Source organism: Lycorma delicatula, chromosome 1, assembly GCF_047948215.1.
Source record: "Lycorma delicatula isolate Av1 chromosome 1, ASM4794821v1, whole genome shotgun sequence".
NCBI classification, from domain to species: Eukaryota; Metazoa; Arthropoda; class Insecta; order Hemiptera; family Fulgoridae; genus Lycorma; species Lycorma delicatula.
This window is the reverse complement of record NC_134455.1, coordinates 34039130-34267915: the sequence shown is the minus strand read 5'-3', so window position 1 is coordinate 34267915 and position 228786 is coordinate 34039130. Positions and strand designations below refer to the sequence as shown.

At 33.9% G+C, this 228786-nt stretch overlaps 4 protein-coding genes across 7 annotated transcripts; 1 reads left to right on the top strand and 3 right to left on the bottom strand.

Moving 5' to 3' along the window:
- Positions 1 to 15763: 15763 nt before the first annotated feature.
- On the top strand, positions 15764 to 30942 carry LOC142317402 (uncharacterized). 2 transcript variants are annotated; one of them, XM_075353954.1, is made up of 4 exons: positions 15764 to 15902; positions 18818 to 18955; positions 25801 to 25959; positions 29204 to 30942. In XM_075353954.1, exons 2-4 carry the CDS (start codon positions 18821 to 18823, stop codon positions 30350 to 30352), a joined length of 1443 nt encoding a protein of 480 aa, XP_075210069.1. In that variant the 5' UTR covers positions 15764 to 15902; positions 18818 to 18820; the 3' UTR covers positions 30353 to 30942. The 2 variants fall into 2 exon arrangements, with proteins under 2 accessions (XP_075210069.1, XP_075210059.1); XM_075353944.1 differs by lacking the exon at positions 15764 to 15902 and adding an exon at positions 15917 to 16028 and having other exon boundaries at positions 29204 to 30941.
- An 11613-nt stretch (positions 30943 to 42555) lies between these two features.
- LOC142318079 (uncharacterized) lies at positions 42556 to 67773 on the bottom strand. 2 transcript variants are annotated; one of them, XM_075354605.1, is made up of 7 exons: positions 67654 to 67773; positions 65534 to 65621; positions 61417 to 61759; positions 58736 to 59054; positions 54787 to 54876; positions 48036 to 48218; positions 42556 to 42671 (listed from the first exon to the last, which is right to left on the bottom strand). In XM_075354605.1, exons 2-7 carry the CDS (start codon positions 65597 to 65599, stop codon positions 42608 to 42610), a joined length of 1065 nt encoding a protein of 354 aa, XP_075210720.1. In that variant the 5' UTR covers positions 65600 to 65621; positions 67654 to 67773; the 3' UTR covers positions 42556 to 42607. The 2 variants fall into 2 exon arrangements, with proteins under 2 accessions (XP_075210720.1, XP_075210721.1); XM_075354606.1 differs by having other exon boundaries at positions 67686 to 67738.
- Positions 67774 to 75718: 7945 nt separating this feature from the next.
- Positions 75719 to 137182, bottom strand: LOC142317392 (uncharacterized). 2 transcript variants are annotated; one of them, XM_075353927.1, is made up of 7 exons: positions 136901 to 137182; positions 130979 to 131076; positions 95575 to 95947; positions 92645 to 92957; positions 89168 to 89260; positions 79199 to 79372; positions 75719 to 76203 (listed from the first exon to the last, which is right to left on the bottom strand). In XM_075353927.1, the coding sequence occupies exons 2-7, from the start codon at positions 131036 to 131038 to the stop codon at positions 76146 to 76148; spliced, it is 1071 nt and encodes a 356-aa protein (XP_075210042.1). In that variant the 5' UTR covers positions 131039 to 131076; positions 136901 to 137182; the 3' UTR covers positions 75719 to 76145. The 2 variants fall into 2 exon arrangements, with proteins under 2 accessions (XP_075210042.1, XP_075210048.1); XM_075353933.1 differs by lacking the exons at positions 130979 to 131076; positions 136901 to 137182 and adding an exon at positions 131313 to 132310.
- Positions 137183 to 145008: 7826 nt separating this feature from the next.
- On the bottom strand, positions 145009 to 216620 carry LOC142318078 (cytochrome b5 reductase 4-like). The gene is made up of 7 exons (XM_075354604.1): positions 216520 to 216620; positions 209768 to 209850; positions 202299 to 202653; positions 195329 to 195641; positions 176441 to 176533; positions 161717 to 161884; positions 145009 to 145288 (listed from the first exon to the last, which is right to left on the bottom strand). Exons 2-7 carry the CDS (start codon positions 209834 to 209836, stop codon positions 145081 to 145083), a joined length of 1206 nt encoding a protein of 401 aa, XP_075210719.1. The 5' UTR covers positions 209837 to 209850; positions 216520 to 216620; the 3' UTR covers positions 145009 to 145080.
- Between the last annotated feature and the right edge of the window lie 12166 nt (positions 216621 to 228786).

Below are 228786 nucleotides of genomic sequence, written 5' to 3'. Positions count from 1 at the left end.
ATTTTAACCATTTAAACTCGGAATTTCAAAAACTCCTTTCTTAGTGTGCACCGTAAGAAGAACGTGTAAACAAATTTTCATCAATTTATCTTCAGTAGTTTTTGTTGAGCTTTGACTATGAATCAATCACAAGTTATTTTCTAAAGCGGTTTAAAATCAGATTAATAAACCTCTGATACATTTAAACAATACCCACTTCTGATTAGTCAGTAGCAGAAAAACAGAAGGCTTTTGATTAGATGAACAGTTTATCATAATGAAAATCTGTTTCATAATGACCTTATTATAATATAGGTAGGTACCTCTTTATTATGATATAGGTACCAACTGTCTAATTCAAAGTTATAATACACCCGTTGAAAAAGTACTTTTTTCAATTTAGATGTGCAATATTACTTCAAATAAAAATTATTACCTTATCCACAACATATGTTATTTAATTTTATAACAGTGATGCAAAGAAACTTTATACACAGTTGTGGTATTATATAATAAACTTTTGAATCATTTTAATTACAGAAAGATACGACAAAAATAAATTTGGTCATATTATAGAGACTTTTTTTAACATTAAGTAACAATTAATAACTTAAGTAAATATCATATTAGATCACTATCTCACAGGTACAAATTGTTGTTATTGGATATGTTGTAGCAGAAAAATAATGCAGCCTGTATGTTCTCTAGATCTACCTCCACTGACTATTTTATTCTTGATGAACCTGAAACCCCAAGCAAAACCTAGATGTGTAATTTTTTAAACTGCTCATATACTACAAGTACAGTACAATAAATTCTGAACATGCATCACTTGAAATGTAAACCCTGCTGTGCTGCAAATCAGAAGTATTTTGAACATTTGTTGTAGAAACACAGAAAGACATTTGTTGTTGTAATTTTTTTTTTTTTTTTTGTCTTCAGTCATTTGACTGGTTTGATGCAGCTCTCCAAGATTCCCTATCTAGTTTTGTTATTGTATATGTTTATCTAGTTTTGTTGTTGTAATTAGAATTTAAATCATTTACATAAACCTTTTAATTATTGAAATTAGTCATTTTTTAATGCCCTTGAATGTTTTTGCCAATTTAGTTTATTTATGTTGAAAACTAAATAGACTGATTTCAATGATTCTTTTTATTTATTGCAGGAAGCTCCTCTAGTGATTCTGTTGTAACTTTTTTCTTGTCATCATAAACCAATAATTGATCTTTTGAAACAGGTTTGTCAGAAAGAAAATAAATTAATAGCAGCAGAAAAGATTAATAGTTGAAGAAAGAAGACTTTTTGGTTGTAGTGAAAAGTGTAAGATTTGGTTTCAGATTCCTGAGATCCAGATAGTATTAGTGTAACAGTGTATATTAGAAGAAGAAAGATGTCTGCTAAGAAACAGAGGTGAAAGCTATTTAATGATCACTGATGGAAATTTCTGTGGATAGATTAGCATCAGATGGACCACAACTAATAATGTTCATTATAACTAAAGAAGTTTCCTGTTTTCTTTAACTGTAATTATAGTATAATCCTACATTGCATGAATATTTATTTTGAATGAGAAAAGAAATGTTTTACAGATATAGTTGTTCTTATTATTGGAAAAATAGCAACAAAATTATATGTTTCTAATTGTTGATTTTCTGTTGTAGCATATATGGCACAAAATGTTTAATGTGAATTTTGATTTTTGGATTGTGCCTTGTATGATACATCATGAAGTGTAACGTAAAATTTTATTACATATGTTTTAAAATGAAAAAAAAAATAAATTGAATATTAGTCTGAACATTTCATTGTTTATTATAAATAAAAAGTAAAAAAAACCACAAATACTTTTAAAAAAATCTAACAAGATTTAACACATATCAACAAAATTAACTTAAGCTTTCATGCAACAAACATTATGTTAGCAATTTTTGTTTTTGTTAAAACAGAAATTTAGTTTACATTTCTCATAAACCGCAAAAGGCTTGCTATTACAGTTTTATATTTTGCATCACTGACGAGTTATAGTTCACACGGGACATTATCCAATTTCATCTTTCCTCATTTCTTTTTGGTGAAATTGTGGAAATATTCGATCTTCACATCTTTTTCCACTCAAGACTGCATTAAGCTCAGAGCTTGACCTTCCTGATTTTGGTGTTTCTTTAACAACCATTTTACAAAAGACCATTGCCATCTATTGCCTCTTATAAGTCACCTAACGATATTTTCCGCTTTTGCTTTAGCTACTCTCACATAAAGTAATGAACACTTTCGAAGAGTAATATCCACAAAGTGATAAGGTAGTTGCAGGTACCTTTTTTGTTCTCATTTTAATCTTTATATCTTCAAATAGAATTGATCTTATCCACCTTTCTCATATGTTTATTGTATTCACTTGCAACCTAAGAACAATCTACTGTTTTAACAATTATTTCTTTCTATTGTACCATTCAACTTTTGTTATAAAGAGTAAAAATTTGGTGAATGGGTTTTTGGTACTGCCAGCAGGTTTTATCTTTTTGCAGTACATACCATATATTAACATTGTCAATATTTCAATGAATACTAGTGTAAAAATTATAAAGGTACACTCTATAATTGATCTAGTTGGGAATGACACAAGTGAGTCACACAATACATTTCATTCCACCCTTAGTTAGGCTGTCTTGAAGTCATGCAGATGTGTTATTTTCCTGCTCAGTACACAGCTAAACCATAAGCAAACCCATTAACTCCACTTGGAACATACAATTTGTTAGATTTTTGTTTTTAATCAAGTATTGTTTCAGATAATATTTTGCTTTAGTACCTTAAACGTTTCCATCAATTCAAACCCTTTCTTCTGTAGATGCCGACCTCAAATTTATCTTTAATGCCATTTTAATTGACCTTAATTTTGCAAACAATTTTAGTCAGGGTTTCCAAGGATTGCTTTTTCATTGTAATTCAAACACAAACTTTAACTGATGAGTTCAAAGAGGTTCACTCTCATACATTCTCTAACAGTGGAATTGTCAAGATTTCACTCCAATATTTGTAAATACTTAGTAATTCAAGAACATAAGTATGCAAAATTTCTTTACATCTAGATCTGTAATATTCTGAAAACTATTATGATTTTTCCATGAAAAATAACTTTCATTCTTGTTCAAATTTTTCTCATGTTTCATCAGTACAAAAATGAATATGCTAAGTCAAATCCCATTATTTCCTCCTTCAGTTCTTCTTTACTTTTCTGAAATAATGATGATTATTTTTTTTTGTATAATGAGGTACTTTGTCAAGGAATAGACGGTTTTTTCTTTTCCTCTACTGCCTGATTTTTTCTTACCCTCTTTTTTTGTTATGTTTCTTAGGTTCCCTATTTTAATAGTAATTGTAGTAGTTTTTTGGCAAGGAGTTGTTTAATTTTTATTTTTGTCTTTATTATTAGCAGGCATAGTTGAAAGCATTGAAGAAGGCCTACTATCCATTAAATTTCCTTTTGAGCACTGGAATTTAAGATTCAGGTGCAATATATCTTGTTTTTCATATCTATTCTTGTTTTTCATATCATATTTTCTATCTTCATTTGAAGATAGTAATTGAAATAATTGATAGTCAGAGGGATCTTGGTTGAAAAGTATCCCTATACTTTTAAGAAATAAGCTCCCTAGCTTATTTCTTATTCTTTTCCTCCTGTCTTTTTCATCTTTAGCCCCAGTGGGGAGTCTTACTCTTTAAGACTTTAAGAGTTGGTGTCTCCACGGCCCTAGCCTATACATACAGCTTTGTATTCTGAGCACAAGATTGAACCCAAATTTTTGCTATCCTAGCTCCAGTGCACGTGCACTCTGCTGGAGTAGTCTGTTAAACGGCTTAGTACTCGTCTAAGCGGCCAGTACTTTCAGTGGTTGTTGATCCACTTGAAAAACCAACAAAAATGGGGGTTTAAAGAGACTTCGACCAACATTCTCAGTCGAAGATATATTCAGTGATAAGAAAGAAACAAGAAACGTTACGGAGTGTGGCAAATATTCACGCATAAGGTTTCTTGTGGTTAAGTACAATGAGGAAGGTTTGAGAACCTTTGCTAAGGTTTCTCCCTTCCTGATTAATAAATACATTGTATCAGTCTGTGATTTTGTGATCAATAAAGAAACTTAGGAGTGGCGCCCAGAAGTCTGAACTGAAGAGCAGTGTCAGAAACTTCGACAGTGGAGTTCAGACTTTGGACAAAGGAGTGATCTTTTCCATGACTTGGCTGACATTGACCCTGTAATTCCTTAATTACCTGTAATTATGGAAGAGTTATCAACGCAGTCAGTCATGTTTGTGCAAAGATTGATAAAAAGAGAGAATGGTGTTGATGTACCAACATCGTCACTAGTTCTGACTTTTTCCAGTCAAACCGTTTCTGACCGAATAAAAGTTGATTACCTTTTTGTCCATGCGTGACCACATATACCAAACCCCAGATGCTGCTTCCAATGTCAGGGTTTTGGTCATACCAAAACTGATTGCAAAAGAAAAGGTTTGGGCTCATTGCGGCCGTACAAGACATGATGATATCGCATGCGGTAAAGAAAAAAAATGTACAAAGTGTAAAGATTCACAGTCAACAAGATCTGGGGAATGTCACAGTTATAAGAAAGAAAAAGCTATATTGAAGATCTACAGTGATTAGAAAGTTTTCTTTACTGTGGCACGTCGGGGTACAGAAAATCCGTCAGTATGAGTAATCTTACACAACCTGGTATTAATTCTGTACAGGCTTTCTCAAATAACATACTGAAAGAGAAAGAATACTCATCAAGTATAGAAATTACCAAATTGGTTGATACTTAACAAACCAAATGAAATTCCTCACATCTGCTATTGGAGCACTGTGTACTGGCAAGAAGGTAACTTATTCTAGAGAGATTGCTAGTGCTTTATTAAAACATTATAGACTAGCATGGCATCTCCACCCTCCCAAGATTCCAAGAACCCTCCACCATCTCGAGGTCTCTACGAGGATATGGTGGCGGATGAAGTGCCTAAAGAAGCAAAGCACTTGCTAAAGGTTATAAAATCAAAAAAGAAAAGCCCGGATTTATTTGATAAGTAATCTGCATGCCAAGGTTACAACAAGAAACAGTATTTTTTATGGGTACAAATATTATTCAGTGGAATGTTTGTGTTTTCCGTACTCGGCGTGAAGATTTGGTTTGCTTGGCATTTCTCCCGCCACCACCCCATTTGGTCGCCCTGAAGCATAAGAGTAAATGTCTGTGCCACAAATAGCAATTGAGCCTCGAACAGTTTAGTGACCAGTATCCTAACATAGCTCCCACAGCTTACCTGACAGCGTGAGTGGTGCCATAGCTTATATGTCCCAACTGCTCCCTTGTCATATATTGCTAAAATGGGTAGACGCAATCCATCAAAAATATATATGACATCCAATGACATCAATTAAAATTTATTTCATCTAGACAGCAATTCGCTGCCACACCTAGGTCGCTGAATGCCAGTAAGTACCTGTCCACAATATTAAAGCGTTTGGAGCCTTCATTGGTTGATGGTCAGCTATATACAGATATATATCTCTAGGTTAGCTTCCCACAGCAGTGCAGCAGGCTCAAAACCCCATCCTAAATAACTAGCCCTCACGGCCTCTTCGCAATCTCCACATGGCTGTTCCAACACTAAATCGATTGGGAGATACTTTCTCAGTACGGTAGTAGCCACGTAGGAGATTGTTTTAAAAATACCAGTGCATACAATTAAGGCTCTGCACTGGGCACTCCTTAAATTTTGAAGAAGGGTTCTGTTCATATCCAAACTATGCGCCCAAATGGTGCATAAGAGGTCATGCCTTCGAAGACACCTCGGTACACCATGTACATTTGACGGCTCGACAACCCATAGTCTTTCCGAGCAAATCTCCTAGTTTGTGCATCACTGAGACGGCGTCCGTCTATATATGAATGTGGTTCATATACAGCAACTTTTCATCAAACAAAACACCTAGGTACTTATGAACTCTAACTCGCATGATTACATATCCTTTATATTTAATATGGAGTTACGTCTGTATGACAGTGGTGATAACAATTATCACAAAGGTTATGCTTGAGAAGCATAAACTTCGTCTTGGGCACAGAAATCTTTAAACTTTGAATGTTCATTCAGCCCTCTGCGGTTGACAAGGCCGCTCCGGTGTTCTAGCTGTGGTCGTGAATTACCACGCACTAAAAGAAGGTAGTCATCGGCGAAAGCCTAGGCCGTGACTCCATCTGAAAATGTCAATCCCAGAAATCCGAATTCCATGTTCCACAGCAGGGAACCAAGAACGGAACCCTGCGGGCTTCGCATGGTAACAGATTTTTCCACAACTAGGTACGCATCCTTAAACAGAGCCGTACGGTTAGACAAATAGTCACTTACCATAGCCTGCAGGACTACGGGAACATTGTGGCATTCCAACTCATAGAGAACAGAAATCAAACACAAGGAAAGAAATGCTACCTCTATATCTATAAAAATTGACAAAACATACTTACAGTCAGCGCTTTCCATCTCTGCAAAAGCATCTAAGATGCAATCCTCGGTGCCAACCCCTTTCATGAAGCCGTACTGGCGTCGATTTATTAGACTGTTCATTTCAATACCTTCCTGGAGCCGTTCCACAACCAGCCTTCCAGCAACTTACTGAGAATTGACAAAAGGCAGATTGCCTGATTGCCTGAACTACCGACCTCACTCAGATCCTTTCCAAATTTTAAGAACAACCTCACCTCACTATAAAGATGCCATGCTAGTCTATGATCTTTTTATAAAGCACTAGCAATCTCTCTAGCAGAAGTTACCTTCTTGCCAGTACACAGTGCTCCAATAGCAGATGTGAGGAATTTCATTTGGTTTGTTAAGTTTCAACCCATTTGGTAATTAATATAATTGATGCGTATTCTTTCTCTTTCAGTGTGTTATTTGAGAAACCCTGTACAGAATTTAAAAAAAAAGAAGAGATTGTAACAAAAAAACATAGCCTATCCTCAAAAGGATCTTAATTGTTGTTATTAATAATATTAGGAAGTCAGTTTTCCAACAAGTCAAAAAAACACCCAAGTTTAGAGACTCCGAGAACAGTCTGCCAAATAGGTCTCTTATGACAGGCAGTAGATGGTATTAAATGTCCCGGTCCAAGTTCTTCAATTTCCAGTGCCATTCGAGAAACCACTCGGTCAATATCTACGGGATCCACAGCCTGTTCACCAGGGAAGGGGTATTACCCGCCCGAACGCCGACTTCTGCTTGAAGTTACCGAATGGAGCATCTAGAAACAGAGTATTCATGAACGCCTGGTAAGTCACCACAGGTGTTAAAGTATGGTTCCAACCACCAAACCCGCATTGAACACTGGACAGAACGTGCAATAGCCTTGGCCGGTAACATGATTTTGTGAGCTGCTAGGGGTTGCTCTGCACCTCGCTCATGGAGTCCTGCCAGTATCTGAGCTTGGCTTCCTTGACGGCACGATCATATTCTCCAGGAATGCGCCGGTACATCTGGAGATATTCCAAACGCGCATCATCGATGCTATTGCCACGCTGATACCGTTTCCTGGTTGATGGAACCCTTGCGCGCAGCACGGTAAGGTCAGATGACAACCACTTTTCTCCGAGTCTCTACCTGCGGCTAACAGGCAGCTGCCCAGAAGCAATGGTCATGACTGCTCCAGGCATTCATATATCAGCCGCCGCACAATACACTGTCTATTGGTTTAGACCACCGTAGGACTATGTCGCAAACAGTGTTGATGACCGGTCCGAACCACTCAGCCACCAATTCCACCTGCTCGCTGCTCTGTATGTGCCACTCCAACCCCTGTAGTGCAGCTGCACACTTACACCGCAGCCTGTCTTGATCCAAGCTCCTTAGGTTATAGCGACCCAAATCTGGTGCTCTTAGACCGCCTCCGTAAGCAATCTCATAGGTATAAGCCTAACTGATCCGCTCACACTGGCTTCAGGCCAGTCCGTCCAACTACTGACATACCTGAGCAAGTCGCCTGTCACCAAAGTGACGTCGATGTAACTTTCCCCATTTCAAAAGAGAATGTTGGCGGCTGTCTTCATCATTGACCAAGTACCGGTTCCTGGCTTCTATGAACCAAACTAGCACCACTGGGGTCCGTGAGTCGTGAACCCCAGGCGGAACACTCCAGAGCCATCAGCACTCTGATGCCCGCGAGACTGTCCACAATCCTCTCCAACTTCGCCAGCAAGTCATCGGCACTCCATCCAAGCTGGAAGTGTTCCAATACCAGTACGACATCGAGCGTACCCCTAGTGATTCGTACGACGGTGAACTGCTCATCAGACTAGTGAGGCATCCAAAAGACGCCCAAAGAATCCGAACCGACCACGACCGCAGAGAGCAACCGTCCCCCACGAGAATGAATAACATCAACCCCGTGGAAGCCGAACACCCTATCCCTAACCTTGTACGGCTGGTTGACCAAGATGATCATAAGGTTATACTCCTCGAGAACCCACATGGCTTTTATAGTGGTCGCCCGGACGTGATACAAGTTGAACTGCCCTAGGCGCAGGCGTTCGATGGCTCGATGGTTCGATGGTTCGTGGCTGTCCTCGCAAGCTTCTCCCCCATTCATGCGTCGCCATATGCTGTCATTAACAGCTTTCGCCCGAGCTAAGTCGTGCGACCTGCAAAGCTTACTACCCACCCGGTGTCCTGCATCAAAGCCTTTCACCGAAACACAGGCAGCGAAATTCACAGGTGCAGTTTTATTGTGACAGTTAGCTGCCCTATGCCCACCAAGAGCACAGTGATCACATATCTCCGACAGCGCTCTGCAGGGTCCACCCAAGAAACAGCCTACCACCGGCCACATCTGGACCTGCCGGATCATTGGCGAGGTCTCTAGTAACCAGTGACTCTTCAGGGCTTCCTTCTATTCCAACTGCCGAACCACCTTGGTTTCCCAAAAGAAATCATCGACAGCCATATTCAAAGCTGGATGTTGGCCGTGTATGGCCTTAAGGATTTAGGGTTCCTCAATCCTTGTTGTCCTTGGCATGTCATAAACTAATAGCTATGGTTTCCACTCGGCCAGCAATTAAGTCTTACGCCCATTCTTTTTCAGAACGTAGTCCTCCAGCAGCCGTTTCGTCTGCTGCTCACCACCTCCAGCACGATGCAACCGTCCTTGTTTTCGTGACCCTGGTGATTTGGAACGTTTCTTTCCTCGGGTCCAGTACCTTTCTCAGGGTTAGCTCCGTCATTGCAGACGAAGCCCCAGGAGCAGGTTTTTTCTGAAACACACTAACAGTGATCCGTTTAATTTTGGTGGCTGGCTTCTAAGCCGGCGGCGGGACGTTAACCCACTTAGGCCCAGGAGCTCCCGTTATTGCGGCGGGGGAGATATTATTACAGGCTTTCTCACCTTCTCCTCCACCCTTTTTAAAGAGGTGTGAATCTCACCAAAATTCTCCCCGTTGCCGGTTTGGAGTCCTTGACTCCTTCCACAATCTGGTCCACCTTACCCGATAGTCGTACTACGACTGAATCAAGGGCTTGGTTTGTGCCCTGAAGATACTAAAAATTTAAATGTCAGATCCGCGACCAGCAAACTACACTCAGAAAGGTACAAGTCCACCAATTTTCGGAATTTAACTGAAATCCGCGACTCCTTTTTTGAGGAGATTTTGGCCCAAGCAGTTCTCATCTCCTCGATCCGCCCCAAACCTTCAGACCTGGAGCTAGGCCTCCCTAAAGACGTCTTCACCCCGTAAACCTTCGGTTCATGCCCGAACACCGCACCACTATATTTATTCACCCTTGATTTCACAAGGGGACGCCCTTCGGATTTGTTTCGCCTGCTAGCGCCGTGCTCACCCTGGATGGTTTCAACTACCATTCCCCCCCCCCCCCCCCCGAGCAGTTTGATGCAGAGGCTTCCACAGGATTTTTGTGCAAGCCCACCTTTTCACGAGTGGGTAGAAGATAGGGGTGCTTCTCTCGTGGAGACCACATCCTTAACGGAGATCTGCGACTTCGGAAGGGATCTGCCGATAAACCTCGGCGTGAAGGGATTACTGATCACCAAGTCCTCCAAGCAACCCCCCTTTCCGGGGTTACTCCATTGCGTTTTTCAACTAATACACCAACTGTACTGCCAGGCACTACGATGCAGTCTGTATGTTAGTCTATCACCTAACCCAAGACCAGGTGAGCGTTATGAAGTTTTTTCCCGAGCTAGGCTGCCTGTCCTTACACAACCCCGCTCGAAAAAGTTCAAAGCTAAAAGCTCCTAATGCAAGACCACCGGCGAGGTCGGAGTAAATCGCTTTCCGAACCTGCCAGAGGATCGCAATAATAAATTGGCCTCACGAATTACGAAAATTGGACACAACACCAAAGAAAGCGTTCTTATTTTGTCGATGGTGGCCCTCCTGTAACACACTACGCTACTGGCTAGACAATAGCTCTACAGCAGCGCAAGTTTTCTAACTGCCACCGATCATTACCACCGATCAGCAGTGTCACGTAGAACACTGCTGTTGCCAGAAAAATCATCACCGGTAGTAAAAAATGCAAGACTTACAGAGGCTGAGAAGCGATCTCTCTGGTATAGACGAAACCGGATGATTTGCTCCTATATAGCTCGCATTAAAGCGCAGCCTAATAATTCGACCTTTGATGCGGTATTTTTTAATCCGCATGTTAATCTATATCAGGAAGAGCAGAGATCTACTGTTCCACTAGGACTAGAGTTCAGTGCCTTTTCTTGGTTCTAAATATGCAATTACTTACAGTTCTTACTGTTACTCAATGTTATTTCCTACCTTGGCGGCCTTTTCTCGTAAACTATTGATTTAGTCTCATAGATATCGTACGAACTACACGAATCCGGTTTTCTTGCAAGAAAAATTTTATGAAATTATAAATAACATGAATCCTGTCCTATAGTTTATACAGACGACTCTAAACACGATAATTCTGTTGGTTGTGCTTTTATGGTTGGCAACAGAACAAACATATTTGACCTTCCCAGCATTGTCAGTACTTCAATCGTGGAGCTATATGCTATTAATAAGGCCTTTAATAAAAATAGTCCAACATATAAACACGTACTTCTCTGTTCAGATTCCAAGAGTGTCTTGCAAGCGATTAGTGACAAGTACTCTCGTGATATACAAGCTATTATTTCTAAAATGACCCAGCAAAATAAAAGTGGGAGCTTCTGCTGGATCCCAGTCATATTGAAATTTCAGGCAATGAGCATGCTGATAGTGCAACAAATGAGGCTTGTTTGCAGCCTGCTTTCACAAATTGTGTTGTTTCTGATGATCTTGTCTGTTTCTTAAGAGGGTGGTCCGTGGTCCGTGATGAATAGCAAAGTGAATAAAATGCTACTATCATCAATAAACTTCATCCAATTAAGAACACTGTGTCACTGTGGAGCTCTTCATGCAGGAACCGTCGACAGGAGGTTATTATTTACCATTTAAGAATAGTGTACACTACACTTAGGGTGTCACGGACACCTCTAGAATCAGACCAATGTACCCGTCTGTGTTTGCTGCGACTGCCAACTAACAGTATCCCACACCTTGTGGACTGTGTATGTTATGTGACATTGCATCGGAAGAACTTGGGACTATCATCCAAAATATCTTAGGCAACAAGGTATCGATGTTATCCATTTTTCTTACGGTTCCTTAAGGTCGTCCATCTTGATTCAAATATTTAATTGAAACTGTAATATGTTTTTGTTTTTTGATGTATGGCAATTTTGTTGTTTTATGTTAGATTTTTAATTTTGTTTTTATTTTGGATTTATTTCGTACTTATCATCTAGGCATTTTACATCTTTTTAATTTAAAAAGGTAAATTGTAATTGTTAATTTTTAATTATTTACTACAGTAATTTTTTGTCCAGGTGCTGATAACAACACCTTGTTTTGTGCACAGGAAAAAATCATATCTCCTATCAGATTTTCTAGATTTCCAGAGTGACATAAGCAACCATGACAACTTTTCATATTTCATCAATACTATAGCTAAATTTTCATGTTTCATCAATATATAGCTATTGCCTCCAATAAGGAAAAGGCACTAACAAATTTTTAAATATCCTTTAATGTTCTGCTATGCTCCTAAATTCAGCTATCATGGGTACTTCCTGGTCATGAAGCATCTGTACCAGAGGTTCCCAACTTATCTTTATGTACCACTCATAGTGAGTTATAGATCAGTAGCGTACCACTGAACTCTTAAATAAGTAATATGTCATTAGCATAGCAATAGAGTTATACCTCAGAATAGTAAAGCAATAAAAGATTACAATCTTTTTTGAAAGTATCTATTTTATTGGAAAAATCATCTACTACAATTTTATCACAAATTTTTTTACATTATGTTTATTAATTTTGCAAAAATAAGTTATGTTATAATTTACTTATATTGATTACAGTATTTTTAAGACTAAAAATTCAATGAGAATGGTAGTGCTGCATGCTTGAAGCAAGTGATTAATATCTGATTCAATTGGGCTTAATTTGATGTTAATTAACTTAACTTTAAATTTGAGTCAAGGTTCAGTTTATTATGAAATCTGTTTTTTTACTGTCACCATAGCAGAAAACACAGTTTCAGTAAAATATGTGTTAGAAAATGAAATTAAAAATAATAATGCTTTTCTGTACAGTAATGGATATTCATTTTTAGCGTTTAGACAAAATTCACGTAACTCTAAATTCCATTTTCAAACTTCCATTGCAAGATCAGTATCAGAGACTGATAACGATCTTGCAATGGAGGTTGTTAGTTAAGGCTCCAGGAATGATACCCAGTAAGAAGTGATTTTGTATCCATAGGAATTCAAAATATTCTTCTTTAAAATTTTCTTCAAAAATTTCAGTAAGCATTTGGAAATGGCATTTTACATTATTGATAAAATTATCTTTCATTTCAGTTTTGTGTATCATCCCAAAATTTTCCAAATTTGGAAAAGACTGCAAGTTTTCAATCAAAACACTTTTATTCATCATTTGACATTTTTTTGATAAATGCCTTTATTTTGTCATCCACTGAAAATTGATTAGTTGTTTCACCTCGAAAACTTAATTTAAGACATTGAGACAGTTGAAATATCTGATAAGTAGGTTACTGCTGTGATTCACAGCTCTTTCATCAATTGATCACATATTTCAAAATTGGAATTTATTACGAACACCTGTACCTTTTATTGCAGTTCAAATAACTTGCTTAGCATTTTTCCTTTAGAAAGTCATATCATCTCTGCCTCTAGCAGTAACTGAATGTGGTCACTACCAATTTCAGAGCTCAGTTTCAAAATAAATTTAATAAAATTGACTACCTTGACGGGCTCCTGGAGAACATGTTTAAATTGTTCAGGCATTTTTTTCTGTTAAAGCTTCTGTGGGGATGCTGCTATGAGTGAGGGCACAATTTTCTGTAACTGATATTCTTTGGTGACAACACCTTCATATTTTTCCATCACAGTTCAAGCACCATCAGAATAGAAGCCAAACACACTACTTCCAGTCCAGTCTATTTTTTGCAAAGAAGTTATTCAGCTTTTTGAATATTTTATTGGATGTAGTTAATTTTGATAACTCATCAGAAAATAAATAATTTTCTTTAATTGTGTTTTGAAACACATACTGCATGTAAACCGTAAGTTGACGTAGTTTCTTACAGCTGTGCTCTCATTAAGTTGTATGGCAAAATGATTACTGTTTTTGACTCAACCTAAGTTCTTGTTAACGTTTAAAGTCATGCTTTTAGTTCTGGGGTGCACAGTATCATTTGACGGTAGTATCAAATTTACCTGTTCAGCTGATGATTCAAGCCACAATATCTTTCACAGCAAGTAAAAACAGCTCTTCATCAGTTGTAAGAGCTTTTCCACTCTTTGCTATTCTTAACCTCACTAAGAAAGATGTAATTGCTTTTTGAGTACTGTATGAAGAAGATGACATAATTTTCACATGTTTTATTACTGACAATTTTTGAACAAAACATTCCTTCGGTCTGTTTTCTAATGTTGATTGTTTAGTACTAAAGTGCCATTTCAATAATGAAGTTTTCATGCTTTGGTTTGAAAAATTTGTAATGCAGATTACACACTGATTTCATTGATTATATTTGTGACAGTAAACCTAATATTGATGTACTCAGGATCATATTTTTACAGGAAAAAATCTTGACTTACTGCAAATTTCAATTCTGAAGTAAAATTTATATAGTACAGGTTTATTAACTGAAAATGTTTTGTCTGCTGTTGCTCTATTAAACCACTTATCCATTAAGATTTATATTTTGAGTCAATAAAACCAAATTAATTCAAGCAAAGTATTTAAATAAGTATGTGTATAAAAAAAGTCTCTTTTGAGATACATATGCCCCCATTAGCAATTCAATTTTATCAAATGAAGAAGTAATACAATAACAATATTTTCAGGTCAGATTATTACAAAGTATATAAAAAACCAGAAGCAACTATATCCGATTGTAGGATAATCACGACTGACTCTCTTAACTGCTAGATGAAAGTATGGAAATCCTTTTATACTGGCCATTAAGAAACTTGTTTGTACATATGTGATGCTTTGTATTTGATATATATCAAAATGTTTAGAACTGCTGACCAAAGTATTAATAATAAATAAATTCTAAAAATAATAATAAATATCCGTATTTGTATTATAATATAAATTTTTTTATATTGTAATAGTTTTTTTTGTATTGTGCAGTTGTTTGCAGACCATCTTAATAAGCTCTGCATACCAAAGTTTGAGAACTAATGCCTTAAATGACACATGATTTTAGTGATTATAGATCTGAGAAGCTAAATTAGATCTTATGACCTCCTAGTGACAATTTTTTAACTGTTCATTATTTTAATTCCGAAAACAGCTTGTGTGATTTCAAACAAATATAAAAAATACATTATATTTTTAGTAGTTTTACTTTAGTAGTTTATACTGAAGGTATATTTTTGTTAAAATGCAAAAGTAGTTTATTTGTGATGGGTAAAATAATGTGGTACGACTGAACCTGGAGTTGGAAGGACTGTCTATTGCATGCACATTTGAGTATTACCAGTCTATGACGGGCATTGGCTGTTAAAAAGGGGTAGTGTAATCGTTAGTTGTTTGCTAAAAATGGGTTAACTGTTGAAGAACGTGTATTCGTAACGGAAACTTACGAGACGAAATATCTCATGTTGTGTGTCGGCGAAAATTCAGGGAGAAATTTGAAAAGAGAGCACCATTGAAAAGTGTTGCTCAGAAGTGAATTAAAAAATTTCTTGAAACAGGTTCGGTGTTACAGACGTGCCTGAGTCAATCAATTGAGACAGTTTTAAAGTCGTAGGTCGTACAGTCATCAAAGCGGCAGTTGCAAGATTTCGTCTTAAATTTTCACGGAGATTTAGCAGGAAAAGAATATTTCACTATGTTCAGCTCACACTGCAGTGAGGAGAATGCTAAAATGTTATCTGTATCGAAAGCAGGTTTTCCATGAGCTAACTAATGCTGATTATTCAATTATTTCACGCAAATATAGTGTTTAATTTTTCAAACTGGAAACTGGCAAACAATAATATCTACAGAAACATGCTAAATGAGATCCTGTACTGAGCCACGCTACATTTTTAATTCAGATTTTATTCTGATAAGTGTTCGAGATTCCAAAAGAAATCCCACGACCAGTTAGTGCAGTTACATGAGACTCGGTGGGATCTCATCGCCTGAGTCGGTAGACTGGATTAATAATCGTATCGTGGAATTTTCTAAAGCAACTGTATAATGACAAGTCGTTTAAAATTTTACCCTGAAGCAATTTTTATTCAAAAAAATATTACATTATTTGCAATATTCTTTCTAGTGAATCCAGTTTGAGTAAGTTGGCATGATTGAAATGTTTATTTTCTGTTCATTTGTTAGTTGATAAAGAGGGTCGTTGTTTACAGTTACTTTTATTAGAACAAATTTTGTTTTTATTATTGTACAGTTACATGTATTATCGTAAGTTATTTTGTTGTAATTTGATTAGTTTAATTTGCTTATAAGTTACTTTTTAATAATTTTTGTAATGCAGGCCCCAGTTTGATGATTAGTGCATGATGATGAAAATTATTTCCGTATTTTCTTATCTCCATTAATGATATTAGTAATTAATTACGAAGTCTATTATTAATATTATTTTAAATGTAATTATTTAGATCAATATAATAATGGTAATTGGTACTCGATTAACATAACCTTTCCTACGCGGACTTGCAAACACGCCCCAGTTAACGCCATCATATAAGAGCAAATTATAACCTTATATACGATTTGCTGATTATATAGTAATTCTAGCTGAGAGCAAAAAGGATATAGAAGAAACAATGAACGGCATGGATGAAGTCCCACGCAAGAACTACCGCATGAAAATAAACAAGAACAAAACGAAAGTAATGAAATGTAGTAGAAATAATGAAGATTGACCATTGAATGTGAAAATAGGAAGAGAAAAGATTATGGAGGTAGAAGAATGTTGTTATTTGGGAAGTAGAATTACTAAAGATTGACGAAGCAGGAGCGATATAAAATAGCACAGGCGAAACGAGCTTTCAGTCAGAAATATAATTTGTTTACATCAAAAATTAATTTAAATGTCAGGAAAAGATTTTTGAAAGTATATGTTTGGAGTGTTGCTTTATATGTTAGTGAAACTTGGACGATCAGAGTACCTGAGAAGAAAAGATTAGAAGCCTTTGAAATGTGGTACCATAGGAGAATGTTAAAAATCAGATGGGTGGATCAAGTGACAAATGAAGAGGTGCTGCGGCAAATCGATGAAGAAGCATTTGGAAAAATATAGTTAAAAGAATAGACAAACTTATAGGCCACATATTAAGGCATCCTGGAATAGTTGCTTTAATATTAGAGGGTCAGGTTGAAGGAAAAAATTGTGCAGGCAAACAACGTTTGGAATATGTAAAACAAATTGTTATGGTTGTAGGATGTAGGGAGTATACTGAAATGAAACCGCTAGCACTAGATAGGGAATCTTGGAGAGCTGCATCAAACCAGTCAAATGACTGAAAACAAAAAAAAAATATTCTTATAAAGTGGGTTTTTTTTCCGGTAAGTTAATTGAAGTTTCACTGATGCCGTATTACATTTTTATACCATTGTTAGATGATACATATGAATATATATTTGTTACAAAGCATTGAAGTGGTTGTTTTAAAGGATTTTTATAGGTTTATTTTATTTTGGGATTAATAATTTGATACCCTGATACAAAGTTTCAAGAAATTTAGTAGTGGAATATAAGATCTATGAATTAGTAATTTTTTTTTTCAAATTTATCAATTAATTAAGTCAGATAGTGCCTGACTTTAATTAAGAGGTACCTGACTTAATTAATTAACTGGTTTATAGTAAATTGATATCCTAACAATTGTAGAAGTTATTAAAAAGAAGCATAAATGCTTGCAACAGTAATTTTAACCTGTCTTTAGTTTTACCAGATTCTTTTTATAGTTGGTCATAAAAATTGATTAAATACATTTCTGAGCTCTATAGACATAAGATAAATTTCCTTGCTGATGATGCAACCACGATGTGACGTTCTGTAGTATGACTCATACTTAAGTGAGTTTAACTGGTTATCAATAAAATATCGATGATATTCACATTTACACACAAAAGTAATATTCTCAGTCAAAGTGGTTGTCTTGTCTGCCTGTAGATTATTCCCTCCAAAACTTTAACATCAGTGCTCTTTTGAATAATTATTATAAAATTTAAAAATATATTTCATGGAGTAGACATTGGTGCCCAACTGACAATATAAATCAAAATATGGTGTTTAATTAAAAACATTAAACCATTTTAATTAATACTATAATTTACCTGATTTTACTAATATAAATATGTAAATATAGATAATTTTCATTAAAATAATGGACTCATATCTAATTGTATCAGTCAAAAGTTACCAATTACATGGAAATAGATATAATAAAAAAAGTATGTTTTATCCCATTATTTTAATTGCCAGATAAAAAATGCTGACTAATTGAAACTATTGAAATTAACCTTGGCCAAGAGTTCTTAATTTCAGATTACCCTTACAAATTTAATAAAATTCTCTTTCTGTTATTTCAAAAACAGTGTAATTATGTAAATACAGTTACCGAATATTTTTTAAAAAGTAACCATACTTGAAAGAGTACTCTAGTTTAGTTGTGTAGCCCAAATATTTAATCCAGTTAAGTTGTTTACCAGTGATGTAATATCTGCCAATGAATATGTTATGTATATATTGCCAATGAATAAAATCATTGCATGCAGTGGTTGTTCCCAACTTGTAAGACACCTGGTGTATGACCATCAACTCCAGTGAATCGCAACGAGTGTCTTTGTTTAAATGAAGTGAAAATCTAGTTGTGAAAAATGTCAGAGATGGTTTACTAAAGTAAAAACAACCAAATTATAAGAATTTAATTATCTGATAAATTTGATATGCCATTTGGATTATATCCATTAGTAAAATATTGATAGTCTTTAATGCTTGGTTGAATTTGATATGTAAAGTAACTGTGCCAGATATGATAGAGTTTCATGTAAGTTTATTAAAAATCTTGTAAATATATATCCATAAAACGGAGAAAAATAATTTTAGATAGAATGGAAAAGTATTTAGTCTAACTTTGTATTTATCTTAGTACCTGCAGAGTGCTACTGTGGTGAGCCTTTATTTAGCTGTTCTCATCATTTTGGTTGTAAAAATGTTAATGTGAATAATTCTTTTCCTACAGGAAATGGATTCTTCCATCAGTAATACCATATTGGATAAAACTACATTGATCTGTACCACTGATATTAAAATGGAATTAAAAAATAGTGTTAATGAAGACATGGAACATTCAGAAACTGTTAAAGTGGAAGATGTCTGTGTAAGTATAGCTTTCGCCTAACTATTGAACAAATTGCCCTTTTTTAGCCCACAATTATATTAACAAATTATTAGAATAATAATATTGTAATAAATCTACATTTTTATTTAATAGTAATTTTTTATTTTATGACATAATGTTTTTAAAAAGTTCTTAAAATAATTATTTTAAAATTACCTGGAAAAATATCACTACATTTTCTGAGTACTAGCAGCATAAACATATCAATAAAACCAAATTAAAGCATTATTTTGTTATTTATGAATTATTTCATGATTTCTAAAGGGGTATTCCATTTTAATAAAACAAATTTTCAAAAATTTTATTGCATCACTATTTTTGATTATGATATTTGTTATATAACTACCCACCTTGTAGTGGCCAAAAAATATTTTTTTGTTTTTAAAGAAACATTTGAGTAATAGAGTATTTTCTAACTTGCGAGCAAGTAAAAACAGCCATTTTCGTTACTTTTTCCATGAGCTGTAGCATTCTTATTTTACATCATACAGAGGTCAAAAATGGCGTTTTGTAAACAGTAAAAGTGGAACTTCATAGTCTACTTAAAATTCATTTTGTTACATAACCAAATCTTGTAATGTTTACTTAAGTTACGTCTACAAATTGTTTTTTTTAAATTTTGGGCCCAAAATAAATAATGAAGGGCTTAGGGTAACAGGCCTGTTTTTACCTGTTAACTCTTAGGCACTAGCAGTACTTATAAAAAAAAAATTGGACTGTTACAGAGTGTCCTTCATTTAAAAAAATGACCACCAAATCGTACGATTTTTAAAATGTCTCATTTTCAGGGCCCAGAACCACATATGCGACAGGTGCCAAGATTCTGAAATTTTTACACCAGGAAGTACTTTAAAACCATATAAAATTTATTTTGTTACTTAAAGGGGTTGATGAGTAATGAAGCCATCAATACCGCTAAAAATACTGTTCCTTCTAACCATGAACAGTGTATCAAAAAAATTCACAGCATGTATTTTTTCAGATAATAAATACAAAATATTTTGATTTGTCGATATTGAGATAACTTATATTCTAGATAGTTTGTTTATAAGATAGTTTGATACACAGATAGTTCAAGATAGTTTGATACACAAACTCATGTTTAAACACGAAAGTGAGTAGATATGCATGGATATGGTTTGTGTAATCCAAAATGTAAACATTGTACAAGGCTCAGTTACCGTTTTGATTTCAATTTGATATGTTGTATTTTGTTGCTAGTGTTAATACTGTGGTTAGGTAATGTACACTTGTTTATAAAGTAATTTTATTCCCTGTGAACTTCTCTTTTATGCAATATCTTTTATTTTTAATTTTATCAATTAGAGAAATTTTTATTTTAGCTGTGGAGAAACTGGGATAAGGCAAAGTAAGGTGCATTTGGTAGTATTATAATTTATACTAACTATATTGTTATTCTAAGAACCTTTGTATATTATAAAAATAAATTATGGAGTCTTCAATTGGCACACTGAAACAGTATGTCACAAATTGATTTACAATAGATCGATATGTTATTGCTCGATATTTTAGAGTTTACTGAACAGCAAATAACATTGATATCTTTAAGAAATGGATGTACTGAAACAAAAAATAACTGTACTTTTCATAAAACCAAATATTTTGATAAATATTTTCATATTAATGGGAAAATTTGCTCTGACCCATTTAGCTGTCACAGTAAACCAGTTAAGAAATCTCTTTGAGAAATATTTTTGACACTTTTAATGAGCAATCCAAATTTAAAATTAATTCTAGGCAGAGCACTGTGTACAAAATGCTTAAACAAAATACAAAAACTGCAGGATGATACAGAAAGCGAACCAGAATATCAAGATATATTTTGGCCTCAATGTGTTATAGCTGAAGTCAAAGTTTGTTCAGCACTTGGCATATCTCCCGTTAAGGTTAAAAAATTATTGAGAAATGCAAAGGAACCAGTTTTAAAAAATAAAGTTACAAAAAAAGCCGAGTTAGTTACCAGTAAATTAAATGATTCCTTTGATTTAAATATTTCTACAGAAGAAACCAGTTTAGTACCTCAAAATTATCCTGATGTAGGTAGGGGATAAAAAGAATTAATCATTAAAATAAAGGATAAAATGAAAACAGTTGCATCAACCCAGGAAAAAAATTAATATTTCAAGTTTATTACCAAGCAGCTGGAACATTCAGAAGATTAAAAATGAGTTTAGTGTTAGCCACTATTTAGCCTGTCAATTCAAACAATTGGTTAAAACAAATGGAATTTTTCCATAAATCGGCAAAAAGAAATCCAATCAATAATTGATGAAAATGTTATTAAATGTGTCCCAAGATTTTTACCAGAATGATGAACACAGCCGAATGATGCCAGGCAAGAAGGATTGTGTCTCAGTAAGACAAGCTAACAGGAGGAAAATTATTCAAAAAAGGTTTATTTTATGTAACTTAAAAGTGTTGTACACAGTCTTCAAAGAAAACATATTTTTAAAATTGGTTTTCCAAAATTTGCTGATTTAAGACCTAAATTTTGTGTTCTGGCTGGTGGGTCAAGTACTTGCTCTGTCTGTATGTCAAAAACTCATGTTATCTGCTCAAAAAATGAAATTTGATTATAAAATTCTCCTTTCAACAATGGAATGTGATATAGAAAATGAAACGTGCATGCTGTCAGTGTAACTAATTCTAATGAAGTGTAAGTATATGTTTGAAGTATAACTAATAAAGAGTTTACTGCAAGAGAACTGGGATGATTTTTTGATTCTGAAATTATCTTCAAACAGTGGGTTTCTGCTGACTGTTATGAACTAACTATTCAAATTCTTCCATTTCAAGAGTACTTAGATAAATTTACTGAAAATTTAAATAATTAAAAAAAAGGTATCATTTTGTTGCAAAGAAACAAGCTAATTTGCTCACCATTAAAAAGGAAAACTTGTTGGAAGGTGAATGTATTTTAATGGGAGACTTCTCCCAAAATTTTCCTTTTGTAATGCAGGATGAAGTCCAGTCATATCGCTGGTCAAAAACTTATGCCACAGTACATCTGTTTCTCATATATTTTAAAAAGAAGGAAAATTTCAAAGCCAAAGCTACTGTGATTAGTGAGTACCTAAATCACAATACTACATCGTTCTGCTTCCAAAAGCAATTATAAATAAAGTAAAAACACTGTTACCATAAGTTAAATAATTTTTTTTATTTTTCTGATGGCTTTTCAGCCCAGTATAAAAACAAAAAAAAATTCATAAATTTGTGTAACCATCAAGAAGATTTGAAATTGCAGTTAAACAGTGTTTTTTTGCCTCATACCGTGGAAAAAGGACCATGTTATGGTATTGGTGGAACTGTGAAATGGACTGTGACTAAAGCAAGCCTTCAAAGGACAGTCAGTAATCAAATTATTACACTTCTGAAATGTACAATTATTGCAAAGACAATATTAAAAATATAACATTTATTTTCTGCTCTAATAAATATGTTCAAGAGACTGAAGAATACCTCAGTTCTCATTATCAGGTAATCACAACAGTCCCAGAAATAAGAGCCTTTCATAGTTATGTTCCAACAAGTCAGAAATGTATTCTGAAAGTCTGGGCTACCTCTGAATCAGAAATATTTACGTTAGTATTGGTGCGAAAGGATGTTAGTGTTTCTTATTGCTTTATAGGTTTACCTAAGTCAAAATGTAAAAATTATGTGTGCTGCATGTGCGATGGCAAGTGGTGGTTAGGTGAAGTCATTGAAGTCAAAATACATGAAAATAAAGAGGAATATCAAATACGCTTCTTCTATCCACAGGGTCCTGGTATTTCATTCAAGAAATCATTGGGGGATAATCAAACATGGGTTCGACTGGAAAATATTTTAAAGATTCTCAAACCTTCAGAGCTTTTTCTACCCGACTACTGAAAGAGGACACAACATTAAACAAAGATGAATGGGGACTTAGCAATTCTACTCAATAAAAAAATGGCAAGAGCATCAAGTTATGTTAATTAAGTTTGTTATAAAAAGTACAAGATTTATTCATAACTTTCATTAGCAGGAATAAAAATGGTAAAAGTGAATTGAACAACTTGTTAATGTATTTGAATTGTTTATAATTTTGTAATTTTATTTATCATTCTGTAATTGACTATTTATTAATTATCAATTGATTCATTCTAATGAGTTTAGTTGTAATTTTATAATCTGAGAAAATACATAACATGAGTATTTTTGGATATGTTGTTAACAATTACAAGGAACAGTGTTTGTTGGCTTCATTACTCACCAACCCCTTTGTGTAACAAAATAATTTTTTTATATTTTTAAAGTGCATAAAAGTACTGACTGGTGTAAACATTTCAGATTTTTGTCACCTGTCCCACATGTGGTTTCTGGGCCCCAAAACCGAGACATTTTAAAAATCTTATGATTTGGTAGCTATTTTTTTTAATGATGGACACTGTAACACTCCAATTTTTTTTTTTATAAGCACTACTAGTACCTAAGAGTTAAAAGGTTAAAATAGTCTTGTTACCCTAAGCCCTTTATTATTTATTTTGGGCCCAAAAAAAACAATTTGTGAATGTAACTTCAGTAAACATTACAAGATTTGGTTTATGTAACAAAATGAATTTTGAGTACACTAAGATAAAGTTCCATCTTTACTCTTTCCAAAAAGCCCTTTTTGACCCTCTGTACGATGTAAAATAAGAATGCTACAGCCCATGGAAAAAGTGATGAAAATGACTGATTTACCTGTTTGCGAGTTAGAAAATAGTCTATTACTCAAGAAAAAATGTTTTTTTTAAATTATTTTTTGGCCACTGCAAGCTGGGTAGTTATCATATACCAAATATCATCAAAATTCAAAATAGTGACACACTGATCATTTGTTGAATTAAAATGTAAATACCTAAACTTAATAACAGGGGTTTTTGAATCGTAACTTATTTTCATTATATTAAACAATTCTTAAATTGAATCTGTTGTTGATTCACATAACCTCATGTAACATCAGTTCAACAGTTGCTGATTCACAGACTTTAATTAATAACGCAATTTAATCATATTAATTTATTCTTTATTACATACATTACACATTAACATTTGTAATGTTGACTACATAGTTTATCTGTTAATGATGGTTAATGTGTCCTGTTCATGTCTGCGTGTGATGAATGAATAAAGAATAACTAAACAACTACAATAACACAGTTCCACATAATACATAAATCTCAGCTGGTTACTAAGCAGCAATATAATATAAACAAACTTGTTCACATTGAGATAAAGAGGAACAAGAAATGAATATATTAATTCATGTTAAATAAGGAGAAAAATAGGTAAAGAACTGAACACTTAAAAAAATATTTTTTTTAATTTCAAACAATTTTTATTTCAAGTCACGTGTGTTGCTGAGAGGGATTATTCTTTGTCAGTGTTTTATAAGGCTTAAATAAATAGCACTGTGGTTGTCTACATTTATAGCTTTTGTTTTATGTACTCTTTATTTTTATATATAGGAAGGGAATTTACTGTTTTTCAAAACCGGGTTTGTGTTTCTGCCAATTCAGTTAGTTAGTTCAGAGAGAAATGATGTAGGACAAGGCCTACAGCGAAGGCAAAAGCTGAGTTAATAAATCACCGATATAAATGTCTACAGAGACATTTACATTGGTGGCATCCCAACGAGGGTAGGCTTATTACTATGAGATGTAAGAAGTCAGAGGGCGATAGACAACTCCTGTTAAAGCCCATCAGGGCCATGAAAAGGGGGGGGGTGACTGGAATGTCACTAGGTGGGTGTCTTCCCGGACGGGTTTAGGATGTTTTTAAAAACCACACCACTGTTTCCTTTCTTATATGTCCTTTCTAAACTTTGTCAATTAGTTACATTTTGTTTTTGTATTTTATTTCAAATGCTTTGGTTTTCATATCCTGTGTTTTCCAAAGCAGAAAACACTGGTGTTCCTCAAAAATTAATTACTGTATTGTATAGTTTCATAAAATATTTCCTATCAGTTAGGCCAGGAAAGATTTCTGTTCCAATTTTGACCCTTAAAAATTTGATAAACTTCATTGCTGTGAAAAAATACATATTTGATTTTTATATATTGCACGGTATTAAAAATGGGTTTGTAAAAAAAAACTGTACCACAAATAGTACAAATTATTATAGTGATACAAAAGTAAGTTACACTGTATTGTTAAATAAAATTAAATGTAAAGTATATGAAAGTCACGGTATGAAGAATCTGTTTCTAGTTAATTCTATAACAAATGTAGGTAGGACTTTTCGATGATTTCGTTTGACAAAAATAAGAATATCAGAAGTTTAATGTAAAACAATGTTAAGTTTTAATTATTGCTTACGTATCTATTAAGTTAATATTTTCCATTTTCTATATGATGTAATGTTTCCCTATACACAGATTAATACTAATTGTTGCTATTTGATATAAATCTTTAGAATTCTTTTAAAAATATGTATATGTATCGTAAATATTATAGATTGAGCATTTATCTTAACTACAGCTATGTTTGTAGGTTATTGCATTTACCAAGTAAACTGAATGAAATGTTATTATAGAAGTTTGATTTCATTAATTAGGCACAATATAATTGTAATCAAATTATAAAATTTTTTGCATGGAAGAATTCATAATTTAAATGCTCATTAGATAAACGTTCAACTGAGAGTATTATTTATATTTATATAATGGAGTATCCTTTTACATTAATCTTGGGAGTATATATTTATATGAGCTATTTGTAATATGATTTTAGTTCAGAAACAAAAATTGAAATTTTTTTCTGGATGGTTTCTTTAAAAACCTTTTGGTTTGTTTCAGAAAGTGGAGGATGATAACTTGTGTACATCAGTATGTGTGAAAGAAGAAGAAGAAGATGAAGAATCAGAAAATGCTACATATAATAATATTAATGATAATTGTGTAGAAACAGTAGTTTTCAAAGTTGAAGTTGATGATAATATTAAAGAAGAAGATTCGGTGAGTATAATTATCTGATTTATTTTATAATTAACCAAATAGAGTAGCATCAGTAGTCCTACTGAATGTAGAGGCAATAAATTGTTAATATGATTTTTTTTTTACATTATGTGTATTTATTACTTTAAATGAAGTTTTTATGTAAGCCTTTTATATATTTATAGAAAATAAGAAAAGAATTATTATTGTTATTGAATTTTCTATTTATTGGTTGTTAATTTATAAAAAAATTAACAGTAAGTATGTTTTAGAATAACAGAAGTTTTAAATCTAATTTTTTCCTGAACTACTTGTTAGTACTACTTGTTACCTCAGCCAACTAGTTATCTTGTTACCTCAACCAAGTTATCAGCCAACTAGTTGTTGGCTGATAAAAAATTATTACAGGTTTTATATAAAACCTTGACTTTGTGATAATTACTAATAAAAATATTTTTGCTTATTCAAATCTGCATAGAACAGATTCTGTAGCTAAAAATAAGAAAAAAAATTCATTTAAGCATAGGTCAGAAAATGGTTCATTAGCAAGTTATGACTCATGAAAATTTAGCCTTGCTTTCTACTCCCTGTAAAATTTAATCTTACTGAAACTCTTGGGGTACAAATCGAGTGGTAAATGTGGTGCTTCCTTATAGTTTTTTATCTAAGAAATTGAATAAAAGTGGTTCCTGACTTCATATCTCATTTGAGTTTTAAGGAAAAGGGGTAAAACACAAAATGAACAGTAAGAATAGGGATCGGATAAAGTATTGACAAATAGAAAATAATCGGTTTTTGTTTTATAAAACTTGAAAAATTTAAGAAATTTATTTTAATTTTCAGTTTGCCTGTTACAATCTGAAAATATTTGATTTTTTTTATATCATTCTATGAATTGTAACTTTTTTTTAGATTATTATAAATACTATTTAATAAAAAATCATCTGCATTAGTGTGTATGTGAGAAAAAAATTAATGTTAAAAAGACTTGAACCTGAGATCTTTCAATTATGAGATTGGATTGCTCACTACTCATTTGTTGCCACTGCTGTGAGTACACGTATTTAAATAAACAACTTGAACGACTCAAAAATCTTTAAATGGAGTTTACTCAAAAATGGGGCCAAGTAGTAAGCTACCATTTTTTATGTATGAAAGACCTCCCTCCTACATCCTACCAGAGGACATCAGTAAAACTCTGTTGTAAGTTTATATCGCCTGCCTTGTAAGCATCTCAGCACTTCATTGAATTTGTGGTATATGTGAATAAGTCTTTCTGTAAGTCTAGGAAAGTTTTTTCAGTTAGGGCTTAAAAGACTAAAAAAGAAAAATTCTTTAGTGATTTGTGGCTTGACTATACTGCATTCAAGTGAAGATGAAAAAAATTGAGATTTGCCGTATCGATATAACAATATTGAGTTCAACAATATCAATTGATATTGTTAATTGCATATTTCTGAAAACTTGTATACTTGCTGCAGCGCTCATCAATATTAAGTGTGAGTGAATGTGTGCGCGCACACGAGAGAGAGAGAGAGTGATAGTATTTAGGTACATTAGGCGCAACAAGTGAAAATCAAGCCAAGGTAGTTTCCAGTTAACTTTCTCTTAAAATTAATTACACTTTGAATTCTCTTAAAATAATTTCTACCTAATTTTTTCTTTAAATTATTTTCACATATCTTCTCCTAAAATAATTTTGACCTTGAATTCTCTTTGATAATTTCCACTGGATCTTCTGCTAAAATACTTTCCACCTTTCACTATATGGGACAACCATTGTATTTTCAATTTCAATGGACCACAGTTCATTGAAATCCTTTTAACCGTAACATGCATGTTCAATTTTAGTGCCCGAAGGTAAGGTACCTATAATTCCACCTTTCTCCTCCAGTATTATTCGCTTATCATGTTCGAATTCAGGTAAACAAAAAATTAGTTCTACCTTAGAAATTAACTACCATTTTTTAACTACGTTAATACTTAAAATAATATCCCCACAGAAATCTAATAATGTCAACAAAGAAAATGTGATGAAAATAAGAGGAAACAAGTTGAAAATAAAATAAGGAAATTAGAGAAAGTAGTTGTTAGAGAAATGTATAATGATAAAGAAACAAAAATATAAATGAGCAAAAATTAATTTGTTTAGAATGGATTTAAAAATAGTAACTGTTGGAATAATTAACAGAGTTTTTACAGAATAGGGGACTTCTTGGTATAGATGTAGTAGATATAAAATATATCAAAAACTACCATAAACAAAAAGATTTAAACCATTAAAAGATCCTTTTTGTGACAACATGATGATTCTAAAAATGTTAGATGTGAAAAATGGAGAACTTAATATAACAAACAGTAATAGTTAAAAAAGAGATTTGTGGATCTTGTAACACTTATTTACATGGTCAGTTTTCCAGGTACAGGTTAGCAGGACATTTTGGGGTTAAGACTAAAAAAACATGCGCTTTACTGTAAAAAGAATGTATAAAATTAAAACATATTTTAAGAAAACTGGATGCTGCTTTTAAGAGATATAAAAACAAATTTATAATAATTACTTACAAAGTGGAACTTGCAGACATTAAAATAGTACATCTTTTAGAAAATTTACCTAGAATTTTAGATAAAATCATAAGAGCCAATTATTTTCCTTTAGATTTGGATGTTATCCAGGATTTTGTAGGGATATTTAATAAACAAGAAATGAAAACATATTTAAGTGAAAATTAAAATTTTTCTATAGCTGTGGATGGGTTTGATAATAACACCACCAATCTAAATATTTGATACATTTTGGTTTGCTTGTCAAAGAGAATATTAAAGTTTAATCGCAGAGGCATTGAAAATATTAATCCCTTTTACAGCAAGTTTTACCTTAGTGAAAAGAGTTTTTCATCTATGATTGCGCTAAAAACTAAATGTAGAAATCATCTTTTATCGCTTGAAAATGATTTGCTTTTGTGTGTTTCTAACATAGATCCACATATGGAGAAACTTCTGAATGAAAAACAAACATAACCATCACATTAATTTATTTTCTTTATATGTGTACTTATAATTATAAACAAAATGTTTGTAATAAATAATTTCATTATTTTTTAGTTATAAAGCTGTAGGCTAATTTTGCAACCCTTGTTTCATATCTGTAACCCAAGGTTGAGAAACACTGCTCTAAAGGTTAATTAACCTAAGTTTATATTGTTTATTTTGTTTTGTTTTTTAATTTCTTAATTAAATAAATAATGTATGACTTTTCTTTCAGGATCATGATGCAGAATTTAGCAACAGTTTTGTTGAGGAAAATTCAGAGGGTAGTTTGCCCATAGAAAAATGCCAAACATGTAATAAATTTAAGCATGACTGTGTATGTGGTCATGGAAATACTTCTAAAAACTTCACATGTAATTTATGTAAGAAGTCTTTCAGTCAGAATTCTCATTTGAAGAGACATCTTTCCAATCACACTTGTGAGAAAAAGTTTATTTGTACTTATTGCCAAAAGTCTTTTAGAGATAATTCTTCTTTAAAGAGACATCTTTCCAATCATACCGGTGAGAAAAAATTTGCATGTAATGTTTGCCAAAAAACTTTTAATGATACTTATAACTTGAGAAGACATCTTTCCATTCACACTGGTGAGAAGCTGTTCACGTGTACATTTTGTCAAAAGTCTTTTAATGATAGTTCTACGCTGAAGAGACATCTTTCAATTCATACCGGTGAAAAAAATTTTACTTGTGAATTTTGTAATAAATCTTTTAGTCTGAGTTTTAATTTGAAGGCGCATATTTCAATTCATAGCAGTGAAAAAAACTTCACGTGTAATGTCTGTCAAAAATCATTCAATCAGAGTTCTTATTTGAAGAGACATCTTTCTATTCATATTGGTGAAAAAAAATTTACTTGTAGCTTTTGTCCTAAGTCATTTAATCAGAGTTCTGATTTGAACAGACATCTTTCGATTCACACCGGTGAGAAAAAATTTACCTGTAACTTTTGTCAACAATCTTTTACTCAGAGTTGTAATTTGAAGACACATCTTTCCATTCACACCGGTGAGAAAAAATTTACGTGTAATGTTTGTCAGAAATCCTTTAATCAGAGCAGTAATTTAAAGACGCATCTTACCATTCATACTGGTGAGAAAAACTTCATATGCAATTTTTGTAATAAATCTTTTAATCAGAGTTCTGATCTAAAGAGACACCTTTCTATTCACACAGGTGAGAAAAAATTCACTTGCAATTTTTGTAGTAAGTCTTTCAATCAGAGTAATAATTTGAAGGCTCATCTTTCCATTCATACTGGAGAAAAAAAATTTACATGTATTTTTTGTGAAAAGTCATTTAATCATAGTTCTAGTTTAAAGAGACATCTTTCCGCTCATACTAGTGAGGAAAACTACACATGAAAATTTTTCTTAAAAATTTTTTTAATAAGAAATGTATTTAATTTAATTCTAGAACTAACAATTTTTTAATAATGGGTTAGCTGCTGTTTAATTATGAAAACAAGAATTTTAATAAAACTGTTGAAAACTAATCTTATTTAATGTTTTATCTTGTGTACCAAATTAAACTTAGATATTTTTACTTTTCTTATTAGATTTTTTGCTTAACCCTTTTACATTTCTGATTAGTTTTTTTTACTTAACACGTCCGCTGCGTATCACGCGGCTCCCGCGTGAGTGTGGTTGTCCCCTGCAGCCGGGCCACACGGCTCCCGCGTGAGAGGGACTATTCCATTCCTTGGTCTCCCCTCCCTTGCCGGCTGCAGGTATAACATCCCAACCTTACGACGCACTTAGTTAGTGTCCTACCTTTGCACTGTGAAAGTCGTAGCGAGTTTGTGTTAATTTTTTTGCATTTTTTTTGTGATCAAAGTTGGCTTTGTGTTTTCTGCTCCAGCTCCTCTTTCTTCAACAACATAAAGGTAATTTCTTCTCATAACACTTATCTAATTGTAGTTTTTATCATAATAAATACACTATGTGGCAAAAAAAAAATAGCATCCTTTCACACGTCAAGATTTTTAATTTTAGCACAAGATGAACTACATATTTTTTTTCTTTTCAAAATAGTTTGTTTCTTTTTCTCAAGTGATTACAAATGAGATATTTATTCCGAACAATACAAATACGGAGAATGGGTGAAAAACAATTTATTTTTATTTAAAAATAAATCGCAATAAACTGAACCTATCGCAAATAAAATTCCATTGTTAGGAAACATTTTTGACGATATTGTTCAGACTTTTTTCTGTAATATGCAAGTTCTTTTTTCAATGTTTTACTGTTCAAAATCATTTTTTGTTTCGTTATCACTTCAGAAGAAGAAACAAACTAGAGTAGAATAGAATATTTATTTACACACAAAAATATAAATAAATTCAAAACTGTGCATTAGAGAACATTTTTATAACAGCATAAATTTTTCATTTTTATATTAGCTCAAATAGAATTTATATAAAATAATATTGACAGGTGCAAAGAATACTATTTAATAATATATTTATCAAGCACATTACAAAAATAGTTTTACATTATGTATATACACTAATTTACCCATAATTTATAAATACTGTAAAAATGAAAAGGAAGATGAAAAAACTATTTGGGACCCAAAAAATACTTAGATCGTCTAGTCTTAACTTTCAAAAATCTTGAAATTTCAGGCTGGCATTTTTTTACGTATTTGCAACACAGTATAGTTATAATAATAAATTGCACAGCCAGATTTTTGCTTATTTTTTTTTACTTTTACTTTCCTTTCAGACATGGCTGATAATGAACCATCAACTTCTAGGGGTCCTGAACCAAAAAAACGCCGATCGGCTGAACCGAAAAGGGTGTACACAGAAGAAGAAATTCAGAAAATTATCGACCATATACACCTCCCACAAAACCTCCCTAAAAATGCGAAGAATGAGACGATGAGAAAACGTTGCAAGGAGTGCAGTGCAACGTTGAAAATAAGAAAAGAGACAGTTTTTGGTTGCCCGTCATGCCCTGGTTTTCCTGATCTTTGTTGGGACCCATGTTTTAGGTTATACCATAAGTATAAGTAGTTTACGATTTTTTTTTTATGTATGTACAAATGTAATTATCTTTTAGAGCATTATAAATGAATTTTAGTTGTAAGATGTTTGAAATTAATTTTATGTAAATACAAATTATAAAAAAAATATACGCAAATTATAATAAAATATTTTAATTTTCAACTTATTTTTTTAATTCACCAAGAACCACTAATTTATCAAAAGAAAGATTCGAATTGAATTCTGGAAATAATTACGTATAACCAGTTGTTTTTACACTCACGCGGGAGTCGTGTGACTAGCATACCATTAGCAAACATACATAGATTTCAAGGGCCGGGCTGGTCACGCGGCTCCCGCGTGAGTTATATAATCTCGATAATACGCATTATCGATTTTCGGAAAATCATTTTAAAAATGTCAGGTAGTATTTAGTCCATAACAGTAGAGTAGCTTTACTAAAAAAAAAAAATCAGCACGGGAGTTCACACTAGTGATTGCGAGAAGCAGCGGACGTGTTAACCCTATAATAACAACTGTCAATTGCTTGCTTGGGTGGAATATCATTATATCTATAATTTTAATACAATTTTAATCTATAAGACCAACCCGCCTGCATTTTTACAGAAACATTTGAAATAATTACACCTATTTTATGATGGAAATTCAAGATTTTGTATCTATATTGTAAGGATAAATTTTGAAGTTCTGAAAATTATCTTTTTTATAACTCAGAAAATTAGATTTATTGTTATTATGGATATTGTGTTTTTACTTAAGAAAAATTGTCATGTTATATGTAATCTGTATGAAACCCCTAAATTCTTGTTTTTATATAATATATATGAGATTAAATTGCCCTAAATTTTTTTACAAAGGTTTATTTCAATGACAATAAAATTTCATTTAAACCTACCTTACACTCTTTTATTTTTACTCAACTTGTCAAATACTTGCTCCTGTATGAAAACAAATTAAGAAAGGGTCTAAAGTTAAGTTTTATTTTGTTCTCAAAATATTAGGTTGCAATGTATTCAGTAATAAATTTCTAGATATGGTAGATGGCCTGTCTTATTGAAATTAATCGTTTATATGTTACATGGTCTATGATTCCAGTTTCATGCTGTAGAAGCAAACTATCTATCTCACAATTGGGTCCCTCCTCAATGCATATCTCATTACAAACAAAGATATATATATATATATAATATATAAGATTTTTCAGGTTATAAGTCATTAAGTAAAAATATAAAATATGTTTAAAAACTAAGCTCAGTTTCTTATTATTTGCGTTGCAGCACTACAATTGCAATTTTACGCATGTGTATTGGGTCACTTAATATATTAGGAACGAATTGACACCATTCTTATTCAGTTATCTAGTCTGTGCTTTTTAGTGTGTGTTTATAATGTTAAAGAAAATTGGAGATAATTGCTGCATGTGAAATTTTGTCCTTTATTTGTTGTTGACTGTAAAGAATATTAAACCAGTTGAAATTCATCATCAGTTTTGAAATGTCTTTGAAGAAAATGCAATAAGTAATTCCATCATACAGAGCTGGGCACGATAATGTGCAAGATGATGAATGGATTACCGTATTTGATTATTTGCAATTTGGTGAATACAATTATTAGAAGATTAAAAAAAAGATGATTTACCATCACATCTTGTTTCATTCATTTCTATAAATTTCTTGTTTATTTCTACATGAACTTGTGCCTGAGAAACTTATCAGAAATTGTATGCACACCAGTTACATGAAACAAACTGACAATCTATGGAGTGGCGACTTTTTGTCACCCAGAAAGACAAAATCCAAACTGTTGTTTTCCACTTGGAAGATCATGTACACATGATGTTTTGTGATAAAAAAAGTATTGCACAAACAGTTGTGACATATGCAATTGGATGGATAGTACAATCCAGAACAAGTAATGTAGATTGCTTACCTGTAGCATTGTGCTGATTCATGACAATACCCACATGTTGCCATTGCAACACATTGTGTCCTTACAACCTTTGGTTGCGAACAGCCTGGATCTTGTGCAAAGTGACACGTCTTAAAAATGTTACTGTTACTGTCTTAAAAATCTTCCTTGCTGAGACTGACTGTTCCTGACGATGAGGTGAAACATGTCATAATATGTAACTTTCTTTACCACTTGTAACAAGACTGTTTACCATATGAATTATAATTACTCTGTCAAAAACAGTTCTGACTGGTAAGTAAGGTGCATCAAAACTATTGTTATATTCCCTCTACATACACTGCATAAGAAAGAATTTGCCGGGTTTATAAAATTATTTCTTTAACACAAATGAAGTAAAACAATATTTCTTGTAACAGACTAAAAACACCAAAAAAAAATACTGTAGTTTACGAAGGGATGACAAATTTGCCTTCTTAATCTTGAAAATAAGTTTATAATTGTTCACCTGATTTGAGATTGTGATTGACAGAGGCAAAAATGATGGTTATATCTATTATTTGATCATTAAAATCATTGGTAAGTTAAAACATCATGATGTTTTAACTTACCAATGATTTTAATTCTAGAACTAACAATTTTTTTAATAATGGGTTAGCTGCTGTTTAATTATGAAAACAAGAATTTTAATAAAACTGTTGAAAACTAATCTTATTTAATGTTTTATCTTGTGAACCAAATTAAACTTAGATATTTTTACTTTTCTTATTAGATTTTTTGCTTAACCCTTTTACATTTCTGATTAGTTTTTTTTTACTTAACCCTATAATAACAAACACGCTAGAAATGTACATGCTTCATGAAGCGTGTACATTTCTTCAATATTTGTTGAGCGATATTACTTATTCTGTAACTTATAAAAATGTATTAGAAGACCTGTTTGCCGTCGTTTCAATCCTTCTTACTCCAACTTTTCTTTCTCTCTTAGATTGTCTTGCTTTGTTGCAGTGTATGACATGGCCGATTCCAAACCATCAATTGCCTTAAAAAAGGTTTTCCGCATTAGGTACGAAATATACGAATATCAGTTACAACCTTGTCGTATAAAACCGTAAAGCAAAGAATAAAAGGAGAGGGTTAAATGAAGAGTGTTAAATGATACAAAATTTTATTGAATTTTCCTCTCATAAAGCAATCTCTCATCAGTTCTTGATTAAAAAACTATGGCTATGTAGGTTTCTCCAGTTACTCGTAGAGGAGGAAAAATGAATTTCAGCAGAACAAATGTTTATTAGAAGTCAGCCAGCCAACCTGTAACAAAAACAGAATTTCAAGACCACACTTTATTGTAACAAAATACCCACTCTCGTTTTGATTCTGGGTGTTAACCGGGTAATGGTCGTTGAAATAGCGTATAAGCAAAAACTCTAGTACTAGTATTCTAAAAAACAATTTTCTCAGAAACTAGAGTTAAAAGAAAGCTGGTAAATACTGGTTATGAAGATATAAAATGACATTTTAAAGGAAAAAGTTTTCACTTAAATTAAATATACCATTCCTAAAAAGATTTCCTGTATGCTATTTTATTACCTCCCAGTAACTGTCCTATACAATTATGACTTGTAAACTAAATTATATTGCTGTATTTTTTTCACTGGCCAATTAGCATTCGTTTAGAATTGAAATAGTCAACTTGTAGAATATTAGCTGCTGTGTGTTGCTCACTTGTAGCGAGGTGTATTGGAGAAGTAATTATGACACTATTTACAGTTGCAACGTGTAATTTTGCTAATAGGAGCATATTTAAACAAAAATATTTGTGTTCTGTAATGACAACAGTAAAATTAATAAATAAATATCAAATTAAACACAGTAAAAACTTTTCCATATAAATGGAAAAGCGACGTGAAGTTGACTCGCCGAGAACAAGTAGCTGTGACCAGACTTAAAATCAGTCACATGCGATTAACAAATTCATATTTGTTAACTGGCGAAGAGAGACCAATGTGCGATGTTTGTAATAAAACACTGACAATCAAGCATCTAATAGAAGAGTGTACCATATATGAGGACTTCAGAAAGAGGTTCCTGCTGAGAAATGATATTACTGCTGATTTAGCTAATGGAAATGAAAGAAAAATAGTTGCATATTTACATGCCAGTGGACTTCTTAAAAGTCTATAAAAATGAAAATTTAAACCTGTGATAAAAGAAACTAAGAGGTTGTTTTATATTTATATAAGGGAGTCTCGAAGCGTGGCACGTATAGTGACGGGAGGTAGCCCTCTTGCCTAGGCCATCCTGGCTCGTCTGCATTCAAGAGCAGTGAGTTGGGGTGTGTCCAATGATGGCATGGGTGACCGTCAAGGGTGGACTGAGGGCATGAGGCTATGGGTGGGTGCATGCCTGTAGCCTGTTTATAAGGAGGAGTCAACTGCCACAGCATCCTGGCGCGACTGATATACTGCTCAACGGCGGTTCTGGTCGCCCCGAGGGTGCTAAAATTAACAAATAATCGAGACAGGTAGAAGAAGATAATGGTATTGATAATTTTTAATTTCATGGTTTTTTGAGAACCTATCTCAAATTTTAATATCGAGGCCCTTTACACCCCGTAAGTGTTGTTTGTCTTTGTTATTTGTATCTTAATGTTTTTGTGTAGTTTGTGCTTTTAAATAAAATCTAAGGGCCCTTTACACCCTTACATATGACGACCCTGATGTGATATTAACCTCTCATGAATGTGACGAGGGCTAATGACTCTAGCAGTCGATGCCCATAGAAACAAAACAATAAAAATAATAAAAAGTAAATAAATATTTTTTTCTAATCATAAATACAATTACACGTTGCATAAATCAGATCAGGAAGTTTGCTATTTCTTGGTTAATGAAAAGGAATGTAAACAGCATTTGCCTGGGTATCTCGGGAAATCGTGGAAGCACCAATTTAAAGACTAAATTAAAAATAACAAAAAGGGACCTTATTTAAGAACACATTAATGCATAAAAATAATAATTTAATGGCGACAATTTGTTAAATTTTGAGTTTATATTAACTACATATTAAATGAGCGTGCAAGGAATTTAAATTTATTTAAAAACTAATCAACAGAATAATATTGTTTTTGTAAAAGCAGGTCTTTTAATCTAATTTAAAATAAATTGGTCAGAAGATCTGTACTGAACAAGAAACTGGATCATAATAGGGTCTTCTTTCTCGTTGTATTAGCCGTGCTGAGTATTGTGTGAAATCTGTTGTCTTTCTTCTTATTTGATACATGTGAGTGATATATTTAGGAATATAAACCTAGTCTTTTACCTGCTATACCTGACGTCCAAATGCGAATATTTTTACAATCATTACCACTTATCTTTCTTAAAAAGATAGACAACAAATTCTAAGAATTAGGGATCTTCCACTTTGTCCAATATTAAATAATGACATTGACCAGCCTTAACATCAGTAGTCCATCGTACTTAAACGATTAGGCAATTAAACATTAATGCAATCAACCCAACAACCTTTCTGTTCATCTAGGTTTTTTATACCTTTCAGAATACTGTTTAACTCGTTCAGCATTATCAGATCATCTGTACTACCATCATACATCTCATCAACATGGTAGATTGCAGCATTCACATTACACCATAATTATTTATAATTTGTCTTCCATTCAGAATCAACTGTAACATCCAGGGAAGCAAGTCTTCTCTAGTCAAACGTTTTAACACCTTCCATGTACGTAATTGTCTGCAATGAAAGTCAGTCTCTATCAATAATTGAATGTTAATTTTAATATTTAAAATACAAATTTTAGCTTCCATCGGAAATTAGACTATTTAATAAGGATAGAAAATGATTCTGGGTATTTTGTAATTTGGTAAGGTTGTGTAATGCATGTTGTCAGAAATGCTAGAAAAAATTCTTTCTAGTTCTCTCCTATTAGTGTAGAAGAAGAGATATCAGGTATATATTATGGTCATACAGAAAATAAGAATCGGTTGCGCATCGCCACTCACAACACTGGTTCAAGACCAGTTGGTCTCGGTTGTTGTTCAACTTGCGCTGCCCGAAATGTTATTGCTGTACTGTGACAGAACGATTGTATGTGTGCTTATAATGAATAAGATACCATAGAAATAGTGATTAAACGCTAGATCACACAATGACTGGTGATGAAACCTGGGTTACGCACTACACATCTGAGAGTAAACGTCAATCACTTCATCCCAACCCCTATAGGGGGTTGGGATGAAGTGATTGAAGCTACACACCCGCCATGTGACGATTCCGGTCACCACCTCCCCCCACGTTCATAGCCATGATGAGCTTTAATGGAGGTCGCCTTTTGACCCTCTTACTTTTTACATCATTTCACAATAATAAGCCAGTCAAGATGTCTGAAAGACATCTTGACAGACATCAAGAACAGACATCTTGACTGTTCTACTTCGTTGCCCTCTGAACTAGCTAACCGAGTTCACGGAAGCATGAACCTTGCGCCTAGTTCTTCTAGTTGAATATGAGTAAATTCTCATAATATTCCAGGCAAATCCAATAAATTTCATACCACAAGTCATTACTTGTGGTAATGAAATGTTCGCAACAACAGAATTTATTCCTAGTTCCCTTCGTGAACTCAACTTTATAGTTTAAACACCTAAATTGATTGATTCCATTGTGGTCTACCAGGGAGAGGAGGACAGACCTCCTACTCCCACTCAGCTCCATCGCAGAGTCCCGCGTGATTTTTACTTTATCACATAAACTACTGTCGTCGAGATGGCGCTACATCTCACGGCTGCATGGGAATCTGCAATTCTTGGTCATTCATTTAACTGCCCTCGTCAAAAAGGACTGCCCTCTACACCTCAGGACTGCATGGATAACCATACCCTCGGCAGTGCAGTCGTCGTTCCGCCAACAACAAATATGCTAATAATCACCATAGTTATTTCTAACTAACAGTGGCTCGATGCCAACATGCCTACCTTCGACCAATCAACTGTCCAGGCGGTTCCTGGCCACCCGGGATATACTCTACTTATACCCTCAGCTGTTCTGCTCAGTGTGAGGAAACGGAAAGCCAGACACTATGGTCCATTCTCTGCGGGCCTTCCAATTGACCCCCTGGTCAAGAAAGGGGTTTACTCTCTCGTGATCTGTAACAACTCCGGTACATTCAGACTCGCACCGGGGACAAACATAAAGGCCAGACATAATCCTAACTGTCTTCGATCCTACAGTCCGGATATAAGCCCGAATCAGCCAAACTATTCCTAAAGATACCATGTCCCAAAAGGAATTGAGTTATGTACCGATTGGGAGAAACCCACCTAAATTTCTCGCAAGTCCCTAACATATGAAAATATACCATGTGTATATCGACCGGTAGAAGAATCGTTCCACCTAATTTGCCAAGAGTCAAAACCTTGGTCTTCAATCTCTCACATACGCCAGTAGTAAGAAGGCCTTCCCTCTTAGAGATATATCGCTTGTTACGTTCCGTAGCTAGAATGTCAATGGGTTTTATACCGGCGATAACAGAGACTGCCTCTCTCAAGTCAGTTCTGTAGCCTTCGACAACTAACAATAGAAGACGCTGGGTTCGCAGTAAAATGCCCCTATAATATTGGAATTGTAAACGATGAGCCCAGACATGTGCAGCGTACAACATATGACCTCACACATACCTTTGTAAAGGAAACGCATGGTACAAAAAATTCAACCCCCAATCGGGATGGATGACTCTACGAACACCAAAGAAGGCATCTATAGAGCCTTCCTTGTTACAAATTGAAGGTGATCCTTGAATTGAAGCCTGTAATCAAGGATTACACCCAGATATTTCTGAATGATAACATACGTCATTGGAAGGCGTCCATCACGACCCGCGGATTCCGATCGCGGCTAGACAAAACATTACAGTGGTTTCTCCACACCGAAAACCAAATTATGCTGAAGACTCCATAACCTTAGTACCTTACATGCCTGAGTCGCTCTGAGTTCTATCTCAGCACGCAAGATTCCCTCGACTAGCAGCAACCCATCGTCAGCATGAGCCATGATGCGGCAGCCACTGGGCATCCGTAACCACATTAAAGAGTCGAATTCAACAACCCAGACGAGGGGACCCCTAAAACATTGCCCTGTAGACATTCTATTGACAGGGTCTTAACTACTACCGAATCGCCGTCACGAAGGACAACGGTTCTGTTACTGAAATAGCTCGAGAGAGTCTCAATTTCATTTTGCGTGCAACCACTCTGCTGCATCTGAAACAAGACTGAGGGCCACCACAAATTATTGAAGGCCCCGGATTTGACAAAAAAGATCGCTACGGAGTTCTACTACCTGAGTTTATGCCTAGCGGAAAGACAATTAATGCTGGCTGTTATTCAGAAATCTTGATGAAAAAAATTTTGATAAATTTTCTGCAATTCAAAATCGCCGGCGTAGTTTCTTGATCCGTGGAGTGTGTACTTCATGACAATACACATCCATATACCGCAGAAATAGATTGTGGAACTCAAAGGTTTCGGATTGGATGTTTTCCATCATCTCCGTATAGTCCAGATCTTTCTCCAAGCAATTCAGAAAACTGAAGGGAGTTTCTTGGCATGAACCGCTATGAAAGTAACAACAACTTCAAGACAAATGTTTGTGAGTGAGGCTTAATTGTCTGGCGGAAAACTTCTTTGACGAGGCCATACAAAAACTAGTGCCACAGCTTGATAAATGCTTGAACTTAGGAGGTGATTTATGTGAAAAAAGCAGCTTAGAAAAGATTACGATGCATAAATAAATACAATAAATTTGTTATGTAACAAAATTGGTTTTAATTTTCTGGACGACTTGTATTTCTAGAAAGATAGTTGTAATTCATTTACTGAAAATTCCATGTTCACTTTTAACAATATCTTGGCCGTATTTTCATTACTGGAATTATATATTTAATTTACAGGCATTAGTTTTATAACTCCACTAGTGATTCATGTATTTTTCTTTTGGTATTTAAATTATACTATTTTATAATTTAATATATTATATCAGTGGTTCCCAAAGTGTGTGCCTCGATGCCCTGGGGAGCTGCAATTTCCTCACATGATCGCCATGAAAAGTTGCATAAGTTTTATCTTTATTTTCAATTCTTTGTCATAGTACGTAACATCTAGTGAAGCTGTGCACAGTAACTCTTAGTTAATGTTTGCAGAAGCCACTGAGAATGGTTACTAGGTGATGCGACACTAGTTTCTCGAAATTTGTGGTACTTTTTGTTTGTATATAAATATATGTCAGTTTCACACAGTTTTAGTGTTGACTTAACATTACAGAGATTTTGTTAACTGGATATTTTTGTGATTTTGAAATATTTTTCTTGTATGCATTTTTAAAAATTGAGCGAGTTTTACTAAATAACAATAAGCATTGTGAGAGTGAAAATGAAGAGACATGTCGTAATCCAGGCAAGAGTGTGAAGAATCAGTGTGTATATATCACTGTTATAATATATTAATTAATGAGCACAAAAATAAAAAATATGATGACAGCTGTTTGGACTTGGGTTTTATGTCGACAAAAGTCAGTGGTGAACAAAGGTCACAACTTGTTTTATGTATGAGAACTTTTGGACCAGAGTGCACATTACCAAATACATTGAAACACCATTTAAAAACCACTATCTCAGCATACTTAGTAAATCTTATGACTACTTTAGCAGGAAGATAAAAGAGTTAACTCAGCAAAAGGGTAGTTTTTATAAGCAGGCATCAATACCAAGAAGTGCTTTGCTGGCATCTTATAAGGTAGCTTATGAGATAGCTCTTATAAGGTAGTCAAAAAATTCAAGAAGTTCTGAACAATCACAGAACTCATTCTACTAGCTGCATAGGTATGGTGAACATAATAATCAGTGAATCTTCTAGAAAGGTAGTTTCAAAAGTGCTTTTGTCCAAAAACAACTGCGGAATACAGCTCATAGTGGAGAACCTCAATGATCAATATGAAAAATTAAAAGGGAAGGAATTTGGCTTGCAGCTGGATGAGGCCACAGATAGTAATAATGATGTTTACTTGATTTGCTATGTATGGTTTATAAATGGCAACAACATTGCAGAAGACCTTCTCTTCTGTAAAAATATCATTATTAGTTGTGTATTCAAAAAGAAAACTGCTATGCCAAGCTGAAAACCAATCATTGGAAACCACCAATAACATATCACTTTATTTTCAGAGAGATAAAATTAATAGTGACTAAGAAGTAGTGATATTTATGAGGTAAATAGGCATGTTTTTACTTTGGACAAGTCTGGATATTTATTTGAAGATGCAACTAGCTAACCTCGTCATTTCTGTCAGTTTTCTAGAAGAATATATGTTGAAATTCTCAGCCCACTATTTTATAAAAAATATTTATTTAAAATTTGCACTGCAATTATCTACTATAATTCCTTAGGTTGCTACTATGTCATCTAATTAATTATACCTTACTTAAAAATATGATTTTTCAAATCAACTAAGATTATTTACACTAATACATGGCTATTTGTAATTAATACATGGATAACTAATAGTAACTAATCACAGAATAAAAAGTAATTATACAACTAGTCAGTTATTACATAGCTCTAGATTTCTTACCTCAAATAGAATATTTAATAGTTATGATACTGAAATACACATTTAACCGCAATATATTTTATATTGCTATTCTTGCAATGTTTTTTCTCGGAACATTAAACTTACGTTTATTCAAAAGCAGTCTACAACAGATAAGAATAAACAAATTTAAACTAATATAATCTAACACAATATTAACTTAATATTAATATAAAACCATATTATATAAATTAACATTAACATAAAATCAACTTAATATTATTAATATAAAACCATATTATGTTAATTAATATTAACATAAAATCAACTTAATATTATTAATATAAGTATAAATGTTATTAAGTTCAGTTTAAATATTAAATTCAATGAATATACTTGTTAAATCTTGAGTATAATTTTCAGTATTTTGAGAATGACTAAGAAATTCACAGCTGGTTCTTATCTCATTAAGTCACCTACAACTTTCTTGCTTTTTGATCCAATATGCTTTTTAACATATGCTAATAACAAATATATTGAATATAATAAATCATACATGTATGTTCCATTTTATTGAGTTGTTAGCTTTAAATTCTTTAAATGTTGTATAAACTTTCACAGTCAATATAGGTATTGATATTGATACAATACTGGTACTGGCAACATGCGACATCTGTTATTTTCACTGGCGTAGCTTAAATAATTTTTTGGTACGTATTAATTAACTTATTTGTTAGAATGTGTTGCTGTCGATGTGTGGTTGTATTACTTAGCATGTTATAAGTAAATATCAGAATAAATTATCATAGGTTAATCTCCGACTGCAAAACTGTTTTAATTCCTGAAATTATCTCATCGAACGGGTCGCCAGTCACATCTATTGTCACTGGAACTCTGCTAACTACAGTTTCAGATGATATTTAGCTGTACTTTCTTTTTTTCTTTTCTGTGTAGCCTCTAGAACCACCGTAAGGTGTTACTTCTGAGGATGATGTGTGTGAATGTAAATGAAGTGTAAGTGCGATTTTTTATTTCGCAATCGGGCGCTCCCCAAAGTCTCTCGATTGTCTGTCCATTTTATGGATCAACGAAATCGAACGTATACTTCAATTTGAAGTATAAGTCTTAGTCTTAGTTCGTCTCGCGATAAACTCCACCAAAAATTCATTTCTGTGAGAACATGCGTCCGGCACAATTCTTCATAGACTTCCTTTATATATCCTTCACCACCAACGATAACATTTCAACTGCCTTTTAAAATTGTTGACTGTATTAAAAGCAAAACTTAAGACAAGGCATTTCCATTTGTAACAGAAATGTAACATGACCAGTAAATGTCAATAAATACTAGATTAGGTTATAAGCAGAACATAACAAATATTCTAACAAAAAACAAGAACCCTCCTCCATTAATTACTAAGTACAAATTTTTTTACACTGTTTAGTATGAAAAAAATTGGCTGCTGAATGGACCGCTGAATGTGAAAATAGGAGGAGAAAAGATTATGGAGGTAGAAGAATTTTGTTATTTGGGAAGTAGAATTACTAAAGATGGACGAAGCAGGAGCGATATAAAATGCCGAATAGCACAAGCTAAACGAGCCTTCAGTAAGAAATATAATTTGTTTACATCAAAAATTAATTTAAATGTCACGAAAAGATTTTTGAAAGTGTATGTTTGGAGTGTCGCTTTATATGGAAGTGAAACTTGAACGATCGGAGTATCTGAGAAGAAAAGATTAGAAGCTTTTGAAATGCGGTGCTATAGGAGAATGTTAAAAATCAGACGGGTGGATAAAGTGACAAATGAAGAGGTATTGCGACAAATAGATGAAGAAAGAAGCGTTTGGAAACATATAGTTAAAAGAAGAGACAGACTTATAGGCCACATACTAAGGCATCCTGGAATAGTCACTTTGATATTGGAAGGACAGGTAGAAGGGAAAAATTGTGTAGGCAGGCCATGTTTGGAATATGTAAAACAAATTGTTAGGGATATAGGATGTAGGGGGTATACTGAAATGAAACGACTAGCACTAGGTAGGGAATCTTGGAGAGCTGCATCAAACCAGTCAAATGACTGAAGACAAAAAAAAAAACAGTTATAGTGGCCAACCTAATTTTTCAAAGATTTATCGTACTAAAAACAACTATTTTTAATTTTTACAAATTCATAACAGGTTTTGTTAGGTTTTGTTTTTATTTGTAAAAGCTGATTTTTTTTTTGTTTTTCCTAGACTTTATTAATCAATTTTCTCATAATTAAATTCTCTACAAGTTTCAATAATAAAATGTACGCATTGGTGTAAATTTTGAAAACGTAAATTGTAAAAAACGGTGTACATTGACCAATAAACGGTCGTTTAACAAAGTTATTGTACTTCAAACCTAAAAAAAACTTATTTTTCGTCACAGTTTTTTTTTCTATTTTACTTTGGATATCATGAAAACTACAGCAGGGACCTTTTTTATTCGATTTTCAGGTCAAAAAAAGAAACCATCATGGTTACTCCTTATATAGTGCCTTAAAAATTTCCATATGACCAGGCAAACGTTTTTGCTAGCCGTAACAAACCATTTTCGGACATGTGTTTGTATGATATTTTTTCCTTATTTCAAGCTCTAGAATCAATTCTCATACTACTTACCTTTTCTCCTGAATCATTCTGTATTTTTTTTTTTTTTTTACATTTATTTTAAATAAGTTAAAAATAATTATTGTGTAGGTGAAGACATTGTATAAAAAAATGTTCTATAGGAATCACATTTCATATCATATGACTTGCATTACGTTAATGTACAGATAACAAATATTTTACGTTAATTTAGTGGTAGTACAGATAGAAAATATATCTGATACGGATATATAATAATCAAAAATACAGAATTTTTATGCGTTGGATTCATATGAATCCAGCTTCAGCTGTAGAAGGTTGTGGAACAAAATTTTAAGCGAGAATAAAAGATATGGATGGAACACTAAATCGTAAATATAACTTATTTGGGAGAATAAAACTTTAATTCATGCGTAACTCCAGGCTTGAATTTTGGTCATGACAATCTAGCAACGAATAAAAGCCGTTAGTTTATTATAGCGTATAAATTGTTTGACAACTTTTAATAAGTAATACACTTTTAAATGACTAGTGTTTTTTTCTAATTTATTTACTTTTTTTTTGTTAGTTTATAATATACCAAAACAGTTTTTCATCAAATTGATCAACATAATGAGGATACAATGACCACAGCATAATGGATTTACTATTTTAAGTTCAACAATCTTTTTAAAGATTTGTTATATAGTATTATAAGTGAAATAAATTTGTATTAATGTGTACTTGTCAGTCCTTAATACAGCTAATTTTAATATCTGTAAGTTATTTTTTTACTGCTATGAATTCTACTCTCTCTATTCATTGCTTTATATTGAAATCTTTTTATCTAAAATAATGGGAATTTTTACATTTAAAATATTATATCATTTCTCTATATTAATGTACTGCCTACAACACACTTAACGGTAATATTTTTTTTTCTATTGATATAACTTATTTTTTTATCTTATTTTTGTTTAAGCTGCCTTATTTTTTAAATTTTTTATCTACTCGTACATAGATGTGCGTATACATACGGGCGCACCAATCTGTGTATATTGTGGAAGAAAATTCTTTTTGCAATTTTTTTTTCTTTTTGTTAAGAAAATCCTAGACTTTGAACGAGTAAAAGATTAAATACATTTTAAACTTGCAACATTTCTTCTAAATTGCAGTCTAACATCTTTTTAATATAATTCATTCATTTTATTATTACAAATACATTATTACTAACTACTATTACAAAATACAGGATTATCATAAAAGAATGGTGCAGTTTCAGTAATTCATAGGAAGATTGTAGGGAAATTTCTAGATGTTATATTGGTATGTCTGAAAGCCTCCAACCCAAAAGTTTGTTTATCAGCAGCTTTAACCACGTCAATTTTTGTATTGTTGTTGCGGTGAGTTTAGCGAGTTACTATGTTCTCGAATAAAGACAAAGCAAAGTGTGTTTTATTGATGGCCGAATTAAAATCCGTAATTTTAGTTCAACGTGCGTTTCGACGTGAATTCGGAAGAAATCCGCCACACAAAAATAACATAACACGTTGGTTCAAACGATTCGAAGAAACTGGATCGGTTAAGAAACATAAACAACCGGCAGACCAAGTGTACCGGACGAAACGGTTGAACTAATTAGACAATCGGCAATTAGAAGTCCTGGGAAGTCCATCCCCGTCGAAGCGTCGAATTAGGTATTCCAAAATCAATAGTTCACAAAATTTTACGTAAAAAACTGAGATTACACGCTTATAAAATCCAGATACTGCAGGAATTGAAACCCTATGATGGTGTAAAACGTTACAATTTCACTGTTGAAATGTGGGACAGAATAAGTGAAAATGAATCATTTTTAGATGATATAATTTTTACAGACGAAGCTACATTCCATGTGAATGGATGCGTTAACAGGCACAATTCACGAATACGGGGCTCTGAAAACCCACACGCAATTATTGAGAAACAACGCGATTCGCCTAAAGTTAATGTTTGGGTGTGGTGCGATGAAAAATCGTGTAATAGGGCCTTTCTTCTTTGCTGAAAAAACAATTAATGGAGTTGTGTATCTTAACATGTTAACTAATTATTGCTTTCCTCAGCCGGATGAACTCGAAAACATTCATCGACTTCATTTCCAACAAGATGGTGCTCCCCCGCACTTCAATGCATCGGTCACGGACGCTTTGAACGAAAAATTTGGAGATCGATGGATAGGCCGGCAAGGACCCGTACTTTGGCCTCCAAGGAGTCCAGACCTGACACCTTGCGATTTTTTCTTGTGGGGGTACATCAAAAGCGTTGTTTATACACAAAAAATTCGCGACCTAAACCGCTTAAAAAACAGGATTAATGAAGCGATGACAGCCATTAACGAAGAAATGTTAACTAATGTTTTGAGAGAAGTTGAGTATCGTTTGGACATTTGTCGAGCGACTAAGGGCGCACATATTGAAATTTATTAATTATGTAAAAAAATGTTTGAGATGACAAATTTAAAAAATAAAAAACATAAACTGTAAGTAATTCTGTTTTAATTTAAACCATATTCAAAACAGCACCATTCTTTTATGATAACTCTGTATAATACCTAAAGTATCATAATTTGTTTTTTTTTTGTAGTCATGTCACGTAAATGGTTGGGTTTTATTTTCTATTCCTTTCTGTTCTGTGCTAATCTTTCAACTTCAACAGAATTAAATTGTACTGAATCCTCAGATACGTTCCATTAATTGTAAGTGTTTGTGTTCCTCTAAAGTGTTTACACTATACAACCCTCTGTTATCAAATTAACTAAATAAATATGACAAATTATCGTAAATATTTTTATCCACGAATAGCTCATCTCTTAATATGAGTCTGTCATTAATGACAATCCTATTTCAATTCAACGTTAACAGTGTATTTATTAGAAATTTATTTTACTTTACATACTTCAAGATTCTGAGAGAGTATGGTACTGAGCCACTAATTACAAAGTAGTTAGCAGTGTTTCCTCTTTTTACATTCGGGATTGCTGCTGGAACTCCGTTTGCCAATAGTGAAGCCTCATTAACTCTTCCTTTTCCTCCTTTCCAGTCTTGATGTGGTTTGAGAAGGTATATCTTTGCATCAAAACTGAAAAAAAAGTCATTATTTTTTATAGTGTATGGGCAACAACTTCTAAAGTAATAACCCAAGTCACACTGTTCAAAAGTAATGAAAAATTACCAATAGGATTATCAGATGAAAGGGTGTATAGACATTGATATATAAGTAAAACACCAAATTAAAACATTAAAAAATATTTAAATAAAATACATAAATTGTTGATTTATTATTATTATTATCATTATCATTATTATTATTATTTTTTTTTGTTGAGGTTTTAGGGGCATCGACTACTTTGGTCATTAGCCCCGTCCCACTTCAAAAAAAATTTGTTCACAATTTCATATTCTGCTGTAACTTCAGATCCAAAATTTACCGCCTAGGCTTTCCTTTCGGCCATCCTTTCTTGCACCGTTTTTCCATTCTTCGAACGGACTCAACTTCTGATGAGAGTATATCTGAGGCCTCGGACATGGCATCTTCTACTCTTTCTGATGCCAATGATTTTCGCCGGCTTACATCAGGTGATGAAAGCTTCATTGGTGCTGTTAGCATCGTTGCTATGGAATCTAAATTAGCAAACGATGCACTTTCGGCGGCTGATGAGCTGGATTCTATCTCTAATGGAGTGTTGGGTCCAGCTAAAATAGACGCTCTCACCGAAGCTGTTCTTTGAGCTTTTGGAGGCTTTATTGGTACAGTTTCCTTAGCCTTCTTACTCGACGACGGAGTGATCATTTTTTCTTTGCCACATAAATCAAGACTTTTTTCAATTACGTCAATTGATGGCGTTATAATCGCAGGTCTTGCCGGTTTTTTAGGCTGCGCTGGTACGGACCTTATGTCAACGACATCAGTCCGAGAATGAGCCTTCTCATCTTTACTTTGTTTTCTCTGACGAGTCGACTCAATCTTGGAATCAATGATTCTTTCTATCGCTGTCGCAAGACTTGGTGCCATCGTATTAGGCAACTGCTCCACGTTAATTTTAGATATGGGAGGAGCAGCAGCTGCTTCTGCATATGTAGTCGATGGTCTAGGTGTTCGTAAACTAACAATTTTCTTCGGTTCAGGGTAACTAACTTTTTGAAGCGTTTTAACTTCCTGAATAGCTGTTTCTAATTTGTATACTGGGCAGTTCCTAGATCGACAGTTGTGGTGCCCTTTACAATTAATGCAGACTGAAGGGTCTTTACATGGATCACCCTCGTGTATCTTCATTCCGCATATGCAAATTTCCTGCGCTTCACATCTAGCTGCAGTGTATCCGAAACGCTGATACTTATAACATCTCATCGGCTGCGGAATGAATGCCCGTACATCAAGCCGATGGATGCCAGCTCGTACCTTTTCAGGAAGATTCGGGTTATTGAATGTCAAAACATGCGAGGCCGAAGGAAGAATCTCACAATTTCTTCTCGTAGTGAGTCTGCGACAATGTGTCACTCCCTGACTAGACATTTCCTGTACTATTTCTTCTTCTGTATAGTTAAGAAGATCACGGCAAACAACAACTCCTCTGGATGTGTTAAGTGTGCTATGCGGTTGGACAGATACCGCAAATTCACCGATCTTCTTCAACGCCTGGACTTTCTGGCTTTGCATGTCGTTGATAGTTTCGACATGCAATCCATTAAACGTCGTTCGAATTTCCTTGACAGGACCACCAGCACAATTAGCAATCTCTAGCGATTAAGAATAGACTTACCTTTTGGAAGTTACCATTCTGTTTCATATTGACCAAAAATTTTGGTTTGGGAACATTATTTCCAAACAAAGCGCCCTTCATAAATCTTTACTGATTTTATCAGCATCTTTTCTTATCTTATCACTCTCCTTACTTTTTTCCTCTTCACTTGTGGCGAATCTGAGGTTTCTAAAGGAGAGTGTTTACGTGCACCCTCTGCCACGTTTGATCGTTCAAGTATGTTCATTTGTATTTATCCCTTCTGTAGCAAGGCTAACCGCCGGTGTACACCCCCACTCCAGGGCTACTAATCTTGGAGGTCGAACCGGCATATGTCCTGGCAAAGAGCGGATGCGCAATCTCTGCACTGACTCCAGGCTCCTACTCACCGAAGCTTTCAGAGCTCCCATGCACCGACATACATGGGCACCATTGCTACATGCTTGCCATCGCAGGGGGCATGTGGACAACGGAAGGGTCTCCGTTACACCTGCAATAACATTGACCCTGGCCGCCACATCACCAGCTCTAAATATGGTATGTGTCCACTTCCTAATCGATTAATTGTTCATATCCTGCAGGTGGCCGAAAAATCCAATCCGTCTTGTGACCTGAAGATGGAAGCAGGTCAAAAAAATTAATATATCCGAGGAATGCACTCGGAGCCCCGTTAGCCAGCTATAAGTATTGTACATAAGTACAGCTGTTGCGGACGTGGAACGTAGGTGTTGTGTTCCGGAAGTGGGGATTACCTACCTCAGGGCATTATTATTAGCGGATCGGCCGTCAAACATTAACACAGATCCTTATTTTTCTAAAAACTTAGTTCAAACTCATTATCAATCAGCTGCTGTGAAGGTAAGCAACCAACCATTGTCTCCTCCTTATCGTCTTTCAAATTAACACCAATATCGCTTTTTGTCATGTATTGTACACTCTTCAAATATTTTCTTAACACTGAGCGGTTTATCAGATTAACAACACATTGGTATTTCTTCTACGCGTATACATATATGAATTTGTGATTCGTATTAACAGATTCTCTCATCCATGTCAACACTTCCTTCCACGAAATAGTTTTGCATTTCCGTTTATATGAAGTAATTTTTATTTCATTTCATTTTGTATTTAATCTTCTCCTTTCTATGATCCAAATGTTTCTGTAATGTTCATTACGAGATTTTTGACATCTTCCACTCGAGTAGGGATTATATATATATATATTCTCACTATTCATTCTGTTGGTTTCGTATACGCTTTCATTTCTGAGATGTAAGCGTGTCCTAGAGTCCATATAAATACAAACCGCTATCTCGTTCGGTGTAACACACGTAGAATGATGTTTACCTCAAGATCAAACTCAACGTTTTCGTTCCAAATAGCAATTAACGTGCTTAAAGAATCATAACATATAAGCACTTTCTGTGGAGATGTTCTGTGAAGCGAAGAGCTTGCTTTATAGAAATGAGCTTTGCCGTATAAACGCTGTTCATATCAGTAATCTACAGGAATAAGCTTCACTATTAACGTACAGAAACCTTCCCAGAACTTCAGTTTTGGAACTATCAGTATACGATTAAATTGTCGTGTATCCTTTGAAGTTGCTGAGCATTGATGTTCCTGTCGAATAAACGTTGATGATTTCTGTTTTATTTTTCTATAAAAGAGATCTAACCTTGTTGGTACTTTTGGCAAAAGCCATAAGGTATTTCTTTGTTAGATATTGCTAATGTATCGGGCAAAGCAATTTCGTATTTACTTGTTAACTTGCCTTACTGTATTCCAGTTGGTCTAGAATAGGTAGCACGATGTTAATATAAAGCACTCGACGGATTACTAAAAAAATATATAATTTATACTCGTAGATTAAACCAATGTATTTGCTGTATATCTTAACAGTAGAAAATCTCTCTTCTGTAGTATAATGGCATAATGCCGGCTTTAGACATTAGACTAGTCGCCGAGCTTGTTTAAAAAACGCATTTGACATTTTTCATTCCTTATTGTGTATGACTTCTAACTATCTTAGATGCGACTTCCTAGCGGATGAAACACCCGTAATCGAGCTCCGATTGAACCAACGGTTTATGTAACCGCAGTAATGACTCTTCATCTCAGCTCCAATTGATATATGATAAACATTTAATAACATTGGGGCTTTCTTACATTCTAACATTCAAATCCTCTATGTGAAATCCCCAAGTAAAGGGTTTCTCTAATTATAGTCCTTAAAAGCCTACGTCATTTTAAGAGTACTTTTTTGTCTGGTGAAAATTTGAATTTGTTATTCTTTGTAACTTCGTTGAGGGCGTTTATCGTTCGTTGAAATTTAAACCTCGCCATCTTTGTGTTGTTACTGGCGTATACGATTTTGCCAGATCACAATCGGTTTTGCCGATTTTCCTGGAATGGCTAATATTACTTTATTAACGGCAGTCGTGAACAAGAACCATTTAACGGCAAGCCTTGTGGTATGTCATTTTCTAAGGTTTAGTCGGATGTTTACTCATTATAGTTTACTCGACCGTACGTGAATAGTACGGTCGTTCATATATGCACTTGTCAAGCAATATTGGAAAATTACCACGAGTTCATCTACTGAGTTTCTTTCAGATGAAAGAATTATATATTTTTTTAAAAATTGATTATTTGATCATTAGTTGAATGAATGGTTACTGTCTCTTTCTAACGTCCAAACGAGTCGATTAATAAAAAAGATGTTTTCTCAAAGATGTTTTCCAATAGCCCAAATCAAAAATACAGGACGGTAGGTATTAAGATCAATCAGATCTTTATCCTTTTTTAGAACTGAATCAAAATATGCTTTCTCACACTCTCACGGGTATGTTACGTCTCGCCAGATGTGATTTTAAAATTCTAATAATCTAAGTTTTGCAGCGGTGTTTAGCTGCTTGATCGTGATATAATGTATTTTGTGTGGACCGTTTGCGATATTGTCAACGCTTTCCAAGTCGAATTTATTACTATCTATCTTAAAATTTATATTGTTTGAATGATCCATTTCTGTTCTAAGTTTTAAATAATCCTCGAGTTATTTTTTCGCTTTTTGCAACAATCGTCATTATAAGCCGTTTTACTGACTCTTTAGAATTGATTGGATAATAATTCAGCAATTTTGTTTGGTGAGCCTATTGCATCATCTTCAGATTGAAGACAAGATATGGTAGTAAAGTTTTTACTCCCAGAGTTGACCTTCACTTTCTTCCAAATATCTGCTGCAGTTTTATTTCTGTTAATAGATGATACATATTGTCACCAGGATCTTTTTTTAGAGTCTACTATAAATTTTTTTCCTTACATCCTGTGTTTTTTAAAGACAATTAAATTTCTAATATCGGACTTTTTTGAAAGCATTGTATGGTTTTTCTTCTTTTTTTATCGCTTAATTAATTTTGTTATTCCACCACCAAGTGGTTTCCTTCATTTCCGGGAAGTTCTGGGAAGATATCTTGATACCAAATCAAATATGACATTAGGTATTGCACCGACATCATTTTCAATAACAACATGCTGTTTCAGAGAGTTCTGTCAGCAATGAAGTTCTTCCAATCTGCCTTATGAAACAACCATTTTTTGAGGATTGGGTATATTTGAGAATATATTTCGATATATCGAAACATATTGCAATAACTTCACATACACTATGTGGTATATCGTCATGGTGGCACCATGATACCATGGCATTACATAAGGAATCAGTCGATGATAACACGAAAGCATTTTTGTCTAAAAAAAAAAAATTTGCCCAAAAAAAGACATGCCCAGTCATAAATTAATTAACCAAGATGTACAAATCTTGGCTAATGTTGATAGTGCTGATGCTTGATTAAGAATTTTGTTGTGACAAGAATTTCCACAAAAATCTGAGTCAACTGAGAATTCCAACATTTTAGTTGTATTTTCTTGTGGCAATTACATATAGACCAATATCTAAATCATAATTGGCTGGCCAGATAGTCAATTCCAATTTCAAAATGTAAAAGACAACATTAATTTAACAATCACATTGCTATTCAACAATTGTCTGCTTCATCATTAATGCCTGGCCCATATTATACTTAATAGCTAGCAGTTTTTTCAAGAACAAAATGGCTGTATTATACAGATTTCAAGAAATGGTTGATATATATTTATTCAAAATGAATTTTCAGTGATAAAACATTCTAAAAGTGGAAAAGCACTCTTGCCAGTATAACCTTGTTTAAAGGAACAACTTTAAGGGTGATAATAGATGACATCAATTACAGTAAGTCTTTAGTTTTTTGTGATCTCAGTCTCAAATGTTTTTGGTACACCTCATACAGGATATCTCTTTGACCTAAATAACCATTTAGAATGCATTGCAGTTTAATTAATACATCTTATAATTACAACTTAACCATCATCTGTCATCTAAACACAGATGACAGCTTTTCAGTGAAGCTATAGTTCGGCATTTTAATGAAGCTAAATTTTCTCTATATAGCTCTATTATAATTTTACATAGAAGTTTTCCATTTAATGTTTTATGATAAATAATTTTATAAAAGTAATTGAAATCACTAGTTAAAGGTAATATTATTAAAGCTGTGAAAGATTTTTCTGAAGATAGTGAAATAGATAGATTTTTCTGAAGATAGTATTGTTTCTGTTATCTAGTACTAATCACAGAGTTAAAGAAACAAAATAAGAGATTTATCTGTTGTAATTTAAGAAAAGTTTAGTTAAGTATCCCAGTTTAAAAATCTTAAATAAGCTTAATTATGACAGGAGATGAATAAAAAACATTTAGATTCAACAGTAAAAATTATTTTCTAAAAAAAAATATGTAATCTGAGTAAAATAAAAATATTTTTAAAATAAAAAGCTAAAAAAAAAAAAATTATAAAAACTATTTTATATACTTACTTTGTTGTTAATACCATAAGTTTGTCTAGCATGTCTTTGAGCAAAATATCTGATTTTTCTATACAGTTGTAGAGCAGTAAGACTGGTAACCTAACAATGCAAATAAATTCAAATTTGATTCATTAATGATTTTTCAATATAAAACAAAACAGATTTTATATGCAGATATTTTTCTACACTTACATATTATTGTACAGGTTGAAGTCTGTTCAACACAAGAGTGCATCCGTTTAATAATTGGTAGGTTTAGTTTGTACACTGATACATTAAGGAGTATGTCACCACTTAATCCTTGCTTTAAAAGGCTTACATTATTAATGCATTGCAACATAATGTATGCTTGACAAATCTTTACAATAAAATTAGTCAATTACTGCTTTTTCTTTTACCAGAACCCATCTGAACTTCTCATCAGATACACAAGCAGTAGTTATAATAGCAACTGCCCAGATTTCAGTGATCGTATATTTATACTTCCAAATATTGTTTTTTACATCAAATTTTGAAGGGTGTCCTAGAATAAATACCATCACATTGTGTTTAGTGACTTTAATAACCATCACAATACTCTTGATGGTAACCATCAAGGCTCTTGATCGTGTATCAGAGTTGCATAGATGATAAAAGCCCCAGCCTGTTATTCAGGAGGTTGTAGTTTGAGGCCTGATCAAATCGTATATATTTTAACGGCTAATGGCTCTTCAACATTATCAATCTTAAAACACATTTGTGGAGAACAAATTGTACACTAACACATGGGTATCTCATTTTGTGTAGCAGAGTATTATGTCCAGCAGCTGTAGATGTAGAAAACATCTACAGCTGCTGCTACTACTGCTGTATATACTGTGCATCACTCTGATACTGACTCAAACAGTATGAACATTTAAAGAGTGTAATGGGTGATGGATGAAGGACTAATGGGGAACTGCAGTTTTTCCAATTGAGTGGTCTATACAACAAATCACAACATTTGTACTTAATTTATGCTGTCATAAACATTATCTAATAGCTATGACAAATTCAGTTTCTCACCATGTTAATTAGTTTTATGTTTTAAGCATTATTTTACATGTTTTATTTCTATATTTGTTATAAAACTCCATATATTCTCCAGGTATTGTTCTTCATTTCCTCTCTGGGCAACCACTTTATCAAATTTTTGTTATTTAGTTTATAAGTTTTAATTTATGTATTGATTTCACCTTCATTTTTGTATTTTAATGTGATTGGTACACCCTCTTCACCACTTATTCACCGAGATCTTTTCTTAGGCAGTATTAACCTTAAAGTTTTTAACCCACTCAAAAAAAACATAATAATAATTTTACTGTTTTTTGCTGAAAATATTGCCTACTGCAAAATATTTTGAATGATATCAAAATTAAATAACCAAAGAAACAGGTTACTAAGAAATTGAATTAATATTGACTTCTTTGATTAATTGGAACCAAATTGCCCTTGTAAATACTTTTTCAAATTTTTATCAGCTAACAAACAAAAGATTCAAATGAACAGGGATTAAACTGCAAAGAAAGATATGAATAATAGAATCCTTTCTTTTAAGGAATAGTAGGATCATTTAAAAGGCAGACCAAACCTGAATGTAAAATAATAAATACGAGTATAATGAGAGGGGCAGAAGTTAAAGTCACTGAACAAAGACTTTGTGAAAGAACTAATTCATCATTTAACACTTTACATTTGATAATACAGAAGTTGGTGTGGTTGGTACCTACTTATAGTAATGAAGGGTGATTTTTTAGTGGTAGGACTACTAAAAATTATTCTAAAGTAATAAGTGATCTCAGAAATACAGTTAATAAATAGATTTATAAATGGAAAAGGGGTATTTCTGTAAATAACATTAGCTGATTCTTTTATATTATCTAATCTAACTTCAAATTTGAATTTCTAAAATTGTTTTTTTAAATCTAATTTTTGCTTAGAACATGAGGTAGAAATAATTGTAAGCAAAATTTTAACCTTGAGATAATGTTAAGCTTGCTTTTAAACAGTTCTGCATTTTAAAAATCTCAGCTTTTGGAGCCCTCAGTGAAAAAACTCAGCATCCAACAAACATCGAGATCAACCTTCCATTTAGGTAAAGCACTATGCATCCCTGTACCCATTTACATTGAATACTGTGCATCTACCAAGAATAAAAAATTTGCCAATTTTAAATAAATTTATGAAAATATTTTTTAAATGATTCATTAATAGTCAAAACAAAAAAAATTATCTGACAGCCTATCTTTGTAATGACTTTAAAAAAACCCAAGACATAATTTTAATGATTTCGATTGCAGGAGTATATTAAATGTTTAATGATAACAATAGTTAATGTCTTGAAAGATAATTTGAGGAGAAAATTGTGATTTCAGATGAAATCAAATTAATCTTCCAACATAAATTAATCATTTAATTGAATAATCAATCAGATTATTTCATATTATGATAAAATCAACACTATGTGTACTACAATTACATGTTAATGTTATTCACACAATGCTTTATTTTTCTACTCGAGGAGCACGATGTAATGGTTTTATTCAAAATCAAATGTAGGTTGTTACAATCCACTAACTGAATTTAGCTACACAAAATTTTCTAATAATTAAAACATTATCTTTGGGTGCATATACAGTGGCACTACCACTGTATTACAATCATAAATGCCACACATTAGAATAAAAAGCCTGTTTTAAATATGCAACTAGCTAACATCTATATTAAATATAAGTACAAGTTCTATTGGTGATTTTGAATGACATTCAGTTATATTTTGTCTATAATCGTATTATTTTATAGACATTTTATTCATAGTGTATAAAGATAAATTCTTTTGGAATGATCAACTTGATTATGTAGAAAAAATCGAACCATAGTGTTTCATCTTAAATAAAGTTTTGTTAAATATTTAATAATAACATTTATATCTCTCTAAATTAACTAAAGATGAATTATTAACTGTTCATTATTTGTTTTTTTTTTAATTCTTATTAATTCTATTTAAAGATATGTATCAAATGAGTTACATAAAAATATTCTCTGTCTGAGAGAGACAGACTTCTATGTGCTGGACTCCACAAAGAAGTTTTTATAATAATCACAGCTAAATATTTAAATTAATGTAAGATGATGGTACCAGTAAGTTGTATTACAAATAATATAATTTTTTTTAGACAAAAAGGAAGAAAACAACTGTCACATTAGATAACATTAAATCCTCAAATAAGTTTTTTTTCCAGTTTAAGGTATTTCCACCCCTATTAAAAATAAATTAATTTCTTGTATAATCAATTACAACATTAATTTAAATTATTTTCTCTAAAAGAATAAACATAAAAATTTTGAGAAATGTTTTTGCATTTGCTTTCAAGCGCCCCAAGTTCCATTAATAAAAAGAAAACTATTACTTTTCTTCTTATGTACATATATAAGAGGAAAAATCAATTGAAAAACTAATATTTTAAAATTAAATATAAAGAAGATTTTCATATAATTTTAATGGTTTTTTTATGGAGTTTAGCTTACTGGATGTTAAAAAGCTATTTTATGTTAAAAATTATCCAGGATTGCGGAGCTGCTTCATTTAATCGGTTAGTTAGGTGTAACCCTGATTCCTGAAGTGACCTTCTACATCTTCTTATGTTACATCTTTAGGTCATGGATGTATTGTTCCTAATGAAAACCCAACCTCAAGTGTGACAGGACAAAACTAAGAAGATGTAATAGATTTTAACAAACTATATTTTTGGTTTTAATAAGCTGTATGTTTGAATCAATTTAGTGTATAAATCATTAGGGTCGGTTTATTATATCGTTCAGTGCAAACGATAGAACAGAAAAAATTGAATTCTTTTCAGTTTCCACGACACAATTAAACTGGTGGATGCATTATTGAAAATGTCAGTATATGATAATTCTTTGAATTAACTTCAATCACCTATTATCTTGCAAGAGATAAACTATAGTAGATAATATATTCAACAACCCAGCAGAATCTGCTATAGCAAAGACCTTTTTAGCATTTTTAAAAAAAGATGGATGAAAGAGACCACTAGGTGCACTTAATTGTACATAATCTTCTTTAGTACGACTGCAGATCCATTTGGCATGTGAATCTTCATCATCTTTAATCTTTACCATCAGATGTACGATTTCTTCTGTTGACCTATTTGTATTAATTCCGGGAATAGTTTCATTTAAATTTTCTTTAGGAATTTCTGGTAAAGGTACACATTTTTTCTGTCCCTTCTTCCCATCTGCAAATGAAAATAAAAATTAGATAAACTATTAACAAATAAAAATCCACCTTACCGGCAAATTAAATATGACTCGAGATCGTTTGGTTTATTTTAAAACAATCATCAGGAGTTAAAATATTATAATTAAGTTAAAAAATTAAAATAATGTCGAGGGTTAAAATACTTAAACAGTCATTAACTTTTTAACCTAATTATAATATTTTAACTCCTGATGTATATATGCCATATATACATTAATGTATATACTATATGTGTACTATACTCTATATATACTGTTGATGTATATATAATCTATATATGCCTACAAGTGTCCATGATGATGATGAGGTAGAGTGTATATACAAAGAAATTGACAAACCAATTAAAACACATAAAAGGGGATGAAAATTATAATAGTTGGAGATTGTAATGCAAGCATTGTAAAAGGTAAAGAAGGTAATATTGTGGGTGAATATGGGCTGGGCAAAAGGAATGAAAGAGGGGACAGACATATAGAGTTTTGCATGAAGTATAATTTAGTAATTGCGAACATCCAGTTTAAAAATCATAATAGAAGAATATACACATGAAAAAAGCCAGGTGATAATGCAACGTATCAGATAGATTATATCTGCGTCCGCTGTAGACTAAAAAACTACTGGACCGATTTACGAGCCAAGAAAAAGGGAGAAAAGGAAAAATCAGAAAAAGAAAAAATTGAAAAAGGTAAAAGAAAAAAAGGGAAGTAGGGGAAAATGGAAAAAAGATGAAAACAGGGAGAAAAAGGAAATGGAAAGGGGAACTGATAAAAAAGGAGGAAGAGGAATGGGGAAGGAAATGAAAAGGGTAAAGGGGAAAGAGAAAAGGAATAGGAAAATTAAAATGGGGAAAAGGAAAATAGGAAAAGGAAGAAAAGGAAAAAGGGAAGGTTATTTGTGAAGTTCCATAATGTTCATTTTGTTAATGTTTTATCAAATTTTCAATTGTGTTCATTTAATCTATATTAATGTATATATATATATATATATATATATATAGCGAAGCATTGCCGGGTCTAGTAGTACATCCTATCTTGTCTATCTTATCTTATCCCTCAGGTCAGACCATGGACGGAGCAGCGCCATGGAGAGGTGGAGTACTACATGACCCAATTTTAACAGGTCACGGGTACTTCCGCCTTTACCTCCATGTTATGGGGAAAGTGCCGTCCCCGTACTGCCTCTGTTGCCGCGGTGTACGGGACGACGCTGAGCACACCTTTTTCAAATGTGCTCGGTGGACGGCAGATCGAGGGACACTAGAGGCAGATCTTGGAGCACTGAGCCCCCACAATGTGATTGTGATGATGCTTTGTAATCTGAGCAGCTGGGAAAGTGTAGCTCAATTCGTCGGCAACATTCTCAGGACCTGGGATGGATGAGCAGGTCATGATGACAAGATATTAATGTGGTCATTCTGGATTTAACAAACATCATCCAAATCTTTTTTACAGAGATTCAAAAAGAATATTGTTTTTATCCCCTAAATTTTATTGAACTCATCAAACTTTGAAATCATATCAGCACTGTTATAACATTGATTACAGTACTTGTGCAACAATTGCTTAGGCAACAGAATATTCTCATAAGCAAACAGATTAAAACTATGACTTAGATAGCTGTGGTTTGAAAAAGTGCACTGTAGTAGAGTGGCATGAAAAAAAGAATCTAGAGAATATGTTTTCATTTTAATGTTATGCAATTTCTGCTTCATAATCTGTTAGTAATTATTTTAAAAACCTCAAGACTTATGAATAAATCAATATACCAAGACAACGGTTGCCTTGATCTGGCAGAAGATTGTCAAGGCTTGTGAAGAAAGGGATTCTGATAATTTATTTCCATCTGATAGTATATCTCACAGACTTGCCTTAAAGTACTAGGAACCCACATGCATGAGGTATAACGTTAATAGGTAATACTAAAAATGTATACTCAAGAAAATTGATACAGGCATTTATGCAGTATCACAGACCTACCTATCAGGCATTAAGTGTTGTAGAATTAGTTTAAGAATCAATGCATTATTATTTATTTTTTACATAATACCTTACTTATATTAATAGCTGTTATGATTTTGGTTGGTTTAAATTCTGTATCTTTTTTTAAGTTCCATAAAAGTTTTACTTTTATTATTGGTTTCAATTTTTTATTAACCTTTATGAAATACAAATTTCTTTTAGCAATTCTTTTTTGAATTTTTATTATTTTTTCATGAGAAAAAATAGAAAGATATCTTTTCAGTATATACATTTTCAAATGAAATTAACTGCAAAAGGAAATTTTTTAAAGATAATCTAGAACATTGATAAAATTGATTAATGTAAGATAATTTTTCTGACCAATTTTTTTGTTTTTCACATGAATGCCACGACCAACACCCCAAAAGATATATATCTTCTCATTAAATTTCAACCTCAAATCACAGATATTGGGCTTGTAAAATTCATTTGAAATAACTGTGGCATCCCAGAAATTTGATTCAGGAAATACTAAACTAAAAGTATTGACAAGAGGTATCTTCCAATTTTTATCTATCTCTTTACGTAGTTGGAGTATAACATTTCCATAATTTGTTATAGTTATATTTCCTGGCCACTTAACTGATCCTTGTAATGTATGAATATAGGTTTCACTATTTATTCTTGTTAAAACTGACTGTTCATCTTTTAATTTCACAAAAACCTGAAATATAAAGTATAAGTATGAAGACATTTCATAAAACAATGAAAAATAAATTACTTTTATAATTATACTTATCAGAATATTTTTTTGTTTAACAATTGTTTACATTAGTCAGTACTTTTTTTCTATCTATATTTAAGTTTTTTTTTTTTTATCATTGATCTGGGAAATTTGAAATGTTCACTTATAGCTCATTGGATAAGCTGGCCAGAACTGATCAACTACAAGAATTTTTTTTCTATTTTCTTCCCATAGTTACTGTACATCCTAAGTGAGCTTGTTTATACCCTGGAATATTCTTCAATAAATGTGTGAATCAATTACAATCTTTTTTTTTCACTATGCCAGCATACCATACTTTCAAGCTCAGCAGATTCTTTACTTCAGAAGTTTAAGTTGTTTTATGTATCTCCCAAATGAGGTCTGTTCACATTATATTGTTGAGAAAATGAATTTCTCCTAAACAACTTAACTTGAATCCTTTTCAAAAATATATTAAATAAGCTAAAAATTTATCAACTAAACAACATGAAATGTTACAGTTTATTTTACATTTACATTTTACTTTTCTTTCTGTTAAAATTACTTTCAATAGATTACATTTCACTTTTTTCTAATTAAATCATCTTACAAATATTTACAAGTTAAAATAAATTTCTTTCCTTAACTACTTGCACAATTCCTCACTGAAAACAAAAAAAAAACTCAAGTGTCAGATCTTTTCACAGATTCAGATGAGTCATCTGATGAAATTCCTGTCCCAGAAATGCAAGATGTCAATATCAGCTGACTGCCTAGCAAGTGGTTATGTTTTTTTTTTTTTATTATAAAACCGGAAATGAAACATATCATTTCATCGGAGAGTGACTGAAAATGAAACACCTGAAGATAAGAATAATAATGCTTTTAAGTTAAGTGTTTGATTATTAAACGTGATAGAACATTTTCTTTTTCAAATATTGAAGATAAGTCATAAGTTACCATGAAAGACATTAAACAAGTTCTGCCAGATTTTCTATTCAAGACAAAAAGCTAAGTTGTTTAATGATTAATTTTAATATTTGCTAATCATTTGTAATGCATTTGATTAAAAATAGAAGACCGACCTGTTCGGGTTTTGTTTGCATCTTTTTTTTCTTTTTTGATTTGTTTGTGTCTGACATATCATTGTTTTCATGTAAGTTTTATGGGGTAATCTAAACAACTACTGACAATTTCTATCAATTATTAAAAAAAAAATTATGATTAATATTTAACAAATAAAATATTATTTGCCAAGTGTTACAATGTTTAGTTTTGGCTATTAATTATTTGACCCTAAAAATTAATTAGTTTGTCTAAAATGATGCTTCTTTAGTGTATCCGAATTTACATATATAAAAATTATATCATATACTGACCAGCGACTCCATCCCACAACTGGCTAACACTCCGGTGGATACCACCGGCAACTCCATTCCACCAATTAACTTCTTGAAAAACACATTAAATACAAGGCCAACAAAACCTTAGATTGCCAATTGACAAACATTTTTATTGGTAATTACTATTTGTTTAGTATCATATTATGATTCTAAAAATTATAATTTTTTTTAAGAATTGGATAAAAAACATTTTTCAAAATTTAAAGTGAATACTGTGCCACATAATATACGATTTTTTTTAGGATTAGTGTTTCAAAGCAATTTCAATTCAAAACCTTGACAAACAAAGAATGTCTACTTTGGGATCTATCATGCTAAGCATATAAATAATAAATTACAAATGTCAAGTACTATCAATTTATTAGTTCTTACTATAAATTTAACCAAATATCTTAATTTAAAATATCCAAAATAAAATAATTGTTTGTTGTCTGTTTGTCATCAAATCAGTTATATTTTTTGATAAAATTAAATTTATTTTTACTTAGATTACTAACATTTTCATTAATTCTACATTTTAAAAGTCCAATTGGCCGTTCCTAAATAATATTTTTAACAACATGTAGAACGTTGTCTAGACACCCCTTTTTACTGTTTTATATCAAAATGTTTATTATTTTTATTATCATTATTTCACTCTTATTAAATTATTTGAGCAATTATTAAGTTTTTTTTTTTATATTTCCTTCAATGCAGTTATAATGTCTATTACCAAATTCAATCTTACAGTACATAACTTTATTAGATTGTAAGTTTTTACTAAATATGCCATCAGGTTTCCTTTACTATATTTAGCCCATTCATAAAATTGTTATAACGCTAAAATGTTTGTTCTAAATCACAGCCATTTTTCTGCTAGAAGAAATTTGAATTTGAGTTTGCCTGGTCGAGAGGCTACCAGCTAATTAGATAGAATTTAAAAATATATTGGTCTTAAGCTTAATCCAGTAGTTAATCGATTCCATTAATTTTATAAAATCTTAGTAAATTAACATCTTTATAAGTAAGTTTATAACACAATCATAGATATCTGTAAATTATTTAACTTTTAATGTAGTAAGCACTACAAGAATAGTTGTTGTGCAAGAGTAGTGATTTTTAACTAATGCAGCAGATAGTTACTTCAAATGGATAGCAGTGTAAGTACTTCACTCAAATGATAAACTGATACCAGACAAAACTCTCCAATCAGTTCAGTAAAGGAGATAAATTTGTAGATTATTAAGATATCAATTATATTTAACAGTCATTTTGCTGGTATTAAAGATGAAGATTTAGGATTAGAAAAAACTCCTTAAGATTTTATAAAATAACCATTACTTCACCTATTAAATATCAGGAAGTATGTTTTCAGAAACTCTCTTCATGACTATAAATCAAGCTTTCCATCAGTTATAATAGTTCCAGTTAATATTATAATATAGCTGTGCCTTTAAAATAAAATTTAAAAAATCTTAAGTATAACAACATGGTTAAAAAGATAATTACTGAAATGATAGAGACATCTTCAACATAATCACAGAAAATTAATCTACTTTCAAAAACAGATTCTTCCATACTTGAAATAATTTAATAACTCACTAAAAAAAACTTCACAATGACAGACACTGTTCCAAAATAATTTCTTGATATAGATGAAAGAATATGAGTACTCCTCTGTGATGGAAATGCCAGATAATGTAGACAAGTTGTTATGAAGATAAATAACAGTCATAAAATTAACCTTCTACATGTGAACTCTAATAAACTAACCAAAAAATTTGATTTATCAGGGATTAGTAACCTTAACCAATTTAACTATAATAAGTTCTACTTAGGACAAACATTGATTTTATTTTTGCAATGTTATATACAAGTTCTTCACTCCAGCACTGAAATTCATTATACAAATGTTCAGGTTGAAAGAAGCACCACATTGCACAAGCATCACAATAATAGCATGAAAACTTTATACGCTGAACAATAAGGATACATACTAAATATATGAACAACTCAAAATATAGAAACACATAAAAGCACTATTCAAAATTAATAAACATAATTTAAATCATACACATGATGCAAGGACTCTTAAATAGTAAAAACCTTTAAAAACTATTTCAAATACCACCACTATATTCAATAGAAATACAACAGTAAACTTCTGATGTCAACATCAGAAGTTTTAATTTAGAACAGAAGGAAACAAGCAAGTTGTTTTTTAATTTCACCTTAAAATAACATATATGGTAATCAGTTACATTATTCAGTTTATATACTACATACAGTCTTGATTTGTATCACTCACTAAAAAAGTAGAGTTTTTGCCTTTATGTTAAATTTTAAGATTACTTATAATTTAATTGTTTACCTGAGGAAATATAGTGTCAGTTGTGATATTTAATATTATATGTGTTAAAGTTTGGATGGCTTCCATTTTATTTTAAATATGTTTAGTCCTAAAAATAACATAGAGTTATTAGAATATTTTAATATTAGAAAATTTTAATGATGTTTTAAGTATAGTATTTAGTATAGTATATAGTATAGTATTTAGTACTTCTAGCAGTTTTTAACAATATTAGATGATTCTCTCAATTCCAATGATTCAGTGTTTATTTTTTTTTTTGTTTTTTTAATATAGTAATAATAATTAAATATTGTACAAATTGGTATAACAATGGCTGATTTTTATAAAATAAAAAAAATTGGTTTAATTGAGAAGAGAAGGCAATGAACAAGGAAGACTGAATCCTTGTGAAGATGTTAAAAAGATAATGAAGGTTCTTCATTTCACCCAAAATAACAGGCTGCTGCTTAAGTTCCATAATTAAGAAAATTTAATTGCATATAATATCACTTCAACTAATTACATGCAAGTAAAAAATTTTGTTTTATTCAGGATAAATATAGTTAAATTCCAAAAAAATGGATAAGCCAGATATTATGCAGTTTACCTGAAATCCTATCGGCTCCTTCATTATTTATTTAAGACCTTCACAATAATTCATTCTTCCTGGTTCATTGCCTTCTCTTCTCAATTAAACCAATTTTTTTTATGAAAATCTGCTATTTTTAGACCAACAAATTGGTGGAATATGTAATTATCATTATTAAAAAAAAAACCTTACTCATTGAAATTGAGAGAATCATCTAATATTCAAAAATAAATAAAAATTAAAAACTGTTTTCTAATGTTTACTTTGTCCTAATTTTAATATTTCAATACCATTTTCTCTACATTTAAAGTTCAGGGATTAAATAACCATCACTTCTCTAGGGCTTTAAATCCTGCACAGGAACAAATTTTTGGGAAGTATGACATAATTTATACCCATATCTTCTCCAGTAACTTAACATCAGAGTATATGAGTACACTCTGCGTTCTCAGTTTCAAATTACATTTTCAAGTATGATGATGTAACAGTAGTACTCTAATTTTGTTAAATTCGCTGATATAGCGATAGCAACTAGCTTCTAATCAACCGATCTCGGGTTAAATTCCTGCAGGAGTCCAGCATTATTTCACTTAGATTTTATTCATCTTACTATCCTCAGTGAATATGTTCAAAAGTATATCTTATTTCATATTAATAAAATATAAAAATAAGAATTATAAACAATATAACAATATGAATAAAATGAATGTATTTATTAATATTAAATGAATATATTTATTAATGAAACAATATAGATTGTATTTATAGATTTAAACAATATAGATTTAATAAAATCCCCAAAATATCCTAAGCAATGGCTCATAAGCAATATTCAGAATGATAGTAGGAAGTGGCCATAACTGATCATAAATCATTTATAATCCTGAGGTGGTATCAGGTAATATGATTTGTGAATTTAATCTATCAGTAGTTATAAAATAGCACTTACATCATCTTGTTTTCCATTAAATCACTTACACATAAATTGGCAAAATTGACCACTTTAAATACTATTACATTTAATTATGTCAAAATATACTGAGAATAATGAAACCTGGTTCATTTTAACTGGTGTAACAACATTCCAGTTTAATCTGCTAGAGTATCGTTACAAAAACTTTAAATTTCAAATTAATTGATAATAAATTTGATCAGTTATTATAAAACATGTAACAGAGAAAAAGAAAACTATAATAATTTCTTTTTAACAAAAATAATAATATAATCATACCAATCTGTCATAACCTCTGATAGATGTTATCTACTGATTATGTAAAAGGTAAAAGATCCTTGCTTGCTAGAGAAGGTTTACAATGTATAAAAGGTTTATTGTGTATAATACCAGCAGTTACTGAATGAAGTATTGAATAAAGTCATAATGTATTAACAAAATTAAGGACTATTCAACAACTGTCTGTTAATCAACAATTATTTCAAACTATCACTTTAAAGAATGACGCAAACTTCAAAATTTCAACTAAAGATAAGATAGTTTGGTTATCTTTCCTTACATTTGGTAAAATATTAAATCACAATCTAAAATATTACTTACAATTGTAGCAAAAAGTTGATAAAAATACAAACCCTGTAAGATAATTACAGTTCATTTCACATTACATATTACTAGAATGATATCTAATATTTTAACTTTTATTACTAAAATAATCCTTACAGATCACTTTAGAAAATTATAATGATCAACTTATAACGATGTTATTATCTAAAATATTTATTTATTTACTTTTTGATAATTTTCACAGCCTAATCATTAAAAAGTTACACATTCATCTCTGATCACATTTATAGTTTAAAAATTTATATTAAACTATAAACAGCTATTCCTTTTCTTTTATGATTTACTTTTTTTTTTACAAATAATTAATTATTGATTGCATAAATAAATTTAGAATAAAATTAATTAATTATACATACATAATTAACAAAAATGCAGACATAAGTAATTGTGTAAACACTTATGAATATTACTTTACTTTAATTTTTACTTTCACAAAAACAAATCATAAAAGTAAATGTGTATTAAATATGATGTTATAACATATAATACAGTTATCTACAATGTAAATAATAATATACTTATTTATGTATATTCTATATATGAAATTATCTATTATCTATATATGAAATCATGTCATTGGTTATTAAAGAAATTAATGAGACTGAATACAACCTTTAATTTTTCATAACAAAGTTTCAGTGGTCAATTTGAATGCAACTATATTATCTCAAGATCTTCCTATTTTCTTGTAGCTGCTTTTATTGTCTTTATCTTGTCATAACAAGAAAGTTGTAGTTTGGGTTAGATTTGTATCTTTTTCCTAACTATTTGTGGATAGCTTCACAGTTTCATGTTCAGATGAATCCCTTTTTCTTTTTCTGTTTATCCTTTGGAACCACCATAATGCATTACTTCAGAGGATGATAATTATGGATGCAAATGAAGTGTACAGTCTCAGTTCGACCATTCAAAGCAAATTTAACTTAGGCAATCTTAAAATAAATTTTAATCTTAAAATATGTTTTGTGTTAGAAGCTCACTCTATCACTGATGAATAAAACATTCAGCTGGATTGGGGAAATGGACTTAGCACATTGTTTCCTTATAATTTATATATAGGTACATTTTATCCTTGCATGCCAAAAATAGAAATCATCTTCCTCGGACCTGAGCCGACGCTGCCGGGTAAAACCAAGAAATCAATGAGGTAGTCCAGGTCGCTCTGAACTGCCTTGGCCAGCAGGGCAGAACTGCCAGGTCTGTCTATCTCTTTCTTAAATGTCTCTACTGCATGTCTCTTACTTGTCGCCACCCCACTCCATCCGTTCCGAGTCCTGAGGGGCTTTACCGGAGGTCGTCTTTAGACCCTTTAACTGATTACATCTCACAGTCATCAGCCAGGCTTCGGTCGGGATGCCACCGATGTAAATGTCTCGGCAGACATTTACATCAGTAAAGTACAAATCAAATTTTGCCTTCACGTAAGTCTCAAACGAACATCTTCACACACAATCTAATATGATTCCCTCAAACTAACTAATCGAGACCGCGGAAGGGCGACCCCTGCACCTAGTTTAAATTTGAGAACGCTGTTCGTGACTGTGAATGCCTCAGAAAACGAACGAGTTTTAAGTCAAATCAGAGCTACATTCATACCAATCAAAATTATGTTTTACTCAAAATAGAAAATCAGACCTACTACACTCAATAAGTCGACCAAATTAGGTCAACTAACAAGGGGAACGTAACCTCATTCCGGTCCGCGCAGAAGTAGGGGACAAACCCCGTACTCCTACCTGATTCCATCATGGAGTCTCGCGCGTCATTACCAAGTCACAATCAGGGATCGCCACCGGCGGGACGATGCCACACATACGGTCGCACGGGCTACCATACCCCGGCAACGCGGCTATCCCCGTCAGTTGGAGCCCCAAATCGAATCACAAACGATACCAATATAACAGTGGCACGATGCCAATGCGCCTACCTCCAACCAATCCAATGCCTAGGCCGGAACCCTAGCCACCCGGGATCCTACCATGATTAAATACCGCGATTAAATTCCCTCTGCAGACCTACACACCGCAAGGGCGCGAAGATAACCAACCACTCCTCGCGGATCATCCAGTTAATATGGAGATCCAGAAAGAAATGTATTCTCTTAAGTTCTCTAATAGCTCGTGAACGTTCGACCTTACATCGGGGACAGACGTAGAGGGCATGGCCCACTGTATCGTCAGTCTCGCAAGATTAGCTTAACTCTGGCTATAACACAGACTGCCTCCCACGAGACTGTTCTATAACCGCCTATACTATCCAGCAAGAGGAGTCGCTGGGCCCACAGCAAAATGTTCGCGTAACACCTAAAACCCAAGTGGTGTGCCCAGAGAGGTGCAGCATATAGCATAATACCCTCACCGACACCTTTGTAAAGGGTACACATGGTAGGGTAATTCAATCCTCAATCGGGACATTCAACACGATGATTTTGGAAGAGAGACCCCTCTCTCCGTTACTCTTATCAGTCGGCCGGCCAGGCCATGTGCGCATATAGTTTGGCACAATTGTTCAGGTTCTGATTTGAACAAATTCTTTCATAAAAAAGAACAGCATTATTTTGTTCTCACCATATAATTAAAAATACACAGTAATCAATTATCTGCTGATGTGTGCCCCATTGTGCCTTATGAGTATAGGCTTTCGCCTCTACTTTCTGCATTTTACATACAAACTTAGTATCAACAAAATTAATCCGTGATTAATTGTGAGTTGTTCATATGATTTCTATGATACTGATCAGCTTTCAACAATAAATTAATTGCCGCAGTTTAATCTGTTTAATGACATAATGAGACTGTAATACCACTCAGCGATTGGGTATTTATCTTTCTCTACTGTACTTAACTCTAATTTAGGTATTTCAATGAGTGAATTTTGCTCACTAGTCTCCAAATATACTGCAAAGTGAGCCAGTAGACATCATGTAACTATAAATTCTAGCCAATACGAGATATTATGTTCAGCTTGCTTTCAAAAAATTTTAGTATAATTGTGCAGGTATGTTTTTCATACCTGCCATTAATACAATTTAATTAACCCCTTTCACTGGTTTTATCTTTAAGTCTAGTTTCAGATACTATATTTTGTGTAATGTAATTTATTTGATTATTAATGTCATTTAGCTCTAACTAATTAAAATATTTTTTTTTAGTACTTGTAATTAAATTTGTTTGCCACTTATTCATTAAGTCTAAACAAGTGATGTGTTTTAGATTTTTATCCTTAGCAGTGTTTATTACCTGTAAGAATTATTGCATCGTAGTTTTCCACTTCCAGCAGAGCATAAATTACAAATTAAAGTAGAATAGCTTTCAGAGTGAATGAAAATGTAATTCCCAAAAGCTCTCAATGAATTGATATTATAGATTTTTTCTACTTAAAGTTTTATTTTGTTAGGCCAGAGAGAAAAAAACAAATATGATTTGGTTTGTATAACTGAACGGAGGTTAGATTTCCTAAAAATTTCATTCAAATTTTACTTATGTCTGGTTATAAAATCTGAACACCTGTAATGGTAAAAGGAGTAGTGTAGGCCTTCTTTTCTAGCATTTGAAATAATTTAAGATTAAAAAATTATATCGTAAAAAATTTAGGATTCAACCGTAGCTGCGGAGAAGGTGTCTTACAAAAACCTTGCTTATCCAAAATTATCAGTTCATATTCATAGACTTGATTTCCCATTACAAAGTCTATGATTCATAAAATAACAAAATTCAGTGTTACAGATTAAAACAAGCACAGACAGATAAATCATTTTTACTACCAGTCAGAATAATACCGTTTGGACTTTGGAGGTTTTAATTGCTAATAACCTTAGCTATATATCTATCAAACTTCATTGGTCAGAATTTGTTTAGTTTTCTAGATGTTAATGATTTCTATTTTAGGCATGCAAGGATAAAATGTACCTATATATAAATTATAAGGAAGCAATGTGCTAAGTCCATTTTCCCCAATCCAGCTGAATGTTTTATTCATCGGATGACTTACAGTAAATAAATTAAAACATCCAACTTTCTTATAAGCCAGATAGACTAAAGATTATGCAAGCAAAAAAAGTCGAAATAACGAAATACACAGAAAATAATATCCCTACATAATGACCAAAAAATTCTTTGTTAGGTTATTTTTTTACATATATATGACCAAACAATCGTTTTTTGGTCATTTAGCGTTCTTTGCTATGTAAAAGCAAAGAAAATAATTCACAAATGGTAACACTGAAACCACACAACTAAGTATACGTTTTTTTTTTTTTTGTCTTTTCTAACCTCCGAAACCACCGTTATGCTTCAGATGATGATATGAATGATTTATAGCGTATGAAAATGCCATGCCTGACCGGGATTCCAACTCGGAACCACCGGATTAAAGTCCGAGACGTTACCACTCGCGCCACGGAGGCCGGCAAACATATTCGTTAGGAGCCGAATAAAAACACGACATACCGATATGGCGTTGTGTGTCAAACCAATTTTATACGGACTATAATTACTTTTAATACGCGAAACCCTTTGCAATGATTGAACATTAACTTAAACCTCTTCAGAAATTATTCTTTTTGAACTAAGCCGCATTTTGATATCATTGTTTTTCTATAACACGACTGGAATTCTTTTGTTTAATGATAAGAAGCGTTGTCGAAAACAATAATCGAATTCTCTTCCAAAGGACATAATACACCGCTAAACTATTTCTAAATAATTCAAATTTGTGAAATTTTTTTACGAATCGCGTTTTTATCAAAATCTCACCTTTTTCTCAATTGACCTGCGGGGTTTTGTTTTCTTTGGAGACCGTAATTCATTAGTAGATTCATACTCGAGAATCACGTTGTACACTGAAGCAGCACAACTTCTACTTACGTTAGCAGTTTATTAACATCTGAAATCAACGCCGTTTGATTATTCTGTAATTTGTAAGCATTACTCTGCTTTTGTAAGCATTTAAAATTATGTGTTTTTTCGCACGACTTAAGGGCTTTTTTTCGCAGCCCACAAATCTTTATATATAAAAATGTTAAATTCGCTTGTGTTCGCTTCAAAAACTCAAAATGTTCTGCACCGATTGAGCTCAAATTTTAGCACGATATATAACCCGCATCAAAGATTGTTTTTATCTATTTTTCGCATCAGTCACATACCCGCGACCGCGAGAATACAGTTTTTTTAACGGTCAGTTGTGTACCAGTGACCGCGCCATCTGCCGGAAGGGAGGGGAACACTCGCCATACTAGTTATCGAAAACCTCAGTCACATGTGAAACAATACCTGTTCCCAGTTACATTGTTTATTAACAAAAAAAAAAACTTATCCACTTGCATCTGATTCAGATTATTATACAATCTGAATTAAATATTCACTTTAATCGAGGTACTTTTGTGTGCTCGTGTCGTGATTGAGCTGCGCCTTTCACCAAGCTCTGAATTTATTAGAAAACGACCAACAGTGGGATATATGTATTAATGACGCGTGCAACACTGCACATCCAAACCAAATTCGCGCATTATTCGCAATTATATTGACCGTTTGCTTCCCTTCATCAGCCACAGAGTTACGGGAAAGATATCGATCGCATATGGCTGAGGATATTTTGCATAGAGTACGCCTAGAAAATACCAATATGACTGTGGAATTTACAGAAGGCATTTACAACGAAGCATTGATAAATATTGAAGACAAGTGCTTAGCTATTGCAAATAAAGTTCTTAGTCGATCGGGAATGCCAGCACCCACCCGAGCTGCGATTGCTTCATTTGATTTGGATTTATGCCGTGAACAGAGTTACAACATCGGTGATCTTCAGTCATATGTCCGATCAAACATTCCCAAATTAACGCGTGAACAGAAAGGCATTTATGATCGCATAATGCAAATGATAAATGACGGATTTGGGGGGATCTTCTTGGATGCGCCAGGAGGAACTGGGAAAACATTCCTCATTAGATTGATTCTAGCAACGGTTCTTCAAATTTTCTGAAAAATTTGTTACAAACTTTTATACTTAATTTACAACTTAACAAACTTTTTTTACACCAAAATAACAAAATTGTGTTTTTTGAGTTGAATTGTTTGAGTTTTATGAGCTTTTTCTCAAATGTATTTGAGATACAATTCTGGAAATCATTTTTTAATAATTTGCTAATTAAATAACATAAAATTCTCTAATTTTTTACCATAGTTAATATCAAAAAATTTAGTTTTGCATTATATTACCCATGGAGCAAAAATCAGGCAGAAGCAGGATGAAATATCTTTGGTATATAGTATATAGTAAACCCATGTTATTTAGTCCATTTATAGAAAGAAAAATGGAGCCTATTTACAATATTTCCTCCTGAAATTCTAAATTCCAATATTAATTTTTAATTCATATTTTCTAAGAACATAAGATGAACCTTGTGGGATATTAGTTTAAACTGAAATATTTATGACCTGATAATGGTAATTTTTGAAAGTGTATGTTTGGAGTGTCGCTTTATATGGAAGTGAAAATTGGACGATAGAAGTATCTGAGAAGAAAAGATTAGAAGCTTTTGAAATGCAGTGCTATAGGAGAATGTTAAAAATCAGATGGGTGGATAAAGTGACAAATGAAGAGGTATTGCGGCAAATAGATGAAGAAAGAAGCGTTTGGAAAAATATAGTTAAAAGACGAGACAGACTTATAGGCCACATACTAAGGCATCCTGGAATAGTCGCTTTAATATTGGAAGGACAGGTAGAAGGGAAAAATTCTGTAGGCAGGCCACGTTTGGAATATGTAAAACAAATTGTTAGGGATGTAGGATGTAGAGGGTATACTGAAATGAAACGACTAGCACTAGATAGGGAATCTTGGAGAGCTGCATCAAAGCAGTCAAATGACTGAAGACAAAAAAAATGGTAATTTATTTGGTAACTAACCACCCCTTTCTGTTATCTTCTCAGCTATGATTGTGAGTGGAAATGTTCTCTTCTAAAACATTTTTCTTCTATATTTTTCAGAAATCTATTGTGATAATAATTACACTAAGAAAATCATTTATAAACCAGCCTTCTTCAACACTGTTGTCAGGCAAAATAAATATTCTATAGATTGTACACAGGAAGAACTTCAGAAAACTCTTCTTTAAAACTTAAACTTCCATTCTACTTGTGCACGTATTTTTACAGCACTCAATGCAGTCCATTTTTGTGCTTATATTGTAAGTGTGATTTTGATGGAATATAAAAAAGGGACAAAGCCTTTTGCAGTAAGTTCATTACTGATGATGAAAGTTGGTGTTTCATTTATGACCCAAAAACAAAATACTGAAATTCAAAATTCCTCAGCAAAGATTCTCCATGAGAATCTCGGCAAGAATATGTACTCATAGACGTCGCTATCTACAGAATGTTATCTTAAGAAAAGATTTTTACGTAGAGGACAAGTGTGTTTATGAATGACGTAGTTTAAGTTTTTCAGTAGTTACATAAATATTAAAAAAGTAAATATTAATTTCATTACAGCTTTAAATAAAGTGCCCATTTCATACATTTAAGAACAGAGTTGTTTAGTGATTTTTTTTCAAACTTTTTTTCGCTGGTCAGTTTCAGTATAATGGTTATTTAAAATGAGCCAAAGCATAATACCAATGATAGTTGGTACAGTAGCCAGAACCAAAATTAAATAAAAGAACACAGGACTGATATTCACCTTGATAGGTTTTTTGTAATATATTTAAACTGTATCACACTTTAAATCTGCTTCATTTTGAAATAATCATTGATCAATTTTTTTTCAAATACCAGTCATGGACTTTGAACTACATCTCCCATAATCACATGATTTCTCTTCCTCTCGGCTATTTTACAGCTTCCATTTTTTAATTCTCAACTTACAATTTTAAATTGGAATTATAGTTCAAAGGATCCAATCTGGAAACCATTGAAGACATCCAAAAAGCTGTGACCAAACATCAACATACCTTAAAGGATAAGTTCAGTTCCATGAAGAAATTTGGAATCAATGACAAGCTGGATAAGGAAGATATATTAAAACTGAATTAAGGTAAAACAAATTAACATGACATTTTTTATTTATTGACTCATATTTACAGTCTTCAAATATTTAAACATCACTTGAGTACACACCAGAAAAATCTTAATACTTAATTAATGACAACTCAGTACTTGTGCAAAATACACATTATTTTCAATGAACATAATATTATAAAAGTATACATATGTCAGTAATTAAGATGGTAATTTACCCTGAGGTCAGCGTATTCAAAAAGTGTCCATTACATCAGTTGTCTGACCAGTATAACAGGGTAGACTGTTACAGTGGTAATAAAACTTTAAAATTGATCAAAATGAACTTCTGATCTACAGGAGTTCTATATATTAGCATCTTTTTTTTTCATTGCTTTGAAACTGTTTACTTCCAACAATGTAAAAAATACTTTTAATTTAACTATATTATCACATTAATTCCAATTCATTGCATTACATAACAATATTGTACAATTGATCTTTTCCATATCCGAGATCTTCATTTAACAACCTGAAAAATATTTATTACTTGCTAAAGCATTATGAAACATTTGGCATAATAAATTAATCCAAACCAGTCTATAAAATATTTGGGCTCTACTGTTGTGAACCAAAAAGGGCTATTGAAAGTACACTGCATTGAAAACACTTATTAACCGTATGGTAAGAGTCTCACACACATCATTTCTTCCACTCAAAAAACAAAAATTTCTGCAATATAAATAAAACTGGTTTTAACAAAATGATACTGATATCAAAAAAGGTAAGACACTGCTACATTTCTATTATCAAAATCTGTTATTAATTTAGAATTTTGTTTAAAAAAAATACATGATAAATATATGTGTAATAGACAATAGATATACAATAATAGATAATAAACAATGTTTAAGCATTCCATATAATAAGCAAAAAATAGAAAAATTTGTTACAAAACTCTTACCGGCCTGATTTCATTTATTAAATAGCAAATAATCAGAATTGTTATTTCTGTAAATGTGATATGTATTACATATAAATGAAATCGGGCCAGTAAGAATTTTGTAACAAATTTTTCTAATTTTTGCTTATATAGAACGCTTAAACATTATTTATTATCTGTTATTGGACATCTATTGTCTATTAGATATACTTAACATAATTTTTTTTTTGTCTTCAGTCATTTGACTGGTTTGATGCAGCTCTCCAAGATTCCCTATCTAGTGCTAGTCGTTTCATTTCAGTATACCCTCTACATCCTACATCCCTAACAATTTGTTTTACATATTCCAAACGTGGCCTGCCTACACAATTTTTTCCTTCTACCTGTCCTTCCAATATTAAAGCGACTATTCCAGGATGCCTTAGTATGTGGCCTATAAGTCTGTCTCTTCTTTTAACTATATTTTTCCAAATGCTTCTTTCTTCATCTATTTGCCGCAATACCTCTTCATTTGTCACTTTATCCACCCGTCTGATTTTTAACATTCTCCTATAGCACCGCATTTCAAAAGCTTCTAATCTTTTCTTCTCAGATACTCCGATCGTCCAAATTTCACTTCCATATAAAGCAACACTCCAAACATAGTTAGTTCTTGTGTAGGACTTCATCTATGCCGTTCATTGTTTCTTCTAAATCTTTTTACTAGAATTACTATGTCATCAGCAAATCATATCATCTTTATCTTTTCACCTTGTACTGTTACTCCTAATCTAAATTTTTCTTTAACATCATTAACTGCTAGTTCCATGTAAAGATTAAAAAGTATCAGAGATAGGAAACATCCTTGTCGGACTCCCTTTCTTATTACGGCTTCTTTCTTATGTACTTCAATTATTACTGTTGCTGTTTGGTTCCTGTACATGTTAGCAATTGTTCTTCTATCTCTGTATTTGAACCCTAATTTTTTTAAAATGCTGAACATTTTATTCCAGTCTACGTTATCGAATGCCTTTTCTAAGTCTATAAACGCCAAGTATGTCGGTTTGTTTTTCTTTAATCTTCCTTCTACTATTAATCTGAGGCCTAAAATTGCTTCCCTTGTCCCTATACTTTTCCTGAAACCAAATTGGTCTTCTCCTAACACTTCCTCCACTCTCCTCTCAATTCTTTTGTATAGAATTCTAGTTAAGATTTTTGATGCATGACTAGTTAAACTAATCGTTCTGTATTCTTCACATTTATCTGCTCCTGCTTTCTTTGGTATCATGACTATAACACTTTTTTTGAAGTCTGACGGAAATTCCCCTTTTTCATAAATATTACACATCAGTTTGTATAATCTATCAATCGCTTCCTCACCTGCACTGCGCAGTAATTCTACAGGTATTCCGTCTATTCCAGGAGCCTTTCTGCCATTTAAATCTTTTAATGTTCTCTTAAATTCAGATCTCAGTATTGTTTCTCCCATTTCATAATTATTTTTATATTATATAAATAGTAACGGTAAAAAATTAATTTATTGCGATTGTATTATTTTTTTTAAAACAAAATTCTAAATTAATATCAGATTTTTATAATATAAATGTAGTAGTGTCTTACCTTTTTTGATATCAGAATCATTTTGTTAAAAACAGTTTTATTTATATTACAGAAATTTTTGTTTTTTGAGCGGAAGAAATGATACCTGTGAGACTCACCGTACGGTTTACAATTTCATTGAAATTTTTTTTGGATATCACTGTGTTTTGTTAAATTATTCTTTTACTTTTTTCTGAATTACTGACAGTTATCTTATAGATTTGTTATTAAAATTTATTGCCTTTCTAGAACAAACAAATATACATTTTTTGAATTTCTTGGCCAATTTTTTTTTTTGTTGATAATCATATCCATTACTTCATACCATATTTTTTCTTTTTTAATAAAACTAGTGAATGACCTTCACGAATCGAAGATCCGTGATGTAATTTCACTTGTTACTTTGTAAGTGTAACCCTACACTCGTAGGGTCACGGATACGGGTCGTATCCGTGGACACTTTTTGTATTATTATTAAATGAACTTTTTTTTATTTCTCCATCAATTAGTTCAAATAGTTCTAATTGTAAAATAAAAATTTTACCAATCGAATTTATTTCTGTTTTATGTAACAAATCTTTGTTGCCACATTTACTACACTTTCCTTCTATTTTGTTTTTTGTGTTTTATTATCAGCTATAATCTCTTGTAAACTAATCCTTTTATATTTTTTAATGAGGTGAATGGAATCAAAAAAGTTGTTTCATCTTCAGTACCATTTACATAAGAGCATTTAAACAAGCTGTACTATATTTCCTTTTGAATTTTATTATTTCAAGTACATTATCAAGTTTTTGTATGCTGCCTAGTACTATCAAGTACTGCTACCTAGCGGCGATATTCGTATACTCATCTTTTTAAGAAAACGGGACATACAACTACTAATTCAACTGGAACTAATCTGTAATTTGACACCAACTCAAAAAAATGTAAGTATTAATTGAAGAATTACTTTTCTTTTACTTTTAGATATAGATACCATTTTATAGTTATAAAATATTTTTACCTGTACACCTTTTTAACAAATTCCTTATGTCCAATTATACAGTAAACATCGAACTCTAAGACCTTATCATGAGAGAAACCAAGCAGCTTTCTCAGTAACTTAAATGAGACAGTACCTTTTTCAACTTCATTAAACCCTGGACTGGGATTGGTGACATAATGTCTTATCATTAACCTATAACATACAAAAGTTAAAAGTACAGTACATTTTTCCTACAACCCGAATCCTATATAATTAATTACCGATGATTAACTGAAATGATTACAAGCCAGACAAACCAAATACAAAATTAAAATGTTATTTCTTATAGTTTTATAAAATAAAAATATTGAAAAATTTCTAAATTAGTAAGCTTTATTTTTTAATTAAGTAACTGATAAAAATCAGAACAAAAGAATAACATTTTTTTGCTTTTAAATAAACGGGAAATTTTTCAATCAATTTTCTCTTATAGATAATGAAATCTGCTTTATAAATAAATTGCAATGATAATTACTTAATGAGATTAAAAAGGTAGAAATAAAATTTAACATCAGAATTATCAGACTATTAATTATTAATCAAAATTATTCATTAACCTTTGCTTTGGAGGGCACAATCATCATTTTCTTAATCAAAGTCATATGTTTCCTTTGATTAAATAGCTCCTTCTACAAATAATAAAATTTGAAAAGGTTTGTGGTTGGTAAAATTAAATTGTTTCTTTTGTGGTGTTTTACAATTAATGGGTTATTTTTACCATATTTTTGTAATTTTACTAGTCTGCTAGGAATCTAGGAATTATTCTATATTCTTAGAATGTACACATTGTAGTACATCAATATTAATTATCAATACTCCAAATATTTCTGCAACTGGGATAAATAAAAACTTCTCACCCGATAAAAAAAGAAGGAAAAACAACTTTTCGTGACTTTGATGTTGATAATTAAAAGAAAGTAATTATCCATGTATTTTAAAACTTATAAAAGTTGTAAAAGTATTTGTCAATCAGTTCAATACATTGCTGATAACTGCAGAGTGCCATTCTCTGTCATTGTTAATCGTACAAAATTGTTCTTCAATGGCAGTTCTTAAATGTTCTACAATTTAGGGCTTTTGTGAAGAATTTCATTTTCGTACCTCCCACAGTGAAAAATCACAAACCCAATCTGTTGTATCTCACTACATAATCCATTGTTTATAGAGACAATTAAGAAATCCTTGTACTGCTAAATTGTAATGCAGAGAAGCACAATCTTGTTAATTGTTTACTAGCAATGGGCTACTTTTTTATTCAGACAAAATTATTTCCAGTAATACTTCAAGATATTATTCTTTAGTTACTACAATGAAAAAGAATGGCACATTATTCTACCACTTAAAATTTTTTTGAAATATTTAACTCGTGTATATTAAGAGGACTGTTTTTTCAGCCGCCAATGGGCTATAAAAAAAGACATATTGACATAACAAATGATTTTATTACTGAAAGTTGAGTAGTATCTAACTTATTTTTCTACATAATCACCAAAACGATTGAGGCATTTGTCGTATTGTGACATCTGCTTTCCGATGCCCTCTTCAAATAAGTTTGCCGCCAGTGAAATACGGTACCTCTTAGACAGCCTCCTGAAGTTCTTCGTAGGTAGCGAAGTGTTGTCTGCCCAACCATGCCTTCAATTCTCGAAAGAGGTGAAAATCGCTAGGTTCTACGTCTGGACTATACGGTGTTTGGTTGAAAACTTCCCGATTGAATTGTTTGAGAAAATCTTGCGTCACGTTGGCACAGTGCGGTCATTCACTGTCGTGGATAAAAACTGGTCCCAAAAAAATTGTTGCCATTGTTTTCCTGTTGCTCAGTGTCTGAACTTTTTCGGGTTGTTTGGAAAAGAAGTGTGCATCCACTGCTTAGACTGTTTTTGGTTTCTGGATTGTCATACTGGATCCAAGTCATCCCCAGTAATGATAGACTTTAAAAACTATTCCCGCTCATTATCGTAACGCGTGAGAAACATTAAGGCTGACGTCTTTCGCTGCGTTTTTTGATCGTCACTCAATATTTTTGGGACCAACGTGCACACAGTTTCCAGTATCCTAGGTCTTTAGTCACAATTGTGTACAGAGAAGACCTTGAAATTTCTGCAGAATGTTTACTTATCGTAAACCCCCGATTGACGTGGACAAAATCATCAAAACACTCAACCAGGGGTACAGTAGCGACAGACTTGCGTCCTTGCTCACCGTGGTCACGCACATCCATCCGCCTTTCTTTAAATCTCCTTTACCATTCCCGTACACTACCATCACTCGCAAAATTTTCACCGTACACTAGGCTCATTCTGTAATGGATTTCAGCAGCGCTACTTACGTTTGCTTGCAAAAAACGTATCACACTTCGCAACTCGCACTTGGCGGGAGCATCGATTGTAGCGGTCATGTTCAAATGCCCGTAGCTCGACTCAGACTGATGCAGTGGCAGAGGTTGTGGTTGGTGACGGCGCAATCGCACGACGCGCAGACCTGGCTCCCGCCTATCTCTTGTGTAGTTAGATCCATCACCGGAGGTTGAAAAAAAAACACCCCTATTTCATGAGGGTTGAGTTCTTCACTAAATATTTTATAATGATTATACAAACGTTCAGTTTGAGCCAGCTTCTTCATCTGTCCAGGAAATGAATGTTGGAAAATTTAGTTCCACCTAGCATGTGTTACTAACCATTTTGGAATTTTTAAACATCTGTCAGTCATCTTCTGGAAGACTTTTGTAACATATGTGGATGATAATCTTTCTATTTCAGAATAAAATGTGCACAACTGCATAGTTTATCAAACTCACCATATGGTTTTTGTATAGAATTTCTACAGTTTTGAATAATGACCTGAAGAACAGCTATTCATTAGCGATTGAAAAAATATACGGTTGTTACATTTTCATCAGTAAAGGTAATTCAAAGTCTTCCACTTACTAGTAAATTATGAATACACTAACTTCAAATTTATCATTTAAACTATAATTGCTTTTTAGGTTGGAAAAGAAACATCAAACATTTTTTAAATGTACCAAATCAACCCCAAAGGGATGGTTGATTTGGCATACCGAGGGAGTCAGTATGGGAAACCTTGGAAAGGAAAGGAGTAGAAGCCAGCACGGTGAAGAAGATCCAAGCAATGTGTAAAAACTGTAAGAGTAAGATGAGAACCAAGTTGGGGGAAAGAGATTGGTTTGCTGTAAAGACAGAATTGAGACAAGGGATTCTCTCCTCTATTATTCATTATAGTGATGGCTGAAATAGAGAAGGAAGTGAAGGCAAAGTAAAAGTAAAGTGAAGGCAAAAATAGAGGAGTGGGGAATGAAGATCAATGAGGAGAAAAACAAAGTAATATTATAATGATATTAACCAGAGGAATGAGAGAGGGCAGAGATAAAGTGAAAATAAAGGATGAATATTGGAAGTTGTTGAAAGTTTTGACTATCTAGAAGTGTGTAGAAAGAGATGTATCAGTATCAACTCAGCCATAGTGGAGGAAGGATGTGTGTTGGTCACATTGCTTGATGAATAGTATAATATGGCAAATCATATTTATAGGGTGCTATTACAAAAGTACAGTCTGTCTTATATCAAAATTATTAATATCTATTATTCCACACTTACAACTTTTTCGATGCTGGAATTATATGGTAAATGTAATAAATCCATTTCTGCTAAGCTTCTAAAAGTTTATGTGAAAAGACCGTCCAAATTTTTTCCATGCTAATTATTTAAGTGACTAAAGAAGAAATTGAGACCATTTTAAACAAAAATTTAATTTGAGATGTTCTACATATCAAGCCAGCAGGAGAGAAAGTTTAAGGCTGGAGAAAAAAATTGATAAAGGAAACATCGCTCTTAACTGATATAATGACAAAACTAATTAATATAGAAATGGAACAAAAGGAATTAGGAAAATTTCTTTATTCTTGTCATGAGAAAATAGAAAAATATGGCATTACGTTGGAAATGGTCTGCAGGACTAAAAAACAAGTGAATAATCTATATTTAAAACTAGATTAAGTGAACAGTGCAGCAGGAATAGTTGTTTGAATATCTTAGGAATACTGTAACCAAATGAAAACATCAGTGGTGGTGGTGAAGGAGGCAAGAAGTGCATTAGTTATTCAAATAAATCAATCAATGATCGATATCTGCCACTGTCGACACAAAAACAAGAACAAAATAGAGCCACCAGGAATTATAATAAAATTTGTTCACAGAATAGACAAAGAATTGATGTTACAGAAAAAGAAAATCAAAAAGAACTTTTCTAAACGATATTTGATACTAAGTATACCTTCTGACCAGCCTATAGAAAATTTGGACAGAAAAAAAAGCTAAATCAACATGCTGTACTGAGCTGAATTCCACTGTATTATTGTACCTAATGTTTTTCGCATGCATTGTTTTTGTTTACTTTTAATTTTTATCTTGAAATACTATTGTTTCAAGAAAAACTTCTGTTCATTATTTATACTAGATAGTAATTCTAGTCAGTTTGTTATAAATTAGTTGCAAGATTATATTATTATGACTATTGATTATATATGTGTATGTAGGTGCACTATAAGTGGATTTGTTCTATAGTGTACCAAAGGATAAAGAAAAATAAATAAATAAAGATGGGAAATTGGACAAAGAAATAGGGAAAATTGTTGAGAAAGCTCAGTAATTCTTTCTCAATAATTCATATCAGAGCAGAATACAGCCAGTGGAAATAAATTTTTGAGAAGCAAAATCGGGAAAATTAGAAGAGACAGAATTAGAAATGAGAGTATAAAAATAGTTTGGGAATGGAGGAGAGATTGATGGAAAAAGTTGAGAGGAATAGAATGAGATGGTTTAGGCATGTGATGAGGATGACTGAGGAAAGGGTTCTGAGAAAAATGCTGGAATGGTAGGGAGAGGAGAGAAGATATCAAGGTAGACCTAGAAGGCATTGCATAGAGAAGGGAGAATATTGGCAAGACATCTGAAGAGGCAGAAAGGGTGATAGAGTAGGAATGGTGAAGGAAAAGAAGTAGATGGTGATCACTGATGTACCCCCATGACCCATGATAATGGATAATGGCTAACAAGAAGAATGAAATGCCTGAAGGAGCTACAATTTCTATTTTATTCATTCATTTTACACATTCATTTAAAGTATACTTGTACTTATGTTATCTACTATTGGAATATAGAATAATTTATTTTTAATAAAATAAAATGTTGTAAAATAAGATATTAATTTTAATCCTGTTGGATTAAAATGAATTCACATCTTTTTTCTTATTGTTTATTTATTTATTAACCAAAAAAAAATCCATGCTTAGTATAAAATAAACATCCTACTCGATGAATATATTATCTACACAAAGATTTGATATTATTTTGTACATAATAGAAAAAATCCTTCTACATCTAAGATAAGTGGAATAAATAAGATAAAATCAAATTAAAAAACAATATTTATGGAAAAGCCCTGTTATAATAATTATTATTACTTTATATCAATACGACCTTAATTGTTTATTATGTAAAAAGAAGAACAAGGAAACATAATTTCTTTGGTGAGATTTTTGAAATGGTTTTTATTATTTTATTTGGGCAAATTAACTCCCAAGCTCATCAGTTTATTTATTTTTTTTTTCTAACAGGATATATCCAAAGTCATTTGCAGATCTGAGAGAGAGTTTGATACATGATATACAAAATCAATGAACCCATTTGGGAGTCTTATCTTCAACTGAATACCATATATTATATATCACTGAATATATATATATATATATATTCAACTGAATACCATTTATAAGAGTTACGTATATGTTAAATACACTGTACTCTTAAAATAAATGATAAACGTATAAAAAACTAAAGCTAATGTATCATTTAATAGAACATTAACATTAATTGTGCATTACATGCAATAGATTACTTATGAAACATGATAAAAAATTCTTGATAATTTTTTTTACATAACTGAGTGACAGTTTTTATTTTTATATTTATTTATTTATTACTCATATACTTGACTGCGAACTTTCCAGCAACTTGTACAGTACCATAGATGAAGAAGTAATCATATTCCTTGAGTATTGGAGCAACAAAGGAAATTGGAGCTAGTTTAGCGAATATGAGAAAAAAAGTATGTATTTTTGTTAAAAGATTTATAATTCCTGAACAGCTGCTCAACTCCTTAAGTTCATCTTTTCTGATCACTTGAAGAACACTGGATAACTTATATGATATTTGAAATATCCAATATAATAGACACTACATGTCAAGAATCAAAATTGAAATAATTGAGAAGAGAATTTTAAAAATATATATTTATAAATATCACAAAACTTTGTAACATTATACATTAGTTATGATAATAAAAAAAGTAATAATAATAATATTGAAATAAACATAAAAATATTTTTTAAATATATATAATTTCAAAAACGTTAATCCCATTTAATTGTTAAAAATCAATCTAAAATAATAAAAGAAAAAATATCAGGTATTATAAATCAAATCGCTTACAGTGAACATATTAATAATGGGTTTAAACACCCCTCAAATTGACAGATGCAGATGACATTTGAAGAGAGTCCTATTTTTTTATTACTAAATTTGAAGCTATATATACTTTTTTTTTCAATTAGTATAGAGGTGCCAGAGATACTGTGGCATGAAAAGGTATAGAATAAGTTTACTCTAGCATGAAACTATGTCAAATTCTCATCAATTCCAAGAAATGGTAAATATCATGCTAGAATGTGGCCATTGAATGAAAGTACTTCCATTACTTCAAGTCCTGTCTTTCAATAAGTATGAGTTTGGTTTTTAATCTTATAAAAAAATATATCATTAATAATATAATTTAATAAAAGTAAATAATTTGGGAAACTACTCATTTTACAAAGTAAAAAATAAAGAAGTTTGTGAAAACAATAAAGTAAAAAAGGCCAAAGCACTTCTTGACTAAAGCATGTCCCTGTGTGTATATGTCAATTTTAAGAATCGTTTAAAATCTTATGTAGTATTCATGAAGTCTAAATAACCATTTCTGAGCTAAAAATACCAGCAATAGAAATCTTAATTTTCCCTCATTTCATTCAGGAAAAAGTTATACACTTCTTAAATATTGACATAATTATTAAACCATGACTGCAATGTCAAGATTTACATTCCAAATTTTTTATTATTTTTAATGTTCTATTATTTTTTTTAACGTAGTTAGTTTAAATAGATGTTATTTACCTTTGTAATATTTCCTGATGAGAGATAAGAAATTTTAAATGGTCTGATTAAGAATTAAAATATTTCACAGCAACTGATGTATTATTTTTGCCATTAATTAATTAATAACTATATTTTTTTATTTTTTTAGCTATTAATTTTTTATTTTTATTTAACGTAACAAGGTGCACTTATATTTATTATCGAACTGTGAATTAATTTAAGGAAAAATTTATAAACTTTCACACACCTTACTCATAATTTATTTTTCAATAAAGAAACTTTAAAAGTTCAACAAGATTATTTGTTGAATATTACAATACAGTAGAATAATCCGGCACGTTCGGGACCGGCTCGGTGCCGGACTACCGAAAATTCCGGTCTATCGGGCGGTAATTATAAGAAAAATTAGGTTAATAATTAAACTACAAATACAGTATGCAAATACATACAACAAAGTTTGTATGTACACGTACTGTAAAACATATTTCACTTAGATTTAAAAAAGTCACGAATGTCTTTTTGTTTTCTTGACTTTTGGCGTTTAGTATAAAATTTATTTCTAATGATATGGAAATCAATAATTTCTGAAGCACTGTAGCTAGTACTAGCTTCAGCAAAAGAGATAAAATTATTTCGTGATTCTGCAGCTTCTGCCCAGCTGATTTTTTCCTTTTCTTCCGTTTCGGCATCTGAGTTACTTTCTTCAAGATTTTGAGTAGGCTGAGGGTTTACTACAATGTTGATAATGTCCTCATCGGTTAGTTCTTGTTTAACAGGCTCATTCTCGTCGATTAGAAGCCACTCCTGTACCTCATCTTCAGGCAGGTTTTTCAAGGGATTGTCAGCACTTCTAACGACATCCAAAACTTTGGTCAGAGCGTCTTGATGGTTTTCTTCCTCATCAGTCTGTAGAGTTAGGTCAGATGCAGGGTTTGCAGCTGGCCAAAGTTTTCTCCAGCATTTTTGGAGTGTTGTATTTTTTACCTGGTTCCAAGACAGTGCCCAAGCATAGACGGCATCTTTTACTGTAAACTTTTTTTGAAAATCAGTCACGTCACAGTCGGCATTTAACAGGCCTTGAATAAAAGACCTTCTATAAAAGCATTTAAAATTTTGAATAACCCCTTGGTCCATGGGTTAAATCAAAGATGTTACGTTAGGTGGGAGCAGAGTAGCAACAATATTTCCAGAAACTAACTCATCTACTGGCGGGTGGGCTTTGCAATTGTCCAAAAGAAGGATGGCTTTAGTATCTTCTGGTAGACCAAGGCTTTTGAATGATTCCTTGACCTCAGGCACAAAGTGGTGAAAAAACCAGTCTTTAAAGAGGGCGGTAGTCATCCACGCATTTGATTGAGCATCGTATTGGACAGGCAAGTGTGTAACATTCTTAAAAGCCCTGGATTTTGCAGATTTACCTATCACAAAAGGGGTCATTCGGTGGTTTCCAGACGCATTAGCGCATAGCAAAACGGTTAATCTGTCTTTGTTTTTTTTAAACCCTTGGCTGCTTTTTCTCCTCCCCCAGCTAGTGTAGATGTTGGTAAACATCGCCACAATAGCCCTGTTTCATCAGCATTGTAAATCTGTTCAGATGTTAAATATTATCAGCCACGATTTTCTCAAACTCGTCTTTGTATTTTTCTGCAGAGTTTTGGTTTGCTGAAAGTGTTTCTCCGGTTACATCAAGTCTTCGAATTCCATGCCGAAACTTAAAGTTTCTGAGCCAACCATCAGAATAATTACATTCACTTTCAGCATCTCCTAAATCTTGGCCGAATTTCTTTGCCTTTTCAACAATCATTGGCCCTATTACCGACTTTCCTTCAGAACGTACTACACTAAACCGTTTGAACAATACACTATCTAGCTGTTCCAGTTTTGGTTTTTTTAATGTTTGTCTAGAAGCCAATTTTTCAGTTGTTACCGATTGAGAAGCAAACTTCATTAGTTCATCTTTTTGTTTTTTAATGTCATAAATAGTCGATGAGCCAATATTAAACTCATTCATTAAAACATTTCTATTCTCGCCTTTTTCTAGCCGTTTGATGATTTCTAGTTTCTGATTGAGAGTCAGTGTTACGTGTTTTCGTAACACTCCTTTTGAACTCGAGGCTTAGGTTTTGAAAACACGGTCACTGTACACTTAGAACGAAAATCACTTTTTTTATAAACAGTTTCAAAAGTTACGTTTACTGCGATGTGAAAGGACACAAAACAACAACGCACAAAAAAATGGCGAAGACGCTTCGTGATTGATTAACGGAGCTGCACTGCGCCTGAATTTGTTGTGACAGCTGAGACTAGCCGGCCGCTAATTGTTTCCGAACAATACCGAGCGCTTCCGGATGATCCCGAACTACCCCGAAAACTTCCGAATAGCTCTCGACCGTTTTTATTTGCTTTAAAGATACACTTTTGGAGAAAACCAAAATTTTTACAATTTTCCGGAGCGATGTCGGACTATCGGGCATTCCGGACTGTTGGATGCCGGACTAATGGACTTCTGCTGTAGTAAATGTATTCAGTCATAAATTTTCTAATGCAACTGAGCTTTTTGATTTGATAACTTTGTAACAGTTATATGTTTAAACTTTCTGTGAATCGATTACAGCTTACAGGTTTCATAGAAGGTTATTATTGGTTATCATAATTTTAATTTATTGAAAAAACAAATGGAAATAAATTCTATGGTATTTTTAGTAATGAGTTAATGAAAGATTTAATTTCTGAAACTTACTTACGGTACAGTAGATCAAAAATATTCATTTCATTAAGCCAGAAAATATCTCTGTCGTTTTCATGAAATGTAAACAGTGCAATCGGCACATCGCTTACGTGAAAAAGAAAACACACATTATTTTAATATGATTAAAATATACATTATTTCATACTACAACCAATTAAAAATTAGATAAAAATTACATTGTATCAGAAAACAACGTTATTACACACACATTAAGCATTCAAAAGGTTTTAACAAAATAAACATAAAGCATTCAATTGTTTGTAAGGGAAAAAACTTAAGAACAGAGTCAATGTTTCAAGTTATTTATTATTTTGAGTAGAAAGTTCTCTAGTTAAAATGTTTGGTATTTGAAAAAAACGTTACATTTTCGGAGTTTCACCAAATTTTTATATACAATTTTTAAATTATTGTTCATAAATTTTTATTTTTAACGTTAATTATATAAGGTTAGTGAACGAAGCAGGCGAATTGATTTCGTGTACTGACAAAAAGTACTCGATCAACATAACCTACGCTAGAGCTTCGTTCGCTTACTTCGTCTAATTAACGTTAAGCACAATTTATTAATAACAAAAGTTATATTTAAATTAAATACAGTAATTTTAATTATTGTTAGTTCACATTGATTAAAAATAAATATTTTATTTATTTTTTGGCTGTGAAATTCCGAAAAAGTACGTAAAATACCTATTGAAAAGATATTTTAGAACATTTAGTGATTGAACTGTATAAAGATAATAAATATCATTTATTTAAAAATTTACTCCCTTGTTCAGTAAGAGCAATAATAAAAATGAAATTTATAATACCGCTGACTGAAAACAAGTAGGAAATTTTCAATTGCAATACTTGTTCACTGGTTTTCAGGTGCTAAAATGATTTTATTTCATTTTCAGTCATGAATAACAATTTAAACATAGGTTCTTTCTATAATCCTGGACTTTAGGGATTTTTTTATGTAAATGCACTCTGAAAAGTTACAGAGAAGTCACTGCTAAAGCTAAGATACCTGGAAGCCTACTTTACTTTTATTGGTTTTTATTTAAACTTATTTGTGTTTTCTATAATAGATGTTTATTCTGTTTTAATTTTTTTTTGTGTCAATACTAATCCTAAAGAAGTATGAAATTTTCTTACATCCCTGGTAATGAAAATTTATTACATTCAAATAACTGGAATGAAAATTACTAATTGTTGTAATTTAAGCTTTAAGAGTGAAAATTATGAAAAATAATAATAAACCATGTTGAGGATAGTGACATTGAAAGTATTTAGAAATAATAGGACCAAAAATACAGAATAGAATCAATTTCTTGCGTCTTATAAGACAGTCTCAATTCTTTAAAAACAATTGGTTGCAGCATACACCGTTATTGACATCCTCGTATTTATTGACCTTGTTAATTCTTGATAGAATGTCATAATAAATTCAACACTGCTCTTGTACGTACGTGTCACATATTTACAAGCTTGGTGGAATGTTGATTACTACACTGTACGCTATGTAATAAACTTATTTGCCACTTGATAATCAGTCTTACAAATATTTTTTTTTGTCTTCAGTCATTTGACTGGTTTGATGTAGCTCCCCAAGATTTCCTATCTAGTGCTAGACGTTACATTTCAGTATACCCTCTACATCCTACATCCCTAACAATTTGTTTTACATATTCCAAACGTGGCCTGCATACACAATTTTTTCTTTCTACCTGTCCTTCCAATATTAAAGCGACTATTCCAGGATGACTTAGTATGTGGCCTATAAGTCTGTCTCTTCTTTTAACTATATGTTTCCAAACGCTTCTTTCTTCATGTATTTGCCGCAATACCTCTTCATTTGTCACTTTATCCACCCGTCTGATTTTTAACATTCTCCTTTAGCACCGCATTTCAAAAGCTTCTAATCTTTTCTTCTCAGATACTCCGATCGTCCAAGTTTCACTTCCATGTAAAGCGACACTCCAAACATATACTTTCAAAAATCTTTTCCTGACATTTAAATTAATTTTTGAAGTAAACAAATTATATTTCTTACTGAAGGCTCGTTTCGCTTGTGCTATTCGGAATTTTATATCGCTCCTGCTTCGTCCATCTTTAGTAATTCTACTTCCCAAATAACAAAATTCTTCTACCTTCGTAATCTTTTCTCCTCCTATTTTCACATTCAGCGGTCCATCTTTGTTATTTCTACTACATTTCATTACTTTTGTTTTGTTCTTGTTTATTTTCATGCGATAGTTCTTGCGTAGGACTTCATCTATGCCGTTCATTGTTTCTTCTAAATCCTTTTTACTCTCGGCTAGAATTACTATATCATCGGCAAATCGTAGCATCTTTATCTTTTCACCTTGTACTGTTACTCCGAATCTAAATTGTTCTTTAACATCGTTAACTGCTAGTTCCATGTAAAGATTAAAAAGTAACGGAGATAGGGAACATCCTTGTCGGACTCACTTTCTTATTACGGCTTCTTTCTTATGTTCTTCAATTGTTACTGTTGCTGTTTGGTTCCTGTACATGTTAGCAATTGTTCTTCTATCTCTGTATTTGAACCCCACTTTTTTTAAAATGCTGAACATTTTATTCCAGTCTACGTTATCGAATGCCTTTTCTAGGTCTATAAACGCCAAGTATGTCGGTTTGTTTTTCTTTAATCTTCCTTCTACTATTAATCTGAGGCCTAAAATTGCTTCCCTTGTCCCTATACTTTTCCTGAAACCAAATTGGTCTTCTCCTAACACTTCTTCCACTCTCCTCTCAATTCTTCTGTATAAAATTCTAGTTAAGATTTTTGATGCATGACTAGTTAAACTAATTGTTCTGTATTCTTCACATTTATCTGCCCCTGCTTTCTTTGATATCATGACTATAACACTTTTTTTGAAGTCTGACGGAAATTCCCCCTTTTCATAAATATTACACACCAGTTTGTATAATCTATCAATCGCTTCCTCACCTGCACTGCACAGTAATTCTACAGGTATTCCGTCTATTCCAGGAGCCTTTCTGCCATTTAAATCTTTTAATGCTCTGATAAATTCAGATCTCAGTATTGTTTCTCCCATTTCATCCTCCTCAACTTCCTCTTCTTCCTCACTATATAATTAAAGATATTTAAGAAAAGAAATGTTTTAATTTTTAAAAGAAATTAAAAAAAAATGGTCATATTAATCCCAACTATTGCTACATTATAAATTCTTGCAGAAAATTTGAATGAACATCTGTTCAAATGTTATTTATGTTAATACCAGAATAATAATAATAAAAAATTTACTGTACATCACTGAAATGAGTAGTAACAAATTAAAGTAATAGGAAAATAAGAAGTTAGTAATATCAAATAATCAAAATGAGAATTATGGAAAGGAATAAAAATATGTATAGTTATAGTGAACATTTCTTTCCACCTTATATATTATGAGGTTATCATTTTACTATATTTATATTAATTTGATATTTCTTACTTACCTGAATGATGGAGAGCCTAACACGTGAAATATTATTGATAATGCAGGACCGATACCCATATTGTAAGCTAAAATGGTAATACTTCCTGCTCCTGCAATAAATAAATTCTTGAAAGTCTTCTTTGGATATTTTATTTTCATAGTATCCCCTCTTTTTGTATTGCATAACCAGTCAGTGATTGTTCCTGGATTACGTCTGACTAATATATGTCTTATCTTTGCTGTGATATCCAAATCTTTAAGTGTTGGATGAACATAGGGTGCTGGTATTGGTATAATAGGAACATTATAAAAAGAGTGATCCCTTTTACTGCCTTGAAAAAAATAAATAAAATTCATATTAGTCAACAAAGGCTGATATTAACTTCTTATTTTTAGATACTTATTAGCTTTTTAAACGTGTCTTTTTGCGTCAATTAGCGTATCAAAAAAAGTTATTTTGCATCAAACGTTTTTGCATCAATTAGCAATGGAAAAAATTTATATCATCTTCTAAAGGTAAACCCATTCATATAAAAGTTTTTTATTACTTGGCACAGAATATGATTTAATTTTACATGTGTTTGCCACTACCAGTGTCAGTCTGTTGCAATGAATATATTTTTATTATTTGAACCTACAGGTCGTTTATTTTTATTTATTTTAACTTTTATTTAACTTTTAATAAATGTGTATGCTTTCACTGAAACTTTTAAAATGTTCCAGTGAAGAAGGGCAAAATACATGAAGTGTCAAATGGTTTAATTGTTTCACATTACATAGAGAAAGATTGAGAACAATAAAATCTGGACAATCATGAATTGTCATATGTTTTTTGCATTTGAACCTTCTGCCTTTTTTATTTCATTATAAATTAACAATTTGAAGTCGATAACATCTACAATGCAAAGTGTATACTATGATCAAGGAAAAATTTCCACAGGGTAAATTGTCAGTTGATTTTGACCAAAGTAGTGAACTTGCAATGCACTTTTAATTTGTGTTACGGCTATTAACCAAGAAACAATTTGTTTTTCTATACGGGATCTGTTAGATCATTGAAATGACGACAGAAAATTTTTTTTTTCTTATTGTCATAACAGGTGATGAGACATATGTACAGGAATAACTGTAACCATGTAAAATCAATGTAATAACGTGAAAGCCAAAACATTATCATTGTACAAGTAGGTTTTTGATCAGAACATCACCGAGACAAAAAACACAATAAAATCACTTCAACATCAAGGACATGATTATTTTGGCCAAAAATGGGATCCTTTTTTTTTTTTTTTTTTTTTTTTTCTCTCAGCTCCCCTGGGCCGAACCGACTTGTTGGTATTACGCCGCCCAGGGGAGTGTCTTTAAACTCAAATAGGCCTCCCCACCTATCGGCTATATACCGGCAAGGCAGGTCGGCCAACCGGTTAGCTCTTTTTGAGAGTTCTTTATCAATATTGCCCCCTTGGGGACCCAAAAGGGCAATATTAATACACCACATTATTACACCACGCCAGACCCAGTGCGCCGCGACGCGGCGCCGGGTCCCTTCAGTATTCAGTGTGCTGTTGCCTAACTGTTACCCGTGAAGTCCTTGGTGGCTCATCAGTGCCAACACACCGCAGCATACTGGACCTCACCAGCAAGGCTGTCCACCCAGTCCTATTCTAGCCAACACCTTGTCTTCTCTCATCGGAGTATTTCTCTCATCGGAGTATTTCTGTAGAACAACTTGTCTAACAAAACTAGCAAAATTATTCCAGTTTGACTCTCTTCTTAGCATGTAGTCTATTGTTGTCTCTGGAGTTATACCTGTGAGTGCCTTACTATGTCTAAGTGTGTCCCACCTATTGCACTCAAAAAAGGTGTGCTCAGCATCATCTATCTCGTTGCAGTAGTTGCAAATTGGCTCTTCTCTCTTGCCTATTTTGTGCAGGTAGTTATTGAAGGAACCATGTCCTGTAAAAAACTGCGATAGGTGATGATCAACCTCACCAAATCTTCTCGACAACCATGGCTTGATGTTGGGGATGAGGGTTCTCGTCCATCGACCCACAGCTTCCTGCGACCATCTTTCCTGCCAGATATTATAAACGGCATTCCTGACCTCTTGTTCTGGCTTGCCTTGTGCCCTCTCCACCCTCTTTTTTGCGATTAGGTCAATAGGAGGTGTACCCGATAACACGCACAGGGCAGCATAGGACACTGTCCTGTATGCGGACACAACACCTAGGAGCACACACCTGTGCGTCCTCGCCAGTCTCTCTTTGTTGCGGCTGATGGCGATAGAGCGCCACCAGGCCGGAACGGCATACATAAGCGAAGACACGATGGTGGTCGCCAGTAAACGGCGCTTTGAGGCCCGAGGGGCATTCTGCGATGACAAAATGGGATCCTAGAATGATGGATGATTACTGTTATTTTTTGTTTAAAGACACTGATTAAATTGCCTTACATGCAAAAAAAAATTGATCAAGATATTTTAACAGGTACAAGTAAGACATTTTCATTGAATTTAACTGTAAAACCTATTATTTTAAAAATGAATTTTAATCAATTTATGTTTGAATAAAGATAAAATTTAGTTGATTTAGTCAAATGTAAAATGAGCAGACATAAATATTAATTTTATGACTTGATTTTACTTATGATATAAACTATTATTATAATAGATGATCTGCTTTTTATTTAATAGATGTAACTTAACATTTTCGAATTCATCACTATAATATTAGTAAAACACTATAAGATGTCAAATACAAAAAAAATAATAATTTGTTGAGTAGTGTATTATTATTTATTATTATTATTACTGTAGTATTATTTATTTATTCACTGAAATAACCGTAGATTTACTACCCGATTATAGTTACTTTCTTTAGTGATGGTAGAAACAAACAAAACAACAGTTAGCATTATAATAACATTTTTAATTTTTATGTTTTTACTTACCTCTGTATCCGGTTCTTCGTTTTACCACTACATAACTTCCTGGATTGTAATAAATATAAACAGATTTCTTATATTCATATGACAAAAGACAAGTGTTATTGTTTAATAATTTATTATCTGTAATTCTAACATCCCAGTATTTAGGTACTTTATATACTGAAACATCCAAGTTTTTTAACAAATTTAAAGTTTCCTTTAAAAACGTTGAAAAAGAAAAGATATTTATTTCTTTTCTAAACTTCAAATCAAAATGTCCAAGATGATGAAATCTAATTTCTCCAGGCCAATGAATACTATGTGTTAGAGAATGTTGCTGTACATTTCCATTTATGCATGACATCACCGTGGTTGGATCAGTTAATTCAATCATAATCTTAAAAAAGAAATAAAATTTCATTAACCTAAACCTTAATATAATCATAAATAAAAAGAAAACACAAGAACAAATACTTAAATAATAATAATAATTTATTTATTTTGTTTGTGCAATAGAACAGCTACATAAAGCCTTCATATATCACACAAAATTACAGAAAAACATGTTTACATAACTCAATTTTACAACAGTTACATAGTTAAGTTACATTTTTGTTGATTGTTAATTGAAAAAAACACACAATCAAAATAATTACAAACCCATAAATATTAAACCAACAACCAGAGTTATGATTACGACGATTAAGTTTTTTTTTAACCTCCGGCACCATCGTTCAGGTATTGCTTCAGAAGATGACAATTTATTAGCGTGTGAAAAATCCCATGCCTGACTGGGATTCGAACTCGGGACCTCCAGATGAAAGGCCGAACGATATAATGTTATTAAATAATAACCTTTTTATTTTATTTTTATGTTACACCTCCACCACCAGTCGTGCAACCCTAGTACAAAACAACACAAATCAGTACAACTGTCATGACATACAAATAGTTCCTTGAGGCTTCCAAAGAATAATTTTCCATTCGACACAAAGAAATTAATCCTCCCATTATAGTCATTAGCAACTACCATGCACCTTGCATTCAAAGACAAATCAGATTTTCGCTCATTCTTAAAAGGTTATTATTAGTAATAAAAATCTTAAAAGCTAATATTAATAATAAAATAAAAATAAAAAAATAATAATGCCCCGGATAAATTCAATCCCACGTCCGTGCAATAATATCCACCCACACGTCCAGGGCGGGCAATGGCGTGCTACTTCGGTACCTTCACTTATATCGGCCAACGGGGAACCGGTCTTGCTTTGGAGCTCCCTGTGGAGTATGGGATTGATGGTCCCGAGCTGTACAAGCTGGTTGCAGTTTTGCTTCTCGGTTTTACTGTTTACAGCGGTGGTGGGAGGCATGATCTGTTTGCTGACGCTGGGCGAAGTACGTACGGGGAGTACTCATCCCTTTTCTCGATTGTGTAGTCTGGTTGAGAAGCGGGCTGCTGTGAGCTTGCTCTGCCGAAGTCTTGAGCCGTCCAGTATCAGTCACTTCGGCCCTTGGCAGGGATTGTCCCACGTGTAAGGGTATCGGAGCCCTTACTGCGATGTGCTAGTCCTGGAATGTCGGTATCGTGGATCAAGCAATACCTGACTCCCCGGTCCGGATTAAATTTGTGGTAGGCGGCTGACTGGGGGAACCCAGGCAGGATCAGTTATTAGGGACATACCCAAGCGTCTCTCGCTTGGTCACAAGGTGCCCGCATCTTGTGACATCATGACTGGCGTAATTATAGGATTATGGACAACTTTTCATCCACATCTTCCATGGCAGAGGGTCCACGTAAAATCCCTCGCCCTGGAAAACCTCTTTCTTCGAATGCGAAGAGGAGGAAAAGCGTTCATTTTAGCGATAAAGAAGAGTTTATAGTTCTAGAAAAGAAGGGTCGAACTAAGCTTCGACCTAAGAGTGGAGGACCTTTCCCTAAGTATTTAACAATAAAGAAACAGGTAGGTGATTTTTCTAAGATCAGCCCTTTCGTGATAGCTCGTGGCATCACCGAAGCAGATGGAAGTCCGGTTAAAGATACAAGAAAAACTACGACGGGATTATTTGTTGAAACCGTCAACGATATACAGTCATCCCGATTATTGAAGGCAAATAGGACTGGAATTATCGACGTTGAGGTTGTACCTCACGATAATTTAGTGCCTCACTTTAGAGGCACTAAGTACCTCTAAAGAAGTAGTTTTGTGCAGAGATTTGTTTAACTGCACCAAAGAGGAAATTGTGGATGAGCTTTATGGACAGGGAGTCATTTCATGTCGATGGCTGAACACTCAACGAAATGGAGAAGTCTTACCCTCCGCGACACATGTTTTAACATTCAATAAACCTAGATGTCCCGAAAAAATAAAGGCAGGATTTCATACGCTGGATGGACGTCCGCCTTCATCCCAAAACCATTGCGGTGTTTCGGATATAAAAAATTCGGACACGCGGCAGCGAGATGCACGAGGAAACAGATTTGCATATGTGGTAACCCAATGCATCCGAATGATCCGTCCAGGGACCCGCCGATATGTATTAACTACAATGGACAACATGGTGCTAGATCAAGGAATTTTTTAAGATATAAGAAAGAAATTGCAAGGAAATAAAGATCGTTCAGAAGGTCGGTTATTTTGAAGCAAAAAAAATCGTGCATAGCAGAACGCCAAAGCCCACGTCTTATGTACAGGTTGCTGCTGCTCCTGCAATCACCTTCAAACCAAAGGACGTGGTTAAAACGCCAGCCTTAGCAATCTTAGTTGAAAGAATAATTGATCAGAAATTGAAGAATCGTACAATTAGGGACAGCAATCCAAAATAAAAGCAGATGTGACAAAACAAAGGTGTCTTACTCCACCGAGGAATGAACCTTCAACTAATTCAAAAGCGAAGCAAACGAATTGAAAAAGCAGAAGGAATCTGAAGCTAAAGTTTCTGAGGCTGAAAAATTCCCTACTCTGGGACCTGCAAAACCAGAAATACTGATTTTGGAAAAGGAAGATTTAGGAAAGACTACGATGGAGCCTCCAAAATCACGGAGGCCTTAGCTGAGAGAGCGAAACACTTGGCCACCCACATGTTCTTCCAGCCTTGACTGTGATATACTTCTGATTACGCCAATGAGCCGGTGTCATCTGATGCCGGGAGCAGGAGATCCTCCGCGATCAACCCTTAAGTTCCTTCGCTGGAGGAACTGAAGGGTCGATCTCGGATGTATCAAATACCCCAGAATTCGACACAGAGTCCTTCAGAAAAATGGAGAAGAGGAACAAAAAAGGATGACCTTGAAACAAAGGCGATAGAATTGAAGAAGAGAAAGATCATATGCCTCAATCAAGAATTTTATAATTAAACGAACGCATTTTTTATTTTTTATTGATATGAAAATTTGATATGTATTTTTTGAGGTTTTAATCTAAGTGTTTTGTGTGATGTTAAATGGCAAGGGGCCTTTAGACCCTTGTCATGTTTTGTTTAATAGACTTTTTAATGTGTGTTTTACTTTTCATCAGAGTTTTGACCTAATTTCACAACAAATGGCTAGAAAGATTTTAAAATCGCAAGGACCTTTACACCCGAGTTTCAATAACCATTGACAAGTCTTTTATAGATTCTCTTTTTGACAAGACTAGTCCTTGACTATGTCACTGTGTCTACTGGACTATGTGTTCTGTTTTTTGGGGAGGAAAAGATTTTTTTTCTATTTTCTTTTTTTTTGATGTGGAAGGGGCAAATGGCTATAGCAATTCATGACCCTACAACTTAAAAAACAAATTATAATAATGCTCTGAGGTAGATAATCCGCACGTCCGGAACATACCATCTACGTACGTTCCACGTCCAGGACGGGAACAGCTGTACGTAAAAACTATACATATAAAAACAGTCGGAGTCCAGTTAGTCAAACTGGACTCCGACTGTTTTCCTCAAAAATGCTAATTTTTCTTGGACCTAATTCCATCTACAGATCATTAAAAGGACTAGATTTTTCAGCCACCAGCAGGTACGAAAATTATAAAACGATTAGGAAATGGATTTTCATCAACGTTAGAGCTGACGATTTAGCGACCAGGGTCGAAGTGATTACAAGTGTAACGGAGATCCTTCCGCTGTCCACATGCCCCCCGCGATGACAAGCGTGTAGTTAAGGTGCATGGGAGCCCTGAAAGCTTCAGTGGGTAGGAACCTGGAGTCAGTGCAGATATTGCGCGTCCGCTCTGTGCCAGGACATATGCTGGTTCCGGACATATAACGGTCCAGACCTCCAGGGTTGGTAACCCTTGAGTGAGGACGTACTCCGGCGTCTAGCCTTGCTTCAGAAGGTATGAAAAATCATGCAAGTTGAATAACTAAACGTGGCAGAGGGCGCACGTAAACACTCTCGTCTTGAACCAGCTATGTCGCCTGAGGCGAAACGGAGAAAGTGTCATGAGACAGGAAGAATAAGAAATGAGGTGAAGAGTTTACAAAGAGCTGTTTTCAAGAACAATTTTCCCAAACCAAAGTATCTGGTAATCACGAGAGAAGTTGGTAGGTAATTTTTCAAGGGTAAGTCGTTTCCTTATCGCTTGAGAAATAAGTAATTGCGCTGGAGACCAAGTAAAGGAAATTCGCAAAACTTACAACGGACTTTACGTAGAAACGACTAATCACATCCAGTCGCAGAAGATCCTTAGACTAAAGCGTACGCGAGTTTGCTTACGCGTTGATCCACACAGCACCCTCAATACTTCAAAGAGTATGTCGAGATCGACTAAATTGTACGGAACAAGGAATTGTAGGGAGTTGGCACCACAAGAAGTGATAGAGTGCTGAAGGCTAGACATGAGAAATAACGGCGAAGTCCTACATTCTGCTTCTCATGTCCTCACATTTAACAAGCCAACATTGCCGGAAAAAGTGCGTGCAGGAATACAATATACCGATTGGATGTGCGGGCACTCCTCTTCAGGTGTTAACGTTTTGGCCACAACGCTGTCTGATGTGAAAGACCATAAATATGCGTGTGTGCAATGAAGAGATTCACGAAGGGAGATCTTAAAAGGATCCTCCAGCCTGTGCAAACTGCATAGCACAGCATTCATGCCGATCAAGAAACTGTCCTGTTTATAAAAACGAAGTAGCAGTTTAGGAAGTTAAAACCCTGCAGATGGTTAGTTACTTCAAGACGAAGAAGGTCGTAAAAAACCGTAAGCCTAAAGCAACAACAATTTATACTCAGGCACAGTGGCGGCTCGCGTATAGTCACTGTGGAACTGCAGCACTCCCTATTTCCACTTGATATCTATAACATTTAATATAATGAATTGTTTTTTTTTAATTTTTCTTTATATCTGTACGATATATAATCCTTAAGCTTAATGTCAGTAGCCATCCCCCAGTTTATGAAAAGATACAAAAATCTTTACATGGAACTGTGCGCTACTCACTTCCAGCAGTGTGGTGTTTGGCTGTTGTGCGCATGCGCACAACAGCCAAACACCACACTTCCAGCAGTGTGGTGTTTGGCTGTTGTGCGCATGCGCACAACAGCCAAACACCACAGCTGCAAGGGAGAGAGAGAGCACTGTCGCTCCCGCATTGCTGACCTTGGCGTACTAATGAAAAGTATATTTTTTTTTACTCCGTGTGTGTATGGAACGTTCCTTGTCCTTTCCCTTTTCTGGTTTAGTCGATGGAAAGTGGTTTAGTTGTTTTTTCAGTAGTGATCGAAGATGACGAAAAGTAATGGCTCTTTGATCGCCAAATCTGTCTAAAGACATGCTGGAAGGGCAAAAGAGAAGGTAATTAGTAAATTCTAATTATGTATTTGTTTATGTGTGCATAGACATTTAAATTAAGCACCATTGGACAAGGGAACATTTTATTAAGTTATCTAATCATACTAAAAAATATTATCTGTATTGACACTTATTATTTATTCGGTTAAACTGAATACGGTTTTTAAGTTCATGCGATTAAAAACTGTGTTCCATAATCTTGAAAGTATAAAGTGTAGTATTAGATTATTATCCTGCTTCCAGCTATTCTGTTTGATTCATTTTTTCGTTTCTTTTATTTTACGGAAAACTTTAAAAATGGACGTGAAAAAGATCAGAAAAACGTTTTCTGGAGCAGCACCACCACTAAGTTTAGCTACGAGCCGCCAATGCTCTCACAGCGGCTACTGTTCCTTCTCCAATTACAAATCCAGACCAACTTCTTGGCAAGCTTGTACCTACTTTGGCGACTAGGAAGGAGAGAATAATAGACAATAGAATGAAATCTCTCTCTCATGAGGAAATTATAAAACCATCTATTAAGATACAGTAACCAGATAATACGACATCCAAGAACAAAACCACATCTGACTAGAAAAAGACCATATAAACCAGAAGTTCAGATTCATCTGAAACATTTGTCAGATGAGCCTGCGAAGAAAGTGATTGCTTCGGAGCCTTCTATGTAGACTCCCAATTCTTGTACATCTGAGGTAGTCTCATCAAAACCACAGAGACCACCTGCAATCGTACAGGGGAGGCCTGTTCGCCCTGAAACAGACGGTGACCGCTGCGACTCCTGCTGTAGGAGTCTTCCCAGTTCCCGTCTTTCAACAGCGCCTAAGCTAGGCGCCAAGACATGCTTGTCGTCGTTCGCTACTTCGACGGTCTCTAACTCAGAGGTTGAGAGCTACCCTGGCGATGATATTCTTATCGAACACGAAGCTGTTTGAAGGATGAAGAAGAAGAAAAAAAGAGGATGGCCGAAAGGCAAACCACGAGATTAACTTGTTAAAAAATAAAGAGTTGATTCTTTAATGGAGCATCAATGAATGTTTGTCAAACATCCACGTGCTCCAACGCTTGGTACGTGATGTATATCCAATTTGTATATGTCTGTAAGAAATACATTTCCGCTGAAATGAAAATTTCCATTTAAGAAGATATAATATTGTTCGGTGAGATCAAATGACAAATGCAAAAGTTAGAGGTGGAGTAGTCATATTAACATCGACTAGAGCTACCTCCGAAGCGGTTGAAATAAACACAACCTGCAAGCGGTCGCAATCAGAATGAACCGTACGCTGCGGATCACTATCTACAGCATATACTTGCCGAATGATTGGAAAGAGGATTTTGATTGGAGTTAACACAATTAATCGCTCAGCTTCCCCCACCCATACTGTTAGTGAATGGCTTTAACATACATAATCCTATTTGGGAGTCGGATCGAGTAGATCCCCGGGGAAGAGAATTGGAAAGCTCCTATTAAATTCTTATTTTATTATTTTAACTGACGGTTCAGGAATTTTTTCAGTGCCAGAGATGGATCGACATCCAGTATATATTCAGCATTTATAAGGGCATCGTAAGCATCAAAGTACATTTCCAACGTTTCAGAAGATCTACAAGGAAGTGACTATTTCCCGGTGCAAATTGCAACTATTGCTACAAGAATATTATATCCCGTTTCCAAAAGATGGCTGTTTGATAAGGCAGATTGGACGAGCTGCACTACTAATACGATAGTCTCTGAAACAAATGGAGTTATCGAAGCCAATGTCGATGTTATAACAAATGCTTCATTTGACTCGGCATCAAGCTATATTCCCACAACATCCAGGAAACTCAAGAAGCGACCCGTTCCGTGGTAAAACGGTGAAATAAGTGAATCTATAAAAAGAAAGAAAAAAGCATACAACGCTTTTAAGAAACGTCCAACAACAGGAAATCTAATTGCTTTCAAAAAATACAGAGCGTATGCAAAAAGACATGACAGATTTTAAAAAACGATCCTGGCAACTGTACGTATCATCCGTTAACAGACACACGCCTGCATGAGACATTTAAAAAAAAAGTGAAGCCCATTTGTGGGCGTTCAAACTTTACTCCCAAAACTTACCTTCAATATGAAGATGAAGTTATAAAAGAAATCGAAAAGTTACTAGCTAATCGTTTCGAAAAAGTCAGCAAAACGGCTAACTACAATGAATATTTTAGGACGAAAAAACAGAACTTGGAAGGTCTACTAAATTTCAGAAGTGAAAAAAATTATTCATATAATGTACTGTTCAAAATATAAGTACTTGTGAAAGCGTTGAAGAAAACAGCAATACACCTTCTGGTCCGAACGAAAATCTTTACGTCATGATCTGACAGCTATGTTCCACTGAAAAACATAGATTGTTAAATCTATATAATCAGATATGGCGGGATGGAATACACCCTCGGCAGTAGAAGAAGGACATATTGTTCCAGTTCCAAAAGAAAATCCCTTTAGTTACCGCTCTATACCTTGACGTATGTTATGGGAAAACATAAAAACAAAGATAAATAATCGACTCGTTTGGTTTTTAGAGAAAGAAAAGTATTTTATCGATATAACAAGCAGGTTTCCAACAATATCACTCAACTACTGACCAAATGATAAATTTAGAGAATATTATACATAACAGCTACATCATAAGAAAACACTGTGTTGGAGTCTTCTTTGACCTGCAGAAGGCTTTCAATATGACCTGGCGTCATGGAATAAATGAAGTTGAACTAGATGACTGGAGCATTCACGGTAATCTACCAGTATTACTTCGCAACTATATGAACTACCATACTTTTCACGTATGCGTTTACAATGAATTCTCATTAGAAAAACTATTGGAAATGGCATACCACAAGGTTCGCCGTTGAGCGGTACCTTGTTCACGATCGCTATCAATAAACTGGTATTATCCATTCCAGCGGGAATCAGAAAAGTGCGAGCGATAAACGCCCTTAACGACATAAGCAAGGTATAATGATTTCAAATTTTCACCAAAGAAAACATATTGTGTATGCTTCTGTAGGAAGAGAATTCCTCATCATAGCCCTACTTTGACCGTCGATAATCACCCAAAAAAATAAAAAGACAGTAAGAGTTTTAGGCCTACTGTTGATAAATCCCTTACATGGGGACTACATATACAGGACTTGTGTGTTAGAAAGCCCTAAACAATATTAAATTCTTACCAAGCACTAATTGGAGCTAGATAAGGAAATATTACGGCGGCTGTATAAAGCATCGATTACGGGTTTATAGTATATTAATCCGCTAGAAAGTGGCATCTACGGAATTTAGAAGTAACACATAACAGCAGAATAAGGTATGCCCCAGGCGGTTTCCGTGCAAGCTCGGTGACTAGTTTAATATCAGAAGCCGGCATAATGCCACTACATTATATGCATTATGGGCCTTTCCTACCCATATAAACAATAAAACATTTAACAATCATCCTTTGGCTGCATTATATGAACGTCGTGCTACCAACTCCAGACCAGCCGGAATATGGTATTACGAATCGACAAGGAAATATAAAATTGCTTTACCAGAAACATTAACAATTTCTACAAAAGAAATACCATGACTTTTTTCAGTGATAAGCACAAGATTGGACCTTTCTTATGGAAAAATAAAAGAGAAACCGGCAGTGATCATCCAGCAGGAATTTTCGACAACCATCAGTAGATACGAAGAATAAATAAACTTTTATACCTCTAAAACCGAAGACGATGTTGGATGTTGCATATATGTAAATGGAGAATCCCACTCGTGGAAACTGCCAGATATGGCAAGCGTTTACAAAACTCACTGCTATACAGCAAGCTACACAAAATATTTCTGCTAAAGAGAGTGCTCATGTATTCCGATTCGTTAAGCGCACTAACTATTCTGAAAAAGACCATTAAGGACGTCCTTATTGCAACCAACCTGTCGATTCTGTACATTTTAAATCGACGAGAACATCTATGTATAGTTAGACGGACTCCAGGGTATACTGATATCCCGGAAAAAGAAAGTGCAGACGACGAACCTGCCAGAATGTTATATCCATAGATCACATATTGATGTGATCTATGGATATAACAACAGTATATGGATATAATCCTGTTGGAGTGGCAAGTGTTAAAATTATTCTAACCAGCACTTTAAGAAATGTATGGAGTAATGAATGGAGAAGGTTAAATACAAAACGAAATGCAATCAAAACTTCTCTATATAAATAATGGAAGTGCGATGTGAAACTGACTCACCAAACTCAGAATCGGTCACACACGAACAACAAATTCATATTTGTTAACCGGCGATGAAATACCAATCTACCGTGTATGTAATAAACACAACTTACAGTCAAGCGTCTACTCTAAGAGTGTACTATATGAGGATCTCAGAAAGAGGTACTATCTAATTAATAATAGCTGCTGATGTGAAAAACGGTAAAGAAAAGATAGTTGCTTATTCACACACCTATTAAAAAGACTGACTTTTAAAAAGACTATTAAAAAGTCACAACATTTTGTTAGAATTCTCTTTATGAAGTAGTTTTTTATACGAAACTGGATTTTATTTAATCATCTGGTATTGTCAAGACTTCCGATTTTTTATTTACTTAATTAATTCTAACGTGTTTATTTTTCTGTTAGGGCCCTTTGCACCCTGAAAGTAATATTAGTATTCTGTTAAGTATTTTTAAATATTTCGTGTTTTGTTATTTCTATATTTTTAAGTAAAATGTAAGGATCCTTTATACCCTTACACATCTGACGAACCTGTTGGTGATTAAAACTCTTTTTAAAGAAGGTGATGAGGACTAATGACCGTAGAAGTCGATCCCCGTAAAAGCAAATCAAAATAATAATATCCAAAGAAACTTTTAATATTACAGTATCAAGTAATAAGAAAATAACACAAATTAATGAAATATACAGTACTAAATTAACGACTTAAAAGAAATTTGAAAGTAAAATGAAATTCATTAGAGTAAGCAGAGCGCATTGGAGCATAGAGTAAAGAATAATGACATAATAATAGAACAGCTTATCATGGAGGTCATCGTAGAGAAATTAGGGAAAGGAATTAGCTAAATGGTTTTTATAAAAAAGGACCGATAAAAAAGAGTAGTATACGGATAGAAATCTAATGCCAACATTAACACTAGAGAATTTTATTTTCAAAATATCTAGTTTATATTAGCATATTCCTAGAAGATGAACGGTTCAGGTGTTGAAGAGGAAAAAGAAAATGGGAAAAGCTAGAAAACATCACAAGTCCTGGAGAAGCAGGTAGCACTGATAAATTGACAGAAATGATGGGTGTTAGTGAAATGTCAATCCAAGTATTAATGTAAAAAGAAAAAACTTTGCGACAAAAGTTAATTAGTCGATAAAGGGTATCCATTACTTACTACCATTGTATTTTCTAATGCAGTATTTTCTAATTATTGCTATTATACTATTGCTGTGTTATACTATTTTTTTTTTGTCTTCAGTCATTTGACTGGTTTGATGCAGCTCTCCAAGATTCCCTATCTAGTGCCAGTCGTTTCATTTCAGTATACCCTCTACATCCTACAACCCTAAAAATTTGTTTTACATATTCCAAACGTGGCCTGCCTACACAATTTTTTCCTTCTACCTGTCCTTCCAATATTAAAGCGACTATTCCAGGATGCCTTAGTATGTAGCCTATAAGTCTGTCTCTTCTTTTAACTATATTTTTCCAAACGCTTCTTTCTTCATCTATTTGCCGCAATACCTCTTCATTTGTCACTTTATCCACCCGTCTGATTTTTAACATTCTCCTATGGCACCGCATTTCAAAAGCTTCTAAACTTTTCTTCTCAAATAATCCGATTGTCCAAGTTTCACTTCCATATAAAGCGACACTCCAAACATACACTTTCAAAAATCTTTTCCTGAAATTTAAATTAATTTTTGATGTAAACAAATTATATTTCTTACTGAAGGCTCGTTTAGCTTGTGCTATTCGGCATTTTATATCGCTCCTGCTTCGTCCATCTTTAGTAATTCTACTTCCCAAATAACAAAATTCTTCAACCTCCATAATATTTTCTCCTCCTATTTTCACATTCAGCGGTCCATCTTTGTTATTTCTACTACATTTCATTACTTTTGTTTTGTTCTTGTTTATTTTCATGCGATAGTTCTTGCGTAGGACTTCATCTATGCCGTTCATTGTTTCTTCTAAATCCTTTTTACTCTCGGCTAGAATTACTATATCATCAGCAAATCGTAGCATCTTTATCTTTTTACCTTGTTCTGTTACTCCGAATCTAAATTGTTCTTTAACATCATTAACTGCTAGTTCTATGTAAAGATTAAAAAGTAACGGAGATAGGGAACATCCTTGTCGGACTCCCTTTCTTATTAGGGCTTCTTTCTTATGTTCTTCAATTGTTACTGTTGCTGTTTGGTTCCTGTACATGTTAGCAATTGTTCTTCCATCTCTGTATTTGAACCCTAATTTTTTTAAAATGCTGAACATTTTATTAATTAAAGTAACATTTAATTAAAGTAATAAAATCAAAAGAGGTAAATTTTAGTAAGTACTATTTTTTTTTAAAATGCATCACTTATTTTGAAATTTTTTACGATACGAAACCTTTGGTACTTAGACAATTATAAATGTCAATACTGTATTGTTTTGTTTTAGCATCAAAAATGAAAAAATTAAAAGAAGCGGGGCTACTTACAGCTAAGGAAGAAAATATTAGAGGAAATGAGTGGGCTATACTTAAATATGTGAAAAGTCCTGTTCCTGAGACGTCAGATTCCACGTTGGGCTTAAATTCATCAGAGGCTACTGCTGCTTCAAACCCAGAACAAGCTGAAAAAATAGAATAACTTGATACTGTTGATCTGGTACCTGTTACGAATGTCGACATCGTTCCTGAAGATCAAATTCCAACAATATCTACTACTCAGTCAGAGTCTACATGTGCATGTATAGACATGGATCTCGATAGCTTAGAGACAGAGACTGATAAAGCATCGGTATAGTCTGCTACCCAATACCGAAACTTAGACGTTGTCGGAAATTGGCCTGAGCACATAGATGAAAATATGCAATTGTTGCTCATTCAGCAAGGCCGGAAGTTGTTCAACATATCAATACTAACTTCGCCGAAGCGTCAACAGTAACACGTTCAGAGTCGCGCTCTTTAACATCAAAGGGAGAGACAAGGCGACTTACCCGGAAATTGTTTTACCGTACATTGACTGACAGTGAAAACGTTTTATCTACCTGGATGGCTTATTCTCCTTCCAAAGCATCATTATTGTGCTTCTGCTGTCGTTTTTTTGAGAACGCAACACACCGAACGAATCAAAGTTTTGCTCATGTGATGGATTTAAAACTTGAAGAAAACTAAGGTTTCAAGTTACGAATCAAATGCACTACACAACCAAAATTATTTCAAATGGAAAGAGTTAAAGAACAGACTTCAAGAAGGACAGACTATTGGCAAGAAAGAGCAAATCTTGTGGCAAAGAAAACAAAAAAAAAACGGCAAGAAATTCTTATCAGAATGTTTGATATTTTAAGATTCCTTACGAAACAAATTTGGCCTTACGTGGTCACAGAGAAAACGATACCAGCGCGAATGGAGGCAACTTTTTAGATTGGTACATTTAACCAGAAAGTACAATCCTGTACTTCGTGAACATCTTGTAACATCTAAAATGGGTAGCAAAATTTCAATCACTTATATGTCACCAGAAATTCAAAATGATTGCAATTTTGGGAGATAAAGTTCGCCAACATAACATTGCACAAGTAAAAAAGGCCAAATATTATTCGATTATATTCGACAGCACTCCATGTTTCTCACAAAGACCAAACAAGACAGGTATTAAGACAAGTAGTGATCAAAAATCAGGAAGTACAAGTAGTGGAATCTTTTATAGATTTCATTGAAGCAAAAACTAAAACTGCTGAAGGAATTTCAAACATGATTTTGAGCAAGCTTGAAGCTGGTGGTCTCGATATAATGAATTTTAGAGGCCAAATGTATGATTATACAGCTGTTATGACTGGAAAGCAAATAATAAAAGAGATAAATAAGTTGAATTCGTGCCGTGTTCCGACCATTCGTTAAATCTGATTTTTTTACATGCTGCCTTAGTTTAGGTGAGTTCAGTAACTTTTTTCGGAACATTAGAACGTTGCTATTCATTTTTTTCCACGTCCACACATCCTTGGGAAGTTCTGATAACTGCTACAGTTAGAAGTTTAAAAAGGGTTCAGGATCTTGCGGTGGAGCGCAAGAGGCGATGCCGTAAATATGACACGGCATCATTGCAAAGACATTTTGGTCACTGGAAAAACTGACAAACAGATAAAAAATTAAACACAAGAACATACGCAGGAACTTTGCTATTTACGATGCAGTCATTTTCCTTTCTTTGTTTCTTGGGGCCTCTGGCAGCCTGTGCTACATGAAGTGAACGATGCACAAAAATATTTACAAACAAAGGGACTCGACATAAAACTGTACGCTCAGAAAGTAAGTGCAGATGGTACTGATAAACGAGAGGAATTGACAGACGACGCTATAAGTTATGCAAAAAATATGTATGAACACCTTGGCATTACCAAGGACCTTAGAAATGCAAAACGAGAAGGCATATTCTTGAAGACGAAAGTAGAGATACCAACTTATCCCATGAAAATGAGTTGAGTGGGAAGCTGTTTTCTTCGATATATAGAATAATTGTAGAAATTCGAGAGAGATTTCAGCAGCTACGGAATTTGGCAGAAAACTTTGTCTATCTAACGCCGGCAATACTACTAGATTCGGATGACACTGAATGTAATCTAGACTATGCATCTGCCGAAATTGACGAACAGTACTTCAAGCTCCAACGAGTTCGACTACGGGCTTCCATAGCAACGAAAATAAATTAATTAATGTGGATCCTCTTGGATTATTTCAATTTATTGTGAAATCCAAGCTGAAAGATACTCTGCCTAATATTATAATAATGTTCCCAATATTCCTCAAAAATGCCCTAAGCAATACCAGTTGTGAGAGAAGCTTTTCAAAATTGAAGTTAATTAAAAATTACTTACTAATAATAAGTACTTTAAGGCTAACCAATCTGGCTATCTTGTACATTGAGCAAGAAATATGTGATGCTTTACATATTGTCAGTGCAATAAAAGACTTTAATTTTAGAAAAAGTAGACAAATAAAATTTTAGTTAAACACAGAAGATTTATTTTTAATTCTATTAATTTTTCAATAAAAATATATATCGTAACGAGGTTATTCTAGTTCTAATTAGAAGTTGATTTGTGTTTTAATATTCTGTTTGCTGTTATTCGTTATGTGTTCTTAATTTTTTGTAATAATAACTTAATATTGTCAATGCATATCATAAATGTTTTCTATATATCAATAAGTGGCAAACACGTAGGAACTTTTGTAACATATGTGTTTATTATATTATAAAACATACATGACTTCTTTATTTGTACCTTGTACAATACACAATAACAAATTTATTCTTGCCAAAACGTTCTTTAGAATTTCAATAAATTTTGGAGCCTTTTGAATTTAAATACCTAAATAAGGGTGTGGCAACTTTGGCCAATGCCCCAGGCGGCTGAAACCCACACTACAAAATATAATCCTGATTCAGTAACCTTACTCATTTAACATCCAATCAATTCATTATCTCTTTACAAACGATTAACTGCTAAACACTTACTGATAAATCCAGCTAACTTTTCTTTTTTTTTTCATTTCACAGTTTTAGTTATCCCCTGTTTCTTATAATTACTCACAAAAACTGGTGTATTCTATCTTCTGATATTCTAGTAAGATATTCACAGCATTTAGCTTTGTTCTCTTATTAAGTAGAAGAAAAATCCTCTACTTCCAATTCCTATATGTGCAAGTTTGGTTCACCCTTTCACAGCACCTTAAATTTCTATTTTTTCTGCCTATATTAATTTTCTTCCACATTCTGAGTACCAAGATTAGTACAACAATGTAAACAGTAGCTCTTTTGTAAGTCTTGTTCCTTTCCTTGTTTTATATTAGAGGAATAAATCAACAGAACTTAGATAATTTTCTATTAAAATCACCATCTTTATTATATTCACATTAAACTGCTTATATGCTAAACTTTATGAACATCATAATTCCCATCAGCTACTGTGGATCTAGTATTTGTCCCAGAAGACTTGTTTAACTGATTGATACAGCTTTGCATAGATCTTGTAGTTCATACACTGATTAATGCAGCTTTATCTCACTTCCCTGAATAAACATATCATCTTCTGTGGAAAGAAAATAATTTATATTCCTTTGAATACATAACAGCAACCACGGCTTTGCTGAACTTTTATATTTAATAGTCGGTTCTCTAAGAGATAAAGGAAAAAAAAACTTTAAACAGATTTCCTGTTCCTACAAACCTAATGGGCTGGTAATTCATTATTTTTGAAGATCTTTTGTTACTTTCAGCAACATAACAGCCTTAAATAAATGTTTAAGTACACAGACAATATAAGAGAATGACAGACAATGATGAAAAGATGACCCATAAAATGATCAGTTATTTTCCAGTAAGAAGAACTTATTTTTCAAATTATGAAAAAATTTAATTTTCAAAAGATTTGTTATTTCTCTTTTAAATATAATAAAGTAATTAATAAAATACAATGTAAAAGTAATTTTAAAAATCATTTCATTTCACCATCTAAAGCCCACAATTAGAGGTAAGAAAACACTTTAAAACATAATGTAATTTCATTACTAAAATACAAGTACATTATGATAAATAACCAAATGAAATTGATTCTGATAAATGTGCAACTTCAAAATTATGAGCCACTCTCTCATTGTATCATCTCACTCCCAATTCACCCGTAATAGGAAAGAAGCATATCAAGATTACTTGGAAAATGAATTCATAAAAGCACCAATGAGGAATTTAAATATTCCTCTAACATTATTAGGTAAAAATTAAGTAGTAGGACCGTATAGATGTTTAAGAATAGAGTCAAAAACATTTCTCTAGTTATTGACATTAGGAAAGTAAAAGTGGCTAAGAGTTGATAGACTAAATCTTGGGGGAAAAAGAAATTATTGCAGTGAATTAAACAAAAAATTTCACTTTATATCTATATTTCAGTGCTGTAGTATGACACGGTACAATACCCCCAGATATGATTGTATCATAGAGGAGCTCCCCGTCCGAGCGCTTCCAATAGCCCCTGGTCCTCTAACTAGAATATATAATAGATTGCTCTTTGCTAGACACTTTTTGGCATATTGAAAGCATGGTGTTGTTGTTCAAAGGTGGCGACAAAGATCCCAATGTTAGTTCTTATCATCCACTAACACTCTTGCCTGTGATTGACAAGGTTTTTGAGAAGGTCCTATATTCACATATTAATGTTAGATTTGCCACAGATCATTTGTTAATGGACAACCAATATGGTTTCCAAACGAGCAAGAGCACTGAGGATGCCATACTAAAGGTGATGGATATAGCTTCTAGTCCATGCAAATATGTATTAGGGATTTTTCTAAACACATCTGGGGCATTTAACAACTTCTGGTGGCCCTCTGCCCTGTTTCAGATACAGATGTGTAAGTGTACACAAAATGAATTAGAAGTGCTCTCAAGTTATTTAAAACATTGGACCGTTTCCCTGCGTGATGGCGGCTCGGAGGTTCGTAAGACTTTAACTAAAGGATGCCCTCCGGGAATGGTTCTGAGTCCCCTTTTTGGATCATAGGATTCGATTCCATATTGTATTTAAGGTTGCCATGTGGTTGTCTTGTCGTCGCTTATGCTGATGACGCGCTCCTACTGATTGAAGGGGATTCGCGTAATGAGGTAGAGTTCCGAGCTGCTCCTGCTTGTGAGACACTCCGACTGTGGAGTCTCCAACATAAGATGATTTTCAGCTCAGAGAAAACCACAATGATGTTGCTTAAGCTGCTTCCCTATGAATCCGGGTTCGGATGGCTGGTCTCTCCATTCAGTACGTTACGGCTCAAAAATACCTGTGTATTATCCTTGATGAGTATTTACGGTTCAAGGAACATCTACAGTACACAGCAAAAAAGGCTGCTGATGCTTTCTATGGAATCCGTAGAGTCATTCATCCCGATTGGGGGTTGAATTACCGTACCATGAGCATCCTATACAAAGGTGTCAGTGAAGCTATTATGCTGTATGCTGCTCCTGTCTGGGCTCACCGCATGGTATTTAGGTATTGCGCGGACATTTTTCTGCAGGCCCAGCGACTCCTATTGCTGGCTGTTATAGGCGGTTATAGAACAGTCACGCGAGAGGCAGTTTGTGTTATAGCCAGAGTCAAACCAATAGATATCTTGTCTAATGAGCGTAAGGAACGCTACATTTTCAAGGTAAATAACCTATGACGTCAGAACAAAAGCACAAGATTGAAAACCGGGACCTTGCGTATTGGTAGGTCAGATGGAATAAATCTCCTACAGGTCGCTACACCACGCATAGTATATTTCCTTTAGTGTCTGATTTAGATGCGATTGGATCACACACATACAGTTTCTCTCCGGGCATGGTTCCTTTGGGGCAAGTTTGGCTAGGATCCGTTTAGTGGATTCGAGTCAATGCTCGGATTGTGGGACTGATGATACAATGGACCACGTCCTATATCTGTCCCCGATACGAGGTCGAACGTTCACGAGCTGTTAAGAAACTTGAGAGAATACATTCCTTTCTGGATCTCTGTATTAACTGGATGATCCGCATAGAATGGTTTATAGTGGCTGGTTTCCTTCACACCCTTGCGGTGTGTAGGTCTGCAGAGGAAGTTTAATCGAGGTAAAGCCCCTCAGGGCTCGGAACGCAGGGGGTGGTGGGGCGACCGGTAACGTCACAAGGGTGCTGTCTTCCCCCTATGGGATTGGGATGCTATAACACTAAACCAACAATAACATTAACAAATATTAGACAAATAATGATAGTAATGATAAGTAAATCGATTTGAGAAATATAACAAAACCTAATCAGAGGAATTAAAAAAAAATCAAAAAATCAGATTACCAAAGATAATAAGATTAATATTTAACTTGAGATTAGTAATAAAAATGATAATTATTAAAATAAAAAGAGCTTCCTCATGATATTTTCAAGCTTAGATGAACTCCCAAATCTATTCTTGAAAAATTCTTTCTTTCAATTCATTTATCTTCTTCTTAACAGTCATTTTACTCATTATTGAGCATTATGACCTTATTGACCATATGTTGCCATTCTGCATGGCTTTCAGCTCATCTCAAAGCCTGTTGGAGAGACAAACCAGTGACTTTCTTGACTTGTCTATCCATCTGCTTTTTGCCCTTCCCCACGGCCTGGCACCCTCCATCTTTCTTTTTATAATGGCTCTTTTAAAGTTCTCTCCATCTTTTCTCTTCATGTCCATAGAACTGTAGGATTCTCTGATTGACACAGGAGGAAAGTCATTTTGAGATGTAGGTTCTTCAACAACTGATGCATTGGTTCATTTTTCAATCCAAGTGATCCACAGCATTCTACACGAACACCACATATCAAAAGCATGTTATGTTGTTTACCTCTGGCCTTGAGGGTCCAAGTTTCACATTCATAGAAGAAGACAGAAAACACAAGCATTTCAACAAGACAAACTTTCATGTTTACATATTTTCATTTTACAGACTTTCATATTAAATGTAATTGCTCTGCTCTGTTAGATCCTCGTAAGCTTCTTCATGGTGACTCACCGTAAATTTCTTCACCTTCATATCTTTACTTCAAACCTCCTGTATCACAGATGGTTGACCCAAGATAAATGAAACCACCTCCAGCTTCCCTAAGCAACCTAGAGTTGGTCTTGCTATCCTCTCTTAAGTCTTAAGTTTAGGATTGCTGATATTGATATACATATGCCAGACTTGTGTCCTAGATTCTTGCTAGTAAGTGAGCAAGTTCATCTTCAGTTTTAGCAAAAAGAGTGTTATCATCAGCAAATTGCAAATTATTAATCATTATTCTGCCAAGTGAGATGCCTCCAGCCCAGTCCCATCTTTTTTAATGAAATGTTTGATATATATGTTCTACAGTTGGGAGAGAACACAGCCCTGTGGAACGCCTTTAAACAGTCTGAAGAATTCAGATAAGCCTCCAGTTGTTTTTGCAGCTACAATGGGCTTGCCATGTACACTTTTCAGTAAAGCTAGTATGTAGGATGTGGCACCAAATTCAGCCAATACTTGCCACAACCTTTCTTGCTAACACAGTCAAAAGCTTTCCTGAAGCAATTATTCAAGAAGCAAATGAAAACAGGGACACAAAACTCACAAGATTTTTCAATTATTTCTCTTATATTTAAGATTGAGCCCTGTGTTCTCCTGCCCTAAACAAAACCTGCCTATTCTGTGGATATGTGACTCATTATAAAAGGTTTAACACATTGATTAATAATATACAATATTTTACTGGCATGAGGTATGAGTTATGCATGGGGATCAACAGAGAGCTTGTCCAATCTTCAGAGCTTGTTTCTCTGTAATTTACCACATGTTGTTGGGTAGCGAGTGCAACACATCTATATCCTCTTGTCCCTTCACTTTAAGCATTTCTCATGATATGGCATCAATACCAGAACACTTGTCTTCTTAAAATGTTTAATAGCACCTTCAATTTCACTGCATAATATATGCGGTTCCATTGTAGTTGTTGAATTGACTGCTCATTTGTTATATCATTGCTGTCTCCAGAGTACAACGTGCTCTGGAGACAGCAAACAACTGTATGTGAGTATTGCAAACAACTGTTTGCAATACTTTTACCATCTTGTAAAAGCTCTCTCACAGTTTTCAATGAGATTGTCATTTTCATCTTCAACCACCTATGAGTGAAACTTGAACTCTCTGGTAATGCTGTGCAAGTTTTTGAAGAAGTCCTGCATCTGGTTGTGATTCTGATGTTGCTCAATTTCTTCACATATACTGATAATAAACTGTGATCTGTCAGTTCTGTAGTGTCACTATATTTCTCTACAGAGAGTCCAGTACCTTCTTCATCCTGGGTGTCAAGAATACCAGTTTCTTCAAGTTAATAATTTCTTCAGTTAGCTGAAGAGTACTGCATATCAACCAAGGATGTTTTGCACTCATTCAAAATCTTATTCACGTTCAAATTCCCTTATTAGGAATTTTTTCTAATGTAAAAAATTAAAGTTAGACCACTATATAAAAAGGTGCATTGAAATAGTGCAATAATACTAATAGTATACTGTTTGAATTTTTCAAAACATTTTGAATAAGTTCAATTAAACAGATTAAATGACTTTTTACAACAAAATTATATTTTTTAGCTTATGAAAAGTACTCTAAGTTTTTTTTGAAAGATAAATCAACTGTATTAGTGTATGTAATAAATATTTAACTGCTGTAATCAACTGCATAAATCAACTAATGATCTTATACTCCAGTGTTCTATTCAGTACTTTAACATGGGGAGAAGTAATAATTGTTCATTAGGCTATCAACAATAATTTTGTTTTGCATACAGGTCTTTTTTTATATTCTTCAAAACTTGAAGTAACATTTTATCTTTTATAATTTTATCAATGTATCTTTTAAAGTGAATAAATTAGCACCAGTACGTAAACTACTTTAATTACAAAAATAATGCATTAGTCCTACCAAAAAATTAGCATCATAATAATTTTTTTATTTGTTTTCTTACTTCTGTTCCATAGGCCTGACTAAAGAATTACTTTTTTTTAGATGAAAAGTCAGTTGATTACATTATAAGTACACAAACATACTCAAATAAATATTTTAGTACAAGATTCCTACATTTTCCTAAAAAATATGTAATTTACAACTTAGTAATATGTAGTAAGCAGTACACAATAAGTTACAAATGTAACTGCCAAAATACTCAAAATTAAGAAAACACGAAATTATGCTCAAATTTAAATCACGATTTGCTGCAACACCTCTTCATTTGTCACTTTATCCACCCACCTAATTTTTAACATTCTCCTATAGCACCACATTTCAAAACTTCTAATCTTTTCTCCTCAGGTACTCCGATCGTCCAACTTTCCCTTCTATACAAAGCGACACCCCAAACATATACTTTCAAAAATCTTTTCCTGACATTTAAATTAATTTTTGATGTAAAAAAATTATATTTCTGACTGAAAGCTATTATATTTCTTCTTTTTGCCCGTGCTATTCAGCATTTTATGTCACTCGTGCTTCGTTCATCTTTAGTAATTCTCTGTTCCCAAATAACAAAATTCTTCTACCTCCATAATCTTCTCTTCCTATTTTCACATTCAATGGTCCATCTTTATTATTTCTAGTACATTTCATTACTTTCATTTTGTTCTTGTTTATTTTCATGCAGTATTTCTTGCGTAGGACTTCATCCATGCCATTCATTGTTTCTTTTAAATCCTTTTTACTCTCGGCTAGAATTACTATATCATCAGCAAATCGTAGCATCTTTATCTTTTCACCTTGTACTGTTACTCCAGATCTAAATTGTTCTTTAACATCATTAACAGCTAGTTCTATGTAAAGATTAAAAAGTAAAGTAACGGGGATAGGGAACATCCTTGTCGGACTAACTTTCTTACAACATCTTCTTTCTCATGTTCTTCAATTATTACTATTGCTGTTTGATTCCTGTAAATGTTAGCAATCATTCTTCTATCTCTGTATTTGAACCCTAATTTTTTTTAAATGCTTAACATTTTATTCCAGTCTATGTTATCGAATGCCTTTTCTAGGTCTATAAATGCCAAGTATGTTGGGTTGTTTTTCTTTAATCTTCCTTCTACAATTAATCTGAGGCCTAAAATTGCTTCCCTTGTTCCTATACTTTTTCTGAAACCAAATTGTCTTCTCCTAACACTTCTTCCACTCTCCTCTCAATTCTTCTGTACAGAATTCTAGTTAAGATTTTTTATGCATGACTAGTTAAGCTAATTGTTCTATATTCTTCACATTTATCTGCCCCTGCTTTCTTTGGTATCATAACTATAACACTCTTTTTGAAGTCTGATGGAACTTCCCCTTTTTCATAAATATTACACACCAGTTTGTATACTCTATCAATCGCTTCCTCACCTGCACTGCACAATAATTCTACAGCTATTCAAATCTTTTAAAGCTCTCTTAAATTCAGATCTCAGTATTGTTTCTCCCCTTTTATCCTCTTTGACTTCCTCTTCTTCTTCTGTAACACCAGTTTCTAATTCATTCCCTCCATAATATATCCCACCCATCTTCAATATCATCCATCTTCAATATATTCCACCCACCTATCAACTTCGCCTTTTGTATTATAAATCGGTGTACCATCTTTGTTTAACACACTATTAGATTTTAATTTATGTACCCCAATATTTTCCTTAACTTTCCTGTGTGGTCCGTCTATTTTACCAATGTTTATTTCTCTTTCCACTTTAAAAATATTTTTTAATCCTCTCTTCTTTCGCTAGTTTGCACTTCCTGTTTATAGTATTTCTTAATTGACTATAGTTCCTTTTACTTTTTTCATCACAAGCATTCTTATATTATCTACGCTCATCCATCAGCTGCTATATATCCTCTGATATCCAATTATTTTTGTTCTGCATAAGTTCACTTCTGCTGATTTAGGAATTTCCTTTTTAACATTCTTCCATTCTTCTTCTATATTTTCTACGTTATCTTTATTACTCAGACCTCTTACAATGTCTTCCTCAAAAATCTTCTGTACCTACTCTTCCTCAAACTTCTCTAAATTCCATAGATTCATCTGGCACCTTTTCTTCAAGTTTTTAAACCCCAATCTACATTTCATTATCACTAAATTATGATCGCTATCAATATCTTCTCCAGGGTAAGTTTTGCAGTCGACAAGTTGATTTCTAAATTTTTGCTTAACCATGATATAATCTATTTGATACCTTGCAGTATCACCTGGCTTTTTCCATGTGGATATTTTTCTGTTATGATTCTTAAACTGGGTGTTGGAAATTACTAAATTGTACTTCGTGCAAAACTCTATAAGTTAGTCCCCTCTTTCATAACTTTGGCCCAACCCGTATTCACCCACTATATTTCCTTCTTTGCCTTTTCCAATACTTGCATTCCAATCTCCAACTATTATTAAATTTTCATCTCCTTTTATGTGTTGCTTCGTCAATTTCTTCATATACACACTCTATCTCATCATCATGGGTGCTTGTAGGCATATAGACGTTAACAATCGTTGTCGGTTTAGGTTTCGATTTTATCCTTATTACAATGATTCTATTGCTATGCATTTTGAAATACTCTACTCTCTTCCCCCGAAGATCCAGGGGACTAGTTTACGTCCGGAATATTTTACCAAGGAAGGTGCCTCCATCATTGTTATATGAAAATGCAGAGAGCTACATTTTCTTGGAAAAAAAACAGTTGTAGTTTTCCATTGCTTCCAGCTGCGCAGCAATCAGAGGACTGAGTAATGTTGATATGACCGTTTAAGTCATCCTGACCTACGCCCCTAAAAACTACTGAAAAAGCTGCTGCCCTCTTTCAGGAATCATTCCTTAGTCTGGCTCTCAACAGATCCTCTCCGATATAGTAACACCTTCGGTCCAACTACTCTGTATCACTGAGCACTCAAGTTCCCTCACCAACGGCAAGGTCTCATGATTCATAGAGGGAGGATTACTCATTATGAATGAATAATACATTTTGCCTTTCTAGAACTAAAATGTTTAATTTCAGGTTATTCATATGGCACATATTTATGAAGTTTGGATTTTGTGTTAATCTTCCTAATTATTTAATATTTTGGAGAGCCTCTTACCTTTTTCATCCTTCCTGTTTTTGAATTTTATTAAGCTTCCTTCCATTCATTTTTCTACCATGGCATTCCTATTCCCAATAATTATTATCCTAATAAAGTTTTACCTTAATCTTCTACAATATTCTATGTCTGATCATATATGGCTTCAACTGCGTCATTCTCATATTGACCAGATGACACGTGTCAGGTGTGTTAAAAACAAATCCTTTGGGTTCATTCTATCACAATAGCAATTATATTATCATTAATAAAGCATAGTACACAATTTGAAATTTCTTTATTTACAATGATTCTTAAATTACTTCTTCCATTTTATTTCTTGAATAGTGCACTATAATATTGTTGTTAACTTCATCTTTTCCTTCCTAATTTCCTTAACTTACTTTATATTTTGTTTACTTTCAAATCTGCTTAAAAATTTTTTAACTTACCTATTTGCAGAATTTTTATTCCATGTGCATATTCATATTTCCTTTCAAGTTTTTATTGACTTCTATCTAGCAAATTGATTATGTTTCGCAACGTTTTATGTTTCTTCCCCCACAAAGAGAAGCGATTTATCTCTAAATAATTTAACAAGAGGATTGTTATGTGAAAACTTGAAAGATTACTGAGCAGTAATATTCCATTGCCTTCCACTAATAGATGTTTTTTTATAATACATTTATACATTTTTTATTATACACATTTATAATACAGGGAGCAGATACTGTGTGCAAATGTTCTTAAGATAAAGAAGAGATTTTACTCTGATGCTATCACTAAAATGGCAAGCAAATGCTTTTACAAAGTACTTCTTCTGTAGGAAATCCAGGGAAACTTTTTTAATACTTATTTCTCTAATACAATGTCATTAAATAAGTTATCAACTATACTTTATTGCAGTTATACATTATCTGTATTTTCAATTAAAGTACTGCTTCACTAAAACTTTTAATAAAGAAAATATTACATAATTTTTATTGGTAATCTGTTATAATTTTAGATTTCTTGAGAATCTCCTTGTAAATACTCATCTTTCTAGCTGCAGAGTAACAAACTAGAAAGAATTTACAAAAGACTAGATAGAATTGTTCATGAAATATATAGTTTTCCAGTAGTCCGTACTAGTCTATCTGAGAACTGCTTTAGTAATGGTCATTAAAAAATAGGCCTTGAATGGCATTAGAATGAAGTGATAGAATGTGAAAAATGTATGAAATTAAAATATGACCTTCATAGACCCAACATCTTTTTAGATCATTGCTTCCTATTTTTCTGTAGGGAGTTAAAATTGTAATCGAGTCTTTATTTAGTTTTAACAATAAAAATCAATAACTGCGATAAATGGTTATTGAAATAAATTGGAAAACAAGATGACACTCCAATAACCATTAACAAAAAGTTTACTTGAAATCTATTTCTAGATCTCTGTTTCAACAAAAATCATCAGTAGAAATTAAAAAAAGTATATTTAATAAAGTCAGTATAAAAATAAAAACAAAGAAATAATAAACAATGTTGTTAACTGACAACACTACAATGAAACACTACAAAACAAAGATATTTACCTGGGATTTTAGAATAAGAATAAAAAAAATAAAAAATATAAATAACTCTTTTCATTCTTGGCAATTCTGATACAAAGGGCACATTTAATTTAAAAATATGTAAGCCACTTAAACCATCAACCAAGCAATCTTTTTGTCTGTACTGTCTACTGATGATGATTGTTTAACAATCAAAATGGGATCCTTGGTTTACATTTTAAGTAATTTTTATGTAAACGATTTTTGAGCATATTCTTGTTTTCCAATTTAGTTTAGACAAGTCTAAGCACAACATGAACATGATGTAGTGCATGATCCTAACATTAGGGTAAGGCTGTTAAAAAGGATATGTAATTGTTCCAGACGGTCAGATATATACAAAATCATAGATTATATTTTACTTCCATCATCATATACCCCAAGTCTTATCTTATTATAAAATAACTGTTTTTTTAACATTCTCAAAACAATCAAATTAATTAATACATAATAATCAAATAATCAATCTGGTCAGTGTTTTAGTTTGTTAAATTTATATTTATTTATATATCAGTATAATTTTCTTTGTTAATAAACCATTAAATTACACTGAAAGGCAGTGATAAATATAAGACATATACGATATGTATTCATATCATGTATAAGATATATAAAAGATGTATAAAATGTAAGATGATATAAATATATTTGAATTTAATCAGGGAAAAAATTGTTTAATACTGTAAAATAAAAATAAAAATTATTCAGAAGGGGATGGCTGAGAGTGTGAAGTTGAAATTCATCATAATCCCAAAATTCTGATCCTCCAGAAACATTAAAATGAGTACTGTCAATGAGTTTGCAGATTTTTTGATTTTTTTTTGTGCTAAATTTAAGATACTGCTATTATTAATGTTGTTACTGCACTACTACTGCTAACAATAGTAATTTTAATCATAATTCTTCTACATTAGAAGACAGCTGCAAACAAACTATGTGTTGTGTTTTGTGTAATGTAGTGTTTGATAAAAATTCAGCTAAATATCTTATAACAAACCATTTGGTGGTATCATACCAATACCTTTACATCACTTTAAAGACCTCAGCCTTTTTCCAATGTTTCATTGTCTGGCTACTTCCTAATAGATGAAAATTTTCCAAAAACTGTACCTTTTCTAACAAGGGTAATATAAATAAACCTATGAAATTAAATAAGTTTGAGTAAAAAAGTATTTCACTCTCATAGATTTAATCATGTTATGTAAAATAATATGTTTCAAATAAAGTGTGCTTCTATACCTAAGAGATTTTCTTCTACTAAATTGAAAAAATGTAATGAATATTTTATAGAATAATTAAGCAATCAAGTGGTTAGTCATAATATGTATAGATTTCAGCAGCGATTTTAAAATTGTAGATTGTAGGATTTTGGTTAATACATGAAAGTAAGTAAAAGGTTTTATACACATCAACTAAAAAATTAATGCAAACAAAGCTAGATAATTTGTAACATTATAATTTTTTTCTAGTTGCTTTAAATTTTGATGCACTTACACACACACAAACACAACAATCATCAGAAAAATAACTTTTTTGCTGCAGCCCATTCATGAACTACTCATACATCCTTCAGTTCTTAGTCCAAGGTGAATTAATGGCCATTTAATGTTACTGAATATACCAAATTAATGGTATCCTGAAGGTGCATGGTCAGTACTATAATGGACCAATACCTCATACTTCATTTTGTGGAGCATTTTAACAGTACAATAGCAGTATGCAGAAGGGATTGTTACATTTTTCATTAGTATTCCTTGATTTTGCTTAGAACTGCAGATTTTAACTTGTCAATATTCTCTTCACTCTAACAAGAATTATTTATCGCTGAGTCCCTCAACTGACAATGATCCAGTGTTGGCCTTTTCAGTCATAAAAAAATGTAAGCATCAATCTTCCTTTCGTTAGCTGAATTTTTATTTTTTTCTATTTTAGTAAATGTGGATTGTATCCATTCCATACTCTGTGGTGTAGTCTCAGATGAATAGTGAGTATTAGTGTGCCTGTTTTGTCCCCAGTGTTGGTTCTGCCCAACAAGGTCTTAATTACCATAAGTCCAGTGCAATTGAAATGTATTTTGCTATGTCTGAGTACATTTGTTTATACAGTGTTATAAGTTACTTTGAACAGAACTTGTACAAACTTGTTGATGATTTTATAATGCTTTTACGGCAGCCATAATTCAAATTAATACAGTGTAATCTTTGCATAGACAAAGATTATAACACATTCACACTTAATGGGCAAGAACTACACTGTTCAACATAATTTTAAATGTAACTACATCGATAATAATAATGTTTTAATTATCCTCATACATTACTGAAAATACCCAGTATTTAAAAGGGAAGAGGAATTTGGCAGAAAATAGGAAAATTCAGTCTTTATTAATTAATGTGCATTATCTTTTACATAACTTATAAATTTTATAAGTTACATAAAAATTGGCTTTAAATACAATAATCTTAATGGAAATTATATTCCACATCTGTTAAGAAGTTTCTTTTTTGGAAAAATCAATTAATTTTTCATTTTAACCTTGATCACAAAACTAATCACAGTTCATTAACTGTGATTAGTTTTGAATCAGCCATCACAAAGCATAGAAATTTTATATCTACTTTCATAATGTCACATAATGTTGTTACAATTAATATGCATTTTTATAATATGCATTTTCTTAATATGGATTTTTTTTATGCATCTGAAAGTAACAGAAAATCTTTCTTTCCCATTATCCTATTAATAACTGGAAACTGATTTAAAAAACTCATATTTTTTTGAAGGCTTTGTGACATATGATGCATTGCTTAATATACATGATTGTTAGCAGGCTGACAACTACAGTCAAGAAATCAGTAAAATAAAATTTCTGCCTCATGCTGACAGTCGCTCACCTACACTCTATACCTAGCACAATTTTATGGCTACACTACATACAGAACAAAATCAGGAACACAAATAGTGATAGAAAAGTAGCAACAAAGCACATAAGAAACACAGCAAATCTAGAATACTCAAATTAATTATAGTTGCTACATTAAACACTTAATCAAGCAAACTAGTTTAGCAATCGTCTTCATAAGTACAAAAAAACCCACACCAGTACTGAACACAACAGAATCAATCTTTATACATTTAAATCCCTTCTAACAAAATAAACATACATATTCAGATATTAACCATAAAATGTAATTTTTACATAACATACACAATCACATCAAATTCTTAAAATTGCATGAACAAACTCAATACAGAAAATAATACTGCTTGAAATATTTAGTATATAATGAAAGAACTGAATCATAGTTCCAAATCATATTTCCAAGCATTATGTAAGCAAACATACTTATCCTTAATATACTTTGATTCCTGGAGAATTATGTTATGCTTTAGTCAGATCATATTTAGAATATTCTTTCTAAATATGGAATCCCCTATTGTATGTTCAAGTTTATAAAATGGAGCATGAACAGCGACTGACTACATTCTTAATAGGTCAAAAAAACAAACAAATAACTCACACATTTTACAGCTAATCATTAAAATAATCATTAGCATTAATCAATAAAATAAACATTAGCAAAATAAACTTGGCTTCTTGAACCAAAACTTAAAAATAACTTATGCTATTCTAATAAGTATAAAATTTAATTTAAACTCTTACTTGACAGTAAACAATGCAAAAAACTAATCCCAACAATTACATACTACACACACAGAGCAAAATTCATTTACAATACAGCACATATATTTTTTTTTAAATTACATGTGCTATGGTTTAATTACTACAGCACATTTTGTACTTATAATTTTTTTTGACCAGAGGAACGCAGAGTAAGGAAGCTCCATGTGCTGTCCCCTGGGTAATACTAAAAGTCTACTCAATAGTGGTGATTGAATTACTTGGAAACAAGGTTTTCAATCTATGACGTGCAACACCAGGACCTAATCAACAAACAATCCTTGTCAAGGCTACAGTCTAGGTAACTCAATAAATATACTATAGCTAAATGTTGAAGGTATTATTAATTCCAAAGCAGACTGCATAACAAACTTAACAAAAGAAGAAGACATTGATATGACTGTATAGCATGAAACGTATACTGGTAGTGATGAAGATCTTGTAGAAAGGCGTAGGGTTCCGGGATATAATATCACTGGAGCAATCCACCATTCTAAGTACCGTGCAGCAACTTACCTCAAAAATAACAAAAAAATAAAGAATATGTAAACCAATTGAAACTTTCATTCTTCTTATACCCACAGAGATGTTCATGCAGTAACAATTGAAATTAATAAAAATAATGAAACAAATCTGTATAAGCCACCTACTGTGGGATGGACGGAATTAGATTTTCCTCTCCCCAGCCATCTCTACATTACATTGGCCGATTTTAACTCTCATCACACTTATTAGAACTGTAAGGAAATTGATGGTAATGGTGATACTGTTGAAAGATGGATGAACTTTAATCACTTGTACTTGGTATATGATGCAAAAAACCAATGAACCTTTTCCTCTGCAAGACAGAAAAAGGATGAAAACCTGGACCTAGCATTTGTTACCAAATAAAAATAGCAATGGAATACCACTACCAGCTAGGCAAGAGGTCCTCTTCGTCTTCCCTTACAGTCAATATCAACCAGTTAAGGCAGTCATAGGCCTAATAGTTTCATTTGTCAAATCATACCCAAAACCTAGTTGGAGCTATGATATGGCAAATTTGAATAAATTCACTCAGGATCTTGATAACAACATACGATGCATACAGCCATGTGTGGAAAATTATAATAGACTCATTAGTCACTATCATTGCTGCCAAAAAGAATATCCCAGGCTAGAATGAAGAATGTCAAGAAATCAACGATCAATACATAGAAGATGACAGTTCAAAGAATGCAACAAAACTACTGAATGCACTTGATCATGGGCAGAGGGAAAAGAGGAAGAAAGCAATTAAACCTATGAACTTTCATCACTCAAATAAAAAGACCTGGACCTTGTTGAAACAACTGTCTGCTGAGAAGCACATTAATAAAAAGCAACTGTTGATCCAAATATTGCTGCTAGGCTGGTTGAAATGATTAGATTCAAGGGAAATAATTTTTTCAAAGGGAAAATTAAAGAGGAACTAACTATGAATAAGTACTGCGCTGCTCAGAAAATGCAACTCTCAGCATCCTTTGAGACAAAGGAGTTGATCAGGCAATTGCATAGGTCAAAACATGTAAAGCCACCAGCGCAGATGAAATCTACCATGAATTCTTGAAGAACTGTGGATGGAATATTAGAGAAGCTTTCTATAACAGTGTATTTACCTATGAAATTACCACCCTTGATGAAAAACAGTAAGATAATAGCAACATTAAAACTTAAATTTATATTATAAATTCTTAGACAGGCTATTGTACAATCGGATAAGAACATTAATTAAAAATGCACTTCCAGCTGAGCAGGCTGGCTTTAGAAAAGATAGAAATTATGTAAATCAGGTATTTGCACTTACCACTAGCACTGAAGAAAGATTTCAGAAAAAATTAAAAACAGGAGTAGTGGCATTTATACTTATTTTCAGTCTGGAAGCATGGACTATTGAATAAACTAACAGAGATAATCAAGTGTAAAACCTTTAATAACATCATCAATGAAATGCTGACTAATAGACAAATCATGGTACATTTTGGTGAGACCCATATTAAGCCAAAAATATCAATCAATGCTTGCAATCATTGCTTCAGGCTGTCTTGCTTCAGGGATTTGTTCTTGCATCTTTGTTGTTCAACCTATACATAAGTGACCTTCCGCCTAGTAGGGACTACTAGGTCTCCATAAGTTCCTACAGTAATTACCATTCAGATAATACTTCAGAGGATGAATGAGAATGATATGTATGAGTGTAAATGAAGTGTAGTCTTGCACAGTCTCAGTTCGACCATTCCTGAGATGTGTGGTTAATTGAAACCCAACCACCAAAGAAGACCGGTATCCACAATCTAGTATTCAAATCCATGTAAAAATAACTGACTTTACTAGGACTTGAATGCTGGAACTCTCGACTTCTAAATCAGCTGATTTGGGAAGATGCGTTCACCACTAAACCAACCCGGTGGGTTGATCTTCCACATACCATACCCATGAAATTCATGTAAGCAGATGATATCGCTCTCGCTATACAATGTAAAACATTCAGGGAGTTTGAGAGAGTGATTAAGGAGGATTTGAGAATGCTTGTTAAGTACTTTGATAAATTAGGGTTTGAAACCTAACCTAACTGAACTGAGAAAAGCTGCTTCCATTTAAGCAATAAAAATGCCAGAAAGTTGCTAAAGGTCTTATTTGTGGGGAAAGAATTGCAACAAAATCCAATTTCGAAGTACCTCAACGTGATGCTTGACAGAACTACAGAGGCGGCTCGCGTATAGCCACTGAGGAACTGCAACACCCCCTTTTTCCATTTGATATAATCGATAATATTTAATATAATAAGTTCTTTTTCTTTATATTTGTACAATATATAATCCTTATGCCTAATTTCAGTAGCCATCTCCCAGTTTATGAAAAGATACAAAACTCTTTGCATGGAACTGTGCGCTTCACAGTTTCAGCGGTCTGGTGTTGGGCTGTTGTGCACATGCGCACATAGAAAGCTGCACATGAGTCTGCGAAGGAGAGACAGCTCTGTTGCTCCTGCAGTGCTGACCTTGGCATGCTGGTGGAAGGTACTTGTTTTTTTACTTCACGTGTGTATGGAACGTTCCTTGTTCATTCCCTTTTCTAGTTTAGTCAGTGGAAGGAATATGAAAGTGGTTTAGTTGTTTTTTCAGTAGTGATCAGAAGATGGTGTAAAGCAATGCTCTTTGATTGCCAAATCTGTCCAAAAACATGCTGGAAGGGCAAAAGAGAATGTAATTAGTAAAAACTAATTATGTACTTGTTTCTGTGTACATAGAGAGATTTAAATTAAGCACCATTGAACTATAGTGTATTTAAGGATACATTTTATTAAGTTATTATCTAATAATACTAAAAAATATTGTCTCTATTTACATTTTATTATTTATTCGGTTAAACAAAATACGGTTTTAAAGCACGATATGCTTAAGGGATGTGTACCATATTCTTGAATGTAATGTGTAGAATTAGATTATTATCCTGCTTCCAACTATTCTATTTGATTCTTTTTTTTCGGTTCTTTTATTTTACAGAAAACTTTAACCATGGCCTTGAAAAGGCCCAGAAAAAAGTTTTCTGAATCAATGCCCTCACTAATTTTAGTTACGAGCTACCACTGCAGAACCCTGACATACAAGCAACATATGAATACTGCTGCAAAATTGAGAACTCAATAAGCTGAACATAATTCACAAGTGGGCTGCAAGCACCTGGAGAGTAGATGCAAGTATACTTCATACACCAGTATTAGCCTTGGCCTATTCTGTAGATAAGTACTACACACCTGCATGGTTGAGCAGCTGACATAGATAAGGCGAATATTGAGCTAAATAAAATCATGAAATCAATTTCTCCTGTACCCCAATTAAATGATTCCCAGGACTAGCTAATACACCACATCTTAGGCGCCAGAATGACCTTGAACTACAATGGAAAAAAAATACCATAATAATCTATGCAGTGGCACCAACCATCATGGCCGTCAGTGGATTAACTCATCATCAGTGGATTAAAATCTCATAAACCTGCATGGGAACTGGCCCAAAAGCTTATAGAAGAGGATTTAAAATCAAACAATAATGACAAATCTCATGGAGTGAAAACAGCTGCCAATGGATAGAGGCGGTCCATGTACAAGTGTCAGGTTTTAGTATACCAAGGGAGGTCATCATACAAGGGAGGTCACAGCAAGCAAGCATACAAGAGAGATCCACAAGATATATATCAAGCTACCCGATCTGGAATCGAATAGCTGAAAACCTGGATATCAGTTTGTAGCTAAAATTGAAATTTGTAATGATACTATACAAATATTCTATATAATCCGCTATTATAATTGTTTGAATTTTTGGTTTTAATATTTTGAACGCAGCATAAAGTAATGTATGACAAATAAAATAAACAAATTTAAAAAACAAACCTAAGTATCAAAAATCATAGATAAACTTCAACAAATAAACCAAGCATAAATCTACTAAATGTTGCATAGCTTAGCTAAAGACTGAAAATTTGAACTTCTCAATAATAATGCATAATGGTAGATTACATAAAAAATGAGAAAATATCTTAAATTTTGATTCTTAACCAAAATTTTAAATAGAACATAAATAAGTAATATTAATTATGTGTTTTGAATACATCATATAACTAACAGCACAAGATTTTTTCAAATAAATACACTTATATTAAAAGCACTTCAAACTACACAAACCAGATAAACACCACACACAAACTAGTTAAACAAATGGATATAACTAGTTGGTCATATTTAACACTTGAAAACATATCGGTTACGGACATAAAACAACTTATCAACAATATTAAGGATTTTCACATTCAATACAAACCCACATGTCAATATCTTTATATTAACATACCTTTAAAAGAAACCTATGTACTCCATGAGTCACTAAAATCAATAGCAAGATACCAAACTACATAACTTAAACCATACTTTTAACATGAATATAAATAATATGAAATTTATAAAATTTAAAATCTGTTAAAAACAGCATAACAAGCTCAACTTAGATAAACTACAATATATTATACAATACACAATTAAGGGGTTTCTTAACCTTTTTAAAATTGGTGCCATTAACAATAGTGTTACCAAAGACTGCAGAATGAAGTGCTGATAATTAACTCAAAAAGGAATGTGCAAAAGCAAATTCCATTAGTTTAAAAATGGTAATTAATGATTCCTTTTGTTTTACTTTTAAACTGTTATATCATTATCATACTGCTATCAGTTCATACGAGTACATCAAATTTCCTTTTGATGTCCACATATTTAAATTTTAGTCATCTAACTCAAACAAGGGACTTACTCCCCATATAATATATTTTACAATAAATTGAAAAATATGCATATAATAATAAATTTTTAAATTATTTTCCATTAAATTTAAAAGTTTTTAAATTCATTTTTTTTACATCAAAGGGTTAGTTAGTATAAAGATCATAAATAGAAGAAAAGCTGGGTATGACATTGTATCTTATATAAATTGAATGCAGCAATAACATCAACTAATAATACTTACATCAGAATCTTCCCCAGTGTTTGAAAAAAAAAGCATTACAACACTTAGAAGATTATTCATAATAATGTTTGGAAATTTATTTTACTTTTATATTTATCCTGCAATGAAAATAATATATTTAATAATTTAGTTATTAAACGTAATTTTGTTTTGTTTATTAAATGTCAAAAATAAAATGATTGTGTCACATAACACACAATTATTATAAAACAAAAAATAATAGTGTTTAAAATTTACAGTAATAAATTAAAATCTAATAGTATAAAATAAAATGTAATAGCACATTAGATATGTAAAGATGCCAAATACAGACTGGTCCAAAAAATGTACTCACTGTTTGCTAGTCCATATCTCATAACAATTTTTGCACTGAAAGATGGTTATAGTATGTGTTCGAAATGACCACCAGCAGCTTCTATACAACACCCATGGCGCCGAACTACCGCTGTTAGTGTATCTCGCCATAATGGCAGAACATTTTTTCACACAGCTCGTCGATTGTTGCTTGTTTTTGTCGATACTCGTCATTCTTGACGGTCCCCCAGAGGTAGAAATCCAGAGGTGTCAAATCAGGAAACCGATGTGGGTACCCAACAGTACTTTGACTAACCCACAGTCCGGATAGAGTTTTATCGAAGTACAACCTGACACCTCGATAGTAGTGAGGCGGGCTCCGTCTTGTTGCACGTAAAAACGTTCATCATCGTACAGGTGTTGGATGGCAGGCAAAAATCCTTGTCTGAAGAATATCAAAATACGCCTCAACAGTTACGGTACCCTCGAAAAAGTGACCAATTAAACCACACACTGTTAGATCACACCACACAGCAAACTCCGGTAGATTCACTGCCCTGTCCACATTAACGAGAGGATTTTCAGGAGCCCAGAAGACACAATTGTGGCGGTTCACAGAACCGTTAAGTTTGAATTCCGCCTCGTCAGTACATTCAAACTTCCCTGCAAATTCCTCATCCTCGTCAACTATTTGCTGAAACCACTCACAGTATTCCATCCTTCGATCTGAGTCGTCCTCATTCATCACGTGTAGCAGTCTTGGAATGTACACGTTCGACTCAGATAATGTGTCTTACACTTCACCGACTCACCTCACTTTCGCGTGCGCAGCACTGGACGCCGGACTTGTACCTGTTTGTGGTCGGCCGGATCTTTCCTTGTTCCAAACTCTCTCTGCCACTGCCGTTATACCAGATAAATGTTCTCGTACTTGCAGTACCACTTCAATACAGCCTTGTGTTCAACAAACGATAAGCTAACCTCAGCCGTTGTTGCTACTCGACTGCCTTCTGCTTCACTGGCTATATGATTGGCTCGTTCCACCACCAACCACCCGCGCATGCGCGGCAAAATTGCCAGTTCCACCTCCCACGACAAATTTAATAGCCATAGCAGAAGCGGATGAAGAGCTTCTACATAACCTCTCCTTTTTAAAACTTACAAGTAGAGTAAAACAAACCAGCAATTGCGACTCCTCCGGAGTAGGGGTCGCATTGCTCCCTCCATAAAGTTAGTGCTCCGTTGTGGCGTATTCCTGCTAGCCTATTAAGCATTAGCACCGAAAGGACTTCAGTGGACGGTCTGAAGGGGAATTACGTCGGGAGGACAGGCTTTATAAGCCTAGCCTTCCGCGGTCGGCCCATAAAATGGGTTCGATAACGCTGGTTCAACAACGGATTGGAATGCAACTAAATCCGTCTTAAATTAACTAAATAATAATAACCAAAACTTGAAAAATTAGACCCGAGATATAAAATAACCCTTTAAAAAAAAAAACAAGCCCGATTAGAATGATCCAGCAACAAGGGACTCTGTCCAGGTTCTGCGATAAGTAGAGAGAAATAAACTCCCGTCAACTTTGCATTCCATTCCGACAAATTTAATACCTTACACTACGCTACACATTAAATTAGTGAGTGTAAGTCTTTTTTTGTTTAAGTATTATTTACCTACAAACAGTAAGTACAATTTTTTGGATCCCTCTTATATAAAATCGCTACAAAATAAATCAGAAGTAAATGAAATTTTTTTGAGCACAAATGTAAGCTCATCTTAAATGGAAATGTAGAATTTTATTTTATTTTTTTTAATTTTAGTGTTATTTAAAATCTCCCATCGATCGAATATATTGTTTCTGTAAAAGAAAATCTTTTATTTTAAATAAATATTAGTGGGAAGATCTTTTAATTAAAAATGGCAACAGAAGCATAATAAGACCTTTACTCATAAGCCAAAATATTGTATTGATTTACATTAAAACAGTTTTGTTATCGGCTTTAATAGAGGGGGACACAATTATATTTTTAGAAAAATGGACTACTCCTTTAAGCAAAGACATTCATAATAAAACAAACTTGGATAAGTTAATATTTTTAATTTCCTAATGATCGATCTACACGAATCATAATTATAAATGCCAAATAATCTGACAGACCATTTTTCTAACGTGAAAACTCGTTCTATCCTTTTGAGGAGCCCTAAGATATAACGTATTATATTTTACTTGGGAATAAATGTAGTCATAAGAAATACATAATAATGCTGACAAGCTTAGTATCTTTTTATGACGCTCCAAATCAAAACAATTCTGAGCGAGAAAACTGAATCTATTTATATATTTTTTCAATTCTTAGGGTAGAATACATTTTGATAAGAACGGTTCGAGTATCATAATATAAAACTTTTATAAACTAGGGGTTTTAAATGTTTTATTAAACATTTCATATTATTTTAATTGAGATACAAAAAGTAATTCACTAGGAAACAAATAACTTTTAAAACAATTTGGAGATACTTGATATCAGTTCATTAGATCTTTAGTTTACCCCCGAATAAACAAAGATACTAGCAATGAAATAAAGATAGGTGCTCTTAAATGTATTGTAAATTTACGATCCATCGACTTATTTGAAGTAAGTAGACTGCAAATGCAGTGGCCTGAATTTTAAACCAATTTTATACCCCATGATAGCAAAATGTTTTGATGTGAAAAATATTTCAAAAATTGTGAAAAACTATGACATGTACACTAACTTTTCAAATACAGAAATTTGTTGTAGTTTATTTATTTCTGATTCTATGAAATAGAGGATTATAAATAAACACATAGTCACACAGGCAATCTTGCAGTCAAGGATCATCGATATTGTTCGTCTCTGTGGTTTAAATCAGACTTCATTTCCTTCTTTTTTTTTAAATTTTGTTTTGAATTTAAATGTATTGCTTTATTAACTTTTTTTTTTGTAAAAAAAAAAATAATAATTCAATAATAACAATAAAAAATAATATATATATATATACGAGGTGCGACAATAAAGTAATGAGACTGATTTTTCTTTGCAAGATGTGGCAACCCTGCAGCTTGCGTAGGCACACCATCTTTGACCTTGGTCTATAAGCTACTTCTAGTCCAAGCAGCACATTGATGCAACGGCTCAGTCTTAAGTTATGCAGTAATAAGTGAACACGTGTTTGTGTCTCTCGTCACAGAAATGAAACCGCAAAATATTGCGCAACGATATGCCATTTCTTATTGCGTTAAATCGGGTGAAAACGCGACGACAACTTACGGTAAGCTTCAGAAGGCTTTTGGAGAGGAGATTATGTCAAGAGCTCAAGTTTTTCGGTGGCATAAAATTTTTAGCGAAGGCAGAACGAATGTTGAAGATGAAGACCGCAGCGGACGACCATCAACCTCACCGACAGATATCAACTTGACCAGGGTGCGTGAAATCGTGCCATCTGATCGAAGATTATCCGTTAAAATGATTGCAGAAGAACTCAACATCGATCGAGAAACGGTTCGTCTAATATTAACTGAAGATCTTGGTATTTGAAAGATTTGTGCAAAAATGGTCCCCAAAAATCTCACACAACAGCGAGAAACACGGAAAAATGTGGCAGCCGATCTGTTAGAGCAAACGGAAATCAATCCAGATTTGTTGAGCCGTGTTATTACTGGTGATGAAGGTTGGTTTTTCAATACGATCCAGAGACAAAACGCCAAAGTTCGCAATGGTGCTCAAAGGATTCACCCAGACCAAAAAAAGCTCGCATATCAAAGTCAAAAGTAAAATGCATGCTTGTGTGCTTCTTCGATTCCAAGAGAATTGTTCATAAAGAGTGGGTGCCTCCTGGACAAACAGTTAACCGATATTTCTACAAAGAAATTTTAGAAAGACTTCGTAAACGAGTTCTTCGTGTCCGTGCCAACATTGCTGATAATTGGATTCTGCATCACGATAATGTGCCATCCCGTACTGCTCTGTCACTACAGCAATTTTTAACCTCAAAACAAATTTGAGTACTACCACAGCCACCTTATTCACCAGATATCGCTCCGTGCGACTTTTTTCTATTTCCAAGAGTCAAAATGGCGGTCAAGGGACACCATTTTCAAACAACACAAGATGTCCAAAAAGCTGTGACGAGGGACACAAACACGTGTTCACTTATTACAGCACAACTCACGACTGAGCAGTTGCATCAATGTGCCGCTTGGACTAGAAGTAGCTTATAGACCAAGGTCAAAGATGGTGTGCCTACGCAAGCTGCAGGGTTGCCACATCTTACAAAGAAAAATCAGTCTCATTACTTTATTGTCTCATCTCGTATATATATGAAAAAATACCGTAAGTTATTAATAATAAAATTTTATGTACTTTTCATTTTAAAAAAATGTGTAAATGTAATTTAATAGGCGTACAAGGAAGTTATGTGGTGTCTACATCAGATATTTATTATGTATAAAATTACTCAGTTATCAATACTAGAAGATTTAAGATTTGTGTCTGAGGCTGTTGCCAAATGTTGACAATTTTGTTGAAGGGTACTTTGATTCATTTATTGTATTTTTAAGACAGCAACCTACTTGGAAAATCTCAAATATTTATTGCTAAGTGAACTGCCTATACACAAGACCTCAAATGTTTGAGTACATTTAGTTAATACCCTCCAGAGGCATTGTGTTTTTTTTTTCAGTAACAATGCTTATGTGTTGTTATGTATTCTAGTCTGTTTTGTTTTTTTGCTCAGAAGAAAAACTTTTATTCAGGTTTATTTTAAATTTAAGAGTAATTTTTCTTAAGCTTTCTTCTCATGTATATAAATATCACATATATATATATATATATATATATATATATTTTCATCTTGTGTAGGAGTTATCACTGAGTGTGCTATTATTTCCATTTAAGTGAAATAGATATATAATCTAGTTCTCTGTAGTTTTCTATGTGTGTTTCATAGTCTGTAATATTTGTAGAACCCATAACTAGTTTATGTGAGATTGAATTGTTTGAGATATGAATAAGAGGGTATGCAGTGACAGACACTCTCAAAATCAATAAATACTAGTTCTCTGCATATTTTGAAAACGTGTTTGTCTTGGTATTTTTTGTAACAATTAGGTCAAGAAAACTTATTTATTTTTTGTGGATGTACAGCTGTCAAGTTAAATTAGTGGTGTGAATTGTTTTTGTATATTAACATTTTTCATAATTCTTATGTTTCCTCAGTACAAAATGTGGTGTCATCAACACTTCTGATAAGATATATTATTCTGTTTACTTTTTTGTTGTTTTTATGTGTCTTAGTTTTGCATTACCAAAATTGTCTGCTAGCATGCTGGAAATAGGTGAGCCAGAAGGAAAGCCCCCCTGATTATAAGTAATGTTTGTGAATTTAAAGTAATTTTGCTTTATAATGATATTAGATATTAATCATTCATGCTTTTCTTTGTTTATTGTTCGTTACTGTATTACCATATTAAATGATAAGTTGAATTTTATATTCAAATTTCATTAACTGCACTTAAAAAATTTACTTAGAATACATCATATATCATACTAAAATTTTAGCATTTTTTTAAATATCAAATGATATATAAATGACAACTATAGTACTTACAGCTTACATAAAACAAGATATCCTAGATGAGGTTTCTTTCAATATAGTCAGAGAAATTCATAGCGATCCAAACCAACAAACCACTTCTTCACTAAAATTCTGGTTAACTAAATTATTTTTCATAAAATATAACTAAAAATTTCTTAGAAATTTATATTGGTTACAAATTTGTGCTCTTCATTCAATAAAAACAATAAAGAGGTGAATTATAATTTATAAATAAAGAGGTGAAGAAGTCTATGAATAAAATATTTTTTATTTGCTCATAAAATCATAAAATAAAAACTAGATAATCAAAATTTCATTTTCCCTATGCTGACCAAAACCTTATTTAATGCGCTCTTTATTCTATTATTTAAATAAAATTATTTCATTCATGTTTTAAATAGTAAATTACATAAATAAAATGCATCGATATTTTAACAGCATAACAATTCTAAATAATAGAACTACTATATACCTCAAAAAATATTATTTTAACTGTTATATTAGAAATTATACAGATTATCTTATCTTATCTAACAAATAACAAAATACATATAAAAAATCAACAATGATTTTTGTAGGTAAATAAAGTTAATCTAATCTGAACAATTGAATAACAATAGTATACTTTAAAAAATGTTACAGACAACAAAAAGTAACTAATTCTTAAATCCAACGTAATTACTTTAATTCTATTAATTTATGACTGTAATAACAGTAATAATTTCTCAAGACTAAATAATAGTGATGATTCATTCATCTGAAATGAAATCAAATGTGAGCTCAAACCAAGTTATGTTTCAAAGGAAAATAACTATTTTATCATAATCATTTTATTTGTTTGTCGGATTTTTCTATCCCTCTCTTCCATCCACTTATCACTCAACTTCAAAACAGCATGTCAGAACATAATTAAAAATTATTAAAAGATCACTCAACTAATTTCAAATTAGTGAAATATATTCTTCCAAAGATTTTTAAGATGTAATTATCAGCACTTTCTTTAGTGAATTTTACAGTTAAAATGTAGCTACTGGTACCTATCTTTAAAAGGTATGTGTTGGTTGTAGTGGATTTTCTCTGTACCATCAATTTTAGATTTTATGAAGTCAATTAAGTGATTTATTGTGTTCATATTCTGTAGACGAAGTGTAAAGTGGGATAGAATTTAATCATTGCTATGAGGAATATACAATAATAATGTTTGTTCCCTTTATATACATTGTAATTGAAATGACAAATTGTTACAATTTCTTTTTCTCTTGTCCTAAATAGTTTACAGGTTTTTGAAACTTTAATACTGTAAGGGATGGATTGCAGAATTTATTTTTCTGTCATTTAAAATTCTGAAATGGACACAAAAACTTCCAATAATGGGGCTAGTTTCAGTTATAAGAAGTGGAATTCAAAATAAATAGTACTTTTAAGCAAAAACTTATACAGTAAATTATAGGATTGTACAATTCTAAGACATCAAATTTTTTTTTTAGAAGAAATCATTATGATGCTGCAAGAAAACACCTTGACTGAAGATATTCTAACATGAGTGATGATTTCTAGTTATAAGGGATGACCCATCGGGTTGGTCTATTGGTTAACGCGTCTTCCCAAATCAGCTGATTTGGAAAGTCGAGAGTTACAGTGTTCAAGTCATAGTAAAGCCAGTTATTTTTACAAGGATTTGAATACTAGATCGTGGATACCGGTGTTCTTTGGTGGTTGGGTTTCAATTAACCACACATCTCAGGAATGGTCGAACTGAGAATGTACAAGACTGCACTTCATTTACCCTCATACATATCATCCTCATTCATCCTCTAAAGAATTATCTAAACGGTAGTTACCGGAGGCTAAACAGGAAAAAAAAGAGAAGGGATGAGGCCCTTATAACTAGTTATAAAATTATAAATTACTTTCCAACAAGGAATGTTAGTTTTTTAATTGTATATTTCAAACCAAACAAGTTATCTTTTTCATTTTTGGTAAAGTTTACAAATTTTGTAATTATACAGAAAGGAGAGCTTAAATAACAATATATAAATAAGAATATCTGTTTCTTTTGAGGCAGTTTTAGGAATAAATGCTGCTTTTAAAAATGCGTTCCGACTTGTAACAAGAAGTCTCGGTGTAACTATAGTTTACACATAACATAAAAATTTAGGAGAACACAGATCTGTAATATCAAATAGTACAACTTGGTTTGGAGGTTTTAACACATACATTAAGTTGCATTGCAGTGCTTTATCAAGATGTTTGGCAACCAGTTCAACAAACCTGTGTTACAAATCTTTACATCAAACTAAAGGCATTTATGCAAACAAGTTCTGCACATGAAGTTGTAGAACTCTACTCACTGGTTCCCCACTGAGTTGATATTATAATAAACGGTGAAAGGATTTGTAAAGCTCCGTTGTGCAATCTGATTTCCTGTTTAAAATACTTACTTAGCTGAGACTATAAATATGAAATTGCACAGTTAAATAATTCCATTGTTGAACAAGAGTTTATCGATAAATTCTCACACATTAAAATAATTCTCTTTCCCTTCATGAAATCCAAAATGGAGATTTAATAAATAGAACTACACAAATTTCTGTACTTGAAAGTTCAAGAGTCATCATCATTGTTTTTCACAAGTTTTGAAGTACTTTACACATCTAAAATGTTTTGCCATCTCTCATGAGGTGTAAAATAGGTTTAAAATCCAGGTCATTTCATTTATACATTTCCTGTTTGAAAATAAATCGATGTATTGTAATTTATAATAATAGCTTATTTGATTGTTTGTTTTTCCAAGGCTAATCTGGAGAACTACTAAACTGATATGCAATATCCCTTCATTGTTTTAAAGGTTGCTTCTTCCTGAGTGAAGTAAGATACATTCTTATTTTGTAACCTCTGATATGCCCTCCCATATTATCTTCCTTTTGAAACTCCTTCACTATGATATGATTAATAATTAATTGTAGATAAAATAGTTTTATCTTGGGAAAACTGATAATCCTTTATAATCTTTAGTTGGATTCTATGAGATCAGAACCAAAACAAAATTGGAGTTGAAAGACTTCTCATAATTTCCTTGGACTCAATCTCCCCACAACCTTCTCTGATTTACTCTTGTAAAAAATAGAAATATTTATTTATTCAAATTTTTCTTTTTTAAAATATATTTATTTGACAATCAGAAAAAAATAAAAATATCACATAAAATAGAAAATTTTATATCTCTCCTCCTCTTGGCTTTCTACCTGTCTATATATCTCAATTAAATAAATATAAAATTTTGTCATATTCAAAAAATTTTTCTTTCAAAATCTGTTAATCCAAAAGAAAAAAAAATCAGAACACACAACAGTCCAAGCAAGGTTTGTACATGAATTTCCAGTTTTCTTTTCCCCTCCCAACAAACCTCTACCCTCTCTGTAATTTGAGAAATTGAAGTATTGCGATATTTACATTTTTCTTTTTCAAGACATATTTGAATCTTCAGAAAAAATAAATACCAGTGAGTCATACCCTCAATTAAATTAAGTTCTTTATAGTCCTTAATTAACAAAAATATATTAATTTTGAAATTCAAACCTCAAAGTCACATCAAAACCTTAAAGGAAGTAGGAGGACCCTTTACCAACCCAAAACTTTAGTTAATTAAAATTGAACTTAATTATTCTTAAAATTTAATTATTTAATTACGCTAAATTTAATTATTAACAACTATTTATTGCGTTAAATTAAATAGTTTCTGTAGAAAGGGTACCGATTAATTACATATTCATTCTTCTGCTGCTGTAGATTGGTGAACATTATAACCAGTGAGTCTATTAGGAAACTGCTTTCAAGCAATATAAATTAAATAACTAATTATTGATATGAATTAATCATTGAGATGAATAATTGAATCTTTTTCTTACGTGCCAAATGCATGTTTCTACCTTCTTTCTTTCTTTTTTCTGTTTAGCCTCCGGTAACTACCGTTTAGATAATTCTTCAGAGGATGAATGAGGATGATATGTATGAGTGTAAATGAAGTACGTAGTCTTGTACATTCTCAGTTCGACTATTCCTGAGATGTGTGGTTAATTGAAACCCAACCACCAAAGAACACCGGTATCCACGATCTAGTATTCAAGTCCGTGTAAAAATAGCTGGCTTTACTAGGACTTGAACGCTGGAACGCTCGACTTCCAAATCAGCTGATTTCGGAAGACGCGTTCACCACTAGACCAAATGTTTCTACCTACAGTTTGTTAGTTTGTCGCTGTCAGCTGTGTCGTCATCTGAAGCCTTATCCTTTGGATAAAAGAACGGGTGAATTGTTCGGAAATTATAGCCTCTCCCGCCTATTAACTGCTGTCTAGACCTCTGCTGCTGTAGATTGGTGAACATTATAACCAGTGAGTCTATTAGGAAACTGCTTTCAAGCAATATAAATTAAATAACTAATTATTGATATGAATTAATCATTGAGATGAATAATTGAATCTTTTTCTTACGTGCCAAATGCATGTTTCTACCTTCTTTCTTTCTTTTTTCTGTTTAGCCTCCGGTAACTACCGTTTAGATAATTCTTCAGAGGATGAATGAGGATGATATGTATGAGTGTAAATGAAGTACGTAGTCTTGTACATTCTCAGTTCGACTATTCCTGAGATGTGTGGTTAATTGAAACCCAACCACCAAAGAACACCGGTATCCACGATCTAGTATTCAAGTCCGTGTAAAAATAGCTGGCTTTACTAGGACTTGAACGCTGGAACGCTCGACTTCCAAATCAGCTGATTTCGGAAGACGCGTTCACCACTAGACCAAATGTTTCTACCTACAGTTTGTTAGTTTGTCGCTGTCAGCTGTGTCGTCATCTGAAGCCTTATCCTTTGGATAAAAGAACGGGTGAATTGTTCGGAAATTATAGCCTCTCCCGCCTATTAACTGCTGTCTAGACCTCTATGCGAGTACCAACAAATCATACCTGACTTAACTATACCATAGTTAATGACGTTTAAATCAGTGGTTGTAGCAATTTTAACAAATTAAATATCGGTAGGCGTTTATCAAACATCCATTCGTTAGTCTTAAACAAGACAATAACGTAATTCGTTATATAGATGGGTTGCAAGATACCGCTTCATTTCTGAGTTTTCGTTCTCGTTGACAAATTGGTATAAAAACCGATTGGTTGGTTTTCGCACGTGATTATATTTCAGATACCTTACCCGGAAAGGTAGGTCTTTTTGTTATATCAAACATAAATATTTTAAACCTTAATATTTTTCCAGCTTTGATGCACCATTTCAAGGTTATGCAGTCGGCGATACGTCTCACATCGACGGAGAGCAGCCAGTTGGTAACATACCACGATTCCTTCACTAATTTAGTGCTTTCACCTTCTACCCAGGAAAAGACACCTTAATCGAGTCAATAGTCACCATCTATCTATCAGCTAGATCGTTCCAATACATCTTACCTCAATCATCGGTAAGCAGACACTTTGAATAGTCATCCAGCAGTGAGGATGAAAATGAGACGGTATCGCCAACGCTTGGGCTTCTGACAAATGGGATGACTTCCTGAACACGGTCAGAAGGGGTCAAAGCTGAATTCTTGCCCGAACTAAATATCAGTGTCGAACGAATATTACTTGTAGAAAACGATGCGAGACGTGGGCCGTCGACTGCAACAACCACATCCTCTTCCAAATCAATCGCAGCACAATTCGGTTCCAAGGTAATTGAATTTTTCAAATTAAACGGGTTTGCCCGTTTGACTAATCAAAAAGGGTTTGTCTCGTTAACACTGAAAGGTATCAGCAAATTGAAGAACTGATTGATTTGCTTTGTACCGCTTTCAATCTAATCTTAAAAGGCTTGTTTCGTTAACACCGCAAAGTATCCGCAAAGTTAATTAAGCCAGGTTTCGTATGTTGAAATTCACGTTGAAGTCGAGATAGCAGATGTCAGTCATAAGAGCTATAACCACCCGGTGGAATAAAGAGTTGATAATCAATGTTCTTTCTTTATTTTTTATTCCGATTTCAAATATCCTGATAAAAATAATATTATCGGTATGAAAATTGGTTTAACGCAAAAAAAAATTAATAAGTGTTTTAAACATTTTTCTATTAGTTTAAACGAATAAAAGAAAATACTTATTCCATAATATGCAAAGTGATAACCTATTTATAGATCAACCAATTTGACAAATCGAAATATTTATTCCAAAATGCTTACAGAAAATTATATACTATAAAATTATATTCGTCAGCCTAATTCTATTATTCATACGACAAATAGAATTTTAATAAACTATCATTGAAAAATGAATTAGAAAATGGTGTTATAGAGGAAGAAGAGGTAGTTGAGGAGGATGAAATGGGAGAAAAAATACTGAGATCTGAATTTAAAAGAGCATTAAAAGATTTAAATGGCAGATAGGCCCCTGAAATAGACGGAATACCTGTAGAATTACTGCGCAGTGCAGGTGAGGAAGCGATTGATAGATTATACAAACTGGTGTGTAATATTTATGAAAAAGGGCAATTTCCGTCAGACTTCAAAAAAGTGTTATAGTAATGATACCAAAGAAAGCAGGGGCAGCTAAATGTGAAGAATACAGAACAAGTAGTTTAACTAGTCATGCATCAAAAATCTTAACTAGAATTCTATACAGATGAATTGAGAGGAGAGTGGAGGAAGTGTTAGGAGAAGACCAATTTGGTTTCAAGAAAAGTATAGGGACAAGGGAAGCAATTTTATGCCTCAGATTAATAGTATAAGGAAGATTAAAGAAAAACAAACCAACACACTTGGCATTTATAGACCTAGAGAAGGCATTCGATAACGTAGACTGGAATAAAATGTTCAGCATTTTAAAAAAAGTAGGGTTCAAATACAGAGATAGAAGAACAATTGCTAACATGTACAGGAACCAAACAGCAACAGTAACAATTGAAGAACATAAGAAAACAGCCGTAATAAGAAAGGGAGTCCGACAAGGATGTTCCCTATCTCCGTTACTTTTTAATCTTTACATAGAACTAGCAGTTAATGATGTTAAAGAACAATTTAGATTCGGAGTAACAGTACAAGGTGAAAAGATAAAGATGCTACGACTTGCTGATGATATCGTAATTCTAGCCGAGAGTAAAAAGGATTTAGAAGAAACAATGAACGGCATAGATGAAGTCCTACGCAAGAACTATCGCATGAAAATAAACAAGAACAAAACAAAAGTAATGAAATGTAGTAGAAATAACAAAGATGGACCGCTGAATGTGAAAATAGGAGGAGAAAATATTATGGAGGTTGAAGAATTTTGTTATTTGGGAAGTAGAATTACTAAAGATGGACGAAGCAGGAGCGATATAAAATGCCGAATAGCACAATCGAAACGAGCCTTCAGTAAGAAATATAATTTGTTTACATCAAAAATTAATTTAAATGTCAGGAAAAGATTTTTGAAAGTGTATGTTTGGAGCGTCGCTTTATATGGAACTTGGACAATCGGAGTATCTGAGAAGAAAAGATTAGAAGCTTTTGAAATGCGGTGCTATAGGAGAATGTTAAAAATCAGACGGGTGGATAAAGTGACAAATGAAGAGGTATTGCGGCAAATAGATGAAGAAAGAAGCATTTGGAAAAATATAGTTAAAAGAAGAGAGACTTATAGGTCACATACTAAGGCATCCTGGAATAGTCACTTTAATATTGGAAGGACAGGTAGAAGGGAAAAATTGTGTAGGCAGGCCACGTTTGGAATATGTAAAACAAATTTTTAGGGATGTAGGATGTAGAGGGTATACTGAAATGAAACGAGTAGCACTAGATAGGGAATGTTGGAGAGCTGCATCAAACCAGTCAAATGACTGAAGACAAAAAAAAAACAAGTAAGTCATGCGGTGTCAACATCAGATTTTTTATATACAAATATAATGCATCATTTGGCTGTTAAAATAACGGTTTTGTTTACAAATAGGTCAAATAAAGAGCCTTTAACCTTCACCGATCTCCGGGGAGTGTGGTAGAACCTTACCCTTTGATCAGGGCAGTCCCGAGTTAAAAACCAAAAATAAATAAAATTCAGTGGAGGGAAAACTTGACCGATTGTAGAATAAATAAATCAACAGGTACAAATAATATTCACTTTATTTTTTAATAAACCTAATACATAAACGCAATAATTACTCTAACGAAGAGATTCTATTCAACTTCATTTGTTACCTCTCTATTATTCGGATCTTTAAAATCATAGTCAAACTCATGAATGTGATCTGTGTTCGCATATGAGTTTTCTAGATATTCTTTAGTTGTATCGCTCAGTTTTCTTATTTCTCGATCATGTAACTCAATCATTTCCTCAAATACATATCTCCTGCTTTTTGGTAAACGGTAGGTAACATTTATAAAACTGAAAAAAAAATTTACGCGTACACACACAAACATATATAATCAAACTAATATATCAAATTTGATATATATCATTATACACAACTTAATAATGGTTATTTTTCATTAGTACACACCCTATCATCTTGCTATCAAAACATACTAACCATATTTATTTTTCTCTAATTTTTAAAATCAATGATTCCTGATCGATGAAACTGTTACTTGGGAAATGAACGACAACTGAAAATCGTTTCTCCAAAAACTTTATTATTCTTGGAATTAATAATAATAATAATAATATTTTATTTTAGATTAATAAGGATAAGTTTACTTTAATTTAACATTGACTAAGTTTTTGGCAGTTAATAGGATATATTATTTATTTACATAAATATTTTTTTCGCACACGTAAATCTAGTTAAGTTAAAAAGCTGTCAAAACTGATAATTTTCTTTAGATTTTTATCAGATCTTCAAAGCCATATATCAATATTGAAATGAAATTGTATCGATTAATTGAAAAATTATTGAGAGTTAAATTTATATGAAGTCAATTTAAGATACAAACTCATACGCAAAGATATATTACGATTAGTGCAGTAAGAGATTATGTTATATTATACGTAAATTTATATGAGTAATGATCTAATTATACGAAAATGATAATTCAGATAGTTTAAAAAAAATTCCTTTTTGTTATGTTTACCTGTTCATAAATTACAGTTAATCGTTTTTCTATATTCTTAATTTATCTGATCCAAATACTTAGATCTTGGGGTCTTTTCCTAACTTTTCAGGTTCTTCAAGATGTTAATGCTTTATTAGTTTTCTTTATTTTATTAATTGGTAATTTGTAAGATTCTGTTTTAAAGCTAGATAAAATACTCAAATAGAATTCTCTCCATTATTGTGTTTTTGTATTTAGCGAAATTTTTTTTGAAGATATTGTAGCAGATCATTCTCCTGATTGGCTGTTCATTAATGCTAAAAACCCAGAATAGAAACAGAGCTTATATAAATAAGCTCTGTTTCTATTCTGGTTTTTGTTTCAATAATAATGTTTTTATAATTTTAATGTTAAATTTCGATCTAAGTACTGTAATTACATCCCTATAATGGTCTCATACCAAAAATGTCGTTTTTAGATAGGAGCATTTTCTGAAATTTTATTTTTCAACTTTTCACTGTTAACCAGATATTGTTTAACAGTTAAAAGACATACTGGAGGTCACTCTTGAAATTGCCTAACAAAAATTTCAAATGGCCGCTATTTTGAGGAGGAATGCTTTAGGCCCTTTAAAATGATGCGTTGTAACCTTACTCTTTTCAATTAAATCTTTGAGTTGTTCGTGAGTGTTTGGGTTTTGGTGCTATACTTTATGAACACTTGCAGTGTGTATGAGTGTAAATATATATATATATATATATATATATTGTTGCGTGTTCGCGGCTTGATCAGGATATTGAGAGGTTGGCAATCGAAAATGTTAATATAATTACAATTTATTAGTTTAAAAACATAAGTAAAACAAGACAAATCAATAATAAAAATAAACGACAATAATAATCAGAATAATAGCAATAATGACAACAGCAAACAATAATCATAAACAAATAATAATCATAGTAATCCCAACTGCAACATCAATAATAATAATAAACAGTGATTGTATACAAAACTAAATTTAAAGTAACTAATTTAGGTAGTTAAATATTGAAAACTAGAATTCAGTCCCATTAATAAAGACTAATGTCTTTTAACCACTAGTACTATTAACAATAGTAAATAGATAAGAAAAGTATAAAGTTCTTTAACTGCAAATACCTTTGCTGTTCACAAATAAAACTCTAACAATTTATCAATGGAATTTAGTACATTATCTCTTTCACCGATATTCTAACTCACCAAACCACTTCTTGTTTTCAGGTACTTGAGTTACTTTTGACGTCATCTTAATCGCGTCGAAGTTGAACGCTCTAGAAATTCGCTCCTTCACTGACCTCCTCGCAGAATACTCCCCATTCCAACTCGCATATTAACTTCTCACTTAGAACTCTCTCGCAGAACTCATTTCAACTAGTCTTCCCTGGAGTATTTATACTCTTATATAGAGTATTTATACTCTATATATATATGCGTGTGCGTGCGTGTATATGTGTGTTTTTATTAAAAAATCCTTATACCTCTTTACATTTGAAGGATTTCCCAAAGGCCGAACCTACTCTCTTCAAAATACAAAATCTTCCATCATTTTTTAACTTAAGATATTTTTATATTAAAAGTTTTATTTCAGGTTTAGTAATCATACGGAGATATTCTGACGTCATAGGATAAAAAAAGTTTCAAACCTCTTTTAAGAATCAGTTCTTGTGACAATAAGTGTACTACTGTATTTATCGCTTTCTTGGTATTCTCTTATTTACAAGCAGTCCTATTTATGAACTGAGCTATTTGCGAACACTTGATACCTTTATACGAATTACCCTATTTTGCTTGAAAGAGATGACCCCTATTTACGAACCTATCGTTCGAAAAACTGAAACTTATCTGCTCAGCATTAAAAGATTTGAGTATACACACAAATGGGAGACAGGTGCTGAGTCACCCGATGTTGACCTCACCCGCTTTATTTACTTTGTTTGTACTTTACTCGTTATTTAATCATCGTTAGTGTAACTATTAAGCGAGTCATTTAGCGAAGTTTAGAATCTATTAAATGAATCGATTAGTGCTGTTATTGATTCAGATTAAGGAATGAAAATCTTCGAGACGGTGAAACGGTAAGCGTTATACTTTGTACAAGAGGTATTCACATAGAAAACAGACGTGACAATATAAGTACGTTTAAAAGGACTGTGAAACAGACGTAAAGGAAAATTATCCCTCCAACGGAGAACAGCGGTAAGAGTTCTGCAGCGGTATAGTAGTAGGTTCAGAATGAAACGTCCCTGGAGGTTACGAAAGCGATGAGCAGCAGAGAAAACAGCCTGCAAGAAAGAAATAGCTATAACAAAAGTTTTCAGACAAGAGTTGAGGGAACTATAACACCGGGGTAACGAACTCAGAACTGGGTTTCACAATTTTCAAATTTAAAAATACTTAGTACTTGGCAAGGAACCTGGAAAAAAAATTCAAGACAGAATTCACCTAGAGAGAGCCAAAACGTACAAAAGAAGTAGAACTTGTTTCTTTTTGGCAGGTGATGTGAAGAAAAGGAGGCTAGAAATAAAAGTATTTCTAGTGCATTTAGATGGAGATTTTGAACGCTAAAACATTTTATATGATAAAATATAAAAATAAATACATCTTTTAGGTAAGCCATGTATCAAGTATTTGTGAATGATGTTATTTATCCATAGTGGGCGTACGATTGACTATACGCAAACATAATCACTCGTGAAGACTGGAAACAGAAGTAAAGGCAACAAACAAGAAAATTAGAAAGCCAGAAATTACTCTTCTTAATGAAAACTAATATTCCCAGTCTGCAACCACTTTTATTGGTCAAAGGACTAAATACATATTTTTATTATTCACATACTTGGCGTTTATAGACCTAGAAAAGGCATTCGATAACGTAGACTGGAATAAAAAGTTCAGCATTTTAAAAAATTAAGGTTCAAATACAGAGATAGAAGAACAATTGCTAACATGTACCGGAACCACACAGCAACAGTAACAATTGAAGAACATAAGAAAGAAGCCGTAATAAGAAAGGGAGTCCGACAAGGATGTTCCCTATCTCCGTTACTTTTTAATCTTTACATGGAACTAGCAGTTAATGATGTTAAAGAACTATTTAGATTCGGAGTAACAGTACAAGGTGAAAAGATAAAGCTGCTACGATTTGCTGATGATATAGTAATTCTAGCCGAGAGTAAAAAGGATTTAGAAGAAACAATGAACGGCATAGATGAAGTCCTACGCAAGAACTATCGCGTGAAAATAAACAAGAACAAAATAAAAGTAATGAAATGCAGTAGAAATAACAAAGATGGACCACTGAATGTGAAAATAGGAAGAGAAAAGATTATGGAGGTAGAAGAATTTTGTTATTTGGGAGGTAGAATTAGTAAAGATGGACGAAGCAGGAGCGATATAAAATGCCGAATAGCACAAGCGAAACGAGCCTTCAGTAAGAAATATAATTTGTTTAGATCAAAAATTAATTTAAATGTCAGGAAAAGATTTTTGAAAGTGTATGTTTGGAGTGTCGCTTTATATGGAAGTGAAACTTGGACGATCGGAGTATCTGAGAAGAAAAGATTAGAACCTTTTGAAATGCGGTGCTATAGGAGAATGTTAAAAATCAGACGGGTGGATAAAGTGACAAACGAAGAGGTATTGTGGCAAATAGATGAAGAAAGAAGCATTTGGAAAAATATAGTTAAAAGAATAGACAGACTTATAGGTCACATACTAAGGCATCCTGGAATAGTCGCTTTAATATTGGAAGGACAGGTAGAAGAGAAAAATTGTGTAGGCAGGCCACGTTTGGAATATGTAAAACAAATTTTTAGGGATGTAGGATGTAGAGGGTATACTGAAATGAAACGACTAGCACTAGATAGGGAATCTTGGAGAGCTGCATCAAACCAGTCAAATGACTGAAGACAAAAAAAAAAAAAATTATTCAGTGAACCGTCATTTCCTAAAATTTGTTATAAAATAAGTTCTTCAGAAACCATTTTTATTTATTTTTTTTAATGTCCATAATAAAAAGGAATCAGGAGTTTTTTACAGAACAGGACTGCCACTTTAGTTCTATATGCAGTTTGTTGGATGTGTTTTTTTTTTTTCATTCAAACAGTTAATTATTTAGATTAGTCGTCTAAGTAAAGGTGATAAGCATTCGAATTATGATAAGTTAATGATATCAATAACCGCTAATTATATTTTTTCTTTTGTTATGACCGCCTAAAAACCACAGTTTCATTTCCTACTCCTTTGTTATTTTCTTATCTTCCAGTACTCTTTCATCTTTTCGCTATGCGTTTTTTCCTTTACTTAGACTACTTTGGTTGGGTTAATTTGATCGGTAGTCTGCTGATGGCGGTTGGATAAGACCCCCAGTGGAAGCCCGACACTTCGTGCGTAAATGCATTTCCATCTCACTACCAACCCCCCCCCCCCACACTACAAATATATATTTATATATATGCTATTATTATTATTATAAAATTATACAGCGTGATCTTCATTAACGTAGATTAATCTTCATTAACGAAAACAAGCCAAAATACTTTTAGAGGAAGATAGAATTTTTAGAGCTAGAGCTGCAGAGGCTGATCTCAAATGTAGTTCACAAAACTTGTTTAAATACGTAAAGTACTTGCTAAATGAAACTTTGGTTCGAGGCTGATTGAAAAGAACAAAAAGATAATTTCTGATGCAGAAAAGTTGTGCGAGGAATTTGGTTCTTATTTTCATTCTATATTTCAGATGAATAATCCCGCATATAAAACCGTTTGTGATAGGGATTACAATATATATACCTTTGATGGTATAATGGTATGATGGATCGCTTCTCGGCCTCTGGCCCCGTGCTGTATAACTTGTGCTTAGCAACCGGTGCTTAATTTGATTCTGCAAGTACAGCGTTCTACGTTCTCGTCGTCGGGGTTGACAACGATCAGCAGCGGTTAGTCAACCTGCGTTGCTGTGAGGCGTTTAACCGAGCGGCGGCGTAGTGTGTTGCAGGAGTGCTGCTGTCGGCTAAATAAGGACGTTTCCTTTGTAATAACGTGTCCCCGTTCGTAGTTGGTGAGGCCAAATACTTTTTCAGATCCTCTGGCAGGTTCGAGAAGCGGTTTTCCGCTCCAACCTAGCCGGTGGTAGGAGTGTTTCATTCTTCGACTCCTCGACTGGGCTGCCGAACAGACGGTCCGTCGGGGTATAAGAGGTTTGACGCTCACCCAGGACTTGTGTTAGGTGATAGTTTTAAACAAGCTGTGTTTGTAGTACCTGGCAGCACAGCTGGTGTAGTGTCAGGTATTAAAGCGATGGAGCAACTAGGAGGAGGTTGTCTGGAGGACTTGGTCGGTTTGGCCAAGGACCTGGTAGCCGGTGACCCCTTCATGCCGAGGAGGTCAATCGGTAGGTCGCCGCCGAGGCCCCGGTCCTCCGAGAAGGAGGTCTCGGAAGCCCCTCGGGTAGTGGAGCGCCCGAGTGTTGCGGCTTGCACTAAAAGCCTACGGGACACCTCTGCATCGAGCTGTGCGGAGAAAGCTAAGGCTGGAACCGTGCAGCGAGAGCACGGCGTAGAGGGGGGCGCCAAGTCCGAAGGACGCCGCCTTGCGAAGCAAGGTAAGGCGGAAAGCGGCAAGGCGGATTTTGTCCCTGAGCGGGAAGCCACTGGGGTGAAGCCTGTGTCAAAGCAGGTGACCCCCGGGGCTGAAGGCTTAGGGAGGATTGAGGAAATGAGGGCCGAATGGGCCAAAATTTCCTCGAAAAAGGAGTCACGAGTTGCTCTCGAGATGAGGCAGCTCGTTGATGCGTATCTAGCGGAATGTGGTTTGTTGGTGACGGGTCTGGCGATTAAGTGTGAGGGCCTCCAGGGTGCTAACCTTGCCCTAGACTCGGTCGTCACTCGACTGTCGGGCAAGGTGGATCAGGTTGTGGAGGGAGTCCGGAGCTTTAAGCCGGTTAACGGCCAAGCTCTGGGTGAACTCCAAAAGTCTATTAATAGGGTGGAGGAGAAGGTTAAGAAACCTATCTCCTTCGCCGCAGTAACGGCCGCGCCTGCGCCTAGGCGGGTAGGTCCGCCGCCGCCAGCTCAGGCGCCGGCTAGCAAAATTAAAAGGGCCACTGTTAAGGTGGTCCCGATCAAGCCTGATCAGGGGGCTTCGTCAGCGATGATGGAGCTAACCCTTAAGAAGATCCTGGACCCGCGGAAAGAAAGGTTCCAAATTTCCCGGGTCACTAAAACAAGGGATCATGGAGTGATCCTGGAGGTCGTAAATGGGCAGCAGGCTAATCAACTGCTGGAGGCCACAGTTCTGGCAAAGAACGGACTGAAGGCTCAGCTACTGGCCGAGCGTAGACCGCAGATATTGGTCTACGATATGCCGAGGGCAACAAGGGTGGAGGAGCCCGAAATCCTTAAAGCGATTCACAGCCAAAATCCTTCATTGGATATGGCTGTCGAGGACTTCCTTAGGGAAACCAAGGTTGTCCGGCAGTTGGGGAGAAAGGACTCCCGGAGTAGTCACTGGGTCCTCGAGACCTCGCCTAAGATCCGGCAGGTCTTAGTGGCCGGTGGTAGGCTGTTTTTTGGGTGGACTGCCTGTAGGGTGGTCGACCATGTAGAGGTAGCCCGTTGCTTCAAGTGTCAGGGCTATGGACACACCTCTCTCCGATGCAGAGCGCAGAAGGAGATGTGTGGCCACTGTGCCGCTTCGGGGCACAGGGCAGCCAGCTGCCCTCACAAATCGTCGCCCGCTAAGTGTGCCGCCTGTGCCCAGGTGAAAGGCAGTGATGCTGGACACCGGGTCGGGAGTAGGCAGTGTAGGGCGTACGAGATAGCACGGGCTCGAGCTGTAAAGAACACAGCCTATGGCGACGCCTGAACGGCAGGAAACCCTAGGGGACGGCCACCACCCACTCGAACGCCTGCGCCTGGGGCAGATTAATCTGCACCATTCCCGGGCGGCCACGAGTGAGGCCATGAGGCTCCTCGAGGAGTACGACCTCGAGGTCCTCTTGGTCCAGGAGCCGTACGCGGTCGCGGATAGGGTGGTCGGCTTCCACGGGGTGAAAGTAATTCATTCTCGTGGGGGACGGCCGCTCTCTGCGATCGTGGTGGGCTCAGACGCTCTGGGTGTGTTCTGGATGCCCCAGTGGTCTGATGAGCGATTCACCGTGGTGCGAATCACGAGGGGTACGCTCGATGTCGTACTCGTGTCGGGATACTTCCAGCTTGGATGGAGTATCGATGACTTGCTGGCGAAGTTGGGCGGGATTCTGGACAGTCTCCCGGGCACCAGAGTGTTGGTTGCCCTGGATGCTAACGCCAAGTCTACCGCCTGGGGTTCTCCACTCACAGACCCCAGAGGCGCTGGTCTCGAACAGTTCGCAGAAGCCAGGAACCTCTACCTCATTAATGATGCGGAGCAGCCACCAACTTTCTCCAGCGAACTGGGAGAGAGTTACATAGACGTCACTCTGGTGACGGGTGACTTGCTTCGAAGGGTAGGTAGTTGGACTGTCTGGCCCGAGGCCAGTGTGAGCGATCATAGGCTGATAACCTATGATATTGCTTACGGAGGCGGTCTAAGGGCACCAAATCCAGGTCGCTACAACCTAAGGGGCCTGGATCAGCGCAGGCTGAGGCGGGTATGCGATGCTGCATTGCAGGGATTGCAGTGGAGCATGGAGTCCAGGGAGGAGGTGGAATTGATGGCGGAGCTAATCGGCCGGGCCATCAAGACTGGCTGCGACGAGGTCCTACGGCGGCCTAGGCCAATGGACGGACCCGTCACAAGCAGCCAGTCCGCTGATCTGAGCGTGCCTGGAGCCGTCATGACCCCATTTTCCGGGGGGTCGTCTGTGGAAGGCAGACGGAGGCCCGGCAAGAAATGGTGGTCCTCTGACCTTAGCGTGCTGCGCGCAAGAGTGAGGTCCGCTCGGGCTAGATACCAGCGTTGCCCCCTAACGGGGAACACTGTCAACGACGTGCGCGCTGAGCGTCTGCGGACCTTCCGGCGTGCCCGTAATAAATATGTTCACGCCATCAAGGAAGCCAAACTCAAGTTTTGGAAGGACTCCATGCGGGAATTGCAACGCGATCCCTGGCAGCTCGCAAAGTCTTGTTACAAGCCGAAGCCATTGCACGTGTTGTCCAGTGTTCGGTGCGGGTTAGGTGGTCGTGACCACACTTTAACATCCGTGGCGACCTACCGGGCGTTCCTGGATACTCTGTTTCCAGATGCTCCGGAGGGTGAAGCGGAAATCGGCGTCAGGGCGGGTGAAACACCATTCCCTGGCGTTCGGACCGTGGAACCCGATGATATAGACCGAGTGGTTTCTCGAATGGCATTAAAGAAGGCACCGGGGATTGACCAACTTGACCCGGATATTTTCCATCATTTATTGCCTGTCATAAGGGAGCCTCTCGGCAGGCTGTTCACAGGATGCCTAAGCTGGGGCTGCTTTCCGGGTTGCTGGAAGGTGGCTTTGGTAAGGGTGATCCTGAAACCTGGAAAGGATCCTGGTGAGGTCGGCAGTTATCGACCCATCAGCCTCTTGCCGGTTTTCGGCAAGTTGCTGGAAAGGCTGGTTGTGGAACGGCTCGAGGAAAGCATCGATATGAGCCGTATTCTAAATCGAGGCCAATATGGCTTCATGAAAGGGGTTGGCACCGAGGATTGCATCTTAAATGCTCTTGCCGAGGTGGAAAGCGCCGACTGCAAATATGTTTTGGCAATTTTTATTGATATAGAGGCAGCATTTCCTTCCTTGTGTTGGAGTTCTGTCCTCTATGCTTTGGAACGCCGCAATGTTCCCGAAGCCACACAGGCCGTGGTAAGAGACTATCTGTCTAACCGAACGGCTCTGTTTAAAGATGCGCACCTAGTTGTGGAAAAATCCGTCACCAGGGGAAGCCCGCAGGGTTCCGTTCTCGGTCCCCTGCTGTGGAACCTGGTGTTTGACGGATTTCTGGGATTGACTTTCCCAGAAGGAGTCACGGCCCAGGCTTTCGCCGATGACTGTCTCCTTTTAGTTCGTGGAGATTCACGACCACAGCTAGAAAGCAGAGCGCAGGCGGCCTTGTCAACCGCCGAAGGCTGGATGGACATTCAAAATTTAAAAATTTCTGTGCTCAAAACGAAGTTTATGCTTCTAAAGGGCGCAGACAAATTATCATGCAGTCGAAATCCCCACATTAAATATAAAGGCTGTGTAATCAGCCGAGTAAGGGTTCATAAGTACCTAGGTGTTTTGTTTGATGATAAGTTGCTGTTTAGTAACCATATTAAGCAAGTTGCGGCGGACGCTGTCTCTGTGATGCACAAGCTTAGAAGGATTGCTCGGAAAGACTACGGGCTGTCGGGCCGCCAAATGTACTTGGTGTACCAAGGCGTCTTCGAGAGTATGATCGCATACGCGGCGCCGGTTTGGGCGCATAGGTTGGAAAGGAATAGAGCACTACTTCAAAATTTAAGGAGTGCCCAGCGCAGAGCCATGATAGTATGCACTGGTGTATTTAAAACAACCTCCTACGAGGCTACTACTGTATAGGGAAAGGCTCTCCCAATCGATTTAGTGGTGAAAATTCGGGCAGTCATGTGGAAGTTGCGTAGAGGTCGGGAGGCCGAGGCATTTGGGATGCGGTTTCGAGCCGGGCCAGAACCGGATCGGAACGGTGATCACAATGCACCGGAGCTAAATTTCGTCCAGTTGCCCATCTCCCGTCTGCGGAAAAGGCTACAAAGCCTCGCGATGGAGGCATGGCAGCTTGAATGGCACACCACGACTAAGGGTAGATCCTTGTAGAATTTTATACAGGATTTGGGGGGATGGTATGCCTCGAGTTCTTTTTTAAGGGCGTCGGGTGCCCAGGTGCTCACCAACCATGTGAATCTAAACCAATATCTGTTTCGGTTTCGCCTGGTGGCTGATGAGTTGTGTGTCTGCGGGGAGGTCCAGTCTAATGTACACATGATGTACGACTGCCCGGCCCTTGGGGGGGCCAGAGACCGTGCCACCCTGGAACTTAGAGGTCAGGGGGAAACCTGGCCGCTCACAAGCGGCGAAGCATTGTGGCGAGAGCCGCACTGTCGGACCGTGTGGGAGTTCCTCGATGAGGTTGCTATGTTCAACCGTCATCGGTAAATTTAAGGGATTCTTAATGTAATTGCATTTGGACTCCTAATAGCTTTGTTGCTGGAAACCAACCTTGGTAATAGGGCTGGCCATCAGCCAAATCAGCTCCAAGCGCTGTTAAATGGTGGACAGGTACTAGCTGGCATACAGCGACCGAGGCGTGGCAGCCAAAATTGCTGTCTTTAAATTTATGACGTATAGTTTTAATTTGTACAAGGGGTGCGCCTCCCCGATTTAGTCTTATGTTTGACAAGTGAGCGATTGGGACACTTCAGCGGGTGCTGTATGGCGCCCTGCTTGATTCGCTCACGCACGTTAGGTAGCTCACTAGGAGCTTTTAGGATTTGGGTCGCTAAACCGTTCTGAGGCTCAGTAGCCGTTCTTGGCACGGAACATTTGGTCTATGCTCTAGGGCGACCGAATGGGGTGGTGGTGGGAGAAATGCCAGTTAACCAAATACCTTTGATGGACCTTTTGTTTCAAATGAGAAAATATTAAGGCCATCAAGTATCTTAGATCTGGTTTTGATTGTATTCCACCGTTTATGATCAAAAGTTTAGGTAATTGTATCGCTTCAGTATCGTAATACTGAAGCTTTGTATTGGAATTTTTCCCAGCTGTTGGAAGGAACCCATCGGCCTGGTCTAATGGTTAACGCGTCTTCCCAAATCAGCTGATTTGGAAAGTCGAGAGTTACAGCGTTCAAGTCCTAATAAAACCGGTTATTTTTACACGGATTTGAATACTAGATCGTGGATAACGGTGTTCTTTGGTGGTTGGGTTTCAATTAACCACACATCTCAGGAACGGTCGAACTGAGACTGTACAAGACTACACTTCATTCACACTCATACACATCATCCTCATTCATCCTCTGAAGAATTATCTAAACGGTAGTTACCGGAGGCTAAACAGGAAAAAAAGAAAGCTGTTGGAAGGAAGCTCTGCTTTCCCCTGTTCCTAAAAAGGGCGATTTAATTTCGAACTACAGAGCTGTATCAGTGTTAAATGTGATTTCAAAAGTCTTTGAAAAATTATTCACCAATATTTATATTCTCCACTGTCTCGTACTAACTTGTCTTGTCAGCACGGTTTTGTGTCTAAGAGGTCTACCTTAACTAAAGTTAATGATCGTTCATAAGCCGTGAGTTCGAGGGAGAAAACAAGGGATGGTGCTATATTTAGACTTTGACAATGTACCTTATTTTACTTTGAAACGTACTTTTGAAAAACGATCGCTTTCAAATATCAAAGATAGTATGTTAAGGTGGCTAAGGTCCGACCTTTTTGATCGTACGTTTAAAGATGTTGGGTAGTATTTATGTAGACTGTTCCATCTGATTTTCCCCAGAGTTCTAATTTCGATCCTCTGCTTATCATTCTTCACATAAATGACATCTCCAACTTTATTTCTTCTAAGATACTTTTGTTTACAGATGATGTTAAAATCTGTGCTGAGATGAGTGGTAAAGACGGTTGAAATCAACAATTGATTTTGCAAAATGACATTAATAGAATACATCAGGAATACATTGATCATTGAAGTATTCATTGACGATTATTCTTCTTGAAGTAACATTACGAGTAGTACTTGAATAATGCGCCCCAATATGGAATTTCAATACAAACTACACTTCTAATTTAATTGAAACAGCTCAAAGACATATTTTTCGTTTTTGAAATATAGAGGTTTTGGTGAAGCGTTTTCTGACTATATGGCCGGCCCACTGTAGTTTCTGGGTAGGCTTAATTCCCTGAATCACCGCCGATTGTTTCATGTTATATTTGCAACTAAGGTATCAAAGGAAGTTTTCTCAGTGATATAACCAAGGTTGGTTTACGAATGCCTTGTGTTATGTCCAGAAAGAACAGTCTTTTCTTTGAATGTAGCAACCGGCATTATTGGTTCCTTTAGCAAGATATTTAGAAAAAAATTAATGTTTATCTTTCTGATTCTGTGGATGTTGTTGCTGATGGTATTTCATTAATAAGCGAAACCATCTATATTACAAGCAATTAAATAACCTATATTAAAATTTCTTATAATTATTTTGGGTTAAGATAATTTAAACAAGGTTTTATAGGTCTGGGCCTTTAATTCTGTTTTTATTATAATACATGGACTTTACATTATAAATTGAACGGATATTATCGATTTCTATGTGTTTTATATATATTTATTTCTTATTTTTTGTGCAACATATTAAGGTTTAAACAGCTAAGGTTGCCACTTTCTCCCTGTCTAAAAACTTATTAATTCTTTTTTTTAATGGCTTTTCGATTCCATGTTACGTTTAAGATTGCCATGTGATTGTCGTATCGTCGCTTATGCTGACGACGCGCTGCTACTGTTTGAAGGGGATTAGCGTAACGAGGTAGAGTTCCAAACTGCTCATGCTTGTGAGACACTCCGACTGTGGAGTCTGCAACATAAGATGATTTTCAGCTCAGAGAAAATCACAATGATGTTGCTTAAGGGCCGATTGGCTGCTTCCCGACAAATTCGGTTCGGATGCCTGATCTTCCCATTCGGTACGTTACGAATCAAAAATACCTGGGTGTTATCCTTGATGAAAATTTTCGGTTCAAGGAACATTTACAGTATGTAACAAAAAAAGCCCGTAATGCTTTCTATGGAATCCGTAGTCATTCATCCCGAACGGGGGTTGTATTACCGAACGAAGTGTATCCTTTACAAAGATGTCAGTGAAGCTATTATGCTGTGTGCTGCGCCTGTATGGGCTCACCGCATGGCTCTTAGGTATTGTGCATTTTGTTGCGGGCCCAGCGACTTCTTTTGCTCGCTATTATAGGCGGCTATAGAGCAGTCTCGCGGGAGGCAGTCTGTGTTATATCCGGGGTCAAACCAATAGATATCTTGGCTAATAAGCGTAGGGAACGCTTCATTTCCAAGGTAAATAACCTATTGACGTCAGAACCAAAGCAGGAGATTGAAGACAGAGGACTTGCGTCTTGGCAGGTCAGGTGGGACGAATCCCCCACAAGTCGCTACACGCATGGTAAACTTCTTCATGATAGACTTCCTGTCTGATTTAGGTGCGATTGGATGGGTCTCTGCAATCGCTATATCATACAGTCTCTCCGGGCATGGTGCCTTTCGGGCGAGTTTGGCTAGTTTTCGTTTGTTGGATACGAGTCAATGCCCGGATTGTGGGGCTGATGATACAGTGGACCACGATCTCTGTCTGTTCCCGATATGAGGTCGAACGTTCACGAGCTGTTAGGGAACTTGAGAGAATACATTCCTTTCTGGATATCCGTATTAACTGGATGATCCGCGAGGAGTGGTCTATAGTGCCTGGTTTTCTTCGCGCTCTTGCGGTGTGTAGGTCTCCAGAGGGAGTTTAATCGAGGTACTCGATCGTGGTAGGATCCCGGGTGGCTAGGGTTCCGGCTTAGGCATTGGATTGGTTGGATGTAGGCGCATTGACATCGTGCCACGGTTATATTGATGTTTATAATTCGATTTAGGGCTCCCGCTGATGGGAAACGCCGCGCCGCCGGGGTATGGTAACCCGTGCGACCGGAGGCGTGGCTTCCCTCCGTCACTGGCGGTCCTGTTCGTGACTTGGTAATGTCACGCGAAATTCCATGATGGGACCGGATTGGGGTCAACAATGATCCCAATCCGGGGGAATGAGTTTACGTTCCCCTTATTATGTAACCTAAATCTGTCGACTTGGGTGTAGGTCTGAACTTCTATGTTGCGTAAGACATAATTTTGATTGGTGTGAGTGTAGCATTGATTTAACTTAAAATTCGTTCGTTTTCTGAGGCATTCACAGTCACGAACGGTACCGTCAAATCTAGACTAGGCGCTGGGTTAGCGCTTCCGCAGGTTCGGTGAATTAGTTTGAGGGAATCATGTTAGGTTGGATGTGAAGATGTCCGTTTAAGACCTATTTGAAAGCAAAATTTGATTTATATTTACTGATGCAAATGTCTGCCGAGACATTTACATCGGTGGCATCCTGACCGAGACAAGGCTGATGACTGTGAGATGTAATCAGTTAGAGGGTCTAAATACGACCTCCGGTAAAGCCTCTCAGGGCTCGGAACAGAGGTGGGTGTGGCGACCGGTAACATTGCAAGGTTGGTGTCTTCCCCCTACAGGGTTGAGATGTACATAGACAGGACAATATTCACACCCGAGAAAAATACGACTAAAGGAAAAATTATTACTCTCTTCAAAAGCGTACAGTGGACGTAAAAATAAATTAAAAATTGAATACGCTTTTATTTAACTAATGAGAAAATTAACAAAAAAGTACCAAAATTTCACTACTTGGAAAATATTTAATTAAAGTATAAATTGTTTGGAAAAATTTTCTAATATAATTATATTTAGAGATTCGCTCTCTAAAAAAGAAAAACGAAAGTTTCACCTTCATATTAAATCAATAATAAATGTATATACTCTTTAATTAAACTCAAATAACATTTTATAAAGGCGTCCCACGGTTTTATTATTCATGGTATAAAATGTAAGGAATTTTTTTAATAAATTCATTCAATATGCATTATTATAATTAAACTTAACTGAGAGATGTAATGAATAAATATTCACATAAAAGTATATTCACTACCATGAATAAAAAACAAATTTATAGATCATTACCGACACAAGTTTAAAATGTTATTTTAATTTAATCAAAGAAATTATTATAAAAATTTATTCTCGATTTAATATGAAAGTGAAATTTTCTAATTTAATGCATCTTTGAATGTATTTGCATTGGAAAATTTTTCCAAACAATTTATATTTTAATTCAATCATTTCCAGAGTTTTTGTAGTGTTTTCATTAGTTAAATAGAAGCGTATTTTTAATGGTTTTTTTTTTTTCAATTAAACTAAAAAAATTACTGTCATAATTAAACAGTGTATTATTACGAAACTTCTCAGACATAATCTCAAGGAAATGTATTAATTTATCACTTAACATATTGTATAAATGACTACGTAACTCTACACAATTGTATACAATCGCAGATGGATTTCTTCTGAAATATAATGAAGTAGCAAAATGAATACCAATTCAAGCACATTTGTGTATAAATTTAAGAGTAATGATTCACTGACACTAGTTGACAGATATCCATACATAATCTATGTTCGCATTACTGGCTTTTCATTTTCTTGCGCAGCAGAAAGTACAGTGCAGACTGACTCTGTGTGTTGAAGTACTTCATACGCATGCGCGGTTGTTTGAAATTTCATCATTTGTAAAAAGATTTTCTAAGAAAATATTTTGTTAAAAATAGAAATTTTTGTTATCACAATGCATTGTTATCGACAACAAACATGCGTGCAAAGTTTTAGCCTTCTATCTCATCTGGAAGTAAGTTAAATACCATAGTAACGCACCATGTTTAGCCACCAAGCACCTCTTCAAGACTAAAAACAAGTAGGGGCAAGGAAAAACCCACAAAAATAAATTTTCCCAAGCCGGTCAAGGTTTTGCTAATGAAGTGATTTATTGTATACGTTATCTCATTCTAATTTTTAGCTTGGAAGAAGTGACAAAAGTTTACAAGATCAGTGTTTACGTACTTATCACCTATCACTAAAAAGTTTATAAAAACTAAACTACTTTTGACTCACTTGTGTATGTTATTTGTAAACTTTCTACTTCCTGATATAATGAAGAAATTGTGTTCTGGTTTTAGTGACTCAACTGCAAAGATTCTTCTAAATTTTGTGTTAGAAGAACTGTTTCTACGGTTATACCATATTCTGGAAGGTTTTCCAACCATATATGACACATATAACCTACAAAAAAAATAAAAATAATTTAACAATAGTAGTTTTATTTATAGAAAGATAAATATCTCTCCACAAAATAATACTTTCACAGGAAAGAGAAATGAACATTGGTAAAATAGACGGAACATACAGGAAAGTTAAGGAAACTTTTGGGGTACACAAATTAAAATCTAATAATGTGTTAATCAAAATGGTACACCAATATATAATACGAAAGGTAAAGTCGATAGATGGGTGGAATAATGAAGAGTTATACGGAGGAAATTAATTAGAAAATGGTGTTATAGAGGAAGAAAAGGAAGTTGAGGAGGATGAAATGGGAGAAACAATACTGAGATCTGAATTTAAGAGAGCATTAAAAGATTTAAATGGCAGAAAGGCTCCCGGAATAGACAGAATACCTGTAGAATTACTGTGCAGTGCAGGTGAGGAACCGATTGATGGATGGAATGGAATGCAAAGTTGGCAGGAGTCTATTACTCCCTACTTTATCGCAGAACCTGGACAGAGTCCCTTGCTGCTGGATCTTTCTAATCGGGCTTGCTTTTAAAAGGGTTATTTTTTTAATCTCGGATCTAATTTTTCAAGTTTTGTCTATTATTATTTTAGTGAATTTAAGACGGATTTAATTGCATTCCAATCCGTTGTTAAACCAGCGTTATCGAACCCATTTCATGGGCCGACCGCGGAAGGCTAGGCTTATAAAGCCTGTCCTCCCGACGTAATTCCCCTTCAGACCGTCCACTGAAGTCCTTTCGGTGCTAACTCTTTAATAGGCTAGCAGGAATACGCCACAACGGGGCACTAGCTATAAGGAGGGAGCAATGTGTCCCCTTTTCCGGAGGAGTCGCAATTGCTGGGTTATTTTATCTTACTGTAAGTTTAACTTACAGATGGTGATACCTATTCGCGATCGCGGTTTTGGGGCGGCGATTTTCTGGAAAGAAGTAAACAGTAATTATTCTTTCCACGTAATTTATTAACCTTCAGACACGCGTGTGTCTGAGAAGGGGTTGGGGGGACCGCGTGGCTGCAGTGAAGAAACCATTTGTTTTTGTGGTGGCTGTTGGCATCTGCAACAAAAGAAGCAGAACACCTACACGAGAAAAAAAAAAAAAAAAAAAAAAGAAAAAAAAAAAAAAAAAAAAGCGATTGATAGATTATACAAACTGGTGTGTAATATTTATGAAAAAGGGGAATTTCCGTCAGACTTCAAAAAAAGTGTTATAGTCATGATACCAAAGAAAGGAGGGGCTGATAAATGTGAAGAATACAGAACAATTAGTTTAACTAGTCGTGCATCAAAAATCTTAACTAGAATTCTAAACAGAAGAATTGAGAAGAGAGTGGAAGAAGTGTTAGGAGAAGACCAATTTGGTTTCAGGAAAAGTATAGGGACAAGGGAAACAATTTTAGGCCTCAGATTAATAGGAGAAGGAAGATTAAAGAAAAACAAACCAACATACTTGGCGTTTATAGACCTAGAAAAGGCATTCGATAACGTAGACTGGAATAAAATGTTCAGCATTTAAAAAAAATTAGGGTTCAAATACAGAGATAGAAGAACAATTGCTAACATGTACAGGAACCACACAGCAACAGCAACAATTGAAGAACATAAGAAAGAAATCAATAATAAGAAAGGAAGTCCGATAAGGGTGTTCCCTATCTCCGTTACTTTTTAATCTTTACATGGAACTAGCAGTTAATGATGTTAAAGAACAATTTAGATTCTTAATAACAGTACAAGGTGAAAAGATAAAGATGCTACGATTTGCTGATGATATAGTAATTCTAGCCGAGAGTAAAAAGGATTTACAAGAAACAATGAACGGCATAGATGAAGTCCTACGCAAGAACTATCGCGTGAAAATAAACAAGAACAAAACAAAAGTAATGAAATGTATTAGAAATAACAAAGATGGACCACTGAATGTGAAAATAGGAGAAAAAAAGATTATGGAGGTAGAAGAATTTTGTTATTTGGGAAGTAGAATTACTAAAGATGGACGAAGCAGGAGCGATATAAAATGTCGAATAGCACAATCGAAACGAGCCTTCAGTTAGAAATATAATTTGTTTACATCAAAAATTAATTTAAATGTCAGGAAAAGATTTTTGAAAGTATATGTTTGGAGCGTCGCTTTATATGGAAGTGAAACTTGGACGATCGGAGTATCTGAGAAGAAAAGATTAGAAGCTTTTGAAATGTGGTGCTATAGGAGAATGTTAAAAATCAGATGGGTGGATAAAGTGACAAACGGAGAGGTATTGCGACAAATAGATGAAGGAAGCAGCATTTCGAAAAATATAGTTAAAAGAAGAGACAGACTTATAGGCCACGTACTAAGGCATCCTGGAATGGTCGCTTTAATATTGGAGGGATAGGTGGAAGGAAAAAATTGTGTAGGCAGGCCACGTTTGGAATATGTAAGACAAATTGTTGGGGATGTGGGATGTGGAGGGTATACTGAAATGAAACGACTGGCACTGGATAGGGAATCTTGGAGAGCTGCATCAAACCAGTCAAATGACTGAAGACAAAAAAAAAGATACACATATATATATATATATACACACACACACTAGCCGGTCGGGGCTCGCTCCGACTGGGATACCCCCGATTTGGATACTTGAAGGGAAAATAGAAGAAAAACGATGAAAGGGCAGAAGAAAGATAGGAATGGCATGATAAGAAAGGAAAGAAGTTATTGGCAAATGAAAAGAGTTCAGGATCGAGAAAAGAGAAAAACTCTCCAGTTGAAACCTGTCGTAAGACAGATCCAGCAACAAGAAGAAATAACCATTAAAAAGAAAATAAATATTTACCTGAATGATTTTTTTTTTAGTTCAACATGGCAGACACATAATTTCATTATTAAAAATTCATCGATAAAATTGCCTGTTGTAACAAGCCAAGTTAGAATAGCATTTCGAATAACACAGAACATCTTTTTTTTTCCATATACTTAACAAATGCATTTCCTGTACCTATAGATTACTGGTTAGCACAAAAACGAAAAGAAGTTTATTTTTCGGCAAGTATATCTTTAGAGTAATTAAGGATTTATTGCATTCTGTAAACTGTGATCTTTAAATATCGCTTTAAATTCCATGTCATGTGGAAAGTCTGTGGCATCTGCTACTAGTTATCTCTACAATAACAACCACATTATTACCAGCATCGTCCTTGCCTTCCTTCATCCACTCAGTAACCGGAATATATTCCGCCGTGGTTTTATCAAGAGGAGAAAATTTGTCGTTAGAAATTTCTTTCATTTTTAGCTCATTCTACCATTTTTTTTTTTTTCAATTATCGATTGTGCTACCAGTTTTATTTTTAACAAAGAGGAGACGGTAAATAGCTTCTTCTTCTTCCTCTTTATATAATTTCCACAAGTAAGATAAATAAAACGGTTGCAGAATGAATACTAATAAAAACCGCTGGTACTTATTAGTATTCTAATAAGGTGATCGCTTTAGTGTGATATAAAGTGACCGCTGTAACACACGCAACAATTAAAAACACTTTAAAAAATCGAACAAATTGAAGACGCTTTAGTTGAGCAAACATACGTAGTTTTTTATGATCAAAAGTGCTCTGTTCTACATTGCCACTCTTATCTATATTATGTCTGTAATTAATTAAATTTACCCCTTTTCCAAATCTTCCCTATTTTTAAGATTTTCTATTACTCGTTGTGGATTATTTGAGGCATTTAAACAGACTTTAATATTATAACCAAATCAGCATCATAAGCCTGAGTATCGGCACGGTAAGCTCTGTTCTTCAGTAATTGAACAAATTTTAAACCCTGACTCCATCGGAATATATCTTCACCCTGCATCCAACAATTAACATATTTTAAACACTTCCCTGCGGACTGTGGTAGAAATTTCCATTAACTATTTTTTCAATTCAGCCGGTTTTCCTTAAAACCGGTCACAATGTTGTTGGAAAATTCTCGGCTGTCGTCCTGCTGATGGAAAGTGCATTTTCAATCTTCGTTTCAAGTATTCAAAGTACCACTAACTTTGTAAAATGAGCCTGGTATACGGTTATATATTTATATTCACCGTAAGAATGAGTCTGGAAATCAATTAAGTCCACTTGAAAACACGAATTAAATTCACTTTTTAATACACTTTTGCTTTTGTTGCCAAGGAACACACATAGCCGGATATGCGATCGATATCGAACGGGTAATATATATTCGTACTTCATTGACAGTTCACAGAACATATAATCATGCTCACCTCCCCGATCGACTGGATGTTTCTTGAAGAAGATCAGACAACCTCAGTTACATAAAACAAAGAGAATTATAATTTTTTTTTTATAGGTTCTATAATCCCGTTTTTGTTAAACAATCATTACGTCATATAAATCAATAACCAGTACTTTACCTTACTCTTTTTTATGCCAATTTGGTGATAATTCATTAATAGTCGTCTGTAAGCAAAATGCTAGTCTAGTACATTTTTTCCCTAATTCGATACAAATACTTTTCTAAGTTTATTAGCATGGTCTCCGCTTGCGCTGACGCCAGTTTTATCAGTACTGATATTATGAAATGTATTTCGGAACTGATATAAGAGCTCTTTAATCAGTATAAATAAAAACAAATTTTTATTTACGAACAGGAATGAAAAGCAATTCATTTAATTTATATTGTTGAAAGCAACAGAACAGGTTAAGAAAAATTGTCAATATGCATGTACTGACAGAAACGAACGAAAAGTAAGGTTGTTAATGTATTTACAAATAACTCTACTTTTATTCGAATTATTACTCATTCTTCTCTCTCTTATATTATTTTTCTTGAACTTTTTACTACTTGCTCTTTTTTTTTTTTTTTTTTTTTTGTCTTCAGTCAGTTGACTGGTTTGATGCAGCTCTCCAAGATTCCCTATCTAGTTCTAGTCGTTTCATTTCAGTATACCCTCTACATCTAGCATCCCCAACAATTTGTTTTACATACTCCAAACGTGGCCTGCCAACACAATTTTTCCCTTCTACCTGTCCTTCCAATATTAAAGCGACTAGTCCAGGATGCCTTAGTATGTGGCCTATAAGTCTGTCTCTTCTTTTAATTATATTTTTCCAAATGCTTCTTTCTTCATCTATTTACCTCTTCATTTGTCACTTTATCCACCCATCTGATTTTTAACATTCTCCTATAGCACCACATTTCAAAAGCTTCTAATCTTTTCTTCTCAGATACTCCGATTGTCCAAGTTTCACTTCCATATAAAGCGACACTCCAAACATACACTTTCAAAAATCTTTTCCTGAGATTTAAATTAATTTTTGATGTAAACAAATTATATTTCTTACTGAAGGCTCGTTTAGCTTGTGCTATTCGGCATTTTATATCGCTCCTGCTTCGTCCATCTTTAGTAATTCTACTTCCCAAATAACAAAATTCTTCTACCTCCATAATCTTTTCTCCTCCTATTTTCACACTCAGCGGTCCATCTTTGTTATTTCTACTACATTTCATTACTTTTGTTTTGTTCTTGTTTATTTTCACGCGATAGTTCTTGAGTAGGACTTCATCTATGCCGTTCATTGTTTCTTCTAAATCCCTTTTACTCTCGGCTAGAATTACTATATCATCAGGAAATCGTAGCATCTTTATCTTTTCACCTTGTACCGTTACTCCGAATCTAAATTGTTCTTTAACATCATTAACTGCTAGTTCCATGTAAAGATTAAAAAGTACTTGCTCTTAAATAATTATAACATACTGCTATATTATTATTTCAATAATTAAAATTAGTGATTAATTACTTTATTAATCATTTATTTTTATAGTTTCTCTTTTTTTTAATATTAAAAAACAAATATAATTTCATAAAGTTAGAAATAATTTCTGTTATGAAACGAATGCTAGAAATAATAATTGCTGCTGCTGCAGCAGTTAGAAAGAAAAATTATGTTAGCAGCAGCAGGAGCAGTAGTAGTAGCTTAAAAGTTAACGAAAAGAAAATAAATTGAAGAGGACTTCGTAAAGCTGGTTTAAAAAATCACTTAATTGTATCGATAATCAAATCAATAATAAAATATTTTACGATTCATTTTAAGGTAACTAAAACTACTACAGGTTAAAATACGTACCAGGCTTAGGGGCCTCCATATCGCATGAGCCATAAACGGAATAGTGCGTCAGACGCGTTTCCGGGGTCGCGAGTGAATAGTTTTTTTTTTTTTTCGCGAGTTATATAGTTTGAAGACTTCAAATACGGTAAGTCGCGCACAAAACAAAAACGCGGTCTAAAAAGGGAAAAAAAGGGGAAAAAAAAGATTTTTTTTTTTTTTTTTTTTTTTTCTCGCGTGTGTTTTGTTCTGTTTCTCTTGTTTCAGAAACGGGAGAAACGTGGATGTGGAACGACGCGTCGTGCCGTCTCATCCTGCCAGTCGAAAGGAAAGTAAAAATTAATTTTTTTTTTTTTTTTTTTTTTTTTTTTTTTTTTTTTTTTTTTTCTCTCGTGTGTGTGTTCTGCTTCTTTTGTTGCAGATGCCAACAGCCACCACAAAAACAAATGGTTTCTTCACTGCGGCCACGCGGTCCCCCCAACCCCTTCTCAGACACACGCGTGTCTGAAGGTTAATAATTACGTGGAGAGAATAATTACTGTTTACTTCTTTCCAGAAAATCGCCGCCCCAAAACCGCGATCGCGAATAGGTATCACCATCTGTAAGTTAAACTTACAGTAAGATAAAATAACCCAGCAATTGCGACTCCTCCGGAAAAGGGGACACATTGCTCCCTCCTTATAGCTAGTGCCCCGTTGTGGCGTATTCCTGCTAGCCTATTAAAGAGTTAGCACCGAAAGGACTTCAGTGGACGGTCTGAAGGGGAATTACGTCGGGAGGACAGGCTTTATAAGCCTAGCCTTCCGCGGTCGGCCCATGAAATGGGTTCGATAACGCTGGTTTAACAACGGATTGGAATGCAATTAAATCCGTCTTAAATTCACTAAAATAATAATACACAAAACTTGAAAAATTAGATCCGAGATTAAAAAAATAACCCTTTTAAAAACAAGCCCGATTAGAAAGATCCAGCAGCAAGGGACTCTGTCCAGGTTCTGCGATAAAGTAGGGAGTAATAGACTCCTGCCAACTTTGCATTCCATTCCATAAAATACGTAGTTATTGGCACTCAGACACTTATCTCTTTTGGTTATAAATGAAATCCATTACAAAGAATTTTATTTACACAAAAAAAAATGTTATTACACGAATAAAAGTTAATTTTGAAAATCGTTACACTCGTTAATTGTTGCTTCTTAATTATTTGCCGCACAAAACTGCCTTTTATCTTTTACAATATTATTTCTGGCTGAGTATTTAACACCCGTCTCTTTTACATATTCTTTCTGACGTCAAAAAAGGTTTACGCTTTATATACGATTCCTCATCGATTCTCTGGGTGTTTCGACTTTCTCTTGCGAGCTTTTCACAGTTTTAACGACATTGACGACTGAACGCTACTTCGCCGAGGCATCCATCATTATTCGTCTCGTAGATTATTAGTGTACGCCGTAGATTTTTTTGTTGCGGCTCAGGTAACACTACGTCTACACTACTTCGGCCAACCATTCGACAACATCACGGAGTTCGTTTTACTCGTTCTGTATCTATTGTGACTTATTCTAGTTTATTCTGCGTCTTGTCTAGTGAGGCGTGTCAACCTCACGAATGAAAAATAAAGCTGACATTGTAACTTGTATTTAATTGTACGACACTGTATTATATTTAATATGAGTAACGTGTTTTTTTACTAATATTAAGTAGATGTGTATTATTGTTAAGATGAAGTTCTCGCGCATGCGATCTGTAACGTAAGAAACTTTGTTGGAAGGGGAAGGTAATTATTTTTTTTCTCCGGCCGGCTAGTAAGTGTGCGGGAAGGGCACTGACACTCTCACTCTGGACATGGAAGAAGCAGTATCAAGAAATTAAAATCGGCGACCGGGTATGCTGTGAACGGCGGGAGACGAATAACGTACTGAAGAGTCGAATGCGTGTGAAGATGACTCTCTCTTTAAATTGTAGGGAGCGTCCGGCCGGCATCAAAGGGTGAATCCTGATATAAGAATTATTAATTTTAAGATAAATTATGTTAATAAAATTTCTTTGTTCAAACATTCAAATTTCTCAGCGTTGTATTACATTTCATTTAAATACATATCATTTAAAAAGGATCCTTCAAAAATCAAACAATTTCAGCATCCTAGTCATAATTTTATAAGCCCATTTAAAATTTTCATTTTTTTTTGTGTCGTTCTTGGCACAACATCGGTGCAGGGCGGAGCGTGGTTGGCCGAGAACGGCGCACTAGCTTGTGCCGCATTACAATCGGCTGTGCCCCGCTCTCCGAATTCAATCAGTGTTTGGTTAGCGACAATCAACTGTCTACTCGAATCATCTCCTTCATTTTTCATAATTCAAAAATGCTCGGTTTTTCGAGAACTCGGTAGCACATTTTTCGATGTGTAAATTTTACCTAATTTTATAGAACATACGATTACGCATATGAACCCGATTCCAAAATGAATATTGTATACAGACAATTACCAGTTTGATGAAATTTTAAGAGGGGCATTTGAATTGACGCCTTTCAACAAGGCCCAAATATGATTCTATTCTTCAATTATATTATTGTTCTTCAATATATTATTCTCAAGTATATATTGTTCTTCAACTATAATTATTGCTTGTCGTGGATTTTTGTAGCCTCAATATTCTGAAAAATGGTGAGACTTAAACCGAAGTTTTTCTCTCCCATTTTCATTCATAATCTCTATAATAAGCATTCCGATATCCGTTCACCTGTTGTGAAGCAAATTCGCTTATGTACGAGTGTGTGGACCGGACAGCTGGTGTCTCGGAACAAGATGCTCGGGAAAGCGTACTGGTAAAATGGCAGGAAATATGGAAAACGTTAACAGTGGGAAGATAGACCTTCTCCATTCTCCCAAACGTAAGAAGGTGTCTGACGAGAGCATGGGGAAACTAATTTTTGGTTAACCCAACTCCTGACAGGCCACGGTGCGTTCAACAGTTGTCTATTTCACTGGAAGAAGAGAAACCCACCGACGTGTTCCTACTGTGAGCGTGAGGATACAGTAGGACACATCTTCGAGTGCGGAAGTTGGGCAGACGAGAGAGCCCGATGCTGTCCGGAAGTTGATCGGCTGGTTGTAGGCAATCTACTAGAGTTCATGATGGCCAACGAAACTTCTTGGAGGGGTGGTCGCCACCTCAGCAGAAAGCATCCTAAAGGTAAAGATGGGCGAAGAAAATCAGTAAGGATAATCGTCAGCAGTGTGGATGGTTTAAGGTTCAGCAAGCATATTGATATGATTTGTGGGAGAGTTACTCCTGCTGTAAAGGGATTAAGAGGATTATTTCAAAACCACGGCATACCTAAAATGGTTATTCGAAGATTGATAACCGCGGCTATCACTTCGACGGTACTGTATGCGGCTCCCATATGGGGGGCGGCAATGAACATACAGCGAAATAAAAAGAAGTTGATAAGTGTCCATAGACTGGCATTGCTGCGTGTAGCTGCTAGTTACTGTACGGTATCGTATTACGCGCTGTGCGTACTGACCGGGGTCCTACCCGTAGACCTTCAGATAAAAGCCAGAACCCTCAGACACAGCGGTATGTCGAAAGAAGAGATGGAAGGGATTATAGAACAAGAATGGCAAGAAGAGTGGACAGGGTCCAGAGTGGGAGAATGGACCAGACGCCTAATCCCTAATATTAAAACCTGGAATAACAATAGACTCGGAGATGTCAATTTTTACATGACACAATTACTGTCGGGGCACGGCTCTTTCGGTCAGTATCTGTATAGGATCGGGAAGAGAGCCACCCCGCAGTGCATCTATTGTCCAGAGAACGACGATGCCGAACATACGTTGTTCATATGTCCAAGATGGGCCGTTAACAGAGGTCAAATAGTAATTAATGGTCTTACACCAGAAAATCTCGTAAACTGGTTGGGGTACAACAATGAGAACTGGGAATGGTTCCGCAGGTTCGCCGGGGAGGTCCTGCGGGCCAAAGAGGATGAAGACAGAAGAATGAGAGTATAAACAGTAGGGTAGGGCGGACAGTCGCTCCATGGAGGGCCTGTACGCCTTGGTGTGCGGGTACCTGAGAAGGAGGTGAACTCCAGGGGAGTTTGAGTTTGGGTTAAAATAAAAGACCAAGTCCCGGTCGGTGGGGTCGTCCCTGCGGGAGCCTAGGCTCTTTGTGGGGTCGGCGCTGTCGATTAGAGGCCAAAGGCGTAAAGACCGAGTCCCGGTTCCCTGCTGAGGCGCTGGGGGACGGCATAGCCGGACCTTGGCTCTAAAGCGGGGGATTAGAGGCAGGCAATGTAAAACAAAAGATCCGAGACCGGGGAGGCCAACCTGCCGTGCCGGACGTATAGCCGGCGGGTGGGGGACGCCTCCTTTGAGAGTAAAAGGACACTCTCCCCGACTGAGTATACTTAATTGGATATCCGGTCGGGGAGAGTAGGGGAAAAAAAAAAAGTGTGGATGGTGAGAGGATAGCCTGGGTAAGGAGGCAGTCGGGGGCCTCTTGGAGTCGTCACTGCTGCCTACATGCCCAGCATGCCCACGACTCCCCAACCCAGCCCGAGAAGACCCGCAGGCGAGATGGCAGCCCGTTAAGTTATGCCGTAAGGCAGGTATTCGGGCTGCTGTACAAAAGGAGGTGTTTTTTAGTGAGTCCCCGCACTAGGGGGGAAATTCCACACACCCAGTAGCGCGGGTTGCTAGGCGTCTAACTGCAGATTTTTCCTCCTGCTACCGAAAAAAAAATTCGCTGATATACAATTATCATTTTACTCTCTTTTTAAATATTTTATAATCTTATTTATGAAAAATGGCTCTTTCCTTTATACTCGCAGATCAGTAATGCATGCAATTTAAAAATAATTATGAGTATCGATTCGACGGTTCCATGCCGATTAAAAATCTATTCAATAGAACTGAAACAGTTTTTAAAATCTATTATAAAAATGTTGTTACTATGGTACTGACGTGCTTATGCGGCTATCATGCAAAATAAAAGTAATCCAAATTATATTCACTATTTTCTTCGCCTATCGCTAAAATTCTAGAACGAACATGTACTAAAATATGCTTTACAATATGTGTAAGTTAGCACAAATACAGTATGTTCAACATTATAAATTATTATTATTATCTTCTTCTACATTACTTTTAAAACATTCCATATGTTTTATTTAAAAACCTGAAAATAAAATATTCCGTCTTAAGAAAAAATAATAATTTATTCTGCTTAAACATAAACATTTCGCGTTTTCTTAAAAAGTACGTTAATGGACGTAAAAATTTTCCTCTTTTATTCATCGTTATAAGTATGTTATTACAAAATAGTATAGAACAGTAAATAATTCTATATAACACAAACTGTTTAAATTTAATCCTTAATTAACACTTGGTGTGTATTCTTAGGCATTCTATAAAATGTCTTGTATAGAATGGTGGATAGGCGGGGATATATATTTAAACTGTTGCTGGAGCCTTTGAAAGCATAACCTCTTACGCGACACCCGTTTGGGCGCATAGGTTGAATATGAATACAGCACTTCTTCAAAATTTAAGGTCTGCCCAGCGCAGAGCCTTAATTGTATGTACTGGTGTTTTTAAAACAACCTCCTACGAGGGTACCATCGTAATGGGAAAGGCTCTTCCAATTGTGGAGAACGTTCGGGCAGCTATGTAGAAATTGCGAAGAGGTCGGGAGGCTGAGGTATTTGGAATGAGGTTTTGTGTCGGAGCGGAACGGTGTTCGCAACGATCTAAATTTCATTCAGTTGTCCATCTCCCGCCTGCGGAAGAGGCTGCAGAGCCTCGCGATGGATTCATGGCAGCTGGAATGACACACCACGATTAAGGGAAGATCCTTGTATAAATTTATACAGGATCTGGGGGGATGGTACGCCTCGAGTTCGTTTATAAGGGCAACGGGTACCCAAGTGCTCACCAACCATGTTAATTTAAACCAATATCTGTTTCGGTTCCGCCTGGCAGCTAATGAGCTGTGAGTCTGCAGGGAGGTCCATTCAAATGAATACCTGATGTTTGACTGCCCTGCTCTTGGTGGTGCCAGAGACCGGACCACCCTGGAACTTAGAGGCCAAGGGGAAAATTGGCCACTCACAAGCGGCGAGTCAATGTGGCGAGAGCCTCATTGTCGGAACGTGTGGAAGTTCCTTGATGCGGTTGCTTTGTTCAATCGATATCAGTAGTTTACCTAATGGAAAAGACTCCTACCACACTGCTGTGGGAAGCTAACCTAGATATATATATATATATATATATATATATATAGCTGACCACCAGCCAATTAAAGCTCCAAGCGCTTTAGTATGGTGGACAGATACTTGCTGGCATTCAGCGACCTAGGTGTGGCAGTGAATTGCTGTCTAGACAAAATAAATTTTTATTTATGGATGTCTTATATATTTTTAGTAGTTGGCGGGGTGCGCCTTCCCATTTTATCAAATATATGACAAGTGAGCGATTGGCACACGTAAGCCAGTGGTTTTTGGCACGACGCTTATTCCGCTCACGCTGTTAGGTAAGCTCTAGAAGCTATTTAGGATACTGATCGCTAAACTGTTCGATGCTCAGTTGCCGTTTGTGGCACAGAAATTTTGTCGTATGCTTTAGGGCGACCGAATAGGGTGGTGGCGGGAGAAATGTCAAGCAAACCAAATATTGCTGGAGCCTGCTGACGTATTCACTAATCCATAACACCGTTGAACGTATATTTAAACTACTGCTTGAGCTTCCTGACGTATTATTCGCTAATCCATAACGCCGTACTACAAACATATAATTCATAAGTCAGATAATTCATATAAGTCAGATATTCATAAATATTTGGTATATGTCTTGGGATCTAGTGCTCTTTTACTTTGTCTTTTTACTACTGTTAATTCACTGTTATTGCTATAGTATTTGCTTTATTTTATTATTTACACTATCAGTATTTTTTTTTCTTTTGCGTTTAAATAGTTACTTTCTATTTTTACCGGTTAATTCTTGTAACATCGGGGGTAAAATTTTATAACCGTTACAGCGAACTATAAACATTATAATATCGAGTATTAAAAATACGTCTCCATTCGCTCGCTGACAAACGATTACCAGTGTGTCCGGTAAGACAGTTATCAACAAATCTACAGAAATACGAGTATTAAGATCGGAAGAAATTTAAAAAAGGACGCGGTGGCTCATTACATTGAGATACGCGCATCTTATAATATTCGCTACTCACTACAAAGTTAGGAAAACTACTTACTATTGGCGAAGAATTAACCTTGTCAACGGCTGGCGAGGTTCTACAAACCGTGTTGCACCAGTCGTGTTGAAACAAGTACGACTGTTTCATGCAGTGCAACAACGAAATGATGAAACTATTACGAACTAAAATGATACATTGTGCCGGTTTTTTAATAAAAATTAATTTTTCATTACAAATGAATGAATTAATCAGAAAATGGAGGATTTGAGAGTAAAACTCGGAAAGTCTGGAGTGCACAAATGAAAAACGCTTGTACCTAAAGTTCTGCATCCCATCGATGCCCGGTGTTTTTCAATTATGGGTATTACTAACGGCACAGACTTCATCAGTAAGAGTGATCGCACGATGAAACATAACTGGAATTCGTTTAGTTTTCCTCTTCTTCTTACAAACTCAATCCACCTCGTGAAGGTGTAAGGCAGATTCTGACCATATCCTTTCTCAATATTTTAATAGCGCCTTCCTATTAGGAGCCAAATTCTTTTGAAAACACTGTGGAGATGAAACTTGCGACCGCTTATAAAGCTCAGCCTGATTAATACCAAACAAATGACAAAACTATAGAAATAATTTAATTTTAATAATAATAATTTTTTAATAACAAAAGGACCAAAAACGTCTTGTTTCAATAACAAAAGAGATGAAATAAGGGACTCTGCACCGATTAGTTTTCATCAGAGAACTGCCTTTAAATTACGAACAAAATTTCAGCTTGATTTTGAAAGCGAGTGGTTAATAACTTACATATTACAGTATTGCTCGACAGTTATAATAAATTTTGCTAAGTCACGCAAGGAATGTCGGCCTCCGTAGCGCGAATGGTAGCGTCTCGGCCTTTCGTCCCGGGTTCGAATCCCGGTCAAACATGGTATTTTCACACGCTACAAAAATTATCACGTTCATCTCATTCTCTGAAGTATTACCTAACGGTGGTCACGGAGGTTCAAAAAAAGAAAAAGAAAAAAAAATTTACCCAAGGGTTAGTAAAGAAGAATATAACAATTTTCTTTTTTCCTCTTTATGTCTTTTAATTACCTGTGCATATCAAAAAAGTAAAATCACTAAATATTTTGTAATAAAGACACTATTATTTATTACTTTTATTAAAAACTATCGTTTGTGGGTTGTGTTAGATAAAAACATAATTCTTAACCTACAGTCGATTGGAAATGGAGTTAAATGACAGACTTACCTCGGAGTTAAAAAGGTCATGTTTTTTAATTCGTCAACCCAAAATACTTCACCAGAATTACGAAAAAATGCACCGAGATGAATTGTTGCAGCACTGCAAAAAATGTAATACATAGTTCAATAACTAACTAAAATGGAAAATACAAGAAATTTATAAATGAATCTCAAAGGCAATAAATAAATATATATATATATATATATTTCTTGTGTGCGTGTGTAGGTCACTGAACTTCTCCTAAACGGCTGGACAGATTTTGATGAAATCTTTTGTGTGTGTTCAAAGGGATTCGAGAATGGTTTAGATTCACAATTTGATCCAATAGAGAAGTTCTTTTTTAATTTATTTATTTATTTATTTATGTGTTGTTGTTGATCTTGGGGTAGTTAAGGTTCACAATTGGATCCGGTAGGCAACGCTGCGATCGCGTTTTAGAAGTTTTTTTTAGTTTTTGGCATATCAGTCAGACCCGGTAGTTGGTGCTGCAATCGGATTCTAGGGTTTTTTTTATTTTGCTCCTTTTTCGCATATCAGTTACTTGCTTCGTAGCTTAATGTTGTTATTACATTAAAATTTGTATTTTTAACGGACTACTGTGTTTAGAGAGTAGTTTGAATTAAATTCGATAGGTAGTGCTGTTCTGACAATTGGATTTATTTACATTCTGACTTTTATAAAGTGAAAAGTTAAATTTTATGAAGTTCCGTAATGTTCTGTAAGTTTCTTAATGTTCAGTATTAATTGCAGTGATTTTGCAGCCACAATCCTTTTCGTTAAAAAGTTATTTTCCATAGAAAACTGTGATTAGAGTATAGTGTGAATTAAATCCGATAGGTAGTGCTGTTGTTTTGCCATTTGGATTTATTTACATTCTGACTTTTATAAAGTGAAAGGTTAAATTTTGTGAAGTTCCTAATGTTCAGTATTTTAAGGTTTTATGAAACGTTCAATTGTGTTCATTTAATCTGTATGCATACTCAAATCTAGCAAGAACGAAGCATTGCCGAGTCTGCAAGAATTCCGCGCTTATTGAGAATATTGTATTATATTATATTATTATTTATTAAAATAACGTTATAAAGTGTAATTAAAAAATATACATTGTGCAAATTTGTAAGGTGCAGTATTGAAGTAAGTATTTTACATGTTTTTTCATTAGTTTTTAATGATGTATAACAGGTGCATTCAATAACAATCAACCTACAAATTTAAATTGTCAGTTCTCATTTTATTTTATGCAACTTATGAAGTATTGAACGGCTCTTTGAAAATAAACATGTTAGTTTGTAAAATTTTAGGCCTCAGATTAATAGCAGAAGGAAGATTAAAGAAAAACAAACCAACATACTTGGCGTTTATAGACCTAGAAAAGGCATTCGATAACGTAGACTGGAATAAAATGTTCAGCATTTTAAAAAAATTAGGGTTCAAATACAGAGCTAGAAAAACAATTGCTAACATGTACAGGAACCAAACAGCAACAGTAACAATTGAAGAACATAAGAAAGAAGCCGTAATAAGAAAGGGAGTCCGACAAGGATGTTCCCTATCTCCGTTACTTTTTAATCTTTACATGGAACTAGCAGTTAATGATGTTAAAGAACAATTTAGATTCGGAGTAACAGTACAAGGTGAAAAGATAAAAGATGCTACGATTTGCTGATGATATAGTAATTCTAGCCGAGAGTAAAAAGGATTTAGAAGAAACAATGAACGGCATAGATGAAGTCCTACGCAAGATCTATCGCATGAAAATAAACAAGAACAAAACAAAAGTAATGAAATGTAGTAGAAATAACAAAGATGAATGAAAATAACCGCTGAATGTGAAAATAGGAGGAGAAAAGATTATGGAGGTAGAAGAATTTTGTTATTTGGGAAGTATAACTACTAAAGATGGACGAAGCAGGCGCGATATAAAATGCCGAATAGCACAAGCGAAACGAGCCTTCAGTAAGAAATATAATTTGTTTACATCATAAATTAATTTAAACGTTAGGAGAAGATTTTTGAAAGTGTATGTTTGGAGTGTCGCTTTATATGGAAGTGAAACTTGGACAATCGGAGTATCTGAGAAGAAAAGATTAGAAGCTTTTGAAATGCGGTGCTATAGGAGAATGTTAAAAATCAGACGGGTGGATAAAGTGACAAATGAAGAGGTATTGCGGAAATAGATGAAGAAAGAAGCATTTGGAAAAATATAGTTAAAAGAAGAGAGACTTATAGGCCACATACTAAGGCATCCTGGAATAGTCGCTTTAATATTGGAAGGGCAGGTAGAAGGGAAAAATTGTGTAGGCAGGCCACGTTTGGAATATGTAAAACAAATTGTTAGGGATGTAGGATGTAGAGGGTATACTGAAATGAAACGACTAGCACTAGATAGGGAATCTTGGCGAGCTGCATCAAACCAGTCAAATGACTGAAGACAAAAAAAAAGTTTGTAAAATAAATTATAACATTAATAAAATTAAAATATAAATTACTTATAATAATTAAAGTTTAATGTATATTTAAAAAATTGAAGTTATAATTTTTGGAGCTGATTAATTTTACAAAAAAATTTCTAAAATTGTTTTTAATTTAACATTATCTAAAATTTGGTAAAATAGATATTAAAATAAACAATGATAAAATAAATGAAGAATAAGAATAAATGATAAAAATTTTTACTAAAATTTTAACTAAGTTGCTTTTTTTTACAGTGCTTTAATTTTTTTATTAATTGATTAGTTAAGCTATCACATGGTTATGAAACTTCAAAATTATTAAATAAATAGAAATGTAGGAGGTACTTTTTTAGAATGATGTTAAGTGAAAATTAGCAGTAATGTGGATGAAAATTTATTAATTACACTAATTATTAATTTTACGACGTTTCGAAATTTTTAATTCAATTTTCATCGAACATCTCAATATTTAGTGAAAATAAATATTAACTGTACTACACATAATTAATCAATAGACCCATTACAACAATACAACAATCACAAACTGATAATATCATACTAATAGTCATATTAATGAAATTTCGTCCAAATTCCTGCTCATTTTAACTTAAATAAGTTACTTATATTTATGTGTTGTTCATTTATTACAGAACAATGCCACGTCAGGACATCGAATTTCGGGCCCGCTAGTATATATGTATTTATCTATTTATATCTATACTATTATATAAAGAGGAAGAGGGTTGCACATAAGATTATAAAACTTTAAAAAATCTTAAAATGAACCATTCTGTGCATAATTTTAACCGGTTCAATTTTGCTTATCTCAGGAAGATTATTTTTCCTGAGAAATCAACATTTAAAGTTTTATGATATCTACAACTCTGTTATAGATAACGTGCCGCTATTTTCATCGGTTTTTTCAGCTCAAGGTTTAAGATATCTTTCATTTGCATAATAAATCTGGAAGAATAATCCATTCTCAATTCTATTCTAATTTAATCAGTCGAATATTTTTACTCATCACTTATTTATTAATATTTCTTTTATTTATTTGTATTAGAATAATCATCTAATCTACTATTGAGATAAATAAAAAGCGATCCAAAAAATCCCGTTTTTACGTCACTTTGAGGCAGTACTTAACAATTGTACTGATTTTAATTAGGCTGCACGTAAAGTTAATCTTAAACATGTCTATAATGATAAGCCGTAAAGGAACATTATAAAAAATAGTTAAACTGTAAAAACAAAGGAGATAACACTGGAAAAAAACTTTTTTGAGTTTTAAAACAGTTCCTTCCATTCTGGTTTGTAAAACAAATTTTTCAGCAGTTACTCAAAACAAATTTTACAAAAATATAAAGTAAAATAATTGAAGGACATAAAATTTGAAATGAATTAAAATGGTTAGTATATGCAAGGAAATATTTTATTCCGATCAAATGTTTTTTCTCCACACAAAATTAGTTTTTTTTTTGTCTTCAGTCATTTGACTGGTTTGATGCAGCTCTCCAAGATTCCCTATCTAGTGCTAGTCGTTTCATTTCAGTATACCCTCTACATCCTACATCCTCAACAATTTGTTTTACATACTCCAAACGTGGCCTGCCTACACAATTTTTCCCTTCTACCTGTCCTTCCAATATTAAAGCGACTATTCCAGGATGCCTTAGTATGTGGCCTATAAGTCTGTCTCTTCTTTTAACTATATTTTTCCAAATGCTTCTTTCTTCATCTATTTGCCGCAATACCTCTTCATTTGTTACTTTATCCACCCATCTGATTTTTAACATTCTCCTATAGCACCACATTTCAAAAGCTTCTAATCTTTTCTTCTCAGATACTCCGATTGTCCAAGTTTCACTTCCATATAAAGCGACACTCCAAACATACACTTTCAAAAATCTTTTCCTGACATTTAAACTAATTTTTGATGTAAACAAATTATATTTCTTACTGAAGGCTCGTTTAGCTTGTGCTATTCGGCATTTTATATCGCTCCTGCTTCGTCCATCTTTAGTAATTTTACTTCCCATATAACAAAATTCTTCTACCTCCATAATCTTTTCTCCTCCTATTTTCACATTCAGCGGTCCATCTTTGTTATTTCTACTACATTTCATTACTTTTGTTTTGTTCTTGTTTATTTTCATGCGATAGTTCTTGCGTAGGACTTCATCTATGCCGTTCATTGTTTCTTCTAAATACTTTTTACTCTCGGCTAGAATTACTATATCATCAGCAAATCGTTAATAAAATTATATTTCGCATCTGTGTGTGGGGGGGGGCGTGGGGGGCGCAGACAAAAAATATTGCATATTTTTGTCTTATTATTATATTATATTAAATAATATTAATTATTTAATATTATTAATTTTATTTTATTATGTCTGTGTGTCTGTGTGTGTGTGTGTCTGTTCTGGTGGGTATGGGAGTGTGTTTTGTGAGAATAATATTACTACTTCTGTTTGTTTGTGATGGTAATGGTAGCAATGTACAAATTGTAATTTGTAATGGATGGTAATGGTAGTGATGGTTCAAAATAGTGATAAAACCAGGTTCTCCAACCGATGTATTATAAAACAAATATAATAAAAAATAGTATATAATACGTGTTGAAATAATATACAATGTTTCAAAATTATGTAACCAAACTCTTGTTAGTGGAAGCTCATAAAAAACAAAACAAATATTCCTATAGACATATATCAAAAAACACTGTTCTCCGCGCGCACGCACGCATGTGTGGGTGTGTGTTGAATACACTTTACGGTTAATACTTTTTATGATTTGTGAACACACACTGTCGTTAAGTATTTCATGGTCACTAAGTTATTACATGCAGAAGAGAAAAAACATAGCTAAAACCATGAGAATTATTATTTTGTTACTTATTAATATACGTTTATAAAATCATATGAAATGTAACAATTGTCAGAAAAAAATAAAAATTAAGCGAGTGAATAGGTATTTTATGCCATCAGTGATATTTCATTATGTAATTGCTATTACTTTGTTTCGTTTGCACCTTTTGTTTTTATATTTTATCTAAAAAAAATTACAAAAATTATCAATAGTAATTTATGTAAATTAATTCAATTATATAAATAATTTTATTGTATCCATTAACTGATAAAGAAAAGACTTGCATACACTGTTTTATAATATACATAAGAATGTGTACTGATGCTCCACACAATAACGCATGAGGGAATTAATTTTATCGATCTATTTTTAATGTTTTTATTCTAAATATAGAATAAATAAAAATTCAAACTAGTTGCTGTAAACGATTTTTGATAAATTAAAGCAGCATTTCTTACAAAAGATCCTCCTATTTAGCCTTTTTCCTAAATTTTGGAAAATGTAGTGTTTAAATGAAAATAAGGAGTCAAATATTTATAATGTCTGCTAAAGAATGATTTTCTTTTAGAAGAAAAGTAACAAAAATTATTTTAACTACAATATTCAAGATAATATCTATAAAATATGTATTACTGAGTTTATAGTAAAATACATTCAACTTAAAAGAGGCACCGTCACTCAGTAGTTTATACTAAGTGCATATTTTTGTTAAAATGCATATATTGGTGTGAGATGGCTAAAATAATGTTGAAGATGTTGGTACAACTGGAGTTGGAGTGAGGAAGACATATTGCCTGCACATATGAATATTGCTAGTCTGTGTTGAGTATTGGCTTTTGAACAAAGTTGCATAATTGTGCATTGTTGTTTATTAAAAGCAGTTAACTGTTGAAAAACGTATATTCATGATGGGAAGACTTATTTAGAGATGAAATCTCATGTTGTATGACGGTGAAAGTTCAGGGAGAAATTTGAAAAGGAAGCGTAAGTGATAAGTGTTATTCAGAATTTAGTTAAAAAAATTTTGTGAAACAGGTTTGGTGTTAGACCAGAAACATGCCAGACACAGGTCAGTTATGATGCAGATCGTATAGGTTAACCCACCATAGTTGAGTAAGAACTCTGTTTCAGGGAAGACATGTTATCAATATGCTCCGTGTTTTTTTCTAATTTTCGTTGATATATTCGGTGATTTTTTTTGGATTGGATGATCGGCTTTGATGGATAAAATATTGGTGCGTGATATAAAGTGATTAATCTGAATGTTGGACGTTCGACTCGTTTTTTATAAATGTTTTTGTTACATCAACCTTATTGCTATATGTTATAAGGTCTATTATTGAGTGTTTGTTTGCTTTGCAAGAAAGTACAAGTTAGTTTTACACATAAAGAAGGACTTTGAAATATTTTCTGCTATTCACTGGCGAGCAAAGTTTCTAAGTCAAATATTGCTATTATAAAGGGATATCCTTTTCATCCTATAACTCCTCATCCTCACATCCCAGACCGCCCAAAACCCCAAAACCCCCTTGGTTCTATCTGAACCTAGATCTCCTACCCCCTGACCCTCTCCACCCCAAATTTTTGACTTCATTTCTGGGGGTACATATCCCGGACCCCCATCTCCCCTCCCACCGTAATTTTTTTATTGTATTTTTGTAATCATAAATTTTACTTACCCCCAAAAAAATCCGTCCCCCCCCTTTTTTTAGCTCTGTACCTCATCGAGTGGGGCATCAAATTAAGCGGATTTTAAAGCAGAGTTCATCGGTGATGACCAAAACGTTTTTCAGTTTCACTGGTGGCGTCTAAAGGCAAAAATCGCGGTACTTAGTCCACAATAGACTATACCAAGATCCAAATACGAGGATCCCTCCCTATCGCTGGGACTTGACCTAAGCAGGATGATAAGACACCGTCAGAAGAGTCTGGAAGGAAGACGAGAAATGTAAAGGTTAAGGATCTCAAGAAGGTGTCCTTAGAAGAAGAACAGATGGTCGAGAGGAGTCTGAAGGATCTCACCTACCAGTTGGGGCTGGCAATGCTTACCCTAAAGCAGCATTTGGGCAGCAGATTAGCTAGTTACATCTCACAGCACGAGAAGGAATTGGCGAGAATATTTAAGGGACTAAAAGCGCTAACAGAGATGTCGCCCCCGTTGGTCGCAGTCACGCAAGCATCGCTTACCGAAACCTGGGAAGAAACAGAAATTGGTGGTATACTAGCACGCGAATTGACTGATGAAGAATTAGTGGATATCGTACCGAGACGTTGGCCGGCAACAAAAAGTGATAGAGTCATGCGGCTGAATAATGTGGACTATTTGACGTGAATACGTGTTATTTCACTGACCTGGCTGTGAAGTAAAAGACGGAGATAAATCCTAAACAAAGCGGCGGCATTAAACCCGGGGTGGTGATGCAAGAAGTTACGTCACTGCTGGGAGAGGATGTTCAATCGATTCAAAGGAGTAAATTTCGAGTTTATAATGATTCATCTAATGGTGAACGTGGCTCACAACTGGAGATATTGAGAGCATTAAGACGTATTTGTAGTGGATCAGAACTGCCGGTCTTTGTCCTCCCAGGGGAGGGGGAGCCGGCGCTGCGGTAAGTAGATATTGATTTATCTGTGTAAATATCGTATTGATCCGGTTAAGGTGACATCGCAGAAGCATGAAGTTTTGTCTAAAGATCGTACGCGTTTGGCCTCGAGTAGACGCTCCAACCCACCGGTGAAAGGAAGATCATATACTAATCTGTTGAGAACCACGAAAGCGGCCCTCACGAGGGAGGAGGTGGGTGAAGTTCTTTCGCTTCGTAAAGGAAAAAATGATCAGTAACAGATAAGAATAAAAGGATCACCAATGGAGAACAATTCACAACATCCCTTAGGGACAAGGCAGCTGGTCTGCAAGCGGATATGTTAACGTGAGGTGGAAGGCAAACTAAAGATGTAGATGCAGAGACGACTGAACAAGAGATCAAGGATACCATAGCACATATGTTAGAGCAAAAGGAGTTCCGTATATCCTCAGTGCGACCTGCTTATGGTGAGACATAAAATGTTTCCATAGTTACTACGCTACGGGCCGCAACAAGTTGATAGAGTTGAGAATACAGATTGGCTGGGTCCATTGTAGGGCCTACATTCAGGAAGATATCGATCGGTGCTACAGATGCTGGGGCAGCGGTCATAGTAGAAGTGAGTGTAAGGACCCTGAAAAGTTAGAATTATGCTTTAATTTCGGGGGCAAAGGGCACAAGACTGCGTCGTGCTTAGAGCCCAAGAAGTGCCTGGACTGCAGGCAGGGGCACCATCGCACTGGAGGAGTGCCGTGAAACTCAACCAAGAATGATTAAAGTTCTGTTAACTAACGCCAACAGAAGTTCGCTCTCCCATGATCTAGTAGGAGAGGTAGCAAAGGAACGAGGTGTTGACCTAATGGTAGCTTCCGACCAAACAAATATGTTGCAACAAGGGCTGGTTGGTGCTCTGATAGCGAAGGAGATGTCGCTATCTTCGATGTCAGTGACAGGTTGGTATGGACTCTTCTAAGTCGTGGCAAAGGACTCATAGCGTTAGAACTGGTAAATGCAGTTGTCAGCGGAGCATATGTTTCACCAAACATCGAGTTTGCTACATTCAAGGCATTCATGGACTTGCTATACGGGATAATAACGACATCTCCCAAACGAGTGATAATGTCGACGACTTCAACAGCAGAGCAATCGTGACACGTAGTAGTACCATAAACCGTCGAAGTGAAGTACTGACTGAATTTCTCGAAGTCACGGGGTGTTATTGTGTTAAAGATGGGATCCCAACATACCAGGTTAGGCGACACTGATCGGTGTTAGATTTAACACTACTCGATAGCAGATAGAGTGTTTTGACGGAAGATACGGCAAGTGTTCATCTCGATACGTTGCTGGAACTAACAGATACTTCATTTTATATTGCAGATAGGAGTCAGGTGCTTCTACCGACTAAGCAGGGAACAGAGAGAATTGTGACTAAAGTTATCAACAAAATCGAGATAGGTGTGCCACTGACTCCGGGGAGGATACAGACAGTCATACAGCAAGTGATGACGCAGGTCATCACTTGTAGGATATCACTTGCTCAGGATAATGTATACGAGTGATAATGTATACGGATTCAGTAGGGAGCTCAACAACGGTGAAGGTATTAGTGAAAGACATTTTGGGTTTTAAAAGGACCGTTCGGCCACACAGGCGGTTGAAAGTTATGAGTTGGACCACAGAGATAAGAGCTGGTACTTGGCATACACGTGGAATTCCTCTGTTTATATCCTTAGACATTAAGAACGCGTTTCGCTCGCTACCATGGTAGGTAATTACGGCCGCCATGCAGGAGAAAGGCATAAGTCAATATCTCTGTTGTCAAGTCAGCGATTATTTATCCGAGTGATGGAATATCATTGAGGCTCAGGAGGGCAAGATCAAATTTCAGCCGTTTGGTGGAATCCCCCCAGGGCTCTGTATCCCCTGATTTGAGTCCTAGCTTATGATAATGTTATCCGTTTTAGGCTTCCAGAAGTTTTGGCTACAATAGCCTATGGCGATGATCTTGCTCTCTTAATCCAAGGCAAGACTGAAGAAGAAAGAGGTTGCAGTGAGGGGAAATGCTTCGTTAGCGATGGTCAATGGTCAATGGTTAAGGACACGTGATTTAAAGCTTGCGCCAGATAAGAGCGTATATACTTTGATGACCGGCAAGAGAGTGATTGCTCCTATTGAGTTGAAGGTTGATGATTAGCCGATTCAATAAAGGCCGCACGTAAAGTATCTGGGTATCACATTGCATAAGAATTATAAATTCACGGAACATATCTTGGAGAACTGCATAAAGGCTGAACGTACAATTAAGAAATTTAATATCCTCATGTCAATACAAAGAACGCCCAAAATGTCAAAACGAAGGTTGGTTATGTCAATGATTACCTCCTCAATGCTATATGCTGCACCAGTATGGGGGTGCAGCATATAATACGGAATTTAGATAGAATGCGGAAGGTTCACAGAAGATCGTTGTTGGGGGGTGGTCTCTTCTTACCGTACTGTATCATACGAGGCGCTACGCGTGGTTGCGCCTATACCACCGGTTGAGCTTCAAGTTCCGGAAAGAATAGATATCTATAATGGTGTAGCCTGAAGGCGAGGCAAGAAATAGAACAATGGATGACTGGAAGGAGAAATGGAGAGCAGATGAAGGTATTGCCGCTTGGACCAAGAAACTAATATATGATTTGCATGCTTGGCTTGGAAGAATCCACGGTGAGACCAGTTACTATTTGACACAAATCATTACAGGTCACGGTAATTTCGAACAGTATTTGAGGAGGTTCGGGAGAAGGAAATTCTCAGATATATGTTCTGTGAACAACCAGATACGGTCGAGCATACCGTTATCATATGCCCGAAGTGAGAGGTTAAAAGATTTCGGGCCGGTGTATCAGGTCTAACACCAGAAACCCTCATAGATTATATGTTGAATTCTGTCGAACGATGGAAGGCAGTTGAACTTTTTGCAACAGACATAATTAAGCAAAAGGACAACTAGAGGAGGTTGAGGGGATTGTTAGAGTCAGGGTGGATAGCTCCAACCGCGAGGGCTGGCATGCTCCGGTGTGCCAGTCTCAATGAACGGTTGTGGACTCCAGGGGGTTAGTGTAGGTTGAAAAGACCCGAACCGGTAAGGATGTCTCGGCATCTCACACTTGAGTGGGCATATAACAATCTCAAAAGAACTGACCGGGGAGCCGACCTGCCATGCCAGTAGGTGAGGAGACTCGTTAGAGTAAAAAATACACTCCCCTGGATTTAGTTATACCCTCCAGTTCGGACCGATCCATGGGAGCGATTAACCCACCATAGCAAATCTAGATTTCGAAGTTGAAAGTTCAAATGTTCAAATCCAAGTAAAGGCACTTACTTTTATACAGATTTGAATACCAGATCTTGGATACCAGCGTTCTTTGGTGGTTAGGTTTCAAATAACCACACATCTCAGGAATTTTCAACCTCAGACTGTACAAGACTATACTTCATTTATATTCGTACATATCATCCTTATTCATCTTCTGAAGTAATACCTTGAGGTGGTTCCGGAGGCTAAACAGAAAAAGAAAGAGGTCGTACAGGACATTAAAACAGCAGTCACAACATATCATATATCTTTGCAGAGACTAAGCCAGGAAATAATATTTCAGTAGATTCAGCCCGCATTGCACTGAGGAGAATTCTGAAATTTTATTTGTATTGATTGCAGCTTTTTAATGAGCTGACTAATGTTGATTATGGTAAAGAGGTTCACTACCGGCAATGGTTCAAGAACTTCATTAGGGGCAACATTGGCATTTTAGATCAAGTGTTCTTCACAGATAAAGCACGGTTTCATCTTGGTTAGGTATTTTAATAGTCAGAACTACCCCGGATCTGGGGTACTGAAAACCTACAAATTTTTTTTAATCTCCCCTACACCCACAAAAAATAGGTGTACGGTGTGCGGTTTCAAGGCAATAAATAATAACAGAACTCTTTTTCTTTAAAAAAACTGTGGATGCTGCCATCTACCAAGAAATTATCCAACAGTTCATATACTTACTGCAAGAGAATGAGTGTGACTGCTGGTTGCAACAGGACAGCGCCACTTCCCATATAGATCGCTGTACTATGGAGATGCTACAGGATTTTTAGCACAACACAAGCGGAGTAAAAAGAAACTACCTTCCACCAGCACGGCAGAGTCGGCACTGCGGGAGCGACAGTGCTCTCTCGCAGCTTCCTGTGTGCGCATGCGCACAACAAACACCACTCCGTTGGGACTGTGAAGCCAACAGTTCCATACAAAAATTGTTGTATCTCTTTCATAAACTGGGGGATGGCTACTGATATTAAGCTTAAGTATTATATATTGTACAAGTATAAAGAAAGAATTAAAGAAAAACGGACTCGTTATATTAGATGTTATCGATTATATCAAGTGAAAACAGGTAATGCTGCAGTCCACAGTGCCTATACAAGAGCTGTAAAAGAGCATGTGAATTTTTGGGCGAGCCGTAGGTCCGATTTTTTCTAGTTAAGTTATGAATGTATATTATAGTTTAATAATGAATCTATTTGATTCAATAAACTCATTTGAAGTTAAGTGGAAGTTTTATATTAAACTTGCTATTTGGTGTATTTACAGGTGGTTTTATCAATTATAATATTCATTTAAGCACAAAAACATGTTCAATAAAATTCATAAAAAATTGTATATATGTATATATATGTGTGTTAAAAATAAAAATATTTATAATTCTACAAAAATACTGTTTAATTGATCTTAATTTTTATGTGTATGAAAAATAAAATAATAATAAATAGAATTACGGTAACATAATCACTGTTTACATCAGTTCTTATCAGGTATTGTCAGATCTACGTTGGTAATCATGCCCACACTGCATTTCAATGAAATATATTTTGTTCAGATTCTGAATCAAAAACAGGATATACATTAAAGAAGGCCTGATGCAGAACCTGGACGTCTCTTTCCAGCTATTCGTTAAATAACTCACAGGAGATTTTCAAAATCTTTTCAACTCCACTCTTTCACCATATATTTTTATCAAAATTCAATCTTTTACAAGTAAATTTAACAACACATCAGAAACATACGTCCAGGTTCTGCATCAATTTCCATAGTATGTTATTTAATGCACTCTAATGTATGTTTCTGCATTCACCTCATCCTCTCTTTCATCCCATATTTTTTCACTAAATCTACTCTTTTACTAATAAATTTCTCATTAAACGCATATTCATCATCGGAAACATACGTTCAGGTTCTGCATCATTTCCATAGTTCGTTATTTAATATATTTTATTATATGCACTTCAACAAAAAAAAAAAAATATATTCAATGTTAAAATTATCTACCAGCAGGGTTGATATCTGTACCTATGTAGGTCATTCAAACCAATTAAATAAGATAATATTATGTATGAATCTATATAATGGTCTGATTCTTGAAATTTTATTGATGTTTTATATACATATATATAGTTTCTTTCTTTGTTTATATATATATATATATATTGTAATTAAATATGTATATTAATGAAAAAAATTAAATTATCTAATTGTGATCTTGTTAGTCGTAACATATATAAAATATTATTTAGTAAAAATTAAATATTCTTAACGAGAGACAAAACTATGAAATTCGAGCAAGTTAAATTATCAAATGATTCTAACCTATCTAACCCAAATAGTTTGGGATTCTGTTACTAAATTTTACCCAACAAATACGGTTTAATTATATTCTTTCATAATATACAATATGATATTGAAAATTATATTTAATATACACTCCCATAGAATTTACTACTCAATTAAATTGTGAATATGATAAATCTATTTTTGTTTCTACCGGTAAAAGATTTTTTTTAAAATCATTGTGGTAAAAATAAAAACTTTTTGTTGAAAATAAATCTTTTATTGATAGCGCTTTTCAAAACGTAATTGAACAGTATTTTGAATTGAAACACAAACAAAAAAAAGATGTATCAGTTTGTGATTTGTTGTTGTGTATAGTGATTGCAGAAATAAAACTAGCATTAGATAGATCTTTATTAAAACAAACGTGGAATGTTAGCGATAAAAATCATAGATATTTATGAATTTTTAACGGGTATGAAAGATAAGGTATTTAATGTTATAAAATTTCAAGCTGAAAAATATAAAGGAAACAATATTAAATATTATATTGTTGTTGTTGTTGCTATATGAAAATGCAGAGAGCCACATTTTCTTGGGAAAAAAGCAGCTGTAGTTTTCCATTGCTTTCAGCTGCGCAGTACTCCTCTGAGTACTGAGGTACTGAGGGATGTTGATATGGCCGTTTAAGTCATTCTGACTCACGCCCTTAACAATTACTGAAAGAGGTGCTGCCCTCTTTCAGGAATCATTCCTTAGTCTGGCTCTCAACAGATACCTCTCCGATATGGTTGCACCTTCGGTCCAGTTACTCTGTATCCCTGAGCACTCAAGCCCCCTCACCAACGGCAAGGTCTCATGATTCATAGAGAAGTAACAGTACAAGGTGAAAAGATAAAGACGCTACGATTTGCTGATGATATAGTAATTCTAGCCGAGAGTAAAAAGGATTTAGAAGAAACAATGAACGGCATAGATGAAGTCCTACGCAAGAACTATCGCATGAAAATAAACAAGAACAAAACAAAAGTAATGAAATGTAGTAGAAATAACAAAGATGGACCGCTGAATGTGAAAATAGGAGGAGAAAAGATTATGGAGGTAGAAGAATTTGGTTATTTGGGAAGTAGAATTACTAAAGATGGACGAAGCAGGAGCGATATAAAATGCCGAATAGCACTAGCGAAACGAGCCTTCAGTAAGAAATATAATTTGTTCACATCAAAAATTAATTTAAATGTCAGGAAAAGATTTTTGAAAGTATATGTTTGGAGCGTCGCTTTATATGGAAGTGAAACTTGGACGATCGGAGTATCTGAGAAGAAAAGATTAGAAGCTTTTGAAATGCGGTGCTATAGGAGAATGTTAAAAATCAGACGGGTGGATAAAGTGACAAACGAAGGAAGAGGTATTGCGGCAAATAGATGAAGAAAGAAGCATTTGGAAAAATATAGTTAAAAGAAGAGACAGACTTATAGGCCACATACTAAGGCATCCTGGAATAGTCGCTTTAATATTGGAAGGACAGGTAGAAGGGAAAAATTGTGTAGGCAGGCCACGTTTGGAATATGTAAAACAAATTGTTAGGGATGTAGGATGTAGAGGGTATACTGAAATGAAACGACTAGCACTAGATAGGGAATCATGGAGAGCTGCATCAAACCAGTCAAATGACTGAAGATAAAAAAAAAAATTAGATTTAATTTATTAAATCTATGCAACGAATGAGTGAGCATGTTGTTAGAATTGGGACAATGCAAATAAACTATTTGTAATTGATTTTTTTTTATTTTACTATAGATAGATAATGTCTCTTACATATGAAAGTGATGAATTTATTACTAAAAAACTTTATAAATTGATTGAAGAAAGAATTATAAAATTAAAATCTCTAGGATTTTTAAAATTTTTGAGGGCAAATTAAAAGCAATACATTATTGAAATGAAAAATTAAATTTTTTTTTTATATAGATTCTATAACGATTTATTTAAACGTTCACAAGGTTGCACAAACAATACCACAAACCATTATCCATTTATAAATAGCCTTGATGTAGGTCAGTCGATTAAAATACTAATAAATCAATCAGATGTGTATACTACTCTAGGCGATAGTTTTTTGCTTGTTTATGGAAAGCTTGTAGGTGCTAACGGGAAAAAACCAACAACTTCAGAATTAGTTAATTTTGTGGGTGCATTTTTATTCAACAATAATATACAATGTCTTATTAACGGCCAACAAGTAGCCATAACAAGAAATGTAGACGTGACAACGATTATGAAAAATGCCCTTTCAGTGACAAATTCTTTAATTTCATCATCTGAAAGAGCTGGATGGGTTAATGAAAAAATAAAATAGATATAGATTATGATGGTAATTTTACTTATGTATACCATTATCAATGTTGATGGGTTTTGCTGACTATAAAAGAATACTCACAAACAATAGACAAGAATTAGTGTTGAAACGACGTAAACGCGATACGTGCTACAGTTTCAGATCATAAATCTTAACAAGAATAAACAGAAATAGTCTGAGTTGTACCATGTTTAAAGACCACGCCTGAATATCAATTGGAATTAGTTAAATTGAGAGATGAAAATAAAGAGGTACATATGACGTTTAGAAATTGGGAACTTTATGAAAATAAAGCATTTCCTAAAACAAATTCTTTGATATGGAATGTGACACCATCGTCACAATTAGATAAACTGCTATATGTTATTGTAGGTTTCCAAACTGATAGAAAAGGTAAACGCTATGAAAGACGCATCAGAATTTGATTCATGTAACATGACTAATATATATGTATTAATGCAATGATAAATTCAACTCAATATCCATATGAAGAATTTCAGGGTATAATTTTTTTTTTTCAGGGCATTATTTCAGGGGATGATGTATAATTTTTTTGTTGAATTTAAAAAATTATATTATAAAAATATGGATTCATCATACACATTTTCAGATTATAAAGATTAAAACATTATAAAAAACATACATATTTTAAGATTAAAGATAAGGTGAATCTGTAAAAATAGGTGTTATTGATTTGAAAATTAAAGTTGAAACCAAAGAGAATTTCAAGCCAAATACAAGTGCGTACTGTTTATTGATATATGATAATATAGTTGCTTACTCACCATTAACTGGTAATGTAATAAAACAACCAGTCGATCAAAAATAGATCCTAAGTCAAATGTAGTAGTATTATCTTATTTCATTCGTATAAAAAGAGAAATGAACAACCTACATACACATAAATTTATCTTCAAGGCCGCGCTGTTAGATAATTTAATTTTTTAACATTGAAAATATTTTTTTTTTTTTTTGTTAAAGTGCACGTAATAATAAAATGCATTAAATAACGAACCACAGAAATTGATGCAGAACCTGGACGTATATTTCCGATGCTTTTGTTGTTAAATTTACTTGTAAAAGAGTGGATTTTGATTAAAATGTATGGTGAAAGAGAGGGTTGAAAAATTTTGAAAATCTCCTGTGGATTATTTAATGTATAGCTGGAAACAGATGTCCAGGTTCTGCATCAGGCCTTCTTTAATGTATATCTTGTTTTTGATGCAGAACCTGGATAATATACTACTTCAGTGGCATTCAATTATCCTTTGATTATTTCATTATCTTATTCGTAGGCACTGTAATGATCAGATAAACCGAAACAATTTCAATGTGATATCATACTGTTCTTAGTTTTTGTGACCTATTTGCTAGTGTTTTTTTACAATGGCAATAGATTTATCTATTTATGTCCTGATGTAAATCTAATTTTTTATCAGTTTTAGAGTAAATACTTTTTATTTAACTATGTGACAAGCCATTAAATGTACACTATAAAGTAAATAAATAATTCATCCACTTAATTATAAACTGTAAATCATTAAGTGACAAGGAATAAATTATTTTTCTACATCACCATGACAAAATGTGGTGAAAAATTTATTAACAACTTTTTTTGGCATATTTTTGTTCAAAAGGTTATGGGTTAATTTCATGGATAATTTCTTTATTCCTTTATATAATGAATTATGTTACCAGAAAATTTTTTCAAAGCCATTTTTGAGTGATCTCCTTCATCAGTGACGTTGTAAGTTACACTGTCATTAATGACATATTTTAAAGAAGTTTGGATATACTTTTACTACTCTGAAAATACAACAAAATCACCCTTTTCTAATTACATTATAGATGCTCACCAAACATGCTGACATACTAATTATTACATAAAAATCTATATCATACCACATAAAAGCCACAAACTCAATATGCTGGAACAAAATTAACTATATAAACATACTACAAGTAATTTTGACAGAAACACCATATTTAACACATAAAAACACTACAAAGATGATCAAATATACTATTCAACACATAATAATTGCAGTTCCCAACCACTACAAAGTGGCAGTCATTAGCACTGTTACAACATGATGTTACAGATCGAAAAAGATCTAAATTAGCTCAAAACAATCTTCTAAAAACATATTTCTAAAAATGTTATAAGTTTTCTTTTTAGACCACTTTTAATACATGTGACCCTTTAGGTAACAAAGATGGTTTCAGTACAGACTTATATGCTACATTATGCAATGATAAGTAATCTGAGACTGAGCACATACACAATAAATCAGTTTTATTTATTTTGCATTGAGAATATTATTTATCTGCTTAAACGCATAAGATTTCAGGATTAAACAAGGAGAATTGTTAATAGGATCACGAGCCCTCTTAAAATATAGAAATTAGCTGTATATCAATAAACAAACCCAAAAGGAGATATAGAAGCGTGTGAGATATAGGAGCTATAGAATGTGCTTTTAAATTTGTAAAGTTGCTTTACAAACTGTGTTATTAGAAAGCACACATGAACAAAATTATAAGTACTACAATCGAAAGATAGCTCAGACTGTTTGGCTATAAAATCATGTCAAATACAGCAAAAAACAATACTTTTTTTTTACTTTTTGCAGCTTTATATCAGGATAGTTAGCTGATTTTCTGTTTAATTCTACAAAATATTTGTAACTATACTCCACTGCAGCAGCAAAGTTTACTTTACCAGCATAATTTCTTCTCACATAACAGTGTTCATACTGCAACTCTAGAAATTTTTTTTAAATTTTCATCTAAGTATTTTATACACATGAATATATGTCTGAAGTAAAGTAAATATTTCTGATTTGAAGAAAATATTTATGCAAAATATAATTTGCCTAACTAGGATTACAACATAATTATAAAATTAAGAGACATGAATATTTTAACTTAATTGCTAATAAATGTATCAAATAAAATTTTAATATTGCTTAGTTGTCTACCCACCTTGTTGTTTGTAAAATCCAAAGTAATATTGATACCACAGGTGCTAATCCAATCCCGTATGTAGCTATCTTTATATGACGAGCACCTTCCATGAGATCTACATGAAAATTCCCAACTGGATTACCCATAATAACAAAATCACCAATTGTTCTGTTGTTCAGCCATGTGTTCAAAGTATCTCCTCTTTTTGGGATAAACAGCTTTGTTGGATAATTACTAGATATCCACTTTCCAGGTTTTACATTGGGACTAAACAAACTTTCCATCGGCAGCTCTGGTACAGCAGCAAAGTGGACTCTCCGTTCAGTGCCATCTTCCAGATGAAACAGCAATTAGGAATTATTAAGTTAGGTTGGGGGTCTACTGCTTTCAATATTGATTTAACTTCTGTAACAGCATTTTTCTAATCTTATCTAATATTATCTTTTAAAATCCAAATAAACATATTATTGAGATAATTCTAGGCAAGAAAAAATAATCTTAAACCTTTGATTTCAGAAATTTTTTTCTTTAGAATTTTTTCTCAAATTAACCAGTGTTTAATTAATTTTTTTTGTTGTATTCTTTAAGGAATTCTTAGGATGCTGGACATAAGCCATTTATTTATCAGGTAAAACAGGTGACACATTGAATATATTTTGTTTTTAGGCTATAAATAATCTATTTTGAATATTTTTAACATTTTATTTTGATCTAAAGAAAAGTACTTCTCATTCTTATTCTGCTTAACAATATTAGAAATATTTATATTTGCACTTTTTATATTACATATGATACATTAGACAACATATCACTAAAAAATTATTAAATGTAACTTATCATTGTTAATATTTTGCTGCAGTTCAATGTTATATCGTTAAAACCATCTGTAGAATAGTAAGGTTAAGATAAAGATACCTTGTAATGATATGGACCTTGCAAGGTTAGCAAGGTTATTAAATAAGGTACTTGAGGTCATGACAAACAGTATTCATCATATTCAAAATCTAGCTAAACAACAGATAGTTGTCTTAAGTAGGCAGATGTAAACAGCCTGTTTCTATTCTACAACTGTACAGTAGATTAGATTTAGATTTTCATTGTTATGATTTTTTATATATTTCACTGATTTATAAAATATTACAATAGAATTATGAGGTCATTATATCATTTCTGATGGAGAATATTAATCTACCCAAACCCAACAAAGTTTTTATTTTTTAATTCTTCTGTCAGTATTACTAGTCAGTTACCATCAATCAGCACTATCTTTCATTGAAATTATTATTATTATTACTTCCTTTTTTCTTGTTGTTAAAAATGAATCCTGAAAATCCTGTTTTTTTATGCGTTTAACCTCCAGGTCCACCATTAGGCATTTCTTCAAAGGATGAGACGAATGATGGATGAATAGACCAAGTCTTGTCTGTTTAGATCAAAGATACTGTACATATTTTAAATACGAGAATACCATAAAAAAAAACCAGACCGTAAAGTTTATCAATCTTAATATTGTTATCCCATTGTACAATAGAGATTTTTTGAGTTGTTCAGAACAATGCGTTAGATTCAGAAGCTTTGCTCTAAGTATTAGACTAAATGGCAGACATTATTAAATTAGCTCATTACCAGATATCTACTCACTAAAAATAGTTGTATAGCTTCTCTGCAAGATATTTTATGAATATTTTATTCTGATGAATACCCATATATTATATAAATAGAATAATTATTTAAATTTATAGCTCAATTATGGAAGCAACATTATGAAAATCAACAACCTCAGTTAATAATTAGTAAATTATGCAACAAGTTATGGATGAATGTCAAATACATGTTTTTTCTAAAATCTTAGAAATTACAGTCGTTTTTATATGTTATCAATCAAACAAATTTTTAAATAGAAAAGTAATAAAACCAGCTTCAAAGAATAAACACAAAAACCAAATTTTATCATTTTTTTCTTGGTGCTGAATATAAAATATTTAACAACTTATTACTTTAACTCAGTGTCTATATCAAGGAGTCAAAATTTAAAGAAATTTAAAAACCAAAGTATTTTTAAAAAGCTATTAGATAAAAAGCTATTTTATCTTATTAATAATAAGTTATTTTCGAAGTTGGTTTTATTTTCTGTTTAAAACTTTATTCTACATTTTGTTGTAGTATTTTAATCTATTTCAATGTAGCATATGGATAGGCTGTCAAAAACACTATCCACTAGAGAAAAGCCATTTTCAATTTCAAAAGCATAAAGATGAGAAAGCAGTGTAATAGAAATAAGAAAAACAATGCTAGGAAATAAAAAAATACTACAACAATCATGAGCTAAGACAATGGATTGTGAAAAAATTCTTTATCTAAATTTATCTAATTTATCTAATTTTTCCAAGTAATTTTCTTTATGTTTTGTGCAAAAATACATTAAATTCAGAATGGCATCAGGCTTTCTATTCTATTAGATTATTATTCTATTCTATTATTAGATTATTTTCTATTCTATTCTATTAGAGTATAAAAATCCAAAACTAAGCAATGATGATGACAAAAAGCAGGAAAAGTCTCTCTAAAAATGTCCATGTAGACAAAGCAGTTTTATTTCAAAAAAATATTTACGCAAGTTACTTGAAAAAACTTAAATGGGATCACCAAAGGAAGTTCCTCTAAAAATAAACAATCAAATTGGTCCACGTAGCGAAAAATAAAGTTTGATCATACATAAATAAATTGGGTAGATTTGAAAACGCCCTCCTTTGACTGAAGTAGTTAAAAAAGTTCTGCTATTCAAAGCATGTGCATCTGTAAACAACTATTTCATACTCCCATACTAGTAGCTACACTCATCGTATGGTAGTAGCTAGTATAATTGTTTCTTCAACTTAGATGTATATTTTGTCCATAAGCAGTGATGATATTTTGCCATAATTTACCTTCACAATAAGTGAGAAATTTCTAATTACAAGTATGTTCTTTTATCGAAAAATTTGAAACTATAAAACATTTAATTCTGATAAAGCACTATGATTAAAAAAACATTTGTTGAGAACTTTTTTTATTCCAACATAAAGAAAAATTTACTTTGTGGGAATCATATTTTCCTTTGTAGTTTTTTGCCATAAAAGACAAATTCGTGGACCAGGATGTTCCTGGTCCACGAATTGTAAACATATCTTCCTCAAAATGTGAGGGAAAGTACTTACTAGGGAAATAATTCTCAGAAGGTTGAGAACCAGAATCAATAGAATTTCATCACTAGCAGCTCTTGAAATGTGATGAGAAATAATTCTAGTAACATGGCAAACTATGTAGCTTCTATTGCTGAAAAAATACAATACTTAAGCAATGTATGTACTCTTCCTTTAATCATGAAAAATGATAAAATAAATATTCAAAAAAACTGTAAAAGAATGCACAACTTATAAGACAAAACTATTTTTTTTAGGTTCAGTATATAATCAGTTGAAATAAAGAGAAATAAAGGGATTGCAATGTACTTCACAAGCACCAGAAAAACTTAACCAAGATTTACATAAAGACCCCTCATTCCAAAATATATTACAGACTTGACTACATAATTAATTTAAAAAAAAAATTATGTGCATACATATTATATATATATATATATATATATGGATGTGCTGAAAATAATAGATAGAGAACTGTACAGGATTCCTACAACAAATGAACAGAATTTGGAAAAATCTCATTAAAATTCATACAAAACCCTGACCAGTTTAAGAAATTTAAATAGCTTCTTAAATTTCATTTCAACCACTTCCAAAAATACCACCAGCAATGCGTAATAGTTTGAATCTCCACCAAAGTGATGCACAAAATAGAAATCAGGCAGAACATACTAAACATTATACCACAAATAAATAATAGAATATCATCAGATAATGACAGGAATCCACAATCAATCTGATGTACAGGTGACAGATTAATGGCTAATCAGAAGAACTAGAAAATGTTAACTTTTTAACTACTTTTCATTAGTAATCTATATTTTTTGAGGTACTGATAAAAATAAAAGATAATGAAAATCTTAATCTCCCACTAATGCTTTAAAACTTGTTGGAACATATTTCATTTATACCATAATATTTTGTTAAAATTGGGGCTCACAAGTAACTTACTACATCTGCTAAAAAAATTATTTGTTTTTAATTTCAGCTAATTTTTGCTATTGTAGGCTATACATGAAGACATTACAAAAAGTGTAAATTAATGGATTAAAAGGCACAAAAAAGAATGGAGTTGTTTCACATTTCTTCACTCTTACTTTTATGGCCAAATATTTTACCTCTACAATTCTTCATGCATTAAGCTTCAATATTTTTTTTTTTTTTTAATTATTAAATTGAGAACTCATAATTTTTTAACACAGTTAATTTAAAACTATTATAGCAAACATTTTTGCAAATACTAACAAGAACTGTTTAAGAAAAGTAGAGAAATGATTGAAAATAATCTGTGCCTATAAATAGAAAAGAGAGAGTTAGAGGTTTTAACAAGCCAAGAAATTAAACTAAGAGAGTATCTAATGTAATTTATGACTTGTTCACTATGTAAATAGTCTATAATTAGATGAATTGGCCTTAACATAGGGTTTTAAAATAAAAATAGACCCTAGGAGTTTAAGATAACATCAAATTCAGGAACTTTAATTCTACAAAATTATTTATTAGATCATTTTAAACTGAATAATTTTAAAAATAAAATGTTAACATAGAAAATAATAAACTAATAAATATTTTATTCTGACCAGTACATAATAATACATTACATAGATCATATTAAGAGTAGGTTGGTATATGACTCCACAAATTAAAAAAACTGATGTGGACACCACATGACTTCCTTGTACACCTATTAAATTACATAAACATTTTTTTGCTGCACTTCATTTAAACTTAATTCATTTATCAAGTTCTTTAATAAAGTGGGCAGTTACACAATTGGATTTTGGTGGACACCACATTGCATCATTTTTTTGTGGTGTCCATATCAGAATTTTATATTAGTTATATATTAATTTTGTTTCACGTCGCTCAAGTATCTGGTGTAAGCAAGAACGTGCGGATCCTTAACCGTGTACACATCGGTCAGAATCCGACTTCATATATACATTTTTTTTTTAACTTTTTAGAGTTCTGTAAAAATGTTTGAATTAGAATGAAAAGTACATAAAATTTTATTTCACTAATAACTAATGATTTTTTTATTTATTTTTATTATTGAATTATTATTTATTGTAAAACGTTTTTTACAATTAGAGGTTAATAATTATTAATATATCAATACATTTAAAATAAAAACAAGTTAAAAAAATATATGTATATGAAGTCGGATTCTAATCGATGTACCTTCTCCTTGTAAGACCTAAATATTTCATTAATTAAAATTTTATTTGGCTATAACTGTTACAGTCTAACTGTAACAGACTATATCTGTTGGCTATATCTGTTGAAAATTTCTCAATGAGGGCTTATTACTGCAGTTAAGAAAAAGTTCAAAATCCAAATTTTTTTTGGATTTTGGGCTTTTTTGGACATTTTTGGTCCACTCGATTGCAATCAAACGGGGAGGTGAAAAATTAGATGTTACAACAGTTCGGAAATCCAAAATTTTAACATTATACGGCTAGTCGGTTTTGAGTTATACAAAATACATACGTACGTACGTACAGACGTCACGCTGGTGACGTCTGTATGTCTAGCTCAAACTAGTCAAAATGGATATTTCTATTGAAATCTGAAAACCTAAATTTTTCGCGATCACAATACCTCCTTTACTTCGTACAAGTAAGCAAAAAAATAATGAAAACATAATTTTCTCAGGCTGAAGTATTACTGTGTTACACAAAAATTATTTCTGTTGCCCGGTTTGATAGGAGTGGATGTTGTTTAAAAGTAATAACATTGTTACTGGATATTGTTCGTCTCAACATCACGGACTGGAGTCCGGAACAGAGCCCAGCAGAGATGCGTCCTGAAAGGCAGCCATAACAGAAGTGGATGAAGAACTTCTACACAACCTCTCCTTTAAAACTTACAAGCTAATTAAAATAAACCAGCAATTGCGACTCCTCCGGAGTAGGGGTCGCATTGCTCCCTCCTGATAGTTAGTGCCCCGTTGTGGCGTATTCCTGCTAGCCTATGAAGCGTTAGCACCGAAAGGACTTCAGTGGACGGTCTGAAGGGGAATTACGTCGGGAGGACAGGTTTCATAAGCCTAGCCTTCCGCGGTCGGCCCATAAAATGGGCTCGATAACGCTGGTTCAACAACGGATTGGAATGCAATTAAATCCGTCCTTAAAATACTAAATAATAAACAAAACTTGAAAAATTAGACCCGTCATTTAAAATAAACCTTTTAAAAACACGCCCGATTAGAATCATCCAGCAGCAAGGGACTCTGTCCAGGTTCTGCGATTTGTAGGGAGAAATAAACTCCCGCCAACTTTGCATTCCATTCCCGGATATTGTTAATAAAATTGTTATTTTTAAGGAATAAGTGATTATTACTTTTAGAAACTTCATAAATAAAAACAAACTGTTTGGTTAAAACTTTTACTTATCAAATATCAATATGCGTGACTGATGAATAAAAAATTATAAAAATAGAAATCAGAGCAAAGCAATGTAATTAAATTTGTAAATACGAGTAATTAGTATTTCTAGAGGAAGAAAATGTTGCCAAAAAGAAAATTTTCCTTCACCGTAAGGGAATTAGAACTATATTATTAGATACACCATACAGTAATAGAACTGGGAAATCAAATAGTTTATGTGTTGAAGAAAACACAAACGAAGTAGGAAGTTATTCAATTTTTCCTTTAACTAAATTGGCCAAAAAAGTATAGTCATGAAATTTTTTATTTATTACCAAAACAATAACGAGTTTATTTCCACCATGAAATGGCAATAACAGTATCGTTTTTCATATGAATTTAAATAAAAATATTCAGTTACCGTAATAAATTACTCACCTTCTAAAGTCTGTTTCACCTGGATAAATTTGCCGGGTAAAACATGTGAATAAACTTTTTTATCGTGCATCACTAAATCCAAAATCTTAGCACCGCCGAGATCCTTTACTGAATCTACTTTTGTTTGATAGTAATCTGGCATCGGAACACGTTTCAATCCTTCGTGAAATACCTTAATAGCAGCATTACCAGACCAGTGTTCAGTCTTTTCCTTCAGTAAACATACTTCAATCATTCCTAATTTACTTACTCTCAAAATACCAGGCCAAATAACAGGTTTTTTAAACATAAAATACCTACTGAAATAATTATGAGTTATTCTTAAGTAAGTACTATTTTCTAGTTCAATATTAACCTGAAAAAAAAAATTTAATAAGAAAAGATTAGTAATTTTTGTCTTAGCATAAATTTGGTTCAATAATGAGTTTAAGTATAATATTAGCCCTAATAACATGTGCTGGTTTTTCATTTAATAAAAAAAATTTCAGAACAGTTATACCTTATTATTATTTTTCTTGTTATACGCACGTCGACTTCTAACGTCATAGCCCTCGTCACATTCGTTAAAAGAGGTTTAGATCACCATTAGGTTCGTCATATGTAAGGATGTTAAGGGCCCTTACATTTTATTTAAAAATACCAAAATACACAGAACATCCAAAGACAAACACTGAAAACACTTACAGAATATAAAAGGCCCCGACATTAAAATTAAAAGTATATAAAACACAAAAATATAAATGAAAAAGAACGGCTCCACAAAACCAATATTTCCTTTTTTTGCCTCCCTTATTTTATTTAAGCACCCCCGGGGCAACCAGAACCGCCGTTAAGCAGCACATCATCGCCCATGGATGCTGTGGCAGTTGATTCCCCCTATAAATAGTTCCGTTGGATGTGACCCATCGGGGTCCCCCCCGCGTCATAAGAGCAATTTGACCGCCTGTCAGGACGGGCAAAGAACCCCTCGGCGGGGGGCTGCCCTCCCCGGTCCTGACCTACTTGGTTCCAGGCATGCCTTGCGCATACCCTTTGCCCCGCGCCAACAGTCCACCCTCGAGGGTCCCCCATGCCATCATCGGATAGCCCCGACTCACCCCACTCTTGCATGCAGGCAAGCCCGGGCGTCCTAGGCAAAAGGGCTACCTCTCGTCACTATACGTGTCACGCTTCAAGATTACACTTTTTTATATTTCATTATAAATAAAATTAAACCACATCCCTTAGAGATTCCTTAACACAGCCTTAATTTCCTTATAAACTTGTTAATAGTCCACTGGCATGCAGATACGCAACTATTTTTTCTTCACTTCCATTTTTCAAATCAGCAACAATACTATTTCTTACACCGAACCTCTTTCTGAGGTCCTCATATATGGTACACTCTGTTCCATTAGATGCTTGACTATAAGTGTTTTATTACAAACACTGTACACTGGGCTTTTTTCACCGGTTAACAAATATGAATTTATTATTCGCTTGTGACCGATTCTAAGTCTGGTCACCGCCAATTGTTCTCGGCGAGTCAGCTTCATTTCGCTCTTTCATTTATATAGAGAAGTTTTAACTGAGTTCAGTTTGGCATTTAATCTTCTCCTATCAGTACTTCTCCTGTTTCTTATTGTATTAGATAATTTTTAACATCTGCCACTCGTGCAGAAATTCCGTTTAAGTTATCACAGACTGTTACCTTTCTGGCAGCTTCGTCTGCGTTTTTATTCTCTGCAATACAAACATGCCCTAGAGGACATTCAAATACACATCACTGTCCTCGTCGATTTAAAACGTACAAATGGACATGATGTTTGCAATAAGGACGTCCTTAATGTTCTTGTACCGAATTGCAGTAAATTCACTTAGACAGTCGGAATACTTTAGCGTTGGTGGAGGCCTCTCATTTTTGGAGGTCTTTAATAGCTGTTTGTACAAGGAGTATATACCGAAGCCGTGGAAGGCGGTAAGTGTGGTCCTTCTGCCTAAAGGAGGTGGGGGGAATAGCTCACCAGGTTATAGACCAATTTGCCTTCTCAACAGCCTGGGCAAGCTGTTTGAGATTATACTAGCAAGAAGGCTTCAGGAGGAGTTGCAGAGGACTGGCGGACTATCAGACAGGCAGTATGGCTTCCGTAAGGGCGAAATCTCAGTTGACGCGATACAGAGAGTGGTGGATGTTGTGGAGAGGGCGACCAAGGGGGTCAAGACATGTTAGAAGGATTCCCCTGATATCCTACTAGACGTAGCCAATGCATTTAATACAGTGAGATGGGAGTCCATACTACGGCTGTTGGAAGAAAGAGGAATTAAGTTATATCTGCTTAGGATGATACAGCAGTACCTGAGTTGTAGAAAACTTAGAGTAATGTCTGAAGAAGGGGAGGAAATCGTTGTATCCATGCAGTGCGGGGTGCCATAAGAGTTCCTTTCTGGTCCCCGTACTGTGGAATGTGGTGTATGACGACCTTCGGAAAGACAGCAAAGGAGTTGAGCAACGTGGTGACGACGGCTACGAAGACAGTTGAGGAAATAACAAATCTGGCTCCAGGAAGAAGGTCTGCGGCTAGTGGTTAATAAGACCGAAATTATAGTGATGGCAGGAAGCCGGCGCTTGCCCCAGTTCTCAGTTGGAGTGGATGGTGTGCAGATTACTCCGAAGATTGGAACTAAGTACCTTGGGGTATGGCTCCATAAGTCTCGAAGATATGCCTACCATGTGCAGCAAGTGGTTATGAAGACCTCGGCGCTGGTTAGGCTTATGGCAAACGTCGGGGACCCAGAATCTCCAGGCGTCGATTGATAGCGTCTCCAGTGGTGTTGGCCGTGTTATATGCAGTGCCAGTATAGGTGGAGCCTTTTAGTATCCGAAGAAACACCCAGAGGTTAAATAGGGTGTACAGGAAGTTGGCGTTAAGGGTGGCACACCTGTACAGAACGGTCTCCCTTAATATCCTGCCACCACCAGTGGCAGGATAGCCGCCGTTGGACCTCGTGGCCAGGGAGAGGTTGGACAGGGCCACAAGAGGAAGGGAAGAGGCGAGGACACGAATGCTTACTGAGTGGCAAGAGAGGTGGCGTAGAGCAAAAGAGGACAGCTTGAATTATATATTGATACTTGATGTTACAGCGTCAGTTACCAGAACGCATGGGGAGGTGAACTTCTGGACGGTTCAGTGGCTAACGGGTCACGGGTTGTTTGGGATCTACCTCCGTAAAATTGGAAGAAGACGACGGATAGCTGCCAATACTACAATGCGATGGATTCTGTAAGGCACATTTTTTGACTGCCCAAGGTGGCTGGAGGAGAAACCTCAGGAAGATTTGGACTCATCGGAGGGTGTCATGCAGTTGATGCTATCTTCTGGTGAGGGCTGGAACATGTGTGTTCAATGGTTCCGAGGAGTACTTCGGCAAAAATTAGTTGAAGAAGAACATGTAGAAGACAGTGAAGATGTCGAGTGGGGGCGGTGATGGGGCGCCAGCTCTCAGGGACAAATAACAGGGGTGCCCTTGCATTGTCGTCATCGATGGCTCCCTGAAGACGCGCCCTTGCCGTCTGGGGTCAGCATCACTGTCGAGAGAGTGATGCCGACCACAATAAAATACAAATTTAAATATAATTAAACAATATAGTAATCAATAAAATATACAACCCTAAATTTATGTTTGTTTTTTAACTTTGACTTTGATATGTATAGTGCATATATATATTTTTGTAAATAGAGTGTGAATGAGAGGTGTAAATATTTGTATGAATGTGAGGTGTGCCCTCACATCATACAAATCTCACATGTGACGTGCGTGGTGCTGAGGTTATGCAATCGGCGCCAATTCCAGCATCACGTTGCATGAGGGAGTGGTTTTTTAATGGATCCCACTGCAGTAGGCAGTGAACCCTACACATCCGGTATGTACGGACTACTGTACATTTAGTTGAGACAAAGTTTCCCACTTTTGACGTAAAACAAAAAAAAGGACATATCGAATGCCTTCTGCAAATCACTCTGATACAATATTTTCCTGTGAAAAAGCTGTTATATATGATGCTCTCAAAGTTGATCAAATGATCAGTAGTGGTATTGTTGAAAATCTGCTTGATGTAAGTATAAGAAATTTTCTTTTTCTAAAATCCAAATGAGTCGATTATTTATCATTTTTCTCATAGCGCTCGTCAAAGAAAGAGAACGGTAACTGTTGTCAGATTTTTATCTTTCTTTACCACTGGAACAATCAATATATGCTTTTTTCCACTGCTGCGGGTGCATTCCATCTCGCCATATCTGATTATATATTTCTGACAATCTAAGTTTTTTACTGGTATTCAGCTGCCTGATCATGTCATAATGAATTTCATCTGGACCAGCAGCTGTGTTACCGGCTTCCTCCAACGCTTTTACAAGTTCTATTTTAAACGGTATATGAATAATTTATTTCAGTTCTGAAACTTAGTACACCCTAAAGTTCTGTTTTATTCATTCTAAAATATTTATCGTTGTTAGCCGTCTTGCTGGCTTCTTCGAAATGATTGGCTAGTAGCTCTGCAATTTCGTTTGGAGTATCTTTAACGACATCTTCACGGTGAAGGCAAGTTATGGGAGCAAAGCTTGCACGCCCGCAAATCGCCTTCACTTTCTTCCGTCTTATGGAGTTGTGTTTCTGTCAATGGATGATACGTATTGCTGCAGGATCGTTTTTAGAGTCTATCATAAGTCTTTTTGCATACGCCCTGTATTTTTTTTAAAGGCAATTAGATTTTCTAGTGTTGGACGTTTCTTAAAAGTGTTATACGCTTTTTTCTTTTAATAGCTCATTTACTTCATGGTTCCACCACGGAACGGGTCGTTTCTTGCGTTTCCCAGATATTTTATGAATATATCTTGATGCCAAGTCAAGTATGGCATTAGTTGTACCGTCGACATCGGCTTCGATAACTCCAGTTGTTTCAAAAAGTATCATTCTAACTTGTCCAATCTGCCTTATCAAACAGCCGTCTTTTGGAGATGAGATATATTTTCTTTGTAACGTCAGTTATAATTTGCACCGAAAAATGATCGCTTCTATGTAGGTCCCCTAATACATGGAAAGTGTACCTCGGTGCTATCGATCCAAATATAAGTGCTAGATCTATACAGGACGTCAATCCATCTCTGGCATTCAAAAAAATTCCTGAACCATCATTTAAGATAATGAAATCAGAATTCAGCAGGAACTTTTCCAATTCTCTTCCAGGTGGATATACGGATATACTCAATCCGACCCCCAAAGAGAATTGTGTTCATTGAACTCATCCACCAGTAGTATGGGTGGGGGAAGTGCAGAAATTAATTGTGCTATGTCATCCTCCTTCCAATCAAAATTCGGCAAGTATATGCAGCAGATAATGATCTGAAGCAGCCGCTTCATTCTGATTGCAACCGCTTGTAGATTTGTATTTAGATCAACAGCTTCGGTGGTAGCTCTAGTTGATGTTTATATGGCTACCTCTAACTCTTATATTTGGCGATCAATCTCGCCAAAATATATCACATCTTCTTTATTGGAAATTGTCATTTTGGCAGAAATGTGTTTCTTGCAGGCATATACAATTTGGGTCTACATCATGTACCAAGCGTTGAAGCTCATGGTTGTTTGACAAACATCCATTAATGTTCCACTGAATTATCTACTCGCTAATTTTTTTAATTATTAATTATTTAAACTCTTGGTTTGCCTTTCAGCCACCCTTTTTTCCTCTTTTCCATGTAAAGTGAATGCACATCCATTAACATGTGTAAATCTTTGACCAGTTTATCTTTTCCTGCATAACATTTAAGATGCATTGACTGCTTTGATCGAAGTCACTTGTTTAGCTTTGCTGATCCACAAGAACCAGTTTAGTAAACATTGCTAATATGTTTATAATACATTTGTAATATACATTTTATAAAATTATCAGTTATTGTTATTTGACCCCCACTTCACACTGTTCATTTTTAAGATTCTACTCTCTTAGACAGCAAATACAGTGAAACTACCAGATTATAAGAAGATACTATATTTAATCTTGTTTATAAGATTAATGAACATACAGTTTTAACTCTGTTGAATTGTTCTCTACAGTTTTCTGCTGCTGACTTGTATGTATATATTGGATGATACAAAATGAAAAAAGATTGCTTTGTACTGTGTTGGGTGATTAACAAAGTAACTTGATATAGATGTGTGGTTTTCAGAGACAGTATACATGATAACAAAATTATCTGGTACAAACATAATACACATACAAATGCACAAAATATGAGTATAATATGCTGATTTTACACATATAAAAGGTGTGAACTTACATGTTTTGAATGAACAAAATCTATAACTTTTCTAAATCTGATGACATTTTACCAAATTACCAAACTACTATAGTATTTAATGTACTACAGTTACTTACAGAGATACATTCAATCACTTAGTAAAGGGATCTCCTAATCGCTTCCAAACAGGTGCCATCAAAACAGTGCCACCTGCAATACCAGCAATGTCAGGACTTGTGAAAGTACTTTTCTGTGTTTTTTCATAATTCTCAGTAGCAACAGGCTAAAACCTAATGACAGTTACTTAAATATGGATGAATTTTGTTGGATATGAAAACATGTCATGCCTGAGTGGAACTGAAACATAGAACTTTGAACCTTTAGACAAAAGGAAGAGGTGCAACCACCACAGAGTTAGCAAAATGGTAATATAATCAGAAAGTTATTTTTTTTTTTTTTTACATTTGTTTTATTTTTATATAATTTTCTCAAACCGTTATCTGAAATATGTAGAATACAGTAGCAAATGGTTGTGATGTCACTAGCACCAAACAGCTATAATCAAATAACATCAGCCCCTTCAACTTTTTTTGCAATCGTGATATCTGAATAGAAAATATTATTTAACAACTATGTTCATCTCCATGAACTGCAGATAACATGAAGCCTAAGATATCTGTGAAATTTATATGAATCAGACTCTCAAACTCTCTCTATGGCCTCCCTTTGAAAGAAAGTCATACATTCAAAATATCATAGATATTTTAAAATGTAACAGTGTTACTGGTAAAATTAGGATAAATTTGGTAAGGAAATTAAGATAAAGTAATTGTCTAATGTTGTAAAAATTGTTAATTTGAAGTAAATTAAAGCAGATAACATCATTTTTTATTTTAATAAAACAATTGACTTAAATTTGAGTAAAATTTTATTTTTGTAAAAATGGCTCATTAAATTCATTACCTACTGAAAATCTTAAACTATGTTTTTGTTAAACCCAGACTTTTTACTGAATGTAAACAGAAAAGGATCATCAATTTACTCTTTTTTCAGACCAGAATCAAATTTTTAAATTAAATTTAAGGAACAGAATACTAGCAATAACTGAAAAAAATATAAATAGTTTAGTTATAATTAAAATTTTTACAAAATAAATAAAATATACAATTATACAATATATTTATTTACTACCTGATTTGGAGAGCGATCTTCAGTACTGACTAAAATTGAGACAAGGTTTACAGCTTGTAGTATATGCATTTTCCAGCTCTCTTCTGTAAAGAAATACAAAATTTAAGATTTAAAAATTTTATGGAATATAAATACTTACGTGATTATTACTCAGATGAAACAAAATAAATTTTTTAGCTTATGTTATTAGACAAAGTTTGTTTATAAAATAAAATGTACAAGTAGCAAAAAAGACCTTTTTTTTGTAAAGAAATGGGTGGATATATACATTTATTTAATCTAAAAACCAATTTCTCTTGGAAAAATATCTAATAAAAGATAAAAATGTAAAATAAACAATATTTGAAGGAAAGCAAGTCTTTTTGAAGGTGTTAAGAAAGTACAAACTAAATAATAAATGATACAGGTGGATTTTTAAGGTAATAACTCTATCAGTTATACTAGCAACGGAGTTATACTGTCATTTAGGCAGGCAAAATTATGTAGAGTACTTAAGGATGCCTAAATAATCTACCTCATCTCCAGTTAATTCTGAATTGGGGTATTAACAACAACAGCCTCTATCTTTGACTTTCCTTTGTTAAATCATTCCACATAGACATTTCTTCTTAGGTCACTGAGTGATCTCTCACCTCATTTGCCATTCATTATCTCTCATTGCTGCAGTATTATCAACAAACAAGCCAAACTTTGTTCCAGCTTGTCTACAATAGAATTTTCATTTATGTATTTTGTCCAATACTGTGCTAAATCAGGACATGTGAATAATGAAAGAGCACTTTATTGTTCTTTAATACCAGAAATTATATCATCATCTTGCACAAAAAATTGGCATACAAAAACTGTTGAAAAATAGACATGCAAAATTTTTGAAATACAAAAATTTTATTTTATGAATTCATTTAATTTGTGAATGTAAATGCTGAATTTCTGTATACAGATTTCTGTGCATAAAGGATACAAACAGTATTTTGCAGTTTTTTTTTTAGTGTAGCTGTAGTTACAGAACCAGAACCAGAAGAAAATCATTATTTTAACACCCATCTACATAATGCATTTACTAAATTTTTTTCATACATGATGGGATTAAATTTCCACTGGTCTTGAATGAAGCTATGATAGTGTTAGTTATGTTTCTAGTACTCATTTTGTTATTAGAAACTTTTGTAAAGTGGTTGGTTTTAATACGTTGGTAGAAAGTTATATAATTTTTTCCTTATTACTACATATACAAATTCAAACTTTACATACAGTAAAACAAATTTGAAGAAAATTGGCCCAAAAAATATGAAATAATCTACTACACAACCTCTAATTCAACTCCATTTTCTGAAACAATGGCCAATTGCATTTATTATATTATTGTGGCTACAAAAGCTTCTACTTGTAAATAAGCAACATGGGTGCACTATAACAAAAAATATTTAATTACTGAAAAGTAAAAATGAAGAATTTAATTTTTCTGATTTGAAAAAAAATAAATTTTTTTTTAATATGTGTATTTTAAAATAATGTGACTATAAAATTTAAAAATTTGATCAAAACTAAAAAAGAAGTGAGCTTCTGAAGTTCTGTAAAAAGAAAATAATGAATTTTATTTCTGAAATATCATACTCTTGGGTTGGTTCAGATAAACAGAGTTTCAAGTATTCTATTTTACAGTTTTTATCGTCTGATATAAAAAATATATAATAAATGAAGTTATTACAGTAAATATTTTTTAAATTATTTTTTCAATAAAAAAAAATATTTAACTGTATGAATACAAACATTTAGAAATTTACAAAGATTTCAATTATAGTTATATCAGTATCATTCTTTGTCCTTCATTTTCTGTATTATATCTATTAAAACATCTGAACAAATATTGAATTTCTTTCTTTCTAAGAAAAATTGCATTTTTACAATACATTTTATGTTATTTGTCTCTTTCCAGTGTAAAGTTTAATTTATTGGTTTAATGTGTTTATTTGATTGAAAAATGTTTTGTTTCCCTAAATTTCAATTGTCCTTCAGATCATCCAAGAATTCAGATCATCTTTGGATGATCTGAATTCTCCTATTGTTTTTCACTATTATCATCATATCATAATAATCTTTTCACCAATATCGCGCTTTAAAATAGCTTCCCAAAAGGTTTTTGCTAGCAGATAATTTTTGTTCCCTTGACATTAAAAAAAATCATTGCCGAAATTCTTGAGCAATGTTAACTAAGTGAATCATAATTAGTTATATTACATTGTTTACAATCATTTGTAAAAATATTTTGGTAGAAATAATACTTTTGTTCATAAAACAACTGTAATGGACTTACGCCACTCCTCTCTCATATCAGTACTGTGTATAGATCCAGACATAACTACAATGTAGTACAATACACACAGTCAATATATTAATCTGAGTTTTAATATAAAAGAATATTTACAACAAAAAGATAATACTAATATACTAAGCTTTCAATAAATTGAGAATTCTTAAGCGTGAGAAAAGTGAAAAGTGTGAGAAAATATTTTATCAGATATATCTTGATATAAAATAAAGGTAGGCAAAGCACATCAAATCTTCATTATGAAAACCACTCATGATAGTCAAAGATGAAGGTCAGATAGTGGACTCATTCTCTATTTAACCAGAGAGAGAAAATTGTGAGAAAGCCTTGTCATATATCTAAAAATAAACAACACACCAACAGGGTTGAATTTTCAACTTTGAAGACATGATTATAAAGTGCAATTTTTGCACTTTAAAATTACAGTAATCATTCCATAGACTAACAGTCTTGTGCAAATTAATGTGAACAAGAGTATATTTTCAAAAATAATTAAATTTATTATATATAAAGAATGTAGTGTTTATAACAATATTTTTTTTTAGTTTTTAATATATCCTCCTCAATATTTAATAACCATTTCAGTTTTTTTAGGCATTGAATCTATAATTTTTTTATATACTTCTTTAATTTCTTAATCATGAAACCACACCTTTATCAAAGCATGAATCATCTTCTCTTTGGCATTGCAGTCCATTTGTTCAGTCTTTTCTTCACAACTGCCCATAAATTTTCAATTGGGTTCAGGTCTGGTAATCTCCAGGCCAGTCCAAGCACTGAATCCCTTTTTGAGATATGAAAAGCTTAACTTTCTTTGATGAGTGGTAGTGGACCAAATCTTGTTTAAAAACAGCATTTTCGACTCCAAGTAATCTGCATATTTTTGAAGTTCTGGTAGAGCCCTATTTTCCAATAATCGGATGTACTTTTCACTGTTAATCATCCCAAAGATGGGTATTAAAGTGTTAGGCCTCAAGTAGCTGTAACATTCCCAAAACATCTTTAAACTATGCTTTCCAGTTTGTTTGATGTGCTTTGGCAAAACCAAAACAACCACAGTTTTCCATCATCACTTCTTCGTACACATGACACACTTACACCCTAAATGAAAATGACTCTCGTCAGAAAAAATAACTTTTCTCCAAGTCTCAGTACTCCAGTTTTTGTAAATTTTGGCCTTTTCTTCTTCATGGCATTCTAAGAAGTTGTTTTCTTATCAATCGTTGTGCCATGCGACCACTTTCCAGAAGTTTTCTTCGCAAAATGGAACCGTGAATTTTCACACCAGCTGATTCTAAGTATTTTTGTAACGCAAAACTTTTTCTCTGAGGATTAATTTTATTTGTTCTATGTAAAATAGCATCATCTTTAAGGTGGTTTTACATTTTCTTCCATAGCGACCTTTTTGTTGGGTGAAATTGTACCCATCTCAAGATTTTACCAAATTACCTTATTACTCCCTAGACTAACCTTACACTCTGCTGCTATCTGTCTTCGAGTCATATGAATATGTTCATTAAGTGTTATTATCTTGTTTCTTTTCTTAGGGGTTAAATCCATATTGCTACTTTTCAAATTTATTAACAAAATCACAAGATCACTTACACTAGAAGAAACCAAAATAAAATAGGCAAGCAATAGACATAACCTTTCAAAACAAACAATATACTCTCAGGTAATACTTGAAATGAAGGGAAACATATGTACTACATTTTGAATCAGTAATACAACATAACTAACTAAAAATTACTTCTTGTTCACATTAATTTGCACAAGAATGTAATCAGGAAGATTTATTGACGTTCACATCAGAGAATAAGAGCAGAATAAATTTTATTATCAAACAGTGCCAGAGAACTTATTAGGTTAATTTTTCATCAAATAAAATCCCAATCATTCGACACCTTCACCTCCACAAAAAATGCTTGGATGTATAAAAATAAGATTTACTGTCTGAATCACTAAAATATAAATTCAGGCAATTGCTGTTGTAAGAGCTTCGATACTCTTTTCCTTTCATGTACTTTTAAAACTGATAAATTTAAATGCTTAAAATCCTGTGTTTGAACATCAAACACCAGTAACAAAACTTCTGGTGAAAATTACTTTTTTATCATTTCACACAACTCCCATCACTTGGTGCACTGCAGTTAGTAATAATTATTGACAAAAATCATTTTATACAAAAAAATCTTTTCAGTTCTTTAATAGCCAAAGGAATGCAAAATGTAGCATCTGGAATATGAAGAAGACATATATTTTATTACTAAAAAATCTCTTACAAACATACCAAAATTTCAAACTTAATATTGACTAAGTTGACCACAACAAGTATCAGTTTAGGTAGCATCTATCTACGGTAATGCATTACTGATAACTGAATAAATGATTATTATATGTAAATGATGTTGAACCCATGAATTCAAAAAATTATTTTCATATAAATCAGTAATTACATTCATTTTGGTATACTGATGTGATAATGAGTGGTTTTTTGTTAGCAATTAATAAAATATATGTCAACTTCAAGTTCCAGATATTATATCTTGTTTTCTCCTTGTCTGTTTAATAACGAGAAAGTCTAATAAAAATTTTATTTTCAGAAAAGAATTTTCTTTTATTTATTTTTGGAGATCACCAGAGTCAATTAGGTGATTTGCTGCTATTCCGCTTTATCTAATCTTTTAATCTCTACATATTTACTACTCCCTACGTCCTCAACTAACTGTGGTTTTAAATTTTCCATTCTTTGTAATCACAATTTTGTTTCACATACAATTAATAGTTCATTAATTAACTTAATCAGTTCTAGCAGTGAATTCTCTCATTTCTAACTTCCTGATTAAAATATTTTTAAAACACCCCTATAAAATTGTATTTATTAGAAACACACATAAAGAATATGTTGTGGCATTGATATGTTAATGATATTATACTTCTTTATATAAGCAACACAAACATCCATCATGTTTATCTATAAACAACACCTCAACAATCATATAATTTGCTGCAGAATATGAATTCAATGACACTATCTAAGACCTCACAGTATTTAAAGTAATCATGAAATATACTTCAAAATGTGTAGAAATTTTATCACAATTGGTACACTTACATGTAACATATCTAATTTTCCTGTTTAGCATAAAGAAATACAGAGGCATACAGGGGCACATTTTCATTAATGTATTGTTTAATATACTTTTAAACTGAAAACTACAAACACATAATTAATAAATGTGATGTCTAGTACACATTAGTTGTTTTTCACGTATAGATATAGACAACATAATATGTAAAATACAAAAAATTTCAAAAGCATATCTGGTAATAAAATAAATATAATGCTAATATACAAAATATAAACAAAATCTCCAAAAGAGAAGATTATTGTGTTTATTTTAAAACCATATACGAAATAAATAAAATCACATGACAGATAAAAACATGTAATTACAAGAACAAAGTGTACAACAAACATTACAACTTACAAGTGTACAACATAGAAGTACAAATATGAATTTATAACTAAACTAAATACCATATAGATCAAAATCTGGATGCAGAATCATTCTCATAGTAAAATGCAAAGAATTCAAAAACAAATATAATTACTCTGCTCAGCATTTCAATCAAGTCTTTGCACATCATGAATTAATGAATAAACAGATCATACATAAAAATACTAACCATAACATATAAATTTTACACATGGCATATAAAAGCTACTTTTTAGCTTTAGCTCCTACCTTTAGGAACTTGACAATCCAGCAAATGGCTTTACTATCTAACTATTTTAGAGCACCATTAACAATAATCATATCTGCACCACCACTAAGGTGTTTAATATTGAGAATTATTCTATCATAGTTCTGGATAGACCTTTTAGTGGCATATCTCCACAAACAAACCTTCTTTAAAACTCACCTAGTTTGAAATTAGCACATTATTTCAAAAAATTAAATTATGAGATGACTTTCTCAATAACCTGCAATTCCAAAAAGTTCCTTTTAAAGTTTAAAAGCAAACTCACAATATATAATTATTGGTTAGCAAAAAGATGATGAAGTTAGAACTTTGATGTTTATTTGGTTCCTGCTGCAGAATGGATGCTCCAGTAAACTATACATAAGTTGTGTGCAATTAAAAAAATGTTTATTTGACAAGAATAGAAATAAAATAATTCCAGACCTACTCAGAATTTGTTATCCCCAGCTATTGCTTTAAGTTCTTCAGTTATTTACTCTTTCTTCATGTTGACATTTATAAATTGCATATAAAGAAGACGTCATAAAACAAGTTAACCTATTTCAACTTTCAACAAATTAAGCACAAGTTAATTTAACTAATATTATTAAAACACAGAGAACAATAAACAAAAAGGTAAGTGAATAAACTATTACTTAAAAAAAAATTAATTTACCTCACAGTATTGGTGAAGACAAACATAGGTCAGGGACTTTAATTATAAAAAAATAAATTAGAAGGTAAATTGATGCATTATGAATAATATCTACCTTCACGTCACCCACATTCCTAGAGATCTGAAAATGAAATCTTATCTCTAAAAATAAAGATAAACAGTAGTAGTACTTTTATAATCTTACTTAATTAAAATGAAACAAGCAGCAGCAGCATAACACCCAATCGTTTCTTTTCTTCAAATAGTATATTTATTCTTTATTATGCTATTTATTTCTTTTTTTTTACCACTCTAAAACCAATAACAGCAGAGAAATTATTTTAGATGTATGGATGAAGACTACTCAAAGCATATTAATTATAATTATTTATATAAAACATTTAGGGTAAGATTACTCAACTTTTTACTTACACATACAACAAAGATACAACATTTCTACAATAAATAAATTTTGTGTATATAAACAAATGTGTAAACCAAGCTAATAACAATGAAATTGTTCAATGTAATTACTTTATCAAAGACTTAGAGAAGATAATGAACAAAAAGATAACAAAATATTTAAATATCTCATAAAATAATAAACAAAAAAATTGTTATGTAATATAGAAAAGAGATGAGAGTGAAAAAACTTAAAATGTGAAAAAGTATATAAAGAATAATTATATTAATAAAATAAATATGTTTACAGATTTATGGAAGAAATGATTAAAATGTTAAATAAAATTAATTTAATTAATAACTGTACACAAAAGCTATTACAAATAATATTGAAAATATATTGACAAATATAATAAAAATATAAAATTTATAACAATTAGGTTAAGAGTATCCATTTTTTTATATTCTACTTCTGACATCAAATTTTTCAGCAGTTTGTTGATTTAGCTTTGTTTCTTCTATATTATCAATCGATAAGACATTTAAGAATTTGAAAAACTAGAACGCAGAAGAAAAAACATACATTATCGTACATACTCTTGGTATCATTATGAGGCAGTGTAAAAAGTTCACAAAAATTTGAACACTGATTACATATTTAAACAAGATTACAAAATTACAATTGTTTATTGCTTAAAATTACTACTACAAAATGGTGTAATAATTTTATTATCAAGAACAGAGAAATATTGTTTCCAGTATTATAGAACTAAACTGGTTTCTAACTCTTTTTCATATCTTCGTTGACATTTGTATAGCTTAAATGAGTGAGATTTACTGTGATCAAGAAAGTTTGTTCTTTAGTATCACAAATGAAGATTTAAAAAAATAAAATCGATAGAATTTCTGGAGTATAGACGATCACCATCTGGGAAAAACATATACAAGAGAGGTAAATAAAGTTCAAGTTGATAAAAATAATATGAAATTATCCACCAAATGAATGGAGAACTAGTGGAAAAAGATTTTGAGTCATTCAATTCACATTTTTGAGAAAATTGAAGCAAATTTTTATTTTCTTCTTATCTTTTTGAGGGAGGATTTGAAGGTATCACCTGCAGAGGCCATTAGCATTATATTTGTAATAGAGAAATAGCTGTGACTCTCATTTTCTAGAAATCAAACAAGAATTTATCTTTTTTTTTTAAATATTGTACATTTTAGAAAAATTTAACAATAATTGTCAATTTCTAGAAGTTTTTCCTTTTATTTTTAATATGAGCACAAGATGGTCTCTCTCTCCATTTCTTTGAGTATGTGCTGCTGTTTCATGAAATATTAAAACCACTACATCCTTACCTTTAACGAGTCTGAAACAGTATAAGAAAGGTGGTATATGGGATCTCATTTTGACTGAGAGCGAAGGTAATCAATTTTTGTAAAATTATATTTAGTTCACTTCAAGTGAACAACATAAAATAGTAATTGTTTTTCTACTTGAAGTCTAGTACATCGATAAATGTTTGAAATTCTTTTAAAAAACTTCTTTTACAACGTTCAAAGCTACTTATAGTTGAAAAAAATAGAGCTAATGTCCTAGATACTTCATTGCCCTTAGTTATGGTTATGTTGTCCTTTTTAAGGGTGTAGATAGGGAAAAATTAGGATTTCCCAACTACAGCCTTTACCTTCTCCCTAACTTCTTTAGATAAATACCATATAGGCATACGCATTTGGTAAAATGCCTAATTTTCATTTTGAGGGCAAGTTACTTCTGGTGTTTTTGAAGTAATATTCTGGTGTATTCTCAGTAATATACAAAGTGTTTTTCGAATGCTAACTTTAACAGCACCAACAATGGAGTTGGTTAAATTCTCAGTGTCCATGTTTATATTTCCCTTTAACTCTGTGTTGGACAAAAATTTTGATGAAATTTTCCCTAGTCAGCTCTCTCAACAAGCAAGAGTTCATCCTAGTCCAATTTGCGCTTTTTTCAGAGCAGGGGCTGTAATCAGTGTTTTTGTAATTCCTTGCACTCGCTTGTCAGGCGAGTGCAATTTACATGTGTAAATTGCAGAAGGTTGCACAAGGATTACAAGCACTTGGTCGATAGTAAGGACTGTGGTTGTTATTTGAGAGTTTTTGAGATGATTTTAATTCATTGCAAGGTTGAGTTTGGACAGATAAATTCTCAAGGTGCTTATATTGCTCAGATTGAGTTAGGTGAGATTGTTGAAAGGAGGTCTCTCAGTATAATTCTTCTGCAACATCAATATGTGGTACAGAGCGATCTGCCCTGTACCACATACAGCTTTCTAATAAAGCTGAGATTTTAAATATTCTATTGAATGATTTGTTGTCAGATGATGTTGTGACTAATGAAACCTAATATCATCTGCAAGTCCAAGAGGAAATTGCTGCTTTTCGCTCTGATGTTTTATCTGTGGAAAATACAAAGGCAAAGGTATTCTGCCAGAATTTGTCCATTATGTCAGAATTTGTGTTGGTACTTTGACTAGAATTTTTAATAGGATGCTCTTTGCTGGCTATTTACCTTTTTGATGGAAAAATGTTGTTCTTAAATTGTTTAAAGGTGGTGATAAGGATCCCACCGTGAGCTCTTCTTATAGGTTTTTAATGTTCCTGCCAATTATTGGAAAGGTTTTTGAGAAGGTTTTCTATATTTTTTATTAATGATAGATGGAATTCTAGAAAGTGGTTGATGGATGATCAGTATGCTTTCGTCCTGTCAGGGACACAGAAGATGCTATTCTTAAGGTTATTAACATTGTTTCTTCGATTGAGTCTGAATATTATCTTAGGTATCTTTTGGACATATTAGGAGCTTTTAATAATTTGTGGTGACTCTCAGCTTTGTTTCAGCTGCAGAAGCATGATTATATGCAGAATGAGCAGGATGTGTTATACAATTATTTCAACAATCAAGACGTTGTTCTTTGAGATGGCTAATCAGAAGTCAAAAAGATGCTATTTAAAAGTTGTCTGCAGAGCAGTGTTTTCAGATACCTGCTCTGAGCTGGTGAATTTGATTTTTTGATATGGTTGAGGTTGCACAGTGGATGTCATGTCTTCACTTATGCAGATGATGGGCTTTTGTTGGTTAAAAGAAATTTGTGGAATGAGATCGGGTTCAGGATAGCCCAGGCTTGCAAGATACTCCTCCGGTGGTGGAGTTTGCAACATAAGATGATGTTTAACCCAGAGAAAGCAATGATGATGATGTTCAAAGGCTGTTACATGATGACCTTGTGTATCAATGGCAGGTCATTCAATTAGGTATGTCCTGCTGCAAAAGTATCTAGGTGTTATCCTTGATGAGAATTTTCAATTTAAGGAGCACTTTCAATATACTGCCATTATTTATGGCTTGTGGCACTTCCTTTGGTGTTCAGAAGGCAGTCCACTCCAATTAATTTTAGAGCCATGCATGTTCTATATAATGATATAATGGTGTTTGCAAAGACATAATGATGTATACTGCACCTGTCTGAGCTTATCAAATTAGGTACAAAATGTTATAGGAGCATTTTGTTGACAGCCCAGCATCTCCTATTGCTATCTGCGATTGGTACATATAGGACTATTTTTGAGAGACAGTCATTGTTATTTCTGGTGTTAAGCCCATTGATACACTTGCAACTCAGAACTAACTATGTTATGATCCCAAGAAGATAGGCCAATTTACCTCTGAATGCATAAAAAGAAATAGATGATCAAGGTTTCCATTTATGGTGATCAGGTCAACTGAATAGTCCAATGGCCATTAAATGTATTATACTTTTCCTGATGTGAGAGATATGCAGGTTGCTAGGTGCCAAATAAGCATACTACACAGTTTCTTTCTGGACATGGTGTCTTTAAAGTTAGGTTGGCCAGATTTTCTTTGACTATTCAAGCTTATGCCTGGAGTGTAGAGCCATTGATGATGTACATCATGTCTTATATGTCTGCCCAAGGTATGAAGCTGAACATACCAAAGTAGTTAGAGAGCTTGCAAGTTAGAAATTTTCTGGTTTTGATCTGCAAGTTAATTGGAAAGCCCAAAGGGAATTGAATATACTTGCTGGCTTCCTGAGATTCTTAGCCCAGCAGAGGATGTATGAAGGAGTTTAGTGCTATTATGGATATGGACAGAGTAGTAACCTGGGTGGCTAGAAATAGTGTTCACTATTGTTGGGTGTTCACTACCCAAGGAAGGTGTTTTGGCATTGAGTCCCAGTTAGCCGAGATATTTGCTGTTAGGATGAGAATGGATGTGTTGAGAACTCTGTGTTGGAGCTCCAAGTGGGAAGGTGTAGGCATTGACCTCTCTCCCAAAACCAGACCAGAGCAGAGAGAGATAGGGTATGTTTTCATTAGAAATTTATCAAATGTGTAAATTTATTTCTTGATAAATAAATATTCTATTCAAATTCTTTGAGAATTTGAATAGATTGAATTGTTGTTCTTACAATCACTTGTTTTTTTGGTATGAGAGAATTATTTCTGGTGTTTAAAATACATCAAATAATGATTTGAATACAGTTTAATTAAATTACATGAGTGCATAGTTTAATTAACTTACATATGGGAATAGTTCCTATATGAAACCTTCAGTGTTAGAGGAAGGCACTAGGATTGTGCTTCCAGTCAGTTAAGTTGATAGTTGATGGATGTAAATTATAGTAAGTGGTCAATGCTGGAAGAAGCCATACGAAGACAATAGTAAGATGTGTAAATACACTGATGGAAATGTCTCCTGAGGCACTTGCATTGGTAGCATCCTGATAGAGACCAATCTGATGACTGTGATGTGTTATCAGGTTTACAGGGTCTAAAAGACAACCTCCGGTAAAACCCATCGGAGCTAGGAACGAAGGGGGTGGTGTAGTAACAGAGATTGTTACAAGGCAGGTCTTCTCCTAAATTAGCAGCTGAATGCTTACTGGATGAACTCATATTCCCCTTAAAATCTAATTTAAAAAACCATACATATGATTTATGTATATAAAATTCAAACAGTGCTGGCCACTGACTTTGGTCTCCTTTGATGCAGACAAAGTTATGTTGAGTTTGAGTCTCTTTATCTGTGTTTTGAAATGCAGTCATGTGTGTACCTTCTGCAGTTCCTGGCGATTGAATTGAATGCTTTATCAATGGTGGCATCAAATATAGCCTCATCCCTTCTAGATTCCACATGGTGTTGGGCGAAAAATTTGTTCAGGCACCCACCTCAGCGTGACGATAAGGTGGCAACGACTCTTGGTCGTAAGTCCCTGTTACGAGTAAAGGGTTCGCCCTTTGTCCTACTCCACATTCTTTTAAGAACAAGCGCAGTAATCTGTAGTTAGATTAATCTGTGGTTACCGTACTTCTTAGTATGGTATTTAGCTAATCCTATGGTGGCGAAGAGATGCATAGTGTAACAGGAGAATATTAAGGCCTCCGGCTGCCCATCTCGCTGCGGGCAGTTGTCACGTTCGTGGGCTTGCCCAACTTAGTGCGATAGGAAGACACCGAGAATCTTGTTTAGTCTGGTAGGTTAAGGAATCTTCGGTCGTGGAAGGTTTCCAGGAGGACCGCAAGTCCAGGTGGAAGCGCAAGCCGGAGCCTGCACTATCTACCTCCTCCGAGGATGCGCCGAGCGTGATGGAGACGGACGCACCTGCCCGGGTCAAAACAATTCCAGCTGTGGATGAATTTCGAAAAGCAAAGGACAGACCTGGCAGTTCTGCCCCGCTGGCCAAGGTGGTCCAGGAGAACCTAGACTACCTCATTGAGTTTTTTTTTATTTTTTTCATTAAAAATTTGGGTAGAGAATCTTGGTTTAAACTTTTAATTTATAAAACAATAAGAGGGCTTCTTTCATTTATGAATAAGTAATGTAAAAAAATTATTGTTACACGTTTAATTTCAGTATTGTGCCTTGTAAAGTTTTTAGATCTTTATTTTGATGAGCACATGATATGAATTAAGAATTTATGAGAACTCAAAATTTACATTTTAAAGTAGTATTTGTTATGTATATGACTGGTAATGGTTGTCAGACTGTTCAAACATATATGCTTAAACTTTATAGAATCTTGATAAAGATTATTATTCAGTGATGTACTCCTCAACATGGTTTTTGGAGCAGTAAATCCTATTTTAATCATTTTACTTATAATAACCAACAGAATTATCCTGCTTAGAACCCATTAGTTTATAAATCATTATTTATGTACAGTAAAAATTGATTATAACAACCTTCAAGGAACCGGGTGAATTCGGAAGCTATAGCCAATAGTCGTTAAATATCGGCCAATACGTGTACGTACAGTATAGAGCTTCCAGTACTGTACTGAATATCGTTAAATTTACATTTTTCTTTTCCTGTATTTTATGTTTGTGGGTTTTTACTTCCTTATACAAAGTAAAGGAAGTAAAAACCCAATAAAACTTCCTTATACAAAGTAAAGGAAGTATTGTGATCACAAAAAATGTCAGTTTTCAGATTTCAGCGGAAATATCCATTTTGACCATACCTAGTTTCAGAGTGACGTTTGTAGGTACATATGCATATATGTACGTACATAAGTATCTAACATAACTCAAAAACTATTAGCCGTAGGATGTTGAAATTTTGGATTTAGGACTGTTGTAACATCTAGTTGTGCACCTCCCTTTCTGATTGCAACTGACTGAACCAAAAGTGTCCAAAATCCCAAAAAATTTGGAATTCAGACTTTTTCTTAACTGCAGTAATAAGTCCTCATCGAGAGATTTTCAACGATACATCATAAGTGGTACTTATTTTCATTGGTCCAGAGTTACAGCCAAATGAAATTTTAATTAATGAAATATTTGGATCTTAGAAGGGGAAGGTACATCGGTTCGAATCCAACTTCATATACATATATTTTTTTAACTATTTTTTTTTTTAATTTAAACATATTGGTTTTTAATAATTATTAAACTCTGCTTGTAAAAAATTTTTACAATAAAAAAAAATTAGAAAAAAAATTAGAAGTTATTAGTGACATAAACTTGTGCTTTTCATTTTAATTTAAACATTTTTACAGGAGGTTAATAATTATTAATAAATCAATATATTAAAATTAAAAAAAAAAAAAAGAATATATGAATATAAAGAAGAAGTCGAATTCAAACCGATGTGTCCATGGTTACTGATCAAACACATTCTCACTTATACCAAATAACTACTTGAGTGACGGAACAGAACGGAACGCGAGGTAGTAGGAGTTTATTATCTTCCTACTAATTGCAGTACCTGGACAAATGTCCCTTGCTGCTGTAGCTTTAATTTTATCTGGCGGGTCATTATTTCTTTAGTGGCCATTATAGATTTTATGTGTTTTATTTATGGACAGATTTGGTAGTTGCATTCCGGTCCTTTAGACCAATGAGAAATAATTGACTGGGGCTGATCGTGGGAGACTAGGCATGTATGAGCTTCATACTCCCAGCATGATTTCCCTTCAGTCCTTCCCCTGAAGTCCTTTCGGTGTTAGCACCTTTCAGCCTAACAGGAATTTGCCTTCCCTTCCAGGGTGGCCCTAGTGTTTGGAGAAAGCAATGCGCTCTCCTTTCCAGAGGGCGATGCGCATGCGCTGGCTGGGCCCATAATTGTACGAGTTTAATCATTTTATTTGGTCAAGTGTATATTTGTTTGGGAAAAAACTTTCTTTTTTTTAAATTTTAAAATCATCCAGACACACTTGTATCCAGGAAGAGTTTGGAGGGATCGCTTGGCAGGTGTCACCGATATTCTGTTGAAGTCACCTGCAGAGCGCAATACAAAAAAACCAAATGTTTAATTATTATTACGCACTAGTTAGAATATTACATTTTATCATTCTATCTATATCTACAGTATTGTAGGATATTACAATGGGAAAATTAAATTAATTTTTTTTTTGCTTGGGGCCGAATCTTCAGCCCTAAGCATCACTTAAGTCGCTTGAAAAAAACTCTTTTGAACAGCTTTGACAATACAGGTAGCAAAGAGATTGGCCTGTAATTCCGCAGAAAAATAGAATTTTCCCTGGTTTGGGCAGGCAAACCACCTTCGCCGTTTTCCAGCAATTTGAAAAATACCCTATGTACAAAATGGACATTAAATGGGTGGTCATGGTCGCTAGCAGGAGTAATGTTCCAGTATGCTCGGGCCTTGATCCCGTCTATCCCTGCGACCTTATCAGGGCTTGTGGCCTTGATAGTCCCGGTCACTCCTGCTTCAGTGACACAATCTATTTCGCAGGGGGCTTTGAGCTACGTGAAACAAAATTAATATATAAAATGCTGATACGGACACCACAAAAAAATGTGATGCAATACCACATTGCATATTGTGCAACTGTATTGTGGTGTCCACCACAATTGTATTGTGGTGGACACCACGTCCACCACAATACAATTGTGTAACTTTCCATTTATTAAAGAATTGGAAGATCTTATCTCACTTTCAAATGAAATAGGTTTAAATGAAGCGCAACAAAAAATGTGCATATGTAATTTAATAGGCATACAAGGAAGTTATGTGGTGTCCACATCAGATTTTCTTTTTTAATGTTTGTTGTATATGGCTAGTTCAATATTTTTATCTATGGTATTCAGGGCTTCTTTAAGTTCTGATTTTGTATCAGCAGAGAGAAAAACTGCTGAAGGGTTGAAATAGCAACTAAAGCTTCTGTAACAGTCAGCAGTTTTAATTCTTTTTGGCGTTGTCAAACTTTTCCATTTCTCTCTAATTTTCAGCAACTCCTACGAAGGGTAATGTCATCATCTATTAATGATGGAGCTATTTCTACCTGATCATAGATTCTGAAAAAGTCATTGAAGTCTGTAATTTTCATTTTTTCAAGCAAATCTAACTTATTAACCCAATAGTTAAAATTATTTTCATTCGTTGCTTAAGTTAAATTTTCTTGAAAAAACCAGCGTTTGTGATTTTCATTCTATTCCATGCAGCGTAGGCCATTAAAATCGCTTTAAGTACATTCATATTATTTTTCAACTTTAATCCTATGTTTTCTAACATCTTTACGAAACTAACAAGTTTACGGAAAAGAACCTTGAATGAATGAATAATTTCCTGGTCTAACGGTTGTAAAACAGAGGTTGTATTTGGTGGTAGAAAACTAAGTTTAATTGACTGAAGCAATTAAACATTTGGGTGAGCATCGCAATTATCAATAAGAACAAATATCATTTGCTTTTTAGCACTAAGTTCTTAATCCCACTCATGCAGTATTCTTTCAAACTTGGACGTCATCCATGCTTTAGCGTTGGATTCATATTGCCCTGGCAAGGACTTTATGTTTTTAAAGCAGCGAGGTTTCTTTGCTTTATCAATAACTACCAGTCTTCTCTTATCGGAGAAGATAAGAGATATATGAAGACGATAAGACGGAGAAGACAATAAGAGAATAACCTTCTCTTAACAGAGAAAGTTATTCTCTTTACAGAGGGAGTTGTTAGTTTCTTTGAATAACTCCCTCCATAAAATTTTTCTTCCTTAAATTTGAAGGTTTTATTTGGAGTCAGCTTGAAGAAGAGTGCCATCTCATCTGCGTTAGAAATTTGACCATTGGAGTATTTTTCCCTTAGTTTAGGCCAAACGGTGTTCAACAAGTTTTCGGTTGCTTCAGACGGAACACCAAATAACTCACAGAAATTTTTCAATACAATATCATGACGATTACAAAGGCGTTGAATCCATGAGAACACAGACAAAAATTAATATTCATTTTAGATACAAAATCCTCGGTCTTATGCAATAGGACTGGACTGTTATTGGAACACAAGAACTTCTTTGAATCTTGAAACATTTAAGTAATGTTTCATCAAGTGCTGAGTACTATTTCTTTTTTTTTCATATAAAAAGAACTAATTTTCACGTATACTTTTTTATTTTTATCCCAATTTCTCCAAATTGCTGTGACAGTTGAGTGATTCACTGATAATTCTTCACAGATATCAGTGTTTTTTCCTCCTGACTGTAATCACCAAATTATGTGTGCTTTTTCTTCTACAGATGGTGATTTTCTTTTAAACATTTTAAAACCCATAAAAAAACAAAAAGTAAAAAGTATAACTGTATATCAAATTACAAATACAGTTCGTGATACATAGTGTTTTATGTGAACTTAAAAACTGATGAATGCGTAATGTTAACATTTTTGTTATGGCTATTTTTAAAGAAGTTTTTAGATACAGGGCAAAATTCTGTGAATGATTCAATGCAGGTACGAGATTGTCAGAACGACGTGACAGTTTAACGTAAATACAATCATGTGATACTGTTACTTCTGTCGAATTACGACAGTTCAAAGGAATGGCGAATACAGTACAGTATTTACTATTTTACATAAACATACGCTCTATATTTTAACAATATCAACATTGATATAGCTGACTAAAAATGATTTATCTAATAAATATGGTCGTTATTGCCGGTTTCATTGTTACAGCCGGTATCATTATGGCAGGTATGTTTTTCAATAAATGGTATTAAAATTCAATGCAAACCAAACAGGGACCAAGTTTTTCATTTGTCATGGCCGATTTGTTGTTATAAGCAATATCATTGTAAAACGTTTTTCTGTAGGAACTTTAACAATTACTTATTGGTGCATTCTGTCCTAGCTCAGTATTACGCTTTTTAACAGAGTGGTAAGCCTTCTTTGACAATTTCAGCTAATAATGACTTTCAAGTACTCTTTACAATACTAACAAAATACTCTTTACAATACTGTTTGCAAAAGTAGACTAATAACAGTCACATGGAGCACCACTAAATAACAGTATAAGTGTTCAAGTTCAGTATAAATTTTCTGCAATGACTATTGAACTACCTGCTATGTCCAGTCCAACCATTCACTTTTCCACAATGAAGACTTCCACCATTTCATAATCATTTTCAGCTTACTTTAAAAAAATGTATCAATAATGATTTGATGTTACAAAAGGATTTCAACAAATATCTTTGCCAGAAGAGCCTAGACATTGTGATTACAAACTAATAGGTTCTCAGCACAGTAATTCTGTTTGTTATTCATCAGTGGTCAGTAACAGATATATATATATATATATATATATATATATATATATATATATATATTTACTGTTGAATTACAAGCCATAATCATGGATCTATAAAGTATCTATATAAATTCAGTTATATACTTGTGTGCTGTGATTCAGTTAACACTACCTAACTTTCATTACACATAAGTAATCGCAAATATTCATGTTCACTAGCAATAAATGAGCAGATGTAGCACTAAAGAAACTTATACTCGACTGACTGTCATGAATAATGTTTATTCATTATGATCACACATGGTTTGTGAAACATTCAGTTAAAGCAATCAGTCACTTTACACTAAACTAGTCCATTGTCAATAGCAGATTGTTAGCGTATTCAGTCACTGTGAACTACTCCGACATTTGTATTTGCGGTAACCCGAGATCTGTTAATTAAAATCATACTGTAAAATTTTGAACAATTTCATAGTGATAGGTGAAAATGCTAAATATTCTTTAATTATTACAAATTACATTAAAATTACACATGAGATTGCACTAAATAAACAAAATTTGTTAATGGGAATATAAATTCGAAAAATTTATTTTATATATTTGAACTGCTTCATTTTAACTGCATAACTCCGAAACTTAAAATCTAAAAATATCTAAAAAATTAACATGAAAAACTTTGTTTTAACAATATTCAAAATATACACACTACTTACAAATCTATTCTAAAAGGAGTGCTGAAAGGTTCATTACAATTAATGTGATTGCCTTATTTTATGCCACTGGTCCCCAAACTTTTTCAATTTTCAGCAACCTAGCTAAATCCAAACTTTTTCCAGGGGGCAT

Coding starts and splice junctions, on each gene's coding strand:
- LOC142317392 (XM_075353927.1), bottom strand. CDS start 131,038: ATGAATAATCTTCTAAGTGTTGTAATGCTTTTTTTTTCAAACACTGGG. Junction 95,948..130,978: donor ACACTGGGGAAGATTCTGAT/GTAAGTATTATT, acceptor TTCTTTTTTAAG/ATTATGATTGAATTAACTGA. Junction 76,204..79,198: donor TTTGTTAAAAAGGTGTACAG/GTAAAAATATTT, acceptor AATATTTTTCAG/GTTGTTAAATGAAGATCTCG.
- LOC142318078 (XM_075354604.1), bottom strand. CDS start 209,836: ATGCATATACTACAAGCTGTAAACCTTGTCTCAATTTTAGTCAGTACT. Junction 202,654..209,767: donor AAGATCGCTCTCCAAATCAG/GTAGTAAATAAA, acceptor TTTTTTTTTCAG/GTTAATATTGAACTAGAAAA. Junction 176,534..195,328: donor TGGATTTTACAAACAACAAG/GTGGGTAGACAA, acceptor CATTTTTTGCAG/TGCTGCAACAATTCATCTCG.
- LOC142318079 (XM_075354605.1), bottom strand. CDS start 65,599: ATGGAAGCCATCCAAACTTTAACACATATAATATTAAATATCACAACT. Junction 59,055..61,416: donor TGTGAAAAACAAAAAAATTG/GTCAGAAAAATT, acceptor TTTCATTTGCAG/ATGGGAAGAAGGGACAGAAA. Junction 48,219..54,786: donor CTTATGGTATTAACAACAAA/GTAAGTATATAA, acceptor CTTTTTTTTCAG/TTTTGATGCAAAGATATACC.
- LOC142317402 (XM_075353954.1), top strand. CDS start 18,821: ATGGATTCTTCCATCAGTAATACCATATTGGATAAAACTACATTGATC. Junction 18,956..25,800: donor TTAAAGTGGAAGATGTCTGT/GTAAGTATAGCT, acceptor GGTTTGTTTCAG/AAAGTGGAGGATGATAACTT. Junction 25,960..29,203: donor ATATTAAAGAAGAAGATTCG/GTGAGTATAATT, acceptor CTTTTCTTTCAG/GATCATGATGCAGAATTTAG.